Below are 288,358 nucleotides of genomic sequence, written 5' to 3' on the forward strand. Positions count from 1 at the left end.
AACATTTGAAAAAAAAATTGCCAGGGACACATAGCAGAACAGCTTTCAATTTCTTAAGATCCACACAATCTGCCTAAACTACATAATTAGCATAATTTAACCCCACCCAGTCATGATGGTACAAATGATATCACCAAAATCACAAACTGAGTTCCCATTCCATTGTACAATTTAGTGTTAGGGGAGTAGGTAGCAAGGGTAAGGTTCTAGGTTTCTGTGGGAGTATTTGTGAGGTCAAGCACTGATGTTGGAAAGAGAAGATCGGGCTCAAAAATTTTTTTCCAGTTCCTCCCAAAGGTGTTTGATTGGGTTGAGGTCAGGGCTCTGGGCGGGCCAGTCAAGTGGTGAACATAAGGAAATAAAGAGTAATCTCTTTCCTCCAGGTGCTGTATTCCCCAGAAGTACAGAAGTGTTGGGTTTTACTTCTTTTTTTTTAAACTTATCTATCTTAAGTTAAAATTAGACTTGTGCATTCGTATTCCGGCGAACATGAAAACTAACACGAAGGTGCGTTCATCTTCGTCTACTAATCTCCCTCGTCCCTTCCCCATCTAGCCTACCTTATCTACGCAGCATCGGAGTTGTGTACGGGAGCGAATATTCTTGGAATACAATTTCCCCCCCCCCACGAAGACGAACATGGCGCCCATGTCTAGTTAAAATTGCCTCTCATAACTAAAACAATGCTTAGGACTTTCTCCAACTTCAACATTATATCACTTAAAAATCTTGTAGAGGTTTTATTTGAAGCATAGATGTTTAAAAATGTATTGCGGACATTGTTAATCCTGGCAACTAAAATCAAAGAGCGACCATTCTCATCTTCTTCACGGTATATATAATCCAATTTCACTCCGTATGATATAATAATTGCGAGGTCCTTTTGCTTTGTATTCCCTATTACATTTGCAGCATATATTAAGGAATATTTCCACAAATTGCATGATGGAACATTCCAGTGCACTTCTTGGATAATCTATTTTATCATCCATCAAAAACTTATGAAGATATCCACTTATTTAAGGGGAATGTAAGCCTTGAACATTTAACTTAACAATGCAATTCTAAATGACATCTATTTTTCCCATACTTCCGAGAACCCCAAAGTTTTGTACTTTCACACCCTATTCAGACTACATATCACAAACTAATTACATAATTTTTAAGGCAATGGGCATTTAGTAATACTCTCAACTTAACTCCTACTGCCGCCATAGGAAAAGATACCCAGCATGTAGACTTCCCCCGTTTTCTCTGGTTTTTACAATCCTATAAAGAAGTGGGAAAAAACCCGTAACAATAATGTGTACAAACAAATGTTACCCCTAGTTAAATATAAAACACCTCTCTTATTTATAAGTTCCCCAAAATATTGATATAAAACATTTAAATGTCCTAGTCATATATAATTTTAACCTTATACATTCTTATAATGATATAATTATTGTGAGGAAAAAAATATCTGTAAGAAACAGTACTTCTCTACTTGTGTCTTTCCAATAATATCAATGCTCACACTTGAATTCACTCAAATTCCATAAAAAAAGAGAGAGCCCCCCAAAAAACATAGCAATAATGTGTACCCCTAGTTGAATGTAATAAACCTCTTATTTGCATTCCCAAAAATATTAAATACAATTCAAATCAAATTTCCTAGTCATAAGTAATAATACAAATAGGATGGGGAAAAAAGAAACACTTAAGCCACATTTAACATGCTTATAGGAGCAAATATTCAACCCTGAAAAAAAGGAAAAGGGGTCAAGACAAGTTCCCCGTTTCAATTTTTCACCTAACGTTCAGGATCTTTCAAAATTTGTGTGTAATATACTGTGATTGCTGTGGGGAATACCCATTTATATCTAGTGTCATTATTTCACAAAATCAAATTCTGATCATTACATTTCTTTCTCTGCTGATAAGTATAAGCTGATATAATTAATTTGGGGTTTTTCAATTGACCTAACTCTGTTTTCTTAACCCTTGCTGCTTTCATCACCAAGTTTTTAGAAAACTATGATGAGAAGCTCACTGTAACATCTCTTAAGTGAGAGTGATCAATACCTCTAGGTTTAGAAAGTCTGTGTTGCCTGTCAAAAGGATACTGATCTAGTTTGTCAGGGGCAATTCAAAGACTGAAGTATTCCTTTAAGTTAGTTTCCAATTGTTCTTGTTCAACTGATTCAGGAATCCCTCTTACTCTTATGTTCTTCCTCCTTGAACGGTCCTCGTAATCAGTCGACGTGTTCTCTAAGTACTTAATCTGGCTCTCCATATTCCTATTAGCCGATTGCAAGAATAAGTTTTCCTCTTGAAATTTTTTGTACCATAATTGTCTGGGTTGACATACCTTTGGATAATTTGGTCACATTACTTTCAAAATTTTAATTTTATGATATAGTTGAACCAGCATTTCTGCTATATAGCGTTGCCTAATGAAGTGAAAAGCATTTTCTTCCTCTGATGTGCGTGAGGAGTTAATTTGATTTTAAGAGTGCTATACTCTATTCCCCTTCTATTCAGAGGATAAAAAATTACTGTTTATTGTTTTCCATTTTTTGTGATTCAGAGGAATAAAAACTACTGATGGATTTCTTCTTGTCCCCTGAGATTTCTCCTTTAAGGGGGAATTGTGTCTGTTCCTCACGTTCCATCTGCTATTCATAGTCTCCCTTTGCATGACCAAATGAAAAACACTTTCTGGGCAAGTGGATATGGTAGCTGTCAATAGTATAAGATCATCTTGGCATTTTGCATAGTTACTATTATAGGTGAATAGTCAAGTTCCAGTGTTTTCAACCAGCATGCCTATTTGAGGTATCTATTATAAAGAGCTGCAGGGCTCATAAGCAAACATAGGGTGCTCATCACGTCAATTTTAAATGCACTGAAATGCAGTAGAGCTGTACACTCTTTACATTGTTATTTACCATTACAATGTACAAAAAACAACTTAGTATAAGCAAGTGGCTGTGACTTAAGAAGCTCTTTAAAATGGAAGCAATTATACACGATAACGACTATTGCAGGTAGTCAACTGTTTAGTAACAGAAACACACTAGAACATCAGAAAAATATTGCATCATTATTTGACATCTACTGCAGCCAGTCGCATAACAAAATTCTCAGGCCCCTTTGGAAACTTTGAGATATATCTTCCCCCATTCTGCTCACTCACCTTCTCCAGGTGCTGTCTGGTCTCCTCTGATCGCTCTGTGCAGCTGCAAGGAAGATACTGACAGGAGAGATGCAAGGTAAGAAAGGAGGGGGTCAGTGTGTGAGAGACTGTGATGCTCCAGAAAATAAATTCACAGGAGGGAGCATGTGTAGTGTATATAGTGCCTTAATAGAAGCTGCCTTAAATTCTAATATAACCCTTGCTTGTTGAGGTAAATTAATGCATAGCTTTCCTTACAGGCACTGAGATGATTAATTATCATTTGCGTATTAATAATGCTCTGTTAGGTTCTTATTACTAGATAGAAAACTAGACAATATATAATTTGACAGCAAATAAGAATAATTTGACCCATCTAGTCTGCCAATTTTAAGCTCTATCAGTCTTGGTCCAGTCCCATAGTGAGGATAGCTTTATGTTTAAATTATTTGCTTTATTAGCCTCCATTGCTTTTGTTGGGGGACTGTTTCATTTGTCTACTACTCTCTTAGTAAAGTCAAATTTCCTTAAAGTATATCTATGCCTCTTACCCTCTAGTTTTACAATATAACATTTTGTTCCTCCTTTGAATTAAACATGCCTCATGTACTTTGTTAAATCACTTTAAGTTTTTAAATGTTTCTGTTGCATCTCCCCTCTCTCTTCTTAAATAAAATATTCTAGAGGGGAGAGGATTTAGGGCAAGAAGAAATGAAGTGGTTGTATAACTTAAAGACATTATATCTACATGGGTTAAACAGTGATTTTGAGCTCTGAAATTTCTTATAACATAGAATTTGGAGAAAATTATAAATTAAATAATAATAACAGTTTTAAATTAAGAAACAGTGAGCTATTATCATTATCATTTAAACTAGCTCTAGTAGTAGAATTATAGGGACAACATGGGGTTAATACTGAACAGAACAAAGTACCAATAACGATGCGATTGAAAATCAAGTGTGTCTCTCCACCAATTGAGTGAAAGGAAAGGATTTAAATAATGTAAGGCGGATACAAGAGTCACGTACCAGAAGAAGGTATTGTGCGTATTGACGAAAACAGGAGGGGAAGAGCCGCACACTCAGAAGTCCATACGAACTATACGCAATACGAGTGTAGCTAAACTACCATAACACCAAGCGGAAGTTACGGGACGTTTTATACTACTTCTTAATGTAAACTACCAGATTTAATTCAAGATTTTATATAATCCCATCTAAATCCTGACATCCTTTGTGTCACATCTTTATTAAATATCTCATTTAATCGTCCAATATCTCATTGGCAGGTCTGTAGAGAGTAAAGCGACTAAGGTCATCCTGATCTTGTTAGTATAGTTCTCACCTCCAGTATAACGTGTTTTTTCAAATATTTTATTTATTGGTAAAATTAAATAATATCCAGTAAACATAATTCAATATAAATAATGTAATATTTTTAGATTTTAAGTATAATTACATAGTGTAAGTATCACAGGTATATGTTGCATCACTTTTCTCCCAATGTAACAGACTGACACAAAGTAATTTATATTCCATTAACAGACCTAGGTATTGATTATACAGAGAAACATAATTGTTTCCTTTTCAATTCAGTTTGTGTCTTGATTCCAAGTGCTCATGGCTTTTAACCTTTCTTCCTTTACTAAACCAGAAGAATTGATGTGAATTTTAAGACTATCTTGCTCACTCTAATAAAGTCATGGAATTGGTGCAAGTATAATAGAAGAAAGGGAAAAAGCAATTATAATTCTGAAGGCTAACTTTGAAATGTTGCACAAGCTCATTTGTAGGCTTGCCAATAAGAGGTTAGGACCTTTCTCAAACATGAAGGAGCTGAAGCAATTGATGCTATTGTATTGTTCTCATTTGTGGCTCCTGCAGGGACATTGATACATTTTGAGCAAAATGTAATTTAGATGCGCTGGGAAAGACCAAGAGAGGGGAAAAAAAAGTTGAAAAAATAGAAACAATAAATGTGGGAGAGCTACAGAAAAAAAACCAAAAGTCAAATGTATTACATTGGCAAAAATCATATCAGAAATAAAGAATAAGGGAGATAATTGTCAAACAGATGAAAGGTGCACAACACTCAAATACTAGAGACAGAGGTAATTTGATAGATTATCCAAAAATGGTGGCCAGTTTGCAACCTTTGATGACTGAAGCTGTGAACTACTGGTGTAGACAAGGAGAATGTGTTTGAATAAACGAACATTAGCAAAACTAAGGAGGTAAGCTTTATTATACACTAATGAGTGCAATAATGAGTGTTAATGGCCACACTGAAAAATTTCAGATTTCTAATAAATAAATATTACTTAGATATGTTCAGATCAATTACAAAAGGTAATTGTTCTCTTTTATATTGCAAGATTGTGAAATTGTTTTTTTTTTCTCAGTGGCAAAGAGAAAATAAAGAAATAGTCAAAATTATTAAATTGTGCTCCATCCCAGACCTTTATACAAGACTGTGATTCAGAACATTACAGAATAATATCAGATTTAATAGGGAAAAAATAATACCCAGAAATAAAATTGTCTTTTAATCAAGATCACCTTGTGATGTAATGTGCCCCATGGTCTGATTTTTCCAATAAAGACAAAACCTTAATGATTAACAAAATTTAATAGGCAACATTAAATGCCCTAAGACGTTAGTAGTAGAATTTTGGCAATGCACATTTTGTTCAACAGTTACTAATTGTGTTTTTACGTTTAATATTAATATGCTCATGCCTAATGTTAGTATGCTTAATGAAAACTGTAATGTGTATTGTGCAAAAAACAGTATTGAATAAGATAAAGGCCTTGATAAAAAGCAAGTTGCCTTGAGAATACTGAACACGTGTTCATTAGACCGGATAGTCATAGCTATTTAAGATGGTAAAAGTTTTTGCCTTAGACATAATTTGTATTATAATCTGCTACTTCCCAGTTTACTTGTGAACACTGGAACAAGACATAATTAAATACGAATACAAAAATTGCCTAATGCATTTCAAATGCAAGAAGACAGCTAAAGTAAATGAACATTACATCTTACACCTCATATAATGGTGAATCTCTGGGTTCTAACCATATGCATTAAACCAGACCTAAGAGTCAATGTCTTATATTTCCAAGGGGGTGGCTATAAGACGAGTCAGCATCTGAACTTCTGAGCTATGGCTACCTGGAGCCTACCCTTGCGGGATGCAGCCAGGACTACCCTCGACGTCGGTTGGCTTTCCTGCTGATGTTGCGGGACACCCTCCATTCAAGGGGGAAATGGGCAGGAAGTCGGGTGTTTCAGGACCCTGTGACTCGGAGGATTCAAGTGTTGACCCAGAGAAGCGGTGCTTCTTCCAGAGTCTTCGGGCAAAACCCAGAGCATTCCTAGCTATGCAGATTTGTCTGTTCAGCACAGATGGATCCTGGCAAGATTTAGTTCCCTAATGATTTTAGGAAAGCACCAATAACTCTGCCAGGAGACAGACAGAAGCCTCAGCACTTTCCTTCACCAGTCTCTTAAAAGAACAGGTGAAAGATGGACAAAAAAACAGACCTTTTGCATATTTGATAATGATTACTACAAATTCTAGCTGTTTTTACCCAACAGGCCATCAGTACAATCACATTAACACAGTCAACTGAGGTATCAAGATGTATCCACACAATGACAATTGCACACTTATTGTTGAGTGCCGAAATGTGTTATGATAACATCTAGTAAAATGAGCTCATAGACAAGAAGGTGTAGTGAAAGCTTCCTTTCAAAATTAATCCTGTTGAGTTATGTCATATAAATATTATACATTAAGGAAAGTACTAGAAACCATTAAATATGTCATATCAAAATATTCCTAAGAGCCTTGTGAGCTTGTTAAAGTGCCATTTTAATAGAAGAATAAAAACAATTCAACTGAGGGCTGACTCGCTGTCTCTAAGAATTTTTGATTGAAGCACTAAAACATATTATAGCTCGCATAAGTGTTTTGATGACATAGTATTTGAAATGTTTCTATGAACAGCTATAGAGGAGTCAGCTGGATCATTTACTCCAGCCTTGAATTATACAACCTGCAGGGAAATATGAAAGCCAACGCACGTGGATACTTGTAAGTGGTGGGATGTAAGAAATTGAGTGCTTTAAAATTAAAAGTTATACCATGAGCAAAATTAGCATTAGTTCAACCTACATTAAATTTACACTTGCTGCCTAATATATCCCACCCAATGACAGGTGCCATGATAACAAGATTATCTCACACACACACAAAAAAAATAATAGAAACATCTAAAAGTAAAGTTTGTTTATCACCTGCAGTCATCTCATGTGTTATCTCTTATGATGCTACGTTTTCATCATATTTATAGCAGGTTTACAGCACCACAGTCTGCTGTTCACTAGGCAGATCCTAAATGTTGTCACCGTGTCTAAATAATTCATATTCATACCTCATCTGGAGTCCTGTTATCTAGAAGATTTAAATTGAATTAAACAATGAGAGTATGCTAGATCGCAAAACCAAGCCATGGCCTATATAAAAACACAGAAATATAGAATATGATGGCAGATAAGAATAATTCAGTCCATCTAGTCCTTGATCTTGTCTTAGATTCAGGATATGTCTGTCCCATAAATCTCACCGTTTAAACCACTATCATTTCTGCTGGGAGTCTGTTCCACTTATCAGTGAAGTAAAATGTCCTTACATCCTTACATGACATCTAAACCTCTGACCCTTTGGTTTTACTACTTCCAACTTACATTTGCACTCACAAAAAAAAATGTATTTTGCTTTTGTATATGTATTCTTTAAACCATATGGAGTAATAATAATCTGGGCTGTTATGTGAACAATCATCTGCGAAACCAAGGGATTTCGGTTTAAATCTGATTAATTGCAAATTCTGCATATATTGTATCTAGTAAAGTAATGATTAGATAAATGGGTAAAGCAATCTTCAATCAACTGAACAAAAAAGACAATGTAAAATGAGGACAAAACGCTCTTCCTTTTGTAAGTACTTTACTACTGCAGACCAGAGTGAGTTTTTTTTCTTTTGCAAACATGTACAAACTTTTATAGATTTACCTTCATGACACACGATTCAGGTACATTTGGCCGACACCAAAAACGTTTTTTCAGTAACATCATTAATACTCAATGTGCAATAATGAGACAGTGACCCAGAGAGAACATCTGTAAAATAATAAATAAAAAAATGAGAATCTAATATCAGTCCTATTAAATAAGCCCCAAAGCCTCTTTTTATATTTATTATTTTCACAAAAACAATTTTATCTTGCAACCTTTTTTTTGTTTTTATATTAATGGAACAGACAACAGTTTATATCATGTTATTTCTTTTATTCCGGAGAGGCTGATCCTGTAAAGCTAAGTATTATTCAATGTAGTATTTCAGACTCTGTGTTTTTGTGTTCATACGAAAATATATTCATGAACTCCCTGAATAGTCTGCTTAGTATGGGAAATATTGCGGTTGATGCAAATCTGTAAGCATAGATGTTTCCAATGTGTTTTGGGTATTGAGTTCATGTACATAATTGGGAAATTGGAAGCGGTCACATATAAGATGCACTATAATCTATGGTCATTTGAAGTTGCTTGCCGAGATGAGAGTAATTAGGATACCATTATATCTGCTTATTAACTTACACCGGAATTCATCTGTAGCCTTAAAAGTGCCATAAAACTTTTAAACTAATTTGGTTTCTTTTGAAGAAGCCAGATATTTTAAATAAGACAGCTAAAAAGGTATAAGGAATAAGGAGCTTTAGGGATAGAAGAACATGACTATTCAGTAGTCTGTAATATCTCCTCTTCCTTAACAAGCAACTGCTAAACGATGTCCTGCAACTACCAGTAATCTGACATAGTTTGGCATCTGAAGATTATGGTCCTTCCACTGAGAACTTTTCTAGCCTAAAATAAGGGTAATCCCGCGAGCTTCTTCCTCCTGCATCCATCTGCTGCCTCACGGGGGACCTTGCAGTGATGGGGTTCTACCTATGCTCCTTTTCAATGAGTGGCTATTTTTTGTGATATATAATTATTATTATTATTTATATATATATTTTTGTAATATTATATATGTTGTGAAGGCACTTGTACATTAATATTACATTTTCAGAGTTTTCATTTTATACAAGATATGAGTTGGATAGTCTTATGTTGGTATGCCCCTCCCCCACAGCAAAAACAGCTAATCTTACACTTGAATTGTTCAGTTTATCAGGTCAGTGATGTTATGGTTAGATGAAGTAACCTAGACATATTTGCTTGAAGCACAATCATGAATGTCTTCTGAACATGATTAATGTTCTAGGACTTAATGGAAAAGAAATATGATACAAAACACAGTGGGAGGACTTTAGGAAAAAGGCTTAATCCTGCATAAACAAGGTTCATTATAGATTGTGTATTATATAGAAAAGACTTCTGTGAATCACAATCTTGTCTTACACGTGTTTTTTTTTCTTTCAGAAATGAATCCAAATAAATCGAAAAGAGAAGTTACAGCGCGTGACAACAAACATCACAGTTTTCTCGGCAAAAATATTCGAAATAAGACAAAATATATCTATTTACTTCAGTAACAAAAATCATCAGTGGAGCCAGATTTCATGTTTTATAACTGTATATGTACATTGATTATATTTTTCCGCCTGAAGGCGATTTTTTACTAGCTACCTTTGAGGAGGTATCAAAGAGGTCTATTCAATAAACTTGGGGTGCTTGTAAGTTGGCTAAAAGTGCAAGTTTGGAGCACATATTCCTTAAAGCTCAATCGCACAAGCACTCGCAAATAATCAGTACCAACTTGAATACACTTAAGCTTCAGTCAAGCGTGGTTGGTTGAGTTACTCTTGAATATACTCAAGTGTCCATGTTTATTAGTTGAGGTGGAACCCAGAAATCACACAGAAAAACAATATTGGCATGACTGTTCAAACAAATGTTGCAAGCGTGTGTGAAGCCAAAACATGTCCTCATTGTCACATTTCAAGAGAAGGGGCTCAAATTTTTACTGAATCGTGCATATTCACTCAATTGAAAGCTTCTTTCATCTATAATATCCATTCAAAGCAATTGATTTGTACTTGTCTTCCTTTTCATATGTCCTTCAGTGTAAAAGAACTCCCACACATCCCTTAATTTATTATTCATCAGCAGGTGCTTTAATTGTCACTTTCACACACAGTGTTTCATGTACAATATGGAGCTGTTTCCTGTATATATGTACAGTAGGTTGCTAGAAAAGATCAAGCAGACGGATAATTCTATTATATTAGCTAAAGAACAAGATGTTTTTGATGACTATCACCAAGAATATGCACAGAAGTTTGACTTTCAGTTGCATCAGAACTTTGAAAGTGATTTGGCATCTCCATTGGAATCCATGTGTTGCCTCATTAATTTATTACATCAACATGTATGTAATCCCATCATACTTCTGAATGTATTTTGATAATTACTCCTGACATCTACAAAAAAGTTAAAAGCCATGGTTAGTCCAAAATCTACTTACTATAATAATGACTGAGCTGATTAGCAGACCTAGACCACATTAGGTATATTATAAGAAATGAATCTACTCAATGTGGGTTTTGTAGATGTACTTGACATTATATATTTGGTTGAAGATTTCTAAAATTTCTATAGAAATTTATTTACATTAGGGTTGCAATTTGAGTATCTGTATCATAACAATTTCCCCTCCTAAGAAGAGATTTTACATAACAAGACAATGTCATTTACTGGCAACTGTTAGGGATATTTATGAGATAAAATAGGCGAAACCAATATTCTATCACATACACACATTCTGGTGCTGCTAATTATCGTAGGAACAAACCCACAATATCAATTTAAAGAGATATCCTATATTTTATCTCTGATCCTAAATTCAGACCACACCAAAATGTAAAATTCAAAATGGGATATTCAGGTATGAATCACTGGCTTATGGATACAACACATATAAGAATGCAACAGATGAAACATCACATTGCATAAACGTCTCAGATTTATCAGGGATTATATATCCTTATATAAACAGCATGTGCTAATATTAAACCAGTTCATTTCCAATTTATTCAATGACAACAGGGAGAGCGAACAGAGGGGACAAGGAGCAGTGTGTATATGTATATTGTTAGTGAGTGTGTGTGCAATATATATATATAGATATATATATATATTTATATATATATATTTATTTATTTATTTATTTCTGGTTAAAAATCTATTTATTAATATATTTATCGACTTGGGTATTAATATGTGTTAAAATAGCTGTATTTATGTCATTAATATTTATTGGTGTGGTGATCCACACTGATTCTGCACCTATTTAAATTTGGGTAATAAATAAATGTATTAATTAATCTATCTATATTTAAGTTTCTGTGAGTGCTGATTTGGGATCTACTTTTATAAAGTATAGGGCTGAGTATTGCAATGGTAATTATATGGGTTGGATGCTTTGATTATAGAATAATTTTTCCATGCCTACTTCAATGCTCTCTTAATAATTTATTTTAACCCTGTTGGAACCCCAGTTAGAACATCTCTCCTCCTTTAGCAATGTTGTATTACAATATCTATGCCATTTTTTTTTCTTAAGACCATGACACTGACCACAAATGATTCACTTAATACATTACTACATAAATATATGCCAACTAATATTTCAATTTTTGGATGAATGTCCGTAAGGAATTTTTTGGACTCTTGCACTTACAGTGTATTACAAATTCTGATAAAGAAATGCTTTTATATTTGTCATACTAAATAATTTATTGTACCATATGCGTAGATGGGAAAACATTTGCAATCACAAGCTGTATTGGTTTTGATAAATGCATAGCAAGCTGTGGACAACCACAGCTTTTCCCAAACATCCACACTATGCCATCCTATTTTATTTTGAACTTTTTGGGTACCAGCTGTCTTTTTTTCTTTAAAAAAAACAAAACATTTCAGCAACATTGTAGAAAATTTAAGGAAATGGTAACAGTATATTATACAGCATTATCCTTATAGTGTGTAATGTGTTCAGAAACAGGCTTGAATTTTGGGGCTTTCTAATTATTTATTTTATTCAACTAATAATTGATTATCTAAATTTCTGGTAGATTGATAAAAAAATTCCTCTTTTTAATCTGCCAGTATTGTCTATAATAAAAAAACACCAAAAAACTATGCAATTTATTTAAATTAAGATTTAAAGTCACTTGTAACAGAAAATCTAATCCACACTTTTTATGCATAAAGGAGTTCATTTTGCATTTTACTTTTGGTTGGTGCATGCATTCTTGGATTTAATGAATTTAGAAAAACTAGAAGTAAAAGCGAGAAACATACTCCGATACCTCTGGGTCAAGGCATAACATCTGGTCAGTGAGAGTTGCATTTGTTCCCACCTACATCTGCCAAGGATCTACCATTACTTCTTAAGTCTATTATGAGTTGTGGCTAGTCCCACCTCTTCCCACTACCTATAAAAACAGGAGTGCTCTGGGGTAGGATAGTTCTTGGAGGTTTGCAGGTATGGTTATTTCTAATAATCAGGGCCAGGTTTACACTTGAAGATCCCTAGGCATAAAGTGATCCCATACATAAAATAAAATAGTTTTGTAGGATGGACACTTTTAGAAAATCAGTTGAAAGTGGGCAGAGTTTGGTCAAAATGTGCAAGGCATGATTGGAAGTGGACAGGGCTACCAGGGCTGGATTGGGAATTAAAACAAGCTCTGGAAAAAAGGTCAATACAATCCCCTGAGTTTGTTGTGCCAAAATAGGGTCATAATTGTTGGTTTGAGAACAGGCTGGTGATGGCAGGCAGGTGGTGGTCATCTTGGTATGAGGCTTGAATAACATTTTGTATAGCACTAATTTAATTTTTGCATGTGCTTGGAATAAGCAAATAGAAACTAAACTGACACATATTAGAGAACCTATCTTTTGAGAGCATTAATATATTGAAAGCTAATTTTTTTCCTTCACCTTTTTCATCTCTTATTTCAATTCCTATATGAAGATAAGGCATTAGGTATGTGCACACAAAGCAAAGAAGGAATACTTTGCATAATGGTGTATTGTTAATACAGTAAGGGTACCCATAATTTCAAACTATCTTGTATATTTTATAAAGGAGAATTCACTTCCATTTCAGCAACATTAAAGAAACAAAAAAGCAGAGAGCGTAGAATTAAAATGAATGAAACCCACAGGAATGTTTTTGAATAATAAGTGAAAGGTATGCTGCGTGGATACAAGGTATGAAATAATTCTTCCTTAAATCTGACCATTGAGTAATGTCCATGGATTTAACAGTCAACCTTTGAAAGCCATTAAACAAACTAACTATAAAAATAAAAAATAGTGTAGAATGAAACCCTTCACGGATAAATGGATGCACCAAAGTGCAGACTATGAGACTATCAAGCTGGGAAACTACGTGACGACGACGTGGATGAAAGGAGACATTGCGCACGTTGTGACGTATGCTTTGATGCACGCTGTGACAAATGCGGAAGGTACTGTGCCATTATGTCCTGTCTTTCTGTATCTAGAGATCGTGAAAGTAGAGATTTGATTCATGAGAAGAGCTTGCTTCTTATCCTCTTGTGAGTGCCTATATTACAAAGATTTGCATTTTTATTTTACATGTGCATTCTGCAATATTGTGGAGGGTTTTTTCATATATTTTTTCCCTATTGTGCAAGTGCCCCTAGGCGGATCTATATTGTGTTTGACAGCTGGAGGGTATCTTTTCTTGGGTTGCAGCTGCATATAGTTGGAAAGTATTTTTATGTATTGTTGTCACTAGGTGACCACATTTGTGTGTATCAACAAGGGTCATACCTTTGCTTCTAATCTTTTTTTACCTGCATGCTACTTACCTGGTGAACAAGCACCAATGCATCACATGTTTCATCACATGCAAGTTGAGCTAGATTCTCCTTTTCAGTGGGATATGTCAGTACGAATGTATGCAAATACCCCTCCATTATAGAGCAAGAAGAGCTTGATTCCTGATTGCCCTTGCCTAAAGGGAGTTCTGATGCTCTAGTTTTAACTCCTTCGCTTCACTGTACATTATGAATGTTCAGCCCTCCTGGAGCTTTTCATGAATGGAGATCTTGGTTGAAGATGTATAAGGCATATTTAAATTAGTGTGTTTTTTTAATCTTCTCACCCATTTCATTATGCAGGGTCAACTTCTTGTTGGAGACTCTTAAAAGTATTAGCCCAGTATAATGAATAGTGATGAAGTGACGAAGGTGTTGAAGCTACAACACTCCTGCAAAGCCTTCTTTAGTGAATAGACCTTAACACGTATGAAATATTTTTTACAGTAATATAACTTTACAAGAAATGTATGTGGTAACTTGTCTTGTCCCCATAAACAAAGGGAATAGGTTAAGGTGGGCGTTCTTAGAATCCTTCCCTCCCACAGTTCACTAAAGGAAGTGATGAAACAGGATGTGATGTCAAATGAAGGGTATATAATGCCACACATGGACTCCTTCGGTTCTTTTTCCTTTTCCTCCATGGTGGATGTGGTAAGAGTCAGCTCCCAGCAGTGAGCTATTATCAGATCTAGAGGCTTAACATTGGGTGAGATCAAATTGTGTTGAAGGGAATTGTTATATGTATAGAGAGAGATAAAAGGGGGTTGTTGCCCTGTGTGGTTTGGCTATGCGTGTGTTTATGAGATAAATGTGTTTGCTGTGTTGTTACCTTATAATAAATACCTTTGAATGTAGACGAACCTTTGTTATATTTTTATATTTGGTTAAACACCACAATGTATGCCACACTTGTGTAGCTGTTTTCCGTTAATTCTCTAAGAGACTCCTTAGACTTATAGTAGGCCCAAACCAGCTGCTTAACCTTCCTATACTAATGGTGGATATGGTACATGACTTTATTTTTTAAGCTTAGTAGTAGCCTAAATTGCTAGTTATAATTTGAAGTCACAGCCATTTTATGACACATACAAGTGGAGAATTGAGTCCACAGAGTATAAACTCTGAAAGGGAACTGGGCATGCATATAAACTATAAAACAGTATGCAAATTAACTATAAAGTACACTTGCCCCTTTTCTCCAAATCCATGATTCCAACCATATGCTATTACCAGGGCCGGTCCTATAATGGGGCAGACTGGGGCAATTGCCCCAGGCGGCACTTTAGAAGGGGCGGCACTTTGCCGCCCCAAGCGCTTTTTGTTTGTTTTTTTGAAGCGGAGGAGAGAGAGAGGGGCACCGAGTGGTTTTCGCTTACCCGCTCGCCGCCCCTCTCTCTCTCTCCTCTGCGGCGAGTCTCCCTGTTCGGTCCCGGTGCCAGCTTGTAATGCAGAGCGCCGGAAGTGACGTCAATTTCCGGCGCTCAGCATTACAAGCCGGCACCGTGGCAGAGCAGGGAGACTCGCCGCAGGACTGTTTAAAGGTAAGTACCGGGGGGGGGGTCGTAGATTATGGCGTCGGCGAAGTTTAAAATGGCCCCCCCCAGCGGGGGGGGCGTCGTTTTAAACTCCCCCCCGGCGGCCTCGTTTTAAACTTCGCCCCAGGCGGCGTTAAGCCTTCGGCCGGCCCTGGCTATTACAATTCTTTCTAGCATTAGTATTTTCTAATATTTAAAAAATCTTCCAAATATTACCGGTATGGAAGAAAATGCCAGTGTTTCGTGACAGCATATTGTTTTATGTAGTATCTTGAAGCTTATGACAGGTTTACTGCTCAATGCTGTAAGCTTTACATTGCCTATGATATTTTCCATCATTGCCGGAGAACTATAAACTATAAATATAAAATCTCAGAATGATTTATTTGCTGTATATTGTAGATAGTTTCAATGGGTAATAAGAGTGGTTTGCAGCGTCTAGCCTCTTAAGCACTAAAGATTAATACAGTATATTCAACTATTAATGGTTCCACTGGGTGAAAGTACAAGAATACAATGTTCGCCCTGAATGCCCTTTACAGAATATAATGGATATTGTAAGAAATAAGGATCTTATACTAATAAAAATGTGACAATATCACCTTTTATTTTCTGAAATGATGTCTACTTTTGTGAAACAAATTGTGATCCTGAAAACATTGAGGTGAATAGCTTTTAATAAAAATGTAAGTGTATCAGAGGACAGGTATACACATTCTTGCATAGTTTCACCCTGTGAAAATGCATAATAAGAAGCTTCATTCTGTGTTAGACAACCCGGACGAGGCATAGAGATGGAGAGGGTCGCTCGCGCGCCATGGTCGGTAGGTCCAGTGGCTTGTGGGTTTCTTGATTTAGCCCTTTGCAGCTTTCGTCCAATGCTCATTAATCCAAGGGAGTGAATGGGTATGCTGTAAAAGTAAAAGGTCTTAAGGTCCACCTGCATGAAAACGTGGTATGGCTAAATCTGGAAAGCCTGGATGTTTCACCATATTTCTTATTTGAAGGATAACATCTCTAGGTGAGTCTAACGGCGCATTTGGGGTTTTAGCTACCCTAAAAGACTTGTTTGGCCTGGCGGGGTAGAGGTGAGTTAGGAGCCTTCTCATAAAGTGTGATAGCGTCTGGACCCCTATTTCCTTAGCCTGCTGCCTGGTAAGGACCATGCCTCGCTTTTTCAGCAACTTCATTTTGGAGAAATTGCTATCTTTGTCTTCAGGGTTGTTACCCTGGTCTCCACTGTCCAGACCTCTGTGCAGATTTCCGCCAAGCTGTGATCCAGGATCTGTTTCAGCTCAGTAACCAGTAATCTAATGTTTTGGGTTTTTTTAGTCGCTGGGGAGTTCTCGTTGGGTGCAGCCGGTGGAGTCCCTGGGGCCACCTAAGGCTCAAGTGGAGTTAGGTCTGTCAATGGTTATGTGATATCCATTAACCTGATTATGAACCAAATTATTTTACATGTATCAATTTAAAGGTATAGCCTTATACTACAATAACAATTCACTTTTATATAAAGAAAGCATAAACACAGAACAGCAATTTTTCATAAAATAATGAAATCACCAAGTGATATAGATAAAATGGACAATAATCATATGATATAACCATCAGCATAGACAGTCAACTAGAAAAGTTAATGATTAATTCAGCTAATATGGGAATGAATCTGAATATGAATGTGATTTTAACGATGCATTACTTTACTGGATAAGATAACAAAGCAATCTATACTGAATAATGACTTTGACTGCTTTAAAATCTGAGTTAGGATCTAAATAAATAATGCATAATATTGACAATATTATTATGTAATTTTTCCCTCTACTGCGGTCAGTACCCGAAGCAAGCCAGAGAATCTATAGCATGCTGCTGCCCAGTACAAGAACCCAAACTAATAGTCATCTAACCCCCAGGGCCGGATACTGAAAATTAGAGATGAAAATTCAGGCCAAGCAGGCAAACAAACGACTTCTCCTGCAATCCCGACCAACTCATCCCAAACTATGATACAGGTTGAAAGTAATCCTGAGATTCATCATATGGCAGGGGCGTCCAACGTGCAACCCGCGGGCCAACCGGACTGGCCCACCGGGAAATTTCGGCCGGCAGACAACATTCAAAGCGGCCGCCCGGCAGAGGTTTGACCCTACCAGAGTCACAAAAATATTATTATACCATTAACCTCACTTCGGCTTTGGACTTAATTATCCACTGAGCACAGGACCTATCACAAGCTACAGTTCTTCCTGACCAATGTGAGAGTCTGACATGGGTGGGGGTGTTTTTTTTATCCACCTATCCCTCACTGCCTTTTCACTCACAAACACGCCTCTCTTTTTTCTGTGGGTCTGGATGATCATGCCTTAGATTTCATTCCAACTCCTTGCCCTGTCAGAGTATCACATGAAGAAAAGCAGACTAATGTTGCTGCCTGAAATTCCTGAGTGTTTCTAGGACCGTACTTCCTTTACAACACACTTAGTTACCCCATTCCACTGATTCTCTGGCTGCTAGGTATAACTTTAGTTGTTCACTTGGCGCTTTCTAGATCTTTTTACTCAGGAAAGAGTCCTGCCTTGGAGCATCTCTCTCATATTGATGCTTGTTGGAAGAATATCTCTCTTACCCTCCCATTATTCAAACAAAGTTATGGTATTCACGTTCTTCATACTGTTCATGGTGGTATAGGTGGCTAAGCTAGACAATCCCAACAGATCTAAAATCTAAAATATATTCTTCAGTGAGTAAACAGATTTCTTGTTTACTGATGTTTTATTTAGGCTCACAAATGACTAATACATGCGTGGTAATCATAGCATTTCACAATTACTTTAATTGCTGTCTGTAACCCTCTTAACCTTTAGCCTTGAGATTATGTTGCTTAAAGAAAGCATCATGAAGAGAAGAGGTTTGGATGATTAATATTCATTGTTTATTCTAATCAAGGTAAGTTTGTTAATTTAATCATTTTACTAAGTTGACCCAAAAGTTATTAGTATGCTGATGGGGTTGTGCTTTAAGCATACAATAAAATATATAGTAGAGTGTACTGTATGGAAGTTTTTTTTCGTTTTTTTTATTTTCCTCTCCCCCTTCTTTTTCTCATGAGTACATGGAAACATGTGTCAACCTATATAAGTGTCACCCCTCCCCTTTTCTTTTCTGTACCCCAAATTTTCTTTACAAAAATGGCAATAGAAATCTGAATTATCAAAAAATAAATAAATAAAAATGTATGATTTCCATTACTGATCCATGAGGTACCCTACTAGTAACAAGACCTTCCTCTGAATATATACACAATTTACTACAACCCTCTGCCTCTTATCACTCAACTATTACATTATCCATTTAACTATTTTAGCATCCAAACCCTGCAATATATTTATGAGTGTTCTATGAGGGGCAGTATGAAATGTCTTCTACTGCTTCCCCTAGTCTAGTATTTTACACACAAAAAATGAATTTAGTTTGCCAAGATCTTCCTGCAACAAAACCATGCAGTGTCTGATCTTGCAAACCATTTCCATCCAGATATTTAACAATCCTTTCTTTTAGCATGGTTTCCTTTAATCTTCAACTCCTGAGATATAACACTTACTGGTATTTCTTTTGTTTTTGTTTTTTATGAAGTGGTACTATAGTTGTCCACTGCCAGTCTCCTGGAACTACTCCTGTCACTAGTGATTGGTTAGTATGTCCGAAGCTCCTTTAATAAGTTTGAGTGTATCCTATGGCTCCCATGTAAATGCCTGTTTTTATTTTAGAGAGTCCAAGTAGAACTTTACATGTTTTCCTATTTATTTTTTTCTAACCAAGGTCCTTTAATTTCATCTTCTTCCGTAAAAATAAATAACATGAGTATTTATTTAGTCAGCCAGTTAGATATTTGAGGAAGCCTGACAGGCAGGGGAAATGGGTCATATAACATTTGCTCCAACTTTGTCGAGTACCACAGTGGTTGTGCTTGTCTTTAGCAGAACATCACTTAAATAATTCCATTTCTGCTGGACTTCATCTAAAGTTGTCCAGACTCGCCTACATATCTTTAAAATCATCCTTTCTAAAATGTCACTTTTGATGCCGTCTCCTTATTTTACACAAGTCTACCTGATGACCACTGGATCCCAAACCCTCTCCTACAGTGACATATGAAATTAAATCTCCATTGTAAATATTAAACTTAGCACAGGGTCTGTTAATGTTGACTCGTCTCCCAATTGCCTATGCCGCAATCCCAGTTAATAATTCAGGATGTCTCTTCTCCTGGCTGACCCAGTTGCTAGGTGTTTCCAGTCCACTTGAGAGAGATTAAAGTCCCCCATAGTGATATCATCATCTTTCATTAACATCTTAGTTATTAGTAACTAGCAGATAATCAAACTCCACCACTTACCCAGGAGGTCTATACTGTATATCTCACCTATGTGAACAACCACTTTTGTCCAAATTCTAAAACTACCTATCTCTTAGTATCTCTTTACATTTTTTTCTTCTTTTAGCTTCAAGAAGGCACCTGACAGGGTTTATATTTATACAACATTTCTCCAAAATCATACCTTTCTGTATAGATGTAATAGTAATAATAATACTAATCAAGTTAAAGGGATGAGTAAAGCCTTTTTGCCTTTGGTGAAGTAAAATGCACAGTTATCTGCAAACATCATCTGCAATCTCAAGATAATTGTAATTCTAGTTTACAAGCAACTTGAAAACACAACTTTTCCTGTAACTGCCAAGAGGTAGTCATGGTTAAAATGTTTCACTGTAAGTATTAATTAAATCTTGTATTCTGTTTTAGATGTCTATAAATTGTCTCTCGTGCACTTGCAGAAGGGAAAGTCTGTGAGGCTACAGCAGGTCCTGTGCGGCTGTATCAGAAGCATTTGATGTAATGTCACATTCGGTACTTCTGATGCAGCCATATGGGATCTGCCACAGCTTCTGCACTAGACAACCAGGGAACGACGACCTTCTCATGAGTAAAGGTAGGCAAGTTGGGGGGTTAGGGAATTATAGGTGCTGTGGGGACAAACAAGGGTTAATGGGTTCTGGGGGAACATGGCAGTGGTTGGGAGTCCATGAGGCACACAAGATAAATCCCCTAATTTACCAAAAAAAATATATATATATCAGCAGCTGGGGGTATCCTTGGGTGGACATATACATGGGAACAAAAACTAGATATAGTGTAGTACTGTTAAGTAATAAAAACATGAAAACAGTGCACTGAGACCAGCCCTAAGTGCAGCCAAAGCTCAGTGGCTACCAATAGCCGTCATCTTTATTGATGTAAAGTCACACACATTCACTATGAAGACTCCTGGCACAGATACTTTATAGGTAGCAATTCAATTGATAATAGTGTCCATTTGTTTAGTGACATATAAGATGCATAAGGAGATCATTCAGTTATTGAAAGGTGTAATTTATGTATAATAATTCTTATATACAGTATCTCACAAAAGTGAGTACACCCCTCACATTTTTGTAAATATTGTATTATATCTTTTCATGTGACAACACTGGAGAAACAACACTCAGCTACAATGTAAAGTAGTGAGTGTACAGCCTGTATAACTTTGTGAATTTGCTGTCCCCTCAAAATAACTCAACACACAGCCATTAATGTCTAAACCTTGGCAACAAAAGTGAGTACACCCCTAAGTGGAAATGTCCAAATTGGGCCCAATTAGTCATTTTCCCCTACCCGGTGTCATGTGACTCATTAGTGTTACAAGCTCTCAGGTGTGAATGGGGAGCAGGTGTGTTAAATTTGGTGTTATCGCTCTCACACTCTCTCATACTGGTCACTGGAAGTTTAACATGGCACCTCATGGCAAAGAACTCTCTGATGATCTGAAAAAATAATTGTTGCTCTACATGAAGATGGCCTAGGCTTTAAGAAGATTGCCAAGCACCTGAAACTGAGCTGCAGCACGGTGGGCAAGGCCATACAGCGGTTTCACAGGGCAGGTTCCATTCAGAACAGACCTTGCCATGGTCGACCAAAGAAGTTGGGTGTACGTGCTCAGCGTCATATGAAGAGGTTGTCATTTCTTCAGTATTGTCACATGAAAAGATATAATAAAATATTTACAAAAATGTGAGCGGCGTACTCACTTTTGTGAGATACTGTATATAGTGAACTTTTTGCATTTTTCTGTTTGAGAATATAATAGTGTAAAAATGATATATTGCCATGATGTTTCTGATTTTTCCATAGGGTTAAAATGGGCAAGATCTATGAGTTGAAGTAGATAGCACTTCAAAAATAACAAAATAACCCCAAATAGCAGAGCTGTAGCTAGCTCCTTTTGCGCCTGAGGCAAGAATGGAAAATTGTGCCCCCAGCAATTTTTTTAGAGGTTATTACACACTGCCTTTACACACACATTTACACATACACGCTGCCTTTACACACACCTGACCATTAACATGCATATACACATACACTGCTATTACACACAACTGCCCATAAACACACACATGCCCCATATCTCTGGAATCTACTTCCACCGAACCTTCATCATTCACCCTCCCTCCCAACATTCAAGAAACATTTCAAAACTCACTTCTTCTGAGAAGCATACCATCTTAGCTGCTAGAACCTCCTTGTCATTGATAAAGCTACCACACTACCTCTTACCTTTTCTCTGTACCATATGTTTGTCACTCCATTCCCTCAAGATTGTACGCTTGCAAGCAGGGCTTTCTCCACCTAATGTTTCGGTTTGTCTTAGTCTGTCAATTCTCGTCTCGTCATACCCCTTGAATATATGTATTGTATTAAGCGATGCGTAAATTGTTGGCACTATATAAATAAAAGATAATAATAATAATAATAAATACACTGCCCTTACACACTGCCTTTACACACACCTTCCAATAAACACACATATACACATACAATGCCCTTACCCAACCCTGCCTTTACACACACATATACACAAACACCAGCTTACAAACATACAAATGCCTATAATGCTCTTACACACACACACTGCCAATACACATTCACTGCCTTTAAACACACCTGCCCATTAACACGCATATACACATACACTGCCCTTACACACACGTGCCCATAAACACACATATACACATACACTGCCCTTACACACACACATATACACTGCCCATACACACACACACTGCCCATACACACACTAGCTTACAAACACACACATCCCTAACACCCCTTTCTCCCCATCTCTTACTTTTCTTATCTTCCATCAACCTCCATCTTCCTATATCATCCACCATCATCCTCCATCATCTTCTAGCCTCCATCCTGTCATGGGAGTGCGAGGTCTGTTACATGGTTACAGATTAGGAGTAGAAAGGTAAATTAGTGTGTTATCACCACAGATATACTGGGATCCAAAAGAACATATAAGTTATCAAAAAAAGGTTGTGTAGAGAATTGAGCCCTGAATACCAATAGAGAGTGGTAGAAGTGACAAACATGTGCCAGAGAATGAGATACTAAACATATAATCAGAGAGGTAAGATTTGAGCCAGGAGAGACATGTGTAACTGATACCATAGGAATGAAGGGTTTGCAAGAGTAGGAAGTTGGTTAACAACCTGTAGGGTCTCCAAACTTTCTGTTAATAAGCATTAGAAATTTCAAAAACTAGTTCAGAAATGTATTGAGCAAAAATATTAATTAAAGAGGTGTCTTTGTACCCTTTTGTAATAGAATCAAATAATAATATAACAATAATAATAATAATCATAATAAGCAAATAAATAATCAAATCTAATATTAAAAATATATAACTAAAGTGAACTTCTATGGCTTGTGAAGTAGCTCTCAAGAATTGTGATTCTCATAAATAAAGTTAATTAACAGAAGGGTTGGAGACCCCAGGAATAGACAATCCATAACTGTGCCTTTTTTAACAGACAAACTAGATTTTCTGTGTTGTTTCTTTTTTTCTTTTTTTTTTTTGATCCTGTACAATATTTAATTGCATATTTTTGTGCTATTCAGCAAGTGCACCTATGTGACCCTATTCCTATTTACTGATTTTCTTTCCTTGTGTAAAAAGAAAGGAATAATCACGTTTTAAAGGAGACGGATAATAATGGTTTAGTTATCAATGGTATTTGTCCCCATCTAATTGTTGTTGTGATCCCTATACAGTATTGTTTTACAAAGATTATGGTCCAATATCTTGAAGAACTCGCATTCCAAATGCAAACTGCAAATCTAGAAATGCATTTCTACAGTGTCTTAGTAATCAAAGCTATACCAAATTCAATTATTTTGGCTTCATTATAATAGTTACTTGACTATGAGATATAATCAAACTCAAATTAGAACTGTGTAAAGGTAGAGGATAATGAGCCAGAACCGAACTGGAGCCAGTGCTTAGAAGCATACTATCCTTTGTAGTATAGGACCTCCATCTGCCTAGCAGGATTGGTAAGGTTTTGTGAATTGTGCTGTGGTTTGACTTCATCTTGGCCAATACCTAAATTTGCTGAGTTTGCCACATAGTCGAATATGCCCCAGGATAACCGTACCCACAAACCAAAATATCCCCAAAAAAGACATGCACATCTTTATAATTATATAATTTCCACGGCTTTATTAATAATTTTTAAAAGTCATTGTCAAAACAGACCATCACAATGAAACAGTGATTACATATTTTCCCTTCATAAACAATGACAATGACCCCCAAATTCTAAACATATTAGCCATATAAACATTGGCACCACCACATACCAGGTGCCTCCACATTAACCAACTGTCCACTGTAGGGGCATACCAAGACCCCTACACCACACAGATTAACCAAATAATAACCAATGTAGGGGCATACCAAGACACCCCTACACCACACAGATTAACCAAATAATAACCAATGTAGGGGCATACCAAGACACCCCTACACCACACAGATTAACCAAATAATAACCAATGTAGAGGCATACCAAGACACCCCTACACCACACAGATTAACCAAATAATAACCAATGTAGGGGCATACCAAGACACCCCTACACCACACAGATTAACCAAATAATAACCAATGTAGAGGCATACCAAGACACCCCTACACCACACAGATTAACCAAATAATAACCAATGTAGGTGCAGTATGTGGCAGTAATTACTAATTATTGCCATTTTAGAAGTCTACTAATATTTTTTCTGGTAGCCTGTTTCTGCAGAGAAGAAAACAAAAAAACAATGGGAAAATGTAACTTTAACACAAAAGGCTGCCGTTTAGTACCATGACAATTTGCAGTTCATGTTCAAGCACGTCTACAGTGAAATGGAATGTATTCCTTTCTAAGCCGTTTGTGTGACATTTTTCATGAAGTGTAACATCTGGATGCATTATAGGCTTCTAAAGCAATTCAAGATATAAATGGCTAAGCAGAGCCTTGGATATTGTACTGGATATTGTAGATTAGAAATGTCATAGAAGTGTTTTAAAATACATATCATGTTGTTACTATGCCTTTTAAATATTAATAATAGTTTACCTAGCACATGTATCGTATTTGTGAAAAACAAATAGAAATGCTTTTAGGTTTTCATTATTTAACATTTTTATTTAAAAGAACAAGTTCCCATGATTATGCGAAAGCAGATGGTATAAAGTACATCATGACCTTCTGTTTTCAGCAAGTGAAAATATATATATATATAGTTAAATTTTATACACACGTGGCAATTGCTATGTTATATGTATAATATATATATTTGTGACCTAAGATATATATATATATATATATATATACACATATATTTTTGTATACATATATTTTTGTGTATAACAGGGGCATAATTAGAAACCAGCTGGTATGTGCCATCATTGCTCTCAAACAACATGTCTGTGGCTTCAAAGTCACTTGCCCCCCTTCCAACATACAACATATGTAAACACACTTACACATATTACACACACTCATACTCACTAACACACACTCCATCTCACCCCACTTACACATGCATGCCTACAAACACTTACATATTTATGCTCACAGGCACACACAATTACACATCCATGCTCACACACATACAATTTCACATCCTTGCTCACACACACATACAATTACACATCCATGCTCACACACACATACAATTTCACATCCTTGCTCACACACACATACAATTACACATCCATGCTCACGCACACAATTACACATCCATCCTCACACTCACACAATTACACATCCATGCTCACATACATACACACATACATACATATACAAATACAAGCACATATACATAGCCCTGCCTGTCCTCTCACTCCGATACGTTCCTGTCTCCCTGGGCTGGTTCTAAATAGCTTAGCAAGGGTCCTTCTGACCTGGATCAGTGTAGTCCAGGTTGGAAGGGCCATTTCTAAACCATTTTGAATCAGTATAAGGAAACAAGGACAAGAGGTTGCCAGTGGTGTATATATATATACCGTATATATATATATATATATATATATATATATATATATATATATATACATGTTTACCATCAAAATGCAATTAAACTATGCAATTAAGCAAGTACCTCTTAGTTTAGATAGCATTTCTATAGTACAATAAACAATAAAGAATACTCCGCCAGAATTCCACCCTACCAGCTAGACCAAGTTAACAAGATGTCTCTTACAAAAAAAAAAAAAAAAAAAAAAATATGTGCTACTTATGATAATACATAAACTATATTCCTCAAGTGTCACCTAAGGAAGTATGGACATGTGAAACTAGTTGTATGGTTTTGTAAGCCTTTAGGACACTGGTTGTCCCTATTATAGGAATGGAGTGTGGTACAAGTGGTGATCCTGCTCCCAATATGAATTTTTCAAATGTAAGTACCTTTGTTTTTTATGCAATAAATGTTCATTTTTCTTAAAATTGCCCTTCTGTGCCCCATTTTGTTTTGGCCATCCATGCTTGTTGAAGGTAAAATAGGATTAGATCCTGCTTCACTTAAGTGATGGAAAAAAAAACTCCTGGTGTGCAGATATCAATCAAGTTCAAGTGAGCTATAGGTTTCAGAAGTCTAACTCTCAGCCCACAAAACTAGAACACCGTATGTCTCTGGATCACGTGAGTGTGTTACATCTCAGTTTACTTTATCCTTTGTAGCAGTATTACACCACACTTCTAGATTGTAAGCTTGTTTGAGCAGGGCCTTCTGTTCTTGTTTCTATAAGTCAAATTGTTGTCATGTCTGGTTTACCCATTGTACAACGCTGCTGAATATCATGACCTTATAGAAATAATATTAATAATTATAACAGTGTGTGAAAAGCTATATCCCATCTTTGGTATTTTTCAATATATCTTTTTACTGGTACACCTATGTCACTGAATAATTTTAAGTTGTTTGGTGTTCTGTGGTATACATGTTGATATTATTAACGGTCAACTCACTTAATTCACTGTGCATTTTAAAGGGCCACCACTTGCAAGTTTCTCCTGCATGGTGGGTTGAGGTGGCTTTCAAGAATTCTCACTTATTATAACTGTGCTTTATATGAAGCCATTCAAGCTTTTCAGGAGCTCACTAGGGTTTGTCCTTTTCAATGTAAGGTAAAGTTAACACTCATACAAACTCCCTTTAGTGTACAAATCCAAATGTCATGTCCCCTTGAAAAGTAGTTATTGACCAACACTTAACATCTGTGTAAGCTTTTCCACTATCGGAGAAGATAAAAGTTAAACATTAATGTTTTGTTTCCTTTGCTTTCACAATATTGTGTTTCTTTCTGGTTTTCCAGAAATCAATATTTCATTTTGTACAATTCTTTTTTTATGTTCAAGGCATCATTGATGATAATAAATATAGAGAAAATAAAACATTTTATAGTTCAATAAACTAGCCAGCCAATAGACTCATTTCTGTAAGAGCACTGCTGGGATGTGGAGCTTTGATGCCCTTTTCCAGATGCTCCCTCTAGCTATATCCCTTGGTATGTTTTGTATATTTACAATGTCTTTGATGTGAAATTGGCCTTGAGGGTGTATACATTTTTTGTGCCTTTATTTAAACATAGTTTAATGTAACAAACGCGGTAAAAATAGTTTACTGTAACAAAAACCTGTATATAAGGTAAGGGCCTGCAAGATATTGTAGTCCTTTAAATAAATAATTTAGAAGACCCCTTGCTCCCCTTTTGCTTGGGTTAAGCAATTTATGGCTCTCTATACATTTTTCAAATCTCACCATTCTTAGTACACTACATAAAGACTACATAAAGCTCTCAGCTAGCAAATTAGAGGGCAGATACACACCGAATGCCTGGCAGCTCATAACCTAATGGAATCCGACTCGAGTTCTTGCAATTCAGGGTGTAGTCAAATGTTCCCAAAAAATAAGGTGTTAAACGGTGCAAGGCAAACTTTGACCCGCAGCCACTAGTTAAGACCCTTGGAAGGCTCTGTAGGTAAGTGTATAATTTGCTTTATGGAAAATCCATCCTTATCACATGCTGGGATTATATCAGGTATGGCCAGGCTAGAAAAGAAACTAGACCATGGATCTTAAAGGCAAGCATGTGCTAAGTGATGTACAGTATAAAGAGGATGCTTGTTGGATATTGGATATATATATCTTATATTCTTGAGAATGTGGCCATTTGTATCAAGCTGGTCGTCCCACAATGAAGCACCAAATCTGCCAAGGGAAAGGCAAGGTATGTGTGCAGTGCTCTCAGACAGATGGTGTACCAGAGGGCCAGTACGGTCCTTACCTTGTTGGGTAATGTTGATCCAGAGACTACTGAGGCAGAAAAAATGTTAAAATAATTTGAATAATAATTACAACAATAAAAGTGTCAACCCTGTTTTGTTTATTGGGCAAAAATCATGCCATAAATCTCATAATAAATAGTAATATTTTGTATTTGCTCCTTAATATATTACAGAATCTCATATATAAATACATTTCAATAAGCAACTTTTGCAGAATCCTTTTATAAACATTTGTTTTATTATTTTTCAGAACAAACAAATTAGAAATGAGTTCAAAGCAATATAAATTAAGGTATGTTTTATTGATGAAGCATGGCATTATGCTTAATTTTAATGGACGCGAGGGAACCATGCAATATTCATGGTAATAAAACTTTTGTGCAGTACTGTGTATGTATATATATATTTTTTTTAAAAAAAACAAACATCTAACCTTGTAAGAAAATAACCATTATTGTGATGTTTAACTACAGCAGTTTTTGGACCTGAGTGCCAGTTTTTCTTCTTATAATGTTGTGCTACAGATAACCGGTCAAGATAACCTAGCAGTTTCATTTTTAGATGTACATTATGCACATCAAATTGTAAAATCTAAAACTTTGTATGATCTTTCAATTTCCCATACAAAATATTATATACTGTATATTTGTAATGTATGTTCAAAGATAATGATAGAATTCAATGTGAAAAAAGGGCATTTAAAATGATTTTTTTAATTGTGTCAATATTACCACTACCAATTATCACAACTAAAGCTACTTTTAATAACATAACCTGCATTTGAAATGTTCATTAAAAGCCTTATGTTCATTTTTGTAAGAAAGAAGTTATGTTATGTAAATGATACTATGACCACTAAATGAGTTTACCTAAATTTTATGGTGGGCAGGTTCATTTTCACTTTTTAAGAAAAAACTAAAATTTTTACTTAAATTAACCTCTGGGGAGAGTTGACAAAAATTTACGTTTGGACTTCTCCAGTAGACCAACTAACTAATTTACTACACAGATCTATTAAACTGCAAAAAATACACAATGTTTTTAATATTAACACATTATTGCTGCAAGTATTCAGTTTGTGTGCTGCATGGAAAGAAAACATCTGTAATTTTAGCATTTCATGCAACAAATGTGATTGTTCACTACACAATAAGATCAAACGTATATTCACATACTCGCATATCTAGTAAATAAAGATTCTGTTTATTTATGGAAAGAATCCCCTCTTATTTCAATGAATTTAAGATGGCATTTCAATATATGAAGAACACTTTGAATTTAAAATAGATTGTACATATCAAATATTCTTACAGGATAACAGCTTATAAATTCCATGGCAAAAATGCAGAACCGCTGCATTAATGAACAATGGAAAGATGGGTTTATTTCACAAATAAACTGATGTATTGTTATAGTTCTCTTTTTAGTGTTAGAAACACTTAAATTTATTACATGGGAACAGTGGTTGTTGGTTTCAGCATCTCTGAAGACCTTGTCTCCAGAGATAAATGAATTGGAAAAAAATATTTAGCCCTAAGAACATTTTGGAAAATTTTAATGTCTTTAAATATAGCCCAGCATCACAGTACTAAATTTTTATTTAAATTAAAATTATTTATCTTATCAATATGCATAGACAATAGCATCCCAGAGAAATGTGTCTATTTTTTAAATACTATAAATGTATACAATAAAGAGATTTCATTACTAATATTTCCATTTCAAGCCTACTCAGCAGGCCCGGATTGACGTAGGGGCTGATGGAGCTGCAGCTCCAGGCCCCTACCTGAAAATAGGCCCAGTCAGGACCGGACTGACTTAGCCTATGCGGCCTCTACGGCCGCATTAGCGCAAGGCATAAGGGGCACCTGCCCTTTATGCCCGCAGCGACCGGGTCCGCCACTCTAGGAGGCCGGGTAGCCCCAACCAGGGGTCTGCGGCGGCACAGGGCTTAAATTAAAACATCGGGGGGGGTTTTTTTTTTTTACTTTATTTAACATCCTCCATGTTAAATAAAGTTTTTTTAACTTTATTTAACATGGAGGATGTTAAATAAAGTTAAAACAAAAAAAACCCCGATGTTTTAATTTAAACCCTGTGCGGCCGCACACACCCCTAAGGCCGGCCCTGGTGGGGGCTGCCCGGCCCCCTAGAGTGGCGGACCCGGTCGCAGTTGCTGCTTACTCCGGCAACAAGGTAAGTAGGGTGAGGGAGGGGGGTGCAGTGAGAAGGGGCAGAGGGGAGAGAGGGGTTAGATAGTGAGAAAGGGGGAGAGAGGATAGATAGTGAGAGGGGGTACATAGTTATAAGGGGGAACATAGTGAGAAGGGGCAGATAAGAAGGGGAGGGGTAGATGGGGAGAGAGGGTAGTGTGAATGCGTACGAGAATGAATGAATTCATGTGTGGATGAATTGTGTGAATGCGTATGAGAATTATTGAATTCATGTGTGGATGAATTGTTTGAATGATTTTGAGACTGCATTAATGAATATGTGTTAATGATTTGTGTGAATGAGTGAGTAAGTGTTTGTGTCTATCATGAATGTTTAATTGATTTGGGGAAATGCAAAGATGGTACATGAAGGGTGGGCTTTAACAATAAATAAATAAATTAAAACGGGCTGCTCAGTCTTAACATGCCCAGGCCTATTTTTTTGTCCCAGTCCGGGCCTGCTACTCAGGAATGTCTGATTGGCAAATTAGTGCAAGAGGATTTAAAAATATTTATCCGTTCCATAAAATTTAATATAAGTTCACACAGTGACATGTATGGAAAAAACATTTGGATCCCAAATATGTTACATAAGTGGGTGCCAATATTTTATGTTATGCCACTAAGCTAATGTATCTATTGCAAGATGAATGTACTTTTATAGTGTGAGCATTTTAACAATTTCCACCATAAAGAAATGTTCAAATATTATGTGCTCTTTAGTTTGTAATTACAAGCAATGATTTTATAATTTTTCCCATATGTTTTAGAGCTCCATAAAAACAGAAAAAAGGTTCCCATTGTTAATGGCTTTTTTTTTTTTCAAGTAATCCAATATAGACACTCAGCAGTTAAAGGAACCTACTATGGCAGATATTTCATTATCTGCTGTAAGATAAGGCCTTTTTAATTATATTTAAGAAACTATTTAAAATAAATAAATGTATTCGAAACATATTTAATGAAAAATAGCACTAATGCAAAATTCTTAATACCATGCCAAAAATACAGTATGTGTACAATATATATATATATATATATATATATATATATATATACATATACATCAATGATCATAGATTGCTGTCTTTAGAAATATTTCTCCATAAATTGTTAATATAGTTTACACAGTGCTAAGCAAAATGCAGAAGAAAACACTTTCATTGTTTGCAATCATTACAGGTTCTCTCATCTGAAGTCAAGCTTATCTTGGAAAACAATTCAAATACTGAGACTGGACTTCTCAAATAAGAGCAATATGGATTTCTGTCTCTAAGGACGCTGTAGGGAAAAAGGTTTCAATTTAGTTTGGTTGTGGCCGGGCACTGTCTTGTTGGTATGCTTGAAGTTTATTGTTTCTGTCCTCTCAGATAGGCCTTAATTGTCAGTTAAGGGGTTAAATGTGTCTGAAAAACTAGGTTATCTCTATAACCTTTATCTAAATTAGTTATATTAATAGTGTTTTGTGTTTACCTATAGCCTTGGTCTGGCCAGTAAATTGTTTTTTCTTTTCCTCCTCCCAGTAAATTGGTGAGACCAACATCCTGTTTTTATGTATAATTAAAATGTTTGTAAGATATACAGACCTTTTTCCAACAAAAAAGTTTTAAAAAGCAAATTTAGTTTATTATTTACAACTGTACTTTTATTTAAAGCATAATACTTTTATATACACTGCATTTTATCTCCCCAGTGTAACAGAATTATTTAAAAATTTTCTGAAAATTTTCATTTTTTTCTTGGAAAATTGTTTTTTTTCCCATGGCTTCAAAATGTCCAGAAATACTACATCTCTAGTTGGGACTGTTATGTTGCCCATGGTTTGTAAGTAAGTGCTCTAGACTGCATAAGATCCTGAACACAGACACACCGGCCATTAATATAATATCTTGTTGGCCTTTTCCCGCCTTTTGTGCTTTTCTGTGTTATGAAATGTGGCAATTATCTTTTATGAATTATATTTTTTCACTGAGTCATGCGTCTATACAGTGGTTTTGCAGCTTGCAAAAATAATAAGACATTTCTACCCGTTTTCATGTAATGTCCTTGAGATCCCTTCCCAGAGTGGCTCATTACAGTGTTTCTTCTATTTCGTTTCTGTTGACTTCGGCCTCAGTGTTCATCTGCAGAGGCCTCAGCGTTTCCTTTAAGGATATGTCATCAACTTGTTTTTCTTCATCCTCATTTGTCTCTTCCTGGATCCACTGAGGCAGACAGTCTTGGTCAGAGTTGCTTCTAACATACCCTGGTAAATTCATATGTCCATCGACCTGCTTACTGACACTTCGACTCACTTTGCTGGAGATCAATACCATACGAGAGCTGGTTACCATCTGAGACTGGCTGCTAGTGCTGTGGGTCATATTGGTCAGGACAGAACCATACCTGAAGTTGCCACAATGGGTTGTGCTTTTCCAGTCAAATGCAAGATTCCATCTTGTCCATGTTTTCTTAATCTCAGTCTGCACCTAATTAAGAAATATATAATGGCTTAGTTCCGATTGCTAGTTGACACATTACAAATCAATGCACTCAAAATAACTAGTTAAGGCTAAAGATAAATATATTGAACATTTTATAGTATAAAGGAATTCTTGTAGGCGGTCTCAGGTATCTCCGTACATAGATTTCTGATGGTGGCCCTGCACATAAATACACTACTACTACTACACTTACCTTGCACAGATCTGTCTCCACTGAAGCTCGTACTCTCAAGAGTTGAGAGAGCAGTGAAAACCTGCTTGGCTGTGCCAAGTACACCAGGAGAGGGTGTACCCCACTTTCGTGCCCCTCACTGTGTATGTATTTAGAAAACACATTGTAATAGAGAGCAAACTCACAGATTGTAGATCAACAAAGCTAAACAGCTTTGCAAAATGGGTTGAGTTAGAATTCCAGTACTTTATTGGATATGTATATACATACCAGGTAATAAAGATTTGCATAAGAGGAACCTGATATGGATCCTGATTGCCAGCCATTTTTGGGGTAGTGCTTTACTCAATCCACTCCCTAGAATGTTCTGTCTATTTCCCACCTACAGCGTGCCTATGATTTAGCTCCATAAGGCGCAAAACTCAATAGACATCGCTTATTGGATACGGTGTTTTTAATATGTATTGTCCACTGATGCAACAATAAAGCCATCCTTTCCTTTTTCTTCTCTGTTACCCGCAGCTGCTCTGGCCTTCCAGGGGCAAGTTTTGCCTCCTGGAATCCAGATCTGGTCCTTTCTATATGGAAAGAGAGGAGTGATCTCTGGTGTAACATTCATCAGTATTCCCAGTTATTTGCAAGTACTTTCTAATCAAACTGATTTTCTTCCTGGTTTATTTTTCTGCATAGATCCAGGGATGCTAAAATATTATTGCTGCCTTTGCCGTTCTTTAAATCAGCTAATTTGCCAAGAATAAAAAAATTATCAATGCACATAATAGTATTATCTGTCAATAATAAACAATGAAAACTGAAAAAAGAAATTGTATTTTTTAAGTTTCACATACCTCTCCATTACAGTAGCAATAGATTATTGAGACAAAGAAGCCCTGCAAGATTGGGGGGAAACACGTGATTAGTTCAAATTAATACCAATTTGTTTAGTCTCACATATTTAAAACAATCACAGTTATAGTATAATATGTGTATTATATATATGTACTCATTCACTGGAAAGTGAATGAAGCTAAGATGAAGGAATATTGAAAGTATTATAAGAGAAAAGATATTGGCTTTGTTTTCCCCATTGGATTCCCCCATAGGCATTTCAAAAATTCAATGCAACTATATTTAATTTCCGTTGTCACGAATTGTCTAGAAGGCACTATTAATGCATGTTATCCTGCACTGATGAACTCTATTATTGGGTATGGTTGAAACATCTTTATTGTAAGATAATAATAATAATTTTGTGTACCTTCACATGGTGTTTGAAGGCAACTCAACTTGTCTAGGAACGTCTAAATGTATGTATCCAATTGCTATTTTAAGTATACAGCCTATTTTCTACTGTTTTCCTCAACAAAAAGGGTCTGATAACCATTGCCACATACAATGCAGTCCAAATAACTATTTTTACAGTCAAAGCTGCTATGCGTCAGTCTCGTATACACTACGACAGGTGGTGAATCATTATTCAGGTATGAGCTCAAGTCTATAAAATGGTACAAAGACGTTTGTGAATCACATCACCGCTCTAGTAATTGGCAAACAATCCAGGAAGCTCTGCTACACAAATACTGTATATCACTTACAAAGTATACCATCTACAACAGTTACAGCTGAAATGTACCCAGTTGTTAGGCCTTTAAATAACGGATTTAGTGAACACATAACCATCTGGTGAACACAGAGTTCCCATTTAGCTTAGTCAGCAACCTTGAAGAAATGGAGTTTGTCCATGATTTGACTCTCTTGTCTAATTCCATAATAACTTTATATCACTTATTCCTAAACAAACATGATCCTAGGTGAGTATCACTGCTAAAATGATCACAGTCACAGTAGAACTAGTTTAATTATTTGAGTGTCAAACCACTCTGGCCTCAAATTAAAGTATATGCAAAAAAACAAGCATGACCCATTAGTGCGTACACATGGAAGGTGTCAGATATCCAAAATAGTGTGCAGTAAGAACTTTGATGACATGACATCAAAGGGAAGCGTGCTGTGGGTATAGATCCAGATTAACATACAGGGGGAACTTTTCTGCTCCCTGACTCCTGTACTGTAACAAATCAGCATTCTAAAATTCAAATTAAAGATTGATGTTATAATGCCAATGAAATTATGTCATGTAAGTATTTTAAACTTGTCACATCTCATTTAATTTATGATCTGGGCTCATTGTAAAATCCTATTTTTAAGCTAATTAATAAAATGTTAATTGTTCAAATATATATTAATTTTGAATACACATGGTAGCGCATGTAACAATTTAAAGGGGAATACTGTGAGCTAGGAATGGGATCTATGTTGAAATAAAAAACATGTAAAGCACCTGGAATGAGTTGAAGAAAAGTTCAAAGTGCATCCGAATCTCCCAGGCTAAGCCAGTGAAGGTGTGTGGCAAGCACACAAACACTATGTAGTGTACCCCAAACACCAAGATTAGAACCAATGTCGACTTTGCCAGCTTCCTATGAAAAAAACAAAAACGGAATAAGTAAGTGAGACAATTAGATCTGTCATAATACCATACATGATGAAAGTGGAGCTGTAAAAAAGTAATGTGCTATATAAAGTGTTATTTTTTCCTTGATTCTTTTGGAGAAAAATGGCGGAAACGATTTTACCTATTAAACTATAAAAAGGTAAAGTTCCTCAATGACTTCAAAGGCAGTCAGAATGTTTTAGAGATCAACCGTTATCAACTGTCTATGTGTCACAAAAATACATAATGACTGCAGTCCCCATCTCCCTAGTTAGTGCATGCCTGAGCTTTACAGCTTTTGAACTTCTTTTTTCTGTATTGCATTTTTCTTAATGGTCTCCTTTTGTTTTTCTTTGTCTATTGGATGCAATGTTTTCTAGCAACTGTTTACTGATCTTGAATATACTAATACATGAATATTGAGATACTTGGATATAGCAGGTCAAGGCACTCTTCATACTTGAATTATTCCCATTCTTTTTATTAACGTTTGTGGCCCCTATGTTGCACTGTTTTTACTTTTTAATTTGGATTCCTAAACAGAATTTTACTTTATTAATTTGATTTAGCTGATGCTTTGTATGGGCAATTATACTATCAGTTCTGGCTTCCTTGAGGGTTCTAAAGATGTAGCGCATTACACATGCAGGGAGATATCATGTGCCTAAATGCATTGGGCTTTACATGATAAGTCATCTAAGATCCAGAACACTAATTAAAGAAATGCTAACACCATACTAACTGGAAAACAATTCCAAGGGCACGTAGTCAAGTAACAAGCACTAACTGCTTAAACCAACGTACACGTTTATTGAACAGAATGTCCTCATAGCTTGTCAAAGAAAATCAAAGCTAACCTCTGGGCAGCCAATTTAAATCAAAATAATTGAATAATTAAGTTGGATTAAATGTATCTAGATTCTTTTTATATGAACTGAAACTGGAAAACAACCTTTACATATTGATGTTTTTATTAGGCTGATGTAACAACTGTTTTGCCCACATGTTAGTAGCAGTGTAACTATGCATTCATGTACTATATATATATATATATATATATATAAATGAATGTAATAACTTGAATATTAATGGTGATATTAAACTAATAACTGCAAAAAGGACATTAGATTCCAGAATTGCAATGGCTTTTTTTTTGTTCTGCGTATTACATCTTTTTTAGTGTGATAGAATCTTACGTTTAGATTTCTGGGGCATTAGACCAGGAACCTGCTACAGTGTACAAAATGGCTTATACCAATTATGAAGATTTGCTAACAGAACTCTGAGTCTTCATTGTTTAAACCATCAGGTGGATTTTTTTTTTGGAATTTTGACATCTGTGCTATTTTTGGGACAACTATGAATCTAGCCAATTTGATTTACCACATCAAATCATACATACAATTTTGCATACATGATTTTTTGTGAAGATAGAGCGCCATTTTTAAGACTTTCTCATCCAAATAAACTTTAAATACCAATTTTTTTTAACTATTTTTTTTTCACACCGCCATCTTGTGTCACTTTCGAGGCATTTCAACTACAGCATTTAAGTTTAAGCTCCTTTAAATCAGGTGTCCAGCGCCATACAATATATGGCGGACGACATTAACATCTGTGGGAAGGGCCACTTGGGGCCCCTGCTGCCAATATCAGTGTTGCTGAATGCCTCAACATTAAGCCATTACAGCAACATCGTTTGGGTGATCGCTTTCTACACTGTTTAAGTCATGACGTGCCAGGCACGCCAATTGTCACCAACAGGATGTTTTTCCGTGACATGCCTAACACGTCAGTTGTTGTTAAGGGGTTAAATTCAAAAAATCTTGCAATGCTGACAACTTTGAAATAATGGATTATGATATTTAATTAAGCTATTTAATCATTTGCTTTAATATTACTTATTCAGAGGCCCTAACTTGCAGTTATTAATGTATTAATAATTAGCAGCATTATTACCGTTATTATAATTATTAAAATAAGTTACATGCAAATCCTCTAAACTACCCTAGTCTGTATTGAATTGCAACACAGGGACATAATCTATTTTATCTGGCAATTAAGGGGTTAATTTATCCATGTTAATGTGTAGTTAGACTTCTCTGTGCATGTACTGATTGTTTTATCTTCTACCAGTCTGTTAGACCTGACTATACATTTATAAAAAGTCTGATTTTTGTATGTCTAGAAAATATGACTAAAATGTGCTTACATGCGTTAATTTTCTACCAACTGCACTGAATTGTTTAAGTGTTGATGTTTACATTTGCTTTTATTACAGCGTTTTTTCTGCAGATTTTGATTTTAGACAGGCCATTAAATCATTGTTGCATACTAACTTGCAAACTTCCACTAGCGAACACACTCCCTCTCACTACTAACCCTAACCACACTCCTAATACCACATGCTGACACACTCACACAATACACTAACACACACACACATGTTGACACCAAATATTAACACATATACATAATTACATCAAATGCTAATACATATTTATGCTAAAACCATACACTAACATACAAACACACACACACTCTTACACCATATGTTAGCGCACACACTCCAACATCATATACTAACACACAGTACCACTGCCATACTAACACATGATCACATGACCCTGCTGGGCACCCTGGTTACCGGGTGTGATTAGCACACCCCTGTATTGAATCAAGCACATTTAAAATGTACATGTGGAAGGACTTCCATGTTACGGAACCAAGCCACAAATCGGTTTGTAATGGAGTGATGCAGTAACAAAAACATCTAAATTGTTTGTTCTTCCATTATTAAAAAGAATTCTTCTGTGCGTCAACCATAACAAACTTTTCTGTAAAATATATATTTTTGCTTGGACTTTGCTCATTGATTTAAGGATATCCCTTCAACTTTGCTCAAGAACAATGCATGCTGTGTTTTTTTACTACTAGGAGCTTATTACAGAAGTAAGCACTCTGAGAACAGTATTGAGCTGAGTCCCAAGGTGACAGTAAAGGAACAGATTTACTGATGCTTTTCAGACTGAGGAAAGCAAAATATGTTTGTATTATTGTATGTGAAGTATAACTACTAGAACAATATCCAGAGCACACATTTATTTTTGACCTTGCTAATAATTTTGCAAAATGATTATAACAAATATATGAAAAAAAACATATCACCGATATTTATACAATTATTTTTACACAAATATTTTCAATTGTCATTGTTATATATTGTATAATATTCATAAATCAACAAGGCCCGGGAAAGACAAGAGCCAGATCACCCATGGTACATTGCGTCATGAGTTATTCAACAAAAATAAAGCCAAAATGGAGAAGCCATGTGTGAAAAACTAAGTACTCCTTATAATTCCTTAACTTGTAAAACCACCTTTAGCAGCAATAACTTGAATGATAACTATCACATCATTGTGAAGGAATTTTGGCCCACCCTTCATTACAACATTGCTTGAGTTAATTAAGCTTTGCGGGCATTTGTTTATCCACAGGTCTTTTCAGGTTATGCCACAGCGTTTCAATCCAGTTGAGGTCTGGATTTTGACAGGGCCATTGCCACACCTTGATCCTTTTCTTTTTCAGGATCATGGTGCTGTTGCATGACCCAATTTTGCGAACGCTTTAGCTGTCAGACAGATGGCCTCACACTCAATGACTGCAAGGTTCCCAGGTTCTATGGCTGCAAGCCCAAATCATCACCCCTCCACCATTGTGCTTGACAGTTAGCATGAGGTGTTTTTGCTGATATGCTATATTTCACCAAACGTGGTGTAATGTCATGAACTTGTAATGTCATGAGCTTTAACATTTAACACGCTAACTGAGGCCTATAGAGCCCGAGATGTAACTCTTGGGTCTTTTGCAATTTCTCTAAAAATTGCACAGTCTGACCTTGGGGTGAATTTGCTGGGATGTCCACTACTAGGTAGTCAAACTTGCTGATATCAGTAAATCAAGGGCATGTGATTAGTAAATAAAGCATGACACAGTGTAATATGTCATGTGTTGTTGTTCATCTGTTCATCATTTACTTAATTTACTCATATGTAACACCATAGAATTCAAAGTGGGTGCACTTTCTTTTTCACACGACTGTATATATTATTTTTGTTCTTTATTTTCCTTCATAAAAATTAAATGTACATAAAAAAAATTATTCTAAAATAAATTGTTAACAACTGACATAAAAGCAAAGCAGACAAGAAGACTATTATTATATGATTTCACTGTCACCTATTGTAACACTGCAATGGAATCTACTGGATCTATTTATATATATATATATAAATGTAATGTAATACTTGATAAACGCTAGGGGATATCAAGGGTCTTCACTCAAACTAGCTGTCCAAAGGTATGTAAACTGCAGTCCTTATTTGTCTAGTAAAGATGATTGTATTTGTGTGGAATTAATCCTATAAACACTATATGACACGACAGGTTTTTCTAGAACATCATATATTAATTTCTGCATCACAAATCAGTGTGTGCTCTGGATATTGCTCTATTAGATTACTTGTAATACTGTGCTTTAGGAATATAGTTATTCCTTTCTTTTGTTTACTTTGAACATTTGCAATATTTGGTGTGAATCCTATTTCGCTTATGAAAAAATGTATAACTGCTGTATATAAAATGTTACTAGACACAGTATGCATCCAAGTGATAACGTAGTTCAAAAATAGGGACATAATCATTTAATAAGGACCACTATAAATATTCAAATATTTGTGTGACTTATTTGAGACACTTGCCAGTTGCAAGGTAATTTATGGAACTTTTAAAATTAACAGAACTAAATGTTCTGCCCAGCAGGGTTTGAGAATCTTTACAGTTCACCTTTTTGCCACCTTAGACTTCTTTAGTAAATTATAGCTCCATCTAGCGGTGTTAAGTGGTATTACACCTTGTTTTTCTAGTTAAAGAATAATGCATTGTGGGTGATTGCAAGGCATTCTGGGAGGGAGGAGCCTCCATTTTACAGTCTTCAGTCACCAGGACTCATCATCAGAGCTGTTTCTGTATGTCTCCTTCCAAAACTCCACCATCTGTGTAATAGCATATCTGTTTTACCACATCACATCACATTACCACATCACATTACATGTGTGTAATCCTGTTTTGCCATATATACTCAACAACCTGTTCACCAATAAACAAGTTAAACTACAAAGAACAGTCCTCTTATTTGGAAGACAGGAATGGTTTATACTGAATGTCAGACTGCACACTGAGTGAACGTGTAAGAAGACAGAACAGTAAAACAGATCGCTAGTCATCAGCGATAGTGGATCTGACTGTACGGAGCCGCCATCAGCAACGCAGTCCTATGTACAAGATTGCAGCGGCGGCCATACAGTCACAAGAAGCGAGAGTGCAGCCCCAGCAAGCGCGACACGATCCAAACCACGTTGAAGTCCGTTCCTAGTCCTACCTAGACTGAGTCTGCACAGAGACATTAAGCAGCCAGCAAACAGGCACACCATGTCCACTAGCAAGGCATCAACATACGGGACAAGGTCACGAGCAAGCCGCTCTAGCAAGTCATCAATAAAAGAAATGGCTGCTCTCGCCCGTGCAGAAGCTGAGGCTGCAAAAGTAAGGTCTTCCTTTGCTGCACAAGAGATGCAACTAAAGAAACAGACAGCGTGTCTGCAGGCGTCACTGGAAAAACTCGCAGCGGAGAAAGAAGCGGCAGCCGCAATAGCCAAAGCAGAGTTCCTAGAAGCCACGGAGTTCGCTGAATCTGAGAAACACAGCCAAGTACTCGGGCCAGACCTAGATCAACAAGATCCAGCACAGCGCGTCTCAGAATATGTCCATCAGCATCCCAAGACAGATGACAACTATGATCCAGTACATCAACCAGCTTTTACAGAGTGTCAAAGATCCTACCTTGAACCACAGTACCTCGAGCAGGACGATATGCGACAAAGCGATGCTGACCACAACTACCACCCTAAAGAACAAAAGCTACATCCTTCGCTTCGACTTCAAGGGACACCCTTCGCGTCAGAACGGTATTATACAGACTTCCCTAAGCCAGAAATCTCTAAAAGGTATGGTGATACACCACACACTCAGCATAACAACAGCACACCGGGTAGTATTGACGCTAACCGGGCTGCCATGGACTTCGCTAAGTTCTTTGCTAAACGGGAGCTGGTTACCAAGGGACTTGTAAAGTTCACAGATCGCCCCGAGAACTACAGGGCATGGCGAGCCTCCTTCCAGAACGCCATAAGGGACTTAGATCTTTCCTGTAGTGAGGAGTTAGATCTCTTGGTAAAATGGCTTGGAAATGAGTCTGCTGAACACGCCAGAAGAATCAGAGACATTAACATAAACTATCCAAGCAAAGGCCTAAAGATGGTGTGGGAAAGACTTAATGAGTGTTATGGGTCAATAGAAGCTATAGAAAATGCTTTATATAAGAGAGTTGATAATTTTCCCAGAATAGTGGGTAAGGGTTACCAAAAGCTCAGGGAACTCAGTGACTTACTAATAGAGGTACAGGTTGCTCAAGCAGAAGGAGATCTGCCAGGGCTAGCATTCCTGGACACCGCCCGAGGTGTTAATCCGATTGTTCTAAAACTCCCTTATAACCTACAGGAGAAATGGATCACGCATGGTTCTCATTATAAACAGGTTCATAATGTACCATTTCCCCCCTTCAGGGTGTTTGTAGACTTTGTTGCTCAACAAGCAAGGATCAGAAATGATCCCAGTTTTGACTTTACATTGTCATGTCCCACTACCCCTGGTGTCAAACCTCATAAAACACCAGTGGCAGTCCACAAAACTAATGTTGCCTCCACAGGTTCTCCTTACAGGTCATTTAAATCTTCTCAAGGGAACAAACTCGAAGATCTTACCAGACAATGCCCCCTGCACAAGAAACCACATTCTCTACTAAAATGCAGAGCCTTCAGAGAGAAGTCCTTAGAGGACCGCAAAGAATTCCTCAAAGAAAACAACATCTGCTTCAGATGCTGCAGTACAACATCGCACTACGCCAGGAACTGTAAGGTCAGTGTGACATGCACAGAATGCGGTAGCACAGAACACAACACGGCTTTACACCCTGGACCACCCTCTCAAACATCATCCCAAGGAGAGGGGCATGACAGAAAGCAGATAGACACTGACAAAGACACCCCAGCAGTCACTTCTCAGTGTACAGAGATCTGTAAAGGACTTGCAGGAGGGAAGTCCTGCTCAAAAATCTGCCTTGTCAGAGTTTATCCGGTCGGTCACCGAGATACGGCGATCAAGGTATATGCAATCTTAGATGATCAAAGCAATAGGTCTTTAGCTAAATCCACCTTCTTCGACACCTTCAACATCGTTGGGCCCGGTTCTCCCTACTCCTTAAAGACATGTGCAGGTACCGTTGAGACGGCGGGGAGGAAAGCAACTGGGTACAGGGTAGAGTCCATAGATGGTCATACCTGCTTGTCCCTGCCAACCATACTGGAGTGCAATCACATTCCTGACAACCGGTCCGAGATACCTACACCAGAGGTGGCAGCATACCACCCCCATCTGAGGCGTATAGCTCATTTGATACCGGAGCTGGACCCAGAAGCCCCAATAGTCTTACTCCTTGGAAGAGACATATTACGAGTTCACAAGGCTAGAGGACAGATTAACGGCCCCCAAAACGCTCCATATGCCCAGAGACTTGACCTAGGATGGGTCATCATAGGAGACGTCTGTCTAGGAGGAGCGCACAAGCCGACCTCAGTCAACAGTATGCTCACCAACACACTTGAAAATGGACGTCCTTCTCTATTCCAGCCATGTCAGAGTAGGTTCCTGATAAAAGAATTGCCACACAGCGCTCCCGTGCCTTGTCCTTTCGTGGATCCCTCCTGTGAAGACCACGCCTGCGATGGTGAGCAAGATCACTTAGGGTGCACAGTCTTCCACAGGACAAGAGAAGACAACAGGGTCGCAATGTCCATAGAAGACAGGCTGTTCTTGGATATCATGGATCGAGGAATAGTAAAAGACAAGTCGAAAAGCTGGGTCGCACCTTTACCGTTTAAACCTGAGAGACGACGCTTACCTAACAACAAAGAACTTGTCTACAGTCGATTTATCTCCCTCAAACGCAAACTTCAGAGGACACCAGAGATGAAAGAACATTTCTTTACATTCATGGAAAGAATATTCCAGAACAACCACGCAGAGATTGCACCCACGCTCCAAGACTCAGAAGAGTGTTGGTACTTACCCATATTCGGCGTGTATCATCCTAAGAAACCAGGACAGATAAGAGTAGTATTCGACTCAAGTGCCAAATGCGACGGCGTCTCACTAAACGACGTCTTACTGTCTGGTCCAGACCTCAACAACAGACTTCAGGAGGTACTTTTACGCTTCCGCAGAGATTCCATAGCATTTATGGCCGACATACAACAGATGTTCCACTGCTTCCTTGTCAAGGAAGAACACAGAAACTACTTGAGGTTCTTCTGGCACCGCAACAACGACCCCAATGAGGACATTGTAGAATATCGAATGAGAGTGCACATTTTCGGAAACAGTCCTTCCCCTGCAGTTGCTATCTACGGTCTCAGACATTCAGCTCGAGAGGGTGAAGCAAAGTATGGGACGGATGTCAGGTCCTTTGTGGAAAAAGATTTCTATGTCGACGACTGCTTGAAATCTACACCCACGAACGAGACCGCAATCAGTCTCCTGAAAAGAGCTCAAGAAATGCTCGCTCTATCTAATTTGAGGTTGCACAAAATCGCCTCCAACAGTCTAGAGTTAATGGAGGCCTTCTCACCCCAAGACCACTCAAGTGATCTAAAAGACTTGGATCTTAGCACAGACTCCCTTCCGATGCAGCGAAGCCTCGGTTTGCTCTGGGATTTAAAGGCAGACACATTCACCTTCCAAATCAGCAAGGAAGAAAAAGCCTTCACACGCAGAGGAGTCCTGTCTACCATAAACATCTTATATGATCCTCTGGGATTCGTAACGCCTGTTACCATTCAAGGTAAAATGTTGTTAAGAGACTTCACCACAGAGACGGCTGATTGGGATGATCCGCTTCCCATGGAGAAAAAAGACCTGTGGACAGGATGGAGGACATCTCTCAAAGCTTTGTCCAGCCTTCGTGTGGCACGACCGTATGCTTCCGTGCCATCAACTGAAGTCAAGATGCAAAGACTTTATATCTTCTGCGACGCTTCAGTCAAGGCGATTGCAGCCGTAGCATACTTGAAGACCATAGATGTCAAAGAACAATGCCATGTGGGTTTTGTTATGAGCCGGACTAAACTGGCGCCACTCCGCGAGCACACGATACCCAGACTGGAACTCTGCGCTGCCGTGCTTGCAGTGGAGTTGGCCGAACTTATAACAACAGGAATGAACCTGGAAATTGGGGAAGTCGAGTTTTACACGGACAGTAAGGTAGTCCTAGGATATATTTGCAACGAAACAAGACGCTTTTATGTCAGCAATCGGGTGCTAAGGATCAGGAGATCCACTTGTCCTAAACAGTGGCACTATGTGTCCACACACCATAATCCTGTGGACCATGCGACTAGATCTGTAGCAACAAGTCACCTTAAAGACACAACATGGTTTATGGGTCCTGCATTCCTGTACTGTTCAACGTCTTGCAACATTGAACCTGACTCGTTTGGATTGGTAGACTCAGATGCCGACGAAGAAATCCGACCTGAAGTATCTGTTCTATGTACGGTGACTTCGGATCACCAACTCAAATCTCATCGTTTCGTCAGGTTCTCCACCTGGATGTCGCTTGTTCGTGCTATAACCTGTCTAGTTCATATGGCTCAATCTTATAAATCAACATTACCTGAGAGCCAGAAGCCCTGCAAAGGTTGGCACCACTGCAAACATGCCTTTACCACTCCTAATTTGGAAAAGTCCAAGAACATAATAATTTGCACTATACAACGTGAATGTTATGCTGAAGAAATAGACTGCCTCACGCAGAAGACCAGCAGTCCGAGTGCTCCTCTTGGAGAATTCAAAGATAAAGACCTCTACAGACGACAATTGAGGCAGGTGCAAAGTCTTTCTAATGCCTTCTGGGACAGGTGGAGGAAGCAGTATATCTCTACCCTACAGTCGAGAAGGAAGTGGCAAACTAACAAGCCGAACATCAGACATGGGGATGTCATGCTCATGAAAGACAGCCAGTCACACCGGAATGAGTGGCCACTGGGTCTCATCACCAACACATTCCCAAGCAAGGATGGGAACGTACGCAAGGCTGAGGTCAAAGTATGCAGGCTTGGCGAGTGCAAGCTATTCCTCAGGCCAGTAGCGGAACTTGTTTTATTGTTTTCACCTGAGATACCTAGTAGTGGCGTCGGTTGACGCCAGACGGGGAGTGTTCTGCCCAGCAGGGTTTGAGAATCTTTACAGTTCACCTTTTTGCCACCTTAGACTTCTTTAGTAAATTATAGCTACATCTAGCGGTGTTAAGTGGTATTACACCTTGTTTTTCTAGTTAAAGAATAATGCATTGTGGGTGATTGCAAGGCATTCTGGGAGGGAGGAGTCTCCATTTTACAGTCTTCAGTCACCAGGACTCATCATCAGAGCTGTTTCTGTATGTCTCCTTCCAAAACTCCACCATCTGTGTAATAGCATATCTGTTTTACCACATCACATCACATTACCACATCACATTACATGTGTGTAATCCTGTTTTGCCATATATACTCAACAACCTGTTCACCAATAAACAAGTTAAACTACAAAGAACAGTCCTCTTATTTGGAAGACAGGAATGGTTTATACTGAATGTCAGACTGCACACTGAGTGAACGTGTAAGAAGACAGAACACTAAAATTAACAGAATTAACAGAACCCATAAAATCTTAACTTGCTTGGAGCAAATCAATCCCAACTTCCATTCAAATAAATATACAATTACCTACCAAAATGTATTCATTAAATTACCTTTTTTTAATAGAATTAATGGAGTGGAGCAGCACTGTACATAAAATCTTTTTTACTAAATTAGTCACTACAATATATTTCTTCTGTTCAAGTGTATTAGAGCCTCTAAAAACAGCACAAAACTGGAGTACAGGACAAAAGCTTTTGGTACACCCCAATAAAACAAATATTTTAAATAGGAAAAAAGGAGCCCCAAAAAACTCCTTGTTTTGGAAACTGAACTAAGATAATAGAAGCTTATACATTCATTATACATTTTAGTTATGCTTCATTATTTCTTGTCTGAGTCATCTCCCTATTAACATATAAACAAAAGCAATCCAAGCACAAACGGAAGCAAACACAAACACAAGAAAAGTTAAACTAAATTACAATAGTCCTACAGTCTTTAGCTATACAAAAAAGCTATGATTGTGAAAAATCTGCTCTTACAGATCATTAGGCTCATTCACTTTATATTAATTTCAAGTCAGCTGATGCGTCATTTCCCAAATAGCAAGTTATATTTACACTAATGTGGATTTTTAAAAGCGCTATACATTTGTCAGATGTAAAAATAATGTTATAAGCTTAATAATAGTGACATTTTGCACCCTTGTTTATTTTCATTCTGCATTATTTCGTAATGTCAGATTGAAGATTTATTGCTTTTCTTTCAGGGCAATGGAAATCCAGAATGGTCAGATTCCATTAGCGGTGCATTAACGTTATCAAATTAAACTATTCCAAGGAGTTTGACTTTAAAACACAAGCCATGGAACTTAATAATAAATAAAGGAAATTGTAGTTTAAAGCAAGTAAGTGGGATGGAAAGGGAAGACCTTTAAAGGGAAAAGAACAGAAACTTTAATGATAAAAAGAAAGATTTTAATTTTACTTTTCGCCAAGTATAACACCAAAGCATTTAAAAAAAAAAACCCGGGTGAGTGCAGTCGCCCTGCACCAGGCCATGTCCAACTCCGCTACTGCGCAATAACTCCTGAACATATCTGTATGGACCAAGTCCCTGACAATCACCCTATGAGTTGTCCTTCATCCACCTGAGCTGCTGTGTACCCCTATTGAGGATCCATCCTTTCACCTTCAGTTTGGTAAATGGTTTGGAAGCAGGAGAGCACAGCACATGGGGTTGATTGGCTCTTAACAGGGTCTTTCAGGGCCAGTCAGCCCTCTGAATTGTTCTTACCTTTGAATGGTCCATCCCTTTTCTCTAAACTGTCAAGGATGAAGAAACAACTCCTTAAGGATGGGATAGCAGCTTATGTGAGGGAGTGTGATGGTCCATCAACATGGTGTCATTCCAGGCACAGTCCCTGAGCTTTCATCCATAGCATGCCCTTTATGCCCTAGAAGGCTTGGTGTCAGGACCCGGGCGAGCAGGTCCGGTAGGAGCCCAGTAGCAAGGGATACTTGGGGTTCTGTCTGTACCCCACAATGCCTCATAGCTGAGAGAAGATACAGACTGGTGCAAAGGAAGACACCACAGACAGAATACTGAGATATAGTCTATATTGAGGTAACTGGCAGGACAAGTAAGTACAAGGTAATACGTTTGGCCCAAAAGCAGGGCGCACAGCAGGAAGCCCAATGGCAGGGCGCACGGCAGGAGGCCCACTGGTAGGGCGCACGGCAGGAGGCCCACTGGCAGGGCGCACGGCAGGAGGCCCACTGGCAGGGCGCACGGCAGGAGGCCCACTGGCAGGGCGCACGGCAGGAGGCCCACTGGCAGGGCGCACGGCTGGAAGCCCACTGGCAGGACAGACAGCTGGAAGCCCACTGGCAGGGCAAAGCGGTCCTCATACGTTAATGCCAAAGCCTTTACTGAAGGGCAGGTTAAAATAGGCAGGACTCCACACAGGTAATCAGGCTCAGCTGTCCCAAACAATCAATAACGGGTGCTTCCAGAGAGGGAAGAGCAGCCACTAGTGGTTGCCTGAAGAACATGAGCAATACAAAGTTTTGAATATTCCAGGCTGCGAAGGGTGGAACCCTTGGGCAAAGAGTTGGGTAACAGTAGCTCAGGTGGGTGATAGTCTTGCAATGTGGTGTTATCCCAGATACTCATTTGAGGGCCCATTGCCACCTAAACTCTGGATCATCACCCCACTGCCCACTCATTAGACTCTTAAGAACCAATCCCTTAATGCCTGATAGTCTGGGTTGTGAAAATGGGTCCTCAGGTGGGACAAGGCAGCTCAAGGTGGGACAAGGCAGATATTGGGGATAGAAGCTCAGGGGCAATGCACAGTCCATTATTCATCATGAGTTGTTCTTAACAACGTAACAAGATCCATCCTTAACCAGAGACCCAAAGCATTTTGCTAGTTCATGCACACGATACTTGGAATAAAGTTCATCTTTTTGTTTTTGTGTGATAGCTCTACGTCCGCAGTTCATCCTTTTATTACACAAATACTTGTTGCAGATTAGCAGGGAGGATTGTATGTTAATTAGCGTTCAGATAATTTAGTCATGTGCAAATGGCCTAAAAAAACAGATTTTGTTTTACAAACCTTTCAGTGATAACAGGTTAAGATTTTCTTGTTTCTTTAGCAACAAAAAATAGAATATTTGTTGTTACAAATTAAGAGGTTAAGAGATTACACAGCAATAACACTTTGTAGAATCCAATATTAATCTCTTAAAGGAAGAACTGATTTAGTCCTACACAATGTAACACTATAAAACATTAGATTTTTAGTTTAGCTGGTTTTCAGTGTGGCACGTACAATAGAAATCTGCGTGTGTTTTAATTACAGAAGGCTTTATAGAATTTGGAAAAGAAACTATGAGCTTCAAAAGTTTAAGCATTTTACATTTCTTCAAAAAGAAATCTGAGCATAGTAGAGCAGATACTATAGAAGCTGTAGAGATGTTGCCTTCTGAGCACTTTGGTGTTTTTCTGTTAGATGATATAGAGCCAGAAAAGAGGGCACTCGCAAGTCATGAGTGTCTGTAGGCCTAGCAGAACAAAGCTACATTGAGACAGTCACAGCAGATATCATACAGACATATATGTTAAAGGGGAACAGGACAGGGACAATCAGGTTCTGCTCTTAGAGTAGCAGGAAAGAGGGGAGAAATTATTCACCCAACCTGTCTGAAGTTATGCTCCGCAAGTTGTGAGACTGGCAACCAAGGGAAGTCAGCAAATTGCTACACTTGATGTTGAAAGAGAGAAATCAACTGCTTCTCTGTCAGAAGTGAGGTTGACCGAAGAGATTGAAGAACCAGAACCCATTATCACAGAAACCGATCTTTGCCAACCAGATGATAGTGAAAGGTCTGTATGTACCAAAGGGAAATCCAAATGACTTTCAAAAGAAAAGTCAGATGGCTGCTGAATATGCCCTCTGTTCTAAGGACATACGCATTACGCACAGAATAAACAATATCAAAGACCATATAAAAACACTTAGTTGTAGACTGAGCTGCTTTACGTGAAAGTGGCATGACAAGTAACAAATTATCAAGCTGGGTTTCTACATTCAGTATAGATCCATTAGATGAGCAAGCCAACCGAGCTGCACTGCTGTGGACAGCGTTCTTGATTGGACATTATATCTCATTCTTATCTAGGGAGCATGCTGCAAAGCTTTTTAACGAAATGTTCCCAAGAGATACTGCTACTAGATTTGCTTGTGGGGGAACAAAAGACACACATTTATGCAATGGCATCATAACACCAGAAGCACAAAAGAAGGTGCTAAATTCACTGATGTGCACCAACGAAGGATGTCATGCAATAGCAACAGATGGCAATTGTTCCTGGTTCTTTTAAGACACCTCAATAATGACTGTATAAATGTTGTGACATCATTGCTTGATAGGTTTCTATGCAACAAAGCCACAGGATATAACATTTTTAATGGTCTGAACAAAGTCATAACACAGAAGGGATTAGATCAGAAGAACTGTGTTGCCTACAGCAGTGACAATGCAAGTGTCATGGTTGGCAGACACAACAGTCTGCTAGGTAGAATAAAAGAAAAGTGTTTGATGTTGGTTGTCCATGTCATTTGTCTCATCTATTAAGTCAATGAGCATCAAAAGGGTTCAGTAAATATAGAACAGCTTTTTATTGATACCTACGATCATCTTCAAAAGGCATGCTCCAGGAAAGAAGACTTAAGAGAATTTATGATTTTCTGTAATACTGTAAGTCAGAAAAGTCCTGAAACACCGTTCAGCACGATTACTTAGCCAAAAAAACGCTTGGAAATAATGAGATGCATTAAATGGATATTTTGATGAACAAGAAGATGGCAGTGGAAGAGGAAGAAGGAAGGTAACTGAGCGAGACAAACACCTGGTATGGGAAAAGTTACAATGGTTTAAATTGGATTGGCATTGGTTTGGCAGTATTATCATCTGGATAATTTTAACATCATGCTGCAGTTGAGTGAGCCAAAAGTATTTTGAACAAATATGAAGTTAATTAAGCCAGAGGTTTTTGCCAAAAAAGAAACGAAGAAAAGTTGTTGGAACTTAACTTTGCTTGCAAAGAAAACCAAAAAAAATGACAGGCGTATGTTCATTAGATTTGCAACCAAGCGGTATATCCAAATCCATGAAGATGATCTGGATAAAGACACCATCAAATAGTTTTATTCAGAAGTGAGATAACCTGCAAAAATGATTTTATGTAGAGTATGAAGCTATAACAGGTCTTTTGAATGGTTTCCCTGGAATTATTTCAGGTGAAGAAGTAGACAGTTTGGAGTCAGAGTAAAAACTTTATCAAATATCAAGAGAGACGGAACTTGGACTGAATGAAGTTCACGCTACTGTGATCATTGATAGCATTTTGCAACATATTTAGACTCTAAAGTATCCTTCATCTGGTCTGAAAAATACCCTCTACTCTGTAAACGTGCAAACCTGGAAAAGACCCAAAACACAGATCCAAAACAAGCACAAGTGTGTACTGTCATCTGTTTCATGTTACGAATGAAAACCCTGAGCAGAACTTGCGAAAAAAGCTCAGAAATCACATATATAACAGCAAAAAGAACAAAGCGCACAAGCAAATCCTGCAGATGCAGCATTTAATAAAGAAACGTAAACATATTAATTAAAGCATTACTATTTCTATTATTGACATTTTAATGTAAAAATGTTTGTTGCACTATTTAGTAATCACTATAGGCGATATCACGTTGAAGTCTGAAACCTAATGGTTTTGTAGCATGATCTTAAACAAGATCTCTCATATTCTCAAAATTCTCACTAATTTGCACTTAAAAATTATGTTTTAATGTTGGTACTATCTTAATTAATCTGATTATACTGCTCAGGTTGGAAGTTTTATTTTCTGATGTTTGCTATCATATTTTATTTATTTTTGTAGTCCTGTTTTTAACCCCTTAATGACAAAGCCCGTACATGTACGGGCTCAAAATGCATTGTTTTCAATGGGTTTAGGGACCGCCCATTGTCCTTAAGGGGTTAAATGTTCTTTTTTAATGTTATTATCATGTTATTTATTAAATTTAGTTTAAAACTTGTGTTCTGCTAAGTTATAGCCTGGAATCTAGCACAAATTCACCCAATTAGGTATTCTATTTATTTTTAAGTGGGAAATTAAAGGCTTGTTTTTCACACATGTGGCCTAGGGGTAACAAGAAGAGGAGGGGTTTGTACCCAGAAGCCCTGAAGTGATACAAGAGGGGAGTTATTGTACTATGGGTACAAGACAGGTAGGCTTAAGCCAGCTATCCAGCTTAGTTTCTGCCAGGCAGCATGTATAAGGTTAAAATGCAAAGATACAACAGGGGTCCTAGATGACATGGTAACTATATACATGGCAATAATTGCTGTGTGCTTGAATGAGTGTATGATAAGTGTCAGTGTGGATAATCATTCATGCTCTTGGCTTGGATCTGTTTGGCTTGGATTTTAGAGCATAAAGTTCCTGGCTCAGCCTAGCTTTAAATTGTGACCAAAACACTAACAAGGATGGTGATGTAGTTTGGACGTCATTAGCCTTTAACTATAATTACCTTACATCAAAATGGCCTAGAATGACCAATGTTGGATGACTTGCACACAAACAGAGATCATTAGAAATATCGGATAGGTTGTTAAACAAAGAACATGAAAATTGAGTCAGGGGAGTGGTTTCAACACGTCTTCAACTTGAGACGCTTGGTAGCCGACTGGTTTTAACAGAATCTGGAACAAGTCTAATCAGATGGGGTAGAGTGGTTTACATTGAAAGCATGGATCCAGAATTACCAAAAGCAGTGGAGTGGTGAATGAACATAAATTGAGGTGGGTTGGACTTTTCAATCAGGTGTGTGGTTTTAGCTACGGGTGCGGTCGACTAAATATAAACTTGATTGCTCTGCGCTTGCAAAGTGTCCCTGGAATTATTTTTCAAATGTTCGCAACTATGGTATTTTTATGCCGGGAGAGACCCACATTTTGATGGATCTCACAAAAATGTCAGGTATGCACTAAGTCCAGGGCTTTTAGTTAGACCTCTCTGGTTTCTGTGTCAAATGTGAGATGTCACAGTCTACCAGTCTTCATTCTAGAATTGGCAAACTGAGAAGCATTCAAATAAGAGCACACAGTACTACAACTTGGCATAGGACGTCCTTCATGATCTTCCATAACACGTTTCACCACTTGCAGCATTTATCTCGGCAACCCATTGTTTTTACATTTTAAGATTTATGCCTTTTTTGTAATAAATCTTTAAATGCTTCCCAATTGCTCCATGAAGACTGGATATTCTCATATTTAACACTGAAATTTGAGAAGCCTGCTTAAGAGAGCTGCAAATAGTGAGCATTGACAGTATACGTCTCATAAAAATATATGTGCATATTACTGACAATACTGCAGTATGCACTTTATTCTGTTTTTCTCCTTGTGAGGTTCGGATCCCTTATTTTATTTATGCGGTGTTTCACAAATGCCTAATCATATTTTTAGGAATTGAAATAGGATGTTGGTTTCAGCATTTATAGAGTTTGACATCTAATTTTTTTCAATTTTGTTTAAGAATAAGAGAAAATAAAGTTTGTAATCCAAAAATGGTTATTCATTTATGCAAATTAGCTTGCTATATGCATATGGGGTATGCTAGATGTACAAACCTATCTTGGATCAGATTGTAAATTAGATCTGCATAATGAAGAACAATAATTTGCATGTCACTTGTTCCAAATGACATACTGATAGAATATTTTACCTGACTCTTGACAAGCCATCTAGGAGGCTATCTGCACACTGTATATTCTGTCTCCTGAAATGAGATTGCAGTCAAAGTACATTTTATTTCCAAAGCTCTAATATGTACAGGTTTATATATTATTTGACTCCAAAGTGAATTTAATGCATTCTAACTTGCAGCCTGCCTTGTATAATGTAACGCTTATCTTGGGCAATATAGCAAGATGGCAGCTTGGAATACCTCATACACAGGTAAAATGTTCGATATATTTTATTGTTATTGTTATTATTATTAGTGCTCATTGAAGGAATTGTAGTCTTTAAAAAGCTGAGTTTTTAGCTATAATGGATGGAAGCAGTTTGAGTTGATATGGAAGTATGTTTAGAAGTAGGTGAGGCGGCCATGGCAGTGCATGAGCCTAACCAGGCTAATCTATGACTTGCTAAGCTGAATTTGCCCTACAGATATGCTATTCTGTGTTTCCGATACACAGGGAACAAAGACAAAAGAGGAAAAGGTGTTTAGGAAGCTTGGCTCCCTCTGATGAGCCAAGCGTGGTGGCCTTGAGCCTTCACCAGATCAGCCGTAAGCATGTTCCATAGATATGGGTCAGTTTGGGCAAAGTTATGTGACAGAAGAGCCGTTACTGAAAATGTTTCAGTGAATCTAGTGGGTGACAAATTTGTAGTGCATAGCAGTGTATGTTCGAAGTTAACAACAGAACCTGTTATCTGTTATACTCAACTGCTTTTTTAGGTAATGAGAAGATGACATATGCCCCATGCCGCATAAATCTTGAAATGTGGATAATGCATCATATTATCTTATAATATATCTTATAATAGTATATAATATACTATTATATACGTAAATGTATAATCTAAACATAAAAATACATAAAATAATCTCACTGAGGCGAGAATGTTTTCACCACACGTAAGTGATGTCTTATAATCACATATTTATGGTTATATGTATGTACAAAAGCTCCTGTGCTGCCTTAGCATAAATTTATCACAAAATAAATATTCTCAGCGGGAAACGTGGCATTCATAATATCATATTGAATTTTGCAGATAATATGGAACTATCTACTATAACAGTTTTTGATCTAGAAAACCATCCTGTGCCATATAACATAATATTAAAGACCATCATGATCAACCTTTTAAAATATACATATGTGCTGATATATGTGCTGATTGTGAAAAGGTTAAGCCTTTACAAACACTGAAAATTGAAGTTACCAAAGGAATTGAGGAGTTATTTGAAATCTACAAAAAAAATATACAAATTAAGAAATAGTTTTTCTTCTACTTTTTCTGCTGTTAATACTGTATACTTACTAAATAGCTTTCAGTGTATTTGGATGACATGTTGCAAATTAAGGTCAGTAAAGTTTGATTACATTACACAATTTTGGGGCTTATATTAACCCTTAATGACAAAGCCCGTACATGCATTGTTTTCAATGGGTTTAGGGAACGCCCATTGTCCTTAAGGGGTTAAGCTCCATATTACCCTATGTTTTGGTCCTTCGATACAATATACAGTACAACACAAATGTAACCATGCACAGCCATAGCACAGCATGTCTCCCATAATGTCTTCATCACATCAGTTTGCTTTTTCCTTTGCAGAATATACTCATGGCAGTACACTAGTCAATAAATAACACAATACTGATATAATAAAGCAATACTGATAATATTTATACCTTCAAAATAAGACACTAACAACCTTTAAAAATGACCCACTACATCTCTAATGGTCAAACAAGGACACTATTGTTTTAGGGGATGTGCAGTAGTGAGCCAGCTCAGCAGAGCCTGGGTACACCCCTTAACAAAAACACACACATTCACACACAAACTTGCTTTAACACACACACATTCCCTCTTACACTTACTCGTACATTTACACAAATACATATCCTATGTCCCTCCTGCCACTAATCCTAGGCTCACCTCAGACACTCTAACGCCATATGCTGACACACACACACTCATGCTAACATCATACATTAACACCACCTCACACATTGATACCAAATACAAACACACACACTCATGCTAGCACATGTACACTCTAGAGCCATATAGTAACGCACACACTCTAACATCATGCACTTAAACACACTCACCAACACCATACACTAGCATACACAACACTCTAACACCATACACTGACACATACATACACAGAAACTCACTCTCCCCCTTCATCAATACAGCTTGCATAGCTTTACCACCTTGCGCTGAGCCCTGTCTTCACTGCAGCTCTAGAGCTGACACTTTGCTGCCACCCTACTGCCGAAATGTCACATATTACAAGTTACTTTTCCATGCTGGGCATCTTGGTTACTTATTGCCTGGGTGCTGTGCACCTGCGGCACCCACCTTAGCACGCCCCCGAGGCTGTTCTTGAAAATATACCTTTTACTCTTTATTAAGAAAGTGACTTGAGTAATTGAGTAGAGGAAACACATTTAAATTCCACTAAGAACTTCAAGCTCCTAGAAAGCAAGTACCTTAAGGAAGAAAGAAAATTCATCTTTTTAATTGCTACATAATATAAAAAAGCCTAAGTCCTACCTGTATTGTTTCCTGGTGTCATAACCAACTGCATTTGATTCCCAGATTTTTGTTGCAAGTACCCGCACTGTGTTCAGGAACAGGATGAAATTTAACTGAAAAATAGATAAAGTATTGGTAAAAATATTGAATAAATTCACTAAAATATGTTGTATTTTGTAAATGCATGGCATGATTGTGTTCATTGTATCGGCCCCTGACAGCAAGTTTACAGCTTTCATCTCCTTCATTGTTGAGTCTGTAGTTGTTAGTATAGACCTGCCACCTTCCTAAATAAAAATCCACTCGTATGCATCCACTTTTGTTGGGCATACTAAAGCAACTAATAGTGATGATGTAAGTGGAGAAGCCTGACAGCACGTATACAGAAACTCATATATATATATATATCTATAGGGTTAATGTATGTGTAAGGTGTCAGATGGACTGTCCCACCCTACAGTGCCCCTAAGAACACAATATTTGGAAGCACATGCATTGCTCAGGTTTCATGTTAATATTTAATTTTAACATTAATTTATTTAATTTAATTTGAATTATCATGATGCTGAAGCCAAGCCCTCAATAAAGTCACACCTCTAAGGAAAGCAGACCCCTGTTCCCGAATCACAAAATGTGGTCACCCTATAGGACAGCATGACCTAAGGCTTCATCCTCTTTGTTTTTTGCCTAGAAGGCAGAAAGGATGAGAATAATTTGGTTTGTGTTATTGAACGGCTGTTCTGCTTATTCCGTTCACTCTGAATGTACTCGAAGATCTTTCATGTGCCACATTTAGAATAGTTCATTCATTGATTATTTGTTATTTTACATTTGCTCTGGTTTCCTATAAGATACGACGTACTTTATTATGACGCTTGCCAATTTAAACAGTAGTGAAAACAAGAAATCACGTTTATAAATCTAGCTTGTAAATATTTTATATGAAATATTACTATAGCGCAACTTGCCATGTTGCCTTGCATCACATATCACCACCAAATATTTTTCTAATCCTAGCTTTACCTCCAATGCTCTTTATTATTCTGTTGTATATCAAGTCTATGACGTGCATTTAACACAGAAAATAAATAGCTGGATATCACCTTTAATATGTTTGCTGGCCTGCTGCTTTTCAGAAATCACATTCCACTAATAAGGATACTTTTTGTTTTGTCATGCTTCATGGTCCGCTCATTCCAAGTACTGGGTTTTTTTAATTGTATATACAACATCCTCAGATAAATAACCATCTAGGTGCCAGAAGGATGTACAACATAAGATACCCATCTTGTCTGAAAAGAGCCGAGCCTGGCATAAAACAATTTAATTCCAAATGTAAAAGCTACACATTACAGCAAGGTTGCAAGTTGGCATTATCCATGTAAAGAAGACAGCATGTCTGGGAAATTAAGACATCTTAACATCGGCCATGTGTCCTAGATTGCCCAGTAACAGTCCTGTAATTAAGGGACCTGTGCCACATCTTAAGCAATCTGTTTCCAGGGCAATTCACTGTACTGGAACCTGGGGTGCTAAGGGGGCTGAGACCCTTAGTGTATTGTAACAGCCAATTCCTGGGAAAATGTATAGATCCCAATAACAAGATGCAACCTCTGACAAGTAAGAAGTGACCAGGCAGTTGAATAAAGCTTTTTAAGTTCATCTTTACCAGAGTCTACTGCCATGACGGCGCTAGCCAGACCAGTGCACACTTAGACAATCATAAGTATAAAACTAGCTTTGTCCAAACTAAAACAGTTGTGAAAAATGCATGGCCGCAATGCAACTACTTGTGTAAAATCAAAAATGCATTTTGTTTTAAGATTTAGATTTGGAGTGCTAAAAAAGAGACTAAAAAAAGACTATATAGGATGAGTTATACTACATTTATTTATATAGTGCCACTAAATTCCGTAGCGCTTTACAATTAGTGTCAGTGGGATAAATGTAAAATCACAAACAATAAGAAACTGGTACAATCGAGTTGGTAACAACCTTACCTCTCATAATATATGTCTCTTTCTTCAGTTCCTCAGCATTATAAGCTGATACATTTGATAAATGCCTTTTTCACTATTTTAATGTATTTATCTTATTGGGTCAGTGTAAACTCTTATTTTTTTTTATTACATTATAATAAGGAAGAATACTTGCATATAGTTCCTGCTTTGCTCCCAGTCATATTAAATTATCAATTCATTGATTCAAAGAGACCTCAGCTCCCCGGAGCCTACCATTGAGTGACGCAGCCAGGACTGCCCACTGATGTCAGTGGACATCGCAGGAAACACCCCGTTTAAAGAAGAAATGGGCGGGGAGTGGGGTGTTGATCTGGAGAAGCGGTGCTTCTCATGGAGTACTCCAGGCCACACCTGGAGAGTTCCCAGGTTTGACTCTACTACAGTAAGCTAAAGAATGCTACCGCTTATTTGCATGCAGTAAAATACATTATAGTTCATGTAAAAGTGGTTTTCAAAATGCATTTTACATGAAAATTGGGAGTTGTCTTTTAAAGTTCTGACTTATAATTTGTGGATTTACAATATGATGTTTTACAGCAACACAGAAGGCACATTCCAACATCACGGTTGTGCTAGTGACTTAAGGGGTAGCCAACTATGGTATTCTTCAGGTATATAGATGATCAACATGTCAAGTGCTGTTGCTGTGTTCTGGGTATTATCCTATTTAATAAGATGAATTACATATGTCTCAATCTTTCACAAGATCAAATAAGTTATTACAGTTACAATAACAAAGTCAAGCTGCAAATATCCATTATCTGTCTCTTGAATGTTATACTTAACCTTGATTTTAAAGCAAAATGCCAAGAATGAGCAAGTCAAAGTTATTATGTACAGTAGATTAAACCTTTCATGGAACTATTCCTGAAATGTTTTCCTGTATAATGAAACATGCATTAAATTAGTCACTGAACAACAGGTGCTAACTAATTAACCCTCTTACGTTTTAAGTCATTATAATTTCAAGTAAATAATTGATGCAGGGTCTTTTCATCTAATGATGTGAGACTTTGTTTATTATAGTATGCATATGATTAAGCATTAGGGCAGTACTGCAGTTATGTTTTTTACATTACAATTATAGGAAATTCAATTGAAGGCTGTATACAAAAATGCATGTTAATGCATTTTATTAGCATTTTCATATCAGTCCTGTTTATTGTAACATTTAGCTAAAAATAGAGTGTTTATAATTTAAAAACATGTTAAGTCTAGTTACTCACCCCAATAGCTGCTAAAATTGGTGCTTGATAAATCCATTTAATGTCTCCGGCACTTAGTTCCCAACATCTGAAATATAAATATAAGTTGGATAAGTTGATTATAAAGTATGACATCAAACATTAAAGGAAACATTTCCTTTAGGCTAAAAGGTCTCTGTGAACAACCAACATAATCAAATTAATTCTTCTTAAAGGGGAACTCCAATCACATTGTTTTTACTAGTATCATATTAAAATACAATTATAGAAAATATGTTATTTTATGTTTTAAAACAATTGTTTTCACATAATACATTTTTGACAGATACGCATTTGTGTTTGTTTTAACTCATTTACCTAAGCCCCATCTACTAAACACAATTAACTCTTTATCATACTGCCTTGTGGTAAAGAATTTCTCAATCTTTAAGGTACACTCTAGAACATAAAATTGATTTTTAATGTCAAATGCACATTGCAGTCTGTTTTGCATGGATTGCAATGCTTTGTACTAAATGCAATTTGGTGCATCTACGTTTTAGTTCCTGGAAGTTAGCAAGCCACACCTCCTAGAATTCTAGTTATAACATATTAATCGTTTGATTAATCATTTTATTCATTATCATTCCCTTTATCATTAAATATAGCTATCCAGTTAAGTTTGAAATGTCACAGTCGGCTAATCAAAAAGAAAAATAATTCACAAGAGCTAAGTTAAAAACATTAAACGCCAAGATACACTTACCATTTTTTTTAACAATACAAACTTCAAAGCACAGACTTGTTACAAAGTGCCCATTAAGGATAATGAAACTACACCAAAAAAGATAAGTCTCATTTACAGATAATTCATGCTTTAACATAGTTTTATTTAAGTACAAGCTATTCGTTTGGCAGAGCATTCCGTTCATTTATATTTCATATGGCTTTAAAATTAATATGTTCAGTTACGCCAAAAAAGTATTTGTTCAAGCAGATGTAGATTGTCTTGATTGTGATTCCAAGAAATCACACTTGAAATATTTTGATCCATAAAATGTTGCCAATAAATTGATTAGTAGCACAAACTAAGGGAAATAATCCATTACTGAAATAGGGATATAAGCTATTTGCACATTTGCTGCTGTGGCCCAATATTCCTATTAGGCTTTGCTTTCTGAATGATTTGTAGTCCATAACTACTTGGACAATAGAGTTTGCATATTTCTGCACACTAATTATACGTTATGGACAAAAACTCATTATCCATTTTTTTAAAAAAACATTAAACATTACTATATGTATATAGATGTGTGAGTCCCTCTATGGACCTGCTTTTTGTCCAAGAAATTGAAATTTTTAGCTTTTTATGTGCAATAAAAAGCTGCTTATAAATCATAGATTGATCAGCATACTTGTATTCACCACAGATGAAGTCTTGCGTTTAGGAGTACACATTAGGTATGGAAGTGTTATGTGCTATTAAACACTTAAGGCTTCCCCTAGGACAGGTAGGAGAAGGGTGATCAAAGTGCAGTTCCACTAAACTACATTATTATTTATTGATTTATATAGCACAATGATAGTCTGCAGCGCTGCAAAAAATGTTTTTCAGAGATTCGCGTAGACAACTTCCGCTGTAGCCTGAAGGAGGTGCGGTTAGCAGCGGGGGTTGTCTGTGTCCATTGCGCAGACCTTCCCCGGCTGTCAGTGAGGAGAGTTCAGAGCGGGGAATTCATCGCGCAGACCTTCCCCGGCTGTCAGTGAGAATTCCCCGCACCGGAATCGCGTAGAGGTCTACCTGCTGCCCGGACAACACACCAGGGAATCAGAATCATAAGTTTGGGGGGAGGGTGTTAAATGGGGGGCATAAGGCATTTCTGTAGGCAGAGTGCTCTGTGAAATGCCTTTTAGCCACCTTAATGCCACTCTGCCCCATAATATGCCTTTTACCCCCTAAATGCCAGAGTGGCATATAGGGGTATAAGGCATTTCTGGAGGCACAGTGGCACATAGGGGGTCAAAAGGCATATCATGGGGCACAGTGGCATATAGAGGGTTAAAAGGTATATCATGGGGGACAGTGGTATTTAGAGGGTTAAAAGGCATATCATGGGGCACAGTGGCATATAGGGGGTATAAGGCATTTCTGGGGCATAACAGGTCGGAAAATAAAAGGAAATAAAAACAAAATATTTTTCTCAATCATAGCTTTTATTTTAAAAAAAAATAGTTTACATGAATTAACATTTACTGGTAAAACTTCCAATAGGGTCGTCTTATATTCAGGCTTTTCTTTTTTTCCTAAATTAATATTCAGATTTTGGGGGGGTCATCTTATAATCAGGGTCATCTTATAATCGAGCAAATACGGTACTTTCAGTGATTACATACTGTATGTGGCTAGCTGTCTGTGCACACCATTGCCTACATAGCTGACACTTAAGGGGTTAAAACCATTTAACAAAATATATATATAGAAATCAATTATACTTCTGTGTAACTCTTGCATTCAGGCACAGACAACAAAGTACATGCAGTAAATTGTTGAGTTGATTTGACCCAAGTTAAGTGGTCCTAGATTATTATGACATTTGCTTGTACCAGCACATGTCAAATAACTATAACAATGAGGGGAGAACATAAAACTCATGACATTAAAATTAACAATATAAATATTAACAATCATGTGAATAAACATTAGATCTACTGGTACAGAATGAGAGGGCCCCGGTCTTGAACATCAATAATGATAGTTTTCTATTTCAGATATTTTATGATGAACTAAGGAATACCCAAGCCCAACTTGTTTTGCTTGGCAAGACACAATATGGACAAAACATTTGTGGAGTAATGTAATGTTCTTCTGTTAAATAAAATATGTAAATAAATACCAAAAAATCCACTTGCTATTTGCATTCAAATGTCCAGATCATTTTGCGAGAGTATGGAATTCATACAAATAAACTGAGCGTTTCAATACAACATCACAAAGGAACAGATAAAATGAAAAATGCAATAGTCAACAAGTGTTTTAATACTATTATTTCTCACGATTGTTTAGCACTATGTCAAACAGTCAAGCACCACATACTCGTTTGGATAAATATTGTATTTTGTATATATTTTGAAATTATTTTTATATTATAATTGGGGAAAAATAACACATTTGAGGAATGCAAAACATAGGCACTAAACAAAACAAGAACCAAATGACAGATTTTTTTAATTAATAGTAAAAAAATAACTACTATATCAATAAAATAGTCATATAACAACCAAAAAAAATCTTATTAATTGCTTTATAATACCATTGTATTCCATAGTGCTGTATAATGGGTAGACAGGGCATAACAAGTAGTATAAGAAAATAATTTCACCTATAGAAACAACAGGCGAGGAGGGACCTGCTGAAAAGATATACTGTATATTTCATTATAAGCAACCAATATAGCGATATAAATAGACTGTTATTGTAATTGTTTAATATAGATATCTTGCTAACAATATTTCATTTGAACCACAAGACCTAAAAAAGATCCATTATCACTAAATCTTAAAAAAGACCTCAGCAACCTAAATATTGCTGAGCGATATTGATGTATTTAACAACATAAATTAGGCTTAACATTATTCAACCACTTGATGGGAGAAGATAAACATGGCATTTTGTTCTGAAGCTTTGTGTGATATGTGAAAATACTTTACAACCCATGGCAACCTCCATCCAGTAATCTCCCTACTCAATACACTCAAAAAAGGTTTGTAAATAGAAGAGACTGATTAACAAGCCCGGTCTTTATTGATCAGTACTATCTGACAAACCATTAGGCCTGAAGGAGACACTGATTGCTTCATATCTTAGAAAGCTAGACATGTTTTAACCATGCAACCTGATTCTATTACCTGTGATAAATCTACCACTAATTGCAGTGTTCATGTGTAGATAATTGAACATTTTAAGATGAATGCATGTAGCAGAGGGGCAGTCTCAATAGTTTTTAATATAAGAAGTGTCAAGTTTGCTTCATGCGGAATTGCATATAGTTTTATATGCCTAATGATCTGGAAAATTTGAATCAATACAAACTAGACATTTGTAATCGGCTCATTCATAACGCAGGCTGTTAGTCCCAGTCCCCAGGGTCATTTCAAAAACTAAGAGCCAAAGAATTATTCATAGTTGAGTAACCAAGCTAAGTGTCATTTTTTTAAAAACATTTTGGGGGGAAAAAAACAGATTTTTAGTTTTCTCCTCAAATTCGAATTAAATATGTGTGCCAATCATATGTTAACATTTCCCTAAGTTTTTTTGTGTTCTAAAATGTTGTGCAGCTTGTGTGTCACCCAGATTCAGTTTGTTTATTGATTTACAAATTAACCTCACTGTCTTTTAGTACCAAAAATTTGAATCTGTTAAAAAATATTTTGGTGCCCTTATAAACATGATATGTAATTGATACTTATGTTAAAGATTGTTTCTTGTACCGTAAGTGATCCCTTAAGAGGCCTTGAGGGCCCAATTACTGACGGTACAATCTCTGTAATAGTTTTAACAAATTATATGTATTGGTATGCAATGTGTTAGATACTGGGGATTTAATGGAGTTTTCCCTTCTGCATTCACCTTGTCTAATAAACATTGAATTATTGTTAATTCCATTCATCATTTCATTATTTTGACTTTCTAATAACGGTATGTTAAGCTTTTGCATGTGACCTTATTCTTCCAAAGCCATGGCAAAGTTTGTGAGTATCCATTATCACTTGGATTAAACATTGTATTAATGTAAAGGGGCAAAACCAGTTTATTTGAATGCATACTGGATTGCATGTCACTGCAACTATTTCATTTCCCTACCCCCTTGCCGCTTCTGCTAAAAGCTGTAAGTCTATACAAGTGTGCTACCTACACATGTTTTTTTGTGGTCCCATGGAAATCGACTAAGCTAGCAGCATCTAATCGCATGTATGCTACCTGAGTGTTGGAATTGGTGACCACCACTCACATTGATTTCAATAGGAGCTCAGATTCAGATTTGCCGATACAGTACAACAAGTGTGAAAGTTTAATTTTCTTCAACTTCAGTGCTTTTATGCCAATTTGCATCCAGTATAATGTATTGTAGTCCATCCAAAATGCAATATGCATTATTATATGCATCTAGGCCTAGAGTGTACCAAATACAGGCCTTATCTCCCTTTTTTGCTTAATAACACATGAAATAATGGAGTAAAAAACTAAATCGTTAAATGTCTAATGATAACATTTCAGCCCTGAATCACTGCCGCTGTTTGCTTTACACTTGACATTAAATCAATTTACCTACAGTTCTCCTAGTGCTCTCTGACACTGTTTGAAATTGTTCTTTTTCATTTCTATGTCTGTAACATCTCTGACAGCAATTAACTATAGGTGTTAGCATGATTCGTATAATTAACTCTCTAAGGTCAACAGTTTAAGAATTCTCTTGAGACATATAGCAAACATGCGGTTTTAAATATGATTAATTTGTAATTATTCCCCCCCTGGATATTATTATTCATACATTAACAGAAGTTTATTAACAATAAGGATTAATTGGATATTTTTTGAAATTTCATGGCTCCCAGGGACTGTCCATACACTTCTTTCAAGCACAACTGCAAATGACCTCATCTTACCAAAAAACATATGAAGTTATACATATGATGCAATACTGTGGGAGGGGAAATCAAACATTAAACTTTTAAGTACCTAGCCAGTGATTCAACTCCCAGGCACCAGCAACATGCACTAATCACCTAACAATGTGCACATGTTCAGCACAGTTTTCTCACTACATTTATTAATAATCGTTGTTTGTACAAACCGATCAATGTAACCCTTCAGGCAGAAACTTCTTATCAAAGAAATTGAACAAAATACATTAATGCTAATCTAGCTCTAAAATGAGTCCAGATCCCCTTGATAGGAGATAGATACAACTACATATACTGTACATTAAATCTAACACATTATCATCAAATGTATATATCATCTGATTTGCATTCACATGCAAATAGTAATTAAATCATTTATAAATGATACCCACAGTTTATACTTTCATGTAAAAATAAAAAAAATATAATTATTAATACTACTACTAATAACAATAAATAGCATAATTTCACTACTGCTGAAATTGCAGTTTGGAAAGTCAATCTTCAGAAATAGTTGGCTTCATATTTTATAGTTTATATAAGGCAAGTTAGCTGGGTTATGTTGATATCCCATTTTTACTGAATATTTTTAAAACCTTCCACCTTAGCAGGATTTGCACAGTCAATATTGAAGAGCCTTTTGTAACTTATATAGACATATTTACATTAAAATGTGGAATAAAAAGTTTGTGATGTGGTTATTTATAAGTATGCATACCGGAAACAAGAGAATTAGAGGTGGAAATTTCATAAAAATATTCCAACACAATAATATAATAATTTTAATAATCCTTGTAATGCTGGCACCTTTATCCTTTTGAAAAACATAAAATGTTGGCAGGTATTACTGTATTATTAATTGTTAGTGTTATCAATAACCAGTATCAAATTAAATTATGCACTACATACACTACACTATTCTGTATTGCATACCAATGCTGGCACCTATTGTTGTAGCATATATTAGTGATCATTGTCTAGATTCTAGCCTCACAATGTGATTAGATGGTCCATTAAATCTAAAAACATTCATCGTTTACCTCCATTAGAACTAATTCAGAATATGTAGGGCATAGAAACAAGACTCTGCTATTTAAGGATATTATATGCCCATGTTTATAACCAGGGAAATATTAATACCAGGTGGTGTCTGTATTTACTGTAGGTACAAACCGATAAATGTACTCTACAGGTCTGTCCCAACTTTGGGGACATTACCCAGTGTTACATTGCACATCACACTGCATACATGCAGAACAAAAACCAAGTGCCAGGCAAGTTAGGGTAAAATGCAGTGGATGTAGTACTTCCTCTCTGGGCGGAAAGGTACCACCAGCCTTCCCTGGCCATCATTACTGCACCTTTTAAGATTTTTAATATTGTGTAAAATATTTTTTCATCAGGCTGTGCAATACAATATCCTTTTCATGTCATTTCAGTTCCCTCCGCAGATAATGCCTAGGAAGTTCTCAAATAAAGAGGAAATTGCATTCCCCATTCTAATCAAATATATGAAAAAGAACAAATGCAATTTAAAATCTTATGCCTTTTCAAAGAATTGAACCATTTTAAGGTACATGTAGAGTGGAGTTTCATACGACGAGGAATCTGTAGTAGTTAAAGGAAAGCCAGACGGGTGAAGGTTATATATCCCGGGATTTAAAGGTGCTTTCTACATGTACACATGTCAAAAAACACCCTTCCCTGTAAGTAATATTTTTAGCTATTTTATATTTCCTTTCAATGAAACAAAAACATTTCCCTTAGAACTGCTGAAATATATAGAAATGTAAATCTATAGGAAATGTCTGAATATCATTCTCAATTATGCAGCATTAACTATCACTTGTATATTAAACGATATCTCTTCAGTCCATTTCAAATGTTCCACCACTAAAGATACCTTTCTGAAATAGGGTGCAAGTGCTTAGACATTGAGCATTTCAGATTGTGAAAGGACAAGCGGTGAGGGACCACCTATGTGCAGGCAACACCTTTATCTTCATTTCCTCTCCTGACCTTTCACCTTCTCTTTTAACTCACCTCACTTACTGTCTTTCTTAAATTGCATCATGGATGGCATCATTGCAGTACCTGAAGCTTAACATATCAAAGACTATGTTTATGGTAATCTCAACATCCGCTCTGTCCACAGTTCCTGACATCTCCGATACCGTTGACAACTTCACCATCCAACCAACAGACCAGGTTTGCTGCCTTGGTTGACTCTGCTCTCTCCTTAATCCCTCATATCCACTCCCTCACCAAATTCTGCCTCTTTCACCTGAAAAAATCTCCCAAATTCACCCATTGCTCACACAAGAAACAAAGTATTAATCCACTCCATTGTGATACCCTGTCTGGATTATTGCAACTCCCTACTTCTCTTCTACCCCTCTCGAACCTTTCACCACTACAATCCATGCTCAGCACTGCAGCTCAACTAAGCTCTGTCACCGTTCCTTATCTTCTGCTCCATTGTGCCAATCACTCGATTGGCTCCCCATACCCTCCAGAATCAAATTCAAATGACCTACAGAGCCCTTAACAACTCTGCACCCCCAATTAACTCATCCCCACCCAAGCAGCTCTATAGTCAGTAACTAGTGATTAGATTGCAAGCTGGACACACGGCAGGATATCCCACAGGCAGGGCATAGAACACCCAACAGGATAGTCCACAGTCTTGATTCACGGCAGGAAAACACTCAGGCAGGGCACTTTGACAAATGACACTGGAATCTGGCTGTCAAAGGTCAGAAACCAAAATATCATGATCAGAGGGGTACCAAAGGACAAGCACTAGAACTAGACCAGAGTCCAAAGTTTTTGTGTTTTTTCTTTCTTTTTGTGTTTTGGGGTTGAGGGCGTGATTGCATGCGAACGTGTGGGGGGTGTCAAGCAAATGCCTGGTTGGCCCAACTGCTGCCAATAGTACTTGCTTACCCATGGAGGACAGATGACAACTATATTGTTCCTTTAGCACTCTAAAAATCCTCGGGCTGGCCATAAACCCACATGTTTGGATATATAATAAACTCTAAAAGTAAACTATTCCCTTAATTACTTAATTTTACAACATTTTAATGCACTATTATTAATTCTGAAACTATAACACATAATGTAGGCTTTTTTTTATTGAAGTAGGTATATCTCCATATTTATAAAGATGATATTAAACTTATCTCGTCATTTTCTTTGTTGCTTTTATTATTAATACTCAAAATAATAATACTGTATGAATAGTTTTTGGTATATCCATACATACATATTAAAAGTAGAAACATCTAAGCTTAGCACTCTAGTAATAAATGTTATTCAACAATTTGGGTAAGGCACGATATAATGTAGTAAAATGACAGCCTTTAAACTATATGGCCACTTACCATGTTTACGATTAACAGCTTCCAGGGATGATGGCAGATGTATGTGTCATTAGATTAACAGAGATACATTTTATTCATAAATCACTCCATGCTATCTGCCGGCAAGCAATCTGACCTGAATTAGTATACTGGAACCCTGCAACAGCTGAACGACTAATCGGTATAATATCAGGAAAAGTAGAGATAATAAAGCAACAAGATGCAATTTCTTTTTCCAATTTTTCCAATGGGTGAAGCAAAATAATTTATTTCATATTTTTTATAACAGAAAATACAAGCATTTAACTAGTTCTGTTTGTTTGCATGTTTTTTTCATATTTTAGTGAATGTGTATTGGCAAAACAAAGTTCTCTTGTAGTATAAAGTAATATAGGGATAGTTAATTCAACTTATTTTTTCCATATATTGGAAACCATTCAGCTAAACAAAGTATGAAATATGCATCCTACTGACATTTACATGAATCCTTTTCTCTTTATCAACATTTCCATATTCTCATCTTTCTTAATTCCACATATTTTACATATTTGACAAATACACATGTAATGGATATTGATTAAAATACAGAAAAAAATTCAAGCCTATTGAGCTAGTGAAGCATATTGAGTGGTGTTTACTTATTAAGAATGACAATGTAATGAAACATGACCTTGGTCTTTAGTGATATATATATTTTACTATTGAAAGCTCCATGGAAGTATATTATTTTATATTGGCTTTTGCATATGTTGTACATATTATGTATACATATGCCTGGTATTGACCATTATGACAACAGGTTGGCCCAGTGCAACAAGCCTTTTTTTAATCTTTCACAAGGGAAGTTGCATTTTTTATACTCACTCCTCGCCCAGCTTTTGCCCACTTCGTGCCTTTTCCTACCCACTTAATTCTAATTGAGGCTAGCCTCACCTCTAAGTATGGCTAGCACTGTACACTGAATGAAGCCCTAAATATATTAGAGCACTAGTAACAGGCCCGGACTAGCCATCTGACATACTGGGCAAATGCCTGGTGATCTACTGGTTAATAGCACCCCTTTACTTTACAGAAGCAGATTTGGTTGAGCCATAGCTGATGATTCTGCCATCAAACCAGCCTTAACAACATATGTGATACTAGATTATAAAGCATTGTGAGTATCACTGCCTGGGAAGTGCTGGCATTTTACTTAAACCCCTTATGGTGGCATTGATGTCCAATGCTTATCTCTAACTTTATACATTTACAGTAATGGTACTTTTACAATGGTGATGGTAAATATAATCAATAAGACACATACTTTGCATTCTCTTTCCTAGTAACGATTTTTAAAATAATGCCTGTAATTCTCCACTTGGTGGCATTGATTCTGTCGTTCTTGTCCATAATGTATGCCTTTCAGCATGGATAATCACTAAAAAAACACTTTAGCTGTGATGCACAGTGTTAGTGTGTTCTGAAATATAACATAAATGTAACAAAGAATAATGTAAAAGGGAGCTGTAATATCGACAACAATTTTATTGATCTTTGTGCTGTGCAAACACAAATTAAGACCTGAATAGGTTTTAAGCAGCAATGTGACATGTTTAATGGGACACACTAAATCATAGAAAGATTAAAAAATAGGGGTATATTTATAGCAACACAGGCAGTAAAAGCAGCCACAAAAACATATGCATTCTCATCATGGTAAAATCTCCAACTTAAAACTCAAAAAGCCTACAGGGTCACCTATTTGTCTGCACCAATCTTACAAGTGTCAATTGTAATGATGAACTTAAAAATAACTTGAAACAAAAACAATATTAAATTAACGTAAATGGATAATTTGTCAAGTACGAGTCTTTATTCTTCACTTTTAAACTCCAATAGTAAAACAACGCATACTCCAATTTCTATATATTATGAATGCATGAAAAGTCATTTGATGATCAAGCTTCATGTCTAGTGGCTCCACTACACAACCAGTTCTATGAGCAACACTAGAAAAGTGAATTGTCTTTTTGGCATATTCAACAGAATTTGATGATTGATAGTTACCTTACGTCAGTGAGATATCTGTTATTTTGAGGAATTGTGGGATATCATTATTTTTCCTAGGACTGCAAGTGTTAAAAATAGATCTAATTTTATTACACCAAGGTTTGCAGGAGTATTACAATGGGAGGGCTTCCTATGTAATTTATAAGGAGGATTCTACATCCATTATATATACATTATAAGACATTTGTCATTTCATTCTGATAAAATATTTAATGATTTATGACATTTTGTAAGTGTTTCACCTTTATGAATAATCAATCACTCTGACAAATGAATTGTGGAACAAGAGAATAGTTTAGATTTTGTTTTCCATTTGGATTTGAAGAAACATCTGAGAAAGTGACAACAGACCTTATATCATGAGATGTGTGAAAATAGAAATAAATGACTGCATCATACAAAATGCTAACTGAAACCTATATTGTTTGGACTGGGTATTGTAATAAATACAGTTTATTTGAATAGAATACATAAATTATATAATGCCTTGGTCAAAATATGCAAACGGGAAGCAATGCAGAGTGCAACATATAGAAACATGTTCTTACATAATTATATTCCAAAATATTTATACTTAATCCTAGCATGATTTGATGCTTGGATTGTTCAAGAGGAATCCATGACTATAAGAATTTAATAAATCCAAAAAATGTAGATATCTGGGCAAACACCTCCTAAACAAGTTAATCGAAACAATTAGAGACTCACCACAATTAGTCCAGAGCAGACTCAACTCTGATTGTATGGCTTGGCATGCTAACACTCACAAGACAACTTGCGGATTCACTAATTAACTCAATGTTAGGCAAATTTGCAAGGAGCTTACTTATTATTACTTACTTGCTTTATTAGACATGTTCACGTTGTTGATCACTTGGTTGCTGCTCACCAAAGGCAAACTGATTTTTTCCTGCCTTTTCCTTTTTGCTTGATGGAATGTATACATTTACACAGTGAGTAATATATATCACTCAACATTTCAAATGACCAGATGAATACTTTTGTTCTAGAAGGCATGGCCTTAGCAACACTTTTTAGATGCCATTGTTACTTATTGATGGCACTCTACAAAGCGTTTCTATGGAGAATAATAACGTAGTTTACTAAATATAAGTTTTAGGGTTGTCAAATCAAACATTGTGATATCCTAGACTAGAGGACATCGGGGGAGGAATGATGGACTGTCCCTCATAAAAAGGGACATTTAATACCTGTGGTAATATATTTTCCGATGTCAAGGACATAGATTTAATTTTAATTAATGCCTATGAATATTATCAGAGACACTCACACTCTCATTCACACTTTTTCTCTCATACTTTCTAAATTTTGCTCTCTACTGGTACCACTTCTGTGTCAAGCAGCTCTTCTCTAGCATCTTCTTGTTCTTTTCTCTTGTCTTTTGCCTTCTTTCTTTGTCCACATCTCAGCAGACACCCCCGGTAAACTTCCACAAAAATTGGGGAGCTTCCAGTGACATCCTCTCCCCCAATTGGGGGTGACTGGACACTCTGCCATTTTGCTCAGAGATAACCTCCCGTGAACCTCTGGGAAAATGGTGACATCCTCTCCATGACTGAGGATTGCCTCAATTTTTGCTGAAAATCTCATGATAGATCATGTCCTTGGAGACGTGGACAAAGAAAGAAGACTGAAAACAGAAGAGGATGCTATGAAGAAGCGAAGCTGCAAGACACAGACACTGAAGGGTTGGCAGAGATGTTACAAAGAGACTTAAAGAGTGTGAGAGAGAGTTAATGAGAATGAGAGTGAGTGATTGAGTAAAAGTGAATGGAGGTGTCGTACAACAAATTTAATTCCCAAATTTAAAAATCCCCTGATTTTCATCCAAAACGAATGAGCAGGAAAACAAATAGGCCAAAAAGTAACCAAAAAATTTGTCCAAAACACTTTTGGCCCATCTGCGCAAGTCTATTAGACAAGTCTATTAGATCGCAAGCTTAACAATTACTGGCAACTGAAGACATATTGATAAACAAAAAAGAAAGGAAATGCCTACATCTTGTGAGTTTCTTATTAATTTATTATTACAGAAATCATTACAAAATAATATGCAGGCCACATGCATAGTGTGACACAAAGTACTTACAGTACAATGGAAAGTTGCTTACATATTATATACACAGTATAAGTCTGGTAGACTTGTGCATCCTGATATGGATTGCATATTTGGATTGCAAATTTACAGAATTTGGGTAAATTTGGGGATTCGTACAGAGCCACGAAAATGAGGCCAGAGCCCCCTCACGAATCAGATGATAACAGAGCAAAAAGCCAAAATAGGTAGGCCCACATTCACTCACTCTCTCTCATTCTCCTTGACTCCTTGTTTCCCTACCTTCTCTGACAACTACTTCAGCTTCTGCTAACCACTTCCGCATCTTCTTCATCTTTTATCTTCTCCCTTCTCTTCTATCTTCAATCTTCTATCTTCGTCCACACCTTTGTGGACATAACCCAGAGGGAACTTCCACAAAATTGGCTGACATCATTTTGTAATATTGTGGCACTTCCGGTGACGTCCTCTCCCTGATCCTCCATCTTACAGCTAGTAGGGTAAGGAATCTTAGGGACATGTCAGTATACTATATGTTCCATCACACATCACCCCATACATGGTTAAAACTAGACTTGTGCATTCGTATTCGGGCGAACATGAAAATGAACGCGAAGGGTGTGTTTTCGTTGTTCAGCCTGAATACCGAACATACGAACACAGCAGTGGTAAAACGTATACAAAGACGAAGACACGCAACGCGAAGACTCTTCGGTCACTTTCCCATCTACCCTACCTTATCTACGCAGCATAGCAGGGGTTAACGGGAGCGGAAATTCGTAGGTTCGCCGTCAGGAGTATCTGTATGTGATTGGCTCTGGATGCCCTGCCCCTTTGCTGAATGTGCCTAACATGGACCTGGTATCATTCTGTGTATATGTTGTTCATGCATTCATAATAGCAGTTTATACATAAATATTTCACTACTGTAAACTTTTCATATTTTCGAAAGCATTTCTAACGATAGCACTCTATTGGCTCTTTATTTTGTCATCATTCGGTAAGCATATCCCAATGAGTAGACCTTATGTAGTTTTAGTCGGAAACATTACATGTAGGCGGTCTACTCTTTCTTATTTGCCATGATTATCACAAACTGGATTGCTTATAAACCCTTGCAGATTCAGGCATTGTTTAGACCCTGAGAAAGTTGTTAAGGTGAAATGTTCCTCGGATATTTGGAGCGCCATTAGTGCAGAGCCTGCTTTTTTTTTTACTGGCAGCCCACAAGTGATGACAGGAGAGGCAGAACTGGGGCAGAAGGACAGCAGGGTTATAGGTATTTTCTACTCCATGCTTAGGTTATGGATGAGCAGCACACATCAGCTTACATTTGGCAACTCTGGTGGTGCAGTCAACTGGACCACATGCAGGCACAACAGTAGAAATAGGATTGGTGGTGACTGACTGGTGAAAGCTCTTAGAGATGGGCAGCTATTCCAACTGAAGAGCAATATAGACTGTCAAAATTGAAGTGCCATAAGATAACCAGATGCAGACAGCAGCTGAGGGAGGAGCCAATAAGTTGGCCAATAAAAATTATTTTAAAACTTGGAGTGACATATTTGTCGGTATGGTCTGTGAAATGCAGCACAAACGGGGCATGCTAAGAGAAAGGAGTGAAGCAGTATTTGGAAATGAAAATTGCCAGCAGCAGTGGCAGCAGCATCACCTATGTCCCATTCCAAATCCCTTGCACCTATGCAGAGCAGCAGTACTCCCAGAGCACCTTGATACTTTGGTCAGATTAGCACCTCTGAAATGGCCAAAGCCTACCTTAAAGAACCGCCATTATCTCCTACTACTGACTCTCTAACTTATTAGGACCAGAAAGCTGTTACCTTTCTAGGCCTTTCCTTAGTGAACCAGCAGCTGCTTTCATACCCACCCACCAGTGTCTAAAGCGAGAGTGTTTTCCTTGTAAGAGGCAACATATCAATCCCCAAAAAGCACAGCTCTCCTCACACCTAGTGGAGCAAATGGCTTCTTAAAAATCAATCTGGCCAAATTAGGTTACCCAGCATTCCATATTCAAACTGAGTGAGGTTCTAGTGCTGGTGCCACTACTCTGTCTCCTTCCTTACTCTAAGGGATCATTTTTTAAGAATTTTTTTTTAATTTTCTGGCATCTGAAATTTGTCTCAGCCAAACAATCGAAAAAACAATTTGTTGTACGAAAAAGAACACAACATAAACAAAATGAAAATGTCACCCAAAATTATTTTGCTTGTTATGCACTAGTGCAATAAATATAGTTATCTACACATACTGTTTTCATGGAAAACAATGACACTTCTGCTGTGTAACATAATTGCAAAATGGTTTTCTAATGATCAATTAGCCTTTTAAACTGAAATTTGGATTAGCTAGCATAATGTGCCATTGGAACACGGGAGTTGCTGATAAAGGTTCCTGCTACAATAGTCATATACAACATTAACAATGTCTATGCTGTATTTCTGATATTGTAATGGAAAACTTGCTTTTCTTTAAAAAACAAGGACATTTCTAAGCGACTCCAGTGTATTATGTGTGTATTACATATTGCTCATTTTCCTCCATCTGGTACATTTCCAAAATCCTTTTATTTTAGTCTCTAGAAGTGCCACATAATGTCATTTGCAAGGCATTTCCATGATTCTAAGATTGAAGTAGTTTGCATTAGACTCACTGGGGTCAATCAGCCAACATAATGCATAAGCTGAGAAACCAGCAAAAGACTTGACACACACAGATAAAAATCCTGTGAAAGTTTCACTTCAAATTTGAGCTTGAGCCTTTTAAGTCAGCACGTTCAACTAAATAGGTAGGACATGAAAGAGATTTATTGTTAATGTTTTCACTCTCATACACTATAGTGTATCGTTCTTACCTTGCATCTGCCAGGGTTGCACGTACCACTGCCCACACAACTACGAATACAGCAGGAAATCCTACAATTATAAAAGGAGAATGGTAGTTAGTAAAGCAACAGCAACATTATATCTATTGGATCCAATTACACTGTGCGAGGGTCACAACTAGTATATTTATAATTACAGACATTGGTTAAAAAGCATCCCAGCTATCTGAGGGATACTAAACATGTTTAGTTGAATGCTGAATTTATTAAATGGGAACCAGGTGACACATGTATGTCTCTCCATGGATGCGACTTCACTTTACACATGTATTCCTCATGATAAGGGTCTTTGGGCATTGGAACAGACATTCAAATCTAAAATTGATTGCACCCTAGACACTATTCAGTTTTTGATAATGACAGCTGATTTTTTGTTAAAACATAATAATTTTATCTTTCAAGATACTTTTCACCTTCAAATTTGTGGTATTGCAAAGGGGTCATGCTTTGCACCTTCTTATGCTAACATCTATATGGGCTCATGGGAATACCATTATATCTATATTGAAGATTATTTTATTCAGAATATTGTATGGTAGATATATTGATGACCTTCTTTTTATTTGGAAGGGTAGTGATCCAGACATTATTTGTTTGGTTTATTTTGATGATAATATAAATGTAGCCTTCACTCATGCCACACATGACATGACACAGTGGAGACTGCAGGCAATACTTTATTTACACACCTCCTCTTGTCATCCATTCCACACTATTAGAAGTATTGCAATGAGCGAATTTGTAAGATTGAGATGTAACTGTTTTACCCTACAATTATTTGAGAGACAAGCCATGTTTTTAAAAGAACGATTTGAGAAAAGAGGCTATTCCAAAGATATAATTGTTAGAGCCTTTGTTAAAGCCAAATCAATGAACAGGTTAACTACAATACAGGACAAGACAAAAGACAAAGTCAAATTCCATAAAGAGTCTCACAGAGAACAACCAGTTCCATTCTTCCCTTCCTTCAGTGCTGAATTCAATCAAATAGTTAAAATTGTCAAGAAACACATTGAAGTCTTAAGAACGGATAGTACGCTCAAGAAAAAAATCACAACAAGGCACAAGATTTGTCTCTAGAGGTGCTGGTATTATAGGTCAAAAACAAAGACTAATAAAATGTGGTTAAATAGTACTGGTATGTTTTCTTGTGGTCACCAAATCTGTTAATGCTGCAATTATGTAGTCAAATCCAAAATATATTGTTTCTACTCTTATAAGTAAGGCATATGATACAAGACATTGTATTAACTGTTCTACTTCAAGTGTGATTGATTTGATTTGCTGTAAAAAAAAATTCAATATACAGTATATGGGTTATGCTGCAAGACCGGTCACACCTATTGGATATTCAGAATCGCATTAATATAGGATCTAGTGACCAAACAGTTTTGCAATTCAAAACAAAACTTTCTCCTTTAGCTAAGCATTTTCTGTCTGTTCCAATGGCAACCTTAATATTTTCTCACTCATACATATTGATAAAATTAATTTACCCCAATGTGGAGGTGATACATTTAGCATTCTATGTAAAAAGGGAAACTTACTGGATTTTCACTTTAAAAACGAAACCTCCTGATGGCTTCAATTATAAATATGATATTCCACAACTTTTTAATTGAAGTTATTGGATATTTATGTATAATTTGTCCTACTCATTAATACTGTTATAAAATGTGTGAAATCATTATTATTGTGTACAATCATAAATTAACCACTTGATCATGGGTCCACTCTCTATATATTATCCTCTGATAATCCTCTATTTATAATCCTAACTTGTAGTTTTTTGTTTGCATGATTTATATCACATGTGTCATACACATTGTTTATTATTTCACATTTATTAATTTCATTATGACAAATAATTACTTACATCCACATATTATTTGTAGACATATCTATTCATCACATCTAGCATTCACACATATCATATATATATATATATATATTGTAGCAGGATGGCCTGATCAAAACAAGAAACTCCGAACACCAGCAGAATAAAAGCAAGATGTGGTTTATTGCAGATTTGTACAGTCCACGGCGATGCACTTCATAGTGTAAATAAACCAAAACAAAAACAAAATCCTTTTGATACAGTCTGAGGGCTTCTGGCTTGCCTGCCTCTCACCCTACTCCCAGACAACTAATGCCTCTAACGGCCGCCCCTTTAAGCACCTGAGTTCAGGTTAATTGGCTCCACCTTGCTGACCTCCAGCAATTAACCCTCCCCATGCTGGGAATAATGAGCGTTCCAATCTGCCACTTATGTAGACAGAGTCCATTACTTTGCCACAATATATATATATATATATATATATATATATATATATATACATATTATTAACCATAATATGTATATAGATATATATATATATATATATATATATATATATATATATATATATATGTGTGAATGCTAGATGTGATGAATAGATATGTCTACAAATAATATGTGGATGTAAGTTATCACAGTATGGAATTTTTTATATTTTAATATCATCACACACAGCATTTACACCCACCACACATATACTACTATGAATATATATCTATTACTGAATTAAGTCGCATTGCACATTTTTTATTCACTTATATTTATTTCATTATTTTTTGGGGACCTAATATTTATACTCACATTTCACACTACACTTTCTTTAATTTTGTTCACCTTTGTTTGAGGACAGGGTATTTTCTAACGTAGGCCGACCGGGTAATTTGGGCAATTAGACTCTCTAGTACACAGCCTACCAAGTGGGCTGGTTGGCGTACCTGGAACATCCAGGCTCTGCCTACCCAGAGTCCTACCTCTTCGGGTAGTTGGTGGGTCTATTGACATCAGTGGGAGGTCGGTCTGCTGAAATTGGATTTGGGGCTAGCTCATGTTTAATGTGGTAGGAGGAGAAGTGGCCGAGGAGTGGGGCGTGCCTCCATGCCATAGCCCCGACCCGGATGTTATCCACAGCAACCCAGAAAAGCAGAACTTTACCCGATGTCTCCGGGCTTAAACGGGAAAGTTGCTGGTTGGGCCTTGTATCCAGCTTAGTTATATGATGGAGGTTTGTGTCTAGCCAAGTGTACATAATATGCAGAGTCCTCTGATTTGATGTCATATGAGGTAGATGCTAAAGCAAATTTAAGGTTTGACTGTAGCAATACTCTGGCTTAGGCCCAACCAAAGTACAGCACTGCAGTATAAATCTTAAACAGGATTCATTTATGACCAGTGATCTACATTCCATTTCATTAAAAATAATATTTGGATAACCTTTACTGCATACTCTAGGTGAATAATCAGCAGAAGAATCACGATAGTAGAATAATCTAAAAACTGACAAAACCTAACCACATTGTATAATATAAAGTGGTTTTATATTCTTCAGCAGAAGAGAAAATTACATAAATGAATGGGAATCATTTTCTAGGCTAATTTGTAAAGTATGAAAAGAGGATAAAGGTCTAGCTGACTGCCTCAACAAATATTTGTGTTCCGTTTTTAAAACAAATGTAAAGGAAAGGGACATCAGTTAGGAAAAAAGTAATGTGATACATGTGAGTTTATTGAGTCAGAGATTCTACTTTAGTTGTCTAAAGTAAAGACAAATATGTCGATGGGGCCAGATGGGATTCACCCCAAGTTATTAAAAGAGCTTGGTGGTGAACTAGCAAAACCGTTAACAGATTTATTTTAATGAATCATTGGTAACGGGAGTCGTCCCAGGGGATTTGAAATTAGCCTGTTTAGAATGTTGTGCCTAGTCACAAAAAGGCAGTAGGCAGGAGTTTGGCAACTACAGGCCAGTAAGTCTTACATCAGTAGTAGGGAAATTAATGGAAACTATGTAAAGGATAGGATTGTTGAACATCTGAAGTCACATGGGTTTCAAGATCAAAAACAACAAGGGTTTACCTCAGAAAGATCCTGCCAAACTAATCTTATTGATTTTGATTGGGTGACTAAAGTAATTGATCAAGGTGGTGCAGTAGACATTGTGTATCTAGATTTCAGTTTAGATCCCAAAGATTGTTGAATGGATTAGGCAGTGGCTGAGTGACAGACACCAGAGGGTTGTAGTCAATGGCGTATATTCGGAGCAAGGTCTTGTTACCAGTGGGGTACCTCAGGGATCTGTACTTGGACCCATTCTCTTTTATATTTTGTGATATTGCAGAAGGTCTTGATGGAAAGGTATGTCCTTTTGCTGATGACACAAAAAATTGCAACAGAGTGTATGTTCCTGGAGGGATAAGCCAAATGGCAAATGATTTAGGTAAACTAGGGCTCTATCTTTTAATGTGGATAAATGCAAAGTAATGCAACTAGGGCATAAAAACCCAAGGGCAGAGTATAGAATATTAGATCCTGTCCAAACCTCAACGTGTGAGGAAAGGAATCTAGGGGTAATTATTTCAGAGGATTTAAAGGCAGACAATAAAATAGAGCAGCAGGAAATGCTAGCAGAATACTTGGTTGTATAGCGAGAGGTATTAGCAGTAGGAAGAGGGAAGTGCTCATGCCGTTGTACAGAGTGCTGGGGAGACCTCACTTGGAGTATTGTGTACAGTACTGGAGACCGTATCTCCAGAAGGATAGTGATGTGTTGCAGAAAGTTCAGAGAAGGGCTACTAAAATGGTTAATGGGTTACAGGATAAAACTTACCTGGAAAAGTTAAAGGATCTTAACAAATATAGCCTAGAAGAAAGACATGACAGGGGGGATATGATAGAAACATCTAAATACTTAGGTAGTCAAAGGGATAAAGGAAGAAATTGTATTTAACAGAAATACTACCACAAAAAGATGAGCCTTAAGCTAGAGGGGCAAATATTTAGAAGTAACACAATTGTTAATATTGCAAAAAATATGAAGAAGTGTGAGTAAAGGTGAAATACTGCACTCACAAAGCCTCCATGGTGAATGAGCCCATCAAAATCACGTAAAAAAAATCTTCTTTTTTAATAATTACTACAAAAACAAAGCGTAAATGCACATTGTGTAGTATCCAAAAGTTATATAGAATATATCTGGTTAAACCCACTTACAGGAAATAAAGGCACTTTAACTGGTAGTGCGCAAAACAGCAATATATATATGGCTCCAAATGGCTGGAAACTCATTTATACCACACTTGGAGGAACAATCTTCTTTTAGGACATCACAAGGCTTTTCCCTAAAGATAAGGACATCTGGTGTGCCTTATATACCAAAGATCTCTAATGTCAAACAATATTGACATCTGTTGGGCTTGCTGCAGGGGCCCACAGAGCAAAAAACAGGCCTTACAATATTTTCTTGGCAGTTTTTTTCCCTATATATTTTACTTAAAAATATTCATTTTATGCTAGCAGTGATCATATGTAAAACAGCATGAAAGAAGCTTTGTAGCAGAAATGCCTAAGGCTAAGATTTACAGATTTCACTAGAATAATCTCTCACTTTTCTGTGTTCATTTCAATGATGAAGTAATATCTGTAACAAGCTTATTTAATGTAAAAATGTTTCAATTTAATATGAATTTATGAAATAATTCACTTTTTAAAAATAGCTTTCATGTTTAATATGAGTGGATATGCTTATAATAACGATAAAATATTTGTAGCAATAAAACTATGTGCACATTGAATACCAAATAAAACCAAAACCAAGGGTTTAACTGATTTGCTCCATACTTTTATTCTAAGATACTGGGTATTTTAAGAGGGAGAGTTACAAACATATGTTTCTCTGGTGGCTAAAAGAAACCTCAGTTAGTAATGTGTGGTCCCACCAACCCAAACAGCAAAATAATTTTACAGGCATGAGTTGGGGGAATAAGGAACGGCATGCAGGGGTGGGTTGTGCCCTGAGCCAGTCCAAAATTCTAAAATCAGGGTCAGCTATGGACCAGACTTCTCGTGGAGGCAGGAGTGCTGCAATGTCATGTAACATGCAGCTAGAAGGAAGAGCTCCAGTCCAGCTAAGGTAAAGTTGTAAGGGGTGCTAAGGTGTGATAGAGTGGGTATATTTTATAAGTATGTTCTGTGTTCGCATGTAGAGTACATGTGTATGCTAGTGAGTATGCTACTGGGGGAAAGAGATCATTCAGCTGTACCTGCCCATCTGTGCCAGTACTCCCCTGGAAGCATGATGGTAGGAACCATTGCACTTTAAACCAGCAACCCAGCCTCTGGTAGTTGGTACACCTAACTATTACACCATTGCTTTTGGGTTGCTGGTCTCTCTACCTCCCCATGGACATAAGATGGGCAGTCAAGGCTCACTGATGCACATGGGGGGCAAAGACGGGCCCGTGTGGTCATATCCAACAGACTAACTACTGTGGCTCAAATTGCTCAAAAAAGTTAAAGGACGTAAAGGATCTGCTGGTAGCATCTTGGTGCCAGATACTAGAGCACACCTTCAGACGTCTAGCAGAGTTCATGCTTAGACGGTTAAGGGCAAAAGGGGGACACAATATTAGGCAGGTGGTCATTATGTTATAGCTGATAGGTATGTATGTATGTGTACATACATACATATATGACACTGTGTTTATGTCATGTGTTGTTTATCTGAGGTTGTGTTTAGCTAAATTTTAGACCTGCTAAGGAACAGATGATTGCTATTATATCCTGATATGTCAAAACCATAGAGGGTGTATTCTCTTTTTCACACAAATGCATATACACTATATAAACAAAAGTATTGGGACTTACTGACAATAGTCAGTTGTCCCAATACTTTTGTTCATATAGTGTATATGCATTTGTGTGCATTCTAAATACATTGATATGTAGTTGGTTCATCCTTTTTGCATCTTTAACAGCTTCCACTCTTCTGGGAAGGCTTTCCACAAGATTTGCCCATTCATCCAGTAGAGCATTTGTGAGGTCAGGCACTGATGTTGGATGAAAAAAGCCTGGCTCACAATCTCTATTCCACGAAATGTCTTGGTATGTCCTGTTTAGCATATCCATATAGAGTGTGTGTGTGTGTGTGTATATATATATATATATGTGGCAAGGTAATGGAGTCTGTCTACATCAGTCGCAGGTTGGAACGCTCAATATTCCCAGCATGAGGGGGTTAATTGCTGAAGGTAAGCAGGTGGAACCAATTAACCTGAATTGTTTAGAGGCATTAGTTGTCTGGAAACAGGGAGAGAGGCAGTCAAGCTGGAGGCCCTCAGACTTTATAAAAAAAAGGTACGGTCCAAACAAACTGTGTTGTACTGCTAGTACTTTGATGACTGGGACTGGGACTGGGACTGGGACTGGATTAGCTGGCTGGTTAGTTAGTGAGATAAGAATTTTGTATAGTTAGAGTAGGAGTATAGATTGAGTAGGATTTTGTTTTGTATATTTATACTGCAAAGTGCAACACTGTGGACCTTACAGAAAGCTAAAATAAACCACATTTTGTTTTTATTCTGCAAATGATTGGAGTTTCTTGTCTGTAATCAGGCCATCCTGCCACAATATATATATATATTGAAAAGCATCACTATGGAAACAAATGTAAATTTATTATTAGATACCTTTTACTCATGTATCATTTCAATATCCTTAATTATACAATTTGTTATATATTACATCACTTAATTTAACATACTGGTATATCTTACATTAGGTCTACAGAATTTAAAACTTTTCCATATTCACATCAACTTCTTTGTGTATATCTTTGTACACAATCTTCTTTGTATAAGCCATTTTTTTCTTTTTTTTTTTATCTACTCTTTTACTAATTTGAAAAAATGCGAAAGCTTGAATTTGTCATCTAAATCAAAAGGATATATATATATATATATATATACGTTTTTCAATAATTAAATATAGAAAGCTAAAAGCCCTTTCATCATTACAACTAAATATCTAATTGATCTTATGAGTCTAAAGATTTTTCATTAATTAAAACAGACTTCTGTCTTGTTTAACATTTTCTTTATGGGTTATGATAAGCATATTGCTGTGATACAGTTAATCACCACATAATGCAAATATTATGAGAGTTATTAGGTATGCGTTAAAGTTGATGAATATCTTTCTCCTATATAGGTTTCTGCCATGATTCCTTGATAAAATCAGTGGTAGGGTTATTCTTATGTAGCTGCCAGTCATCTTTTCTTTTACTAGTGACTGTGTACTCTGCATGCTGATCCTTATTTTTTTTACCATCTGCACAGCAGTCAGCCAGTTAGCTTTTGTCCTATACACTATGCAAATTCATTAATCAAAAGTAAATGCAACCAAAAAAATAAGACCAGGTTATATGTCAGACTTCTCTTCTTTTCTGTTCCCATAACCATTCTACATGTCTCTATGGGATATTTATCACTATATACTCAAACGTATTCACAATAACAAGTGCCCAATAACTAATTAGACATAAGATTTTAGGGGAGATTTGCAGGTAGATTAATAGGTCTGGATTAACACAAGACGTGCTCACAATTAAAATTGGTTACTCAAGGGAGACTCCTACAGTTTCACATCGAGAAGGGCTTAATTATATGATTAGAATAATCTACTCGCCAACAATACTCTTGAATACCCAAAGGGGTAATGAATTAAAGCTTGCTAAAACAGCAAGGCAACATATAAAATTGTTTTAAGACAAAACCATGTAGCTTACAGTCAGAGAACTGGGGTCGGGACAGCAAGGATCAAAAAAAGCTTTAACCAATTTCATAAATGCCAAAACCTGAATTTATCAAAAGGTTATATGAATATGTTTCCATAATTAAATATAGAAAGTTAAAAGCCCTTTCATCATTTCAACTAAATATCTAATTGAGCTTATGATTCCAAACACCGCTTTCATTAATTAAAACAGACTTCTATCCTGTTTAACTTTATCTTCATGGGTTATGATAAGCACATTGCTGTGATACAGTTAATCACCACATAATGCAAATATTATGAGAGTAATTATGTACGTGATAAAATGTATGACTATTTTGCTCCTGTACAGGTTTCTCTGGGCTCTGCCATGATTCCTTGATAAAATCTTAATCAACCAAACTCTACTCAGAAACAGTATATTTATTTAATAATCAACTAAAATCTACTGTGTGCAAGCAAAGTCAAATGCCTAATTTTGTCAGAAATATATATTTTTTGTGTTGGCTAAAAACTAGAGGTTTTGCCACAAACTGTAAAGCTTCTCCAATCCACCCCATAACAGTACACTTTCTGCACTAAAATAAACTATTAATTAATCAGTATGGTAGATGAGCGATGAGCATCAACCTCAGCCTGTGCCAAGCTGTTATTGACTGCCCCACACTCCAACTCTAATCAGTCTGTAACTAACTGATAAGTTAAAATGGCACCAGCACACTTACATATCTACCGAGATGGAACACCCACTGACATCAGCGGGAATGCCCCTGACGTCAGCGGGAACGCCCAGTGATGTCAATAGGACAGCTGATTGATGTCACTGGGCAGTCTTGGCCGCAGCCCACAAGGGTAGGCTCCGGGGGGCCTGAGTACAGTTGTTTCTAGGTATGTGGAATTGAAGAACCCTGGCATAAAGAATAAACAATTTTATTGTAGTAGTCAGAGAGTGCCCTTATCCAAAATATACTCCTAGAATAAGCACTTGTACTTCAAATTCAGTTTCTTTTCCTAAGTTGTATGGCACCTGCAATGCATACTTAGCTCACAGTGAAAATCAAATATTCTACCAACTTCATGTATAGACACAACTTTGACTGAAACATAGCATTATATACTGTATGTTGACAAATTTATATGATTTTGATACTTAAATATCACTTAATATATAATTGAATCAATATTATATTTATTTACAAAATTACCACTTGTACAGAACATGTTCTTATAAGCATAAAATCCCAGTAAAATATACATTCATAGACATACATGAGACAAATAATAAAGAAAACCATAATATAACAATTTCACACTTTAGAAATCCTCAGGATCGGGTTTTTTTTTTTTTACCATGTTTGCACTAAATGACCAGAACAGTTTTTGTGCTTCTGCTATGACTTTATTAAACTCTGATTGCCAATTAACTCATTTAGTGCACTCCCACACATTATATGTTGTTTTTTTCAGCACAAGTACATTATTTTTTCCTGGCTACGTGAAATTACTAAAACAACGTGTGGCTTGTATTCAGGAATACCCCATATGCATGGGTAGGGCACGTCTCTTCGGCACTGCAGGTAAAAAAATTGTAACATGCACATTACAGTTTTCAAACTGAATTCTGCAAAATCAGTTTGTTGGGTCCAGGTCTCATTTGAGACACGGTAGAGGTCCCATATTTCATTTTAACTCCCTAAAACTATATATTTCCAAAAACTAGACAGTTCAGGGAATCTAGTTCTGGGCATATTGGCCTGCCCCATGCAGCTGATTCCACACCGGCGCCTTCCAAACAACGGAAAAAAAAAACATTTTTCACATCCACTTTGACCACAAATTCTCAAAGGGATTAAGGTCTGGGGAGTTTCCTGGCCATGCACCCAATATTTCGATGTTTTGTTCCCAGAGCCATTTCATTATCACTTTTGCACATCATGCTGAAAAAGGCATTGTTTGTCAGCAAACTGTTCTTGGATGGTTGGGAGAAGTTGCTCTTGAAGGATGTGTTGGCACCATTCTTTATTCATGGCTGTGCAAAACTGTTAGTGAGAAATGGGATTCATCAGAGAAAATGACCTTAACCCAGTCCTCAGGAGTCCAATCATTGTACCTTTTGCAGAATATCAGTCTGTCCCTGGAGAGAAGTGGCTTCATTGCTGCCTTTCTTGACAGCGGGCCATCCTCCAAAAGTCTTCGCCTCACTGTGCGTGCAGATGCGCCCACACCTGCCTGCTGCCATTTCTGAGCAAGATTAAGTTAATTTTCATGGCAAAGAGGGACTTTGCAATTGATTGCAATTCATCTGATCACTCTTCCGAACATTCTGGAGTATATGCAAATTGCTATCATCTAAACTGAGGCATCAGACTTTATGAAAATTAATATTTGTGTCATTCTTAAAACTTCTGGCCACAACTGTACTCGTACATATGTCATTTTATCAACTCCTGGCCTTAAAGGACCAGTGTTCATTTATATTCTTGCTCTGAGCCTCACACGTTTGTATTATTTGATTCTTGGGAGGCAGATATAAAGTCATTTAGCATGAAGTTACATACTGAAAATAAAAACATACAAGTTGACCGGAGATAGGAACCATTAGGCCCATCTCGTCTGCCTATTTTCCTGACTAAGACTCAGACCTGAAGCTGCCCTTCATCTTGTCTTTGATTAAATATAGCTTTATGCCTATCCCAAGCATGTTTAAGTTCCCTCAATCTATTAGTCTCAACAACATATTAATAGAGCAGCCTCTTACCATCTACCACCCTCTTGGTACAAAGTAAAAAATATACAGTAAAGAATTAGCAAAGTAAATTAAAACAAATATGCAGGTGCACGCTGCAAAAAGTGTTGTCAGAACTTGTGGATCCAGGAGGCCACTAGCCCTAAAGTGCCTGGGCTGTTTTTAAATCCGTAGTCCAGTCTTCCATTTGATTATATATTGATTCATTAAATTAAAGAGAATTTGATGGTAAGTGCATCAAGATGGCCTAACTCCCACCCACACAGTCTTGATGCTTCCTGGTAATTATTCAGCTGTTACATCATGAATATTGATGTGTGAACGGCTGGATCTTTCTGGGAAGTGTACGTGGCCAATTCATTTATTGAAGCCAGTTTGTGAACCTTAGGGGGTTTGCAAACAGTTTGTATTGCCACTGTGTCCAATCAAATAACAGCAGGGAATAATTATATGATGAATATATATTATAAATAATGAAAAGGGAAAAAAAAGACTTACAATCTCGAAACAGTAGGCAGAATAGGAAAGCAAACACATTTGAAAAGATAACAGTATATTACATTATTTATAAAGGCAGATAAAGTATTAAATAAATATATTATACATTCTATATTTAAAATATACCAAGGGACAAATTGAAATTGCTTCCAAATAAGTTATACAAAAACTGACATTCATGAAATACAACATCTTAAAGATATTTCTAATTGCACTGACTAAACTAAAGACAAAGAAAAAAACACTTTTGTGTGCATGTCAATTTTGTAAAGAAGGAAAGGAGAAAAATCCTCCTCAAACCCCCCCCCCCATACAAGTCACTGCCTCTAGCCTATCTTTCTTCCATAGTATTAATGTACGGGAATCCACAAGGGAGAAAAATAAATCCCTTACACTCCAACCCGATGCTCGTTTCGCCAAGACGCACCTAGGTTTCATCATGGTGGGGGATTAGGGGTATAAGGCATTTCTGGAGGCGGAGTGGCACATAAGGGGTCAAAAGGCATATCATGGGGCACAGTGTAATATAGAGGGTTAAAAGGCATATCATGGGGCACAGTGGCATATAGGGGGTATAAGGCATTTCTGGGGCAGAGTGGCAAGCCTGGGGGTAGATGTGCATAACTGGGGGGCAGGTTGAAAAATAAAAAGAAATAAAAACCAAAAATATATATTTTTCTCAATCATAGCTTTTATTAAAAAAAAATAGTTTACATGAATTAACATTTACTAGTAAAACTTTTTCCCTATAGGGTCGTCTTATATTCAGGCTTTTTCTTTTACCTAAATTAATATTCAGATTTTGGGGGGTCGTCTTATAATCAAGCAAATACGGTATATGGAATAGGTTTAGGAATATCCTAAATATAACACAAGACCATAGACCAAGCAATGTTTGAGGTTTCTAGAACAGGAAGAAATGGTTGGACTAGATGGGTTGAATTGTTCTTACCTGCCCTTAAATTCTATGTTTCTGACAACTATATATCGTTCAGCAGAAAAAAGCCTTACAGTTTTATATTGACTAACCAAACCAAACTGTGACATAAACTTGAGCACTTTGTCTAGATTTCTTTCATTTTATTTTAAAAAAGAAATCTGAAACGAAAGGCAATGTTTTGGTTATGATTAAGTATCACATGTAAAAATGTGTTTAAAATGCTGTTGTAATTTACACTGTTACTATCTCTCAAATATAATTTTTTTATATAACAAAGAAAAAGCAGATACATAAAATAAGGCCATATATCACAATCAAGATAATAAAAAAACACACAACTCTAAAATTTGTCAGGATATTTTTATGCTTCTTTTCTGTGCCTCTAATAAGAAGACCTGTCAAACAAATCATATATACTCTTCTACTGGATTGTTGCATTATTACGCAAACAGCATTTATTTATTTATAATTTGAAAGACATCACTTTTTGAGAGGCTCAGAAGGTTTTTTGCATTATTTGTTTACTGCAAATGTGCCTACAAAAATCCATTGGGAGATATATACAAATTATTCTAACAAACATTCCTTGTATATTTATAAGCCTTTTGACAGCCATGTTTTAAAAATGTGCCTAAAATAAAGTGAAAACACTATATAAAATACAATGCTATCCACATAGCGCTATCCCCAAATATATTGAATATAACATTCATGCTGATGTTCTTGGTAAATAAAATAATTGCTATGTTGTTCATGTAATGTTATTTTCTACAAAATATAAATAAAAATAGCTACCGGACAATTGTTTTGTCTTTTAAAACAGCCTGGAGAATATCACTAGAAATTCTTTATGCCCTGAGTTATATGAAATACAACACCTTTGTGATCCTAAAAACTAGTACATGCAACATCAGAAGCTTGAACAAGTCAAGAACGAATTTGTGCAAGTGTTACACAGGGGAAGTTATGGTAACATTAATTTATACATGGGTGCACCAGTAATGACTTTCAAAGGTGACTTTCAGAGAGTGTCTCTGTAGGGTGGTCTTGGTAAAACCCAAAGCTACACCTCTAACCACACCTCTAAAACAAAGATATTTCGAAATGTTTAGAGGTATATATTTTGAGCAATATAAGTGTGGTTTCATTTAACATGGCATCCCTCTAACACCTACGGAAGCACATAATCACATTTCTTCCTGAAAACTGTCATATACGCCGATCAGCCATAACATTATAGCCAATGCCATCAGTGAATACCGTGTCCATGAAAGGGTGTACATGGTCTGCAAAAATACCTAGGAAGGTGGTTCGTGTCAAAGTGACATCCACATGAATAGCAGGACCCAAGGTTTCCCGGCAGAACATTGCCCAAAGCATCACAGCTGGTTCACTGTTTTTCGTTTCTTGGACCACTTTTCGTAGGAACTGACCACTGCAGACCAGGAATACCCCACCACCACAATTGGGCCCTTGTCACTCAGATCCTTATGCTTGTCCATTTTTCCTGTTTCTAACATCAACTTTGAGGATGAAATAGGGATTTTAGTCCTCCTGGCAAAGCGCAGGGCAACCTTGGAGCAAGTTGGCTTGGGGAGACTAATAGCTTTGGTGTCATGAGTTAAAGGTCCGTGAGAGTGACTCTATTGGTTGCCGGAGGGGGCTTGTCTGGAATTAACCAAGGACGAGCAGCTGCCCTTCATTGATTTATGGCAGAGAGGCCCCCCTACCGGCGACCTTTAAAATCAGGGTGCCAAAGATGCTGTGTATTGTCATCCTGTTAACCCTGTATTAACCCCTGCAAAAAAACAAAAAAAACAACACAAAGAACGTACACAAATATTTGCCCGAAAAGAACGGGAACGGGGGAATATTCGTGGAATACGAAAGTTATTTTTCACGAAGACGAACTCGAAAACTTGGCCATCGTCCAAGTCTAATATATATATATATATATATATATATATATATATATATATATATATATATATATATACTGTACATACAAGGCCTAAAAATGTGCCATAATAGTGTGAACTCAAGAAATGCAAACACTTTTAGTTTTTATATCCTGTGGATTTAATCTTCGTTGTAGAATACCATCTGTCAAGAATAACATGCAGAGCACGATTTTCTATTTACCTGTTATCTGTTTGTATAACTCTATCATAGTGTGGGTACATAGTGAAATAATGACCCTAGTTATGCTCTACTGTCTGAACAGAGATTGAATACGAAATATTCGACATCATATCAAGGTTTAAAAAATAATAATAAAGTGTGTTTTTTTTATCTGGTGTAATAATATTCATAGTGAAGATAAAAGTTACTTTTTTAGACAAAACCAGGTATTGCCTTCTTTGTATTTAGATTTTCAAAGAAACCTTCCTTTTAATAAATATATTGTATTGTAATAATTAGAGAATCATGGCATTTTATTTTGACTATTGTCACAAATCCATATTCTGAAATTTAAAAAGCTTACCCCAGCCTATGAGTGTGAAGCCCCACAAATATTTGGTATCTGAAAAGAAGGCCACAAAAATCAAGCTGTGTAAGTAAAGTCCTTCAACTAGGATCCAATAGTAATTTGTTGCCAAGAAGTAAATGAACATGACAACTGCAATCTTACACCCAACCTGCAGAAAAACAGAAACAAATGAAAGACGTATGTTCAAAACCACAGGAAAAGAAATGTCAAAACAGTAAAGGGGCTTCCACGTTTGTAATAACTGCTTAATTTTCTGGTGCACTTGGGGTAATTTGGAGCTCCTTGGCAAAAAAACCCCCAAATGTTGATGCTTCAAATAAACCTGTATAAAATTAATGACATGTACAACTATCCATAACTTGCAAGTAAAATTGTTAATTGAAATTACCTGAAACACGAGCATTACTTTTGATACCTGACTATATCTGTATATAGAAAAAATATAAAGCATACGTAGAATTAAATTATACAAATGCACAGCCTATTATAATTTCCAGGATGTTCTGAAGAAAAATCACTCAGAACATAACAAATTGATGTTACTGAGATATTCATCAAATCAAGCTAGGTGCCTGTTCAGTTTATCTTCAAGCAATGGTTACTCTAAAAATAGATTCAGAGATAAGTCATGAAAAAATGTGGTTTGCCTTGAAAGCGAACACTCCTTTTGGACATGTAAAATACATTATTTGGACAAAAGTATTGGGACACCTGACTATTACACCAACAGGAACTTTTTGACATCACACTCTAATTGCATCGATATTAATATACCCATAATAGCATTTTCCAAAATGTATTGGTATGGTGAAGGGGGCATATCAAGAAATTTTGGCCAATGCTATACTTCCAATGTTGTGGGAACACTTTGGGGAAGGCCCTTTTCTATTCCAGCATGACTGTACCTCAGTGTACAAAGCAAGTGCTAATATGTGATAGGAAATCTATTTTTATTTCTTCTGAGAGATGTTTGTTAATTTCTTTATTCCATAATTTCTAAGATATAATTGCTGTTTAGTACAGAAAATGTAAATGCCTGATGTTTAACCCTAGAGGTAGACATAGAATTGTGGCATCTTTTTGATCACAACTCACAATACTCAGCCCAAACAGTAAAAGATGCAGTTATGTTCATTTGTTTCAGGGATCTACAAACCAAATAACTCCTTTGTTGTCTGTATCTCACTGCAACCCAACCAGCATTTCTCAGTGATTATGCACCTCATAAACTCCCTGGTTTTTTTCTACATGCAACGCTAATCCTACCTCGCAACACCTCATCCATGCCATGAACAGTGTCACCTGTGAAATAGTTTAGGTTATCATTCTGTACTGTACAAGGACAGGAGTTTAGCATGGGCCAGAGTGTTTCTCACAAGACATATTTTGATAATAACTAAAGAAAATCTAGACAACAAAATATTTCCATTTTCTCTCAATAATTGAAGATTCACAAGATGCAAGTAACCCAATGCTTAAACTAAAATCTGCCACATAATCCAAGTTATATTACAATATGTATTTGTATGCTGTGTATGCATTATAGATTTGTGCTGTTATCAATAGTTTTAAAACATTTACTAAATGAGTTATTTACACTATTGTTATGTATTTGTTATAATCATAACAGGGTAGGCTGTCTCAAGCGTTCTCTCCTTTGGTAAAACAGCTTTGTAAGGGTTGGGGGCTAGCAATGCGTAGAGGCTGTCTAGTCCCTGACAACCTGAAGTGAGTGGGGAATAGGAGGGAAAGTGGACAGGGAGTGGTTGTAGCCAAACACCAATCCCTGCCCACAGAACAAAGGAACTATCTTGTGTACTAGTGGAAGCAGTGATTCTCTTGGAGACTCTCGGTCAAACCCAGGAAGTTCACAGATATGGTTTAGAGCCCTGCGCGGGACTACTTTTTTAATCCCGCTCCCGCCTGCCCCTGCGGATTTTAATCCCGCTCCCGCCCGCTCCCGCAATGTGGGTGTTCCGCTCCTGCCCGCTCCCGCCACATTTGTGGCCAATCCCGCCCGCTCCCGCCACATTTGTGGCCAATCATGCCCGCCTCCTTACCTGATTTCCTGCGCAGTCCCGCGTGACTGCCCTCGAGTTGTTCCCTCACGGTGTCTCTTGCTCCGCCCAGGAACAAGGCGGAGTCACAGGAAGTGACGTCACATCACGTGACTCCGTTTTGTTCCTGGGCGGAGCAAGCTAGGAAACACTGTGAGGGAGCAGCAAGAAGGCAGCCTTGCGGGACTGCGCGGGATTACCGGGACCCGCAGGTACAGTGCCTGACCGCCCGCTCCCGCCCGCAGCCCCAGCAAGACCGCCCGCGCCCGCAAGTTTTTTGGCGGGACCCGCGGGATCCGCCTCCCAGTGCAGTCCTCTAATATGGTTCTCAACTTTTACTTCATTGTAAACTTTATGAAATCTTTAAATTGCATATAAATGTGTGAGTGGATGCACATCTTGCTCATACCAAGGATTAAAAATGAAATAAAGAAGAAAAAAAGCAAAACTCTCTTACATATTGAGATTTGTCCAGCACTGGAGCCACCATAATACTTCGTAGATCCCCCATTAGCATTGCATCAAGTTCTTTTGCTCCAATGTGTGTGTGAACCACTTTATCCTTAATAAAGATACTTGCAGCTCGTAGCATGAATGATACAAACAAATGCATGTGGATATAGTTTCTGGTACAATGTAAACGCCTGAAGGGAAAAAAAAAGACCCTGAATAATATCAATCAAACCGGTTAACAATTGTTCTTCTCTGTTCAGAAAACACACAAATACCAAGAAATAGATTAGGTTTCATTTAAGGCACACTGATGTTTCCACAGATTTAAGTACAAGAACAAAAAAATCTGAATTATTATTGAAGAAGTCACTACTGCAAATGTAAGATCTAATCATGTTTTTGTGCTCTTTCATTGTAAGACTAGTACTAAGCTTCATACCTGGTCATTGACCTTCTAATCATATTAACTAGTCAGAGAAGGATCATTTTGTCTTGAGAATTTGGTTGGCAGTCACTCTAGTTCGCATGGCTTTAGTGATACTATCTGAGTGTTATTTATATGGTTGTCACCCAGACACAAAATAACTTTAATGAGCAAATTAAAATCAATATACCAGCAATGTAAACACACAATAATGTTTTACTTCTATGAAGGGATTTTCCAAAAATTGCTATGCAAATGACTGCCATAAAAATAGACACTTCAGAGATGTAGAACAGTAGTCTAAGACTGTCATCTTGTGAGGAGGAGGCAGCTCAAATATTAAGTCATATGTGGGAGCCACTGGTTCTTCAATAGCAGTACATCCTGGTTATAAAATCATAGTGATTCAAAAGAAGAGATTACGTGGTAAGCAGTATTTCTTATTACAATATTTCATTTTATAAGAAAAGAGTTGTTAGCTCTTACCTGAAATAACCAATGACGAAGATAGCTACTGCCAAGGAACAGAAGGATATTGAATATCCCACTGTGTACATGACATAAAGTCGTTCGAAAAACTCTCTCTGTGGATGAAGATAATTAATTATGGTTAATGCATAGTTACATTTCCTCCTTGAAATATAAGCACCAAGAATTGAGGATCTAGTTTGCAAACAAATTTATTGTCATAAAAGCGACAAATATATGAAATACTAGTCAACTGAGAGGTCCCAAAGTTGGTATTCCAAAATCTAAAATATGGTGAAAAGCTTTTTTTTTTTTTTTTTAAATTATTTTACTCATTCTCAAAAGCTAATGAAAAAACTGCCAAATAGATTCTAACATTTGTCCTGCGTTTAGAAAACATAATGTTTTTATGTGTTTTTTGCAAATTATAGGGCAATAAGTACAAGTACCGTATTGCTATTGCAAAACCATTTTTTAAAATTTGGTCATACTGCCCCCATGTGCTATTCTGGACAAGTTTAGTGCCAGTCAGTTCATTTTATCCCATCAAACCAAATATGTTTGAAAACTCTATGGTATTTCAAATGCTTGTATTTTAACTATTTCAATGCATTAATTTTACTACCATCCTTTGTCAAACTATGTGGTGGTAATTTTTTTGTGTTTATTTTTCACACACATTGTATTTCAGTTATTAATTGACAGCTCCAGTTATTGTGCAGTTGCGGAGTTGCACAGGGCATGGTGCAGGGCGACTGCACTCTTCAGGGTGTTAAACACCTAGGGTTTGCGGCCACATACCAGGGCCCTAACATAGCAGTGGATGTTGTCCAGAACAAAACAAAGTGATATCCTGCAGGTATTCTGAAGGCATGAGACATAGCTCAACAGAGAAATGTGCATGATGCTGCAGGCTGGGAGTAGGGAAGCTAAGCAAAGCAATAGCAGAGGGTAAAGAGAAACATAACAAGCAAGGGAACTCCGCAAGCAAGAGGGACAGAGCAAGGAACAGGGAGATCGAGCAAGAAACATAGCCAGACAAGACATACATGGTACAGGACACAACAAAGGACAGGGAACAAGGCAAGGAACACAGGGTGTGGAGTGAGAAGTCGAGATCCTCAGACACTTCTCTTTTAAGCAAGGATAGGATATCTTAACTGTGACATGGGGAGAGGAGAGAGGAACCGAGATCCCCAGATGATTCAGGGAAAAGAGGGAAAAGGAACATACAACACTGACACACATAAACACAGGAATAGCCTAGGACTATATTATAACAAAGTACTCCAATATCCGGTGGGTCCCGGCGCTAAACCCTGCCTACTGTATTGCTAATAAGCTAAAACTAACCATTACATCTATACACAGAACAGAGAAGGACATACCTTTAGACTGCAGACTGAGACAACATAACAAACGGGTGGGGCACACCTTCCATCCAGGAATGGATTACAGCAAAGGGGGAACTGTAGCGAGACATGGGAACTGTAGCGAGACAGGGGAACTAGAGAGAAGCAGCTCAGCAGCTTGAATGGGGCCTGACATTACCTTTCCATGGCTCATTTCAGGTTCCAAGTAGCGAATACATTCTGAGTAGTTGGAGTATGTCTTGTTTAAACTGTGTAAGATATCCCATGTTCCATTAAGACTGCATCGTCTGAATACCAGCCCTAGAAAATAATTTAACACAAAATTAAGCTTAGAATTATTTTACATTTTCAGCCATCATTAATTATTAAAATACACATATGCAATAAATCATATCCAATTTGCATGTAATATTATACATATCCTATATCTAAAGAATAAGTGAAGTCTTCATGTCTCATCTCTCCATATAAAGAAGAGCTACCATCTACACAACTTTTATCATACAAAATTAAACAAAACTACCTATAACTTGATTTTTGTTTTTAAGTCAGAGTAACCGTCCTGGGAATTTTTTTCTTCCAACAGTAATAAGGAAAATGGGCATTGATGTATTGCTGGATTAATAGATGTTACTTGTAGAGGAAGATAAAATCTAAAATCTGAAGATGACACCTATGAGGTCCTGGAAGCTTAATGGATGCTACATGTTTTTTTCCATGTTCCTCTAGTAAAAGGCTGGTACTGAGGGATTAGTTAATCTCAGGGAAGCAGATATATGCAACAAAAGTTACAAGGGAATTTGACAACAAACATTCCTTATTCCCTATTTTCTAAATATATATGTAGAATTATATTACTGCATCTATTAGTTTATAAAAAGTCCATCTTGGAGTGTAACATGTAGAACTTTTTATATTACAAATACAAATGTTGATCATACATTTAAACAAAAATATAAACAACATAATAAATATTAAACTAATTATCTGTGAAAGAAATGTTCAGCTTGTAAATTGTGCATATCAATATCAACCAAAAAAACACATGGAATTTTAGTTATATGTAATACCTCTGTGATTAAAATCGTACACATAATGAGGACAAGCAACTGCAAGGATTTTTCCTGGTGTTCCTTTAGGCCAGCAAACTAATCCATCCCATTCTGGTACACAACCGCCTTCTCCTATTAAGATACAAAATAGGAAAATGAGAAAAGGTAAAAGAATTTGTAAGCTAAAACCTTGCTTCTGGTTTATGCTCCATAAACCTCCTAAACCACTACAAGATTCTAGGTCTATCCATGGCAGTAGTAACGCCAGCTTGAGGATGGGGTGATTGTTGTAATAGTTATCATTATGGTTTGTATACTCCCCCCCCCCATGGTGATTTAAATGCAGATTTAGACATGCTGTATATATATATATACGTATATATATATATTGCCCTACACAATGTTTTTGTTCCTTTTTAGTGAGTATACCTTTTAGAATCCAAACTGTCTTTATTCTAGAGATTTATTTTATTTTGTACATTATTGCTTTTTGAAATGATTTCCATCAGAATACAAATATGGTTAAAGCTACCAGATACCTAGATTTGACAACCGCTATATAAAATATATCTTTCACTCAATTAAAGCATAGAAAATATGGCATTTTACCTCAATTTCCATAATATATAAAATCAAAAGGATCTTCTGTTTAATAGCATGGTAACTGACTTGCCAACTGACATTTCCCCATTGTTTGTTGCCTCAAGGTTATAGAAGGACGTGTAGTTGTATGTTGGTAACATTTTAATCAATTGAAGCATTTTGCTAAGCAACCTACATAAATCAATGCACAAATTATCCACATGAGGTGTAAACCATTTAACTGCTAAAATAATTCCTCCAATGCTGTACAATAACCCATACAATTCTTATTTATTTGTTATTACTACCTTATTATAAGCCCTGGTGGAAATCCTTTTTTGTTAATGAGTCGAAAAGAATACATATTAAACTATTTTAGAATGCTGTGGGGATTGTGTATTTATTGCAGCATTGAGTGTTATTATTAGTAACAGAATTGGATGCATAGAAGCTTAACATGTTTTTTATATACTTACATAAATTGGCTGTAGCTTGTATGGCTAGGGAATATTTATCCAATTTACAGATGGGTTGTGTGCGTCAGTTTTTACAGTAGTAACTTGCTTTTCTAAACAAATATACATTAATACTAAGTCTACATTTCATTGTACCCTACCTAGTTTCAGCAATGGCAATTGGGTGAGATTCTATACCAGTGGTTGCTAAATTATGTATATATATCATTAGATTCCTGGGAACATTGCATCCTTATCAGATATACCATATTGTAAAAGAAAACAAGCTTGCAGTGGTCTATGAGTTCATAGGATTTGACAAAAATGGTGGGTTTTCAGCAGGAAATTTGGATCAATTCAAACATTGTTGGACCAATTTACTAGCTTTTTTTTATTCCCATAAATAAGAACTCAACTTGAAGTTGTATAGAAGGTAAGATGATTTCCTCTCCATGTTTACTTTCTTTTAAGTAAAAATAAGTATTATAAAAATAAATCTTATTAAGCAAAGCAGAGGTCAACACAATAATCAAGGACCCCCAACCTATATGCTTAGGGGCATAGAGATACTACTTATACCCTCCTTAACCACATCCATTATCCAGTGGAATGGAGAGAGGCGGACATTAAAATATTTTACATAATTGAAACTGAATCTACCATGAACCTCAGCACATGCCTCCCCCATTCAATTCCAAGTGGGTTGGGGGTTAACATCAAATAAACTCATCCCATGCCTTTCCCCTTCCAACCATACCCTCAATAAGATGCGTCAAATGCATCCTGTGGTGTATAAAGGATGCAAACTGCAAAAAAAGGTTTTAAACTTACCTTGAGGGGCCACCCAAGAAGTAACATGTCAACATAAAATACCCCATTGAAGAAAATAGAGATCATTATCTACCCAGACTTAATTTATCGATGATCTTAAAGTGCTAGGGCCAATATTAATCCCAAATCGATTCCTACAAATAATTAACTATGAACAAGGAAAATACATTTTGGGCCAGGTCCTTCATAAAGCAGAAATTAACAATTTCCTCTTACTCTTTAGTAAATCACCTCCCCCCTTCTATCTTATTTTCTTTTACACTAATCATGTATATCTCAGGCTCTCCACAGGCTGCTTCACATTACTAAGCTCCCTGGACAGACAATAAGAGGCAGAACGTGTTCAGTGTTTTTCTAGCTGCTTGTCAAAAAGTACAGAGATTGCGTTAGCTGTGATGTCATCATACGGTAGGTAATTCCCATTAAATTAGTTATAAAAAAAATATTCAGACAGCAGATACCTATTCTCACCCTTAGATTGGTCCTTATATCCCAATGTTTAAAGTTGCTGAAAAGGGACACTGGTTTTAGGAGGTGTGCACAGCAGGAATTAAGGCATTTCTTAGTCGATGGTCACTCTGACCTATTAGCTATTTATGTGATCGCTAAAGACATTTAGAAAAATAATGCATTTTAGTAACACAATTTGATTAATAAACATATTTTTTGCTATTCAGGATTGAGACTTTATGCCTCTAAGAACACTGTGATACACTCATACTCAGCAAACATCTTGAGCTCCTAGAACAGAGGGGCATCAGGGCAGAAAGGAGGACTTTGGGCCTAAAGGGGTGGCTGCTTTTTAGGATAGACCTTTGCCTTTTTTTGTTTTATGACCTGCTCTCTAAAGTTGCTGTTTATGAAATACTTAAATACAATATTTTGACACCTTTATCACCTCTTTACCTCAACGTTATATACATATATTTTTTGACTAGATTTCAACTATACAGCTAAAGCATTTACATGGCTGGTAATAAGAGAGGCTTTGTGGTAACAGAATAGTATGTGAGGGAAATCTAATGAAAATGTTGTTATAGCTTAAAAGGGAAGACAGTAACCCAGGAGGTAAAAGTACAAGAGGTCCAGCCACATGCACAAACCGGTGCTCACAATTTTAAACCGTGTGCACTATTTATACATCAATTACATGACTAAACAAATATGGATGTATACATCGGGGAGTTAGCAAGATGACTGATGAGCATTTTATGATACAATCTGACATTTAAACATTTAATTATGATAAATGAAACAGATATTAAACATATACAACCTAAATGTCTTAAACATATTTTGGGCATAGAGTGTTATTAAAAAAAAAAAAATAGATTTGGCATTCAGCAACGGCAATTAAAATATATGTTCCGAGCAGTAATGATAAAAACACCTACAAATGTGTTCTTTTGACTTTTGATATTTATTTGTGATGAATGTGTTTAACAGAACAGATATATCAAAAAAAATTGTTTTGTTAAATATGTTATCTTTACTAATTACAAATGATGCACATAGTCAACGGAAATTTTAACTAAAGCAGTAAATGACATGAATAAATTAAACAAATGACAGATGACAGTTAATGGGTGTCTATGGTAATAATTTAACATGTACTTTATTATAAGGGGAACTAAAAGGCCAAAGCAATCGTCTTGTTTTTTTTGTTTTTTTTTTGTAGAATTCTTTTGCGTCTTTATATAAAGTTGTTCAATTCAAAAGCAAGCTGTGAATGCATTTATTGTACAATACTCAAATAAGCCATAGTCTATAATGTTCCAGTATATTCATATTGCTAAAATATTAATTTTATTCACTCTTTGCTAGGTTACTTGGAGCTTTTTTCATTTGTACTTACTATCTGTCGGTGGGACAGTGGGTCAGAGTGGCAAAATCGAGACGATCTTGCACGAAATGGGACACTTGGGAGACATGATGAGTAATGCACCATTTATTAACATAAAATTCTAAAACACAAACTTAGTAATAGTAATACTTCACCATCTTCCTGCAGCTGGCCTGAGATGTTAAGTTCACACTGTATTTTAGCTTCCAAAAGAAGATATATCTGTTCTTCAGCTGTAACAGTACCATCAGAATCAACCTGGTTAATAAAAATACGTATTAAAACAGTAAACAATTCCTAAGAAAATACAATTATGCTTATTGAAGCATAAATACTTTTTTAGTTTAATGCCACCCACAGACTTGTTGGATATGTGAAAAAAGTGAAATATCTGGCTTTTAGCCCAATGCTAGCGGAACAGACATGGAACAGATGTGACTCATTTTTAGCTCAATATGATGTTACCCCTTCTACTCTGCAGCAATCATACAGAGATATGTATAAACGATTGTGAAATTACTGTTTGTTGATGAACGGTGGCCTCATTTTTTACTTTATATATTGCAAAATATTAAATGACACGTACCTGCTCTTTTGGTGTGCTCTGCAGGTGGAAATATGAATTTATCAATGAAATATTTGAATTTATCATATTAAAAAGTTATTTTATTTGCAAAGAATCTATGAAAAGATCTATGAGTGCACTTATTTGTGGATTTATATATATACAGTATATTTGCCTTATTTGTGACATCCACCTACACACGGAATAGCTTCATTATGCATTAAACAGATAAAAATGCAGTAAAAGACGATAATGAGTAACATACTGAAGTAGCAGAGCAGCAGAGCTCATGCCCTACTGCCAAATGGTATATGGCTTTTAACAGTTGCTTTATAACAGCTTTCCTTCTGTTGATCATTTTCTATAATTCACACATTTGCAAGTTTGCATTTGATGTTCTTATGTAACAGGACTTCATCTCTTTGGCATATTGTATGATGGGCATTTGTCACGGCCCACAGCGCAGCCATTCACCTGAGTACCCACGTCCGGCAGGTGCTCGTGGCATACCCCCTTCGCTACTGTCCCTCCTTCTTCTCCCATACCCCTGTGGAGGCGACGGAACGCGCCCTGTACATCATCATAGTTGGGGGTGTGGCTTAGAGGCATGGCAAGTTTAAAAGCCGAGCACTGGCTTTCATTCAGTGCACAGTTGTTTTAATGACTGAGCTTTCTATGTTACTGTGTTTCTAGTGGAAGATCGTTGCTAATATTTGCCTGATCCTGACTACGCTGATTTCTCCTCTCCTGACCCGGCTTGCCTGATCACTGTTTGGACTTTGTTACTGGTTTTTTGAGACTGTTATCACTATCCCTGCACACTGGGTTCCAAGCGTAATATAACATCCAAGCCCTTATGGAACCTGCAGGATTGGCTGAAGCAGTTGCCACACTCACACAACAGATTTTAGCCAGTCATTGCAAGATGTCCAAGCAGGGCAGAATCAGCTAGGGCAACAAATGCACCACCTGCAAGGCAATCCTAACGTTCATGGTGATCAGCTCCCAGCACCGCCTATGCTACCAGAGCCTGTGGTACTTCAGGGAGCAGTCGCCTCTGAACCACTGATACCCATGCCAGAAAGGTACTCGGGTGACTGCAAGAAGTATAACACATTTGTGACCTCTTGCCAGATCAGGTTCAACCTCAAACCAAAAACTTACACCTCGAACTATATCAAGATCCATACAGTCATATCCCTATTGTCTGAAGAACCCCAGCTCTGGGCTCACCACTGCTTCATAGCAACAGCCCAGTACTAGAAACGTGGGTTTTCTTCCGTCAAGCCATGGACTATATAGTGGAAATCAGGCGAGTGGCCATGGAGACTTCTTGGAAAGAATCGGCACTACATGACCAGTTCCGTTTTTGTGTGTCGGAATCCATTAGAGATGAATTAGCCCGTACCAATATACTGAATTCCCTAGATGAATTTGCCAGGCTGTCTATTCAAATAGACAGGAGACTTTGTGAAAGAAAGGCCGAACGTCAAACGACTCCTTCGTTTACCTGGTCTGCTATGCGACCACTGGTCAAACCAACCCCTAAGGACACACTCACCAGAGGCCGTTTATCTGTAGCTAAAAAAGAATGCAGCAGGACTCTTGATGTATGTTTGTATTGCGGTAATAAGAGAGAGTTGCTTACCCTTGGAAAACCATGCTTAGGTTCTGCATTCATTGGTTTTCCAAGGGTAAGCAACTCTCTCTGTTGGGTCCCTCATTTTGAGACACTCATGGGAATTAAATAAATTGGCAAGTTAAATTTGTATGAATGCATAAGTCTAATTCTTTATATCTTTGGCTTTATGATTGGGGTTGTTGTCATGCTGCACTATACATTTGGGGCCAATCAAATGCCTCCCTGATGGTATTGCATGATGGATAAGTACCTGCCTGTACCTCTTAGCATTAAAGAGACCATAAATTTTGACCAAATCCATTTGCGGGAATTCAGACCTAAACATTCAAGGTGCCTGTACCATGCGTCACTGTTGCCTGCAAACACTAATCCTTGTACCACTCTCCAGCCCTTCGGCAAAAAAAGTTCCTTCTTCTACATCCTTGTTACCACATCCGAGGTATGGCTTTTTGGCCGCGGGTCTTCCATAAAAACCACTTCTGACCATTTGTTGAATAATTTAAAAAAAAAAACTTTCAGCGTGTCTTTTTTTAAAAGCATTCTTAGTTTACAGCATTTTGCACACCTACAGTAAATGTTTGCCCAGTACTGTATAGTTATATGTATCAAAATATAAGATAAAAAAGCTCCTTGAAGGTTATGTATAAAAAAAATGAAATGTACCGTGGGATCTCAGATGTTACTTCCTAAAATGTCGTCTGAGGACCTGAAAACTCATAAGATTGTATATTGTTTTCTTGGACCAATAGAAGGTATTACGTTTGACTAAAGACTAAAGGTCTTAGACTTCTTTTGGACCAATATGACTATATCAGTTTTGATTATTTTGACCCCATGTAGAAGCCATATCCTTACACAAAACTATAACCCACAAAAAAATGCAATAATATAAAAGCACAATTTCCTGAATATAATCTGCATGATATCTGTAAAAAATGTCCCTACATATCATATCAACACCACTAAAGTTTTCCTACTTTTTATCATACGCTTCCTTATAGGATATTGATGGTCTTGTAAAAATTGTGCATATATATCAAAGTTTTTTAAAACCATAACAATCAAAAGAAAGTTCCTGCAGCCTATTACGTTGGTTACCGTGGTGATGAGACAACTTTTCGAACTGTTCTAAAAATACTTAATTTCTTTTCTCGTTTCAAATTTTTGACCTCTCCTTTTAAATGTTCTTTTCACCTAGAATGTGCTAGTCACACAGAAGAGTGAATTAGAGGTTAAACATACTAAAAAGAATCATTTTTATTTCCACAATTTATTTTCTCTTATTCAGGACCATCTCAGCCTGCTGTAAAAGCTCTTTGTCTTCAGCCACACACTACTCATAATGAAGTTAGTGAGATGAAATCTTTGTGTCCTAAAGATTTTCTGTATATATCCAGATTACTGAATATACCCCACAGTGAAATTATGTATAAAATTAATTTCAGATTTAAATGCAAACATTGGGGGGATGATTTATGAACTAACAACAAGTGCATGTGGTTAGTGCACTGGACAATATCGTTGGCCACGTCTAAAGTTCAATCCCGAAGTTCCATGCAAATGGTTAAGAAGAATTTAACCACCATACTTTGGGTCTAACAGTTCTGAAGTACTTTATAAAATGTCTGCATTCATCTGATTTTTAGCAAGTCAGAGTATTCAATAGTTTGTGTGGTGCAGCTTCGCATATAACCCCATACCCCCCAGTGTTAAAACGCCTCACTACGTTCTAAAAAGATGCGCAAAGCTATACATATATTCCTGATATGGAATATGCGGCATCAATCCTTAAAGGTTTTACAAAAAGAGAGAGTAGCTGAATATAGAAAGAAAATAAATTAAAAAGATGGGAGTTCGAAATAGGAAATATGACATGTAAAGTGACAAACAATCTGGTTGCAAAGGAGAGAGATAAAGATATAGGAGGGGGTAAGAAATGCAGCTCTCTTATCCACTCAGTGACAGTCTCTTGACAGTCTGTCTGTCAGAAGCACTGTGTTGCTGTGCATGCACCTGCATTTATACTTATATACATAAGGAACACGGAGAGCTCAAGGGGGCCAGCCCAATTAGACACAAGGGTAAAAAATGTACCTAACTCAATACCATGCAAGGACATCATGAGGCATATCCCTACTGTGCATGCAAATCCTAATTCAAATTAAATTGGATAAGCTATGACATCACAGGTATTTTGCCCACATAACATCATACCTGTACGACACTGTCTTTCTGTAAGCCCATCTGTAACCTGCCAGATGGGCTACCTTATTACTCAACTGACTCACTGGGCTGCCAGCCTTCGCCTGGTCTGAACACATGTTAACCTTTTTGGAAAGAAGAATTCAAACGTTTTTAATTAAGACATTTTTTTTCATATTATTTCTCGTTTAAGAAAAACAACGGCCAACACAATAACGTGGTTCCACTGGCTGTGGACTTTAATATCTATTCCTTCAAGACATTAACACAAATATAAATACAATACTAAGCTGCTAATAACAAATGAGGGAAATTAGCATCTTAAGGACTGTTTGTTCAGGACTTTGTGTTTGTTGATAAATTTAATTAGGAACAAGTTTGTGTTAGAGTCGGAGTGAGGGTAATTGGAACATAAATATGAATATAAGCAATTAATAATCAGAAGGTAAACACAAGATGCTTGTTAAAAGCTAATACTGAAAAATCATATAATTTTTTTCTGAACCTTTTGTTCGTACTTAGCATAATTATTTCATGCAATAAATAATCCCTATTAATGCTTAAAGATTATAGCACGGGAAGACAAAACTGTGAGAGTGCTTTCCAGTCTCTTGATGATTCAGGATACCTGATTGCCAAGGTTTTTTTTCATGAGGTTTGTTAGAGAACATTGGGACACTTATTTACACTCAGCCAATTATTTCCAAACGTCTAAAATACGATACACAAAGCAACAGACTTGAAATTGTAAAGGTTTTCCTTGATTGCATTGATCAGAATAAGTTGTACTGAAATGTACTGTACCGGCATTGTGTTCTATCTGAGAACATATTCTTTGCACAGTCTTAAAGGAGTAAGTCAAGGACAACACAGAAAATCTGATAACCTGTGATATGTCTGTAAACAATATGCGGCAAACAAGTGCAGGCTGAGTCTGTAAGGAATTACAATAATTTTCATATTAATGCACAAACTAGCTGTAAAATTTACAGTCTTTAAATAGCCTGCCCATTAAGGGAATCTCCACTTGGGATAGTCTCTAATTATGGCTCCCTTGTGCCATTACACAAGTGAGCTGTCATTTGTTTGCCTTTGGGAACAGTACTGGGCTGAAACGTAAGACTTTCTCAAGTGGGGGATTCACAGAGGGCGCAAGTAAAGCCAAGTGCCCCCCTCCCCAATGAATTCCCTCTATAACATACACTTATTCAGACAAAATAGAAGATATGTGTTTATAAAATATTATAGAATATATATTCACACACCTATTACAGCAGGAATTTAAAACTTGACCCGCTGTAGCAATTATTAACAAGGATGGTTTACATAGGACATTGGGTATACTGTACAGTAAATGGTGATCTGGCTAAAATAAAAACACATTATATAAGGTCCTTGTTATTAATGATTAATTTAGAGTTTCATCACTGGAAACACGTAACAATTTTTTTTAGGTACAATTAGTAGAAAACACCATACAAATTGAGGACTAAATGAAGAATTAAAGAAGTATAATAAAATATCAATGTGAGTGTGACTTATTTTGTAGATATACATTATGTTTAAGTGATAAAGAAATAATTGCAGGAATTTCTAATGTTTATGGCTAAAAATAGAACTTCACATTTTATACCCATGCTTTTATCTTATCAGAAATTCTTGAATAGCGATAATGGAAAAAGTTTATTTAAAAAGGCTTTCCCATCCGCTATGTTGAATTCAGACCTATTATAACTAAATAAACCATTAGAAACATCATTCCTAGTACCGTTGAATACCCCAAATCTGAGAAATAGTTATTTAAAAAAAAAAAAATTTAGAATCTGCATAACAGCACAAAGGAACAGTACAGTAAAGCGATATAATTCTTTCATCAAGTAAAACGTTTGCTCAATCATAATTTTTACCAGGAACACTTGTCATTTTTGTGACACTTTTGTTGCCAAAGAAACAGAAAATACAGTATGTTGTTATATGTGATGAATCTTTCAGAGCCGATCCGCTAAGGTTAGTATTCTTACTATATTAGGGGGCGCATTTAATATTTTGTCTCAGTGGAACCACACCTTTAATAAACAGCAGCAATATCAATAAAAATATATGTGTAATGGGAACAGCTAGCAACCCCTGCAGATTGCGGATCACAAGAAAAGGTCAACTGCTGTAATTATTTATTTAAAATGAACAAGACACATTAACAACAAGATTATAAAAAAGTTAAAACCCTCAAGGTTTGCTCATTCATATTTAAACCGACAGCTAAAGTTTAATACCACTCAGACATTAGAGCGAATAACATTTTAGTAACAATACAGATTATCAGAAATGTTTTAAATTCACCAAGTTTATTATGCATTATGAATGGGCAATCACCAGTGAACTTTCATTGCAAGGGCTAAACAGGTCATGTTAACTATCCCTAATTAACCTTCTTCAGACACACAAAATAACTTTCCAGAAACTCTGAGATTAATAAATGAAACACTGATTGCGATGGCAGGAGCTGTCCCCACAAAACAAATGGGGACTACCCCATGACCTACCATTCTAAGAGCCAACCATTGTGCACTGGGGGATTAGATAAACTATGCAATTACTTGCCTAATGTCACCTTGGTTCTTCCCCTAGTATGCCAGGTGGAGTCCAAAAACAGAAGTATGGCTCAAAGACTGTATGATACTCTTAGAAGCTTGATAACCCGTTTTAAATGTGACCACTTGTGCTCAAGCCCATGGCCCAAACCTTAAGTTGTACTATCCCCTAAAGCAAACATCCCAAAGCTCCCACCTCACCATTAAACCCTTCCTCACTAAGGAGGGTAATGAATTTGTAATTATGTTAGTTATGTATATTTTATTTGCATAGAAACAATTTAATATGGGACAAACAAAAAACCTATAATATTCACTGTTTTACTTTGGGCATCCATGAATCTTCATGAACGATATTTTAAACTCCTCCACCGATGGTACTACGTACCAACCACCTTACACAAAATGTTTAGAGCCACCTCTAATAAATGCTGGAAATGTCAGCTAGAACTGGGAACCATGTCTCACATATGGTGGAGCTGCGACAAATTTACTAGCTTAAAGCTTGAAATTGCGAAACTATTTAAAACTTTATTTGGTTTTGATTGGATTTAATCTCCACAATCTTTTTTATTTCATATAGATATGCCGGTAAAAAATAGACCAAATTCAAGCTTAGCTATTAATGTGTTAGCAGCAACCAAATTTTTTATTGCACGGAACTGGAAATTAGAAGAACCTCCAACTTGGCCACAGATTCTAAATCAAATCAACTATCAATATCAAATGGAGAAACATTCTTTCAGAATTCATAACAACATAACATACAATGTAATTTGGTCGCCCTGGTGAAAGCTAATGTCTGAAAATGACCAAATATAAAAGTCAATGAGATTCTTCTTTTTTCCTACATCTTTTTCCTTGGCATTTTCTCTTCCTCCCCTCTCCTCCTTGACAGCCCATATATTCTATTAAATCTTGAATGATTAGTTTATTAATGTTAAATAGATCACTCTATGAAATTAAATAATGTATATGAAACAGTAAATAATGTATTTATTATGATACAATCTGCATACGATCATTGAGATCTATGATTGTATCAATTTCCTTCTTGATATTGGAAAACAGTTTTTTCTTCCCTTTATTTAATATTATTAATTTTATACCTAAAAGAATAATAAAAATGCCTTTAAAAAATTGTGGGGCAGGTACAGTATATTGACAGTTTTACTTACCTTTGGCTAAATATATATATATATATATATATATATATATATATATATATATATATAGTAGAACAGATGAAGAAATGTATAAAAAAAACAAGTATATTGGCTCACTGGAAAATTCCATATATTCCCAGGAGTTTCCACTGGCTGAAATCTTACAAGGAACTTTAAATTCAACATTGAGGCTGTTTAACCGTGGGCCAATAAACTAATTATACCCAGTATGCTATATTCTAGCATAAACTATTTTTCAATTTTTAAATGTTCCCTCTTCCCTTGAAATGCGCCACCAGGCTAAAATGTGCAATTACATTATTAAAGTACAGTCTAAAAACTCACAACCAACAATATAATTGGTAAGGATCAATATTGGTAGAATATACTCCCCTGAAATGATAAAATATGCCAAGATATATATATATATATATATATGTACACACACTCACGGGCCACTTTATTAGGTACACCTGTTCAATTGCTTGTTAAAACAAATAGCTAATCAGCCAATCACATGGCAGCAGCTCAATTTATTTAGGCATGTAGATGTGGTCAAGACAACTTGCTGAAGTTCAAACCGAGCATCAGAATGGGGAAGAAAGGGGATTGAAGTCACTTTGATTGTGGCATGGTTGTTGGTGCCAGATGGGCTGGTCTGAGTATTTCAGAAACTGTTGATCTACTGGGATTTCCACGCGCAACCATCTCTAGGGTTCGAAAAAAAAAGAAAATATCCAGTGATCGGCAGTTGTGTGGACGAAAAATGCCTTGTTGATGTCAGAGTTCAGAAGAGAATGGGCAGACTGGTTTGAGGTGACAGAAAGGTAACAGTAACTCAAATTATGCAGGTATGCAGAATACCAGAATACTATATCTGAACAAAAAACACGTTGAACCTTGAAGCAGATGGGCTACAGCAGCAGAAGGTCACACCGGGTGCCACTCCTGTCAGCTAAGAACAGGAAACTGAGGCTACAATTCACACAGGCTCACCAAAATTGTACAATGGAGGACTGGAGGAATCTTGCCTGGTCTGAAACAACATGAAAGCATGGATCCATCCTGCCTTGAATCAACAATTCAGGGCGGTGGTGTAATGGTGTGGGGGACATTTTCTTGGCACACTTTGTGCCCCTTAGTACCAATTAAGCATTGTTTAAACACAACAGTATTGTTGCTGACCATGTCTATTCCTTTATGACCACAGTGTACCCATCTTCAGGATAATGCAGCATGTCACAAAGCCCACATCATCTCAAACTGGTTTCTTAAACATGACAATGAGTTCACTCTACTACAATGGCCTCCACAGTCACCAGATTTCTGATACAGTGTCTAATTCTATTTTCATCTTCTTTCCTCTTGGATTTCTATTCAATGTATTTCTTTAGAAAAATAATAAGAGATAAATGGTTGTTTGGAGACAATATCCAGGTCACTATGGAAAATACAAAAATGTAGAAAAAAAAAATCAATCAACTCAGGAAACTGGTGGAGCAAACGATGACATTTATTGCCATAACGCTGCTGTTTCTCACATGACACACAATTTATCTCCAAAGTGCACAGAAGGATCTTGTTATATTTTGCTGGGAAAGCACCCTTTTCGATAAGCTCAGCAGAAAAATAATTAACAAGAAATTAAGAAAAATGAAAAAGTTTAAAAATAGGAAAGAATGTGTCACCATAGTTATCCTAGCCAGTTTTTAACCAAATGTGAGTACAAAGATTCAGTGTTAAAAATTCTAGCTAAATATTTCTAGCTAAATATTTATCATCTAACAAGATATCTCTGCTTGTTGCTCCATATTAAGACCTTCTCCAAGTATTGTTCTTAATAAATGTTTCCCTATAAATTCCAGTTTATTTATTCAGTAACAGCAATGTAAGTAACACTGCGGACAAGTTTACATGGTTAAAGTTTATTTATATAGCACCAACAATTTACGCAGCTCCTCTTATTATACATACATTCAAGATGAATGACAAGACTAGAGTTGACAGACAAACCAATACATTAGGTAACAACAGGCCGGCTCACAAGGTTGCAATCTAGAGAGAATGGGGTGAGGAGAAACATACGGTATGGAGACAGGGGAGAGGTAGTGTGGGGGTTGTATTAGTGTCAGGTAATTTCTAACTAATGAGATGGTATGCTTCTCTGAAGAAGTGGGTTTTGAGATTTTCCTTGAAAAGTGAAAGCTGGAGGTTAGGTGGAAGTGAATTCCAGACATATGGGGCAGCACAAGTGAAGTCTTGTAAGCAGTATAAGGAAGAGATGATAAGTGAAGAGTACGGGGGTATTTTGTTATGAGGGCGGAAATGAATGTAGGAGCAGTATCATCAAGGGCTTTCTATGTTAGTACAATGATTTTAACTTAAATTATTGAGGTAATAGGGAGCCAGTGTAAGGTTTCACAGAGTGGGGAAGTAGAAGAAGAATGTCGTGTAAGCAACATAAGTGCTTTGGATAGACTGCAGAGGAGAGAGTCAAGTCAGAGGAATGCCAACCAGAAGAGTTTTGCAATTATCAAGGCGGGAATGAACCAGGAGTTTTGTGGCTTTGTGGGTGAGGAATGGATGGATGTGAAAGATGTATTTTAGAAGCAGGATATGGCAAGGGACTGAATGTGAAGGATGAAGGAAAGGTTTGAGTTAAAGATGACCCCAAGGCATCGGGCCTGGATAATAGGAGAGATAGTCATGTTGTTAACAGAGACAGAGAATTCAGGTACTGGGGTGGAAGATAATGAACTCAGCTTTAGATAAATTACGTTTCAAGTAGCACTGTGACATCCATGAAGAAATAGAAGACAAGCAGTAGGTAATGTTAGGGTATTAAGGTTTAAATTGTTTTTTTTCTTATGGAATTCAGTAAAAAAGCAAAATCACTTCCCACAGTGTGGATACGGCAGGCCATTACAAATGCTGTTGACACGTTTATTGAAGGTTATTTTATATTAATTATTTGGTTAGGCATATAGGTTTTTGTGCTTTTACCATTATATCGTAGAATATAATGAACAGTACCCAAAACTTAAAGCAAAAAATAAATAAATCAATAATAAATTATCTTGTTAACAAATAATTACAATCATGACTAACATTAATTGTGAAAAAGTTCAACTGAACGTAAATGCATTTCTCTGCATTTGCCTGTTAGAAATGCCACCAGTATAAGACATAAACATCGTACTGAGTATCTACAATTACCAAAGAAATGATCTATTTATAAATAATTATTATAAACTATTATTATTAATTATTATTAAAATTATTTATTTATAAACTGTTTTACTTTCTCTATTTTTAAAGTTATGTAAAATAAAATAATTGTTTGAAAAATAACAAAATTGTACCACAGAGTTTGAAAAAAAACAAAATTGTACCACCGATTTATACAGTGTTGTTATAAATATATGATAAATTAAATGACTTGCAATTGTTACTATACATTTAACTATGTGGGTCGTTATTTTTAGTGAAATATTGAAATAAGAAATACCACGGAGTATTTGCTAACAGTTTGAGCTAACATGGAACCTCAGGGTCGTTCCAATTATTCAAGCTAAAGATGGCTGACTGTCAGCAACTTGGGTCCAATATTAACTTGGCTGCCAACATTGGGAATAGGTGGTATAATCAATCAACTCAGCCACTTTGATTTTGTTTTTTCTTACCTCAGCACATCTAAACTTGAGTATTAAGTAAGATGCATGATCCAAGTCTAAAATTTTGGAAAATATATTCTTCCTCAATGTATTTAATTTATTAATTAGGAAGTTGGTAAATGTTGGTGGAAGGGAACAGAGGTCAAGTTGAAAATGCTGTGTGCTGTTGCTCAAGTTCAACTTTTGCTTCAACCCAGCTGAAAATGTCTTGAGTTCAACATCACAGTTCATGAACTTCAGATATTAATGGTGGCAAGCTGACTAATGAAAGTTTATTGAATACATTCATAGTTACATAGTTATATAGGCTAAAAAAAGACATGCGTCCATCAAGTTCAGCCTTTCCTATATCTGTTAATTTGTTTCTGTTGACCCAAAAGACGGTAATAAAACCCCAGTTTGGCTCTTTCCAGTTTTGCACTAACCAAGGAAAAAAATCCTTCTTGACCCCAAAATGGCAGTCAGATTTCTCCTTGGATCAATAAGCTGTTTCCCCATAATTAAAGATTGTATCCCCAAAGTATCCATCCAGTTGCTGGTTGAACGTCTGTACAGACTCCGATAAAACTACCTCTGCAGGCAGAGAATTCCACATCCTTATTGTCCTTACTGTAAAAAAAACCCTTTCCTCTGCTTTAGACTAAGTCTACTTTCTACCAGTCTGAACGCGTGACCACGTGTCCTATGCATAGTCCTGTTTATGAACAGATTTCCACACAATGGTTTGTATTGGCCCCGAATATATTTATATAATGTTATCATATCCCCTCTGAGGCGCCGTTTTTCTAAACTAAACAGATTTAAATTTGTTAACCTTTCTTCATAACTATAGTGCTCCATTCCTTTTATTAATTTTGTAGCGCGCCTCTGCACCCTTTCTAGTGCTATGATATCCTTTTTTAGAATAGGTGCCCAAAATTGCACAGTATGTTCAAGGTGTGGCCTTACCATTGATTTATACAGAGGCAAAATTATATTTTTATCCCGTGAATTGATGCCCCTTTTTATACACGACAATACATTACTGGCCTTGGCAACTGCTGACTGACATTGCCCATTGTTGCCTAGTTTGTTGTCTATAACATTTCCCAAATCCTTCTCATTTGTCGTTACCCCTTATTCACTACCGTTTAGGGTGTAGGTTTCTTGTGCTTTCCTTACCCCGAAGTGCAGGGCCGGACTGGCCCACCGGGATACCGGGAAATTTCCCGGTGGGCCGGAAGGTCCGTGGGCTGGGCGGCCATGAAGACAGCCGCTGAGCTGCCCCCCAGGCTGCCCGAAATCTAATCAAAGTGGGCCGGAAGGTCCGTGGGCTGGGCGGCCATGAAGGCAGCCTCTGAGCTGCCCCCCAGGCTGCCCGAAATCTAATCAAAGGGTGCTGATGCGGCCGGCCGGCATCAGCACCCAGCAGCCGTGTGCGATGGCCGTCTAGTGATGGGAGCAGTGTGAGGGGTGAAAGCTCCGCCCCCTCGCACTGACCTTTCACCCCTCACGCTGCTCCCATCACTATGCGGCCATCAGATTGCTGGGAATGTAATCTGAACGGCCGATGTGTGCTGATGCCGCCGGCCGCCTCTGCTTTAATACTTTTTTTTTACTTTATATGGCAAGCCGATCCAGCTTACCATATAAATAATAAAAAAAAAGTGTTAAAGTAGCTCCGCCCGGGGGCATCAGCACGCACCGGCCGTTTAGATTACATTCCCAGCAGTCTGATGGCTGCATAGTGATGGGAGCAGCGTGAGGTGGAAGCTCCGCCCCCTCGCGCTCAGACTGCTGCAGCACCGGATGTCAGGTCAGTGGCATCCTGGCTGTCAGCATAGAGGAGAACAGTGTGCAGCTACCAGGAAGTCAAGAGAAGTAGAAGGTGAGTAAAATAATGTATTTTTTGTACTGTATGTTTTTTGTATTTGTTAAAAACAAAAAAAATCGGCATGTGTGTGTATGTAAGTGTGTCCCCCTATATGCCACTCTGCCTCCAGAAATGCCTTATACCCCCCTATATGCCACTCTGTCCCATGATATGCCTTTTAACCCCCTATATGCCAGAGTTGCATATAGGGGTATAAGGCATTTCTGGATGCAGAGTGACATATAGGGGGTCAAAAGGCATATCTGGAGGCAGAGTGGCATAAAGGGGGTTAAAAGGTATATCATGGGGCAGAGAAGCATATAGGAGGGTATAAAACATATCGGGGAGGCAGAGTGGCATATAGGGGGCATAGGGCTTTTCTGGAGGCAGAGTGCCCCATGATATGCCTTTTAACCCCCTTCATGCCACTCTGCCTCCAGAAATGCCTTATACCCCCTATATGCCACTCTGTCCCATGATATGCCTTTTAACCCCCTATATGGCAGAGTGGCATATAGGGGGTTAGAAGGCATATCATGGGACAGAGTGGCATATATTATTTTTTATTTAATATGGCAAGCTGGATCGGCTTGCCATATAAAGTAAACAAAAATGTCCCATGATATGCCTTTTAACCTCCTATATGGCAGCGTGGCATATAGGGGGTTAGAAGGCATATCATGGGACAGAGTGGCATATAGGAGGGTTGAGGCATATCAGGGAGGCAGAGTGGCATATAGGGGGGTATAAGGCTTTTCTGGAGGCAGAGTGCCCCATGATATGCCTTTTCACCCCCTTTATGCCACTCTGCCTCCAGAAATGCCTTATACCCCCCTATATGCCACTCTGTCCCATGATATGCCTTTTAACCCCCTATATGGCAGAGTGGCATATTGGAGGTTAGAAGGCATATCATGGGACAGAGTGGCATATAGGGTATAAGGCATTTCTGGATGCAGAGTGACATATAGGGGGTCAAAAGGCATATCTGGAGGTGGAGTGGCAAAAAGGGGGTTAAAAGGCATATCACGGGGCAGAGGGGCATATAGGAGGGTTGAGGCATATCAGGGAGGCAGAGTGGCATATGGGGGGTATAAGGCATTTCTGGAGGCAGAGTGACATAGGGCGTAAAAGGCATTTCTGGAGGCAGAGTGGCATATAGGGGATTAAAAGGCATATTATGGGGCAGAGTGGCATATGGGAGGGTATAAAGCATATCAGGGAGGCAGAGTGGCATATAGGGGGCATAAGGCTTTTCTGGAGGCAGAGTGCCCCATGATATGCCTTTTAACCCCCTTCATGCCACTCTGCCTCCATGAACCCTTACAAAAAAATTACTGCAGTTTTTCTGAAGTAATACTGCTATTTTTTGGACATGAAAAAACTGCAATACTGCACTTTTACTGCAGTATTACTGCACATTTACTGCAGTTTTACTGCATTTGTACTTCACTGTACTGCAGTTGTACTGCAGTTATTTTTGTACGGAAGTACAAAGCAATAAAGCTACAGTGCATTGAAGTACAACTGTAGGTTTGCAATATAAAAAAAAAAGTGCGGTAAATGTGCAGTAAAACTGCAGTACAGTGAAGTACAAATGCAGTAAAATTGCAGTAAATGTGCAGTAAATGTGCAGTAAAACTGCAGTAAATGTGCAGTAATACTGCAGTAAAAGTGCAGTATTGCAGTTTTTTCATGTCCAAAAAATAGCAGTATTACTTCAGAAAAACTGCAGTAATTTTTCGTAAGGGAATGCCTTATACCCACTATATGCCACTCTGTCCCATGATATGCCTTTTAACCCCCTATATGGCAGAGTGGCATATAGGGGGTTAGAAGGCATATCATGGGACAGAGTGGCATATAGAGGGTATAAGGCATTTCTGGAGGCAGAGTGGCATATAGGGGGTTAGAAGGCATATCAGGGGGCAGAGTGGCAAGCCTGGGGGCAGAGGTGCATAACTCGGGGGTAGGTTGTCAAATGAAAGGAAATAAAAACCAAACATGTCTCAATCATAGCTTTTATTAAATTAAATATGAAATAGTTTACATGAATTAATAAAGAAATAAAAGTTTCTTACCAGAATATCGTGAAGAATAATGTGATCAGTGTTTTGTTCCACTGAATAAAATGGAACTCTTTCATCTAAAAATGTTCGCAGTAGTAAATGTTTTGATCCCATTATGTGTAATGTATTTCATTTATTAGGGCCTTTTAACACTTTTGCTTTCTGGCATTTTAATACAAATAATGAGATAAAAAGAATGGCACATAGTGTGACTCGGGTGTGTATAAGGGGTGCGTGTGGGTATAAGAGCTTCACCGTGAGATAAACTATATGGGGCTGGTCTCCAAATTTTTCCAGGGCTGCTTTTCAGTCCCAGACCGGCCCTGCCGAAGTGCATAACTTTGAATTTATCTACATTGAATTTCATCTGCCATTTGTGTGCCCAGTCCCCCAGTCTATCTAGATCCCTCTGCAGCACAGTAATATCCTGCTCGCACTGTATTACTTTACCTAGTTTAGTGTCATCTGCAAACACAGAAACATGACTTTCAACTCCATTCAATGTATGCTACCCTGAAAAAAATATTTTTTATTTTATATGGTAACACTATTCTGGACTGTGTTCTGAATTTAATTCCTTTCCTTTCAGATAAAAGCTGAGGTCTGTGTCTGCAGAGGGGAGGATTAGCTAGTGTCTGACTCAGCTCTGCTCGCCCACCTCAAGTATTAATCTATACTGCCCACACATTTATCTATATGCTGCCTTAACATTTGTTTAAAAGGGTTCATGCGTTTTTCAAATGTTTACAATATATACTTCCATACAATGGTTCTTATTCATGAAAATATTTAAAATCCAGTGTTTCTGGAAGAAGATATATATATATATATATATATATATATATATATATATATACACAAAGCTAATTAGATCTACTTTTTCATCTGTTGTGGAAAAAGCTCAATCAGATTATTTTTCTATAGAGGCCACACAGATAAGAAGATCTAAGTGCTTGTTAATGCATTGTCACAAATAGTAGCACAACTAAATTAGCTGTTTACCACTTACATGGCAGACCACTTCTGAGATGCATCATTATTATTAGAAATACCACACTTTAGAAATGAAATGCATCTGTTCCTGCTTGCTTTCAGAAAGCACTAAACAGATTCACACAACTGAACTAATCTGAATCGATCTGAAACATCTGCTTGAAAATTCTTATTTTAATTTACCAAATTTTCCATAATGGACTAGATCAGGGTTTTCTGTATTACAGGCCTTGAAGGATGGAAAAGACCAGAAATTGTATACAGCATTTCTTTAATCCCTAGAGTGCCAGCTACACAATTGATATGACGCTTACTCAATAGGGGTGCGGTGTGAGCTACGTACCATGTACCACGTGGGACCCTCCTCTTTTCTGTAGTACAGACTACGCTTGAGCCCTCCGTTTAAGAAGAAAGCTGTATGTTCAAAAAACTCTGATCAGCAGTTTCTTTGATTATAAAAAATAATCTGATGGCTACCTTTGTTGTCTCCAACATCCATTGCTCTCATCCACAATAATAATAGTGATGGGAGATATAGTAGGCATGTCAGAGACGAAAAGGTTCCCATACTTAAGGGCGTATGTATTTTTTTCTTGTTTACGGATTTTTTTTGGCATGAATACAAAGTTAAACCTCTTCCTTAATGTACCTACTTTGTGCTATATTTTTTAAGAAAAAATGGCGTTTAACTCACTTTTAGTATTTGGTTTGAGTAAAATTGGGTGAACAATTTAGTCTATTTTGTATTTTTGCTCATACATACCAACAATCAGATGCACTGTTTACCCTAAACCAAGTACCTATGAACATCTTGTCCAACAACTTGTCCTGAAAAAATAACATATAGTTTCCCTAGTGAAAGTGTAAGCTGTGTCAACTCTCCTCCTACTAGCCCAATACCTTACACAGGTAATCCTACCCATCTATGTGGCCCCTATGTTGCCCTTGTCCACTTGCTAAGCCATTCCTCCAGAAGAAGGACCTCCATTTGCACTCAAACAGTTCACCCTGGCATTTGATCAGGTTTAACCTTTTTGATTAAGCTGTTTGGGATATCCAAAAATCCTGGTCTATAGAAGGGTTGTTAAGCCCTGGAGTACCCCTGCAGTAGACTGAGACTGGAAAACAAGGCAATTAAATACTGGCGTCTTTTCCACTAATTTGTTTTTGTTTCATTAGTTTATTTTACAATATAAAATAACCTTTGGAATTTTGAGATTCTTGTGTAAAACAATAATCACAAATACTGTCGTAACAGATGCGTAATACTTGCGTATATTCCTAATTTTAGGATGCTTGCAAAGAATTGAAAACATACAGGGGCATATAAATGCTTGGGTTGCAGCTGTTATCCTCCCCGTACAATTACAAAAGAGATAATCTGCCTAAATTGCTGCAGTAGAGTGGAACAATCATTCAGTGCTTCTGCAAAAACACAAGTGACCTTCATGGCGAAAAAAAGGTGTAACAAAATTACAATTAAAAAAGAGAATAAAAAGGAATCTGGTATAGCGCATTAACTGAAGGATACTGTTGGATACTGACGTTTTATTGTTATATCAATGTACACTTAAATAATGATTTCTTAATTAAAATTCCACTATGAAATAAATGCTACACCTCTGTGTTTACTAACTGGGAACTCTGTTTGAGAGGGCGGGTTCAATTCTTTTGCAGACGGACTAAAATAGAATTGAGCCCATCCGTTCATTTTCTGTCCAATTCCCTTTAACACTTCATTTTAACCCTCTCTCTCTAGTTGCTCTTTTTCTTTATCTCCCCTTCTCAATATCTCCCCTCCTCTTTATCTCTCCTTTCTTTCTCTTCCCTGCTTATCTCTTCTCTTTCCTTTTTTCCTTGTTCTCTTTTTCAACTAACCTCAACTTTTTTCCTATCTCTCCCCTTTCTGTATATCTCCCCTCCTTTTTCTGGCTCCCTTCATCTCCCTTTTCTCTTTTATCTCGCTCCCTTTCTCATTTATCTCATCTCTTCCATTTCTCTTTATCCCTCATCTGTTTTTCCTTTTCGCCCTTTCTTCCCCACTTCACCTTATCTCTCCCCTTCTCATTATCCTTTGTACTTCTTATCTCTCCCCTTCTTCCCATCTCTCTACTTTCTCCTCATCTCTCATTATCTCTCTACTTTTTATCTCAATCTCTCACAATATGTTTCATATTTATCTCTCCCCTTTGACCCCATATCTCTTCCATTTCAGTATTTCTTTCCTTTCTTCCTAGTTATACTCTTGTTCATGATTATAGTTGGCATCTTTTCCCCATCTTTCCCCTGCCTCTCTCCCAGTAACTTACATACATAGTGGCACACACTTTTACACACACTATCTCACACATTTGCACACTTACACACTCAACCCAACACAAAGATACTCACCAACAGGCACTAACATATACACAGCCATGGTCCCACACACACATACATGCTTACCACACCTTTACACATACACATCCATGATCACACATAAACATTTAAACATCCATGCTTACACACCCATATACACACCCATGCTCCCACGTAGACATCTTGCTCACACACATACACGTCCATGCTCACTTACACATCCATGCTCATACATACTTACACATCTATGTTCATACAGAAACACACATACACATACATGCTCAGACATAAACATACATACATGCATGCATGCTCACAACTACTTATACACGTTCCCTCCTTCCCCCCTTACTCTCTCCCTCTTTCCCTCACTCACGTCCCCCCCAGCTCATTTTTGTCTCACTTTACAGGGTCACGTGACCTCATGTTACGTGACCACGCTCTGTTCCTGCCTCCCTAGGCACCCGGGGTGAAATGCTACTGGTGCTGAGCCCTGGGATATGGCAACTTATCACAGTTTTGTTTAATATATATATTTTTAATGAGTGTTAAAACAATTTATTTTCTTTTATATAATAGAAGTGAGGTTCCTATTTTATCTACAATCAGTTTAATAATTAATCAGCCAAGAAGCTGCTATGAACATTCAAAAGTACTACATCACTAATGCCTCTTGGCTGGATATCGTAAAACCAAATATTGTCCAAAGTAGCCACGGACTTGAGTAGACATACACATAATTGATTGACACCTTTTTCCATATGGATGTAACCCAATAATTTATTTTATAGGCTACTGAGGATGCAATGTTATATGAGTTCCCTAACCAAACAGAAACCCAAGACCTGTACTAACTAAAGGGCAGCATGTGCTAAGCTAATGAACAATAGAGAATTGTACTGGTAGGGGATCTTGAGGCTCTACAGTTATGGGTTGAGAAAAATGAGATCATTAGGTATTTTAAGCCATATATTTGTCATATAATGACATCTGTGCTTACTAAGGAGTTACAGTATGTTTGTATTTTTTCAAAAGGGAAAAAGGGAAAACATAAAAACAAAAAAAAATCTTGAACTGGGAAGCCTTTTTGTAATACTCCAACTGCACTTCTACTGATGTACTCCACACCCTGCACTTCTCAAATGACAAGTAATTATATTAAACTTCCACTTCAGTTAGCAATATTAAGGTGTTTCTAGCCTAGGAAATCTGAAGGTGCGTGACATCACATGCTTAAATTTTTGGGCACTATCCCTTTGTCCCAGGTAGCTGCCCCACCGCCCTGCTTCTACAAGCAGCGAGGAGCTTGGGTCAGCCCAGGGAGCTGTACAATCAGGCAAGGACTGTGTTGTTGCACTAAGGAGGTGGGCATTCGTGTAAGGAGGGCGGGTGACCATGTCTTCTGTCCTGGCCACTCTTATGGTAAATGCCCATGTATCAGTTTGGACACATTCAAGGGTGTGCATGCCCAGATAGCAAACAACTAGGGCACAGACAGGACTGTCTGACAAGTCTGTGACTCCTGGCAGTTATGCTATTTTGTGGTGCATATTTATTATTTATGTCAGATTTTTTATCAGTTATGATGCTTTCAAAGACAGCAACAGCAAAGACTGTGCAAAACACCAAGCATGTCTAAAATTCATTTTGGATAGCTTGGTTATTCAATGGTGTCATTCATTGTTACAATTCACACAAACAGCATATGAAAAGGGAAATATTCTGGAACAGCATTATAAAATATGAGGACAAATTATTATTACTCCTAACCTTCATTTAGTAAAACACTTTCCTTGTATCACCTCTGATCTTCTCTCTGTAGTGGTACGCTACGCCAAGGTTTACACTGCTCCTTTGGTTGCTTAGCAACATGAAGTGCCATTGCAACCTAATTTCTTCATACTAGCGTATATGCCCATCATTAAAATTATTTGCAAAAAAACGTCAGCATTTTTTCATCATTTATTTCACGTATGCAGATTTGGGCTATTTTTCTTTTTTTAATAAAGAACAAATCTCCTTTTAAAACCTCTAAAACCATATCATTAAGCAAATAAACCTCCTCCTAGCATATAATGTTCTGAATCTAGAAAGATTTACGGAGCACGAAGACTTGAGTGTGGTTTATTAATCAATATCTGCAACCTCAATAAGTCTGCGTCAAATGGCATCCAAGGGACTTGCAGAGCTCCAGTGTGGTTTAAAAATCAAACTACCATAAAAATAGCGGCCAACACTTTAACTCTCAAATATTACTTATTAACAAGAAATTGATGATTTTATGATGTCATGCAGATTTGGCAATAATCACTGCTGAATACACAGGGTAAGCAAATGGTATTGGAGCCCGGCACGAAATTCTTATTCTTTATACCATTCCATTTCTTTGACAATTCTTAAATATATCCTTATTCAGTGAATAGAGTTCTTTCACTAGAGAAAGTAAATTAATTGGATACTTACAGCACTGCTTGAAGCATACAATTATAATGAAGCAGGTTTCTATTAAAGTGATGCATGAGCATCTGTAATAGGTTGGCTATTAGAACATGTATAGAATCTCATCCTGGCTATTATTACAACTACTTGATGTATATGGAATTTGTACTAATTAACAGGGCATACCGAGTAGATCATATTACAGAGTAAACAAAAATATATACAGAACATTTTCAGGATTTTAGGTTACAAGAATTACATACATAGCATTTGCTCACCTTCCTGTATGAATATAATTCCTGCGGACATGCCCCGCTCCCTGCTCATTTACCCTTTAAATGGGGGTGTTTCCCGCTGCCGTCAAAGGGAAAGCCCCCAACATCAGCAGGAACTCCCCCAACGTCAGTGGGACTGCCCACTGACATCAGCGGGACCGCCCACTAACGTCAGTGTGCAGTCCTTGCAGGGTCCCGCAAGAAGTTCCCAGGTATGCAGATCAGGTGCTGCAGCGTGCTATGTGAGCATAAAAATGTAGTATGCATCTGATGGCTGGATATGCACACTTGCATCATCAAGCGGCCACGTCAGTGTCCAGACAGCCCCATCATCGCCAGTCCCGCCCTGATGCTGCACCACAAATACAAAACATTAACTGTACTTCCTTTTTTTATTATTTAAATATGACGAATACAAAACAGAAAAATACATTCACTCATAGATCATCATAATCAGATCCAGCATCATATCAAAACCGAGATGAATTAAAGGACATTAGATCAATTTCAGTAATTTCAAAATCAGTATTAGTTCCTAAAATGATCTATAAACCAATCTTACTAACCATACTAATGGCGGTAAATTAAACGAACCCAAGGTTTAATAGGGTACATGCGCCCACTAGGGGAAGAGAAGTGAAAAAAAATTAGGACCTTAAATTAGATCAATTTTCGAGAATCATATTTCACCATGGTGACCAGATTGTGTCATATTTGCTGTTATGGACTCTGAAAAAATATTTCTCCATTTTATATTGATAATCAATTCGGTTCAGGATCTGTGACCAAGTTAGCGATTGTTCCAATTTCCAACTCTGTGCAATACAGATTTTAGTTGTGGCTAATACGTTAATAGCTAGATATAAGTTTGATTTATCTTTTAAAGGCGTATCTATGTGGAATAAGAAAGACTGTGGGGACAAAGTGTAGTCAAGTCCAAAAAAATTCGTGATTTCGAGTTTTAGATTAGAAAGTTTGTCACAGTTTCATCAAATGTGGGACATAGATCCCAATTCTAATTGACATCTCCAGCATTTATTGGAGGTAGATTTGTACATTTTATGTAAAGTAGTTAGAACCTAGTACCATCTGTGAAGAAGTTTAAAATACTGTTCGTGAATATTTATGCTATGTATCTCTTTCCTTAAATTGCTCCATGCATCGCACCATGTCTCAGTCGAGTACGAAATTCCCAATTCTAACTCCCATTTCAAAATGGTGTTAGATTTGTCTCATTCAAGTTCCTGTTCTAACATTTGTCCAAATCTAGTGATTCGGTTTTCCTTATAGTGTCTATCTAAGAATCTATCTAAGGTGGTCAGTGGTTTTATCGAGTTCGATTTGATAAAGTTTTTATTTGCCTGGGAGAGCATATTTAACTTGTAATTCTTTAAAAGAATATATTTCTAGAGAGGACCAAATATCTGCTATTTTAGTAATTCTGTAAGAATACCAAGTCGATATCTTTTATCAATGATTGCAAGACTTCTAAAGGAGTATATAATGAGCATGGTTCAACTGAGACAATTTTTTTCTTATAAACTGCACTTTCTAAAATGTTAGGCAGATAAATATTAGCAGATCTGTCATTTTATTCTTACTTCTAAAATGTTTCATCCCACACAGAAACATTTAGGAAGTTTTTTTTCTTCCTTTAGCAACAACCCATCAGTGCCTGCTTTTGTGTCACATGATAAGTGCTGCCTGAAAAAAAATTAAAAGTTCATGGTAGTTTTAGATGCATCCTAAATAGGAAATAAGTAAATACTATTTTTAACTTATGTTTAATGGCTGTTGTGGATTTTCAAATATTTTACTGGAGACATTTAAGTTCAACATGTTCCCTGATATATTATTTTAGTGAGTGTGGTTCTTAAGAGTGTGGCACAGCCAGTGGTGTAATAACTTAGGGCTGACCTCTCCCCCCTCATGGTCGGCGTCTCGGGTGAAATAAACAGAGCACAGGGATATGACGTCATATCCTGGTGCACCCCATCTTAAAGGCACGAAGCACCTTTTAATGAAGTCTATGGAGGCTGTGCTGACTGCTGCCCCCTGGACCAGCCGTTCTAGGCATGGGCCTAGTTGACTTAGGCCAGGATACATCATGGAGCATAGCTGCCGTCAGTTCTTACAACCATACATGGGTATTTGGTGGGAGAAAATGTGATTTGACATAAAATGTGAATTGTTGGTGGACATCATATTCTCTTTTGATATTCATGCTTTGGAAACCAGGGTATCCTGCTTAAGGATCGTCAGTTTAGCAAAACACAATAGTACAGCATAGACAAGTCCACTGCAATATGAAAACATATTAAGGAAAAAGAAAAAGTGCTGAGAAAAAAGTGTTTGCTGCTTCCCAATTTCTTCTGTTTTTTGCTTATCACATTTAAATGGTTTAGATCATCCAACTAATTTTAATATAAACACAAAATGCAGCTTTTAAATGACTATTTCATTGATCGCAAGTAAAGAGTGTCTTAAAACCCATATCACCCATACGAAAAAAGTAATTGCTCCCCTAAACCTAATTACTAATTGTGACTGTCTGTGTAGGTACAATAGAAGTAATGAGGTGTTTACACAAATCCAGGTTTCTGCAGACAAAGCTGATTACTTTCAGCCTCATTGATGGGCACCAGCAGTATATTTTGTTTGCGTAATAGCCCCCAAAGGGTCCGGATTCCTAGAAGCCAATACTGTGACGTAAGTAGCAACACACCAATACATTTGCATTCTTTGCAACTTTCTGGGTTTCAGCTGATTACCAGGTCTCCAGGGCAATCTTTGATGTCCAGATGGTGTTAGTGGTGTTTGGATCTGCTCGTGCCTGTCAAGTATTCTGGCTGCCTCTAGCCTCTTACTCTACCTATTACATTTACCCCATGTGCAGCTAGACCTTCTTTCCTTCCTCCTGTAGACATTCCCTCCAAAATTTTAGATGTCTAAATCAGGGCATCTGTACTGAGGGTGCGGCAAGAGGTGGGAACTGTTGCGTGAAAACCAGGACTGTTCGAAGGTGTGGAAGGAAAGGGAATAGTTATGAAAGACCACATCTAAGAATGTGTTTTTTGTGTTTATTTGTGACTTGTAGGAAAATTGTTGTTTTTGACCTGAAAGTTGAGAGGAGATTTCAAAAAGGACATATTATTTGTGTAGCTGCACATTAAGAAATTGCCATATGAGCACCATACTATGATGAATATTTTTCCCGGATTCATTTAAAATAAAATTTCTTTGTAAAATAAAAAAATAATCTATAGATTTAACTATTCTTAAAATAATAATCCACAAACCAACCAATACACTAATCTTATATAACAGCAATTACAAGCCCACATTGAAAATGATGGCAATGCGATAACAATAAGTAATATTTACTTTGTTAAATTAACATATCTATAATAAGTGTGATATCAATGTGGGACTTTTCATGCACTGCACCATGATTAGCAGCTTATTCCATTTAAAACTAGACTTAGACAGTAAGCCTTCCTTTCCTTTTTGTTAGCCATTTGATTTTCTTCGGTTATTTTAAACCCTAGATAACAAACCACATTGACTCGTTTGTTTTGCTGCTATTTGGGATGGTGTCCACAAAACCTTGGAGTATTAGTTAATAATAAAATCATTATAACTAGAAGCGTATTTACAAATAAATGAGTATGATATTCCTACTGGAAATGATTTACCTAATACCTTTATAATAATATCATTACAATAATATCTCGACTACGTGCTGCTAGATATGCGAAGAATCTTCGCATTACACTACAACACATAAAAAATGACAAGGTGTTGCATTCTAGAATATGAAATGTAATTTATGCAGGGCATAATTGGATCAAGCTACTGATGTCACAGAGGGAAAGAACGCTCATGTGATTACAAATACCTATGCTTTGTCACATAATGTTATATTGTTTATAGATGATTGGCCATGGTGATTGGATTTTCTATATATCTTGTAGAGCCCAAATCAATAATATATACAATGGATACTGTGCTAATAACTAGATTTGACCGGGATGTCCCTGGTTGTCGCTGCAGTTTTCCATACTCCTAATAAACACACAGAATATATATTTAATCACCCACTGTGACATGTAAAATTTAAAAACCCCCCGTTGACTACCTCCCAAACCCTTTAAGCCAGAAGTATTAAAAATACTACCCTGTAGGGTACTATGTAAGGGATAGACGTGGCCCTCTAGAACAAGACCGGTTATGTCTGTTCTCGGGATGTTGCCAAACATAAAATTGGTCGCCGTTCATCAGTGGCACCTATTATGAAGATTTTTTTTTTTACATTTTAGTATAATTATTTTAGATACTCACACTCACAATTATGTTTTGCATGTTTATTTGGGTTCAAAATGAATAATTTGTGTGGGTATGTCAAACACTGTAATGGGGAATATTGATTAAACCAACATAGGGTAGAAATGGGTATGGGTAGGAGGCTAGAGTGAGAGTGTAAAGTGAATAATGTTGATGGACTTTACACTGTGTTAATAAAGGTCATTCTGGTTTAACATTTTCCTTCAAAGTGAGGGAACGAGCGAGCTAACCCAATTCAAATTTCCGTAATAAAGGCTTCCTCTCATAACCCCCACCCAAAACACTCCCATGGGAACCCCCATTTCACTAGGCATGTCCTTCCTTCCTTTTGAAAAAGGTAGATTTTTGGCCCCTATTGCTGTGCCACAATAAGACAATTCGCAAAAATAGCATATGCATTTTGATATAGTGTAAGTAAAGTTCTAATTTTTATTCGTAATTTCCTACACTACAAGGTTGTGTGTTTGTATCTTATGTAAATAACTTTGTGTTGGCTGAGGAAGAAAAGGTGAAGTCTTGTAAAGAGCATGTAATATGTTTTGCCTTACTTCATAGAGGTAAAAAAACCATTTCTTTTAGTGTAAATACCAAAAGCATATTACACCACTTTAGACACAATAGACACTAGGCATTTGTAGCTTTAATATATTATTTTAGGAAGAGCTATGGATGTGACAGACCTAATTCAAGTGACATTACAATACTGTTTTGTATAGTTTTGCATGTAATAACATTGAAAAGAATGGTTCCATTTGTAAATTTTAGCAGAACAATACCATAACTACATAATTACCACTGCATATATCCTTTTAACGATCATGAAATTCACAATAGCATATGCATTATTCATTATGTAGTAAATATTAGACATGTGCGTTCGGGCGAACATGAAAACGAACACGAAGGGTGCGTTTTCGTTGTTCATCCCGCATACCAAACATACGAACATGTGGGGGCAAAACGTATATGAAGACGAAGCCACACAACACGAAGAATCTTCATGTTCGTCTTTGTTTACTAATCTCCCTGGTCCCGTCCCCATCTAGCCTACTTTATCTAAGCAGCATTGCAGGGGTTAACGGGAGCGGAAATACGTAGGTTCGCCGTGAGGCGTTAAAGGACCGTGCGAACGACTCTATTGGTCGCCCGCAGGGGCCTCCTCTGGCATCAACCAATTGGCCAATAAAGTCGTTCTTATGGCCCTATAACTCCTGACCGCGAACCTACGGATTTTCGCTCCCGTTAACCCTTGCAATGCTGCGTAGATAAGGTAGGCTAGATGGGGAAGGGACCAGGGAGATTATACCAGGAAACTAGATTTGCCCAATAGTTCTTATCTGCTGTCAAATTCTTCGTTTCTTTCATTAGACACCCACATCAAGTGTAAACAATGGGACCATTCATCTTAATTTCCTCAATTTGGGGCTTTTGTTATCTATGGAATTGAGGGAATGTTGCATGACAGCTAATTATGTTCTTTCCACTTGCCTGAGGTGAAACAGTCACTTAAAACATTTGTTGTCACTTTTCTTTAGGTGGACCTGTTCAGTTTCATCTCTATCAGACCTTAACCTAAAGTTTATAGATCATATTGAAGAAGGTATTCGAGAATTCATAGATCATATAACTGCCCAGCACTAGTCTCATACCACACAGCTCCAGACAGATAGCCGTGCAGTCACATTACATCTAAGCCTCTGATGCTCTAGTTTTAGATTATGACCTCTTATTTTAACTTTTCTTCTCCTTTGAAATAAAAATTAAATATTCATGAAACTAATGAACAGATAAAGAGCTACTGCAAGAAATATCAGTGTTTTTTTTTTATTAAACGCATCTTAATAATTGATATGTTACAGATAGTTGTTATTTACCCAGAATCTGTCAATAATAGGTCCTAGGAGCCTTTCATTACATATTATTTTTCATTATAGCGTAAATGTTTAGATATACTTAAGAGCATGAATGCAATTCAACCATAACTGGTTTGGTTTCCAATTTTTTTTATGATTATTTGAAAATGGTTCTATTATTGTTGCTTTTATTAGGTTGGAAAGACTAGAAATATATTGCACAGCAGGCAGCACAACATATAACATGATTATAAAAGTTAAACCATAAATGGATAGTACTAGTGATTTTACAGAACAAAATATTAATATTTATGGCAATTTAATAAATCATTCACTCTCTCCATGGGATTTTGCCAGATGTTCCTTCCAGCAACCATTTATACATAGGAGAAGATTAGGAGAGTAAATAAAAGTAAATTGGTACATGAAATTGATCTTTGAGCACTAGAAAGTAACCACATTTATATTCTTCCAGTTGGTTAAACTAATATTGTTCAAGACATGAGTATATATGTAGTGAGTGTATGACATGAATGCATTAATTATGTGAAGCATTGAAGTGAGGCTTTGTCAAAAAATACAAATTAGATGTAAAACATTTTGTAACGTGCTCCCAGCATTTTTTCTATATTACAGCTAACCTTGGTGTATTTTTGTTTTGACTGGGCCATTGTATTAGGGCAGACCATTATTCCTTGCTTCTCTCTCTCTCTCTCTCTGTATTGGGGCAAGTCTTCTGCCTCGCCGTGTATGAGGTTTGACACCTGGCCAAATCAATTTCTGTGTCGCGGTAAGCCTCTGCCCTAACTCCCAGGCCAGAATGGATGACTTCATGTTCTAAGCATTTTAAGGCCAACTGCACCAAATGATGTACATTGGTTTTTATAGTTTTGGAGCATGTGGCCACACCTGTCAAGTCCGCAGCCACACATTGCAGGAGGCAATCTTCCACTCTGCATTAAGGCTGCTCCTTGCCCTCTGTCTCCTTCTGTAAGTGCTGGCCACTGTCCCCAGTCTCTCTCTGTAGTAGGACTGGTGCCTGCTCCCTGTCTCTCTGTGAGGGCTGGTCCCCTGCCCTAAGTCAATTGTGGCTGGCTCTTGCCCACTCTCTGTCCCTAAATTAGGGCTGGTGTTTGCCCACTGCTTCTCTTTCTGTATCAGTCACATAGCCATATAGTTTTTTTGCAATGGTAATGAAACAATTTAAGCAGTATTTCATAGTGATGTATTTGCAGGGATTCAGGGACCTCTAGGAAAATAAATGTTGCCATGACTGTAATTTGTCTACAGATATTTTTATATAGGTCAAGATATGCTTTTTATCTTGCTTATAAGCATAATATATATATATATAGATATATTAGTACTTTTGCCAAACCTTCTGCTTACACTAAACATCGATCTTGACGTAAATATTCCTCTCTAGTTGACTGATTTGTTTTAATATTCATTAATCTGAGTTATGCATTCATAATGCAATTTATGCATCCAACATATTTGACTTTATTCCCACCCCCTTATGGTGTACCAATACAACCATTTCCCCTAAATCAGTACCCCAAACATATACATTGGCTAATATGTGTTCATAATGTTATCCACGGCTGTATTAACACAGAAATCAATATTTTAATATTTTGTCTTATAATACTTCAAAACTTAATAGGTCAAAATTATTACCAATAGAATATAACTAGAGTCACAAATCCAAATATTGGGTGTGGAAATCATTAGTTGATCATTTAATAAACACTGACAATTTAATGTGCACAAGGACTACAGAATTAACCTTAGTATGGAGCTGTTAATGATCCCATTGCCAGGTGGTGTGGGTTAGCCCTGTGGGTGTAAAGTAGCACCATAAGGGATCACATGTGTGGGGAAAAACCTTCTTCGCGCATCTGTGGCTCTGCCTTTGGAAATGATGTTTCAGGAACCGTCACAGCACTTGTCATTGCTTCCGCAAGAGTCACCAATGAAGCAAGAGAAAAAGCCAGCTTTTGCTGTAACTCCTGCGGAAGCAATTTCTAATAGCTTGCTCAACTCTATGCATGACAATTTGTTCAGAAGAGTTTTAAACTTACTCCCCCCTAACTTCAGAACCCAATTAAAAATGCCTGTCCTTATGATTGCCATGGGAGTATGATCAACCGATTAGGGTACCAACATCATCTTATAAGAAGTATTGGGAGAATTCAGTGTTTGCTTTTAAATAAAAAAGTGATCATTACAATAAACAAGTCAATCTACAAATCAGTGTCCTTACACAAACAATATTGTATGGTCTAGATTCACATGATAATGTACATATACTCACATGCATACAAATACATACATACACACAGCTTATATGTTTCACAAACTTTCCAAAGTATATAATCATCACATGCCACTTTCTTTTATTTTAAATGTCCTGTTTCATTGACCTTGTAAACACAAGTAATAGTATATGGGTAATAACATTAATTGTTATCAATCCACACCATTATGTTCTCCAAAAATTAAATTAATGCATTTGAAATATTATACCAAAGGCCTTTGTAAACATAAATCACATAGTGTCATTCAAATTATCATCCACCAATCCCATAAGGAGAAGAAAATGTCACAGTGATGAACCACAATCAATAAGGTCATCTACTAGCATTAAATATGATTAATATGATTATTACACTAAATACCAAATGTTAAACCCAGATGGACAGGTCCTATATATTAAAAAGTCACAAGGAAATCCCCATGATCTTGTTTAATGTAATTATTTCTTTATTCTATATGGAATGATGTTTGCATTTGTTTAGATATCTTTATGTATGAACTTGCCACTGTTCTTCTGCCAGTTATTTTAGTTATTAAATATATTTACCACTATAAGTAATAGTGCCATATATGCAGTTTTTTCTTGTAGTGAATTGACATTAATAACTTTAACACATCTTTAACACTTGTTTAATTTTAATAGACCTTCCAAAAGTTTCAAACAAAACCCTAACCATAACAGTAGTAATTTAGGCAACCTAGTACCATTGTTTTGTCAGTAGCTTGACTTGACTAATTAGCTATTATTCATATAATTTTTTGTATTATCTGGGTGACCGGTTTAGGCTTTCTGTACACTTTACAGCTGCTATAAATCGTAAGCAATATATATGAGAGACATCTTCGTTAAACCTGAATTTACTTAAATCTTGCAAAAGAAAAATCATACTCCAGTATAAAATATTAACTATTTAATTGTACAGCAATTAAAACTATTAACTAATACTTCATAGAAAGGGTTCCAGCATAAGTGACACTCTAATGGTCAAATCTATCTATGGATAATGGAAGCAAATTAACTATGACCATGTTTAAAAATATATGTAATTAACCTACCTACATCATTAATTTGTTAACGATTAAGCTTATTATGCAAAGCAAATACAAGAAGGAGTATCAAACAAGTAGAATACAAATATATGTTTTTATATAAAAAATACTTAAATAAATACTGAAATATTTGATACTGGTTGCTTCCCATAAAGTAATCAGTATCTTTTGTAGAAAAGAATTAACTGCTACCAGGAACCAGGAACTAAAGTTGGTATGTTGTCTCCCCCTTGAGTATTCTAATATAACTACAATTTATGGCTTCCAATCAAGCTGACTTTTCACTACTGCTATCATTGGTTTATACTATTACATGTTTCATTGAACAGTGGATCTGATCATTGGGGACATGTGAAGCACATTCCTGGGGAAATACCTAGAGACACAGATTCAGAGTAAACATTACAAATAAATACATACAACCATAACAATGAAATGTTCCTAAACAATATAAAGCGATTAAAAGGAAATGATTGCAGACCACTTGAAATATTTCATGGATCCCACAGCACAGTGTTTATACTCAAAGTAGAATAATAACATAATATTGTAGCCTCTTGTATAATTCCAATGAATAATGCAATTATTTTGAATGTATGTATTTTTATAAACTATAATAATTGAATCACTGTTGCAATAGTTTTCCATCCACGTGGAGTAAAGCGAAAATATTGTATAAATATATTTCTTGGTGTTATGTATTACCACTGTCTCAGCTATAGTAAATGGAGTTGCTGTATTCAGCAATGGCAGCTGGATTACCAGAAATCTATAACAAGTACCCTACTATATGCATTTAAAGGATTAGCATTTCCCAAGTTATTGCAGAACATATCAAGGTATTGTTTCTCTTCCAAAAATATTTAAAAGGGCAATCAGACATTTCCAGTTTAGGAGTATTTAGTATAAGTTAATAAATGCTTACCTGAGATTTGACCAGGTGTCCACTCTGTGCCACCAACATTACCAGTGCAGAATAAAACCAAAACATCTCCACCTGAATTTGCTGTACAGAATTTGTTTAAAGGTCTCTCCTTGGTTTCTCCTCCAGAAATTTTTTTTTAAAAAGTGACTATAAGAGCAGAAGATGTTCAGGTTCCCATGTCCAAGCAATTTGTACAACTCTCTTTTGTAAGTCCTAAATCATCCATTCAGTCACATTCTTAGAAGAGGCAGTCCTCTCAACTTTATCAGGGCTGGATATGACCACGAAATAGTCCTCTTCCCCTCCTCTTTGCTCATGGCAATTCGTTCTCTTTCATCTCCTACCATGATTTATCTCAGTTGTGTTAGGTAATGCATTTGAAAGCATTCATAACAAGAATCAGAACAGAGCAATAAGAATAGCATAGCTTTGAAAGACTGTCACAAAGCAATGTATCTACCTGCTGTTTAGCTGATGCAGTGCACTCTGGAACTCAAGCTGCTGCCATAGACTCATACTGCAGAGCAGTAACTGTGGGAAGGATTTCCTTTACTATAATAGAGAATTAACTGCATAATGTTCCTGGCTATGAAGTGAACACGAATGCCTTAACCAATGGCAAGATAAGGGATATCCACAATGCTTCTGATCTTGGGAAATCAATATTGTGTTCAGCAATAATTTTCTCAAAAACCTTAAGGTGGCAGGCATTTCTCATCATTGGATGTCACTCATTGTTAATAATCTCTTCATGATGATGCTGTATGAATAATGATGAATATGATGTTGTATTGTTGAGTATGCAAAATGAGGCATAATCAATTAGAGTCATCCGTGATGTGATATATTTTAACAATGTTAGAAAGTTTAGTTAAGATAATTGAAGGGCACATCAAACACTACAAGGGTTAAATCTGTCATATCACTGCTTGAGTCCAGACAATGATAATAATGTCTGCTGTCTCTGAACTGAAAATAAGTTCAATTTAAAGAGGCTTTCTGCCTTGTTTCTAAATTTAATTAATATAAAACCTTGTAATCCTTGCTCTGTGCAATTAAATGACATGCATCTGAGAAGTGTAATTTGTGGACGTTGGCTAAAATGGCCACATGGATGATTTTTTACAGGATTTGTAGACATTTCACATGTTGTTGACCTCACATACCAAGGTCAGTAGTACAAAGGGATAGGGTAAGACCCCCTGCAAGGCATTGTTTTTTGTACACTTTGTTATAGTTATTGTACATTTTGTTACTAAAGCAGAATTATTGAAGTGCCCTTAACAGCCTTCTAAGGACCTGAACCTAAGCTTTTGAATGATACTACATTTTAGTCCTGACTTGATGCCAAATATGCAGATGGCACATAAGGATTGTTGTTGGGATCAATCCTGAATCCGTACACTACGGAAGAATTAACTGGGAATGTAGAAGTGTGTCAGCTGGCAGCTGCTTGGTAAGAAAAGGAACAGTTGTGGCACAACATGCTTGGGCTCTCCTGCAAGCTTTGTGGAGACCCCCAACGTATATGTATATTCTGTTTTGGATCTTAATGATTGTGTCTTGGAACTTTGCTATTGAATATGTGACATTTCTGCTTGCTTTTGTGCACTTATCCTATGGCACAAAGAAACACAATTATGTTCAAAATATGAGTTAATGGTATTTGTGTATATGGTCAGTAATTTAATATTATGGACCTAATTAACAGCTTCTGTCCCATGATCCTTTTGAGGACTGCATCACAGTGGATGTAGGGTCTGTGTGCAGTGTCTCACTGTAATGCCACTCAGATTTCACATTTTTGTCCTTTTGAAATGGTATTTATGTCACTAACATTTACAGGCAGACAATGTTTCTCTCAATAATCTCCATAGTTCAGAAAAACAACAATCTGTCACTCAGGAACATTAACCACTGCGTATTTACTGTACCAGAGGCTGATGCCCACTTTCTTGAAGACAGCATTGCAAGATACACTGCACATGAACATATAATGGAGGAGCCCACCCCCAAGGTCCTAATGTCCTAATGCTGGGGTTCATTATTGAACCCTAACATCTGTCTGTGCCAAAGGCACACTAGCCTACTAATAAAATAAAATAAACTATCAAGCATAACATACCCAAAACACTCTTCAGCGCATAGGAAGATGCTAATAACGATAAAATTCATGTTTGTTAACAATGGTAACAGTCATGAAAAAGATTTAAAACATAAATTTAAAACATAAAATATATGTACCGGTAAATATATTAGCCAATAGAAGCAGTAGTTAAATGCAACTGCTGATAATGGAATTATTGACTTGCAGGACAACACACATCTTATAAACAAGTCATCATGATGACAGGCTACAAGGTCACTTTAGCTATCTTCATTTCATTTTAAATGACAATACATTGGTTGACGTGGTTGATGTATATTAAGTTTACCCAGAGACACAGTCTAACATTTTATATTGTGAGAGATGTGACTATTCTCTTTTAAAATTTTAACATTTGTAAATTTTACTCACAACCAATATAGCGACAAGTCTAATAAACTCGATTACAAACATCTTCAGCTTAACATTTACTGTAATATTTTTTTCAATATAACCTGTTATGTTTGCCAGATAGGCCACCTCTGAACATTAAATATCCAGTGATGACAGCTGGAATGAGAAGATAAATACAACATTTTCACTGGCTTCATAACAATATGTATAAACGGAATTAGCTGCCTTTGTACATGTTGGTTGAAAATGTGATACCATCACAATTTTTGGTGCCCTCTCCAACCTTCTGTTTGTGTCAATGCCTTTCTTTATCTGATCTTACCCATTAATGTTTAGTCAAAAAGTTCCTGGTATAATAAACAGTGGAATCTTTCATCCTCTCATAGAGAACAGCAGCACATGTATTATGCTACCGTGATTGATTCCAGGACAGTGTAGCCCAAGGTTGAGACTTAACGATTAGAAATGTAAACTAAGATATTTAAATTCACAAAGATAAAGGAAATTGAACTAATGACCAAATAATTCATCAAAGCGTAACTTTTAATAAAAAATTTTAATAAACAGCTTCTAAGTAATTCTGAGCTCATAGGTATGCAATGAAAGAAAAATCAGGCGGGGACTTGGTTAATTAACATGGGTCAGCCTTCTTTCAGATGACTGGACAGTAAACCAAATTGAAGTAGACTTTGCTGGCCAACTTTTTGTGTTCATCTTCGTGTTCGTCTTCGCGGGGAGAAAAATCTTCATAATTCACAAATATTCGCCCGTTCCTGTGTGCGGTTCGGGCGAATATTCGTGTACAATCTTCGTGTTCATTTTGTTCTTCGTTTTTTGTAGAAGGGGTTAATAGGGGTTAACGCAGTACTCACTACGTTTAAGGGTCCCAGGGTTCGGCACCTACTGGGATGCCCACCCGGCAGGTCCCGTGTCGTCCGCGGCGCCTCTTCCTCCATTTGCGGCACGCCGTCTACTAGACGCACTCGCGCGCGTCACAACAAAACTTTATTTGTTCCCGACGCGGACGGCGGGGAGCGGGCAATTCAAAAACTGAGCACTGAGACTCATTCAGTGCTCAGTTATTGTGGTGTGCGGTCCCTGTGATTTTCTCTCCTTACGTTCTTGATTTAACCCTTCGTGTACCAGACCTGGCTTGTATGAGATTGACCCTTCGTGTACCAGACCCGGCTTGTATGAGATTAACCCTTCGTGTACCAGCCCCGGTTTGTATGAGATTAGCCCTTCGTGTACCAGACCCGGCTTGTTCGAGATTAACCCTTCGTGTACCAGACCCGGCTCCTGTTCTTCTGCCTGCTTCCTGCTTTCCGGTCTCCTCTAGGGTTCCCTACACTACTCAGGAGTAAAAGTCTGTAAGAGCGACTCTTACATACAAATGCAATACAAATGTATTAATTTGTTAACATCAGTGAGGTCAACAACAGTAAAACCGTTCAATAAAGCCCTAAGGAGACTTTTATTAAATATACATGTAAAAGATATTAATGCAATACTTTTAACCGTGAATGTCATTTATCAGGTGCAGACTCTAAACAGTAGTTTGACTAAAATGCTACTGTGCTGTTTACTTTAAATTTAAAGTAAGAAACAACACCCTTAAATCTGTATCTCAGCAAAACCAAGCAACTCTGCTTTAAAGGTGTCAGGGCATGTATTCTTAAATGGGCTGGTTTGATCTCTCTTAAAGAATTCCGAAGAATGGCAGATGAAGAAATGGCCAGAGGTGAGATACACATTGAGATCAGCAATCATCTAAACCCCGGCAGCAGGAAAAACCATGAGAGATATTGGCCAGAGAGTAAATATTCTCATTGAAAATTAATGAAGCCATGGCATTCAAATGAAGCCTTGAATACTGTGTGAACATATCAATAAATGTTTACGACCTAGATGTACTAGAAACAATAACATAAAATGTCACATGTCAAACTATAATACTCACTGTACAAGAATACATTTAAAACAAACAGTGAGTTGAGTCACATCTATATGAGAGTAAAGAATCAAATTTGTACTGTAACCATCATTGGTGCTATGGTACAATAGTACAAAAAACCTTGTGTATAAATATTAGACTTGTGCATTTATCTTCTGGGTGAACATGAAAACGAAGAGTGTGTTTTCGTTGTTTGTCCCGAAGAAGTGAAGATAGCGGCGGTAAAACTTACACGAAGATACACAACACGAAGAATCTTCGTGTTCGTCTTTGTCTATTAATCTCCCTCGTCCCTTCCCCATCTAGCCTACGTTATCTATGCAGCATCGCAGGGGTTGACGGAAGCGGAAATCTGTAGGTTCGCCGTCAGGGCTTAAGGGGCCGTGCAAAGACTCTATAGGTTGCCTACAGGGTCCTCCTCTGGCATCAATCAATTGGTTGATACCAGAGGAGGACCCTGCAGGCGACCAATAGGCTCACTCGCACATACAGATTTCTGCTCCCGCTAACCCCTGCGATGCTGCATGGATAACAGGAGCGGAAATCCGTAGGTTCGCCGTCAGGGGTTAACTTGGCCGGCAGAGGCCACTGGTCTCCCTGCTCCAACTGTTAAAAGTCCGAACGAACGACCAATAAAGTCGCTTGTACATACCTTTAACTGTTGTAGCAGGGAGACCAGTGGTCTCTGCCGGCCAAGTTGCTGGACCAGGATTTTAAAAGTCTGTACGAGGGACTCTATTGGTCGCCAGCAGGGGGCTCGTCTGCCATCAACCAATGAAGTACAGGCCCTTTACCAGCAACTATCAATCCTGTGTTCCAATGGCACGTTGCGTTAGCTAATCTAAGTTTACATTTAAAAGACTAATTGATTATTAGAAAAACCTTTTGCAATTATGAAACATAAAAACAGCTAAGAGACCTCAAAATTTTGATGGCAGTACATCTATCTATATATATATATATATATAAATATAAATATATATATATATATACATATATATATATATATATATATATATGTATATATATATATATATATATATATAATTTGCCCCACAAGATGTAAACTGGTGGCAAACATTAACTTTTAGACTTTTTTAAGTTTTAAAACTCAAGCTCAAACATTTCAGATGTGGATCTCATTATATAAAAGTGTGTTACATTACGGATTTAAAACTAACTAAAAAAATAAACACAATCCAGACATTGCGGTGAAAATTTGTGTACACATTAATTATATAAATATGACAACAGCGAATGGCAAAGCTTTCATTAGCAGTCTCAACTGGTTAATTATGCTGTAATTGCTACCTTCCGATCTATTTTAACCACATTAAAAACACTGCACATTTCAAGCTTAGCCCCAGGTCTGCATTTTATTGTTCTTAGAAGTATTAGAATATAATGCTAGAACAATCAAGATGAACATTGTAATTTACCAACATTTTCATATTGTGATTATCTGTCACCATAGTAGTATGTTCATATTTATAATATTTCTACTCACTAAATGAACATTGTCGTATATTTAATAGAAAATACACTAGTGACTAGAACCTGCCGTTATATATATAAGGTATAATCATGCATCCGCTGCAAATCTACTACATGGTCTTGAGCAGCTTACCATGACAACCATATGCTATTATATTTGGTCTTTGTTCACCTTACACATTAGTAGGCAGACTTCTTCTAATTACCTTTGCAGAAGCTGATGGGTGAATTCACTAAAAAGAGATGTGTCAGGAGAGTTTACAGGAGAGCTTTGGTTTCAACTCTGTTTTTCGTGAATAAACCCCAAATTAATAAACCCCAAATTAAAGCCTTTTGCATGTATATATTCTAAAGGGCTAAAAAAAATAATTTGTTATTTTATTTGTTATGTTAAATTTTGGGCCCCATACATGAAAACACTAGATTATATTACTTGCCAGTAATATATATATATATATATATATGTGTGTGTGTGTTCCAATACGAATCTTGGTACAGTGACCATTCTATATTCACGTACAATATGCGTTTATGTGTGTATATGTTAGGGAGAACAGGAGAGGACTGGCTGCTTTGAGTCCAGCGGGCAAGCACAGGCAAATGGCCCAGAAGCAGGGCATTCTCTACCATGGGTCCATTGTACCCAGGTGGTAATATGTGGGGCGGCTTTGGCCGAGGAGTTACAAGGCAGGTGCACTGCACCCCAGCTCACATACAGCTCATCTTACCCCCGTGGTTTTCAACCATGACCTCTTGTCCTAACATTTTTCTTCTTTGAAATGTACTTTATTAGGTTAGTGGAGTGGTCATCCAAGTAATACTAATAAACAAGTTGCTTGCAAGTCCATGCAAACCTATTTTTTTAAGATACAGGTAGCAACTTGCATGTCCTCACCTGCAACTTGTAAAATAAAAAAAAATTACATTTTTCCCCTCGCAAAACTTAATCAAAGAATTGTTAACTAGACACCCTGGTAACCAAGGAGGTTATCTTATCTCAAGTAATTGTTCAATGTACCCTTGCTCTTGCTGCATTTTTTTGTGGATATAACTTCTGCTAAAGGGGTAAGAAATTGAAGTCTCCTTCCCAACCTTCCAATTCCCCGAACAATGTATCTAAGAACACTCACGAGGGCAACGTAGCCTGTCAGTGATGTGTTTCAGACATTATTTAGAAGGCTACCTTGCCAATCAAACTGATATTTATTGAAACTGTGTTCAGTCATGAATCCAGGCTGCGAATGTGTCAGCTGGCAGCCCCTGAGTAACAATGAGCATGCTGCTAAGAATATGCTTCTCCGATTTCACGTAATTACCATTTTTTACAGTAATGTCAAGTCTTTTTTCCTTTCAAAGGCATCAGGTGTTTGCTTCACTACTGCCCATAATTCAGTGAAACAAGCATTGTTTTTTTTTGTCAATACACTAACTATTACTCATGGCTGCTGCTCACCTCTTAGTGTTCTATCAACTGCTTCCTTAGTATTAGGGTTAATGATGGAACCTTGCTGCTATGTGTCGGTATACTAGCCTGCTAAGCACAGTTTTATGCTAACAAGCCTCAAGGGCAGAGCCATGTGACTAAGCTGACTCAGAAACACACTCAAGTAAAGAGATGGCAATGAAAAATCTCCATTAAAGCAGTCATAAAAAAACAAAATAATGTTACGTTAGACGGAAGATAAATATTCTTAGAGTATAGTAGAAGAGAAATGTTATTGCTGATGGTGCAAATGTTGACTTGCGTGGCAGCATGAAGTGTGTATAAAAGTCATTATAATAACAGGCTGCAGTGTCATTTTAGCTATCTATTTGATTTCTAAAGTAAATGATGGCCATAAGTTGGTTGACGTGACTAATATTAAATTTTCCTAGCGACACATTTTATTGTGTTATATTTTAGTGATGTGACTACAGAGTTTTAAAGGGACCTCTTTACATTTATAACATTGACAAATTGAATTGAAACCTTGAAAAGTAATATTAAAACTTGGCATGTACAGAAATCCTTTGAAGAATGCAAATTTTAGTTTAAAAATACATTATTGTGATGTTTATCATTGCAGAACACAGTAAACATTCTGAGCTTGTGGGGAAAGAGTTACAGAGGGATTTGGGACCCAAAGACTATCTCTCCCCGAGTTAAAGAGGGGTACTTGGTTGGGAGGTTTAATAATGTATTGTTACACACCATTGTTGAAGATATCATATTAGTTTAACAAGTCAGAGTGTAGTTGGCCTCAGGCAGTGATCTTCACTGTCACATATTCATTGTATTTTTAATGAGCCCTTAATCAGAAATCAGTTGTGCACTGAAGTAGCTGCCGCTGTGTCACTTTATGCTGACTTGCATAATTCAGAAATGAAGAATTTATCAATGATCTTGCAAGCAAATGTAAGCAGATTTCCCGGAAGGTCAGAGAGGTCATCTGTAGCCTTTTTCCCGGCAACACCTTGGTTAGAAATTGAATCCCAGAGAAATGCAAGCAATAATATATACATACCCAGGAGCTTCGCCTTCCTGACCTCTGAGTTGCATTTATTTTTTCACCCAGCGGCCTAGCTGACAATGGATGTAACTAGCTAAGATTTGTAATTGTGTGTCTACTGTGGGAAACCCCCAAATCTCTATGCAAAACCTGGAGCGTTCCCAACTATGGGTATAATAGAACTACCGTAAAGCATTATACAACAGAAATATATGAGATTATCTGTGAAATTTCAGGAGAATTAATTCTTTTGCTGCCAGTCGTTTATTGGTGTGTTCCATAGTATGTGTATGTATATATATATATATATATATATATATATATATATATATATATATATTTATATCAACCCACAATCCAAAATAGTCCAGCACTCACAGGACTTTGGAAATACATAAAAAGAACCATCTATGTATTTATTTATAGATAGTTATTGACCTCGCCGCACCCAAGCTGTTGAACAAATGCTGATGATATTTAAAGACTGTGTGCAGAGCTTTTGGATGTTTATATATATATATATATATATATATATATAAAAATGCGTATATATTTGTGTGTGCGTGTGTGTATAAGCAGTCATGTTATCAGAAAAAGATATACCGTATTGGCCCGAATATAGGCCGCACTTTTTCCCCCACTTTAAGTCTTTAAAGTGGGGGTGCGGCCTATATTCGGGGTCTAGCGCCTGACGCCCGGGACATGCAGTCCAGGGCACCGGGCAGGCAGCGGGGTTAGGATACAGCTCCCCCGCAGCGGTGCAGGGGACTTGTATCCTACTGTCTGATACGCTCAGACAGCCTCCCGTGCCAGCACTTCCCACGGGGGGGAGTACCGGCACGGGAGGTTGTCTAAGCGCATCGCACGGACGTTTACCGGCAGCGGCGATGCGCCGTTGCCGGTGAACGTGCGCACGATGCATTCTAACCCCCCCGACTTACCAGGGCAGACTCCCGGGTGTCTTGCAGGGCCGGCGGAAGACATCTACGCAATACGCGTATACAACTTCCGGTGCCGGCACTTCCGCTGAGTGCCGGTACCGGGAGTTGTATACACGATGTGCATAGATGTCCCCCTCCGGCCCCGTAAGACATCCGGGAGTCTACTCTGGTAAGTCGGGGGGGGGGACAGAGTGGCAGCATATCGCGGGGAGGACAGAGTGGCAGCGTATCTCGAGGGGGGGGCAGAGTGGCAGCGTATCTCGAGGGGGGGAGGACAGAGTGGCAGCATATCTCGGGGAGGGGGGGAGGACAGAGTGGCAGCGTATCTCGAGGGGGGGAGGACAGAGTGGCAGGACAGAGTGGCAGCATATCTCGGGGAGGGGGGGAGGACAGAGTGGCAGCGTATCTCGGGGGGGGGGAGGACAGAGTGGCAGGATGTTTTTTGGTGCTTTTTTTAAAGAAAAAAACTTTTTCTTTAAAAAAGCACCAAACTTTTAGGGTGCGGCCTATATACGGGGGCGGCCTGTATCCGAGCCAATACGGTATGTCCCACTAGAACAGAAAGGGTGCATGCAAGAGTTCTTAAAATAAACTCCAATGCATGAATTTATATAAGGAAGCTTTATATGCCTGTATATATATATTCACCTTTTCTTCAAAAACTTTGAAGCATTAACTTGGGAAATGATTAGTTTCTGCCAGGTTGCAGTATAAACTGTATGACTACTAAGTTCTTTGCAGTTATAAATAAACTCTCCCGCTTTCTAATGCAAATAACACAAAATGGGCTAGATGTATAAAGCATATGGCATTTATTTGTGAATCTCACTAATCATTCTTGAGCCTAAGTTGGCACCGGAAAGTGTTACATACCTCAATATACCAACCCTCAGGAGGGCTAATTAGTAAGGTGTGCAAATGCACTACACGTCCAGATATTATTATTTACCAATAAAATGAAGAAAAACTACATGGAGACATTGTTAACCCTTTGTTAATAATAACAATAAAAAAATAGATTTATCATTAGAATTTTTTTACCGTTTCCCCTGGTTTATTTAATTAATTTTAAACATGTTTATTCTACCTGGGGAAATAGTGATTGAGTACAAACTGCTTACATAGAAGTTAAAATTAATGACTTGGTATAGTACAATGAAACAGAATGCCTGACAGTATTTCCAAATGTGCTGATTCTAATTGTCTATTATTTATTCACATATCACAATGGTATTTTGTTTGCAAATGTTTTTAGGATGTAAAATGTATCCAATACCTGAGCTTTAAATAACTATAATATGCATCTATGTGTATATGTACAGTAATCGTTTGTGGTAGACATCTTTTTGAAACTCAGGATGTGTTACGATTACTATAACAGGGTAAGCTGAACTCTTCTTTTTCACAATTTTCATTTTTTTGTGAATATATGTATAGACTTTCCATCATGCACCACTAAAGACCACTCATTGGCCTTCTCATCCGCTTCTATTCAGTACAGCATAAATGGCTCTGTGGGAAACACCTCCAGTTAACAGCACTTGTTGCAAACACTGATACACCCTTACCATTTGAATGGTAAATCACATAATACATGGTGTTTATCCAGATCAACTAAACTTGTACCAGATAAGGTACCATTGTAATACATATATCTGTTAGTTGATGTGAAAATCTATTTATCATCTATTTATAAACACCTCTCACATCCACCCATTCCTCACCCTAGAAGCCACAAAAACTCTGATTAATTCCCTTATCATTTTCCATCTTGACAACTGCAACATCTTTTAGTTGGTATTTCCCTGTCTCGGCTTTCTCCTCTGCTTTCTATCCGAAATGCTGCTGGGCTTATCTTCCTTGCACGCCTCTCTCCTTCTCCTTCTGCTTCTTCACTCTGTGAAGCCCTCCACTGGCTCCCTATTACCTTTAGAATTACATTTAAAATCTTTGTACTAACATATAAGGCCCTCCAAAATACTCCTCCTCCATTAATTTTTGCCCTGACTTTCCCAACTTCATTTTCACACCTAATGGGTTTTATCTACCGTTCATCTATGTCTAGAAATTCTTGTCTTGTTATATACACCTTAAATATATGTATTATAAGAAGCATTGCGTAAATTGTTGGTGCTAGACCTGTCTGTTTTAAGAGAAGAGGTGGCACAGGCAGGCTTCCTGTTTCAGGAGTAGAGGAGGCACATGCAGGCTGCTTCACGGGCAGAGGCCTACCACGTCAATGTTTGGCTTAGTATATAGTGATGGGGGTTACCCTGTACCACCATCAATGTCTGCCTCATTTTATAGTAATAAGAATTATGCTGTACCATATCTGTTCAGTAAGTTTTCTTTATTTAACCTTATTGAATGTATTTATAAGTTAATATATTATTTTTTCAGATTTCCATTTTTTTTCAGCAGACATACAGTTTACAAGTTAGTGAAATGAATGAAAAATAAAATTGCCAACATTAGTTTTTTGTGGGTGTCTTTACAGTCTTTAAAGTGGGGGAGGGGGTTTCACATACAGGATCCACCCCGGGTGCCAAATAGTCTAGGAATGCCCCCTGGTTAAGATTTTATTTTAGTGACAATGTAATAGCATATACCTTATTCATAATGACAAATATACCGAATTGGCTTGGATGTAGGCCGCCCCCGTATATAGGTCGCACCCTAAAAGTTTGGTGCTTTTTTAAAGAAAAACGAAAAACTAAAAACACCCAAAAAACACGTGTAAGGTGATGGTAAAAGAATAGGAAAAAAATACTTCTCTAATGTATCACTGCCGCAGCCCAACCAAAACGCTCCTCTCGGCGTTCAAACACGTAACCAGCAAAATTCGGGGCGCATGTGTACATAGAAAAAAGAAATAATCTGATAGTGTAATATTGTCAAAAACAATAAGATATGTAGAAGGTGTAAAATGCACTCACAAACAGTGCCAGCACAACAGGCTCGTCTGAGGTATGAAGACTGTTCTTTATTCTTTAAAATCTCTAAGAGCATAAAATAAAGAAAACAACCATATGGTGCAGTATCTTCCTTAATAGTATGTGCGCAAGTTAAAAAAGCACTTACAGGATGGTTGAATTCAAGTCGCTATTCAAAATAAATGTCCATTGAAGTGGATCAGGAACATGCAGATTAAAAAACTTCTCAACGCGTTTCGCCGCTCACTGGGCTTCCTCAGGAGAAATAAATATCAATTGATGTCATCTGCTATGATAATCCGCAATCGTGGTGAGTAAAAATATAACAGTCTTCATTCCTCAGACGAGCCTGTTGTGCTGGCACTGTTTGTGAGTGCATTTTACATTTTTTACATTTTTCAACTTTGAAAGGAATGGACCCACTTAAGGTTCTTGGGAATTTTTCCAGATCTGTAAATGTTCTCTTTTCCACGGAAAATATATTTACATTTGATTATTGTGAATGGGTATATTTGGTAGCCAAAAAACACACAGGAAATCCAAAAATATTTTTTTTTTACATTTATTTAAATGACATTTATAAATCTACAGACTGTCAAGATTTAGATGTTCACCAGTGAGGCATATGAAGTACCACGTCATACTTTGCATGTTCTGTCTTAAGAAGAAAGTATCACCTATCGTCACCCACTCCTCTGATTTCCATAAGCCTAGTATTTCACACTTAAAGTAAAGCATGTTTCAATCACTATGTTTTCTATTGTCAGTAGTTAGTAGATCTTTCATGTGCCCATTGTAATTATTTATAGGCTCTTTGTACAACATTTGAATAAAACCCTGGTTTAAATAACAATGTGTTTTCTTATATTATTAACATATTAAAACGCATCTCAGTTCTCTACATTACAGTCTCATTAATGCCTCCCCTGAATTGGAAATACTTCTAATATACGTAGCAAGTGCATTCCACACTACATAAAACACTGAGACTTCGTACATGATACTAAAAATAAGAACAACTGTATCATTTTAAAATAAATCAAATTGTGGAATTTCATGATAAATGCAATTTCATGAAAAGGTTATTAAGGTGTAAGGGTGATTGTTTTGAGCATCTATAGATTATATCCCCCCCCTTCAATACAAACAACTAATTTATATATAGAAATAAGAGAAACAATGTTATGGCTACCCTCTAACAATATGTGATATCTAGGACTCGTTTAGATACAATATTTCACCACATTGATAAAGTCCTTATGCTATGAGGTGAACTATGTATAGTACTCACATACTGAAAGGTTCTATAAATTAAATGACAAACAACTGTATTTATAGCTGAACAATACAGTTTCTGGAGATTAAAGTAAACCACCTAGATTGTTAATTCCTGCGGGAACAGGGCCCTTCATGAAGTTGTAGGGGACCTAATATAAAAAATAAAGAAACATATATACGCAAAACGAACCTCAAAATAAAGACACTACACAATGCATTTGGATGAACCAGGCCGTGGACTTTTATTTAGTTTCAACATTACATACAAAATTACTTTCATATAACTTATAACCGATACATATAAACCAAACCACTTTAGCCCTTGGCACAAGCCCCAGAGCACTTACCGCTGTAACCGCTTTGCCACTGCTCACCAGCTCACCAGTCTCAAGGACAGTGCAGTATCGGCTCAGCGGTTAGCAAGGTAAGTAAAAAACATCTCCCTCAAGCGCCTCTATTTATAGTTAAATTTCCCGCCGAAGCGCAGCGCGAGCTAGGGCTCGACAAACCTAAACGCAGCGCGAGGCAGGCGCGAGGCACCCGCGAGACACTAAAAAGACCGGGAAAGCGCTAGCGCAGGCGCAACACACAATTTAGTTATATAACACATTTTTTTTTTTTTAACTCCTGACCTTTATTTGAACCCTGTAATCAATTGGTAATAACTAACCCTGTCCCCACAACCTCATGTCAGCCTGCCCTATGGTTGTAGGCTTTATCATTCCTCTTGTATCTGTATTGCTGTTTGGTACTTATCGTTACCTGTATCATTTTCTTCTTTGTACAGAGCTGCGGAATCTGTCGGCGCTTTATTTATAAAGTATAATAATAATAATCTACTATTTGAAGGTCTGTTCACTTAACCGGGACTTTCTGGGAGTTTAATCAACAACATATTTATCTTAACCTTACTGTTAGTGTCAGGATATGACATCATATCCCAGTTTGCCATCTATTAAGGACATGCGGCACCTGAGAACTGCTTAGTGGAAGCTGTCCTGGCTAGGCTTAACTCTTCCTAGTGTATAGGAGCTGGTTGAGGAGATCAAAGGCCTCCCTTGTAATGGCCTATTATGGCTCCTCTGGGTTTTTTTGACAAGACATCATATCCTTATCCCCTTAGGACGCTGTCAGGATTCCACCCTGGACTCTGTATATATTTATAGGTGTCATATCCATTTCAGCCTCTAGAGGTCACCTTTCAGCCCATATGCTAATGACCTGACCAGCTGTATATGCTTACCTGTGTGCAGCCCCCCACCCCCGCATAAATACCTGCTTATTTCACCATTCTGGGCCTTTGCATTGCGGTTTATCTGGCCATGTTCTCCTGATAGCAGCATTCTGTTTTGGATTAACCTGTTGTGACCTGGCTTGCTTCTGACTTTGTTCCTTTGTTCCTGATTTGTCTTTTCCACTGCCTCTCCTCCTGGCTTCCAATTTGGCTTTAATATCGTACTTTTGGTTCTGACACGGCCTGCCTAACTTTGTGTGCCCTGCCTGAGGGATCCCTGCTGTTTGTTCTGCCTGAGGGCTCCCTGCCATGTGCCCTGCCTGAGGGCTCCCTGCCGTGTGCCCTGCCTGTGGACTTTCTGCCATGCCCCCAGAGTGTGCCCCGCCAGTCCAGCTAACGCGTACTATCTGGTGCCCAGATAGGGGCTATCGTGCTATACATCTGCCTTTGTACCTATGTCCTCTTTGGTCGTGTTTACAGTCTGTAGTTGCCTATCTTGCCAGCTTCTTCAATACATACCATATCATATTACAATTCAGCCTGTGGTGTGTTTCGATTTGTCTGTCTGTACCCTCCTCCTGGTAACGATGCATCGTGGGGTACAAACTGAGCCTCTGACATTCCCTGCAACTGGGCTCCTACCTGACCTGCTTAACCGAGCCCTGACAGACGCACTATAAAAATACTGTGGAGGTCTGCTACCGCCTTGGTTTTTCTACCCTAGGCCTAGACTTAAGTCAGCCTAGGTGATAATACACCTCTGCAATGAGGCACATATGCAATGCATGAAATGGGGAATACGGTCAACTCTGTAGGCACAATTTATAGGCAGTTTGGAAGATTTGTTATTAGATATAAATAACTGATGTTACAGAGACATAGTTGACCTAAGGGACAAGAAACCACAAGGGCTGGCTTCCTAGGCAAACTGTGGAACCCTAGAGTTGGATGCACCCTATTGTGTCATCCTCATGATATCCTGAGCAAGCAATAGCAATGGGATCTGGTATGTGATTTTATAGGTTATTGTACTATAATAATACCCTTGTTTTTGTCCTCTTCTGGTGCTTCCTGAAATAGTTTTCCTTAACTAACATTTAAAATGAACATACAATAGCTCAAAGATAAGGTTAAATCAGTAATGTACTGATTTTTTGTAGAATTTTCATTTTGACAGAAACCTTTGTTAAAGGCTACTGTATTTGACAAAACAGTACCTGAAGTGGCCTCAAGAGTCTTTTGAGTTGTACAAAATATAAAGCAACATAGTGCTAGATTAATCTTGTTGGTGTGTATTCATTCATATGTTTTTTTGATGTTGCAAAATAAAATTACACTTACTTCCATGAAAATGTGTCTGCAAAAGGTAATTCAGTCACCGCACAAAACATACTATTTGTTCAATCAAAAATGTACCTTCCAAATCTTCCAGAAAACACACTTCAACTTACATTTAATAATTGTACCATCTATAATCTTTTCTCCTTTGACAAAAGTGTTTGAATAAGGCATAGGAGACATCTCAACGAATCAATCAAAGCTTTGTTTTTTTGCCACACATTGCAAGAAACTGGACAGGAGCTCACTTGGTCTCAGTAAAATCACTTTATTTATTCACTTGGCTTGAAAGTTACAAACCAGTACATATCAACAATGTAGCTTTGATGTCTCGGACATGCTGACTGCCTCACGCATTTTTTGTTTACTGAGGCGCTTAATCATAGGTATCCTTGCAAAGGGGGTATTAGTAATGAGTCTTGGCTGCCCATGACCCTGTTGCTGATTCACCACTTTTCCCTCCTTGGACCACTGTTGATAGATACTGACTACTGCAAACCGGGAACACCCCAGAAGAGCTGCAGTTTTGGAGATGCTCTGACTCCGTCGTCAAGCTATCACAATTTGGCACTTTGTCGCTCAGATACTTACAATTACCCATGTATCCTGCTTCTAACACATCAACTTTGAGGACGAAATGTTTAGTCACTGCCTCATATATCCTACCCACAAACAGGTGCAATACTTACCAGAAGAAAATCCCCATGACAGTGGTTGTGTCTTACAGTATGTGTGGGTCATTGTCTCCTGCACCTTTTGTGTTCTCCTATTTTATGTATTGTTACCAGTACAAAACCAATATTAGGTTTGAACATTTCTATGTGACAACCTACTCAAAGCAGATTGATTGCAGGAGGAAGAAACTGAAAAAGAGACACCTTCTACCCTTGAGGAAAGAAAAGTGTGGGCACTTTGTTTTGCCCTGGATTAGGATTAAGAATATGAGAGGAAGACAAGAGTGATGCAGTGTTGCAGTGCGTTCCCATACTCATTTTCCTTGTCTTATCTTTTATTAGTGATTTGATTCTATGCCACCTGTCCCAGATTATCCACAGATATTTACAAATCTCATATATGTTTTCAGTTTACCACAAATTGGAGTCTCTGTTCTGAGGCACTACTTTTATATCCAAAATGTTACAACATGCTATATGGACCCTCAATATATCTTTTTCTCCTAGAAACCTATGTAAAATATCATACGTCTCCTGAATCTCATCTCCATGTATGTCTCTGGTTACATGAGGTCCTGTCTTCCCATGGTTTGGCTACAGTAGCTGTGCTTAATGCATGTGTATATGAGGCGCCTCCACAGAGTGATAGCTGCCTTCTACTTCCAGAGAAGAGAAAATAAATTAGTGTAATTAGGTTGTCATGTGTTTTTGGTAGTTGCATTAGTTCAAAACATTTTGGTTGGAATTTCTTACAAAAACAGAAGTAGGATCGCACATATAACCAGATAAAACATCTGAATCATTATTGTAATGTAAAAACAAGAACCATAAATTGTTCTTGCTTTTTATTTGTTGTTAAACAAGGCAAATATATGTATATTATGATACTCAAAAACCTAAAAAGCAAAAGCATATCAATAACAAGACTATGGTGACGTCCAGGGATTGTGACCCTAAAACAAAAGACATTGAAGAAACTTTTAGAAAACAAACTTTTCAGAGAAGAAGAACATAAGCCATCCAATGTTCTAAAGAACATTTTGATATGAAAGTATTTTTAGTTACAAACAATCTCTTCAGTCTAATCTGAAAATATAAAGTAAAGTTTTGAAGAGTATTAAAGATGTTAACCAGTGTCTAGCCAATAATGTAATATTGTTTTCTGTGCCACTACCCCCACTTGCTCTTTGAACGCCAGCAGTCTCTACATGTCGGATTTAGTATTTTTAGAGCCCAGTATGCAAGGCTGGAGACGTGGGTGAATCAAAAGCGAGGTGCCGATAGGGATGAGACATAGACGAAGTCAGGGTTAGCAGAGGTCGGTTCAGGCAGCGAAGGTTCAGACACAATAAGGCAAGCGAAGGGTCAATATCCAATGAAATAATGATAGGGCAGCACTGACGTGTATACATAGAGAGCACAGTATCTCTGAGCACTGAGTAAACTGAAGGACACAGATTTATAGGAAGGAGGGAGGGGTACTCCTTCTGATGTCAAGATGAACATAATTTCATACACCTGAGAATGTTGCCGACTGTGCAAAGTAGAAAACCAATTTGTGCCAGCTGTGTGGTTGTCTAATATGCCCCATATGTCTTAATAGGAGGCAGTCGGTGTCCGTTTGATTAGGTTAAGAATGGCTTTGACTCTCCAGTCTCCAGATGTGGATGATTTGAAACCCACTAATGTTACCCCTGGAGCTCAGTTGTGATGTATTTTCTTCTAATCAGGGCATACAAGACACTAGGAGAGCTGAACACATCTTTACCTCGCAGTATAAAATTGTTTAAGTAGTTAACACAATCCTGGAGAATTTATTTGTATTTATATCATTATATAATGTGATGCACAATTTGCTCAGAATGAAATTTATAAATAGCTTAACATGTCATTAAAAAATAAACTTTCCTTAGGTAAAGGTTAAAAATATCGGTGCGCTGAGCTAGTCTCAAGCTCAAGTAATACAAATGTGTAATACGAGGCCTACCAAACAGGTGTAAGCATGCTGCAAATACAGTGTATTGGCTGTACAATGTATACAAAAAACAAAAACTGTCTGCGCTTCTCACCCTAATAAAGTTGGCAACAAATATATAAACATAATATAAATGTCCCTGTTTGCAGATATTTGAGGTTGTTGGCTCCTCATCAGTCTGGTTGCAGCTTGCTTGTCCAGGGGTTAATGGGGAGGAGGTTTAATTGCACCTCCCCCAACACATTAATAAGGTTTTGGTAGCAGTATAAACTGCTTTGTGTGCCCACTGTATAGGAGGTGAGAGTAGGTTTTCACCCTATTGCCTTGATGTGGCGGGTGAGCTTAATTATGTGTTGGCCAATTCATTTAACCAAAACCTCTCATTAACATTATGTTTATATATTTGTTGCCAACTTTATTAGGGTGAGAAGCGCAGACAGTTTTTATTTTTGTATACAAAGGTTAAACCGTGTATAAGGTTGTCCTTGTAACCAGCCAAAAAACAAATATTTGGTCAGTCTCCAGCATCCACAAAACTGCAAACCCAGATGGTTAAAGAGGAACTGTTAGATTAAGGGAAATGCATAACTAAACGTCAGCACTTTATACTGCCAAACACTTGTGTTGATTAAAAAGTGTCACATGTTTTACTGGGGGTCAAGGTTAATTCAATGAGGGAATTTATGGGGCAGACACAAGGATGCCCTGAAGACAAGACCATGGACTAAATAAGGCTTCATGTTTTTGTAGCAAAAATGCAAACTAGGTGGGCCAAATGCTTCTACTGAAAGTGTATATTTCTATAATACTTTTTTGATGGTGGATACATGTAATGGCCTCCCATCAGAAGCTAATACAGGAAGGGAATTTAAACATGCATAGGATAGGCACAAAACTATCCTAAATCTAAGACAAAGATCAGGAAAAATGGGCAGGCTAGATGGGCAGAAAATCTCTTATTTACCTTCGAATTCTATAAATATAATGCTGAATGTCATATATACTTCTTATATTCAGTAACAGTACTCCCAGTGCATCAAATTTCCATTTGCAGAAGAGAAGCAATCTCCATATGATTGATTATATTTTTATTAATAGTTAAGAGATCAGCAGATAAGTTTAATAGATACAAAAAAATACAAAAAGGGAAGCACACCCTCAAAGGCATTCCCATTCAGATTCCGGGGGTGCTGTTGAAATTACCAACTTGTTAACACAACAAAGCAAGTGCAACAATGCACATCCGGTAAATACTATTTAAAAGCAGCATAAATATTCGGGATTTCATCACACTATATGGCCATATATTGCTTAGTCCGCTACTACATCTAAGTACCCCAATTTACTTAATATAGCCAAAATAAATTAGATTTGTTTTAAGAAGAAATAAATGATTTGCTGGCTTTAGTTCTATAATATGCTCTAAAATTCATGGAAAAGGTAAGCTACTTGAACATGTCAATCAGCAAAATATGATTAGATTTAATAATTTATTTGTGCACTATTCTAGGATGCCTCATTTTATGGAGATTGCAATTTGTCCCTTATCTTACTAAATTAATATTTTTTTCATTGCATCACATAACAGAGCTCATCCCATCTTCCCCCCTTCCTTAGAATGTGGAATAGATGATGTAGTTTGATAAAATGTTTAAAGAAAAACCCTACCTAATCCCTACCTATAAGGCACATAAAAGCACCATTTTTGGTTCCAGAATGGTAGACAGTAGACATGTGCAAAACAATTTGGACAAATTTGTCAGTTCATTTTTGGCCCATTAGTTTTCAGGCAATTACTTTTCCTGCCCATTCGGTTCGTCTAAAAATTCGGAGCATTTTTAATCTGGGAAATACATTTCTCACTCTCTTATGCTCATTCACTCTGTCGCATGCTCTCTAAATGTTTCCCTACCTTCTCTGACAACCACTTCCGCATCTTCTTCTTCATCTTTTATCTTCTCCCTTCAGTTCTCTCTCCACTTTTCTCTATGTTCAATCTACTATCTTCAGTCTTCTATCTTCATCTGCATCTCCGCAGACAGAACCCGGTAGGAACTTCCACCAAAATGGCACCACTATCAATGACATGCTCTCCCCTAATTGGAGAATCAAGTTGAGGACATCCTTGGAAGCGCCACCATATTGTCCTCAGATCAACTGGACCAGCCTGACTTAGCCTCTCATCTTGCCTTTGGATACAATACCATTGAGATGTTGGATCTTGGCTTGCCTGACTTTTCCTCTATCACTACAACGTTGACTTAAGTCACAAATCAACACATGTTCACAAATCTGCAAGCTGTTTACAAGGATATGCGAGTGCGTGCAACTTTACATTTTGCAAGCTATAATATTAACTCGCTCCTAAGTATTTAAATAAATAAAATGGAACTGTTGTCTCAAGGACCAACTGTTAATCGAGGATTGTGATGATTGTATCAATCTTCTAACACTCGTTGTGCAGTGGGACAGAGGGCAATTAAATAACCCCTAGGGAGGATTATGCAACGGGTGGGAGTTTAAATAAAAAAAGCACCAACCACCTGTGCATTGGGGAAGAGGAATTTAAAATAAATAAAATCCCTAAATCACCACGCTGCAGATGGTAAGTTTTTCTGCCACTGATTAGTTGCTTTAAGCAGCCAATCAGTGACAAGAATCATCAGATCATAAAGGAGGGCAGCTGCAGGGCTGCGGCTCCTAGCTCAGGCATGAGTTTTATTTCATTTATTATTATTATTTTTTTTTAATAATGCATGTTAAAGTACCCATGAATTACTTTAATTACTTTAGTGGCATTAAACTGTCCCTAAATACCACAGCCATAACTCAAACATCAAAAAACACAAATTGAATGAACGTGTCTTCATCATAGAAATACTAAAGGTCTAAGCATATTATGGCCCTTGGGGACCAAATTTGACACCCCTGTGCTTTTTATTAAGTGGAAGAGGTGCATTAGCATGTACTGTTGATTATGTACATTGTACTAAATGGGTTACATTTATTCTTTGGGGTTTCTTTTATTAAATCCAAGACACCAATATAATAAAAACTCAGTATCAGAGTGGCTGTTTGGTGTTACACATTAAAGAGTTTAGTACACCATTCGCTGTACAATTAAGCCAAATTTTATCTCTCATATTCATGCAGCTACATTTATTAGAGAGTTATCAGATCATAAAGAGGAAATTTTCCCTGGCTTCCGATGAATTACTCTACATTTATTTTTACCTTTCTATCTGTGGTTTCTGAGAATCCATTTTTTCTTTCTAAAAAAACATGAATCCTGTTTCAGAAAACATATTTTATACTGCTTATTTAATTTAATTTAGTTCTAGTTCAAATATATTCCCTGAATTATTTAAACTATAGGTTAAGTTTACATTTTTACATTTAGATGTATTGCAGAACTGATGTGTTCTGACTTTACCTTTCTAAACCATCTTTAGTGTAGCTGATTAGGCTTTTAAAATGAAATAATACAGAGTTTTAAGGCAGATAGCCAAATAACTATGTATTATTTCTTATATTTTAAGTAATTTGATATCGAACGCTCCAGCTATTGCATGGCCATTAATGCATATGATGACTGAGTCTCCCTTTAAATTAACATTTTTGCCCCCAGTATGTATGGAGGGGTTTGTCAGAATGTTGAGTGCCCCCTAAATTAATAACATTTAGCCACTATTTTTAATCTGTGAATACATATCTGCTCCTTGTTCCTCTTCATAGTTAATATTATGAGCAATGGCTGGAGTGATGGGCTGATTTAATGGCTTTAACCATTGAAGGACTGTTATATCTGCAAATTGAAATGATAAAATAACTAAATATGAACAAGATAGCAAACCATGCATATTACTAAAAACTGAAAATGATGTAGTAAGAAAATTAGAATAACGGTGAGATGCAATAACTCACAAGGTCCAAAGGAAGGAAATACAACCTAAGAACAACCTGACCAAGAAGTGAAGGAAAGGTGGGCATGAAATCAAAATCTATTCTTTCACTCCTACCTGCCAGAGACTTTTTGGCTGTACTGATTTGAGACCCAAGTGTCGACTTGCTGAGGCTTCTCACATACACAAAGCACCCAGTGAGGCAAGTTTGAAGGTAAATGAAGGATCCAGTTAGTTCACAAAAATCAAACTTTCCAACGACACAAAGCTCCTACCATGGCCCACAACATTGTTTCAGAAGCTATGTATGTAAATTACACTTGCCAGGCAAATAATAATTTGAAATATGAATTAATAATAAAAAAAATACCCAATGTATTTAACTAACAACTTCATGTTCCTAACAATTATGCATACTTCAATTTATTTTTTATCTTAATAGAAAAGAAAAAAACTGAAAAGAACTACCCTTGCCCAAATTCATTGTTTGTTTAGATGAATGTGCCAATGGACACCATTCAAAAATCTGTAACTTGGTAAATGGATATTTTTATTATTATTATTAAATTGATGTACTGCACCTCTTTTTTTATCATTGTTGCTTTTGTTTTACAGCTATACCAAAGGATATTTGTGTTATATAAAGCTTTTCTGGATTTTTCTAGTTTTAAGAGCACATTTTAAGAACAATAAAGCTACTTCGATAAACACTAACAATATTTTGAAACCCAGCCTATTGACATCTCCTGAGAGCAAGTGCAGCATTTATTTTCTATGTCTTCTATTGCCATAACAGCTCTCATTTAACAAGCACAATAGCTATTTTTTATGCAGTTTTCCCTGATCCATTTTCACCAAGTTCCATTGAATTACTAGTTCTGGCATTATTGTACTCTTGCTTGAATTTATTTTTTTTAGTTTTCGCTAATCTCTAATAGTGTCACAACCAGAACTGCAATAAGTTCTACCACACAATGTTATTATGTATTATTAGAAATTCTTTTCTATCTATAAAGTTATTGTGAGGGAGAAAATGCTTGATTTTGCAATCTTAGAGGTGCGTTTGAGCAGAAATGATAGATGTTTATTTGTTTAACTATACATAAATTAGTATATTGAAATATTTAAATTCATATCAACTTGTATTTGTTAAAATATCTTGTTTCCAACATTATATTATGATAACCTGTATTTTGGAACATCTCTGTGGCTTTGAAGAAAATGCAGCAACAATATTTCCCATTATATATATATATATATATATATATATATATATATATATATATATATATATATATATATATATAAATCTATCTAGCATTGGAAAGTGGAGTCTACCATTTCAGAAAGTGCAAAATCTACTGATTTATATAGCGCCATCATACTTCATAGCATTTCCCTGAATGTGAATTTAATTGTGCCTTAATTTCTGATCCTTGGAATGAACATGGATAATTAGTCAAAAACTGCTCTAAACATAAATAAAAAAATAAATAAAATAAAGGATGACAAAAAAGATTTATATTATCGGGAAGTATCTACTTATAAGCAACAATTAATTTATCAGAAGTTTACCCTGGAATAAGTCAGAAGTATACAAGTACTTTCCAATTATTTTAAATGTCACATTTGCACTCCAGTAACTACATTCACTTTAAAAAGAAATTCTGTTAAAACCTATTAGAACAGAAAACAGTACCAGACTACAATGTAACAGGTGACGGTAAAGACTATCACATTATACTTTATAGCTGATACATCTCAAAACACAATGATCCTCATGGTATTTTAAAAAAAGCATCCGAATGCTATTCTTCAGTCGAAATTAAGTAAACAATATGTATTAATGCCAGATCATTTCTTGACACAACAAACCTACCTTACTACTGTAGCAGTAGAGACTGGAGCAAAAAATAATAATAGTACTTAGTGAGAGAAACAGGTACAATTAGAACTCTAGATTCATATCCTTGTAAACATTTTGTTTCACAATATTGAGAATTAAGAGGAAATTCAAGGTAGACAACAATTTACCAAACGTTTATGGCATTAGGTAAAAGACTCTTTTACTGTTCTCTAGAGCACTGTTTCTCAACCAATTTTTGCGGGTGGCCACTTTCAGACCTTGTTTTTTCTCCTATGAGCACCTTGTCCAGGTTCCATTACCAGTGAAAAATCTTGCCACTTACGTAATTGATTGTAAATAAAATATATAGTTTTGTTTATAATAAGCCTAGTAATGCAGTTTATAATACACTCATTTACATACAAAATTGACTCTTAATGTAATATATTAGTGGGTTTTTTTTTATGTCAGGTGCCATGATGCGATAAGCTAAGATCACCTCAGTTTGCTATGTCCAAGAGGTCCGCAAATGGAACCACTATCCAGGACGGAATACGCATATGCAACATGTAGTGAACTTCCATATCATTATGCAGCTATATCAGGATGCTAATGAAAAACATGCTAAATGGATTCTACTATTTGTCCTGAGTTTAGAAATACCCAATGTTTTTATGTTTTTTGGTTTTTTTGCAAGTTATAGGGCAATAAGTACAAGTAGCGTTTTGCAATTTCAAAACCATTTTTTCAAATCTGGTCATTCTGCCCCCATGTGCTATTTGGGACATCTTTGAAGCCGGCTAATGCAATTTACCACCCCCCCAATCAAACCATTTATTTTTTTAAATTAGCCAAGGTATTTGAAATGCTGGTATTTTAACCCTTTCCATGCACTAATTCTACTACCACCCTTTGTGAAAATTTGTGGTAGTAATTTATTTTGTGTTTTGTATTACACAAATTGTAATTCAGGTATACATTTACAGCTCCTGGTATATGTCCCTGTCAAACAACACCCCAATATGTGTTTAGCAACGTCTCTTGAGTACAGTGATATTACCCATGCATTAATTTGTCAGGTTATTTAGGGGCTAAAAGGCAACATTTGAGATATGTGCAATTCAGGTTTTCAACTTGGAATTTTGAAATCTGGTCCTTTATCCCCATTTCCTAATTGGGCCATCTTTGAAGCTGGCCAATTCATTTTTAGCCATCAATTATATATTTAAAAAAATTAGACACCCCAAGATATTTCAAATGCTCGTATCCTTTTCCCTTCGTGAATTCTACCACTATCATTTGCCAAAGTTTGTGGTAGTAATTTTTGTTGTATTTTTTTCACACCAATTGTACTTCAGGTATGAATTTATAGCTTCTGGTATATGTCACAGTCAAACAACACTCCAATGTTCAGCAACATCTCTCAATCGGTTACAGTGCACCTTGGGATGGGCTTTCAGTGTCACTAAATGCCTCACTATTGAGGCATTTCAGCAACAGCATTGAAGTATAGCACCTTTAAATCAGGTGTCCGCTGCCATACAGTGTATGGCAGACATTGATGTCCCAGGGAGGGGCCACAGAGGGCCCTGCTGCCAATCTCAGTGTTGCTGGATGCCTTTACTTCGAGGCATTACAGCAACACTTGTTAAGTGAAGAGTTGCAGCCCTGTTATGCAGCTGGCTTCTTCCACACAGGTCCCACATTCCCTGCCACTGATTGGCTGCTTAAAGCAAGCTATCAGTGGTAAGAAAGCACTCACATTGAAATCTGAATATACTCCTGCCTGCAGCATTCATGGTGCTAGCACTTGAGCTGACTGGTAGTAAGTATATCACCTGCAGGAAGAAGTGTTCACTCAAACAGATCTCCTGCACCAAAAATTGCTGGGGTGAGGGAGTGGGGAAATCTAGCTGGGGGATTCTGCACGAGCAACAAAATATGCATTTAAGTGCATATGATGGCTGGAGTGTCCCGTTAACCTGCTTGCAAACTGCAAACTTGAGTTAACCCCCCACACACACACACCTTGGTTAAAAGGGAGTATTGGTATATGTTTTGTAGGTGCAGGGCTTAGAAAATTTTGCATAGGGCAAGTCAAAGCAAGGGGCAGGAACTTGCATGCCCCTGTAAGCCTCTAACTCGGTTGACCAATCTAATTCTTAGGGAATAAACCAAAATGTATATTTTGTTCATTTATTATTTTTGGACAAAAATCAAACCCATTTTCAGCTGATATCCATTATTTTAAGAAAGGTTTGAGTTGATTTTTGTAGTGATGATTAATCGAAACTAAGTGATGCAAAGCAAATTTAAAACTGAGAAAAAATAGGGAATGGTTGGCATGCTGACAGGTAATTTGTTAAACACACAAAGAGAAAAATGCTTTAAGATCTGTACATACCGCAGTGTAACCTATTCCTTGTCATTTTAGCATAATGATCCTTTTACAGTAATAGGCATTTTATGTTGCTTTCAACCTATTGCAGTTTGACTCATTTTTTTTTTTTTTACAGAAAATAAAAGCTGTACTGAACAGACGCCAGAAGACAGTAACAGTTGGGTATTGAGTGCTATGTGCACAGCCAGCCAGTCCAGTAGATGGCAGCACTGATAATCTGTCTATACTTACATGTGAGTGCTTGCGAGTTGCGATAGCAATTGCAGTAGTAATGTTGCAAGCTCTGGAAAAAAGTCAAAATTCACACATTAGCACTCACAAACATTAACTGTGAAATCATGTACACTGAAATGTATGCGAGTGGATACAGTTGAGTGAAGCAGGCAACTTGCAGATTCGTTAACTTGTGACCTGCAAATGTGAGGCGAAATTCCAAGGTGACTTGTGAATCGCCTCTTCTGCCCAAATATCCATTCTTTACACCCATCTCCTGCTCAGAGTTAAAAATTATAAAATGTACTTATTGGATCTGTGTGTCTATGGAGTTGAAATAATATAAATCCCCTTCCCCAACCCTGCACCCCCTGTCACTGGAATTAGATGGGTTAAAAAGCAAAAAGCCAATTTAAAGGAGCACAGGTAAAGCTTAGTTTTAATGGAAAAAAAACACTTAAAATATGACAGCGTGGACAAAGTATCTTTTGTCAGAAAGCGCTATTTCAATTACTTCAAGAACACAAGTTGTATTGAATTAACCTATTATATATAAAATAGGAGTACATCCATTTTTTTTTTTTACTAAAGAAAGAGGTTCTTTGTGAGTCTTGCATTATAGTGTGCAGTATAAAAGCTCTGAAAAGATGAGGAGGTATTTAAAATAAAGTTTTTTTTTTATAATCTAGGTCTTGTTTTGGCTTGTTCTATAACTGTATAATAAAAAAAAATAAAACAGTCCTGCTCAAACCTTTAGCTAATCACACACACTTACATAATTTTCACACATCGTGACACAGATGTTGCCTTTCATATTATCCTAATTAAGCTAAAGTTGAAACTTTAATTATCCTGACTGAATCCAGCAGCGATCCACATTTGTTCTCTTTTTTTACAGAATGTACTGTAATGTTACAGAGCCTAGAAATACATGTTGTGACAAACATGTCCACTTCAAGAAAAAAACTTTACTGTTACAGAAAGGATTATGAGCTCCATATCTAATTTACAAAGTATATTTCAACAGCTTGTGTATGTTTCTTGAGTGTGCGGTAAAAATGTGTCCTACACAAAAATGCAGTGGTTAATTTTCGTGTGTAGGAAACTTCTTAGGAAGATGTGTGAAGAACACAAACTAAGGGTTGGTTTTCAGTATCTCTTCATGTCAGCACAGGACAATTACTGACAACAACTTTCTACAGGCCCATCTGTGGTTATGACGAAGCATGGATATTCGTGAGAGAATCTGGCAAACAGGCAGATTTTGGCAGACATCTTGTAATGAGGTGCTATCAAATTAACCACAGGGTAAACATGGGTGAGCTACAACACCTGGTGTGGTTGTCAGAAGAACATGCTGGATCTAAAACACCTACCCTTCTTTTTTTTGGATCTTCTCATATGTCCCATCTGACTTGAGTGAGGAAATTCTTTAAACAGTGGGGTTGTAAATATACAACCTATATATACTTACATGGTAAACCTCCTTCAACATCTGGTGCATGCTAACGTTAACAATACCGTACCTATGTAGTAAAAAAAGTGCATCGGCATTTTTGTTAAATAATACATCATTTGAGAAGACTGATATGAAATAAATGTCCTTTAAAAGTTAAGATAATTGGAAGATCAGAAGTTAGCAATATATCCCAAAACCAGTACTTCAGCAAAGCAGCTGTGGTTGCAGGGTTCAGCTTTATCTGGGGCAGTAGGTTAACTAACCCGTTTTCCTCATTTAATGCTCAAATTGGTTTTGGAGTTAATAATGCCAGACAAACTTCTTATTTTGACTAGTTCATAAATGTATTAATAGACCAATTTAGTTGCAAATCGGGTCTTTATTTGCAGTTTACTTCTTCTCAATGAATAAAAATGAATAAGAACCAATGGTGCTAATGTGTCCTGCCTATTCCAATGGGGTGTGGCATCATCAGAATGATACAGAGCATTGGCACTGCCAACGACACAGCTCATCATGTTGGATGCTGTAGTACCTTCACCTGTACAGTACATTATTTATTATTCCTGCCCATGCTAGCCTTTTGCGAGAATCCACCACTGCTCCATGGTGATTTCCTAGAAAGGCATGTATGCAGCAATGTAGTGCACCCGCGCAGCGACGTGATGTTTAGGTGAACGCTGCAGGTCCTCTCTAAAATTCAGCTCAATCACAAGATCCTGCTTGTGCAGCCATGAGCCAGCAGACCTGGTTTTAAAATGAAATTGGAGGCAGGAGAGCTTGAAAAAGATGGATCCCTGTTGTTGTACATGTTGTCCCAAACCATCCCTTAAATTAAAAAAAAATAAGCAAAATAATGAAGACAGATTCTCCGAGAAAGAGAGGTGTTTCTGCGCCTCTGTTTCTCTGTGACTCTATATTCATTATACTGTCCTCCCTGTGCACCTCCATCAGTTGGGGGAGAGTGAATGCCCAGAGTCTCCACCCTTTTGTGGAAGTTCACGAGAGGCCATGTCCACGGAGAAGCTGAAAGCTGAAAAAAAGACACAAGAAGCAGGGGACGAAGAAAGAAGACAGAAGAATAAGAAGATGCAAGTGAAGAAGCAGAGCTGCACGGCAAGAAGACATGGAAGCACGGAATGTAGGGAGACATTCAGATTAAAGTAAATGAGAGTCTGAGAGAGTGGGTAAGAGTGAAAGAACCAACAAAATTCAAACAGAATTTGGAGCTCTTTCCTTTGTTGTTTTTGTTTCATTACAGGTCCTTCCTCCTTTTGGGAAATTAGTACAAATTGACAAAATTGGTAAATTTCTTTAACACTGAAATTCGTACGAATCTGAATGAGCAAGACATGGTTCTAATTATCCATGTTTAAGGAGAATTTTGTGGATCAGAAAACTTGCAGATCCTAATAAGCTAGTGTAGAAATGATGTAGGTTGCACAATCATCATATTTACACACTTACAAACTGCTACATGAGGGAACATGGCAAGATATTTATCTAAATTACCCAACATCTTCAGTATACCTTCAGAAATTACTCTGTTGCTAGATAATTGTAATCCTACAAGAAGCACCAAAGCAAGTATATTGAACAAGGGTTACTATACTTATTATACCTCAAAGCAAGTGTAATAAACCTATAATTTGAGTAGAAAGTGACAATAGTATACCACATTACCTGTATGTGCACACTTTTTGATCTAGCATTTGATCAAGGCTAGCTAGGGCTAAATTTAATGTGATCATAAAAGGGACACTCTAGTCCCCCATTTTTTTAATGCATCTTAAAATCTATTTTATATGGGCTTCAATATATTGTACTTCCTGCAAATATATGCATGCATTCTTTAGTTACAGGAGAAGGATAGTTATGTTACCATGTTCCATGGAGGAAAAGGGAAACCTCCATCCAACTCTAACAGCCACCACCACAGAGACAAAGGAGACCCTCCTCCAACTCCTACCAACCTCAGCTACAGCAGCCGCTGAGGAGGAGAGGGAGACCTCCATCCAAACCCCAGCAGCCGCCAAGGAGGAGGGGGAGCCCAGCATGCAGCAGGCATTACAGCCGTCACATGGTAGAAAGAGATACCTTCTTTGGCGTGCCCTCTAGTGGTGCTTTCAGCAGTAGGTTTTGGTGCCAAAACCTGTAACTGGGGCTAATTTACTCCCACACTCTATAATTACCCTCAGAGCTCACTCGGACATTGCTCTCTGATGGTTGGGCCTTTACTGATAGTGCCTCTGCCTCAGGTGCGTGTTCCGTTATTGAATTTCCATGTTTGACCCGAGCTTGTTATTTAGTTATTCTGATCTCTGGCTCCCTGACCTTAGCTTGGACTTGATCATCCTGATATCTGGTGCCCTGACCTCGGCTAAACTTTCGACTTTGCTATATTCTCGTTGCCCTACCTTGTATCTGGTCTCCACCTTACACTGTGTGTGATAATTTATTAGGGAAATAAGCATATTATTGATTTTAGAACATTTGTATGGTAGCCTTGTCATTCAGCTATAACTTTTGGTATTAAGGTACCGGGGAGATAAACTTATTGTTTTCGTTTACAGATAAAGACTCACTTTCTTAATTTATGAACTTTAAAAATATATGCTGTGTTGATGTAGAAAACAGTTTTGGTGCTGAAAACCATATATAGCTAAGGGTTTTTATATCATCTTCAACATTAAATTCAGGGCAAAACATTATATACAATATTAGGGAACTTGTCAGCAAGAATTATGTATGGATAAAATCAAATGCCTATAAAATGTACTAAAGTGTAGATCATATGACCAAAAGACCAATATAAGTATGCAAAAAAAAAGTATGTGGACACCTGACCATCACGCCGATACCGTTCCCCTACTTTTCAAAACTGATATATGTCTATTCCTTAAGAAGCTGAGTGGTCAGCTGTGTTAAATATGCATATGAATCAGCCAATCAGTGACAGGAAAGCATTCGCATTTGCAAGAGGGACACCATGTAAAATTATCAGGATGGCTGGAGTGTCCCTTTAACAAAGTATAGGATGGAAATTTATTTCAAAGGAGGAAAAATTTTAGAAAAAGGCTTTTAAAATGGTGTAATATGTAAAAAGTTTACTTCAGAGGGTCATAGTTAAGGAGAATAGTCTCTAAGAAGAAGTGGTAGAGATTACTATAGTGAGAAAATGCAAACATGCATGGAATAGGCATATGGCTATTATGAGCGCAAGATGAAGGAATAATTACAATTTGGATTGTTGGCCCTTCATAATGAACAGTAAGGTGAGGGAGTTAAAATCACAAAACTTTTCTGCTGACTGTCCTTTCAATACATAGACCCCAGAGGCAAATCACAGTAATAAGTAAAGATCACCCTGTTGACACGTTTTCAATCTAGAGAAAGTGGGGGACAAATGACACACCAGGTAGACATATATGACAAAAATAAGGCAATATGTTTTCTGCACTCCCATTATATCTGCCCTCAAAAAGAATTATCCATCGACAAGTTACCGCAAGGGTTTACCACAAAGTATATTTGGCATCACAGTGTAATATAACCAAAGATGTGTGTGAATCACTATGCAGTATTCAAGGAAAAACACATTAATATCCTGCAACTAAAAAAATGAAAATCAAAGAAATCCTGGAGTTATCTCTTCATGCCCCTAGTTTCAAGCAAGAGACAGGGTTGAGTGGGCTTACGTGAAATCCCATTGCATGACCCTGTGGGAGTAGCATGGAAGCAAGCTGCATGGAAGGCAAGCTTAAGACAGGTTTAGTGAATTCTGTGTTTCTGCCCGGATTTCTATGTGTGTGGGTATGTTTCTGTGTGTGTCTTGTTACCTTTGTATGTGTGCATCTGGCCGTCTTACTGTCTGTGTCTGGGTTAGTGTGATTTTATTTCCGAGTATGTCAGTGTGTAAGTTAGTGTGAGTATGCGTTAGTCTGAGTTGTTGTGTTAGTTTGAGCATCTGTGTGTGTGTGTTAGTGTTTCTAGTGTGAGTGTCTTGATGTGTTTGCATTTGGATGTGTGCTAGTGCCTAGGCACATTAGTATGAGTGTCTGGGTGTGTGTGTTAATGTGTGTTAGTGTTGAATGTCTAGTTGTGTTAGTGTGAGTGGGCATGTTAGTGAGTGTATGGGTGTGCGTATGTTGGTGTGAGTGCCTGGATGTCTGTATTAGTGTCAGAGTATGTAAGTGTGTGAGTGTACATGTATGTTAGTGTTGAGTGTCTGGTTGTGTGTGTGTGTTAGTGTGAGTGTCTGTGTGAATATGTCTGTGTTTCTGGTTGTGGTAGTGTTTGGATGTATGTGTTAGTATGAGTTTTTTGCAGGTTAGTGTGAGTGTCATAGTGTGTGAGTTAGCATGAGTGACTCTGTACGTAGATGTGTCAGTGGGTACGTAAGTGTGTGCATAAGTGTAAGCGTCTGGGTGTGTGCTCTGGATCCATCCATAAAGGTACCCTTTTATGTGATATATTGGTTTGTAACAATATTAAGGTTTTTGTTTTACTTTTTGAATGTAAATATAGTACATACATAACATCATTTTCTTTCCATGGATTGTGAGCTTGTAATTTGGCATTTTCTTTTCTTAAAGAAAAAAATGTAAAACTACTAATTTTCTTGGCAGGTTAGCAAGGTTCTATGAACATGTAAGAAAGAAGTAAGCATGCTATGCTTTCACACACCCAGTGAGATAATTATTAACATAAAACTATATAAAATTATAAACTCAACAGGCATATGGTTCACATAAATGGGAGCAGAAATAAAAAATTCCATCTGAATGCTATTTTATAAGCAAGCATATTGTGTTGGAAACAAACTTTTTAACTCTGCCTGCAAAATCTCTCTTGCAAGTGATTATAACACTATAATGATTGACAAGACCACCATATGTTTTGAGTTCCCAGTTACAGAAAATTCTATGTCATATGTCCATGACATGAATTCATAAAGTAATCTTATGGACATTTGCCATCTTTTAAATTATTATTTACAAACTTTTAGCGACTGTTTTCCCTTTTAAGTTAATTGTGGCGATGGTATATGGAGTGTTTCCTCATGTGCTTTTAAAAATAGCATATTAAATGCTTAATGATTGTTGCTATTATTAATACTATCAATTATTATAACACATAGCATATTTAAATATTTTTTTATATTTTAGGCTCTATTATGATTCAAGTGTCCAGGTGGTGATTTTTAGTAATTGTGAATTAGAATTAATAATTGTGTCAACAGATTCCCCAACCAACTAATTTACTTTCAATAAGTGTCCTCCAGGATTTTCCCCATAATAATGATAACAACAATATATATATATATATATATATATATATATATATATATATACTATATATATATATATACTATATATATATAGTATATATATATATATATATATATATACTATATATATATATATATATATATATATATATATATATATATATATATATATATATACTATATATGCAAATACATATATCCCGCCCTTGCTTACCTCTCACCACTCATGCACCAAATAGATTGGAAAACTATTGATCTTTGATAAGAGGTACATTAATCAAGTACAATCAAGTATTCAGAAACAAAAAAGTGAAGCATAAAGCTGTGCAGATGGATAAAATGGGGCGTGGTAAACGATGATATAGAAAACTCCTAAACCTATTATTTGATATTAAAGATTAAATCTTCTAAGGAAGAAAAAAAGGGCAATTTCAACTAAAGTCTAGAGCTGAACATTTTTAAAAGGCGTCCCTAAAATATTATGATTGTCACCACGCCTGTCTTTAAATTTTAAAGAGAATTTTAAGAAATCCAGAAATGTAGTAACTATAATGCTAAATGCATGCTGCTAAGAACATGCAGAACTACATTACACTACAGTATTTGGATTAGTTTCTGGTGATCTGAAAATTATTTTACGCAGGTAGTTACCGATCAATAACCTCCTCCATATGTCCCTCAGGAGCTTTCTTGACAGACATGCTTAGCTGAGCTGCAAAGCTGGCTATAATGTAACACGCACAAATTATTCTCAATGGAGTTATAACTGTAATGGGCAACCTGGATCCTCAAAACATTGTGATCGACCTTTTAACACACCAAATAACTTTTTTTAAAAAAATTTTTATAATTTTATTCTGCGGCAACTCCTGGATTTCAGATGGGGTTAGAAAAACAACAGGAGACAATAACCACAAAAAATCTATATGTGGCTCTGCTACCAAAATGGCTACTACAAATTCCAACAATCCTTGGAATAGCTTAACCTTTAGTTTAACCTTTAATTATTACTAACATGTTTATTGCTGAAATGTATCTAGTCTAATTAACAAATATTTATGTTTAAATATACATATATAACAAGACTACAAAGACACACAAATATGCATTCATTATATATGTATACATGAATGATAAAACTATGTAACCAATACTATCAATATACTAAATTTAAAGCCAAGATCATTTTGAAAGGAGGTCACAAGAAAGAACCATGGTTTTGCAGTTGAGTAAAAGAAAGACAATTATGTTGGAATATCCACTGTATCTCTATTTTTGACAGTTTTTCACAATTAACTCCCATGCCAGTAGTATTTGTGATATTTTTTGTAGACCTGTGACTTTTGAAGCTGATTGTTCCTTATTATGTGGAGGGATGAGCAATGGAAGGCTATAAACGGTATCATACAAAAAGCACCAGCAATAGGTTGCTGTGACAGTGACAATACCCTTTTAACATACAGATAGTAGATTATTGCAGGCAGCGCGTGTAAGGATGGGGTAACAGTCCCACCCTTATGGCAACTGCACGGTTACTGCAGGGTGGAACAATTTGCTTTGCTGTATTTATCTGTAGGCACCGCTATTCTGTTGGACTATTCAGTGTTTAGAACAAAAACTGGTTTATGTTATATAAATATATTAAAACAAGCAATATATGTGTGTTATAAACCCACCTGATATCGATATATACCATGGGAATATACAGTTGTGTGAAAAAAGAAAGTCTTTGAACATGATTTTACATATCAGGACATACTAACAATCATCTGCTCCTTAGCACGTCTAAGTGTCATCATTTATTCAACAAAATATGCAGTTTATAATTCAATAGCTTGTAGAACCATCTTTAGCAGCAATGACTTGAAGTAATCATTTTCTGAATGACTTTATCAGTCTTGCACACAGTGGAGAAATCTTGAACCACTCTTGGCCCACGTTGGTTCAGTTCATTGACGTTTGCAGGCATTTGTTTATGCACAGCTGGAGCCATGGAAGGCTTTTGCTACAATAAGTATTGGAGGGGTTATGTATGACTGCCATCTTGTGGGCAAATATCAATATAACAAATAAATACATCAATAAATCCATGAAACCATAACATAAGGAAGAGGACTGACCTGCAGCTACGGTGAGCAGCAAAGAAAGAGAAGAGGAGGATGGTTTAGGGGTTTATATACCACCTATGTATTGTTTCTATTGGTTGTTTTCACTTGTGTTATTAACTCTTTCTTTGCTGCTGCTGGTGAGAGTAAAGGAAGATATGCAAAACAGGAATCCTCCTGTCTTTGCCTTAAAATTGAGAGAACTTGATTGTCCCACACAGATCCCTAACCTCAACCACATTGAACACCTTTGGGATAAACTGGAACAGAGATTGCGAGCCAGGCCTTCTCATCCAACATTCGTACCTGACCTCACAAATGCCCTACTGGATGAATGGAAAGCCTTCCCAGAAGATAGGAAGCTGGTATCACTGCAAAGAGGGGACAAACTACTTATTAATCTCTATGTACCGTATTGGCTCGGATATAGGCCGCCCCCGTATATAGGCCGCACCCTAAAAGTTTGGTGCTTTTCTACAGAAAAAGTTTTTCTGCCACTCTGCCCCCCCCGAGATATGCTGCCACTCTGTCCCCCCCCGAGATATGCTGCCACTGTCCTCCCTCCCCGAGATATGCTACCACTGTCCTCCCTCCCCGAGATATGCTACCACTGTCCTCCTCTGCCCTCCCTCCCCGAGATATGCTACCACTGTCCTCCTCTGCCCCCCCCTCCTCGACTTACCGGAGCAGACTCCCTGGTGTCTTGCGGGGCCGGCGGGGACATCTACGCAATACAACTTCCGGTGCGCGTATTGCGTAGATGTCCCCCGCCGGCCCCGCAAGACACCCGGGAGTCTGCTCCGGTAAGTCCGGGGGGGGGGCGCTTAAACAACCTCCCGTGCCGGCACCCCCCCCGTGGGAAGTGCTGGCAGGGGAGGCTGTCTGAGCGTATCAGGGAGTAGGATGCAGGTCCTCTGCACCGCTGCGGGGGATCTGTATCCTAACCCCGCTGCAGTCCCGGGCGTCGGGCGCTAGACCCCGAATATAGGCCGCACCCCCACTTTAAAGACTTAAAGTGGGGGAAAAAAGTGCGGCCTATATTCGAGCCAATACGGTATTTAGATTGCTATATCATAAAAGTCCCTGTTGGTGCAATAGCCAGGTGTCCCAATACTTTTGTCCATATAGTGTATATACATTAAATGGCCAAAAGTATGTGGGCATCTGACCATCACACCTATATGAGCTTTCTTATCATCCTGTTCCAAAACCATAGGCATTAATATGAAGTACCCCCAGTCCCTTTTTGCAGCCCCAGTAGCCTCCAATCATCTAGGAATGCTGTCCACAAGATGGAATGTGTCTGTGTGAATGTGTGCCTATTCAGCCAAGGGAGGATTTGTGGGGTCAAAATGTAAAATCAGTTTGTTTACCAAAAGGCTGGAGACCAGTACAAGAATGAGGCAGGCAACAGTTAAGCATAGTGAAAATTCACAATTAATGGTTTTCTCAATGCTGAGAAGTACAGGAAGATACTTATCCATCATGCAATACCATCAGGGAGGCAACATTCCCAAACATACAGCCAAAGTCATTAAGAACTATCTTCAGTGTAAAGAAAAACAAGAAGCACCCCATAGCTCTTGGGGTGCTACATAATTAGCATAGTTAAGCACCACCTAGCATGCATCTACTGTATCTTAGGCAGGTGAATTTTGTGATCTTTACAGAGGTTATAGTCAAGAAATTAGAAAGTAATAGTAAAACAAATTCCCCAAACCCAGTGATTTATATACCTTTTGTGGTGGTCAGGGCCTGAGCAAATGTTATGCATGAGCTTAATGGGATATAAGGAACAATAGAACAGTAACGTAACCTTTGGCACTCTATAGGTTATGTACTATAATCCCCATTATGCATGTACAGGGGCTCATAAGCATACAGTAAGCTAGATATAGATATCATAGAGTGTAGCTCATATTGAGCATGACAAATTTTATACAGCATAAATCCCATTATTACATAGTGATCCATACACAGACGGTGGTACAGCATGACTCTTTTTACTATACAGTGATCCAAACACAATCCGTGGTACAGCATGAATCCTATTATTAGGTAGTTATCCAGATGCAGATGGTGGTATAACATGACTCCTTTTATTATACAGTGACCCAGACAGAGATGGTGGTACAGCGTGACTCATATCATTATATAATGATCCAGACACTGAGGGTGGTACAACATGACTCTTTTTATCATACAATGACCTAGACACAGACAGTGGTACAGCATGACTCTTTATAGAGTGAGCCAGACATAGACAGTGTTATAGTACAACTCCTATCATTATATAGCTAGCCAGACACAGATAGTGGTACAGCATAACTCCCATCACTATATACTGAGACAGACACAGAAGGTGATACAATATACCTTATATCATTATATAGCAAGCCAGGCACAGATTGATTTGCATTTCATTGCTTTTCCACTCACGCTCTCACACACTCTTTTACATCCTCATTCACTCTTATTCACATTCTCTCACACTCTCACTCATATACATGCTCTCACTCACTCTCTCATGCCCCCTTACACTCTTTCACTCATGCTCCATAACACTTTCAGATTCTCTCACTTTCATGCTCTCTCACTCATGCGGTCTCACTCACTGTCTCACATACTCGCCCCCCCTCACGCTCTCAATCATTCTAATTCACAATCGCTCACACTTTCCCATTCTATCACATTCTCGCAAACTCTCACACTCTCAGTCATACTATTGCACTCTCACACCATCACGCTCTCACTTTCTCACACTCACTCTCTCATGCTCTCACTCACTCTTAATCATACTATCACACTCCCGCTCACTCTTTTTTATGCTCTTTCTGGCTCTCACCTAAACTCACTCTTATTCATACTCTATCCGACTTTTAAGTTTTCTCACTCATTCTCACACTGTCTCACTAATACACCTTTATGCTTTCTCACTCACTCTCACACTCACTCGTATTCACATTTTCTCAGATGCTCACTTTCTAACACATTCCCACATGTTCTCATACCCATGCTCTTCTCTCATACTTTCACTCATGCTCTCTTACACTCTCCCTGTCCCTGTCTCCTTTGCTGGAGCTCCACTTCTTCTCTTCCTTCTTCTTCTGTCATCTTTCTTTTTTCCTCTTCTTCTTTTGTAGCAGCTCTGCTGACAAAGGCCTCACAGAGCACTCCCTCAAAAGGGCTGAAGAAGGTGTGCATGAAAAAGCCGGCCACATCCAACTGGAGACTGCACACTGCATTAGCGACAGATCAGGGGAGTATGTTGGGGTGTCAGTGGCACACTGGACATTTGCCCATTGTGCCGGATGGCCAGTTCGAGCCTGATCACCATAATTTTACTTTATATCTTGCTCGATAAAAACAAATGTATGAATGTAAATGAAATGTATCTGGCAGCCGGTTGATGGCCCAGCACTTCTGCTGGGGCTTCTACGACAGAGCACCAGCGTGACATAACCTTCCAGTGCTCAAAGAAGCACTCGCGGAAGTTCCGGGCAGCAGCAGAAGTTGTCTACGTGCATCGCACAGATGTCCTCCGGCTGCCCTCACTAGACATCAGGGAGGTTGGAGTACGGGGGCAAGTCTGGGGATGCATTGGTAAGTCTAGGCGGCCAGAGTGGCATATCTGGGGGGAGTGGCATATCTGGGGGACAGAGTGGCATATCAGGGGGGCAGAGTGATTTACCATTTCACAAATGTGTATTTTTTATTTAAAACAATTTTTTCTTTAAAATAGCACCAAACTATAAGGGTACAGCCTATAATCGGGCCAATACATTATTTTTGCCGTATAACTTTTCTTTGCATTGTTTAGTATATAACTCTTTTTGACATTGCTACATGCTGATCTCTGGCTTGTATGACTACTCGTTTTCTGTATTGAACCCCGCTGCATTAACCTCTGGTACCCATTATTACATTCCTAGGACTTCTGCCTCCAGTTTGCATAAAATTTTTTTACCTGTACATTGCTGCTGAAAGTTTAACATTCAGTGCTAAACTTAACCTGACTACGCATGAGTCTCCTCACTGTTGGGATCCTTTTAGATTGGGGCTCAACCCGTTGTTAGGTATTTTAGGGATGAAGAACTTCCGCGGTGAGTGCTTTTTTGGTGATGGCCCATGTGACACCTTCATCTTTGGTCTGCTGCTAGATTTAGGATAGCCTTTTGCCTATCCTGTGAATTATTAAATTTCCTTACTGTATTAGCATATAGCACTTCAAATGGGAGGCTGTTCTGCTTATCTACTGCCCGCTGAGTAAGAAGGGTGAGCCAAAATTCCTCCACAGCCATGTGAAAGACCTTTTGCCAATTATTGCAAATGTTTGATTGGAGTTGTTGCTGCTAAGGGTGGAATTGCTTTTTTTACATGCATGATATAGGTTTTTATTAACTCTGTACCTTCAATAAATGAAATGATTGTTTAAAAGCTGCTTTTTGTGTTTAGTCATGTGGCCATTATCTCATATTAAAATTAGTGGGATGATCAGAGACATTTAAATGTAACAAAAAATAAAAAAATGAATAATTACTTTTTCTCAGCATTGTATATGCTTAGGAGACATGCAAGGTTATTTTTTTGTCTTTTTGTGGTTGAGACAAAAAGAAAAATCCTCTCATAGAACGGCAATTGAGGATTGAAATCTTCAAGGGAGCGTGCTTTCAAGCAAGGGTATTTTGATATATAGTACCTCCCTATTTTTGGACCAACCATGAACATTTCTTGTCTTGAAATCTCTTCATGCACCTATGGACTGGGGGCATGCTATGACTCTGTGGTTATATGATATTATACATGCAGTATGTGGAGGGATGCATAAGCATTCACTACCATTCATGTCCCTGTTTTTGAAATAAAAGCAAATTGTGTCCATTAAAATACCGTAAAATGGATCAGAAATACAGTGTATACATTTGCAGTGTTGTAAATAAATATTGTAGCTGTAAACTGATTTTTAATGCAATATCTACATAGACCCTTTATCACTCTCATCACTCTTGCGTTCCAATGGCACGTTGTGTTCACTAATCCAGGTTTAAGTTTAAAAGTCTTATTGATCGTTAGAAAGCGCTTTTGCAATTTTGTTACATAGCTAGAAATGTCCTTGTTTTTCATGAAAATAGCTAAGTGACATCAAACTTTTGAACGGTAGTGTACACCATAATGTTGTACCTGTTGTGTAAGAAAACAATAAAAAAAAAAGTTTCAAAGTTGTCTGTGACTCATTACATTAACATGTGCTCATGTTATTGCCCTTGATGTAAGCTTTCGGGGAATCAATACTTTTGTTCATCCTTAAATTTCCAACTTGTACCATTTCTATAAAAACAATTAAAACATTGTATTATTACCAACAATAAAACATAATTTACTGTTACTCACCTGTCCTCGGCTCCCACGTTGCCGCAACATCGGCCGCGTAGGAGAGGAAGACCACCCTCCAATGCACGGCCACCTCCGCAGCAGCCGCCACGAAGGAGAGGGAGACCCCCCTCCAATGCACGGCCACCTCCGCAGCAGCTGCCACGAAGGAGAGGAAGACCACCCCCTCCACCGCACAGCCACTTCCGCCGCCCTCCTCAGAAGTGCCACGCAGGAGAGGCAGACCTCTTGGTAGACTACGTCCTGCTGCAGCGCTCCCGAACTGCAGGACTGTATGAAGGGAGATTACGCCACACTCATGATGGCTACGATTCCTGGACCCCGGAAGTGACGTCATGACAGTTTGGCGGGAGATTCGAACTTCCCCTGCGGTTCCCTATTTAAACCTCCTTGCGTTCTGATGGTTGTCTATGCCTTGTGCTAGTGCCCAGATAGCGTTTCCATTACTGTTTCCCGTGTTTTGACCTTGGCTCGCCTGACTACGTTGATCTCCTGAATCCGAACCTCGGCTACGTTTATCGTTTATCCTGATCTCCTGAATCCTGACCTCGGCTACGTTTATCGATTATCCTGCTCTCCGGAATCCTGACCTCGGCTTGTTTGAACTTGTTCTGTCCTCGGTGTCTCCAACTACTTGTACGTGACATTTACTGCCCGAATGTGGTACTTTTAAAAAACATATTCATCTGATCCAACCCCATGTATTTTGGTAGTTTCATAAGATAAATGTCATATTTTTTTCCACAATGCAAAAATCACCTCCAGTTAACATTTAAAAGCTGAACTGCCAAAAAAATAATATTTTTTACTTACGGCTAAACCAAAAAACTTTTTTTCAACAACTGAAGTTAAACAAAAAAGATGCAAAGATTGTTGAAAATGTCCTGGCCTGCGATGAGGAAAAATGGGTAAAAATATTTAGGAAGTTAAATAGTTTTAAGTCATTAAATAGGCATATAGATAACTTTACTTCTTTTGTTTTTCTGTCATCTAGGTCTTTGTCTGTTAACGATTCTCCAATTATAACTACAATTATACAACTTTAGCAAATCTATCACTGCAGTATTTTATGAAGTATATATGAAGTTACTATAAAAACCACATTTATAAGTAAGACTCAACTAATTTCGAAGAGGTGCTTCACAAAGAGTTGTGGTTTTGCATCATCAAAAACATACCCTCGTTTAGTGGTTAATCAGAACTTGTTTCTTTGAAAATGCTTTAGTATACTATGTTAATTAGTAAGAACTACTGCTAGATGATTAGCTTAATTCTAACAGATATGTCAAAGAAAATGATACTTTAAACTACAATGATTTGTCTAGAGACTTTAAAAATTGCCTTATGTTTTTTTTTTGTCACCTGTGACTTTCTAATCGTTATAATAACCATAAAGCAATTACACTTCCATGCAAACAAGCCCTTGGTGATTTTGTTAGCAATCAAGGTGGTTATGTGCAGGGACTGCACACGGAGGAATAACTAAAATTACATCACTCCTGGCTCTTCTTAAAGATTGTTTTCTTTTATTAAGTTTTCTTATAATGATCCAGGAATAATTGCCTCTGTAGCTAGATTGCACACACAATAATAAATACATATCTTGTTTGTTACTTATTAAGAAATACTTTATTTAAAGCTATTGTATGTCTTAACAAATGCACGTTACATGATACAATTTCCATTTTTTGGAGGTTTATGTAGTGAACATGTATTGCTACACCATAAAGTGAAATAGAACAGTGTCATGTTATTAATATAATTTATGATCATATTTTGTAAGCTGAGCAGGGCTTTGTTGACATTTTTAAAGATATTATTAAAAGTTTAATTTTAGCGTGATCTGAGGATTTTTCAGTATAGATATCTCTGAAATTGAAATGGTTATCTATAGCCTTTTTTTATTTTACTGTAGTTAACATTTTGTCCTTGATTGTTTTCTGTAGAGCTTGCATTTGCAAATACTCAATAAGCAACATCTTTTAGATTCATTGGGCTCTGAATGCTTAACACATCTACCCACTTTGAACCTTAACCATATTTTGTCAGGAATCTATATGCCACTCTGTCTCCCTGATAATCTTTTTAACCCCCTATATGCCACCCAGAGCCGGCCTTAGGCGTTGTGGCGCCCTGTGCGGACTACTCCTCTGGCGCCCCCCCTCACTACCCCCCTCTCTGCCCCTTCAAACTACCCGCCCTCTCTGCCCCTTTAAACTACCCCCCCTCAAACTACCCCTCCCCTCTACCCCTTCAAACTACCCCCCCCTGCCCCTTCAAACTACCCCCCCCTCTGCCCCTTCAAACTACCCCCCCTCTGCCCCTTCAAACTACCCCCCCCCCACTTACCTTGTTGCCGGAGTCCTGCGGTAAGAGCGGGAGGCATCCGTCTTCTCGCTCTGCCGGCATTTCATGTTGAGCGCCGGTATAGTCCGGCGCTCAACATGAGATGCTGGCACCGCGACGGAGTCACGGAGAGTAAGGGGCGCCGAGCGGTTGCCGAGAACTTCACGAGCAACCGCTCGGCGCCCCTAACCGGGACATAGATTAAAGCATCGTTTTTTTTTTTTAAACTTTATTTAACATCAATGATGTTAAATAAAGTTTAAAAAAAAAAAAAAAAAAAAAAAAACGATGCTTTAATCTAAGTCCCGGTCAGGCGCCCCTGCAACCATGGCGCCCTGTGCGGTCGCACAGGTCGCACACCCCTAAGGCCGGCCCTGATGCCACCATGCCTCCAAAAAGCCCTTAACCCCCCCCATATGCCACTCTTCACCCCCCCCCCGACTTACCAGTGCTTCCCTTGACTTCTCCCCATGCTTCAGATTCCTTGGTGTCTAGTGGGGCAGCCGGTGGAGGTCTGCGTGATGCACGTAGACAACCTCCGCTGCGGCTGCCGGCGCTTGCATCGGGACTTCTATGAATGAGTACCGGAAGGTCATGTGATGCCCTGCTCCGTCATAGAAGCCTGATATGCCTTTTACCCCTTATATGCCACTCTGTCCCCCAGAAATGCCGTATACCCCCTATATGCCACTCTGCTGCCAGATATGCCTCTTGATCCCATATTTTCCACTCTGCCCTTCCAGATATGACTTATACCCCCTATATGCCACTCTACCTCCCTGATATTCCTTTTAACCCCCCTATATGATACTCTGCCTCCCTGATATTCCTTTTAACCCCCTATATGCCACTCTGCCTCCCTGATATTCCTTTTAACCCCCTATATGCCACTCTGTCTCCCTGATATTCCTTTTAACCCCCTATGTGCCACTCTGCCTCCAGAAAGCCCTTAACTCCCCCATATGCCACTCTTACCCTACCCCGACTTACCAGTGATTCCCTTGACTTCTCCCGTGCTTGAGATTCCTTGGTGTCAAGTGGGGCAACCGGTGGACTGCCCCGCTGTGTGTGATGCGCGTAGACAACCTCTGCTGCTACTGCTGCTGCAGGCACTTCCCTCGGGACTTCTATGAATGAGCACCGGAAGGTCATGTGACGCCGGCGCTCCGTCATAGAAGCCCCATCAGAAGTGCCAGCAGCAGCGGAGGTTGTCTGAGCGCATTACACAGACCTCCACCAGCTGCCAGAGAGGAGGATCCAGGTCCCCTGCAGCGTTGCGGGAGATCTGGATCTTAGTCTTGTAGTCAGACCTCTATAACCTCATCTTATAATCGAGAAAATACGATTATATATATATATATATATATATATATATATATATATATATATACGCTGCTATTCAAAGGTTTGGGGTCATTTTGAAATGTCTTTGTTTACAATTAATCCAGGTGTTGTGCTAACATAATTGTATAAATGATAAATTAGCCTTCTAAAATTATAAACTTGGATTAGCTAACACATTGTGCCATTGGCCAATAGCCATTTACAAAATTAGCAATGTCTGCACTGCATTTCTGATACATTCAAAAACAAGGACATTTCTAAGTGAACCCAAACTTTTGAACGGTATGTCCCTTACGAAAAGTTACTGCAGTTTTTTCTGAAGTAATACTGCAGTTTTTTGGACATGAAAAAACTGCAATACTGCACTTTTACTGCAGTATAACTGCACATTTACTGCAATATTACTGCACATTTACTGCACTTTTTTATATTGCAAACCTACAGTTGTACTTCAATGTACTGCAGCTTTATTGCATTTGTACTTCCTTACAAAAAAAACTGCAGTAAAACAGCAGTACAGTGAAGTACAAATGCAGTAAAACTGCAGTACATGTGCAGTAATACTGCAGTAAAAGTGCAGTATTGCAGTTTTTTCATGTCCAAAAAACTGCAGTATTAGGGTTTTGAATGTTAATTATTGTGCTGAGCTGAGCCTTATGAATATGCATAAGGGTCAGATAACAGGAAGTGACATCATGCCTTAGCAACAGCCAGAACTGCAGACACCTAGAGTAGAGTGCAAAGCAAGCACCTAAGGTGTCATGATACAGAGCTGGAATAAATAAATGTTGACTTAACAGAAACTTTGTGGATCATTCTTCATACCAAAAAGGGTGAACAACACAATTATATATACGGTATACGAGTGAATATATCTGTGTCTTAATTAGTGATGGTGCTGTAAGTTGTGTTGCAAGATTTTCTGTTAAAAAAGGATATTGCTGTTAAAAAGTATGTATCACAACATGTTTGTGTTCAAATGAGGCTCTGGATAATATTTTCATAATCCTCTGTTTTAAAATTTCGATGACCTTGCCTTTAATTCTTTCTCAAAGTATACAACGAGAATGCAAAATTTTTAAAAATGTTTATTTACATCCACAATGCTGTATGCAATAATAAAATAAAATAATAATGATAATAATAATATCAGAGAGCACCAAGTATTTGAGGTCCCTGTAGTAAGACCAAAATTACATAACATGTTTACAATGTTTTTATAAAGACCCTGGAGGAAAGCAAGCTATCCATAAAGTCCCTAATGTTTGCTGATGTCAATGCCGCTAGTTTGTTAAAGTTTATGAAGCTTTCCCAACTTTGAAAATCCTATTTTAGATACATGATATATAATAGTGATATCATTTTAAATATTCTTACCAGACTTCAGAAAAGATAAATATGCAAACAAAATATATTCTACTACTACCACCAAGTTAAACATAAAGAAGATAAAATATGTCACCACCAAATTCTATTAAGCATAGAGCTACGGAATAGAAAATAGTCTGGTGCTTGCTAAAAATGGGAAAAGGGATCTGCTGTACCTTCTATTATAATTTTTAAATATGTGTCAATATACAGCATCCCCAGAAATCAAAGCTCTTGTTACACGACAGGTAAAAGTAAAGCCCACGGGGCATTTGTCCAGCATGCCAGATAGCCGGTGTTGCCCTGATCCCAATATCCTCTAGTTTACAGAAAGAAAAAACTCAAAACAAATTGCATTATCCTTAAATGCCACTAGTGTGTGCAATATTACCATGTTATCATCTTAAGGCGCTAGCTATAGAATTCCACTGAACACATTTTGCACTGTGCACTTTTAAAAAGTATACTAGTTTGAATTATATGAAAACAAATTATGAGAAATAATTGAAATTGAAATGTTTTATTACAAGAGCATCCAAGTGCACAGTGCAGTGTACAGTATACAGTACATAAGTAAGAATAAGAATCTTAATTAAAGGACAACTGGAAATTATGCTATGCCGTAAATATTGGACTGCCAAACGTATTATGTATGCTGATTAGTTTAAAGCCCAACGTTGTAAATACAATGATATCAATTTATATGTGTGTTCGTCCCGGTTGCGAAACAAATAGGTAGACCATGCCATCGCAGTCTAATTGTCAGTTAATGAAAACCTAATTTAAATGCTTTTAGGTATATTTCCCTTCTTTTATTTTTGTGTGTATATGTTTCAGGTTCTGGCCAGACCTTAAGGTCACTTATCACATAGGTGCCTCATTATTGGGCTCAGTGCTGTCATGGAGCTGCAAGGGCAAACAGGAATCCAGGGCATACCTGGGAACGTCTGAGCTCCGGCTACTTCCCTTGTGGGACGTGGCCAGGACTGCTCACTAACATATAGGATGGTGTACTCGTGTGCTTATAATGTTCCATAGGGTCAAAAAGACCCCAAAGTGCACCACTCTCTGGAAGAAAGTAAAATAAATGTAAAAAAAGAAAAAATATATAAAGATATTTAAATATGTAAATATATATATAGTATAGCCATTATTAAAACCCTCTGCCATATCTATCCCTACAAGACATTTAAAAAATTCTTATTAAAAAACATGTTTTATGAGGTGATTTGAATTGAGGGGTAGCTAGACTAACTAATACTGCTGAATATCTAATTGTTTTGTGCACATATTTTGTTCAAAAAACTAAAGCCATACGGTAATATATACATATATGTATAAACTGCAAATAAAAAATAATTATCACAAACTTTTGAAGAGATAGGTGATAAAACGTCTGTCTGAAAAGTGGCAAAATTGGGTTGTGGCAAAATTGGGTTGTCTTCTTTTCAGTAACGTATAGATGCATGGGGTGCTTTTGAGTTCTGTGACCACTATTGAGTACCATCATACCAAATGTAAAAAACACTAGAGCTTGAAAAATAGTGATGTACATTTTGTAATATTTGTCTTATAATTGCCAAATAAATGAAAACTTTAGGCATATAGGGTGGTTTCCCAATCAAGACAAGTTAAAAAATATATTTGAGGTATTTTTTCCTATAGACTTTAGTTGTGTTCAATTTATATACATGGAAAACTGTGAAATTGTATGTTTTTATTTTATTCACACGACATAATGTCTTACATACAGTATATGAATATGGCTTGAAAAGAAAGTCCTCTCTCTGAAAAAAAGAAAGAGGGAAATTACAGTTAAAGGGCATAGTAAAGCATAGACAATTGCTTTGTCCTAAAGTGTAGAATAGCCCTGGTCCTGAGAGGGTTAACAAAATCCGAATCTCCTAAAGGGTCAAATAGCCAGCAGAAAAATAGCTAGAACCCATAGAAGTGGAAGTTGTTAACGTTAAACATATTAATAAAATAATAAATGAATACAGAACCTTATATTTTTCTTATCTGGTAGACAGGTCAACTTTAATATTTTGAGAATATTAAGTGCTTCATATGTTAGATGTCAGCTTTTCTTGCTGTGGTAATTTATTAGACTTTTGGGACACATCCCCTGATGAAACACAATAATGTTACAGGTTAACAGCACCCAGATCAATATATAAAAAGACCATTGCCAAATATTAAACATCAGACCTAAAAATTAGAAGTCTGGAAAGCTGTAGCCTACGTCTGACGTGTTTTGGTGTAAGCTTCGAAATAATCTGATATTACAGTAATAGAAGTCTTCTTTTAATTAATCTGAGATGTTGTAGTAATGCTGATAAACATTAATACATATGTTTAATGAGCTATTAAAAATTACCCAATACATGAAAGTATTTTATTTTGGGAATGTAGCTTTCGGTCTAGGTAACGTTTTATATACCTAAAATTGTTGTTGATGGTTTTAACCCCTTCAGGACCGGGATTTTGATACTAACGTGTCGCTAAAGGACCAGAGCCGTTTTTGTGTTTTTGCCATGTCTTTCTTCAACTGTAATTTCTCTCTTATCAATTGGTGCACCCACACAAATCATATATTGTTTTTTTCAGCACAAGTAGGGCTTTCATTTGAAACCATATTAAGCTGGGTAGTACATTGTTTTGTTTGAAATAAACTGGAAAAAGTGGGGAAAAAATGAAAAAAAAGCATTTTTTTACAGTTTTGTATACATACAAATTGTACACACATTGAACCAATGGGAAAAAATTATCCCAAATATATTCATTAAGTTGTCCTGATTTGGAAACCACCCAACATGGCCAGGATTTTTATCTATTTTGACCAGTATAGGGCAAATATTGCAAGGCATGCATCACGTTTTTGAAATGTAATTTTTTTCAAATTTGGCATGGTAGTCTAATAACTGCAATAGTTGTCACAGATACTGATTATCCCCCCAAAATTATATGTTTATGAACAGTAGATAAGTCAAGGTGTACAACTAGGGTCATTTTGACACTTTTCAAACAGGGATTTTATCGCCAATTGCTGCCAAATTTTGAGGTATTTTTATATTTTTTTGTTTTTTTTGCATTTGTTGCAATGTTGCTTTAGATTTTATATTATATTTTGTATAGAATATGTGCAACTGCAGAACAAAACACCAAATTGTGTTCACCAACACCCCCCGGTTCCAACAAGGCCTCACATGCATGGTTCATGCATTTTTTGAGGAAGCTATGAGGGCAAAACTGGAACATGCGCATTTTCGTTTTCACATTTGGAATTTTCAGAAATTGGTTTGCTGAGCCCATATCCCATTTGGGACATTTTGGAAGCCCCCCACTGTAAATTTCCCCATAAAAGTATATATTTATGAACAGTAGACAAGTCAAGGTGTTCAACTAGGGTAGTTTTGACAGTTTTCAGCCAGCCATTTCTTCACTGATGTCTGCCAAACTTCACAGGGAAATTATTTGATTGCATTTTTAACGCATACATTTCAATGTTGCACTGAATTTCTTGCACAGCATAAGTGCAACAGTGGAAGAAAACACCACATTTTGTTCACCAAGATCCCCTGATTCCAACAAGGCCTCACATGCATGGTTCATGCATTTTTTGAGGAAGCTATGAGGGCAAAACTGGAACATGTGCATTTACATTTTTTAAAATATTTTTTTTATCAGATTACTTGTAAGTGACAGGTTTAGGCCGCTGACATCAATCAGGGAGACCGATCAATAATCAGCGACTTAAAATGTCACCGACAAGTGATCAGGTAATAATTATGATTTTTTTATTTATTAATAATTTGTGTTTTTTCATAATTAACCTAGATGACCCCTCTCTCTTTGTAGAGCAGGGTCATCCATGGGCTGCCATAATGATCCGATCACTCCTATTGGCTAGGAGCGATCTGATCAGCCCAGCCCAGCATTTGACCTGGAAGCACCCTGGACTTTCAGGTCAGTGCTGTTATTTTTTTTTATTATTATTATTTTATTATTTATTTATTTATTTATTTATTTTTGATTTTTTTTTATTTTTCTTTATTATTATTATTTTTTAATTTTTTTTAACTCTTTCAATGCTGATGCTCCATTGAAGCACAGCATTGACTGATATTTAGTCCCCACAAGCTTGTGGGGACTAATATTAACCCCTGCAATGCTGCGATGGGGGGTCATACACAATCGCAGCATTGAAGGGGTTAATTGAGGAAGAGGGGGGGTAGGGGTTAACTGAGCAAGGGAGGGGGTGGGGGGGCTGGTCTCCACACTCATGTGGAGACCAAAGAACCCTGTCTCCCTGTCCCTGAAGCTGCCTCTGGCAGCTGGGACACAATCTCCAATAGACTGGAGATTGTAGGGGAGGAGTCTCTCTGATCAGTCCTACAGGACTGATCAGAGGACTTCTGGGGGGTCGTTTTTGCTGTTGCTGGTCTGCCTGGGCTTCCAGGCAGACCACCAGCAGCAGAGCCCCCTACAAAACGGCAATTAACCCCTTCAATGCCGCGATCGCGGCATTGAATGCCGCGATCGCGGCATTGAAGGGGTTAACGCTGCACTGACGCTCTCATGGAGCGATCAGGCAGCAGGGGGGTGTTGGATCAGGTCCCCACACTTGTGTGGGGACCCATTCAACACCCCCCCCCCCTTCCCTGAAGCTGCCTGTGGCAGCTGAAACCGCGATTGCAGATTTTTCTGCAATCGCTGTTTCTGCCTACAAAATCACTCCGTGGGAGTGATCGTAGGCTTGGGGGCGGGCTTAGACAGGCTGTGCTGTCTGCCCAGGAGTCCTGGGCAGACGGCAGCAGCAGCGCCTCCACGATCACCGCGATTGTGGTGATGTGGGGGCGTTTTTTGGAGGAGACGTACCTGGTACGTCCCGGTCTACCGGTGACTGTTAACCAGGAAGTACCAGGTACGTCCCGGTACGGAAGGGGTTAAGATATCAAAGAGGAAATAATTTTTCTCACTTTTTACCTATTTCCTTCTTTCTTTTTCCATTCTTTCAACAGTGTGCTGGGAGATATTGATAATAGATGGGAATCTTTTTTTAGCATTCCCTACTTTGACTACCCCTAATTCCTTATTTATGGACAGAAGAATAACCGTAAGTATAACATTAAGTCACAGAGAAAAACTGAGATCTCTGACACCATTGCAGGCGAAACATTGATGTCCATGAAACATTACAATGATTTGGCAAAACGTCACGTCCACAAAGGAATTTGTCCTTTTAGGGTTGTCTAGTGACCCCCAGACCCAAGTTGCAATTTTTGTCATCTTTCTGCTATTCTATTTCATAACACTGACTGGAAATTGCCTCATCATCTTTGTTACAATTACTAGACGAAACCTTCAAACTCCAATGTATTTTTTTCTCACTAATCTCTCTTTTCTGGACATCTTTTATTCATCTACTAACATCCCTAGGGCACTGAAAGATCTGATGTCGATGACAAAGATAATAACATTTGGGGAATGCGCTTTACAAATGTACACTGCTCTTTCTCTGGCCATAACAGAATGTTTTCTGCTAGCGGTAATGGCTTATGATCGCTACATAGCTGTATGTTATCCGTTGCATTACACTACAATTGTGAATGGCTCTGTTTGTATAAAGGCAGCAGTATTTACCTGGGTATGTGGATTCCTTTTGTCGACGATACAAACAGCAACGACTTTGAATGTGCCTCTATGCGGACATTATTTAATTAACCATTTCTTCTGTGAAGGGCCGGGTTTTTTGTCACTTGGGTGTGCTGATACATTTGTCAATGAGGTTGTGACATTCATACTTTGTGTGTTGATTCTAATGATACCATTCTCTTTTATTTTTCTGTCTTATACCAGAATCATCCTTATAATCGTTAAAATGACTTCCTCTGTTGGTAGGAAAAAAACATTCTCCACCTGTGCATCTCATATAACTGGTGTGACATTATATTTTGGAACATGCATTGCAATGTATATGAAGCCTAGATCACTATTTTCACCAGACAGAGATAAAATTATTGCTATTTTTTATGTTGTAATTACACCCATGCTGAATCCATTAATCTATACGCTCCGGAATAAAGAGATTAAATCCGCTTTAAAGAATGTAAACTTTTTTTGTAAAAAAAATGTAGCAAATAAAACCTTTAATTTTATTTCTGAAAATGTTTTATTCTGAAATGTTCTAATATGTACACTTATGTTTAAAAGCACATTTTGCCCATCAAAATAACATAAAATGGATCAGGAGACATTGTTAATGTTGTAAATAACTATTATAGCTGGAAACAGCTGATTTTTAAATGATCTCCATCACTGCTCTGTTCCAATGGCACGTTGTGTTAGTTAATTGGGGTTTGATTTTATGTTGTGTTGTTATTGCTACCTGTTATTGCATTTGTTATGATATACTTTCACAAGTCGATAAAACCTTCTGCATTTCTACCCATGTGTTGTGATCATTCAGATCATAGCTGGGAACTTTTGAAATTAGCTGACCCTATCTTTAAACATTAACTCTTTAATGGCCAATCATGCATATGATTCTATGTAGCAATTCCTCAAATGTGTTACTCAAATAGCTCTAATTCCAAATGGAGACCTCGACTTGTCATTTAGATACACTTAATTGCGTCACCTCTATTCAAGCAGGGCCAGTGGCATCTCCAGCTTTCATATTTTGGGGGGCCAAGGACCAAAGCAATTATAAAACGCTACATTTACACTAATATATATATATATATATATATATATATATATATATATATATATATATATATATATACGTGTTACACATGCATTTTTAATTACATCATTTGTACTTATCCCTTTTAAGTCCACGATTGAAAGATGATTTCAAAATTATAACAGCTAAACTGGCATTGTACCAATATCTCATGATGCAGGAATGATGACAACACTGTTTTTTAAACAATAAATATTTTTATTTTCACAATAACTTGTAACATGTAACTTGAATGAACTTTATACTTACTTTTATAAATAAATATTTGACAAAAATAGAAAATGGACATTTAACATTGCTCCTTGGTATGGTAGCCTTAACATGAAAGTATAAAAGTCGAGATGAAGGCTGTTCAACTCCTTTGAATTGTATTTACTCAGTAAACTGACCACATAATGGTAAACATTGCAAAGTGAAGTGCAACAACTATTTTGTACCTAAAGGTAATAATAATAATAATAACAATAAATAATATAAATAACATATCTTACTGCAACTACTAAAGTGCCACAAGAAAACAAAACCAGATATACGTTTTAGCTGTTTTTTTAACTATAAATATTTAACTTTCAAGTATTCCTGGGTAAACAGAGATTATAGCATAACACAATTATTAAATAAGGAACCAGGTACACATTATAAAATAAAGTGCAACATCATAACAAACAACAAGAATACAGTGTTTTCCTTTTAATGTGAACGGCAATCAAATTTGTACTTACATTTAGTCATTCACACTAATATAGTTTTAAGCGGGAGTTTACATGGATTGATGCAAACCTGCTAACTACAAGCTCCATATCTATTTGTGATGCAAGTCTGCACTCAATTGCCAATGTGGCAAGATCTGAAAGCCTTTCCTCGTACGTAGGAATGGTTTTATTAATTTTAGCGCAGAAAAGCTTGTTTCACATGATGCACTGCTGACTGACAAAACACAAGCTATTTTACATAGCCGGTAAAGCTCCAGAAATGGAACAGAGTAAGGCTCCAGAAAGTTGGTGAACTCTAGAATTGTGTCCGCTTTAATGGCATCCAATGACTTTTTTCTTTGTAGGGTTAGCAATGCCATATTGCATGTGTAGAATCTGGCCATTGGTAGCAATTTCTCAAAATTAAGAAATGTATCAGATCGGGGGTTCAGGGACTGTACTCCTTCCAGAGAATCTTTGGAGAAGCGAGATTTGAGCTCTGAAATGATTCTGTGAAGAACAACAAACATAAACATTTTAATGAAATCATCTTCTTTCAGCAGTTGTTGTCTATGGCCTAGAGTTTCCAAAATTATGCTATTTCTTAAGCGTAAAGGAGGCCGGTGAGCTCGCTTCTTGGAAGGCAGTTCGGTAGAATCATCATCTGGTGCTGGTATCCCACACTTCATGCTCAGATGAATTGCCCTGGCAAGGTGTTTGAGGGGAGAAATGGCACTGGACTCTCAAGTCTTTCAGTTCTATTTGCATTTTCCCACATCAATCAGCAGGGACTGGATAGGGAGTTAATGCAAATCTGACTAAATTACTTGGAGTGGTTAAAAATAAATTATGTGCATTTTCAAAAAATACATTTTGTTTTGTTTTTTATTAATATTGCCTATATTGCCACAAACCTAGACACCCATCTATTCAACTTAATTCGGGACCGTTCTAACGCCCACTGATTATTAGCTTGACTCCTAAAATTCTGAGCAACCACCTCGGACCAAACAACCCAAACCTCTGGAAAGAGAACTAAAACCTGTGATAAATTGCAAATAATCATGTCCCCCAGCAACAGGCACCACCCCTAAATAATTCCTCCCAAAGTGAACCACAAGACCGACGGGGAGCCCAACAATCTAGACAACTGCACCAGCTCTGGGAGAAGATGCAACCACCGCATCCCACGCCTCCCGAACCACTGCACCTCAGCCACCAGAAAACCCCAACCGCTCCCCCTTCGGGTGAACCGCGGCCCGCTTCCTGGCCCAGAACATGAAGGAATGCAAAGCTGGATCTTCCACATCCCTCTCACCCTAGCAACCAAACCCTTCAGCTTGTCAGTAGGCAAGCGACACTCCATAGCCACAGAATCAATCTCGATTCCTAGAAAGCTAAGGCAGGTAGTCGGCCCCTCCGTCTTATTATTGGGAGCAAGGGGAACCCCAAAACGCAGCATCACACACTGCAGAAGAAGACAATCCCCAGATCCCCAGCCCCAAGACACAGAAAATCAAATTATCAACCATACCTGCCTCCTCCCGCACCACCCACTCCAAAAAAGTGCTAAAGCACTCAAAATAAAAACAAGACATCGAGCAACCCATAGGAAGGCTCATATCCACATAAAATTGACCCTCAAATTGGCACCCTAGTAAGTGATGACAGCCCGGATGAACCAGAAGCAGACAAAAAGCCGTCTCGATATCCCTTTTCTCCATCAGTGCGCCACGACCAGCTGCCCGAACCATCCTAAACTGCTTATCAAAGGATGCATGCGCAACGTTACACAACTCCGCCGAAATACGATCATTAACTGAACAACCCCGGGAATATGACAAATGAATTAAACGAAACTTCCCCGGCTCCTTTTTAGGAACTACCCCAAGAGGGGGCACCCTCAAATTTCCCAATGGCGGAACCCGAAAAGGGGCCTGCCATACACCCTAAATCAACCTCTTTACGCAATTTATCCCTAACAACATCCAGAAACTCTGCAACCGAACACAAATTCCTAACCACAACAGAAGGGATCCAAAAGCCCTCTGAGAAGCCCTTCAGCAAAAGGCCCGCTGCCTTCCAGTCCCAAATGATTTCATCCCAAATCAGCTTGGTCCCCCCCTTTAGCCCGCTTGAAACAGCGGGCAAGAAGGCGGGCACCACCACAACCGGAGCATTTGCACTTAAAACGGCATGAGGACCCCCACTTACACTGCCCATCATATAATATATAATTTGTGTGGATACACTCAATGAGAGAGAAGAAAAATTTTGCTAAAAATAGCACCGCATAAATGGTAAAACAGCCATTGTCACAAAGGGTAAAAAAAAATAAAAAAACAGCTCTGTCCTTAAAGTGTAAAGGGACACCAAATCATAATCCCCTTAGAATAAACAAAAAAAAGCTGAACCACGTAAAGGTCTATATATACTTTGCTAACAGCCTAAAATGTTCATTCTAAATAATCAGGCCTTTAACACCAGGGTAATGTATCACATTTTCTGTCACGTTTAATACATTTTTGTATGTTATATGACCTCACATTTTAGTAATTTGGTCTTTTACTTTAGCTTTCACTCCTTGCATTGGATTGAATTGGTGAGATAAGGGCATACGTGTAATAACACTTTTGCTTGACTCAATATTCTCTTTTAAGGATGTACAAAGATGTATCACCAACCATTTCATTGTTAATATTTTATTAACCTTATTTTTTGCTTATGAGCACATTATTTTTCTCAACCTTTCTTTTTGAATACAGTTTGTTGTGTTTTAGAGGTAAAAAATTAAGCTTTTACACAATTCAAATACGAACAATACCTTTATTAACTCGGTTTACCATATAGGGTAACATAGAATGTAACTAGCACTGAATGCTTTCTAGCTGAATACAAATGACAAGAGCGGTCTTGCATTGTTTACCTATTGTTTCTATTGGCCATATTTTGTGGAGTTCACTGCTCTTTCTGTTTCTTGGGTCTTTATTTTTTTCTTCAGTTTATCACTTGCCAGAATGTATCGTTTCCTAACAAATGTATATATCCATTATGTGCAAGCACATAGTTGGATGCCTGAAGAAGGCACTGTTGTCCAGGAAATCAGGGCCCACTTACCCTTTAACATTCATATATTTTATTTACATTGATGCTAAAAAATAGTTGAGCATCAGAAAAGAGAGAATCAGTTTGTATGAGTGATCCAGGGCCCAAAACTCCTTAATCTGACCTTGATTATAGGGAAATACAGTGCTCCCCTTCAACCGAAAGCCTTGCCAAGCTTCTCATAAAAGATTTGGAATGCTGGGTAACATTCAAAGAGCAATCTTAAACATTTATGAGAACATGTATTGTCTTACATAATACCTGATTTACTGCCTGTGAAAGTATATATATATTACTCAAATGTCCCTATGATGTAATAAGTTAAAAAAAATTCTAAAAGCCTTTGTAAATCCCAGCCCTTACCATACTCTCTAAAACAAGAGTGTCCTTCTTTGTTGAAATGCTGTAGGAATCTTTCATGCACTATACAGAACTGTATGATGGTTGAACTTATGTTTGCTAATGATGTTTTTAATATTGTAGAATGGCTTGGGGAAATGGCACTGTGGCCACAGAATTCATCCTGCTTGGTCTCAGCAGTGATCCAACTATGCAAATAATCCTTTTTGTTGTCTTTTTGGTTGTCTACATGATGATCTTACTTGGAAACTCACTAATTATTATGGTGACAGCAACAGATAGCAGTCTTCATACACCAATGTATTTTTTCATCACCAACCTCTCCATTTTAGATATCTGTTATTCGACAACTGGTGCCCCTAGGATGCTAAAAGACAGTCTTTCAGTAAAGAAAACCATTTCATATGCAGAATGTGTAGCACAAATGTACATTGGGCTTTCACTAGGAGAAAATGAATGTATGCTGCTTGCCGTAATGGCCTATGATCGTTATATAGCTATATGTCATCCTTTACATTACACAGTAATCATTAGCAAGTCTGTTTTTATTAAGGCAGCTGCTGGTACGTGGATCTGTGGGTTTCTGTTATCCATTCCCGATATTGTACTTATTTGTAGTGTAGGTTTTTGCGGCCCTAACAAGATTAATCATGCTGTATGTGAAGTACCAGAAGTCCTAGCACTGGGTTGTGGAAATACAGCCATTGTTGAATTTGTGATATTTGCAATTGGTGTAATTGTATTAATGATACCAATCACTTTTATTATTTTATCTTACGTTAGAATTATCCTTGCAATTTTAAAAATAACTTCTTCTGCTGGACGATTAAAAGTATTTTCCACTTGTGGATCTCACATCTTGGTTGTAACACTTTTTTATGGGTCGGCTATGGCTGCATATTTGAAACCTAAATCAAAGTCTTCAGCTAATGTTGATAAAATCCTTTCTGTTTTTTATGGGACTGTAACTTCTATGTTGAATCCTTTGATCTATACACTTAGGAATGAGCAAGTCAAAACCGCTTTAAAAAAAATGAAAATTAGAAAACTATTATCCATACATTTGTGATATAGAAAGATTCTAATAACATGTCTGTTGAAAGTATTACCAAATGTATATTTAAATAACTAGAATTAATGTTGATATTAAAATCATAGTTTAACTTTTACCATTTTAATATCTAAAAATGCCAGGTAATTTTTTTCATTTTGTTTGCTTTTTTTACATTTATCCTTAAAAACAACTTATACTTATACTCACAAATTCTTATATTTTTACACGCAGGTTAAGCTATTCATAAATACAATGTTTTCCTTAAATGGGTATCACTATGTTGTAATGGTCCAAATGCCAAAAAATAAATAAATTTAAATAAAAAATAAAATAAATTTAAATAAGCAAAAAGAAACACATATATAAACTAGAGCTATGTTTACATACATTTCTATCTGTATTTATGTATGGGGAGAGAGGCTTTCTACATGTATTTTTTTTTCTGCATGCTGAGAAGGCGACCTATTAGCCTCGTGCATTCGAACTCATACAAATTTAATGTTTAATGAATTTTGCCTTTTCGTTCAAATTCACAACAAAACAAACAAAAGCAAATGGCAAAACTTTCAAAAGTCTATTAAGATACATTAACTTGTTTGCCTGTTGAGTCATCTCTTCCCCTCCCTCTAACACATTTTCCAGGACATTGTCAGCTCATTAGAAGGTGTTACTTTTGTTGGGATCAGATATGCTTAAACACTGTGGTTTGAATTTTGCAATGATCCCAGAAAATGTTGTTCATGTTCAAAGTGGTTACACATATTAAGCATTCACCACGAGTCCAATAAATCTAACAGGTGCTGCTTATTAAAGTAATCAAAGCCAGAATGCAAGTGGTTACACACGGCAAAAAGAAAAAAAACTATAGTTAACCTTTGCAATGCCAGATATACTGAAACATTCCTCCCACAAATCACTCTAAAACTAAACTTTTAATAAAAATCTCAATGAAAACACCAATGTATAAATGAGAGATGCAAAAATGAGTAAAATAAAAAAAAAAAACGTTGTGGACCTCGAGGTTTTTTGATAATCTTGTACTGCCCCCACAGCAGTAGCTCAGACTAAATTTTGAAAACAAGTAATTTGAGGTCCACAGAACCCCTGGGATCTTTACGTTTGTTTAATGTTAGTTTTACTTAATGTCGGGAAGAGTTACTTTACTGTTATGTGAAACAGCCTTCCAAGGGAAGTGGACACAACTATAATACAGAGAGGTAATATAAACAAGTGATAGGAACATGATTTCTGAATCTAAGACAAGACCAAGGACTATGCCTTTACAACAGCGTAGATGGTCCAAATGGGTCTCATCTACTGTGAAATTGTTTTTGTATGTATTTTCTACAAGAAAAGAAAGAAAATGGAAAGAGAATATAATCACTATGAAAATGACAGTTAACCATTCCAGTGCTGTAAGGAAAGTTGCTCATTAATCTACCTCTACAGACAAGGATTATATTACAATTTAGGGCAGTGTCTATTGCAGGCACTGTATACACTACTCGCTCCCACCACTCTCTACACACACACACTCTCACACACTGACTCCCTCCCCATCTCACTCGCGCTCCTCCTCCCATCTCTCCTGAGAAATCAGAAGAGATCTGACAGCAACTGGTAAAGGTGAATGAGCAGGTGGTAGGGCAGATATACGGCAGGGGGAGAGGGCAAGGGCACAGACTAGTAGAGAGGACTAGGTGGAAAAGGACAGTAGGAACAAAGGGCAGTGGGAACAGAGAGACCTAGGAGGATGGTGCAGGTGGCACAGACACACCTGGACGAGAGGGCAAGGGCACAGTAAGACTTATTTTTGGCTAACAAATTTCATTTCTAAATTAAAAAAACCCTGAATAATGTTTGAATAACTGATCAATTCCTCACAAAAGAGGAGTTGCTGCTATTAAGAAAGTTTTGGACTCGGAGGCCAATATGAGTCCTTTACAAAGTAAATTTATTACAGATTGTATTCGGTTTCTACTCACCCATAATTATTTTTCATTTAATGACAATTTTTATTTACAAATCTGTGGCACCGCCATGGGAACCAAATTTGCACCAAGCTACGCCAACCTGCATGTAGCAGATTGGGAGGCTAATTACATCTGGTCTAATAATCTAAACAATTTGGAGAAAGGAATCACCCAAAATAATTGCTAGAAGAGGGCTTTAGAGAGATTAGCATGAAGAAGAGAGAAGATTATCTTGACACTCAGAGTCAAAATAAAAACGTTAATTTTAATTCAAATTTTTCTTATTTTCACACGTTATAACGACAAAGCATTTCAAATTAGAAAGGCAATCAGGAAATGTTGGTCAATATTGAAACAGGATGACATGTTAAAGTACCATCTCCCTGAAACACCTAGGGTCATTTATAAAAAAACCAAAAAATTTTAAATCTGGTATAGCTCCCAGTGCGTTATCTAAGGTAGAAAATATAGAGAAAGATTTTTTATCGAACAAAACTCCCGGTCTCCACAGATGTGGGAAATGTAAGTAATGTAAACTATGCCATTTACAAAATAAGAAAATAACCTCTTTTAAATGTTCAATAACTGGAGAAGAATTTAATATAAAATATTTTATTCACTGTACATCAAAAAATGTAATATACCTCCTAGAATGTAGCTGCGGTATACAGTACATAGGCCGCACATCCAGAGAGATGAAGGTGAGAGGACTGGAACATTTAGGTAATATACGTAAAAATAATCCTAAACATAGTGTCTCTAGACATTGCAATAATTGCAGGAAGTTCTCCCTGGCTGACTTTAAAATCACAGGTATAGACTTAGTAGAGATAATAAACCTGGACGTTTGGGAAGAAAACATAATATTGACTCTTCCGATGCCACTCACCCTAACAGAGCAGAGGCTAGCGATGGCCGAGGTCGTGGCACAAAATAACGTTTCCTCATGGAGAAAAATATGAGAGAGACTGGTTGATTAGCGTGTTGCAAAATGCCTGCAGTCTACCATTTATTCCAATTCAGTATCATTGCGATCATTCACACGCTGACTTTTATGTGGATGATGCTGCCATTGCCAAAGCTTTGAAAGAAATCTCCAGGACATGCACAGACAGAGAGAATTTTAAGATTACAGTCTTGACGCGCCCGTGTCTACGTCCTGTTGCCAAGGAGTTTCGTGTTTTTATGAAAGATGAAGAAATAGGACATTTTAAGAACTGCATGCAGAAGAGATATGATGGTGCCACCGTGGCACTGGATATGACATCTTTGAGAAGTGACCCAGACTTGGTTGCAAACAAAGTAGATCTGATTCTGAACAGAAGGAGCTGTATGCAAGCAATGCTGCAGATTATAGAGGAAAATGTACGAGAGTTGTTGTCATTGGATATCAGCAACAATAAAATCTAAAAACTGGATTACGTGGCTGAAATTCATAACAAAGCACCTAACTTAAAGATCCTGCGCTTGTCCAACAACATGTTGAAGACTAAGCAGCAGCTGGATGTAATCAAGGGATTGAAGCTTGAGGAACTTTGGCTTGATGGAAACCCACTTTGTGACAACTTCCATGATGAGGCAGTCTACATCAGAGCTGTGCGTCAACGCTTTCCCAAACTAATGCAAATGGGCCTGGATGGTCATGAACTTTCACCACCAATCATATTTGAGGATGAAACTCCCCTCACACTCCCTACAAGCAAGGGGAGTTTCTTGAACAGTGATGAATTGAAAGTATTTATTCTACAATTTCTACAGCAATATTATGCCTGTTATGATGGAGAAGAAAGACAGAGCCTGCTGATTTTTGCCCATGATGAAGTGTGCTGCTCCATCAGCTTCAACGGCAAAACCCCACCACGAGCAGCCTTGAGCCATATTTGCAGGAAAGTCGAAATATTAAGAAACTCAAAGATCCATCTGTCTGTAGTAAACTAATTAAACACAAGCGCCCGAATGTTGTTGGCTTCTTGAACGAGCTCCCAAGGACCCAACATGACCTCAACTGATTTGTAGTAGATATTGTTTCCCAGTCGAACACACTGCTTTGCTTCACTGTCAATAGAATTTTTAAACTTGATGGCCAGTCAAGTGACACCGTGCATGCGTTCTCTCGTGTCTTTGTAGCTGTGCCCGGCAATGATGAAGGGCTCCTGCTGGTCATTGATGAACAATTCATAAGGAATGCCACCAGCATTTGCTCCTCCAGTAGTGCTGTACCTGCCCAACTACCTGTACCTCAGGACATGCTTCAAGCTTTTATCCAGTTCTCGGGCATGAATGCAGAGTGGTCTTTAAAGTGTCTTCAGGAAAATGCTTGGGATTTTGAGAGGCCAGCCCAGATTTTTATGAAGTTTAAGGTAGAGGGCGTGATTCCAGATGTTGCATTCAACAAGTAGCATCACTTTTATGTGGATGATGCTGCCATTGCCAAAGCTTTGATATTTACAATCCCTCCTTTTATCACAACGTGATAACGTTAGTCTCTAACTTTTGGTCAATCCACACTTGACTCGAAATGCGTTATTATTGCTGTTCATATCACTCTGGGTGGTAAGGCCAAATACCTGGGTGGCCATAACAATAGCCACAATTAGGATAGCCGTCCCACTGATTGTCCAGATGACGTAATTCGAGAGTCTGTTATCCCTTTCTGTCATGGTAGAAGTCCTTTGACTCGAGATGCATGGATCCATGATGGTGACTCTTCTGTAAGGACAGCAGTTCTTGTTACAGCCAATATGGTGGTTGGTTATCCGTAGGGTGGCTCCAGAGACTTGTTGATTTTCGTCAACTGCTTTACGACCACTCTGTCTCCAGGCTTGAAACTGTGTGTCGGTTGACCTGAAGGTAAAGGAAGAGACAGAGAAACATCACCATAGGTACCATTCAATTTCTCTATCAAATGTTGTACATAACCTTCCTGCATCTGTCCTACGTCCCCAGACTCCACTGGGCAATACTTACCATTAGCCCAGAGTGTTGGGAACGGCCTCCCCATTAACACTTCATAAGGTGCTAGTTTGGTGGTGCTATTAGGGGTCATTCTTATTTCAGCCAATACGGCTGGTAGATGGTCAGGCCATCTATGAAAGGTTCCATTTGTACCTTTGCGCAGTTTGTCTTTGATGCTTCTATTAGTGCGTTCTACCTGACCAGAGGATTGTGGGTGATACGGGATATGAAATTTCCAGTCTATGGCCAGAAGCTAAGATATCTCTTGAATCAGCTTAGCTAAACTTGGATATGAATTAGTAGACTGTTTGTATGGGGGTGGGAATACCTCATTATTGGGAGTATTAAATACAGTACACTCATTATTTTTAGGTTGATCAGATTCCTTATGCTTAAATTCTATTGGACAAATTTTGAGCCATACAGAAGCACACTTGGACATATAATCCATGTCCCAAATAGGATCTGGTCCATAACCAGTCCATTCAGGGTCTCCTAAACACAATCCTCTCATTAACATCATATGCTGTAGTTTAAAAGAACCCTCATTAGGAAAAGGGCTATCAGAATTCATTGCCCTAGTCCACTGTGCGAGCAAATCAGTGAATGGAACAACATAATAATCCTCTGTACATTTTAAAACATAACTTCGGGGTGTGTCTACTAGAGGATCAAATTTACATTTCACCACCAACAAATTAGATTTAGTTACTATGGCAGTCTTACTTTTGCCCTTTTTCCCATCTCTTTTCATATCTTTACTCAATAACATACCCATAACAAAATACAACAAATAATACACACAAACAAAAAGCGAGAAAAAATGCTGCAGCAAGCAAAAAGGTTAAGGAAGCAAAGAAGCAAACGTTATAAGCTTTTCATCCTGCAAATCAATACCATTAGTTATTGACCTTGTTCAGTTCTGCAGATTTATGTTTATACTTATAATATACTTTAACCCTATAGGGACTCTAACCCTACATATGCCAGGGACTCTAACCCCGTATAACGTCAGGGACTCTAACCCTGCAACGCCAGGGACTCTAACCCTGTATAATGTCAGGGACTCTAACCCTGTATATACCAGTGAGACTCTAACTCACTGTCACAATACTTTCGGCTCAGAGGAAGAAAACTATAATTTGAGAATAGATACAGAGACACCGGGAGTCATACAGACAAAATATCACGTACTGTATCCCACTTCTGACTCCAGCTGAAAATGTTTCGCCCCTCCTCTTATGGGGGACACCTCTCTTGAGCCGAAAGCCTCCCGGGAGCTCTTGAGTAAATCTGCAGAACCTTCAGAGTGGCAAGCGCAGATATCTGGGAGAAGTAAATAATTCAGACAAACACAAGGTGTTCGTTCTCAGTCACTTCTCAATTTATTCATTGTTGCGAGCGGGTTTAAATACTATTACAGGGAGACTGCTACAAAACCATTCACAAAGGAAAATGTAACACTCGGCATATAGTGGGTACAACTAATCCACATCAAACATAGACTAAGGTAAAAAGTTCTTATCTTCCTAGCATCCAGACAGGTAAACATATGTTATCTCGTTACTTTAAGGATGAGAAAGAAATCATTAACAAGACTTGTCTACGTTGGCAAAAGTGTCTACAACAACATGTATATTTAATACAAAATGGTGTTCATTTAAATTTCATATTTACAGCCTCCATGTCCTGTAAGTGTTTTTAATATAGTCTGCTTTTCCCAAACATACTACACCATTGTGGGATTTGTTTTTTGTTTTTTTATCCCTATGTATATGCGCCCCTTCTTCTGACTACATTTAATGTTTGAATAGAAAGGAAATAAAATGAATTGTCCAAAAAAACAATTAGGTAAAAACAAAAAATTGTGCAAAATTTATAGCCAGCATAGAGAGGCACTGCATTCCTGTTTACAGGCAAGCAAATGAAACACCAATTATTGGCATCAACCAATTCCCCATCTAGCCTACCTTATCTATGCAGCATCACAGGGGTTAACGGGAGCAGAGGTATCATGGTGTCGATAACAGATAGCAGTCTTCAGACACCAATGTATTTTTTCATCACCAACCTCTCATTTTTAGACATCTGTTATTCAACAACCGCTGTCCCTAGGATGCTAAAAGACAATTTATCAGTAAAGAAAACCATTTCATATGCAGAATGTGTAGCACAAATTTATGTCGGGCTTTTTCTAGGACAAAGTGAATGCATTCTGCTTGCTGTAATGGCCTATGATCGTTATATAGCTATATGTTATCCTTTACATTACACAGTGATCATTAGCAGGTCTGTTTGTATTAAAGCAGCTGCTTGTACGTGGATATGTGGGATTCTGTTATCCACTTCCCTTGTAGTGCCTACTTGTAATGTAGGTTTTTGTAGCCCTAATGAGATTAATCATTTTGTATGTGAGGTACCAGAAGTCCTAGCACTGGGTTGTGGAAATACAGCCATTGTTGAATTTGTGATATTTGCAGTTGGTGTTATTGTATTAATGATACCAATCACTTTTATTATTTTATCTTACATTAGAATTATCCTTGCAATCTTAAAAATAACGTCCTTTGTTGGACGATTAAAGGTATTTTCCACTTGTGGATCTCACATCTTGGTTGTAACACTTTTTTATGGTTCTGCCATAGCTACGTATATGAAACCAAGGTCCAAGTCTTCAACTAATGTTGATAAAATACTTGCTGTGTTTTATGGGATTGTAACACCATTGTTTAATCCTTTGATCTATACACTCAGGAATGAAGAAGTCAAAACTGCCTTGAAAAAAATTAGAATTGGAAAAATATTGTCCATACATTTGCGATATAGAAAAATAGGTTTTCGATGATCAGGCTGAATTATGGTATCACATCTGTCAAAAGTTTTGCCAAACGTATATCTAAATAACTAGAATTAAAGTTAAAATAAATTGAAATTTTACTCTTTCAATACCCTACTTTTCCATCTATAGTGTATGTGATTAGGGGTGCTTAATTATTTTGTACAGAAAGAAATAATTCAAATAGCGTTCATTCAGGAGACCCTTTGGAGAAAAGAAATTAAACTAAAAGTTTGGGGTAAACCCAACCATCATTTAGACCTCAATTAATCTGAAAAAGCAAAAAAGAGTAATGATCTCTAGAACTATTAAAGTAGAGTGTAAATATACTATGAAGACTATATAATTGGTATCTGTAAAATCGTAAGATAACAAGCAAGATTTCTCTTATGAAAAAAAGAAAGATTGTGACAACACAAGGGAATTAATTAACTTAAAAATAATCAAGAGGATAAATAAAAATATGGAGACCTTAAAAACTAAATATTATTTTGTAACACAAGAGCAGATAAAATATTAACAAATAAATTGAGGGAAAAATGTAGATAATAGAATTGACAGATTACTTACTGAATATAAAGTTTATCTGTCCACTAAGGAGACTGTAGGGCCTTTAATAGTTTCCATCAGAAATTATACAATGTCCCTCCATTAAAGAATGATGCTCAAATTAAACATTATTTAACAGACACTGAGATTGCCACAATTTCTGATGCACAAAAACGTAATCATAAACAAGTAGCCTTGATTACACATACCTTTTTGGTCACAAATTTACATGGCTGCAACTTATACATTTTCAAAAAAATGGACAACAATATCCATAAGATTAATTACCGTATCTGCTCGATTATAAGACGAGGGTTTTTTTTAGAGCAAATGCTCTGAAAAATACCCCTCGTCTTCTAATCGAGGTCGTCTTCTAATCAGACCTCAAAAAAATGTCCGCTGGGGCCAGGCTGCTTACCGGTGCTTTGGTCGCGAGCAGCGTCTCTTCTACTAGCAACAGGAGAACAGGAAGCTAGCAGAGTGTCACATAATTCTGCCTCCCCCTCCTTCCTCTTGGGGCGGGGCCAGAGAAGTTGCTCGCACAGCCGGGCCCCTGCAGAAGTCTTCGAGTGAGAGATCTGCAGTTCAGGTAAGGGGGTGGTGGAAGGTTTTTGAGCAAGTATGTGTGATTAATGGAATGAATGAGTATTTAAATGTTTGTGAATGAGTGTGTGTGTGATAGCATGGATGTGTAAGGGGGGTAGTGGTGGTAGCATGGCATAGGCAGGCTGTACTCACAATCCTATCATCCCCAGGTTCCAACATGAACTGGCTGCCTTGGCTTGATAGGAGTGTGATTGCTGTTAGCAGTTATATATATATATATATATATATATATATATATATATATATACCTCCAGAAATGCCTTTTAACCCCCTATATGCCACTCTGCCCCATGATATGCCAGAGTGGCATATAGGGGGGTTAAAGGCATATCATGGGGCAGAGTGGCATATAGGAGGGTATAAGACATTTCTGGAGGCAGAGTGGCATATAGAGGGTTAAAAGGCACATCATGGGGCAGAGTGGCAAATAGGGGGTATAAGGCATTTCTGGGGGCAGAGTGGCAACCCTGGGGGCAGATGTGCATAACTGGGGGGGCAGGTTGGCAAATAAAAGGAAATAATATTTTTCTCAATCATAGCTTTTATTAAATATGAAAAAAATGTTTACATGAATTAATATTTACTAGTAAAACTTTTTTTCCTATAGGGTAGTCTTATATTCAGGCTTTTTGTTTTTTTCCTAAATTAATATTTAGATTTTGGGGGGTCGTCTTATAATCAAGCAAATACGGTATTTAAAATCAATAAAGGTGGCTTCTTGGGATGAATTGACCTTAAATTACCTTAACCACTTGATGACAATTGACGGTCCGGGCACGTCACCGGAAAACAAACGGGTAACGACAATTGACGTGCCAGGACCGTCATGACTTTAAACGGGTGCAGAAAGCTATCTACGTTCACTTTCTGCACTTACCTCAGGACGGGCTGTGACCGCTCCGGAGAGCGGTCACAGCTGCAGCTGCACGCAATCTTCACCATCCGCAAGATGGCGGCGGCCCGGAAAAAAAAAAAATAAAGATGAAAAAGTTCGCTAGACGGTCTCCAGACCCTCTAGAGAACTCTGGCTCCACTTGCAGGTTGAATACAGGTACTGCATTCAACCATGCAAGTCAATGGAGCCCAGCTTTCTAATTACAGTGTGATTAGTAAAAAAAAAAAAAAAAAAAAAAAAAAATTAATAATAATTAGAAAATATAGTTTAAAAAACAATAAAATGTAAAAATAATTTCCCACTGATGTCACTATCAGGGGAACCTTCAAGTTGAATAACATGTAAAAAAAAATGTAAAAAAGGCAAAAAAAAAATATATTTTTCTGGGCAAGGCCTAAAATTAGCACATTAGCTCGCATGGACAGAGTTAAAACCAATTCTCGCATGGAAAGAGTTAAAATACTGGCATATTAAATGCCCATTGGGTGTCTACTTTTAAAAAATGTATGATCTGATTGGGTAACTTGAATTGGCCGGGTTCAACAATGTCCCAATTAACATGGGGGGAAGGATGGCCACACATCTAATTTCCAATTAGAAAAATGCACACGTCCCAAATGTGGCCTTTTAGTTCCCCCAAAAAATGACAAACCCATGCATGTGGGGTATCACTGCATTCAGGAGATGTTGCTGAACACATATCGGGGTGTTGTGTGAGAGCGGCATATACCAGGAGCTGTAAATTCATACATAAATTAGGTGTGTGGGGGAAAAATACACACAAAAAAATACTACTGCAACTTTGAAAAAATGCTGGTGGTAAAATGTGTGCATGCAAAGAGTTACAATACCAGCATTAAAAATACCCTGGGGTGTCTAGTTTTCAAAAATATATGGTTTTATTGGGCACACTGAAATGGCCTGGCTCAAAGGTGTACCAAATAGGGCATGGGCAGTTGATCGCCAAACGCCAAAGTTAAACATTGAAAATGCGCATGCCCCAAATGTGGCCCTTTTGCCCCCAAACAGCCAGCCAAAATCATTCATGTGAGGTATCGCTGTACTCAGGAGATGTTGTTGAACAAATATTGGGGTGTTTTATGACAGTGACATATACCAGAACCTGTTTATTCATACCTGAAGTAAAATGCGTGTGAAAAAACAAATGCAAAAAAATGATTACTACAAAGTTTGACAAAGACTGGTGGTAGATATGGTGCATGGAAAGAGTTAAAATACTAGCATTTGAAATACCCTGGGGTGTCTAGTTTTCAAAAATATATGACTTGATGGGGTAAATTGCATTGGCCGGCTTCAAAGATACCCACAATGGCACATGGGGGGAAGAATTACCAGATTTGGAAAAAATGGCTTTGAAATAGCAAAACGCTACCTGTACTTATTGCCCCATAACGCGTAGAAAAAAGCAAAAAAACATAAAAACATTGGGTATTTCTAAACTCAGGACAAATAGTAGAATCTATTTAGCAGGTTTTTTCATTACCTTTTATAGATGAGTAAAATATTTTTTAACTAAAAGTTAGATAAAGTAATTTTTTTCTAAAGTTTTCACCATATTTTATACTTTTTTAATAGTAAATAATATGATACAATCAAAACATCTAAAGAAAGCTCTTCTTGTCCTGAGAAAAACAATATATAACTTGTGTGGGTTCAGTAAACGGGAAAGAAGAAAATTACAGCTAAACACGAGCAGCGCAGAAATGTTCAAACGGCCATTGTCACAAAGGGTACAAAAAGTAAAATCAGCCTTTGTCACGAAGGGGTTAAGAATGGGAGTTGTTTTTGTATTTTTTACCCTAGGTTTGTTCAAGAATGATTCCCCTTTTTTATATTTGATGTACCCACACAAATAATACATTGTTTTGTTCAGGAAAAGCAGGGCTTTTTAAAATATCTAAAATAATAGATATTCATAAAACAGCTATTATTATTGTTAAAGCATCATTAAAGCATACAGTACAATAGAAAAAAAACTAATTGTTTGCAATTTTGCTTAGGAATATATATATATATATATATATATATATATATATATATATTTAAATGGCTAATTCCAATGACAATTACGTTTGTTTCTTGCCATTATTTTCTACATACAGGAATCAAGCCTTCTCTCTGGAGAATCCAGTCAAATCAGTCAGCATGTATAAATATTGCTAGCGTATTTATGTATAATCCATTTCAACATTAGAGTATCATCCTTTTGGTTGCTGAATGTATATAACACTTCATCAGAAATTGGTATATGGTATGTAACTTTATGCAAAAAATTGTTGAATGGTATGTTAGTGATTAATCTTGACTAGCAATTTTTGGGAATAGTAAACCTAAATATGTATTAAACACTCTAAAAAAAAGTATGGCTAGAATATTTTTACATTTTTTTTAAAACAATGCTTTAAAACAATGACTATTGTGACTTGATATGTAACCTTTAATCAGGGAAATCTATGAATGCAGTTAAAGAATACATTAAATTCAGTCCTACTGAGTCTATCCACGATAACAGCAAAAATACGATATTCAACTAAAAGGCAAAAGTTTGAAAAGTGAAAATACAAATAAAAATCTAGTTTTATGCTATTGTTCCTTAATTACATTTTGTTGAGTGTTCCCCTAGTAAATATCCCACGATTAGCAGATAGGCTCTTTAATTCACAATAAAAAAGCTGATTATAAACAAGCCATTCTACAAGCATTCCTTCTAAAGAATAAATGCAGTAACATCTCTCTCATCATCTTCCTACCATTTCACCCCAACTGCCTCCGTACACACAAAATCCAGGAGTATTTATAACAATAAAAAGAAGTACTTTGTAATTTTGGTTTTAAAATACTATCTCTTCTGACATTTCAATGCTATGACGTTGTTTCATATGTATTCCTTTTGGTGCCAGGGGGATAGACAGCCATTTGTGCCTTTTATTGGGTTTACGGTATGATTTTCAGTGCAATGGATTTGATTAAAAGTCAAAGATATCAGGAATTTAATAGCAAACCTCCCATAGACTGCAATGGAAAGAAATATACTGTTTATTATCCCTGACACCACCAGTAAAGAAGAAAGCATGTTGAAGAAATTGATGCGCATACATGAGAACAAGTTCCCATAAAACCAATGGGAGCGCTTTCTAGGCATGAACAGACCTCGGTACACCTGAGTAAGCATGTCACATGCAAGGAAATGTGTTTGACCAAAAACACGTATATCTTGCACACAAAATAGCTGAGAGGGACGCCACAAATGTATATGGAGGGGGGAAAACATGAAAATTTAAGAGACATCGAAACCTTAACGTGGATATGATCCCTTTAACACAAAATAATAATATCCCTAAGATGCGCACTAAAAAAGACAACTAAAATATGTTTTTCAAAAATCATTAAAGTTTTTTTTTTTTATACCATCTGAACTTAAATGATGCGTTGTATGTCTGAAATTTAAAGGTAATGTGCTTTTTGAACAAAAACTAACTAGTGCAGAAATAGTCTTATAACCTTTTCAACTTCTAATTCTCTTCTTTAAGGGGTTTGAACTGCTTTACAGCCCAAGAAGACAGGATATAATGATATGTGCAGATGTGCGCTATACTGGAAAATGGCCAAAAAGTATTTTATAGCGAGTATTTTACCAAAGATGTTCATAGATGTCTGTCCTGAAGTGTAAAAGATCTCTGCTCCCTCCACCAAACTGCCAGTGAGAGCTTCTTCCGTAAATTTGTTCCATATACCATGTGCATATTATCCATATATTTTTGTTTGCTTGTTTTTAACATGTAATATGATTTGTTTAATTATATATATATTTTTTTCTTTTACTTATAGAATGGCTTGGGAAAATGCTACTGTTTTCACTGAATTTATCCTGCTTGGACTCTCCAGTAACCAAAAAACACAAATGATCCTCTTTTGCATCTTCTTGATTTGCTATCTAATTATTTTGATTGGAAATTCTGTCATTATTATAGTAACGCTAGCAGAAAATAGTCTTCAGACTCCAATGTATTTTTTCCTCACCAATCTTTCTTTCCTTGATATCTGCTATTCTTCATCAGTTGTGCCTAGGATGCTGAAGGATATGTTGTCAGCACAAAAAAAGATCTCATATGCAGAATGTGTGGCACAAATGTATCTATCACTTTCTTTGGGGGAAACAGAATGTATCCTGCTTGCTATAATGGCTTATGATAGATATGTAGCTATATGTTATCCATTGCATTACACTTCAATAATGAACAAATCAGTTTGTATAAAGATGTCCGTTGCTACCTGGATGTGTGGGTTTCAACTGTCTATTTTACATGTTGTACTTACATGGGACACCAGCCTTTGCGGACCAAACGTTATCAACCATTTTATGTGTGAGGTCCCGGAAATCCTAGCATTGAGTTGTCGAAGTGTTGCACTAAATGAATTTGTGATATTTGTTATTGGCGTAATTGTATTAATGATACCAATCACTATTATTATCATGTCTTACGTGAACATAATCTTCGCCATTTTAAAAATCACCTTATCTACCAAACAGATAAAAGCCTTCTCTACTTGTGGGTCTCATGTGGTGGTCGTCACATTATTCTATGGCTCAGCTATGGCTACATATATGAAACCCAGGTCCCAATCCACACCATGTACTGACAAAATGTTTGCTATTTTTTATACAATTGCTACTCCAATGCTTAATCCTTTAATCTATACACTAAGGAACAAGGAAGTTAAAAAAGCTGTGAAGGTCAGAATTCAGAATATTTTTCTAACTACATAAGTAGAATCATTATGTTACAAATTATTTAAGTACAGTTAGTTTCTTGCATATGAGGTAAAAATTAGACTTGTGCACTTGTATTCGGGCGAACATGAAAACGAACACGAAGGGTGCGTTTTTTTTGTTCAGCCCGAATACCGAACATACGAACATGGCGGCAGCAAAATGTAGACTAATACACACAACACAAAGAATCTTCGTGTTCGTCTTCGTCTACTAATCTCCCTGGTCCCTTCCCCATCTAGCCTACCTTATGTACGCAGCATCGCAAGGATTAACGAAAGCGGAAATCCGTAGGTTCGCCGTCAGGGGTTAAAGGGTCGAACGACTCTATTGGTCGCCTGCAGGGGTCTCCTCTGGCATATCCTATTATGCTCTTTGATACTCTCACACTATAATTCACATAATCTTACACGCTCTCTAACGCTGTCTCTGAATGTCTCCCTATCTTCTCTGTCGACGGCTCCTGTGTCCCTTTGTCCTTGTAGCACATCACAGCTTTTTCTTCTTCTTGATCGTCTTCTTTCCATTGCTCCTTGGGTCTCCTTTCTTCATGGAAAGTAGCAAATGGTTGCAAACATTCAAACCCACTGGGTTCCTGCAAGAAGGAAATCATCCAGGTAGTGCAGAAAAGAGTGGCAACGAGACTCTTTCCACACTGCCCATTACAAAAAAGTGCTGAAGCATTCGAAATAAAATTCAAAAATTGAGCAGCCATGTCTGCCTAGTTTTGCCTGTCTACCGGGGATCTGCTTTGATTGCTTTCCAATTTGCAGTATTATATATGTAAAATCATTCTATCATAGATTATGCTACTTAAAATGGAATGGGTGTAAATTCTACTTCAGAGACACCAACGTGTAAAGCTTGTTGACCTTATAATAGGAATCTTTACAGGTTTGGAAGTGACACCACCTGACAGTGTAACTAGTACAAAATATAATCTGCAAACATAGACAGTTTAATCTACCAGATGGAAGGAGGTATCCTAAATAAACCAGACAAGTGCCTCCAAGAAAGATTTCATATCTGCATTTATCAGGGAAATTAGCCTATAATTTGCACATCAGTCAGCATTTTTCCCTTATTTTAGGAATAATCGTAATGCCTGTTTGACACTTTTTGTAATAAATATCATAATTTCAGCTTTGTTAATAGTGTAAAAAAAGTTTTATAGTACCCATTGGGGAAGCCATCTGTCCCTGGCAATTAATGGGACTCCAGTTGTTTGAATGCAGCAACTTCAGCCTGCTCTCTAGAACGTCTGCCTGCTTATAGACTAGAACTCCTAGCCTCTTCTGAATGTCAGCTGTCAACCTGGCAATGTTTAAATGTCTAAGAAAACCCATTATATTCCTCTTAATTGGCTGATGTGTGTCAGAGTTTTCTTTCAAGTTATATAGCCTCTTATAATAATCTGCAAACTCCTCCACTATATGTTTCTGTTTGTAAATTATTTGGTGTTTCTTATCTTTAATAAAATAAATATTTGCTTGAAGTGCCCTATCTGTTAATGTTCAAGCTGTAGAGAGGTAGACTTATTTCCTTTTTGTATAGTATAAATACTTCTCTCTAAAGGGCAAACTATTATTTATATCATCTAAAGTGTGACTTCAATTTGCAGGTTTCTTTTTTGTGGTCCTTTTCGGGTACAATTTATTTTGGGATTCAAGCAAGGCCATTTTTAATCTATGTATGTTTAGGAGTTTCCTTTGCCTGAGGGCTTTTAATATCAGATTATGTTGAATTAATTGTAGTTTAACATCTGGGGGAATGTGTTCCCTAAAATATGTTTGAATATTAGTTGCAGATGTTTGGTTAGGCTATCTTAGTTTTGTTAAAATGCTATTTGATGGATTATTTTGAAAATAAACACAAATTGAGGATGATCTGAACCAAGACTGCAAAGTTATTAAATACCGTATTTCCCCATGTATACGACGCTCCCATGTATAAGATGCACCTTAATTTTGGGGCCCGAGAAATACACTTCTATCATGCCCAGGTTCCAGGATGAGTGTGATGTTAGCTGTGCTGGAATCTGGGTATGCCCGGGCATGATGGCAGTGTTATTGCTGTTAGCAATCATGTACATTTAATATAGCAATCACACTCCTATCATGCACAAGCAGCCAATACATGCACATCACTTTCTGCCTCCCTGTGCCCTGCCCCCTACGTACACATCCATGCTATCACACACACATATTCATTCATTTACTCATTCATTCCCTCATTCACGCATACTGTAATCAGGGCTGGATTAACAGTGAAGCACAAGCAGCAATTGCTCCAGGTCCCCAGTGTTCTGAGGAACCCTGCACCAATTGCTCCAGGGCCCCGGCATTCTGATGGGTCTATGAGTTAATGGAAATACGCATTAAAGAAACACCCGGCTTTCAGAAGGCATTAAAGCTGGGAAATACAATTCTAAATACCTTTTTGAGACACGGTTGAGGCCATACTAGACAGATACATTACAGGTATCCTGTCCTGCTTCCCAAAAACATTCATGCTAATGGAATTAGGACACTGGGATTTTGCCCTGTCAACCTCTAAGTCTATATCAAAACCATATCCACCAAAACTACACCCACATCCAGTATGTTTAGTAGTTAATAATTTACACTCTGTGATGCTCTCGCTCAATGTCTTCCTACCTTTTCCGCTGACTGTTTACGCTTTCTTCTTACAGAAACCCAAACTACATCCGTGATTAGGATTCCTAAACATTATGTTGCTTCCAATTGTGGATTTAGTGTTGGATGGAGAGGGAAAGGGAGGCACAGAATGCGGCCTATATCTCTCCAAAGGGTTTTTAAGTTACTCCTCCTCATTCCAGCATGCAGGGGTGAAAGGCACCAAGACACTGTTCAAGAACTTAATTTATTAATTTCCCCATCCCCTAAGGATAGGGGTTAGGAGCGGCTGGGCCTGGGGTCTGTACCTCTCATTTAATAATCTTGGGGGAAGGGTATATACTTGGGCAGGAAAAACCCTCCCCAGGTTAATTTAATTATACCCGCTCACGGAGTGGAGGAAGAGGGGGTAGACATCATCAGCAACAGAATATATCCTTGAGGCCTCCTTTTTGTTTTTATTTAATTATTTTTTTCTTTTTTATAGGTTTGTGCAAGTCTCCCCACAATCTTCTGGAGATGCCAGCTGATATTTTTGCAAGTGTTAATACAATTTGGGACAAACTCCCATTTTTTGTCAAACCAAAAAACACATGCAGTTTAGTAAATAGACCCGATGTATTCACAAGATTTCATGATTTGTCACTATATATCCATTTTTTAAATTTCCTCCAGTATCATTGATGTAATACATAATTAACTTTCCTGTAACAAGAATGGATAATTTTGTAGTTAAGGAACAGAAACTTTTTCTATACCAGTCATATCTGTCATAGTAACTTTGTACAAAAGTATGATGTAATGAGCACTGGAGACATAACCCTCTAGTGAACATTAGCTTTTGGCACTTAAACTATAAAACGATGTAAAAAGGCAAGTCATTTGCTGCTTAAAGAGTGACCATTGATTACAGGTATGTTATTTATCTATGTGCCATTGGTTTGAACTGTTTTGCTTATAGATGTACTGTATATGAATTCTACTTAAGAATCTTTAGGTTTTATATATTGTATTTTTAACCCACTATTCTTAGAGGCATGTATATAATATAGTGATTAATTACATATATATATAGATAGATAGATACCTTTCAAAAGTGCTGACAAAGGGCCTCTGTACCAACAACAAAAAAATAAGTGTCCTGTCCTAATGTTAAGAGTGATTAATAAGAGATATTAAGAATAATCAGAATCAGAAATAATAAATAATCAACCTATCATGATAATAAATATAATAGTAATAGTAACGGAAGATATTCCATTAAAACCAGCCATTTCTAGCTACAATTACAATTATATCTAAATCCAATGTATTTCTGATCCATATGATGCTATTTTAATGGACAAACTGTGCTTTTATTTCAAAACCAATGAAATGAAATTAATTTTACCTCAAACGTTTAACCGGTAGAATATATATATATATTGATATACGCACACACAGTGTTAATATGTTACTTGTATTTCATGGAAGATGTACAATTTTTAGTCAGGTCCTCCTCTTAAAGGTTTGGGACAGAGGAAATTCATGTGTTTACTGCATACTGCATATTGCATATCAAGTGTAGAGACTGCGTTCAGAAGCTGGACGAGGATTCAGCCTCCTGTGGTCCCTCATACCATGAATGGTCAGCATGCCCGTGCCCCACCAGACTCTGGGGTGGGCACTTTTTTTAAAATTTTGAAATATACTAATATATCGTTCCCTAGTAACAGAGTAGAACACCTGAAAAAAAATTGCAATTCTTAATGAACCAGAAAACCCCACAATAACATTTTAAAAAAATTGTTTAGAATGAATTGGGTGGATTCTGTGACATAACATAAATGTAAAAAATACACTAGAGAATAGCATTCAATTCAAAAATCAAATAATGCATACGTTCCAACACACAGACTGGTACAGCTTGCAAGCACCGCAAGGGAAAGTTTCATAAAGGTCTAAGGAAAAGATAGGGGGTCAAAAATCCAATACCAAGCTAGACAGATTCAAACGCTGACCCAGGTTATGTTTTTGTTTTATTCTTTTCTTTTTCTTGTTTAATACTTTCAAGACCGCATGCAGAAGCACAAGGGAACAAAGACCATAAAAGACAGTTGCTATAACATAATTATCAGGTTATTTTTGTAACGAATACCGGGGCTAAACCCCATTCATAATGAGTCATATCTGATTTCATGATATATTGAAAAAAATACCATAAAATTATGTTGTTGGCACTCTAGCTGTTTTTTGCCAACCATACTGTATATTGCATATGTGATAAGCACTGAAAAAAACAGTGTTCTGGCTATTTAAACAGCTGACAAATGTTACCTCTGGTTGTGTTAATGCTTGCATTTTGACTAACCCCTAGTGATTGCACTCCACTACTGTCCCAGTTCCTGCCCTGTTGGATTGCTGTTTCCATTGAAGACCCGTGGTCGGCCTCTCAAGTACATTTGTGTCTCTGTCTTCTGCTGTTTTTATCCAGGTTCTGGACCAACCTTCTTTACTAGTTTTGACTACATCTAATTTTGTGCTTTATTTAGTCTACTGCCTTGGAACCCACAGTGTCTGTGTCTGCCTGGAGTTCATAGGTCTTGCATACTGACCTGTGCCTACGTCTGGATGAGCACAAACCTGGTATTCATATTTACATCTGCTGGGTCTTGTTTGAGTTTTAAAAGGCTCACCATTGTTTCTGTCCAATGTCTACTGGATGTCTCTCGCTCTTCTGCTGGTGCAAGTTATTCTAGCCTTCTTATTGCTCACTGCTTACAGCTGATCTTCCAGGACCATTTTTCAGGTGTTCTGTGTGTTCCTGATGTTCTTTTGATCACCAACCTGGTGTCTTCATCCTTACTGGTTCATGGTGTAGGGTAGTGACCACCCCCTACTTTTTCCAGTAGCCCAGGTATGCTTAGTTAGGTGTGTCTCGGATTTGTAGTAAAAAGACAACTTTATGGTGTATGTTAACAAAAACCATTGTATTTCTATTAACTAATGCATATGAAAATGTAGGAAAGCATACATATAAATATATTGATGTTCAGATTCATATTGTCAAAGGGTGAAATGGGCCTTTTATGTAAGTTGGAGAGTGGAAATGGGGGAGTTTTATCTGTGATAAATGGGATAACACCTGTTCAATGCATACTTAAATTTTACATCAGTTGAACATGGAGGAATACAATAAGGAACTGATGTGTTTTATTACTAGTAGTAGATTAAAGAAAGTTTTCAAAAATATTGTGTTGTTTCCTTTTTTAACCCCTTCCGTACCATTTGGATGTCTCTCCTCAGGGGACTGCCTCTCATTCGACGTAGTCCGGCCAATTAGCGGCCGGTAGTCATGTGATTGCTGTAATGACCAATCAAAGCAATAACTGTTAGTACAGATGTTCTGCGTCTTTTCTCCATCTTTGTGATCTGCAGGAAAGAGAAAGAGCATTGTGTCTTTTCATGATAAAAATAATAATTCAGAGCTATATACTCCAATTTTAGCATCTCCCTTTTCTCCTGTATTATGACCAGGGCTGATGCTTGGGATCATTGTCCTGGCGCATGACCCAATTTCAGCCAAGCTTTAGCTTTGAGACAGTTGGCCTCACATTTGACTTTAGAATACATTGGTATAAAGTACAGAGGAGTTCATGGTCAACTCAATCACTGCAAGGTTCCCAGATCCTGTGGCTGCAAAACATGCCCAAATCATCACCTCTCCACCAGATTAAGTTTGAGTTAATACTTTGAAGGTTGCCATATACGATATAGTTAAATTGTGAATAACAGATATTCTAAAACTGTGGTGCGATTATAGCCCTCATCTACTGTATTACACTTGTGGGATAGCCTGTTGATGCTTACATTTTTTTAAATAAAATAGCAAGTTTTTGCTAATGTAAACTATTTTTATATTGTTTCAATTATTCTAATTGGACCTATGACATCATTATTGTTCTCTTTTATTCAATTACAGAATGTTCTGGAGAAATAACAGTGTTGTGACAGAATTTATACTTCTTGGAATAACCACTCAGCCCAAAACACAAGTTATAATTTTCGGAGTTGTGCTTATTGTTTATTTTATCATATTGTTTGCAAACTCTCTCATCATTTTTTTAACCATAACAAATGCCAGTCTACATAAACCCATGTATTTTTTTCTCACCAACCTCTCTTTTCTGGACATATGTTATTCATCATCAACTGTCCCTAGAATGCTGAAAGATTTGATGTCAGCCAAGAAAACTATTTCGTTTACAGAATGTACAATTCAAATGTACATTTCATTTTCTTTAGGTGAAATTGAATGTATATTGCTTGCTATAATGGCTTATGATCGCTATATAGCTATATGCTATCCATTACACTATTCTACTATTATTAACTGGTCTACTTGTATCAAGATGGCCGCTGGAGTATGGATATGTGGATTTCTTCTCTCAATTTTCCATGTGGCACTTACGCTAAATGGAGTTCTCTGTGAAAACAATGAAATAAATCATTTTGTGTGTGAGATTCCGGAAATACTTTCCCTTCAATGTGAAAATTTATTTTTGATTGAATTAACTATATTTCTTGTTGGAGCAATAATTCTAATGACTCCAGTAACTTTAATTGGTGTATCTTATGCCAAAATTATTCTAACAATCTTGAAAATGACATCGTCTGCAGGACAACGTAAAGCCTTTTCCACTTGTGGATCTCACATGATAGTTGTGATAATATATTATGGATCATGTATGGCTTCTTACATGAAACCAAGATCTCACTCTTCACCGGGAACGGACAAAATGATAGCTATCTTTTATTTAATTGTAACACCAATGTTGAATCCATTGATTTATTCACTTAGAAATAAGGATATTAAGGTAGCCATGAAGAATTTAAGAGTTTCAAAAAAACCATAAATAACCTAAAGTGAAACACTGGAAAAGCTTGATTGTGAGGTTCTCTTAGGAATGTGCTGTGCCAAAATAAATAAAGATCAATGCATGAAATCTAAAGGACTGGTTTAGCAACAGGTAATTTCATATCAGACATTGTATAAAATACATTTTGCACAGACAGTCTATAATGTGTGTGATTAAGAGTGATGTGTGTGTGGTTGAGAGTGGTACGTGTGGCTAAAAGTACCATCTGTAGCTGGCAGTAATGTGTGACCAAGACACACAAACATACATTTTCCATCTAAAGCTACTAGGAAGTCAGACTGGATGGACATTGAACACTGTAATTGGTCACTCATGACTAGCTGGATTACATGACAATGCGGAGTTTGATCTAACTTAATTGAAAACACACATACAAATAAATGACACCAGTCCAGCTTGGATTTTGAAATGGCCGAGACAATGCTCTACATCAGCTGAGCTCTAGTCTGCAGACACAATGGGCTTGCAGTATGGTATTGGCACATCCCCTGGCTATATGTAGTGTAACGATTTTGCTTTAGTGAGTTGGTAGTGGATAAAAAGAAAGCCTTTTTTAGCAGAAAAAGGTTAATAGACTGCTTATGGGTAATCCTAAACATAGGAAAAAGGGTTGAGGTTTTTACAGAATAAAAAAAATATGTCAGACTCACTGGGCCAAATGCTTCTTATTAAAACCCAACATCTACTATTTATATAGCATCTTAAGTTGGACCTAAAGCACTTTTTTTAGTGCACACTCATGGAATCAATTGGCAGGTGTATAATAGTTGCCATCATTTACAATACTCAGTTACCCACCTCGGAAGAATGAAGGGCTGAGTTGACTCTGGCAGTATTTGAACCTGCGACCCTGATGTTGGAAGGGAGCAGGTAGGGGCATTTTACCAACCAAGCTACCTCACCAGTTTTGGGGTTGCAGTGGTTGGTGTGGTTGGTGTACTTACTTGATATTTACTCACCCCTCACCTGTCTGGTTCTTACCGATGCTTTGGTTTTCTTCTGGTATATTTTAAAAATAGCCATCTTAGGATAATGACCCAGTAGTATATCTACCTTTTTAAAGTGGAGAACTATATGAACTGCCCTAAATGGGGAGCCAGACATTAAATTTGTTATATAATTTAACATATTGTTTTCCCCCAACTAGGTGTAGTCCAAAGAATGCCAGGGATTGACATACATCCTGCACCTAATCATCACACACAAAATATCTTTCCGTAAACTACACTAACATTACAGTTTATATCTGTTTTATAAGATGGTATATTTTTCATTTATAGTCCCATTACCCATCAACCTCCCAGCTTGTACACACCATGATTTGAACCCCAATAATTTGCACCATCTAGTACCTATTATCTTTGGAATAAAAAAAGTTTCAGACAAAATTAAACAGTGTAATTTCATTCATCATTTTGGTATTTTTAAAGTTTAGAAACACTATTCTCTTAGATCAGCGCACCTTTTAATTAAACTTTGGGGAAATAGGTCGAACACACCTAGTTTAAGAGCAACGTATAAAAATTCTGTGCCCTTTTCAGCAGTTGATCAGAGCTTTGGCATTTAAGACATGGTAAAGATCTTTTTGAATTTGTTGTAATCATTTAGTGAGCTATTGCAAATGTATTATGTATTAGCTGTACATAAAGTAAACAAGTTATCAATGTCATAGTGTAACAACTCGGAATGATAAGTGTTTCTCTTAAGTTTAGGCCTCATACATTTTCTGGATATTAGGATATCCTCATAAAGTCAGACCAAACAATATTTATTATAATTAATAGTGGTAGCATTAGTATTAGTATTATTTCAGTGCACCTTGTATAACATATATTATCCATCTTTCTATAATTATCTGTTTTTCTTTGTCTCTTATCTTGTCTCCTTTTCTGTGTAGATTGAGAAGCGTAACACTAGCAATAAGTTAAAAAATATAATCTATATAGCATCTGTTGATTTATGTTAACATAGCATAGAAAAATACATACATACACAATAGTAGTAATACACCACAATATTCATATTTCAACAGACATCCTAAACTACTTGGCATTGGATCATTTTTGTTTCCTTTAATTATTGCAAGCAAATAATTCTAATGTCAGCTTTACAAGAAAGAGTGAAGAGAATAGAGGACAGGTGCCTTTTTTGATGTCTTTACACCTGGAAGTTGCTTATAAAATAGATTGCTGCTTGGTATGATACAAGTATATTTGTTTATTTGTGTCTGTTTACTTGATCACTTTTGTAGATTATGTTTCTTTTTAACATTCTTATGTCATGATTAACAACATATTTTCCATATATCATCATATGAAATTGTCATTGTAAAAACTCTTACATAGAAATTACATTATTCTGATATTACTTGACATCTCAAATCCTTTTTATTTAAACATTTATTTGTTTTTTTTCCCATCTCTTCATAATTAAATATTAAACATCTCAAATGACCAACACCATTATGAGGTTTGTGAAACCTATATTCAACAGGTTTGTAATCTTGTTAAAATCCTGGCAGCAATGTTATTTAAATTGTCACGTTACTAGCTAAGTGCTTTGTTTCATAAAAATGCCACCTGGTTTTCCCTTTGCCCGTTTGTTGCGCTACAGACTCTGTTGTCTCTGGATTCAGACTGGAAACGTCCATGCTCTAAATTTTATTTATGAAAAAAGATCAGAGGTTCTTCTTTATTGCACTTTTCTCTTTTTTAACAAAAGTTGCACTCTTCCCTGAAAACTATTATTGATCTGTTAAAACATTTAGAATTGAACTATTTTTTATTTAATTATTATTATTATTTTAATTATTTTCCAAAATAGTTTTATGCCGAGCACACCAATATACGAAGTGGCAACGTATAGAGGACATCACACTTTTTATTAATGATGGTAAGATGAATTAAGCCACATATTATCTTAAGGATCATCATCGTTTTCTTTTGCTTCCAATAAATTTTAGGTTTATATTGCATAATATTCTATTTGCATAATTATACTGTTGGGCAGATAAAATAATAGTTTGACTTGATCTCAGATTTAATGTGTCTAAATGTATTTATTATTTTTTTTTATTTTTTTTTTACAGTTTAGAAAATAACTGCTGTAGCTTGTTACATCTCCAAGGTCTTCAGGAAAACATAATTTTTTTTTAAAGTTTTTAAAAAAAATATGATGATTAATTGTATCATTAAGTCATGGTCTGCTTTTGCTTTATACATATTGTGAAGTCTATTAAATCATACAACTGATTATGCTATTTGCAGTATAATATAAAATTATATAGTATATTTACATAATAGTATAACATTTGCAAGTATAACAAAGATAAGGTTTTTGTAAAGACCGGTCATATTTTATACTTTTTGCAAGAATGTTATATACCTTTAAATAAGATGTTCTATATTTGAAGGTAAACAGCTAAATTTTTTTTATTTATTATTTATTTTTTTACAGTTTTGAAAATAACTGCTGTAGCTTGTAACATTGACATCTCCAAGGTCTTCAAGAAAACATAATTTTTTTAAAAGTTTTTTAAAAAAATATGATGATTAATTGTATCATTAAGTCATGGTCTGCTTTTGCTTTATACATATTGTGAGGACTATTAAATCATACAACTGATTATGCTATTTGCAGTATAATATAAAATGATATTTACATAATAGTATAACATTTGCAAATATAACAAAGATTAGGTTTTTGTAAAGACCGGTCATATTTTATACTTTTTGCACAAATGTTATATACCTTTAAATAAGATGTTCTATATTTGAAGGTAAACAGCTAAACATTCATTAACAGACAGAATGGCTATTCAAAATTACTCAGTCGTTACTGAATTTATCCTTCTTGGACTTTCTGATGATCCGAGGACACAATTCATCCTTTTTCTAGTCTTCTTCATCATCTACCTCATAAGCCTTCTTGGAAACGTTCTCATTATTATAATAACCGTGACAGCCAGTAATCTTCAGACTCCAATGTATTTCTTCCTCGCTAACCTCTCTTTCTTGGATATCTGCTATTCCTCAACAGTTGTCCCTAGAATGCTTAAAGACATGTTGTCCACAACAAAAACTATTTCTTATGCAGAATGTGTCATGCAAATGTATATTGTGCTTTCCTTGGGTGAATGTGAATGCATTCTTCTTGCTATAATTGCTTATGATCGTTACATAGCTATATGTTACCCATTGCATTATACTACAATCATCAGTAGGTCTGTTTGTATCAGGACTGCCACTGGTACCTATATATGTGGGTTTATTTTGTCGTATGCTTCCGTTGAATTTACGTGGAATGTAGGTGTTTGTGGAAGCAATAAAATTAACCATTTTCAGTGTGAAGTGCCGGAAATACTAGCACTAGGTTGTGGAAACATAATAATGATTGAATTGTTAATTTTTGTTGTAGGAGTAATCGTTTTAATGATACCGATAGCATTTATTATTGTATCATACTTTAAAATAATTCTAGCTGTTTTGAAAATAACATCTTCTGCGGGCCAGAGGAAAGCCCTCTCAACCTGTGGATCTCACATTTTGGTTGTAACATTATTCTACGGCTCAGCCATGGCTACATATATGAAACCCAGATCCCAGTCCTCACCAAACACAGACAAAATGTTTGCTATTCTTTATACCGTTGTCACTCCAATGCTGAATCCTTTGATTTATACACTTCGAAACAAGGAGGTTAAAGCAGCCTTAAAAATGATCATATATAAAAACATAGTATTTAATAAATTGTGAAAGGATTTTTATGTTCTATGTTGTATAGTGTTGGCAGTGGATTTGCAGTCTTATTATCATTTTCTAGTCTTATTAACATTTCCATATCCCTCTAGTGAGGAACTATGTCCTGAAACAGTGGTCAAAGACAGCGTAATGTCAAAAAGAATGTTTGACTATATATATATATATATATACACATCTAGGCCTCAGATTGACCTGGAAATTAAAATATTGTAGTCTAGTTGTTTGTTAATGATAATTTGTTCTGCTCACTAACCCCAACCCCGGGGGGAGTATGCATAGTCATATAACCGTTACTGGCATAACTACCTGCGACCCCTCCTTCCTGCCTCCCCCTGCCTTTTCAAAATAGTTTAGAAAGGGCTCTTCCAACCTAGACTGGACCGATCCAGTTCGGAAGGGCCCTTTCTAAACTATTTTGAACCGGCACGGGAAGACAGGAGCATACCGGGGGTCACATGACATCATGTGACCCCATGGTGAAACAGAGGCTGCTCGCTCGCACAGTATGCACGAGCAGCCAGATAACAAGCTGCAAGAGCGGTGGGAGGTAAGTGGGAGTGGGAGGTATGTAAATGTGTTTGCACATATGTATGTGTATATATATATATATATATTTACATATATATGTATGTGTGCGTTTGTGAGCATGCATGTGTACTTGTGTGTTTGTGAGCATGGATGTTTACGTGTGTGTGTGAGCATGCATCTGTACTTATGTATGTGTGAGCATGCATGTGTACTGGTGTGTGTGTGAGCGTGAGAATTGATGTGTAGTTGTGTGTGTGAGTATGGATGTGTAATTGTGTGTGTGCGCATGCATGTGTGTAGTGTGTGTGTGAGCATACATGTGTACTTGTGTGCATGAGTATAGGTGGAGTGTGTGTTAGTGAGTATGAGTAAGTGTGTCTAATTTGTGTAAGTGTGTTTACATTCGTTGAATGTTGGAAGGGGGAGCAAAGGTCAAAGAAGGCACAAGTTGTTTGGGGGCAATGAGGGCACATTGCTGAAGCTGGGGGACAATTTTCTCATCAGGGCCCTGTGGTTTCTAGTAATGCCCCTGCTTACATTGATACCTATTTCCATGGCAGTTCCAACTTTATTATTTTTATTTAAAAAAAATACATTAGGCATGCCTTGAACAGTTTCCAAACTTCTAACTGTATAAAAATATAAGTATCTTGTTAAATGTAAAATATGATTTCTACTAAAGTACTGATCCTTTAGGGGAAGCATCTCTGGAGTAATAGATTTCAAAGCTATAAAGCCATGTCACCTATTACAAAGCTAAACAACCATGCTGTGTTTGAAAGGTAAGTTTATTTTTAATGAAAAATGTTACTGTTGCGTAAGACAATAGAGCATGTAGGTGCCCGATCACAGATATAAAACTTAAAATAAATATTGCTGTAATTAGATAATATCAGCTGATACGAAAATTTTATTTTGCTTTTTATTGCTTTTTATTTATTTCACAGGACAGTATATGTGTCATTGATAAAAAAAAAAACAAGCCTAGTTCAGCAACATCACCAAACAGAGTAATAATTAATATTAATTTGAAATATTTTGGATGAAGGAAAGCTAAACTACTTTAACTTATTTTCCAGCCGTTAGACATGATTTTTTGTTTTGATAGATACCATACATAATTGAATTCAACTTGTGTGTTTTGTCAGGAAAAAATACCGTATATGAGTTTTCTCAATTTCAAGTTTGTCCTCAAAACTTTTAAGATTTAAAAACTGTTTGCTTAACAAATTGTAAAATAAATGTACAGATTCTGTATTTTTTTCATATTTGTAGCAAACATTCAAAACTGATACATTCATTCTTTGTAGTGTTTTTTGTTTTTCACATAACAAGTCTTAATTAAATATTTAATTTATAATAAATATGATCAAAGCATTAACGTGCCAGATTATTAAAATAATATTTTATGTTGTGAACTAATTCTATTGAACTGTCCTAAACAAGAGTATATAGTATTGCTATAATAATAGGAATATTTTTTACCTACATTATTTTAACATTAGGTAATTGTTGCAAACTAATTCTTCATAGCCGTTCTAAAAGGTTATATCGTTTTACTTGTGGTATTAGCTATTGTCCACTATTATTATTTTCTAAAACATGTGTAGCTGAAAATGTCATTCCTTTTGTATGACATTAAGCACGATGGATTTTGAGGCTTAATAAAAATCGTAATAATTTCTTCTAAAAATATATAGCTGTATTTATGAACAAAAAAGCAAAATAAACTAAATTAAAAAGCTGTATCTTTGGTTAACTAAATCTTTTTTTATTTTTATTGTTTAAGTATTATTATTATAGCTCATAGCTAGGGTAGGATGCTGTGTCCCAAAAAAGAGAGAGCCAGTTGATCTCAGAGCAGTTCTTTAAGAATAACACCATCAATTATTAAAGTATACATTTTTATTTTAATCAGTATGTACAATATACGTTGTATTTTATCCTAAGACCGCATGTCCTCTGTTTGCTTTCATTAATTATTGCTTGTGGTCTTAAAAGTTCTTTTGTTGGTATAGGTGCTCTTTTAGAAAATATTATATTAAGTATATACATTTCAGAATAAAACCATAAACAACATTATCAAAGTATACATTTTTTTCTTCAATCAGTAGAATGGCCTGGAATAATGACACAGCAATGTCTGAATTTATTCTTCTCGGGCTTTCTGGAAAACCAAAGACACGAGTCATACTTTTTATGGTCTTCCTAATTTTCTATCTGATAATTCTGATAGGAAATACACTCATCATTCTTCTTACCACAAGAGAAAAAAGTCTGCAGACACCTATGTATTTTTTTCTTACAAATCTCTCAGTCATGGATGTCTGGGTTTCTTCCACGATTATTCCAAGAATGCTAAACGATCTAACATCAGTCAAAAAAACTATTTCCTATACGGAATGTATAACACAAATGTATGTTTCACTTTCATTAGGGAAATGTGAGTGTATTCTGCTAGCCATCATGGCTTATGATCGTTATATTGCTATATGTTATCCATTACATTATAATGAAGTTATCAATAGGCCTGTCTGCATCAGGTTAGCAGCTGGCACATGGATATGTGGATTTCTTCTATCAATTCCCCATATTGCACTTACGTTAAGCGTAAACCTGTGTGGACACAATGAAATAAACCATTTTTTATGTGAAGTACCAGAGTTCCTTTCAATGGGATGTGAGAATATCACAATCGCCGAATTTGTCATATTTATTGTAGGTGTGATTATCTTAATCATACCCGTCATTGTTATAAGTTTGTCTTATGTCCAAATTATATTAAGTATTTTAAAAATTGCATCATTTACTGGACAGCAAAAAGCCTTTTCCACCTGTGGATCTCACATGATAGTTGTAACATTATTTTATGGTTCAGCCATGGCTGCATATATGAAACCCAGATCATACTCTTCTCCAGATACGGACAAAATGATAACAATATTTTACTTCATTATCACGCCAATGTTAAATCCAATGATTTACACTCTTCGGAATAAGGAAGTCAAATCTGCTTTGAAGAAATTCCGACATAAACACACATTCTGCGTTCCATTGTGATATTTTTACAAAATACCCCTATAAATCAAAAATCTTTCTTCTATTTCTTGTCTGCAAATGATCACAATTACAAAACAGGATAAGATAAGGAAAGTACAAGATTCATGTCTATGCTTTTATATGTCTTCCCTTTGGTTTAACTTAACGTGTCTTGGGGATTTTCTCTTTACTCCCTCTTAAACTATTTTCTTTTTGTTTTCCTTTACCAATTCATTTAGCATGTATCATTATCATTCTGTCCAATTTTGCCCTCTCCTGCAGCGCCATCAACAGAAATCTTCAGGCCCTGTATAGACATAAAGCCTTAGCCCCCTTCCCCCTCCCATGAGTCCACCTCATGTCTATCCTATTTTCCTGCTCATTGCTCTACCTGCGTTCCACCCATCACCCCGTATTATGATCCAGGCATAAGTGCACCCTATGAGGGTGTGTGTGTGTATTTACATGTATAGTGTTAGAGTGAATTTGGGGTTAGTATGTATGTTAGTTACATCGGGGCACAAAAGAAATACTGCACATTATGACCACTGATAGGTGAAGTGAGTAACACTGATGTCAGTGGGTGGCATATATTATATTATATATATGACTCAAAAGTCCAAGGAAGGAAAAATAGGGAGCCGGCGACAGGGTTATGGGCGGCCAATGCTAATTGAAGCACGTGGGGGATGAAGGATGGTTCGTGTGGTGAAACAAACAGACGAGCTACTGTAGATCAAATTGCTGAAAATGTTAATGCTCGTTCTGATTGGTTCAGAACACACAGGTGCATCGCAGTTTGTTGTGTATGGGGGTGCATAGCCGCAAACCAGTCTGAGTGCCCATGCTGCCCCCCCTTTCCACTGCCGACAACACCTACAATGGGCAAGTGAGCATAAGAACTGGACCACGGGGCAATTGAAGAAGGTAGTATGGTTTGATGAAACACCTTTTCCTTTAAATCAAGTGGATGGCTGGGTGCGTGTGCATTGCTTATCAGGAGAACACATGACACCAGGATGTATCCATGGAGGTCTCACCTCACAACTTACAGGACTTCAAGGATTTGCTGCTAATGTCTTGGTAGCAGATACCACAGCACGCTTTCAGAGGTCTAGGGGAGTCCATGCCTTGAAGGGTCAAGTCTGCTTTGGCGGCAAATGGGGGACCTGCGCAATATTAGGCAGGTGGTCAGAATGTTATGGCTTATTAGTGTATATATATATATATATATATATATTTAAAAAAATATTTTCAAAAAGCTATGCATGTGGGGCATTTCTGTTATCTGTAGCTGCAGCTGAATACATTTTGGTGTTCATGTAATCTGTTTAAATGAATGTTATGTCTCCTTTTGCCAGGAATTGCTGACTGGTTGCACGATAAGTGTCCAAATGCTCCTAGTCAAATACCCTGGCTTGTCTTCTTTCCAAAAAACTTTTGTCTGGGTGTTTTGAGCTGGTTGGCTACTAAACAGTTCCAAATGTGACAGCCTTTTTAAAATAAAATTTGAAAATGTCAAGTTTCAAAAACTGTGTGGGGATGTTCCATTTTGTGCCTCATAAGTTCCAAAACTCATAAAAAACCTATGCATGTTGGGTTTTTATTATTATAATTATATAATTTTATATTTTATATATTTTATTTTATTATTATAATGTATTATTTTTACTAAATGTTGGACTATAAATCTAATGGTATCAAATGAAAGCTCTATATGTCCATAACAAAACAATATATAATGTTGGTGGGTGCACAAAACATTAAAAAAGGAGAATCATGGTTAAACATAAACATAATGTAAGAATGCTAAAACAGTCCCAGTCTCCTCTTTCTTGTATCAGAGAACTGGGCATAAATAATATAATAATAATTTCCAACTCCTTGGACAACATATACAGACTTAATTTCACATTACTCATTAATATCTGTAGACATGATTGAAATATATTGTATACAAGCACAAGAAAAGAAAAGATAATGCGTATGAAACATACCTTTAGACATTTTAATACATTACAGGATCTTCTCTAAGTTATTTAATTAAAAAAAAACTTCATGAAACATGCCTTGGACAAAGTTTCCAAATCTCCATAAAAGTATCCAAACTCAATAAAAGAAACATTCTCAACTTAGTACAGTAATGACTCTTTAGGGATATACCCTCTAGAGTAAGAGATGTGTAAACTATAAAACGGACTGTTAAAGATTACAAAAGCTGGTTACAAATTACTTTTGGTTTGTGTACAAGGTAAGATTCTTTTTTTTAATTATTATATTTTTTTGTATGAGATCGCATGAACATCTGACATATAAACCGGGGAAAAAAACATATTTCCAATATTTGGCTGATTGCAGACATGAACTGATAAAATAATATTAATATGATATCCTACTTAACACATATTTATAGCACAGGAGAATTTCAATTTAAATCAGAATGTTTTATTTCTTTGACTAGTCATGTTTGCTTTGTTTCTTTTATTGTCAGAGTGAAATGCATTAGAAATTCTGAAATCTTAATGTATGCCCCGAAAACACTCAATATAATATAAAACTATATAAAACTATATATTCATTATTTTAACACTATATGCCAGACAGTCTCTAATAAAAACTTGAAGATTCTATAATTTTTCATGTTTGCAATAAGCACAGAGTTTTAAAAATCAAAAATACATAGTTTGTAGTAAATCTAGTAAAAACAATTATATATACATATATATTTTTAAACTAAATTGCAATTAAGACTAAAAGTACTATTTATGGCAGCTACTGTATATATATATATATATATATATATATATATATATATATATATATATATATACTATATGTAATAAAAAGTTATTATTTTGTAAAACAATTACAGCTTTATTTAAAAAAACTAAAACAATGAGATCATGCAAAAATATGATATTATCTCCAAATATATTTAAAGATTTAGTCACGCTCTCATGATGTTTTTTTGTTTTCTCAGGAAGAAATACATTAAGATTTCTTTCATTTTCACGTATGCCATGGAAACGTAAGCAAGTAAATTATAAATCAATAACAATACATATTACAGATGCTGTACATCTTCATATTTGTAGTAAATATTCAGCATTTTTAAATACATATATTTGTAATTACTAAAGTCATTATTGTTTATGCACAAAGTAGTTTGATAGATAGTATTTTGCGTTGTATATTATTATTTTCTTGAATAGTCCTAATGCTTAATTAGTATTACTAGCCTATTAGTAACTATTACACCTGTAAAAGCACATTTTTATCTAGATGAAAATGACACTTTTCTTAAAGGTCCATAATTATTTTTGACTTTCACAACAATTTTTTTCTTACTGTTAGATAGCATTGTTTACTAAGGAGACATTTATATCTAATTCAGTAATACCATTTCTCTCTCTTAACAGTATGACAGTTCCTAGGTAGCATTGCCCCCCCCCCCGAAAATATAAAACAACAATTTTACAACCTATACTGTGTGAAACTGTAATATAAAATCAACAAAATGGCCAATAATTTTAATATGTCCTATGTAGTTATATTCAATTTATATTTTAATATCTTATGTCAGAGGCAATTTCAAAATATATTTAGCAGTGGAGATGTAGTCTGAATTGCAAAATCAACCATTAGAAATGATTTTTTTTTTAAATATAATCTACAAAAAAGTAGCAGTCATTCAGTTCAGTTTTACATATTTACTGATTACAGCAAGAACATCATGCTAACAGTTAAAGTGGGTGTAGTGTGATAGTCTGGCGCTGCTTTGCTGCTGGTTTTGTTGGTATATGCTGTATCATGGTGGCTAAATATATACATCTCTTTTTTAATGCAATAGAATGGCCTGGAATAATGACACCATGGTATCTGAATTTATTCTTCTCGGACTCTCCAGTAAACCAAAGGCACAAGTCATACTGTTTGTGTTTTTTTTCATTTTCTATCTGATTATTCTGATAGGAAATACACTCATCATTCTTCTAACCACCACAGTAAATAGTCTGCAGACCCCTATGTATTTTTTCTTACCAACCTCTCTATCATGGACGTCTGTGTTTCATCAACAAGCGTCCCAAGAATGCTAAAGGACCTGATGTCCGTCAAGAAAACTATTTCCTATGCAGAATGTGTATCACAAATGTATATTTCACTTTCCTTAGGTGAGTGTGAGTGTATTCTGCTAGCCATAATGGCTTACGATCGTTATATTGCTATATGTTATCCATTACATTATATAAAAATAATCAATAGGCCTGTCTGCATTAGGTTAGCGGCTGGTACATGGTTATGTGGATTTCTTCTGTCGATTCCTCATATTACACTCACATTAAATGTAAACCTGTGCGGACACAATAAAATAAATCATTTTATTTGTGAAGTACCAGAGTTTCTTTCAATGGGGTGTGGAAATATCATGGTCATTGAATCTGTTATCTTTATTGTAGGTGTTATTATACTGATCATACCCGTCATTGTTATATTTACGTCTTATGTTAAAATAATTTTAAGCATTTTTAAGATTTCATCTTCTGCTGGACAGCAAAAAGCCTTTTCCACCTGTGGCTCTCACATGATAGTTGTAACATTATTTTATGGTTCAGCCATGGCTGCATATATGAAACCCAGATCATACTCTTCTCCAGATACGGACAAAATGATAACAATATTTTATTTCATTGTCACGCCAATGTTAAATCCAATGATTTATACTCTCAGAAATAAGGACGTTAAATCCGCCTTGAAGAAATTTAGATTTCAAAACACATTAAAAGCGCATGTATGCAAATGTAATGTTTTATCAAATATCCCGTAGATGAATGTTTTATTACTGTTTTGTTGAGATATTAAAGATTCAAAATAAAAAAACTATGCCAAAATAATGTGTTTTGGGGGGAAATGTTATCAGATGAGGGAAAAGCCTTCTGTTCACAAGCATCCACAGAACTAAGTGGGGATATTACCAAGTTCAAAATTCTGTGTCTTCATTCTCTAGCTTTTATGTCTGTTATGTAATTTTACCTTTGTTCACGGAGGTTATTGATTGCTTTCCAATGCCTTCCAACTGATCTGTAATTTTTAGTAGATAAAAGAGATAGGGGAGCCCCCTTCATAAAGTATGTTGGGAAGTTAGATAGGATACATTTAATATGGTATTGTGACAAACCCTATAGCATGAGGGCCATACATGTCACTTTTAGGGGTCCTAAGCACAGTCCTCTAGGACAATCAGAGTCAGGAACAGCAGCTTTGAACAAAACAGCGCTTTATTTTAACCGCTTAAACCCCAAAAACTAAATCATAAAAAGAAAATATAGCTCCCAATTGGAGCCCTCTCTAACTGAACTATGCTGGTCCAGACTGACCAGCCTAATCACCCACTACCTCAACCTCCCAGCCAGACCCAGCTATGCCAGGCTCTGGAAAACCTCCCCCAGACAGCACACAAAATGTCCAGGCAGGTATTGCCTCACTTGGCTCAGGGATGGTCTTCTTGTTCAGGGCCTCTCCTTGCCCTGGGAGTGCAGGGAACTTCCTCTCCCCCCAACAGTCTCCCTGAGTATCAGGCTCCAGGGGTTTTTAATGCCCAGCACCTGTGCCTGATGCCAGCCTCATAGAAATCTTGTAATGGATCCTGCAGACTTCTAGCCTCCTGGAAAAGCCGGCATGGATTTTACACAGAATGGGGGAACGGAGCATTGGCCCACCCTGCTCTCCAATTGCTCCACCCCAGGGACCCATATTTACATTCTGGATAGCACCTGTACCCAAATGCCAAAATGAGCATCTCCCTGGGGTTTACACTGTCACAGTATATAAATACTTTTTTTTTCAAAACCTCTTCATTATTGTTTGATCACTGATTCTTCAGCCATTTCCTTTTAACCTCTCTTTACCATTTCATTTATTCAAGCATGCACCGTGCTGTTTCTCCAATATTTGCCATCTTTCACTGTGCCTTCGAGAGAAAAAAACACACAGATTTATGATCATCCACAGACACAGGCACATAACCCTTCACCCTTACATTGACCTTATCTTTGGGCATAATTGGAAGCTTTGTTACAAGAATATTTACCCTTACTACTAAGTAATTTCCCCATTTTACACTCACTTGCAACTCTCTTCTTTTGTTTACTTGTTTTCACTTTATATTAATACGTTAAAATAAGTTATCATGAGACACTATATTTGTATCTAGTTTTAGGCTTATTATTATGAAGTCACATAAGTAGAAACCAAATGCAGTCTCTTTATAGGTGTATAATATTGCAAAATGTGAGTAAACACAAAATGCAGCGTTTACATGATCATTTCATTTATTGACGGTAAACCTGTATACGCCATATAAAAAAGTAATTTTCCTCTAAACCTAATATTTGGTTGTGCCACTCTTCGCTGTGGAGGAATTTTGGCCCATGCTTTTTGGCAGGATTGTTTTAATTAAGCCACACTGGCGTATTTTCAAGCATTTAAAGTTATGGTACAGCAATCTCAATCAGATTGAAGCCTAAGCCTCTTTAAATTTCAGAGGTGGATCATTGCCCTGCTGCATAACCCAATTGCTTCAGGATTTTCTGGTAGAGAGCAAAATTAATGGTTCCATCAATTATGCAATCCACCCAGGTCCAGAAGCAGCCCCAGACTATCACACTACCGCCACTTTAACTGTTAGTATGATGTTCTTATTGTGAAATGCTGCGTTAGCTTTATGCTAGATGTAATGGGACCCATGTCTTCCAAAAAGTTCAACTTTCGACTCATCAGTCCACATATTATCTGAAGTCTTGGGGGTCATCAGCATGTTTTCTGGCAAATGTGAGATGAGCCTTTGTGTTCTTTTTGAATAGCAGTAGCCTTGCAACTCTCATGGATGCTCCTTTCTTATTGTGGAATCGTGACCACTGACCTTAACTGGGGCAAGTAAGGCCTACAGTTCCTTACACGTTATTCTGGGTTCCTTTGTGACCCCTTGGATGAGTCATCAATGCACTTGGATTACAGTAGACCACCCACTTCAGAGAAGGTTCCAAGTTTTCACCATTTGTAGAGAAATGGTTTGCCGTGGTTTGCTGGAGTCCCAGAGCCTTAGAGATGGCTTTATAACTCTTTCCAGACATATATCAATTACTTTGTTTCTAGTCTGTTCTTGAATTTCATGTGCTGCTTATTGAGATCTTTTTAGCCTACTTCACTTTGTAAGACTGATGTCTGGCAGTAATCATGTCTGGGTGTCTCTAGTGAAATTGAACCCAATTATCAATTAACTTAATTAAATTAAGTCAGTCCAGCTACCCTTTTGCAGTCACAGCTGAGAACGATATATCAAGTGGCTGGAAGCTGCCAGTTTTTTTTTGTTTATATATATATAACACCCAGGCATGGTTACTGCTAGCCTTAATACGGTGGTTGATGCTTTTGAGAATCTGTGGTGACTACAAAATGTACAATCAACAATGCATTGTAAGAGCATCCCTTTCAAATACTACCTAAACAATCTCCACAACCAAAAACAAACTCGATGACATCATCTTTATTCCCATTATCATGAAATCTGTTTATTACCAAAGCTGCCAAAATAGATTCCTGCCATTACATGTACATTTTAATGCATGTGGTAGCTGAGTGCTTTAAAAAATACCTTCTGCCATTGCAAACGCATGAATTGTTTTTAAGTAAATACATTTGTTATTATGTGTTCATAGATAATTATACAGATTTTTGCAATACAGATTGCCACAAAGTTTTTTTTATGTTGACTAAACATACGAGAACATGAAAGCCATGAAGTAGAATCAGTATCTAGATACTGAATGTGCCCATAAAACCCACATTGTGCTAATATGATAACATGATATCTTTTGATCATTTTTCCACAGTCAAAAGATTAATACTAGATATTAATACTGATACCACCATTATACTAATAATATGCGTGATAATTATCTACTGCTTTTTGGAGGATTTCCTTATGGTTTGCATATAGAGGTATCTTCTGGTCTACAACTTGCCATCGAATAGATATTTCCGGATCATTTCCCTGTATATTCTGAGAAAAAAGCAAAAAAAAGGAACATTTAAAATGGACTAAAGCAATACAAGCTCACATATAAAATATTGTAGAAACATAGAATTTGACAGCATCAATTAGTAAGGCTCAGGTCTTAATCAGTCCTCAATACTGCCTTAGATCCAAGCTTTATGCCTATCCCATGCATGTTTTAATGTCCTTACTGTATTAGCCTATACCAGTAATTATCTACCACCCTCTAAGTAACGTAAGTCTGTAAAGTGGAGGATGTGTTCAGCTTAAGTGTGTAGGCCTATTCTAAAATGATGGGTTTTAACTTACTGTCTGAACGGAAACATTGAAGTCACTCTTGACCATATTTATGCCCTTGAGCACAAAGAGTATTTAACTTAAAAAAGTTAAATGACTGATTTACTAAAGTGACCAAAGATTCACTCACTGCTAAATCCAAGTGACAGTACTATCTTCTAATCCTTATGGACCTTTCTGCTGCCTTTCTTTAAATCTTCCATCCCTCCAGTGCTCCAGTAACATTACTTTAAGAGTTTACCTTAATGCCAATGATGCAACCATCATCTCAACACATGCTCACTTTCAGTCTCTTCCAAAGTCTGTTGCCTACTTCTTAAAAATATTGCTTGTGTTCTTCCCTTGATTTCACAAGATGTAACCAAAGCTCTTGTTCGTGCACCAATTATCTTGGTTACCTCAATTCAGTCTTAGCTTATCTACTAACACCACTCCCCTCTGTCAACCTCTTCACTCACTGCCTGTACACATCAAGACTTAATTTGAAATTATGAGTGTAACATATAAAGCTTTTCATAGTGGTTTCCATACCCACAATTAAACTATAAGCCCAGGGCCTGTGGTCCTAATTGTCTTCTGGCCAGCCCGACCTGGGTAACATTGTCTGCTAAAGTTACTAATTAAAAATATTAAGATGAATAGTTACAAAAAAATAAAAATAAGTAAAAAATTGTATACTACAATTTGGATTGCTTAATAAACAATATATATGGATAAATTTTAATAATGTAGAATAAATGTTACCATAATGTTACCATAATGTTATTATTAAGATCTATTTACTTATTGAATACTTAGCTCACTCTTATCCATATTTTTCCTTATTTTGTTTGTGACAGTGACTTCAAGTAGTATGGAGACGATGGAGTTTACCGTGCATGATAATCCATTGGTCTTCTGAATAAATGGTGAAATCTTTAAGATTTGCTGTATCGAACAGTGAAATACAAATGCTGGACTTACAAGATTTAATTGTTGCAGCTCTGGGTCATCCTGACTATCAAAGTGCAAGCTCACTGCAGTAGTTTCTATCCAAGCATTGTCTGTATTTCTAGGATCATCCACATATCCTTTGTACACCTAAAATATTGAAATTATAAATCAGTTCAGATAATGACAATAGACAAGATACCAACTTTCTTTCTGCTGTGTCATAACTATAGGGCTTACTAGGGCACTTGGTTGGTTTGAAATGCCAATGTGATCTCCATTTTCTATATATTTCCTGTTTACTTGCTGCATACAAGCAGTAATGAATTAGGCTGGAGAAAATCCATATTTGCCAAAAGTCATGATTCCATCAAGATATTTCTGCTCCAACCAGTGTCCTGATTTTCAGAACCTGCATCAACTGCATGTAAAGGCACTGTCCATGTGCGAAAGGGGTAGAATCAAGAGTGCTTCTTGTTCTGTACTACCTATTAGCCTGTGTATTATTTTAATGTTGCTTAAAAAAACAGGAATTGAGGAACGTTTTGAAGGTTTAAAATTATTTTTAATTGGAAAACTTTTAAAAATACAAAGATTAAGATTTTACTAACTAGATTTTTCCTTGGGATATTCTTCGACTTTACATAGGGTTTTAGACAAATGATATTACCTAGATTCCATCAAAAAAATTTGCATACTGTTCTATTTTCAGACTTATAGTACATTTTCAAATGCTCTAATGACATTAATCTTACTTCAGTACTTCTTTTCAATAAACCTTGAAACTTTTCTAAAAAATCATTCTTTAAGATTCTCTTCAATTTGCGGGGAAGCGATTCTCCAGGTTCCAGTGAGCCCTGTGTACAGAAAATGCAATTTAAACACATTTCTCCTACAAGCTCAATGGAATTGTGAAAACATGAATCCATTCATCAGTATAAAAGATGTAAAATATGTAAGCATTCTTCTGATGGTTGGTGTCAAAAGTCAAGTTTCCTTTATAAAACATGTGGGGATTTAACAACCTTGGAGAAAAAAATCTGCCATCTGAAGAGGTGATAAACCATTTTTTGCAATTTTTTTATGATGAATATAATCTAATTCATTTTTGTATGTGTATAGGTAATATTTTATGGAGTCAGGAAACATTCCAAGTTATGCAAGTGTTCCAGGTGGTCTTTAGTATTTTGAGAGTGGAATGGAAGTAGAAGGGTAGTGGACATGTCCAAAGACCACTACTAGTGAAAGAAGACTCCAACAAGGAGACCAAGGGAAGCAGGGCTTTCTATTGTATAGTTTGATGGACTATGGGCAGAATGCTGTGGTGCTAATATAATTTTCCCACATATTTAACTTACACCAGGAAGAGCCCAGTGCTCCGAGGAGCTGTGTTTGATAGCAAGGATTTCTAGCATTTTCTTTGATCTTTTTCTTCCAATTGAGCCATCTTTGTTCCTCCTCCACCTAAAACAAATGTAATGTTATGTTGTAATGTAAGGCCTTAAAATGAAATTCAACAGAAGATAAAAAATAAAGTACATTTTAATGTTTTTTATTGTAATGTTATTTTTTATTTGTATTATTCTTTTGTTTGCAGTAAACACCATAACATGTCTGTCTCCTAGATGTGAGACATTAACTAGTTTTCCAAATAGTAAAGGTGAAGTAAATCCACCAGATTCAATATGTGTTGTGGTATCAGTTTTAATATATAAAAATAAAATATAATAACCTTTATCTAACATGAATTCAGAGCAAGCGGTGGTAGCCCTTCTCTGCTACTATCCAAGGAAAATACAGATTATTTACTAAACATTATGCAATCGTTAATTACTGCATTTCAAGAAAGCCTGGCCTTAGACATTTAATGAACCTATATTGTTATGTATTTATATTGTAAATATCAGTGTATTATAAAAAAAGACTGATTCATATTTACTGTGTTATTATAGGATGCATTGCATGGTTTGGTCCAAACCAACACAAGCTCCCTCTTCCTCTCAATCCAGTCCTTCCAATTGGATTTCTGCCAAAAATGAATAGGAAAAAAAAAATTATAATCAATGACTTTGTAAAAATGTGTTGGACCGTGAAGTTTAAACAGGTCTGTCAATTACCAAATCTTATATTTTTTATAGTAATCACAACCCTATATCCTGATATTCAGCAATCATTTCCCTATGAGATTCACAGCAGTAGAGTGATTTTGTAAAAATCTACACTCTAACCTTTTATAGAAGTGGGCTAATTATGCTTAAGAACAAACACAAGCTCAGCATTTTCACTATGCTTTTGTTTAACCCTATTTTCCCTTTTTTTAATTAAGTCTATCCACACAAATTAAGTATTGTGTTCTATAGGCATTTGTTTTTTTTTTAAAGTTTCTATAGGTGCTACTGCTAAAAAAATATAAAAAATATATTTAGCAACCCTTCACCAATAACACTACTACTCACATGCACAAACATTTCCTTATACACTACACTATCAATTTTTTTTAATAACTTTGGGTTTCTGGGAAGCACCATGTAGAGCTGCTTAGTGTGATCATCTGGCTGAACCTCTAAAAAAAAATCAGGCTGTAAACACCAAGTTTTTTCTTATATCGACCCTGATAATGTTTTTTTTTTTTATTGCTTTTTTTGCCGATAGCATTGTGGGTGGAATAGTATACTGTTGACCAGTGATGATCTGTACATGCCATAAGGTTTAAGAGTATTGAACACTACTTTTTTGTTCTGTTAAGAGGTGACTGGTCACATAAGTATTATCATGAGTCACAGTAACATAAAAGTGGTCCTAATGGAAGACTTGCGGCCAAAAAGCCATACTTCCGAAGTAGAAACAAGGCCAAGTGACTCAACTAATCAATGAAAACCACAGGAAGTGGGATGCTGAAAAATGGCAGAAGGTGCTCTGAACTGATGTGTCAAATATTTATCTGTAGCCAAAGGCAGTTTGTTTGCTAAAGGGCTGGAAAGCAGTACAAGAATGAGTGTTTGCAGGGAACAGTGAAGCATGGTAGAGGTTCCATGCAGGTTTGGGCTGCATTTCTGCAATTGGAGTTGGAGATTTAGTCAGAATTACTGATACATCATGCAATACCACCAGGGAGGTATCTGATTGGCCCAAAATCTACTCTGCAGGATGACAACGACCCCAAACATACAACCAAGCTCATTAAGGACTATCTTCAGCATCAAGAAGAACAATGAGTCCTGGGGTGATTGTATTGCCCCCACAGAGTCCTGATCTCAACATAATCAAGTCTGTCTGGGATTACATGAAGAGAGTGAAGCAACTAAGGTTGCCGAAATCCACAGGTGAATGGTGGTTAGGTCTACCTGCCAAATGTGTACCTAGAAGAATTGATTCTGTTTTGAAGGCAAAGGGTGGCCACACCAAATATTGATCTGATTTACATTTTTCCTCTGTTCACTCACTTTACAGTTTATTAAATGATAAAAAAATATTAAGAAAGCATGCATCATTTGTATTGTGGGCAGAAGATGTTGATTACAATCCATACATAATTTCAATTACCAGGGTAGATAACAATGCTTCTTTCTTTCTCACAAACCATTATAGAGATGGTATGGGTATCTTACCGGCAATAAACATAATATGTCAAATACCTGCCACGTGTCAAACCAAATACCTTCTTAACTTCATGTTACTTGGATCTGCTTGATTATACTTCCTCATTAAAATATCAGTCTCCTTTTCTTAAGTAACTCATTCTTTCTGATGAAAACAAATTGTTTTGGGGGGTATTGTAATGATATAGTAAGGAGTAGGAGAGATCAGAAAACTAATTAGTTTGCTAGTTTTGACAGTGTATGTCATATATTTAACCTCCCCTAGGTAGAATTGTGCAAAAGCTCAATTTAATGATGCTAAAAGTTGCATACATGACAGTAACATTTGTATGCATAGAATAAGGGAAACAGAGTGTGAAAGATAGTAGGGGTAGAAGTGAGTCACTGTGTGTTCTAATTTGATCTTTCAGGATTCTGCCTGGGAATTTTTCATATGCTAAATGTGATGTCATCAGATGTTATTAAACAGAACACTACCCTTACAGACACACGAATACTTGTTCTTACAGACACGTTATCCCCTCATAATCTCTCCCTTTTTTCCCTATTTCTTCTCTCTATTCCTTCTCATGGTGGAGGTATGAGGTCTGTTTCTACTGACCTCTGTTTCAGTGCTCCCTTGCAGCGCATGTAGCTTCAGTTTTGAGTGCCAGCATATGACATTATATCCCAGCGCACAGGATCAGTAGCTGGCATACAGTGCAAAGGAGTACTGAAACAGAGGTCAGTAGGAGCCTTACCTGCAACTTAACGTAAAAACAACACAAGCTGTAAATGTTAAGTTGGCATGCATAAAATATACTAATATTGTTATTTCTGCTTATCCACTACTCTTTTAGTAGTCCAGATACTCACAAAGGCAGTCCATTTTCTACCGCATATGTAGCACAAAAGCTTTGGCGATTAATGCTCCCATCCATGGTGTTATATTGGATCTTTAAAAGTGACTCAAGGGAGCTAAAAAACAAAATCCGAGTATTATGTCCAGGTATATAAAATGGATACTTTTATTTTTATAAATACTTTTTTTTTTATGAATAAGTCTTACTCTGTGTATGGGTCGTGGGATTGTTTATCTTTTCTAACAGAAGTGTAAAACGGAGGGTTATAAATTTTAAATTCCACCTGGAAAAAATGAAATTTTGTTTAGTATTATTATAATGTTTTTCTTTTGTATACATCAGTTTTCCACATGAACCTAGATATTTCTGAGAAAATCAGTTATGCACTAAACATTGTATATATTTATTGAATGTAATTTACTGTATATACCCCTGGAGTGACTGGTATATATTATTTTTGTTTATTTTCTGTCTGCACAAGCCAATATAAAAAGAGTTTGATACATATCTATGTATAAATACAAATCGTTACATGTTCTATTACCTCCCAAGGCACTTTCTCATCAGGGACAGGAAAGCGAATGACATTAGAGTCTGGATAACGAATGTTTCTGGCATTGACATGGTAATGGGTGGTAGAAGGCTCTGCCTGATCTCTTAAATCAATGTCTCCAATTAACCTTTTAGATACTAACATACAAAATAGAAAAAGAAAATATTATGTTCAATTATCCATAACTTCAAAACCAAACTTTTCAATTTTCATTCTAACACCACAGCAACGTAAAAACCTTTATATAATATACCATTATTATTATTATTATTATTATCTTTTATTTATTTAGCGCCAACAGTTTATGCAGTGCCTAATACAATACATAGATTCAAAGGGTAAGACAAGACAAGAATTGACAGACTAAGACAAACTGATACATCAGTAGTCCTGTAAATTGGACTTAATCTGATTGTCCACTCACTCCCTACTACTTACACTATAGATTCTTGGAGGCAGGGACCTTCTTTGCTATTTTTTCATACCTGTTGGCCCCAATCTAAATATTTGTATGACTACTGTAATTTCTGTATGACTGTACTTATTGTGCCATTATGCCTTTAAAATTTAAAGTGCTCAGTTAATATTAAAGAAATAAAAACCTCCATACACGCATTAGGTTTCAGGTTAAATTGTGAAATCTTCTTTCGCATACCAATGACAGGAGCAGAATCTTTGGACCCAAATCCATTATCCAAGAGTGTATTGATGATCCAGTTCAAGGCCTTAGCAGACCTTAATGCCTAATAAAAAATACATGTGTTAAATATATAAATAATTATAGCTAATAATTCTAATATGAACTCTGTAAAAGAATTATCACTTATTTTTAATATTTGCAGCAGGATTGACTTTTAGTTAACAAATGCAGTGCTCCATTTTTTTCAATGCCCATACTACTGTATAACACCTATATAACCCTTAGCTGAATAATATATGGCATTCAACACTTAAAAAAATACAAAATACTTAATAACATTAATGTTCAAAATTAATACTACCCAATTCACCTGATTTAGAGCTCTGGGTAGCCTGACCTGGCAAGGTCCTAGGAATGCTCATAAGTTTAAGATAATTACTCTAAAGCATCTAGTTTTATGATGATGACCTTAATGAAGAACTGCGTAAATCAGCTTGATCTATTAAAACCGTGGTAGATTACTATATGTCTCACCTGTTCTTCCAAGAAAACAAAACGGTGTTCCATAGACCCTGTACGTTTAACTTGATCCAACTCCAACAAATCCATCACTGAATTTATTCTACAATAACAAAAAAAAACATCATCACAGTTGTATTTCTTTTTAAAAAGGAAAATAGACGATCTGTCTGCATAATAAAATACGCATTTATGTTAATTCTGCAGCAGTGTGAACTTAGCTCTGGGGATACTGAATATAAATAAAATGAAAACTACAGCATTTGGTCATCACCAATCGATTTTCTGTAAGAAGCATTTTAGAAAAATAAACACAACAAGCAAACCAGGGTACTTTCCAGGGTAGGCTACACAAGGTTTTGTTCATGCGTGCAGAGCTAACTGCATGTATGGGAAAGGGTAGGCCCAGCTGGCCTTCAGTGGGTGGAATGTAGCCTTTAGATTGTTGACAAGAAAGTAGAACATTCAAAATAAATGCCACTACCTGTCCAAAGACTGAAGACACCGACCCAGTCTCCTAAGAAGCAGCACTTCCCAAGAGACTTTGGGTTAGATTACCAATGTATTCTGGCCTAGGCTGACTAGGCCTAAAACAGCAGTCCTTCTACTGCAAAACTGGGAGTCACAAGTCACCCTTTTGATTGATAAAGCCCCCGGTGAGCTGCTGCCCAATGGGCCGGTTACAGCCCATTTACAATATGGAGGCTGTGTCAAGGAGGCTCAGCCTCCAAACTCTGTATTAAATGGTTCTGCGCGCTATTCAAGCATGGAGCACCGGGATATGAAGTAATAACCAGGCAGCCTGTAGGGAGAATGGTGCCATCAAAGGTAAGTACACCACAGGGTTGGGAGCATTTTTGTAGTGGGAAAGTAAGGGTATGTGCTGTCAAATGTGTACATATTTCACAGGGATACATGCATATACATAAATAAATTCTTAGATATGACTTGTGTTTTCTACTTTTCAGCTGTATCTCTAATCTTCTGTTCTGTGCATTGCTTGAGTTGGGACTGGAGTTGTTGCACATAGTTTTCTTTTAAATATGTTTCCCAGGACAGAAGAGCAGCCTCTTCATTTTTTTCCAGCTTTTCTTCTACAAAAAAGAAAAGCAAACAATCCTACATTTTACGAATTTAAAATGAGTTAACTGCATAAAGGAAGAAACAACAACTACATAGTACAAATGTAAACCTTAATATAAAATAAACCTGAACGTGGAAAAACCAGTCATTCTTCAAGTACTGGTAGAATGGTCTAAATTCCAAAGGTCAACTATCCAGCAACTCTGGATTAGAAGAAATTATAAAAACAAGTGCTGACCATGTTATATTGTAATTTCAAGATTCTTCACCTTACACTCTATTAACACTAATACCAATAGTGACTAGATCAGATGGATCCATATAGACCAAATAAGAGTGTGAATGTAAATTTATATAAGAATGTGCCAGTGTTCCAGTGTAGAATATATTTTGTAATGTGTATGATTTTTGTCAATAAGTCCATCACACGTAAGAAAACAGCATTTGTATGAAGACAAAATCTTACTGAGTTGCTTTTGTCTCCCGGCTGGTTGATGCAGAATGACTTGTTTGATGAACTGATGGAGATGGTTAAAAATAATTAAGGGTGGGGGTGCTGGAGGTCGTCCATGATATTCTTCAATTAAATCGTGTCTCTGAAATTTCCATATCTGGTCAGTGTGTTCCTGAACCTGTTGAAAGGTGTAACTAGTAAGAAAAAATGGAAGGTTTGTTACTATTTCAAATGAAACTTAATCAAAAGAAAATGTCTGAACAAATGGTTAAATTCTTGCAGTCAGTAGAAAATAGATTACTTGGTTTTCGTAGGAGTTGCACTAAGGGGTTTACATTTTCATTTGCTTACTGAAAAATTACTTTTTCAGTGGTCTTCTGAACAAGGCGTTTATGACCACAGATAACAGTTAGTAGGTTATGCAGGGACCAACCTTACATTTTTGCCAACTTTAAGTGAGTTAGTGACTATGGGTTTCCTCATGTTCTCTAAAAGGTCCCCACGCCAGCCATACAGTAAATTCACTTAACAGAGGGTAAAATATAAAACACACTTTATCCCTAATACAATGCTCTTCTAGTCCTTTTAGTTTGTTATGCCTCTTAGTTGACCAGTGTTCATACAGTAAGGTGTGGACTGGCATAGGAAGTTTAAGTTAATCTACGTCTTAATTTGTAAATGTTGGTCCATTAAAACAAACAAAACAAACTGCTTTAGACACCATTCTCTGGCACCAATATAGCTACATTCATTGCACGTTCATCATTGCATCATACGTCACTAAATGGAGAAGTTGAAGATAAATTATGAGTTTTAATTGGCTGTAGAGCTTGAAACATCCATTGTTCTGTCCTTTTTATTCTTATTCACTCATTAGTTAGACTGCATATCAGTTATCATCTAAATAAATAATCACTGTAATTTGTTTGAAATTGTGAATGCATTTTTGTAAAAAAATTTAAAAACATAAGACAATACCAAACGGACTGCACATTGGGAAAAAAATACCAAGTGTCTGTTAGAGTGCAGGACTGGACTGGGGAACATTTCTCAGGTTTGATCATTACTCATTACTCTCATGCTAGGACTACGCAGAGTTTGTGAGTATTAATGTACACATGGTCAATGTATTTGTGGATGTATCGTTGAGAAATAATGCCTGTTGGTATATATAAGTTCTGTATGTATAAGTTATTTTTAACATGTTCAGTCTTTTTTTATTTTTTTATTTTATTTAAATATTTTATACTTTATGTTCTCAGATTTAGAATACATCGGTAGGGTATTACAATGTCAAAAAAAAGGAAGAAAATAAATTCTTGAATGGAATTATACATGTTCAGTCTTTACCAAGTAAACATATCCTTAAGAACAAGTAATTCATTATTGGTTCATTTTCTTGCAAGTGCTAGACCACATAGTATATTGGCTTCAAGGGTGCATTGCGTTTGTGCTGTTGGCTTTAGAGCCTTTGTCAATATTCCTCTTTCATTATGGATATCATATACTTTTAAAATGTTAGAGGACAATAATTGTCATCATTGTTTTTCTATCCTAGATGCACAGTTCATCAACAAACCCCAAAATGTATATATCCCTAAACTGTAACTCAAATACAAATATTTAAAAAACAAAAAAAAAATAATATTTTAAAGCAAATTAAAATTTGCACAGTACTTACTTAAACATGGCAATCAAAAGATTTAGCAGTAGAATGTTAGTGAACAGCAGATACAGACATAGTAGAAGCACAGTCAACCATTGAGGAAAGACCGGCAGATGGTTTTCTTTGTTTGATTCGGGACACTTCTGCTTATTGGGGTCAGTTCCATTTACCGTACACTGATCAAGGCTGAAATTCACACCTTTAATCAAAATATGGGAAAAAAAGTATCTTTATTGGTTTACAGTTTTCATAATACCAATATCAAATTTGGTAATGCTCAGTGCAGGAGCATATCAATACACTCATGACTTTAATGTTAAAGTTACAAAAGGTGACAGGTTTACCAGACTGTAATGCATAAATACCCAGTGTTATATAAAAGTTCACATCCCCAAATTAAAAAAAAATAAAAATAATAATAATTTAAAAAATGTGGCATTGTAAGGGATTTGCAGCCATTGGAGGCTTTGCTGACCATTTTATTTTTGTTTTGCATATTGCATTTCAGTCTGATGCTCTGTTTTGCACATTCTCTCAATTCCAATGAAACCCACTATTTAGTAAATAAACCCCAGATTATGCACAGATGCATTCTATTTCACAAATACTTTGGAATGTTGTAGATAGGATATTATTTTACAGTGCATTGCTCATATACATTATATATATATGTATATATATATATATATATATATGTAAGATTGAATTGTGTCAAACAATAACTATGACTGTCTTTCATACCATCAATGTAGGATGGAATCTGTCCGAATAGCGTCATATAGGAATGGTAAACAACTCCACGGAATATCCAATCCACTCTGATCTCATTGTGAATCAAAATAGCTTGCTTAGCAACTCCAAATGATACAACCCACACAGCCAAGAGGAAGAGAAAAAAGAAAACATCCTTCATCTGTAAATGAATAGAAAAAAGTTAATTGCAAATATCTCCAATGTAATGTAATAAATAAAGGCACTTTAACTAGGCAGCCAAATGAAGAATAATGTTTTTTTTAATAATACCAAAATGTCAGTTGTCCATAAAAAGACAGGAAAGCCTTGTGTAGAGAGCGTTACCTATTGGATTGTCCCTTGTCCAATGTCTGTCACACCTGCATCTGTTTATGATCAGCTCATATTTAATTTTACAGCCATTTCCAAATTTGAAGCAACTATTCTTGCTTTTTTTAACAGATGCTAGTAGAATGTGTGCTTTGGAAACCTGGAACTAAATCCAGCTTGGGATGGCCACACAAGGCAGAGGGGAGATAAGGAGGGGTTCTTCAATTGCCACAGAGATCTTCCGAGTCTTCAGGAAGATGATGTTCACCGTGCATAAAAACAGGCGCTACACACTACTCTATTGCATGAAAGTATGAGCCCATTTTTGTTTCTGTAAAAATATACTGTCAATAAACTAGATGCTTGTCTTGGTACACATTCCAAGGTTATTTAGAACGTTAATATCAAATGTTTTTTTAACATGCTTTAAATTGCAATGAATAGATCCACGTAAATATAGAGCTGCACATCATAAAGAAAACAAGTCATATAAATGTTTTTTTTTCCCCCCAAGTCTTTCAAAGTATGCATACAATACATACACACACACACACATATTCTGTATAATAAATACACCCTGTTGTAACGCCAACAGGGACATTTATGACATTGCATTCTAATGACATAGACATTAATATCTAGTTGGTCCCTACTTGGGCAGCTATAACAGCTTCCACTCTTCCTATTTCTGGGTTAAAGGGGTAGTCAGTTAATTTAGGTATCCGTTTAGGATCTTACCCCTATTTCAGTGAATGTTTGTAAACTATTTACTATGCAGGTTCCCACTGACTGCCTCAAGAGACCTAGCTTAAGCATTCATGCCCATGTCAGGAGAGGGGATCCTATTGTCCCCAATGCATTTAATCCTTTTGGTTGGTTTCAGTAATTAGTCCAGGGGTGTCCCACTGTACAACCAACATGATGCCAACTAGACATGTTGGGCCTCTAGGGTTAGCAAAGGGGATGGCAGGGACATGCTATTAATCCTCTGTTTTTAGAAGGTAATTATTGTATTAAAATACTTACCATTCTCTTAACAATAATGATTTTTGGTCCAAGGGTTTTGCTGATTGTAAAAATATGCATGAGCCGTAAGCAAAAAATAACAAAGTCAAGTGATAGAATGATCCTCCCTGGGTAAAATGTTGCTGAAAATAACCTAAAAATAATGATTAGATTAATCCGTACATAAGACAGAAAAGGTAAGTTAAATGATGCATGAAAAACATTTCACTAGAATATATATTTTTAAAAAAATATTCTCATCATATATTGATTACTAAACAACCAAAACTCATCTGACATTAGAAAATGAGATGTTACAAAATCTCACTTATACATTGTCGTAGCAACATTGCTACACACCTATATACACTACAAATTCTTTTTGATAACAAGATAGATGAAAGCTGAAATGATACCTAGAGAATATCTAATGTTTTTTTCTTTCTATCTTTTTTTTAGTATTGGGAAACCATAGCTGCCTTTATATGTTCTCTTAATGTCACCCCATCAAAATACAGATACACTTCAATTGTGTCATCCCATCTTCTTCCTTAGCTCTATCTTCACCCCCATCATTTAAAAGGCCAAGGTTTCTAGGGGAACAAAAAGCTCTAGCAGCTCTCAGGAACATAGGTGATCCACTGTAAATTCTTGAGACATGCATGGGCCTAAGAAGCTGCCCTAGTATTCCATGCACAGCCATAAACATAACCTTCAATTCATCATTTTAAAAGGGTGTATGTAACTTAATTTAAATACTATAAAGAAACATGTAATATCATATGTTTTCTCACCTGCACGTTAAACCAGCAACAAAGATTAGAATGGCACAGACATCTAATTTATTCCAAAAGTCAGTGATGTACAGTGAAGCCTGTCTCAAAAGTCCAAATCCATCAGGGTCATAAATCAGCTTTCAAGTGAATAAAAACAGTAATACATCAAGACATAAATACAAATCATACAGGTATATGAAATGTGTGATTCTTCTTTTGATGGATCCAAGGAAAATGCCATGTTGACTGAAAAAAAATATGGAATTTTAAGGGGTTCCCAAAAGTATGCAAGAATAATGGTCCAGGCAATAATTAAAAACCAAATCAGACCTGTCACCACAAAACAATTTAGGCTCTTTTTAAAAAGCTATAAATACATATTGAGCAGGATTGGACCGGGGTGTCTGTTTGCCTAAAAAGGACAATCTGCCCCCAGTTTGTTGGCAATTGCACCTCGAAGATGTTGCCCTAGACATTGTCAGCCTAGGGTTAAGTAAAAAATGTGGTTTAGGGTAAATAAAACGAGTACATTCCACTGAATCTATACAAACATAATTTAACTACTCTGTTTTAGTGTGTTGCACCACTTATTGCATGGATCTCCTCTCTGACAATGACTTTGAAACACAGAAGGGAGTCACATATAAAAAATAACAGAAAAAAATAAAACCTAAAAGTAATGCAGAGGAGGAGAGAAGGATATAGAGTGACGCATACAGCAGGCAGACAAAAGCAGACACTCTAAGAACGTGACTTCTTAAAGCACTGACAACACATAGTCAAAGGCAATACATTAACAGATTCAATTCTAAAAACCTACTCTGATATATTTTGTGGTGACAGACCCAGTTCGGTATGATTCACCCTAACTACCTAGATTGTAAGCTCTTTGACCAGGGCCCTCCTCACCTGTTTCTGTAAGTCAAAGTGTTATGTTATATACTACATGTGATGTCCTTTCTACCCATTGCACAGCGCTAAGGAATATGATGGCACTAAATAAAAAATAAATAATAATAATGGTTAGGGAATCTTTGGAGATGTATAAAATGTGTTGAAATGCACATATCTCTACAACATAAATGAAAACATACAGGTCATCCTCATACTTATATCAGGCTAGGCTAAAAAACAAGGATTACAAGAACAGGGCCTCTTCATCTTCTTGATGTATATCTTAACGTGTTATCTTATTGTCAAATTGCATATTGCAAATTTTAAACTTATCATTGATGTTCACTGTCACTGTATTGTAATACACTACAGAACAATAAGTGTAATGTAATGAAGTTGGAACAATATATTGTTGTAACATGAATAAGCCAATATAAAAAAGAATGGGCACTGTAAAGTATCTTAAGATGCAACTTGAGTTGATGTAGGATGAGGACAACCTGTATTTCACAAAACACTGTTGCACAGCAAACACACAGGACAAAAAGTACTGTAAACCCAATAGAGAACAGAAATTAAAATGGACAATAACAAGAATCACCAACACTGACTAATAGGTATACAGTTTATATGTTTGTTTGTTTTAACCAAAGTTTTTATTGTGTTACTACTTGTGAATATGTTATCTACTGTGATCCTACAATTATCATACCTGTCTTATTTCCTCACAGACAAGGGAAAACAACCAGAAGTAAATTACATGTTCCCTCCAAGATGGAGTTGGTTGGAAATCAATCATAAGAACATATGCAAAAAGCAAGAGGAAGCCAAAGTACGACAAGATGTTCAAGTGGAATATAACGATTGGGGCCATGAAGAAAGCTTGGAAACGCTCGGTGAAAGTCATAGATTTTTTCTTCTTCGTCACACAAGGAGTGGTTTTCTGGGTCCTGTAAAAATATCAATACTAACAATAATACTAATAAATACTAGCAGTAGTAATAATAATGGAAATATTGTTGTAAAATATTGGTTTGTACTCAAATTGTCTTATCACACCTACTGAAATTATTCCTCAAGTATCCAGGTATAACGAATTACATCAAAATATAAATCACCAAAAACATTTTGTGTGTATTTTTGAGTTTTGTTGTAGAGAAACTCTTGCTTCTCTCCACAGTAAATTAACTTATATAAAGTGAACTTGTAAGGAACCACAAGACTAGGCAAAAACTTTGGCCATATCCAAAAATGGCAGAAAATAGCATTTTCCACACCTTTACAAAAATGGAAGGCAGAGAAAATATGAGGTTTCTGCAGTAACTTCCACACAAACTAACACTTTTCACTCAGCTCTGGTATTTTACAGCAGGGCCGGACAAGGCAGTCCTGGCGTTTTAAGGCCCATGTACTGCGACATGCACCTGCTCTGCTACCCCAGGTTACTGTGTGGCACTGTTGGCCACTAGCAAACCAGACCGGGAAATTTGCCTGGCATGCCACGTTGCCACTCTAGGCCTGTTTGGCGAGATATGAAGACATGACTACCAGGAAGATAGTACATGGCAATTTTCCAGAGGCAGCGGCCTAAAGCTCTCTACTTACCATCTATATTAGGTAAACAGAGGTGAAGCTGCTTTAATATCTGTTTCAAAATATTGTCCGTATTTGATATTGTTACATACAATAAAAGCAAGCCCTATATGTTCTAAAGATACTAATAGAAAGCATGATAAGGTAATTTGTTACTGCTCTAAGGGACTATTTTAAACTGGACTTACTGGGGCAGAAGTATAGAGGACATAAAGATAATCTCTGACACATAATTATATAATTAAGAGACAAACAAAAATACTTAATTTGATGTAGATCTACTTTTTCCAGTCTCATTTTGTACAGATTCCACAGAAAACAGGTCTGTTAGGTTTTCCCTTTGAAGAGGTTGGATCTGAAGTACCTCCTCATCTTTTCTGTGAAGAAAAAATAATCACAATTTGTAGATAATCCACCAAAGCAAAAACAGCACCTAATTAAAGAAGATTGATGTGAAGCATTATTTCTAGGAGATAAAGTGTAAGCACTAGAAGCACTAGAATCCGACACACCTAGCCATCTCTTTTTCTGGCTGCATTGGGAACATTGAGTATAGGAACTGCCGGATGTATACCTTTTCTACAAAGGACTCATACCAAAGACTACCCTTTATTTTATTGTATAAAAGTCGCACCCCTGTGCACCATTCATTGCTTTTGATAATTAAAAATGTGTTTAAAGCAGTAATCTAAGAGTTACAATACTTGTAGTATATATAATTAATGGGTGTTTGAGGACTGGGTATTTTTCTTTTAGAAAACACAGCAGCTGGCATTTGTAGAAAAATAAAATAGAGACCACAGAGATCTACAAACTTACCTGAAAGTTATTAGACGGGTATAGAGAAGAGGGAAGAATAGCATACAAAGTACCACTCTCCACAGCCCATTATCGACACACAGCTCTCCAAACCAAACTCTGGTGAGAAATGCCTTTAGAAACAGACAAATACTCTGTTAGACCCATCTGACCAATACAGTGCAGCGCTGGCACAGCCTCCATAGTATGCAGTACCCGATGATGCATGCATTTAAAATATGGAGTTCCAGAATATGATGATGATATCATAGCCTGGCACTTAGTAGTGAAGATGCTCAGACTTGTATCTGTAAATTAGTAGGGAAGCACCAAAAAGAAAATTCTGGACTGAAACCAAAAATTCAGGATGCACTTGGCCGAAATCGGAAATGACCCCCCAACCACACAATTTAAAAAAAAGATTTTTCACACTGCTTTGTTGTTGACCCCTCCATTTTGTGTTTTTGCCCCCAGCCAGGACTATGTATATTTATGCTCGAGCCTACCCCTCACTTTGGTATTCATTTATGTAATGGCCCCAGCTAGCTGCCTCCCTTGTGTATTGATGCTGTCAGCACAGATAAAATGCTGCCCTGCTGGATGGGGTCTGCACATCACTTACAGCCTCCCTGTGTCATGCCCCCCCCTTACACATCCATGCTATCACACAAATATTCATTAATTCACTCGTTCACAAACATTAATTCACTCATTCATATACTCATTCACAGATACTCATTCATTCCGCCATTCACAGATACTAATTCATTTACTCATTCACAGATACTAGTCATTCACAGATACTCATTCATTACCTCAATCACACATACTCATTCATACACCCACCCCCTTACCTGAACTGCAGATTTCCCGTCGCCGCTTGCAGACTCCCGCAGGGGCCGCTGCCTCCCTCTGCGTTGCTCGTACTCTGTGCGAACAACTTCTGTTGTCCCAGGGGCTGCAGGAATGGAGCAGAGTCGTGTGACATCATGTGACATGATGTAAATTCACGTGACTCCGCTGGGTTCCTGCTTCCCCTGGACGGAACAAGAGACGTTACACGCAAAGTGTGTGCAGCAGGTAAGCAGCAGGGCCCCTGCAGACACTGTTCCTGCAGGCTTTTGCCCACATTAAAAACAGCCCTGGGGGCTAATTAGTCAGTGGATATGTTTTGGCCACCGATATTTCGGTGCATCCCAATAAATGAGTCTACCTTAGGGATCACCAACAGGTAGCTTACCCCATGTGCGAGAGGCAGGAGATGTATTGTATGTATCTCTTTTAAAGGAGCTAGCCTTGAGATATAGAATTTTTTTAAAAAATATATATATATATATATTAAAAACATTTTCATAGTAGCCCTCAAAACAATGTATTAATTATAAATAATTAGTCACAATTTATGATTATAATGCTGCACATGCACACTAAAATAACATGCAATAAGTGCACTTGAAGTGGAAAATACCTGTACTCCTCCATGAGATACAAATTTCATATCTTTTGCTTCCAAGGCTAATTTTAAACAAGTAGTTTTCCCCCAAGCTTCAGAAACACGAATTAGAAGTTTAAGTGCACGCTCTTCATCTTTTCTGTAACACTCGGTGAACACCCCTTAATCAGAGGAGAAAGGCTGATTTATAAACTGTGAAAGCCACATTACAGCTGCATGGAATATTAGAACCCTCAATAATATGAAATGATATCTATGATTTGTTTATTATTATTTATCATATGCCTATCATTCTTTTGACATCTCAATGAAGTTGGTAGGCAAAAGAAAATTAAAGACTGTACCATAAAATAATAAAATGTTTGTCTCATTCAGCTTACCTGGTGATTCCATGAAGAACAGAACAGAGGGTTAAAATTTACATTTAGTATACTAGAAAATGTAAGTAAAAAAATACCAGCTGAACCGCTAATAGTTAATACAGAGGAGTAACTTAAACATGCATGAGCTAGAAATACGTTATCTTGAATATAAGACGATAACGGAAAAAGGTTTAAAGTTTTCAAAGCAAGCAAATAAATGGGCAGAATAGTTCTTATCTTCAATCAATGCCTATACTTCTATATTCCTATTAACTTTCATATTGATATTGTTTAGTACCTATGGCTTTTTGTTCATATTCGTCGGCAAGGGACAACATTTCTTCAGATGTGTCAGTATCTTCCTCTTCTTTTGAAAGTTCTTTTAGAATCTTACTGGATCCCAGTGCTGCTGCTATGCAGTCATAACCCTGTAAGAAAACAGACTGCATTACGATCCACTGTATTTATATGACATTTTGAACAAGTATTTAATAATGGAAAGGGTTAGCCACCATCACAGGCAAGCTAAAAACAAGTTAAGAACTTACAAAATGGATTATATACAATATCATATTTTAAAGGGTTGCATGTAAGGTTCGCTATTCTATCTATAAAGGCTTTGTAAATCAGGCATCGTCAAGCTTGGAAGTTTCCATTTTATCATTAAAGGTTTGCTACTATTTAAACAGATTAGACAACTGCTAAGAGCATCTTTTGGTCTTGGAAGATGAAAGAGGAAGCCCTTTAGGATTGTGACTCAGTATAAAGCCTATAGGTATTCCCCAGCTTATGTAATATCACATGGGTTAGCTATTGGCCCCTTAAGCCATTTTGCTCATAGCCTGTAAAAGCCACCTTTTAGCCACTCCTAGTGGCCGAAAAATACCTACCTGGATTAGAAAACCCTCTGAAAATAATAATGCATATTGGATAGCGATCTTCTACAATAGAACCAATGCAGTTACACTAGTCATAAAGAGTAAACCCTATTATTAAAGCTGTGCACTGAATCACTGTGCTGCACTGGATCCAGACATGTGAAATTTCTATAAAGAATAAATTGTGTTCAGCTGCCCACTCTGAGGATATAGATCTTATGTTTGTATAGATGATGACACCACCGTTTGATCCACATCAGAATTACAGTCTCACCTGAAACCATATAATTTCAGCTAGTTCCTTCCGGTTCTGCACGATAGCCCAAATAAAAAGATCTCTGACCGGATCCATTGTACAAGATCCTCTACCTTGAGAACGCTTGTGGAAAGATCGGAGTGTAACTCCTTGCACCTAGAAAAAGCATAACAGACTTTATCGTAGCATTCAACGACTATGCCTAATGACTATGGATGTTAATGGCTCACCTTTCTTTGAAGTAAAAGAATAATAAAAATAAGGCTGAACCAGCATAGCAGTTATATTGTTTTTTTTATACCTGCACATGCATCAGGGTGCAACAGGTAAACATCTTTCATATTGATAAGCCATAGCTAAATATTAATTTTCAACATTTTAAACTATAAATATTATATATCTATCTATCTATATATATATATAGATAGATAGATATATAGATAGATAGATATAGATAAATAGATATAATATAATTTCAAGATCCTAGTTCTGCTAACACATTTATTGTTTATAATTTGTTAAAACCCACCTAAATACAGTATTTTTGAGAATACAATTTATCTGATTATGAAACTTTTAGAGAAACAAGCTATGCTGGAGAAGTAATTTCCAGGAGGCATTTACAAAAATCTCCCTTATGCATAGCACTATTCTTCCTACCCAGGTACTTGGTTTGCAGAAGATGTGTTCAGTTTACTAGTGCGCATGCGGGCTGGCTTATAGAAGAGTTCCAGGGGTCTTTTGGAGACCTCCTGCCCACACAAGCAGAAAGTGCTCCCACTGACTTAAATAAGAGCACTTGGCTGTTCCAAGTAATAGTTGGATAATGGAGGGGTGGTGGATTAAAAAGTACAAAGTTAAATTGTGTCTGTGCTACTAGTTACCCCACATGGAAAGCTGGGCATCTTTGTAAATACATTTTATATCTTTTATTCAATGTAAATAACTTAGAAATAGACTAGTCGCCCACATTTATTTTTATATGTGGTACCGCAATCGATAAACGAGGCCTTTCGGCATTCTTTGGCTTGGGATACAGATGCTTGGTGAAGTCACCCAGCAGTTCTCTCAAGACCTGTGACACGTGGTGCAAGCCGAGCTTTGAATTCTTTGAAGTCTGTAATCGAAACCTTTCATCTTCAATAACTTTGGCAAGCTTGCTATGAAATAAGCAAGATGGGTCTGTATTGTTGTACAGGTTAATCAGCGTATCTTGAGTGGCGTATTCATCTAGACGCACTCCATGCTCCAGAAAAAGCTTTACAAAGTCAGGTTTATTGCCAATCAATGCCGCCGTCATAACTGGGTGAAGATCCGAGGGCTAAAGAACAATACAAACATAGGTATTGTACCAACATGGAAAAAGTGCCTGTAAACACATATGCAGCGAAGGGCTAACAAGTATAACCAATTGGTCTAGTAATAAAACAGCCCAAAAGACATTTGGCAGACAATAATAATTTAATAAATGAACAACGATAACATGTTGTATAAATAAATATACAAAAAAAAGCTTCAGAAAAGGTGTTCTTATCTGCATAGCGATACACTATAAAATACTGTAAATTCAACAATTCCACAAATAAATCACAATAAATTTACTATTATTACAGCTTTGCACAAAAATTACTGCAAATAACCCCAAAATATTACAGTTGTTCAGTATATAGAACCCTTTCTGATTGGAATGCAGTAGATCAATTTAAGACAAAATAAAGACAGAATAAAACCTAGACATATTCTGTATTTCTGAACTGTTAAGTGGAACACTTAATAAACTTGGCTGTGATCTTTCACACATCTTTGCCAACCAATTAAAAACCACCAGTTTGATGAAAAAGTGATGAAAAAATATTGGTAAACCACAGATTATGTTTATTGTATAATCAAACCATTTTAGACTCTGTTCATTAAAAATCTTGCATAAAGCAATTATGTTGTATAGCCATGTTTGATATGCCTTTATATGAAAAGTGTCATATAAAGGGTCAGACCACTAAAAAATATTCGGTCACCATACAATCATGGTCCAATTGTTACTCTTCATACCTTTTAACTAAATTTATTACTTGCGCTTCTTGTTTTTTCTAAAATGCCTTGATATCTAACATAATGAGCATTATCTTATAAATTGTTCTGCGCTGAAGCTATTGTTCTTCTCTTCAACCACCGTTGCAATGGCTGCCTAGATCAAATAGAATCATCAACCTAACAGGGAGAGATACCCTAATGCGGACAAACAATCCCAAGAACTGGTCATATATATAACATTCTAAAATATTAACCCTATTACATGGTTATATTTAGTGTACTGAACTGTAAAGTGTAGGATTTAGAAAAAGTGAAAGGCAGGTCAACTTTAAGGTAGTGTACAGCGCTTTCAACATAATTACACAGATAATGAGCACAGTAACTATGTCGCTTTCATTAGAAATGAAACTATGTCTCACCTTCCATTGATGTTCATCTGTAAAAATCTCACTTCTAGCAATGTCAACCCTGTTCCATGCCACTGCCAGCTTGAGTTGGTGATCCCAGTTCTCATGGCCTTGCTGGTCATGGCTTAGAGAAGCTGCCACAAAACAAGTAATGCTTTTAAATTTGAATTGCTAGGTTACAACTGTTACTTACATTTCTATATAGAACATACAATAAGCCTCCAGTTCTCTGCACTTGAGTTTCCCAACACAAGAAGGTGAATTTGCTTTGTTTTCCTATATACCGTTTATATCACCTTAATTTCTCAACAAACGGTTTCTGTCAGCATACAAAGGAAGTTCTGTATAAAGTAGGATTCTGATGCAAAATTGCAAAAATTAATCCAGAGCAGCCAGGGGCACGGCAGCATGGCATGCGGGCATCCCAGTAACTAAGGCACCCAGCAGGGTGGAGATGGGTTGAGTGTGTGTATGTAAATGTATGTGTAGATCTAAAATTAGTGCATTGTATTGTGTTAGAGTTAGTGTGTATGAGCAGGGGTATATTCTGGCCTAGGCTGACAAGTCCAGTGCAATGGCAGCCTTTTCACCCCAAAACCAGTGTACCTCTGCTGAATGGGCTCGATGACTGTGTCTAGTTATTCTAAACAAGAAATAATAATAGTAATATCCCAACACTCAACATTAATATGTTGCTAAAGAGTAGAACATGGAAAGTTTATTTTAACTGCTTTATTTTACCTCTTTCTACCAGAATTACTCATTATACATAACCCCTGTAATGCTTTAAAGGTCCAGTACCCTTTAGCAGGGCTTGAAGGATAGCCACATCAATGTCATGCTGATCATCTTTGTCTTCCTGAAAAATGGTTAGTAACTGACTGTGTCTCATGATGTCCTGGATCTAAGGGTTGAAAAAGAATATTTTGGTGAAAAAAGTACATAGAAATGTATGGACTTCCAATGTCTACAGTAGGTAGACAGGTTAAATAGCAATCTAGGCAGGTAGGGGCTACAATGTACATAAAAATGGTGAATAGGAGTGGTAGAGAGTAGTGATTATGGTGACTCCATTGGAAACCCTACCACTTGATTAGTTTCCTTCCCATTTTCTTTACTCTACCATACTTTACTTCCATTATTTTTTTTTATTTTTAGGAAAGACTGAATTGTATTGGATATATTGTTTAAAAACCCTAACCCCTGAAGGGTTAAATATAGATTTTGACATGCACCTCTTTCTGTAATGTTCCAATTATGCTTGTTTTATTTAAAAAAAAAAAAAAAAAAAAAAAAATTGTGATAAGCCACACCCCTTGTTGATGACGTCATTTGGCGCCATTTTAGACATTTCAAACTGCATAAAAACATTCAATGTATCAGGAGCTTTTCTATACACTCTGAGGAAGCCTGTGCTAGGCGAAACGCGTTTGTGTATTATTTTATATTAACCCTTTGTTGGTTTTTATTGCTTTTTATTACCAAAAGTTTAAAATAAATAAGTTTTTTTAAAAACTTTTTTATCTTGCTCCTGGACCTTTTTTAATTTATAAGACAAAATATCTTGTCAGCCACAACTATATCCTTGGTGGGGATTTTACCACCTATGCGCTGAGGAGTGAGCAACTCTATCATTGCTCACCAAAAAGGAACTGTGGACACTCCAGACTGCTTCAAAGGCTGAGGCTAAAGAAATTCCAAGGCAAGGATTATACCACCTAAATGCACATCTTGGGGCTAACTGAAGAAGCCCATATTACATAGTGCTGCCAAAGAAATCTTTAAGGCGAGGATTATATCGCCCAAGCGTATACTTTGGGGCTAACTGAAGAAGCCCCTACCAAATGTGAGTAGCCCTTTGTGGCCTTCATTTCAAACAAAAATAAGCTTTGAGACATATTGCACTATTGTGTTTTTCTTTCTTTTATATATTTCATACACATCCGTGAGAGCGCAGCCACTAACCCCCTTGTGAACTACTCTACCTGTCTAAGCCAAGAAGAGGAAACCTTGGCAAGTGGTTCTGCTGCTACATCATCATCTATAATAACTTTGTTTTAAAAAGGACTTTTTTTTTTTTTTTTTTTTTTTCTTTTCTCTCGTTTTTTGTTGTTGTTGCTTTTAGCGCTTTTATCCTACCCCTTTTAAGTTTACTCTTATCTCCGGTTTCCTCTGGTTAAAAGCTGCTCAAATTTTTTATATATAATGTCTATATTTGAATATAGAACAAAACATAAGATAGATATGGAAATTTTTAATGAACCAAATGAAAACACCAGGTTCCCAACTCCCATACAAACGAGGGAATCCCAGAGAGAACTATTTTTCCAATTAGAAAAATGCATCAGTAAGGAAATTAAAATCAAATGGGAAATAGCCACTTTGAAAAAATACACTGATGAAAAAATAACCCCACGTGGTCTAAGATTGTTTAAATTACCTACTACCTACAGAGAAGATGGGGACTTCATGAATGATTGGCACAACCAATTAGAAAGTTGTACCTTTGGCCTCATGAACCTGTTAATTCAAAAAAAGAAACACCATCTAGTACTACTTGATAAAAAAATCAATGAGTTAAAAGATAAATTAATTGAATTTGAGGACACTCAGGAATTCAAGCAGAACTCTGTATTAATTCAAAGTAAGGTAGAGAAGGTAGAGATGGAAACAAAACACATTAAAATTAAAAAATACATAAGAGACAAACAGGATTATGCTAAAAATGAAGTTAGGACTTTTAATCAAAAATCCAAATCCTATCAACCTAGGGGAAGAACACCAATAAGATATCAAACAAATTATGTAAAAAAACCCTACTTCAGAGACACATCCTCACCACAAAGATATAGAAAAAATGCACCACCCCTCACACGGAGGACACCAAGGAAAAACCAAGATCAACAAGATTTCACAAAACACTATAGCAACAGACAACAATATAACACAAGAAACCAGACACAATACAGAATGAAAATCCCACGTTCACCTGAATCACCAAAAACACAAATACACAGAAATAAATCACCTTTATGGAAAACTCATCACAACAAAGAATACAGAACTCATCAGCTCCTAAACAAATATCCCACTAGAGCACCTTCAATTTATGACACACCTCAACAATCACCAAAAGCTCGGAATACAATCACCCACAAACTAAGGAGTAGGTCACCACTAAGGAAGAAACTGACAATCCCCTATAGTGAAGTTTTAAAAAATAACAGATTTTATCCATTGTCCTCTGACTGTGAATCAGACTATGAGGAACATTTTTTAGAGATACGCACAGACACAAAAAGGAAAAAGTGCAATACTACGCTAGAGGAAATAGAGGTGGAAGAAGAGTACAAAAAAGGAAGAATAGGCCCATCACCACAGAAATAATTACAAAAAACAAAACAGAAAAAGAACAAGGTATTTTTAATTTGACAGATAAATCTTTTAACCCCACACAAATATCCGTTTTAAGTAAAGGTCTCAAATATGCGCCCACTCGTAATTTTAATCATTTTAAAGCTTTTATTGACCTTAATAAATTTACGAGAAATGTCACATTAAAAAGATTTTATAAAATTAAAGAGGATGAAGCTTTAGGCACGACAAAAAATAGAAGTACCGGTGAAAATATCTCAAAAACAAACTTAAAAGTTAAATCAAAATTTTATCCATACCAATATAAATCTAGTGCAATACAAACCTTTGAGAGGCTGGTCCTTAAAGATTTAGAAAAAATTAAAAAGAATAAATATGATTTTAATAATTTTACTAATAAAGAAAGAAAAATACTTAAAGAATTATATGAGGACAAAGAAATCGTTATAAAGCCTGCCGATAAAGGCGGAGGTCTGGTTATTTTAAGTAAAAAACAATATGAGGACGAAGCATATAAGCAGTTAAACGATAACAATGTATATAGAAAACTGAGCCATAACCCTATTGAACAAATAAAAGACAAACTTAAGGTTTTGCTGGAAAAGGGACTATTAAATCAACTTATCTCAAAAGAAGAATTGAATTACATAAACAACACCAATCCAATAACACCAGTGATCTATTTTTTACCAAAAATCCATAAGAATGAAAAGAATCCTCCAGGACGCCCTATTGTGTCAGGCGTTAACTCTATCCTGTCCAACTTATCTGAGTATATTGATATTATCCTCCAACCAGTAGTAAAAAAAACAAAAGCTTATCTAAAAGATACAATTAATTTATTGCAAATTTTAGAGGATTTTAAGTGGAATCCCAATTATATGATGGTGACATGTGACGTTCAGTCTTTGTACACGATAATTAATCATAATTTGGGATGTCAAGCAGTAAAAAATCTTTTAGAATCAGATGGAAATTTTCCTCCTATTTTTATAGATTTTCTAATAGAAGCCATTAGGTTAATTTTGGAAAATAATTATTTCTGGTTCGATGACTCTTTTTATCTTCAATTAACAGGTACTGCTATGGGAACCAAGTTTGCGCCCAGTTACGCCAATTTGTTCATGGCGGACTGGGAAAATGACGTAATCTGGACCAATAACAAGTGGAGTGCAAACTTGGTCACCTATAGCAGATACATCGACGATGTGTTTTTTATTTGGGGAGGCTCTGTACCAGATCTTAATGATTTCTTAAAATTTTTAAATAACAATAATAGGGGAATAATCTTAACCTCTAATTTTAGTCAAGACAGTGTTAATTTTTTAGATTTAGATATTTATATAGAGGATAATAAAATTAAAACAAAAACTCATTTTAAAAAAGTATGCACAAATACTTATATTGAACAATCTAGCTGCCACTATGGTCCTTGGTTGGAAGGAATACCCAAGAGCCAAATGCTACGAATTAGAAGGAATTGCACAGAGACCCCTGTTTTTAAAGCACAAGCGGATTTTTTAAAAAACAAATTTTTAGAAAAAAACTACAATGCACAGAAAATTCAACACACAATAGCTAGCATAGAAAACCTGGAAAGAAAAGATTTAATAAAGTATAAAGAAAAGCCAGATAAAACAAATACAAACTTTATCCTACCTATAGTAACCGATTTTAATAATAAGAATAACATTTTTAAAAGAATTATTAAAAAAAATTGGAATATTCTAAAAGAGGATGACATCTTAAGAAAAATACTCCCAGATAACCCAAAAATTGTTTTTAGAGGTGCACCTAATTTAAAAATGTTATTAACAAAGAATTTTACACGCAAACATACGGATACGAAAGGAATGTTTTTTAATAATGACAAAGGTTTTTATAAATGCAATTCATGTTTAGCATGTAGATTAACTACTGACACGCAAAGAAAACAAATAATGTTTAAATCAAATATCACAAATAAAGAATATAAAATACAAGAATGCATTACCTGTAATTCTAAAAATGTAATCTATCTACTAGAATGCCCTTGTGGCTTACAGTATGTAGGTATGACGACAAGATGTCTAAAAGTTAGAATATCAGAACATTGTCGCAATATTAGAAATGGAATTGTCACCCATAGCGTCTCTAAACATTTTTTAAATCATAATAAAGATCCAAAGTTACTAAAATTTACTGCTATAAAAAAAATATCCATACCCTGGAGAGGAGGGGATATTGTGAAGATTTTAGGAAAGACTGAATTGTATTGGATATATTGTTTAAAAACCCTAACCCCTGAAGGGTTAAATATAGATTTTGACATGCACCTCTTTCTGTAATGTTCCAATTATGCTTGTTTTATTTAAAAAAAAAAAAAAAAAAAAAAAAAAAAAAAAATTGTGATAAGCCACACCCCTTGTTGATGACGTCATTTGGCGCCATTTTAGACATTTCAAACTGCATAAAAACATTCAATGTATCAGGAGCTTTTCTATACACTCTGAGGAAGCCTGTGCTAGGCGAAACGCGTTTGTGTATTATTTTATATTAACCCTTTGTTGGTTTTTATTGCTTTTTATTACCAAAAGTTTAAAATAAATAAGTTTTTTTAAAAACTTTTTTATCTTGCTCCTGGACCTTTTTTAATTTATAAGACAAAATATCTTGTCAGCCACAACTATATCCTTGGTGGGGATTTTACCACCTATGCGCTGAGGAGTGAGCAACTCTATCATTGCTCACCAAAAAGGAACTGTGGACACTCCAGACTGCTTCAAAGGCTGAGGCTAAAGAAATTCCAAGGCAAGGATTATACCACCTAAATGCACATCTTGGGGCTAACTGAAGAAGCCCATATTACATAGTGCTGCCAAAGAAATCTTTAAGGCGAGGATTATATCGCCCAAGCGTATACTTTGGGGCTAACTGAAGAAGCCCCTACCAAATGTGAGTAGCCCTTTGTGGCCTTCATTTCAAACAAAAATAAGCTTTGAGACATATTGCACTATTGTGTTTTTCTTTCTTTTATATATTTCATACACATCCGTGAGAGCGCAGCCACTAACCCCCTTGTGAACTACTCTACCTGTCTAAGCCAAGAAGAGGAAACCTTGGCAAGTGGTTCTGCTGCTACATCATCATCTATAATAACTTTGTTTTAAAAAGGACTTTTTTTTTTTTTTTTTTTTTTTTTTTTTTTTCTTTTCTCTCGTTTTTTGTTGTTGTTGCTTTTAGCGCTTTTATCCTACCCCTTTTAAGTTTCCATTATTTTTTGTTTGAATTTAGTTCTGTTTTCCCCCATATTCATGAACTTCATTGTTCTAAACTCTTGTTCTACTTCTAACCACTGTCCATTGACATGTTCTCTTTTTTCTGCCTTTTTGGAGTCTTATTTCTCTTACATATATACACCCTCTCAATTAACATACCTGTATACCTCCTTGCATAATGTAAAACATCCTATAAGCATCTTTTTTTTACTTCTCTACTAAAACAAACACAAAATGCATATTTAAAGAAATAAAACTATCAAGGGAAAAAAGTACCTTTTTAGTCCACTCAACAATTTTGTGTTCTGTAAAAGTGTCAAATGTATCATGGAATAGAGTGCGGAGCTTCTCTTGAACAAGCGAGATTGTGATTTTTGAGACAGGTAGTTGAGCAACTTGGGCAATTACATCAGCCACTCGCCCTGATCCTTCCACTATTACACAGGGAGTGTTATTACAAATTGCATTGTAGATTGTCTGCATGGAGGTTCAGAAGGAGACAAAGATGGCTTAGGAAACCGAACAAATATTTCATCATTTAGTTTTCCTGTGACTTTTATAAAACAGTTTCACTAATCATGATAAACAACTTTGGTACATACAATCTAGACTGACATTTTGAAACTTTGTTATTATATATCACAAATGTATTCTGTATTAGGCTTGTCTACAAGGCTTGAGCAAGCTATGTGACAACCATAATATCAGACAGGCTTAAATTATTTCCATGATGTCATGAGTGTTAAATATTGGATATCATTTTAATATAGGGTAACTTACATCAAGCGTGCCAGGACCTCCTTCCAGTACAACACAAACAATCGGAATCTTGATCGCTACTCCTTCAAGATGTCAAAATAACGTGTTATTAATGATGATAATGATTACGCAGGTAGAGAAGATACAAGAAATAGAAAAAAAACAATGTGCTTTCTTTTGTAGGTAGATATGTTTTTAATTTTAATACACATTCCAATATATATGAATAAAAGTTGTGACCAGTATGAATCTTATTTTACCTCCTTTCTCTTTGGTTTGCTCCGATATGAACTTTTCCAGTTTTGCCCTCAGTAGGATTTCCACTCCATATCTTCCATTCGTTCCATCATCCACAAGAATAAAGTGTGAATGATTATTATCCAGACAAGACAGGTTTCCTTGGTTCTCTTCATCCAATTGATACTCAGCTGGAAACGAGCCCTATTTGGGAATGGAATATATTTTGTTGTGATGTGGCCAAGGTTCTATAAACTATGCATATGCAATTTACAGCAATAATAAGAAATATCCAAGTAATTTCTTTCTTTTTTTTTAGTACTACTGGTGCCAAGTATCTATAATATGCATACAGCTTCAAATACGTTAAAACAGAATTTTTCAAAGCTAAAAAACAAACATATTATAAGATTCAGCCATGGCCTCCTCCTCCATGGTATGACTATGGGGAAAGGTGCTTCCATAGAAATCAATAGCAGCACTTGGCATACATGCCCATGAGGGTCTGAACAGAATCCTGGACATAGCGTTCACTGAGCTAGTGCTGGAGCTGACTGGACATAGGTATATCATCTGTACTGTAGACACATGTGTTTGGTCGAACACATCTCCACTGTGGCATAGAGCTGGGGGATGGCGAAATGGCCAAATGCATATGGGAGATTCTGTAGAATGTCTCCATGCGTTTGCAAAGGGGTCAATGAAAAAATGCAAAGGGACCAAGAGGCCATCATATTTATTAAAGTGCATATGATGACTGAAGTGCCTGCTAATTGTTTTGTGTATCTTGTCTATCATGACGGATCCTGAAAAATGTCAAAAGTTACAAAGGTTTTGGAAAACAATAATGTATTTATGAATTAGTTATCATGTATTTATATTTGGAACACAGTATATTAAAGATCAATCCCCTAAAAAATAAATTAATGACAAAGGCTCAAAAAACAGACCACATGGAAAAATCAAAGCCAGAAATAAGAGCTTGCCAATTAATTTGAACAACACACCTGGGACTTTTTTGAGCCTAATAATTTACCATTATCCCTTTTTAGGGTTGACTTTAACTGCATTTAAAAAAGTTTTTTCTTTCTCTGGTTAATTTTAGATATTAAACTTGAAAAAAAAGCTAAAACAGCTATACAAAGTCACTAGTCCTAGACCTGAGAAGAATGTTTTGTCTGCAAGTCTAGTGTCTATCCCTATCACTGCACCTGGACAGCAGCCTGATCTATGAGTCCAAATATGTGACACCCCTGACATCTTTGTGACAAAGCTTTTGTATGCATCCACCAGGCCCGGACTGGCCATCGGGCACACCGGGCATTTGCCCGGTGGGCCGGTCCACGGCAGGGCCGCATTGACATAGGGGCTGATGGAGCTGCAGCTCCAGGCCCCTACCCTACCAACTGCGACCGGGTCCGCCACTCTAAGGGGCCGGGAAGTCCCCACCAAGGCCGGCCTTACGGGTCTGCGGCCGCACAGGGCTTAAATTAAAACATCGGGGTTTTTTTTTCTACTTTATTTAACATGGAGGCTTTTAAATAAAGTTGGGAAAAAAAAACCCCGATGTTTTAATTTAAACCCTGTGCGGCCGCAGACCCGTAAGGACGGCCCTGGTGGGGGCTTCCCGGCCCCTTAGGGCAGGGCCGACCTTTGGGGTGTGCGAGCGCACAGGGCGCCACACTCCAGGGGGCGGCCGCTCATCAGGGGGTGCCAACTTGCGGCACCCGGCACCCCTCCAGAGACGGACAGTAATGTCCGCCGCTGGAGGAGCAGGCTCGCAAGGGAACGGTATCGGAGGTCTTTAACAGACCTCCGGTTCCCTTGAGTGATTTTAAGCCGGGTTCAACCCGGCTTAAAATCACTCAAGGGAGCCGGAGGTCTGTTAAAGACCTCCGATACCGCTCCCTTGTGATCCGCGCGGCAACAGCTGTTGTACGCCGGGGTTTGTTTTCAGGTCCCGGCGCACAACACTGAAGCCGCGCCCACCGCTGTCCGTGCCCTCTGACCCGGAAGAAGACAGAGAAGACAGAAGAACTGAAGAAGAGGAAAAGAAGCTGAAAGAAGAAAGGAAAGGTAGGAAAGCATTAAGTGAGAGTGGATTGGTATGTGTGTGGATCAGTATATATGTGTGGATTGTTGTATGTGTGTGGATTGGTGTATACGTGTGGATTGGTGTATACGTGTGGATTGGTGTATACGTGTGGATTGGTGTATACGTGTGGATTGGTGTATGTGTGTGGATTGGTGTATGTGTGTGGATTGGTATATGTGTGTGGATTGGTATATATGTGTGGATTGGTATATACGTGTGGATTGGTATATACGTGTGGATTGGTATATACGTGTGGATTGGTATATACGTGTGGATTGGTGTGTATGTGTGTGGATTGGTGTATGTGTGTGGATTGGTGTATGTGTGTGGATTGGTATGTGTGTGTGGATTGGTATGTGTGTGTGGATTGGTGTATACGTGTGGATTGGTATGTGTGTGTGGATTGGTGTATACGTGTGGATTGGTGTGTGTGTGGATTGGTGTATACGTGTGGATTGGTGTATACGTGTGGATTGGTATATGTGTGTGGATTGGTATATGTGTGTGGATTGGTATATATGTGTGGATTGGTATATGTGTGTTGATTGGTAAGTGTGTGAGAGTGATGGGTGTTATGCTGTACCATTTCCAATGTATTTTTCATTATATAATTATGCTCTAAAAGTACATCATAACTCCCATCACTCTATACTGTTCCATACAGTGGCAGAGCTGGGAAGCAGAGGCCTTGCACCCCCACCGCAGGACTCCTGAAAGGTAAGTGAACTTCAAAGAGGGAGAGGGTAGATAGTTAGGAGGGGGTAGTTGCGGCGGGCTTAAGGGGCTCTGCGTTAATGCGGCCATGTAGGACCAGTCAGTCCAGTCCTGACTGGGCCTATTTTAAGGTGGGGGCCTGGAGCTGCAGCTCCATCAGCCCCTAAGTCAATCCTGCCCTGGCACAGGCGCGGTCGCAGTTGCTGCTTGCTCCGGCAACAAGGTAAGTAGGGTGAGGGAGGGGGGTGCAGTGAAAAGGGGCAGAGGGGGGTTAGATAGTGAGAAAGGGGGAGGGGATAGATAGAGGCGGTACATATTGAGAAGTGGGGAAGGGGGTTACATAGTGAGAAGGGGCAGATAAGATGAAGAGAGGGGGTAGTGTGAATGCGAATGAGAATGAATGAATAAATGTGTGGAGGAGTTGTGTGAATGCGTATGACAATGAATTTATGTGAGGATGAATTGCTTGATTTGTGAGACTGCATTAATGAATGTGTTAATGATTTGTCTGAATGATTAAATGCAAAGGTGGTACATGAAGGGTGGGCTGTAACAATAAATAAATAAATAAATAAATATGGGCTGCTCAGGCTTAAATGCCCGGGCCTATTTTTTGTCCCAGTCCGGGCCTGGCATCCACAAATCTTTCTGTAAAAAAACAAAACAAGAAAACCCAGAAAAAATATCTGTTGTCGCCACTAGATATTCCCTGTTAAATCCTCTTTAATGTCACCTTCAAGACCAGTATCTACAAACTGTTTATTTTAGTACCAATAGTTACAAAACAGACAGTGTACAAAATGAATATTAGACCTACTGTGGTAGAGATCAAGCTGTTACGATTGTGAACGATTCCCCAAGTAGCAATTCCAATCGTGACAATGTCATTTTCCTTGCCATTGCTTCCTATGCAGAAGTCTCTTACGGCTTCACCAACTTGTTTCATAACACCAGCGTGAGAGCCCCCAGTTATAATCCAGGCTCCTGTTAAGACATGCAGTGGGAATGAACAAACTGCAAATAAGCATATTCCTCATTACTATATAAAATTAATACTTTTTGTCGTGGTACAAATATACAAATTAGGACTTTCACTTTATAAGGCTCAAATTTGGTGATAAAAATCAAATAGTTATTTAGCCTTGCTTATCAAACAACTATTGTTTAATTGTATGGAATCTGTAAAAATATTGTCTTACTTATTACCAGGAAAAGGTAAAACTTGAAATGTATGTTACATGAACATATTTAAATTGCATTCTTATAAGTGAAACATTTAAGGTATATTCCAGTGTATTTTAAGAACACATTGTTTCTTTATTATATACAGTATCGGTATGAAACCATGATCACCTGTTGTTTGAGCAACTTTCACTAGGCCTCTGCGGAAAATGTTTCTCAATCTCATCTTCATGCGAAAGTTCTTGGCACCTCCTGTTACCGAAATCAAAAGGTTGGGGACTTCCAGACCCCAGTGCTCAGTCATCAGTTGGTAGAGGACATGGGATGGAGTATCTGATGATACTCGGACATACTGCTAGGAAAAAGAGGGTGTGCACACTTATGCAACCAGGTTATTGTGAGGTGTTTTTTTTTCTCCCCCTCAAAGATTTCAGTTTGTTTTGCGATTTAATTGTTAAAGGTCACATTAAAGGTGGCAAAAGTTCTGACATGATTTATCGTTGTCTCATTCTTTAACATCACAAGAACCTGGCATTTAAACAGGGGTGTGTAGACTTTTTATTTCCACTGTATATCTATTTATAAAATATTGTCTCTAAACAAAGTGTTTTTATGTCTCTGTATGACAAAACATGTCAATGTGAAAATTGCATAAGAGTGCAAATATTTTACAACTATTGCTTAAAGGGGAAAAAACAATGTAGTTGTTATAGGCAATGGTGATAATGGTGAAAATGGCAAACAAAGGCTAAAACAGTCTTTAAGGTCCACAAGGGATTCCCATTTGCCTTATCATGAACACTGGTGTCCACATACGGCACTTCAACTACCCCTGGGGGAAATCCTAGACAACACATGAAACATAAGATGTCTAACTTCCTTAAACCAACATTAAAATGTGCAATACATTTCCATTTAGTAAAGGAAATTTACCATTTACATAAATCTCTTTGTCACTGAAATATTTTAATTGGCCATTTTTTCAAATAAATAAACGCAATTAAACACTGAGTATTACACTAATGTATAATAAACAAAAAAGGTGACAGACCTTTCCTACTCTTGGGCCCAGCCCAATGAAGCTGATATCTCCAAATGCGTCAGTAGGCATCTCTTTGGTATGTTCTTTTATGTCCCACTTTGCCTTGCATTGAAATGGCAGCCGTCTCATAGCTACATCCATGTGTTGGTCCTTAGGGTATCCACACATACAAAGACTCTTCCTGACGAGAGGAAAAAATACACTAAATTTACTAACATAACAATTATGGTAATCTATGGGTACATTAGAGACACTTCTAGAGAAAATTAGAAACTTTGCAGCCAGGTTCTAAATAATTCCCAAGTGAAAATCTGGCAACATTTTAATTAATTTGCATTCAATGGATACATGTTAAACCATAATTTAAAAAAAACAAAAACAAACACTAAATCTCATCCAGACGGAATATCATTGATGATGATGACATTTATACACTTACGTACATAATACATACAATATTTAATAAAATAATAGTTCAATATTTAATTATATAAATATACACATTTATGGAATTAACCATTTATTTATTTTCCCGGGAATTTTAATAAGAACATATTGGACACTAACAATATATCAGAGATTTTTCATATTGAAATATTTTCTGTCCCATCATTTAAAATTTAGATTTAAAAACTACACAACTCTTCAGAAAATAATGCACTTAAATATTAATAACAACTATTTTAATATTTCATAATATGTAAACATGAATTTCCAGGGCAATACCATTAGACTCGGTAACCAATTTCTCTTACCTTGTATCTGATATATTTGAACTTTCCACAAAATACATACATTCTTTTTTTTTTATGTTTTCTGAAATCCAAGAGGAAATGTTTTCCTGCAAATAAGCGTGAATGTAAGAATATTTAGTAAAATAATTATACCTGTATTGTATATTAAAGAATATATATTCAAAAAGTTTGGGGTCACTTAGCTGTTTTCATGGGAAACAAGGACATTTCCAGCTTTGCTAACATGATTGAAAAAGGGCTTTCTAAACTATTAAGTTTAAACTTGGATTAGCTAACACAATGTCCCATTGTAACACAGGAATGATGGTGGCTAACAAAAGGCCTCTGTACGTCTAACAAGATATTCCGTTAAAAATCAGCCATTTCGAGCTACAATATTCCCCTACAATATTAACAACATCTATAATGTATTCTCTGATCCATTTGATCTTGTTTTGGATAGAATTAGCTTTTCTTTCAAAAACAAGGAAATGTATATATGTGCATGAGTGTGTATATTTGTGATTATGTATATGGGGGCAGAAGAAAAATTAGAAAGTGGATGAAAAAAGGATGAAGGCAGGCAAGCAAGAAAAAAGGGGGAAAGAAGATCGAATAGATGCAAAAAAGTGATTAAACAAAAGAAATTATCAAAGAGACAAGAAAAAAAGAACACAAGAAAAAAAGACTGCAAGAGGTAGGCTGACAGCAGATGAAAAATATCTTGCTAACAGCAGGAAAACCTTAGAAGAGTTTCTTCCTGTATAATAGCCCGAGGGCCCAAAGCCCCCTAATCTTGGCTCCCAGGTATGAATATAGGTTATATCAAAGTACAAAAAAGCAGTATGCCCCCTATATCAGATTCTATGACGCATCTGACCACATACCATGTTCGCCTTAACATCCTGCAATTTTCCGCATGCAAATGGATATAGTAGTGAAGGTAGAAGTATGAAGACACATTCTGTTTAAGTTTGTCTGTCTGTACTTGAAAGTTTACTATTCCATGTTTTACTGTATACATTTTAAAAATAAGAAACAAAAATAACAGAAAGAATATTCATTTCAAGTGGATATATTAAATTAGACATTGTTCGTCTGTTGGTCCTGCCTAATTAATTCTACTGATTGCAGTTAGTATAAAATAAAAACACAAATTACATTTACATTTGGACTATATATAGTATATACCTGTACAGTTTGCGATCCCAAACACCAAAAAAAAAGAATTTCAGAAAGTACCTTTTCATCAATGGAGGGAGAAAAATTGAGTCTCTTTTTGCGCCTGATCTTGTTTGTGTGTTTTAGGTTGGAAACCACGTCTGATATTCTCTTAGGCTGAATTCGAATGCTAGATCCAGTTAGGCTGTCATCTTCATCTTGACTGATGTTACTCTCCACCGATGACATTTTCATCCCTAGTTTTCAAGCTGATTATATTATAGCCGGCTACAAATCTGAGCAGAAAGGGTAAATGAGCCTTTAAAACAAGCACGAACTTTGTGATAATCACTCAATGACCTTGAACACTATTTTAGGTAAAAACATAACTATTGAAGAACCATAACAAACATTAAATCTGAAACGCTAGGTAAATCAGTATGCAATCAAAGTCAACCATTTAGGTCCTTGACCAATTTGAACTTGAGTAGATACTCAAATGTCCTTTGATGCAGCAATCTAATGTGGCAGATAAAAATATACCCTTGATAATGTACTGATCTCAATGAAGATAATTAATATAGTGGTACTAACTAGAATATTTATTATAAAGCTTGAAATATCAATTTCCCAATATCATAAGAACAGGCAGGCATTTGATGTTGTATATGTCTGATAACAGGCTAATTGGTTTAATTTTGAAAGGCAAACTTTTCCTACAGTGGAGCGCAGTTGCATTGCTTTTCCTTGTGTAATCAAATGGTTAATAAATATTGAGCATTGGGTGTGTTGTTACGATATCAGTTTTAAAAAGATCAGATTAGTTTTAAGAACATTACAGGTTTTATGTAATTTTATGAGACACTTATTACCTATATTGTACCCTGCATTAGCCATGACATGGCACTCAATTAGAGGACTGTGCCTATAATGCAGCAAACATATCTATTATCATATAACATATAATAAGGATTGATAACGGGGCCTTAATATGACATTAAAATGCTCTATAGCTATAATATAGCATTTATTAAGCATATATTTCTATATGTATTATTCCTTAGGTACAGTATATTACAATTGTTACATGACCACGATGGCAAATATTATAAATATATACTAAACAAAACACTAAAGACATTATTTTGTGCAGACTGTACAGGTCATGCTTTTTGCCGTGGAAATTTTTTTTTATGATCTTCATATTTTTTAAGTAAGGAATGAATAAAACTCAAGCAGTACCTTTATCGGAAGTCTTCTCGTTTATCTCTGTCTGTTTCTCTGTCACAAATAAGCTACATGTTCTTCAAGCTCCAATTTAAAGCACGCTTCAATTTTTTTTTTCTCGTGTTCATGGAGGAAATGGAAAAATATTGTTAATTGGGGAGAAAATGTTTTTTTTTTTTTAGAAGCATTAGCTGAAATGCTTTCAAAGTACTGCATTTAGGGCCAGTTTTGGCAGGAGTCCAAAAGTACTAGCTTGCTAGCTACTGCAGCAGAGGTGACACATGCTTTAGCCCAGGAGGAAGGAGTTGACCTATCAAAAAAAGAAAGATAAAGGTTAAGAAGAGACCAAACATATGTTTTCGCTCACCTTGATTACCAGCACAGAGGCCTCGCCTTTACTTACAGCAGATCAATGATTTGTAAGCCATCGGTGCATTTCTTGCTGAGCCTACTGCATTGTAATCACTGGCTATGTAATGCGATCATTGCTGCTGTGTTTTATCCTGCAGCAGCTCAAGAGAGTACATTTTAAAGGTGCAGCAATAGCATGAAAAATGGACCAGGTCTTGAAAGATTCAGGACTGGTGCTTTGAGGCGAGTGACTCAAAATGACCCGAGGTATACAAATGGCTACACGCTACACTTTTACATGCAGCCATGTTTACTGACTGTAGTAGGTAGCATTTGGCGACATGCATTCACCAGGCGGCCTTAAGCTTCCATACTACATCTGTCACTTAAGCAGCAAAAGTATTCAAGGTGGCTGGGAGGGTTATAATAAATAAACAGTAGCAAACATCCAACATTTCCGATATCCCAACCAGGACACCTGTGTTGGGGAGTGAGACAGGAGGTGGAGAGGGGTGCATGTCAGACGTTGGCATGGCCAGAGGCATGGCCACCCTCTCACCTTGCCACAGGAGCTTCTTTGCGGTGATCAGCTTCACAACATTGTGAGACAACAAGTAACGGGGCATTTTTTGCAATTTCCTTTAGGATTCCTACTACCGAACAATAACCTAATTTATATTTAGCAACATCCCCTAATTGCACTTATACTGCATATACAAACATTTGTGTTATATTTAGAGGGCCACATCGATCTCTTACATAGTACCTTATTTTTTTCTAATAATTCTGCATTTGGGAGTAGTTTTTTTCCCACTGCTCCCAGTGCAGCATGGATGGAAATCTACCATCTGATATCTTGCCAGAACAGCTAGAGTCTTCACAATAGCTGGGGGACACTCCGGACACTCATAATCTGCCTGCTGGAACAGCTGGAGGACACTCCGGCATCATATTCTGTGTGCCGGAACAGCTGGAGGATGCTCCATCATAGTGTTCAGGCTTGCAGAATGGCTGGAGGACACAGGAACAGCCAGAGCAGGTTATAGCATACAGCTTCATCATAGTGTTTCAGTTACCAGAATGGCAAGAGGATACACTCCAGTAGCAGTCATAGTTAAAAAAACCATTTTAGATAAGTATGGAACATGTTATGATTGAGTTAACTACGAAGGTTATGGTGGTTAGTAGACTTGTGCATTTGTCTTTGAGCGAACATGAAAACGAACACGAAGAGTGCGTTTTCGTGTTCATTCCGAAGACATGAAGAAGAGAAGATAGTGGTGGTAAAACGTAGACGAAGACGAAGACACACAACAGGAAGAATCTTCGTGATCGTCTTCGTCTATTAATCTTCCTGGTCCCTTCCCCATCTAGCCTAACTTATCTTCGCGGCATTGCAGGAGTTGATGGAAGCGGAAATCCGTAGGTTCGCCGTCCGGGGTTACCATTGGTTGATAGCAGACGACCCCCCTGCTGGCGACCAATAGAGTTGCTCATATGGACATTTAAACTCCTGGCGCCAGAGCTGATGCGGTATGCGTTAATCCCGTATTAACCCCTTATACAAAACCGGAAAAAACGAAGCAAAAACGAACACGAAGAATGTCCATGAATATTGGCCAGAAGAGAAGACAGGGCGAATATTCGCGGAATACGAAGATTTTCTTTGTTGCCGAAGACGAGCACAAAGACGAACATGAAGACCTCCCTGGTGCCCAAGTCTAGTGGTTAGTGTCATCCTTTTCAAATGGACACTTGAGTCATCATATGCACGTTAATGCATATCATAGCTGAGTTGAATTTTTAAATGTTTGTGTTAGGTTTCATTGTTAATGGGGCTCCTTGGGACACTGGAGTGTCCCTTTAATGCAGCTATGAAAAAAATTTCTCATTTATACTGGTGTCTTCCATTTCACTTTTACTTACTTTGTTTAATCATTTAAATATTAGAAAATATCAGCCTACAAAAGTTCCTGCTGGTGTCTAATAGAGCCCCTATGTAGTCCTGTCCCCAAAGCAGACTGACTTTGCAGGACAATTCCTCTCTTGATCTGCAGAGATTCCACATGGAACCTTTTTGTAATTGTTCCAGTTTTTTACCCAATGAAGCTCCGGCTGCACACTTCTTGTGTTGGCGACTTTTACGCACCAAGCGTCTCAGCACTTGGTGACCCCGCTCTGTCACTTTACATAGTCTTCTGCTTCGTGGCTGAGTTTTTGCTGTTCCTAAGCGCTTCCACGTTCTAGTAATACTACTTACAGTTGGCTGTTGAATATCTAGCAGGAGTCAAATTTCACAAACTGAGTTATTGCAAAGGTGACCTCCTATCATAGTACCACCTAGAAGTGTGAATTCACTGAGCTCTTTTTTCACAAATGTTTGTAAAGGCAGACTTCATGGCTAGGTGTTTGATTTTATACACCTGAATCCAATAATTAAGAGGCGAGTCCCTCAAATACTTTTATCCATGTAGTGGAGTTACTATAGAGCTTTAGGCTCAGAACTTTTGGAACCTATCAACACCCATGTTTTAATATATTTTGGTGCTATTTATTATGACATTTCAGTTAATTCAGTCCAAAATGTAGACAAACCTTTAATAGTTTAGATAATTATATTGATCTCTGTTAATGTCCTCTATGCAAAATACTGCAGCAAATCTCTCTCTTATATCAATAAACTGTGACGCTTCTAGCTATGTCAGAACTACACTATCTGGGCTATGTACCACAGTTTGAGAAAATGGATGACTTGAACCACTTATCAAAACAGGTAGATAGCCATGACCAGTTACTGCTTCCAACAATAAAGACTTTTAATCCTTTCATTGGCAACCACATATTTAATGCATGGTTGCCAATATATGGCGGCATTGTAGGATCGCCTCTCGATTTTAAGTATCCAATCTTCCTTTTAGGAGAGAGGGACACCCACCAAAACTCATGAACCAGGCAAGGAGGGCATTAATCAGAGCGGCAACAAAGAGAGCAAAAATAACTCTGAAGGAGCTGCAACGCTCCACAGTGGAGATTGGAGTATCTGTTCATAGGAACACTTTAAGCCATACACTCCACAGAGCTGAGCTTTATGGAAGAGGTGCCAGAAAAAATAAACAAACATGTTTGCTGTTCGCCAACGGGCATGTGGGAGACTCCCCAAACATATGGAAGAAGGTACTCTGGTCAAATGAGACCAAAATTTTGCATTTTTGGCCATCAAGGAAAATGCTATGTCTGGCACCAACCCAACACCTCTCATCACCCCAAGAACACCATCCAAAGTGAAGCATGGTGGTGGCAGCATCCTGCTGTGGGGATGTTTTTCATCGGCGGGGACTGAGAAACTGGTCACGACTGAAGGAAAGATGGATGAATGATGAGAACTCATATCAAACTCTGAGACATAGACAAGGAAAAAAGTTTATATCTTCCCAAATAATTTCTTATTCATAAACTTTTGAAGTACTTTGTAGTTGCAAAAATATATTTAAAAAGCAAACAATATTGATTTCATTATCCTAAAAACCCAAATTAGAAAATGAGTTCTATTTAAAATAAAGCTACCAGACACTGTCCATTTTGTATCCAATTTAGTGTATTATTTTCTCACAGTGGCTAATGATATCTATAAAAGATATTTTGATAGACTGGATAATTTGGGCGTACTGTATAACATAGCACTGTACATTTGTGCTTAATTATCAGAATATTATTTTAAGATCAATCTGTTCATTGTGGTTGCTGACAAAGAGGCTGGTGCAGATATAATACCTCCTTAATAATTTAGCTGATAGACAACAATAAAGCCACAGTGCAATTAAGAACCACAAGCATGTTGTAGTTATGGGTGCCACCTGTCCAGATTTTGTCTGAAATTTAAAATGTATTGTATAATTTCAACAGCAATTTAAATCGGGCAAAATTAATTAATATTAATATCTGTTCTACAAAAATGATCATCTAAGATATTGTGTAGATGGAATATTCTTTATAGCAACCAACCAGGGAGTTTTGCACACTGTTGATCCAACTGGGGCTCCTCTTGCTACTTAACAAAACAAAAGTTGGTAGTGGTCAACAATCCAGAGTTTGTTGGGCAAAGCCCTGGATGTAAGCTAGTGTGAAGACTATCAGTACTGCCAGACGTTCCCAAAGTGAAATACCTAGAACATCACATAATATTATCTGCCCAATCTGGTAACTAGGATTTAGTAATTTTCTAAAAATTGCTGCATATCATGCACTGGGGGGCTCCCATTGTTGTCCGTCATGTGATATTTTGAATGACCTTCCTGCTTAAACATCACGCTGAGCAGATTTTTATGGCAATGGTAATTGAGTCCGGCTTGCGCAATTAAATACTTTTCTCCACGGACTTTCGTTAGTCAGAGTGTCATGATGAACAACAGAACTTTAATGGCACACAACCCGCCAAACACTCATAACATACATAATGCAGAACAAACATCCCATGCACACATATTACACATCCAATTAAGCATTATGGATTGGATTCAATGCTGGAGATGAATCTACCACAAACAATTGTATTGCGATACTTAGCTCGAACCAAGTGAAAGAAATGGTGTAGATTCATTAAAAACAAATCATAGTTTTATATCATTTTTCAGTTGCAATCTATGCCAGAATTCATATTCAGATACTTTTGAAAGAGTTAAGTCTTATGTATGATTTATAGTAAGGTCCCCTCAATTTGTCTCCTTCCTCTATATTGACCATGTAATACCTCTACCGATCTTTAATAATAAGGGCTTTCCATAAAAAGACTATGGACTTTGTTCTCACCTGCAATTGCTCTCTGGGTTTGTATAATCGTAAACCAGATGGGTGTTTTTATAATGAAAACATTGACTTCAGAGATGAAAGGAACCAAAAAAATGTTTTATTAGGAGTCCTCTTTAGTACAAATGGCAGAATCATTTTTGTAGCTCACTTTGAAACAAAAGTAACTTGATCACAGCTTCTGTTCTCAGTAATCATCAGGTTATTCCTTGGCTCATTACAGCTTTTTGGCTCAGACCAGTGCTCTGTAGTCGTGTTTAACCCTGAGACTGCCAACAGAAGGAGAGAATACTTTGGATCGGTTGGTGGCTGGTAAGAATAAAATAATTCGATCCCTGCCTAATAGAAAAAAAGGAGAGCATGCCGGCAGCGGGTATTTTCTTTTATATTCTAACAATAAATCAGCTGCCAGTATAAAGGGGTTTTTTTTCTTAAAGGCAAGGCTCAAATAATTTTATTGTATTGTTGTATTATGATTTTTTATTATATCACTCTGATTTATTGCTAGAGCAGCATGTCAGCATACAGCATAGAAACTAGACGTGCAAATGGCCCAAAAACTCAGAGACATTTTTCAGTTCATTTTTGGCACATTTGAATTACATTCCCTGCCCACTCGGTTTAGACGTAAATTCTGGGGCATTTTTAATTCGGGAACAAAATTTGATGACCAGTGTCCACATTTACTCTCACTCGCTCTCGTTTACTCTCTCTCTTACACTCTCTAAGTGTTTCCCTACCTGCTCTGATGACAACTTGCCTTTGTTTCGACTACATTCACATCTTCCTCTTCTATCATTGTCTGCATCTCCGTGGAAATAATCTGGTGGTAATTTCCAAAAAAATGGTAGCATTTACAGTGACATCCTGACCCTGATCCTCCAATCAGGGGAGAGGATATGGCCGAAAGTACCGTCATTTTGCCCTCACTTGAACGCAGGGCAATATGGCAGCATGTCTGGTGTTGTCCTTTCCCTGATCCTCCAATCGGGGGAGAGGACTTCACCGCAATTCCCTCATTGTATTAGCCTCTACCAATTCTGATGGGATTCTTACCTACAAGCCCCTCTGTAAAGTAAAACTTCCCTACATTACATCTAAACCTCTGAGACTCTAGTTTTAGATTATGTTCTAACATTTCGTGGCTCAGCTCTTTTTTGGAAGTACTCCAGGAGACTACAATAATGCAGACGGATCAGCGGAGTAGGAAAAAATGTAGAAACACTTTTCTTTCTCTGCAGATCCATCCTAATTATTCCCACAAAGTTTGAAGCATAGCATTGGCGAAAATCTCCTGGTATACTGAAGCATTAAGATTCCCCTTCACTGGAAGTAAAGGGCCCAATCCCATAGCCCCATACCATTACCCCATTACAGTTGGCACACTGCAGTGAGGCAGGTAACATTCTCTTGGCATCCCCCAAACCCAGACTTCATCACTTCACAGAAAACGCTTCCACTGCTCCAGAGTCCAGTGGCGGCATGCTTTCCACCATCTGATTCAATGCTTAGCATTGTACTTGGTAATGTGAGGCTTGCATGCAGTTGCTCAGCCATGAAGCTCCTGCCGCACAGTTTTTGTGCTGATATTAATGCCAGTGGAATTTTGGAACTCTTCAGCTATGGAATCAGCAAAGAGACTTATATGCACTATGTACCTCTGCATTCAGTGACCCCACTTTGTGACTTTAGTGCTCTTCCGGTTTGTGCCGGAAACACAGTAAGTCACATAGATGGAACATGATATAATTTTGCGACTATGTATTATTGGAAGAGCTTTACCTCATAGCAAGGAATGTTTCTCACACACTGCAATGTTTATAAAGTATTTAATCAAAGTGGCACATAAAGGTATTTTTGCATATCTACTTTTTACCAGCAGGTGGAGCTACTCAACTAGATATCAAGAAATTGTACATAATGATAAAAAGAAAATTAGATGACTTTCATATTAAGAAAGGTTGCTCATGCTATATACTGCAGAGATGTCAAATTGGTAAACTTGTGTACACAATGATGTGACAGGAAATGATTACTTCAAATTATTACTGCTGAAGGGGGTTCTACAAGCCAATGAAACATAAGGCTTCTCCATTTTGGATTTATTTTTGTTGAATAAATCATGACATGGTGTACTACCGGTATGGCATGTGTTGTTCATCTGAAGTTGTGTTTACCTAATATTTAGACCTGCTCAGGAACAGATGATTGTTATTATGCACTGATATGTAAAACCATACCATTAAAAGAGGGTGTACTTTCTTTTACACACAGATATATATATATATACATATATATATATATATATATATATATATATATATATACACACACACACACACACACACACACACACTGGCCACTTTATTAGGTACACCTTGCTAGTACCGGGTTGGACCCCCTTCGTGGCAAACTTTCTACAAGGTGCTGGAAATATTCCTCAGAGATTTTGGTCCATATGGACATGATGGCATCATGCAGTTGCTGCAGGTTTGGCGGCTGCACATGATGCAAATCTCCCGTTCCACCACATCCCAAAGGTGCTCTATTGGATTGAGATCTGGTGACTGTGGAGGCCATTGTAGTTCAGTGAACTCATTGTCATGTTCAAAAAACAAGTTTGAGATGATGTGAGCTTTGTGACATGGTGCATTATCTTGCTGGAAGTAGCCATCAGATGGGTACACTTTAGTCATTAAGGGATGGACATGTTCAGCAACAATACTCAGGTCGCATTTAAACGATTCTCAAAGTGTGCCAAGAAAATGTCCCCCACACCATTACACCACCACCACAAGCCTGAACCATTGTTACAGGGATGGTGTGGTCTTCTGCTGCTATAGCCCATCAGCCTCAAGGTTCGACGTGTTGTGCGTTCAGAGATGGTATTCTGCATACCTTGGTTGTAACGAGTGGTGAGTTACTGTTGCCTTTATGTTATCTCACACCAGTCTGCCCATTCTCCTCTGACCTCTGACATCAACAATGCATTTTCTCCACACAACTGCTGCTCACTGGACATTTTCTCTTTTTCGGACCATTCTCTGTAAACCCTAGAGATGGTTGTGCGTGAAAATCCCGGTAGATCAGCAGCTTCTGAAATACTCAGACCAGCCCCTTGGCAACAACAACCATGCCATGTTCAAAGTCACTTAAATCCCCTTTCTTCCTCATTCTGATGTTCGGTTTGATCTTCAGCAAGTTGTCTTGGCCCTGTCTACATGCCTAAATGCACTGAGCTGCTGCCAAGTGATTGGCTGGTTAGCTTTTTGTGTTAAAAGCAATTGAACAGGTGCACCCAATAAAGTGGCCAGTAAGTGTATATTCAGGCTAGTTTTGCTTAATTTAATCAAACTGTCCAATATTACTTTGATTTTAATTGGCTGCCTAGAGGTTTACTTTGCAAGCAGGAGAGCCGCAATTGTGGCTATGGATGGTAATGAACACACATTCTGTGTAGAAACCTAATGTGGTAGCTACATCAATAAAATGTAAGTTTTTTGTGATGATCTTATATTAATCTTGAAAGATGCTTGAAAGATTTGTGTTAAATTAATGAGATTCTGGAATGTCCACTTTATACTTTTGCATTGTATGTATGCATGAGTACAAATAAACAGATAATAAATATTTATACTGAATTGTACCTTTTAAGAAAAAATTAAGTGTTCAAGTGATCAAAGTGGTGAAATGTATAGCGTAGGTAGCTGGTGTAACTGCAATAAAGCGGAAGACAGATTCACTACAAAACACAATATCGAATTCTTGTCTCAATATGTGAGAATTTGTAGTACTATTGTTTTGGTTTATTTTTTGCTAAGTAGCATCACAAATTTTCCTCTTTACATAAGTGATGAAGGAACGCTGACCACTATACTAGCAGTGTTTGCCCCTAAGATAGTATGTAAGAGGACTATTAAACCATCAAACCAGGTTTGAATAATTCTAACTACCTTCTTATACTTATGTTTTTATTATTTGTTGCATGTGTTTTTTTGACGTAAGCTACAAGTTCTGTTGAACTTATTGGGCATTTTATTTCTCCAGTTTTTATACAGTAATAAATCAATTTATTCTTTAAAAAAATACGGATTCTTTATTGCATTCTCATGTCTATGTGCAACTTAAGTTTCTGCTACATCCTCTGCCCTAATGATTTTCCAGAGTTTACTCCTCTGACTTCTTAGCTTCTTTAGATACAAGATTTAAAATGACAGGCTTTGTAGTCTTTAAGAATCCTCGAGTGTCAATTTCTAGCGGGATCTGCAAAAGAAAAGAATACAAAAAGTTCCTTATTGACATTTTTACAAAAAGTTCAATAAAGATTTCCCCTATTTGTGTCTAAGCATTCCCACACAATTATAGATTGTTTTTACACACAATAGGGATTTTTATTTGACGCTCTATGCATTCTGTCAATTTCAAAGTGGTCTTATCACTATAGCAACTAATGAAATGGTCTAGTCAGCAGGAACGATTCATTGGTCACCACGGTTGTAAGGCTTCCATTTTGAACTTGGCACAATAGTTACTCTCTACACATAACCCAGATAGAGACTGTATTGTCAAAGTTTCAAGTAAAAATGATAGCTTACAGGAGTCTCGCTGCAAGTCCGGAACGTGAAGTTTTGAAGCAAAGAAACAATGGCAAGTTTCATGTTTAGTAGAGCAAATCTCATTCCAATGCAGTTTCGGGGCCCACCTCCAAAGGGCAGGAATGCGTATGGGTCCTGGTTTTCTCTGTTTTCTTTACTGAACCTAACAATACAAGGAACGTTGTCTTATTGTTCATTTTTCACAAGACTAGTATCATCTATAAACAAGTGTAAGTAACCCAACACGTTAGACATGCCAACAGAGTACTAAGTTTCTCATATTAACTGCACAATGGGAACACCTGGAAGCAGGGGAGGTCACACCTGAGGTTTCCAAAGCTGGAGGCTATTACATAATTTTGTCATATATGTTATTCTGATCAACATTTCAGTATTAGAGCTGGCAGAATGTTAGACATCAATGCTCATGCTGTAGTTACCACGGAAACATTGCTTTTTGCTTGCTTCTGTGGTAACCTGCTTCAGTGGCTCGCTTCTGCAGGAGCACTACTGGATACAAATTTTTTTTTAAATGATAAATGGACTTTAACGACACTTACGACTCAAACAACAAAATACATTTTTCCTGGCTATTTTGTGACATTCGGGGGAGGGATTTGGCCAATGTTGCATCATATTGATGGTAAAAGTGCAGCAAAGCTATTCTATTTCCTACTAGTATGAATTAGGTTAATGTGCAAGAAATGGGTGCTCTTTGCTACAAGGGTAACTTTTATAACCACAAGAAACACACTTTTACAATTTATTATAAGGTTATAACATGGTTAAGTTAAGTTACCTCTCTGGTCGGAATTCTTCTGGTTCTGGCCAGATCTCCGGGTTTCGATGCAAAACAAAAGCTGGGATTACAGTGACAACTCCTCCTGGGATTGTTACTCCATTTATAACTGTAGTTTTTTTACAAACTCTTTCAATTCTACCTGCTGCAGGGTAGAGTCGTAAGGTCTCATTAATCACCATATCCAGGTATTCCATCTGCATCACAACATCATATGTTGGTGGAGTCTATGAACATAAATGTATGAGAAAGATATCGTGGATCATTATTTAGTTAAACTGGGCAAAAAGACAACATAAAGAATGTTAAGGGACATGTAAAAAGCTATAAGCATAATAATTTAGGATTAAAGGCTGATATGGTTTGCCTACATGGGCCAAACTGTTCTTACATGTGTGCACCACAATTCTTCTCGTCTTTTCAAGTTGAACAGTATCATTTAACTATAGTTTTGCTCTCATGTTATACTCATAATGGTTTACAACTGGGTAACAGTAATAGGACGCTAATGCTCTCAAACCTTATTAGGCAGAAACGTTTCAATTTCCTGTTGAAGTTTTGTCTGTACATCTGGGTTCGTCGCAATGTTATATGCCAGGAACGTGAGTGTGGTGCTTGTCGTTTCGTATCCAGCAATGATGAAGATTAGTCCCTGGGCCATAATCTCGGCGTCGGACAATTCTGAAAATAAGGTCCCCAATATGTTAATTATTTTGGCTACCCTCTATCATGCAATATAAAGTAACGTCGACCATCTTACTAGTTAGCTTACAATTTATTTGAACTTTATCTTTACACATTTTTGAAGGATTTTAGGAAGATTTTTTTTATACCAATTTTGAGTAGTGGTGTCAGAATGAACAAAATTCAAATCGGTTGAGGGGAAAAGAAACTTCTACTAATCTAAAGAAGCAAATTCTGTATCTGAATTCATGATATGCACTTTAATACACCTGATAGCTGGTGTCCCGCTGCAAATCTAAAATCTGCAGAATCCCCCATATGCATTTAGGGGATTCTTAGCCTCCTAAGCTATTCTCCATTCATGAGATGTGTTCAGCCAAACACATCTCCTTGCATGTGATATAATTCCAACATTTAGATGCAATGCTGGTTCTGCTAACGATGCAGGCTTGGGTCTATTGAAACCCCCTGGTACGGAAAGCTCCCGCTAATTTCGATTGGAGCGCAAACTGATTCCTTATCCAAACAAACTTATCTTCAATATATACTGGAAATCTTTCTATAACTGGTTCCTATAAAATACTATTACCTGGATATACCAAATGTTCTGTCTAGTGTACATAAGGAAGAATAATAGCGGGTGCAAACCAATAACAAAACCCGTTTCTTTACAATTAAATGATCATACCAAATAATTCACAAATGAACAAGGGGTACCATAATGGGCACTGCTTTATATTGTATAAAGTAATTTTAAGTACACATTTCCAACTACTGTATGGTATCACCTTTATACCCATGATTTTCCTCGTCTGAAGGATTTTCTTTACTTTGGGAATCAATCATTAGCTGCAAGAAATCCACTTGATCCTAAAATGTGGAACGATTGTGTAGAAGGACACGTTTAAGATGACAAATCAGATTATACTCTGAAAAGATTAATGGGAGGTTTTCATTTAGAACTTTTAATGGGGACAATAGCTATCAATATACTGCACTGTATTTTGAGCCTTCAACCCTTCCCTCTTTACTGGGAATAAAAGGATCAGACAATATAGTGAGAAAAGGAAAACTGTCATAGACTTCAGCATTACTAAATTATCTGTTTATTTATATTTACAAATACTACCATATTAAAGACACAGACATGCAGCGCTGGGGGCAATAATTTTAACTAGCACATGCTGAATGTGGGGACCTCAGAAAGACAAAGCAAAGTAGATGGTGTATGAAGTATTTTATTTATCGTCTTTATGACTCATACCTTCTGAGTGCTTTCCTCTCTTTCTTTCTTGATTTTCTTTATGGCATCCATGAAAAAATTAAGGACGCTCATAGAAAAAAAACTTAAGTTCATCTTGTCCAAAAGAGGAACCAAGAATGGGCACAAAACTGAAAAAAAATGTTTTAGCAGTTAGAAAAGAAGTTAAATATCACAGTACTGCAATATTTATTAGTGGATAGTTAAATTGTGAATAACTTACTGGTAAGTAAGAACAGAGGACTAAGAAAGGAAAAGGTGAAAAGCTGTTTCGCATTGGTGACAAATGGATCATTGGGGTTGTTCATGGAATCCACCTTTACACTGAAAGATGTACTTAGAACAATATCCATGCTGTATCCTCCAAATATACTGAGTGAAGAAAGATTGTGTTACCACAGATGTATAGCAATCAGTCACATTTATAGGCATCAGTGAGACGTTAGAAGGGAGATGTTCTACCTACAATTAAAGTATACATGTGTAGAGCCAGAAAGAGATCTTGGTCTTTAAAGGACACTTGGACCAACAGCTGCATTGTCGACTTATATGATAGCACCATAACATGTCTGTGTTCTTCCAGGGAAGGATTTTGACAATGTTTTTGAACATTTTTCTTTTAGAAAGTAAAAGTGCCACAAACTGAAATTTTGAGTCAACAAATGTAAATTACCTGTCAAGATGTTTGTCTTTGTCTATCCTTCTGTCTCTATCTCTGTCTGATATGTATGATTCTATGTACCACTCTATGTGTACAAAGGAGGAATGAATAAATGCAGACACAAGTTCAATTTTATACACTTACAGCCTGCACGCTACAGCACCCAATCTGCCACTGGATGGCCACCCTGTTGGCCACCAGGCATTCGCTAGGGACTGAATACTATGATAGGTATAACCATCAAAATATCATTGTCCACAAAAAGGTACATCTTAAAGTGGATATATACGGTAATTACCTTTTCATAAGGTATACTTTCATTTTATAATATCGATACTAAATCTAGGCCCTAGGCCTCAAACTGTGATCAAACTCTGAGTGATCAAACTCTGCCAGGATCCACCTCCACCGATGGCATGGTAGCCTGATAACCAGGCTACCCTGTCATCAACTAAAATGGGGCAAGGTTTGGAAAGGCTGGGGAGGGGTGATTCAATATACAATATAAAGGAAGAGTTATGTAAAAAAAAATGGCCATTACTTATGATTTTCTGCACAAGGTACTAACTGGCTAACTGTGGCAGACAATGCGTGTAAACAGGATCACCTGAATGCTAAATATATTTACTCACTCCTTCATGTTAAGAGGCTCTTTGTTATCATTTTTTTTCTGGATGTTCTGCACTAAAAGGTCTCCATAGTGCTTTATTAGAGGAAACATCTGAAACAGTCGTGAAAATTAATATATGGATTATTTTGCACATAGTTAAATTGCATCAAGTGAAATGTTTCTGAAAACAAGTTCCTTCAGATCTCATGCTCCTTTTTTTAGATTTGGAAACAATTGGAGACATCAGAGAGCAGTACAACATGACTAGAAAACCCCCTTGGGTCTTTGTAGGCCCAATGGATCTCTATTCTAACTAGCAGGTAACCATAAAGACATCATTGTGACACAACAGGGTGAGGGCAAGACCATGCTGCTACCTTCAGCAGATCAGACACACTGCAGTGAGCGTTAGAATGGAGGATGTTCCATGCCGTCCTCATGGTTGGGAAGGACGGCATAGAACATCCATTATTATGAACGGGTTAAGCTGTACTAACATGTCACACAAACTGTTCCACAAGTATAGTTATATCAGATCTGCACATGAACACAATAGCATATGTACAAATGTATTCAATAATTAGTGTATACAAGATTAAATGGCATGACTTAGGGGTTAGTAGTTACCAATAGAAATTGTGTCTTATTACATAATTCTCCCAATTATGAGTTACTACATTAAAACTATCATGCTGTCTACAACGCCTACAATGTGACCATCCTTAAACTGGAGCCAAGGACAGATTAGCAACATTAAACACATGAGAATATCACCCTAAAAAAAATTAATTCCACAGACTGAAGGAATAATTCTTTCCATACAGATTGAGTGAGCACAATTCAGACTTAAGACAGATCTAAAATGTTGTCAGATCATATTACACTGTACCCCATTTCTATGCAGAAATGTAATTTTAGCTTTATCATTAAATTTAACATTTACCTTCTTTAGTTTCCCACTAGTGAATGTAGGTGACAGGACTGTACGTATTCTCTTCCACTGCTCATCTTCAGCAATAGAAACAGCAGAATTCAGCGGACCATTCAACCCAAAGTTCTAATGCAAATAGAACGTATATTTTTTTACTAACACCAAGCTAATATAATACTAGATGCATTTATTTTTTACTTGAATTATTTGTATATTTTAATTTCAAGAACAGTTGAGGAACAGCCATTGACATCAATCAGCCTGGAAAGAGTTACAAAGCCACTTCTAAGGATCTGGGACTCTGGGAACCACGGTGAGAGTTATTATTTACAAATTTAGTAAATGTGGAACAGCAGCCAACCTTCTCAGGGAGTGGTCAACCTACCAAAATTCCTTCAAGAGTGCATCAACAACTTATCTAGGAGGTCACACAAGACCCCAGGCTAGCATGTAAAGGCTTGCAGGACTCACTTAGGTAAGGCCAGTGTTCACAATTCCAAAATTGCTAAAAACATCCATGGGAGAATTGCAAGGCAAAAACCACTGCTTACCAAAAAAGACCACAAACGCTCATCCCTTTTGCCAAAAAGCACCTAGACTTTTAGAATAGTATTCTGTAGACTAATGAGTCAAAAGTGGAACTTTTTGGAATACATGGGTCCTGCTAGATCTGCTATAAAACTAACACAGCATTCTGCAATACGAACATCATACCAACAGTCAAACATGGTGGTGTGATGGTCTGGGGCTTCTATGGGTGACTTGCCATAATTGATGGAATTATAAATTATGTTCTTTACCAGAAGATCCTGAAGGAGAATGTTCAGTTATCAATTAGTGACCTATACCTCAAGTGCACTTGGGCTATTCAGCAGGAGAGTTGCGTAACTACAGGGGTTTAAGGGGGCCGGTGGCCATTCCTTCCTGCCTACTCCTGCCAGTTCAAAATTGTTCAAAGGGCTCTCTAAACAATTTTGAACCGGCATGAGGAAACAAGAGTGCAAGGAGGACGAGAGGAGTTCCTCCTTACGTACTGCTGGAAGGATGGGCGGGCGAGGGTATGTATGTTTTTATGTATGTGAGCATGAATGGCTATGTATAAGTGTATCTAAGCATGGGTGTCTAAGTGTGAATGGATGTGTAAGTAGGTGTTAGCATAGATGTGTATGTGTGTGTGAGAATGTATGTGTAAGTAGTGTAAGATAGAGTAGATGTTACCTTGACTGTGTGTTTGTGATAGCAAATGGATGGATGTGTATATGTTATGTTTGCGTGTGAGCATAAATGTGTATATATAAGTGGTGTGAGAGGATGGTACTGTGTGTGTTAGAATGAGTGTGTACATGTGTGAAGTTGGGGGCCTGGGGCAATTTTCACACCAGAGCCCTGTGGTTTCTAGTTACACCCCTGCAGGAGGACAATGATCCGAAGCACACTAGCGAGTCCCCCTCTGAATGGCTCAAAAGAAACAAAATTTAGTTATGAAGTGGCCTAGTAAAAGTCCTAACCTAATTCTGATTGAGGTGCTGTGGCATGACCTTAAAAAGGCAGTTAACGTTCTTGAACCCTCCAAATGTGGCAACCAAACGTTATGATAGAGAGAAGTTGGCATAGTGTTGCTCTAGGCATGCATCTGGTTTCTGTAATTGAAACCCAGCCCTTACAACCTGGCAAAGATAACACATTACCAACACTTGAGGTTCTGCTGATGTTATTTTATTCGGTAACATACCCTTCGATTGGTGAAGACGGTGTAACACTCTTTGACTAAGATTGCTTTTATGATTACAGGATCCATCACAGCAAGTATTGGCTTCCGTCCATCATAAAATCTGTCAAAACAAGAACAAACAAATCTCATCATTCAGAACCACAGATATACAATGCAGGAAGTTACCAATCGTGAAGGTCTGAGTCGCTATATAACAATTTGAATTGTTATATATTTGTAACTCGGTAAAGCCTTTCCTATGATTCAGACATTCACAAATTGTTTCTGACATCACTGCTACTGCAGCTAAATGTTAAATTAGGTTGACATTAAAAAGTCTTATATCTTCTGATTTTTTTCTTGGTTGTGCGTGTTTTGTTGGGAATGGATTACATTTCATAGAGGTATTGAAGGGCCAGCATTATTCCATTATTCCCCTACGATTCTTCTGTTTTCTTGTCACTGTGTGGAAGACGTGTGGGGTTGGAGGGGAAGATGTGATTGTAGAAGGGACAAAATTATTTATCATTACTAGAAAACATCTCACTCTGTTGCCTTTCTGATCTCCACTTGCACCTCTCTAACCGAATCTTGTTATATTACTGGGAACTAGTACGACATTTTGATGGAGAGGGTAATGGAGAAAAGGTGTTGAACCTCTAGATAAACCTAGCAATAACCCTGCTGTAATCTTGAATTCCTTGGAATGATTATGTTTCTAAAAAAGGAAACTTTTCATAATGTTTGCTCTGTAAAAATTAGATACCTTGCGCCTGACATAATTACTTTTTGGCCAGACCCATTATTATGTTGCAGAAGCCACATGCATATGCATTCAATTCATTAAAAGAAAATGAAAAATCATCTGGTGACTTACTCACTGAATGTAGTCCTCCTCTTTGTTTATATACAGCATAGAGGAAGAAATCCAAAGATTCCATTGTACTCAATTATTAGTGTAATGTAAATAAATGCCAGTATTCATTAGTTATTGGAATTTAACTTATGTCTCATTTAACTTCTGCCCATCTGCTTTTAGTGAAAGTAAGGGGAATACCAAAAAATGGTTAGTGCATATGATCAGCAGAACTTCCATTCTGGTTACTGTGACAAGGTACATGTAGGCATGTGTATGCTATCTGACCACAGCTGCTTTAGTGACTTTAGTAGAAGTCCTTCCTGGTTTCTGTACAGACAACCAGACAGAGCCGTAGCTAGCAACTTTCGCACCCGAGGCAAGAAAGGAAAATTGTGCCCAACACCTCTTTTTTTTTTAAAGAGGTTATTTTATTTACACTGCCTTTACACATACCTGCCCATAAACACACATATACACATACACTGCCGTTACACACGACTGCCCATACATACTGCCTTTATACAAACCTGCCAATAAACACACATATACACATACACTGCCCTTACACACCGCTACCTTTACACACACATATGCACACAGCTTACAAACACACATATACCTACACTGCTCTTACACACACCTGACCATACACACTGCCCTTACATACACCCACCCATACATGCTGTCTTTACACACACCTGCCCATTAATACACATATACACATACACTGCCCTTACACACACCTGTTCTTTAACACGCCTATACACATACATTGCCATTACACACACATATGCACATACATACACACACCAGCTTACAAACACACAAAAAAACTTATTCTAAAGAAGGTCTGTGATGTGGAATGGAACTGTGTGGAGTCCAGCTACATGTGTATCATTGTCCTGCAAAGCTGGAAAGAAAATTACATGGGGAACCATGCTGCAGCTCAGAAGTGTTAACATAGAAATGTGCTCAAAATTCTGCTCTAACACACACCTGCCCATACACACACAAGCTCACAAACACACATATACTGTGCATATACACTCCCCTTACACCCCTTTCTCCCCATCTCTTACCTTTCTCTTTCTCATCCTCCATCCTATATCCTCCATCCTATATCCTTTCGTGGGAGCACGAGGTCTGTCACTCCAAGCCACTGCTCTAGTGCTCCATAATCACTATGTGCCGGCTATTGATGCAGAGTGCGGAGATGACGCTCCGTAATGCTGGGCCGGTTAGAGGGGAATTGTGATCTCCCCAACCAGCCCTGCATGTTGCTAATCGGGCGGCTGTGCACCCCCTTGCAGTTGCGCCTGAGGCGAGTGCCTCTCTCGCCTCACCCTTCCCATGGCCCTGCAACCAGAAGTCTAATTTGCCAACTAAACTGACTAAACAATGGACACAGTAAAATGCAAAATGGACTGTAACAAAAATATAAAAAACAAATCACAAGTTTGGGGATGTCCCACAACATGCACCCTTGAGGCATGTGGCATATTTTCAGAGCAAATTTTAAAAGTAACATCAGTTTAATGTCATGGAAGGTTCCTGAGCAGGGGAGCATGTTAGGCGTATCACTGTGTATGTCTTACCAAAGAAGAAGCGGTATCTGGAACTATTCCAGAACTGGCCCAGTTTAACAACCCAGGTCATTGATAGGAAGACTTCAAATGCTCATCAGAGGAATAAGTGCACAACTCTAGCAATGTGTCTAACTTCAATGTAACTTCTTAGGGAGGTTGTCACAGAGGCATCCTAAAAGTTATCTATGGGTTCCATCAGGGTCGGCTCTTTCAACTATATACTAGACTTGGGCATTCGTATTTGGGCGAACATGAAAAGAACACGAAGGGTGCGTTTTCGTTGTTCAGCCCGAATACTGAACATACGAACATGGAGGTGGGAGGCGGCAAAACGTATACAAAGACGAAGACACACAACACCAAGAATCTTCGTGTTCCTCTTCGTTTACTAATCTCCCTGGTCCCTTCCCTATCTAGCCTACCTTATCTACGCAGCACTGCAGGGGTTAACGGGAGCGTAAATCCATAGGTTCGCCATCAGGAGTTAAAGGGCCGTGCAAGCGACTCTATTGGTCGCCTGCAGGGGCCTCCTCTGGCACCAATTGGTTGATGCTAGATGAGGCCCCTGCTGGCGACCAAAAAAGTCAGTCCTATGATATTGAAAAAAATATATTTCTTTTAAAAAAGGCAATAGAAATGTTGAATATTGCAGCAGTAATAAACTGAATAGGAACTTACCCCCATATGTTTCCATATTTCTTGAAACATTCCATGTCAAATTCAAAGACACCCTGAACAAAAAAACATGCCAGAGTGTTAACTGCAGACTAGATTTTTCTTGCACACATTTTTACAGATTTTTGTACAGATTTTTCTTGTACACATCTCATCTATTCTACAATTCATCTTCAGTCCCATGCTTTTATAGATACCTACTCATATACTAAAAAACACAAGAAGATACATTTATGCAACCTGCAATCAGGAAACACCATTTGGCAAAGTATTCTGTTTGCATAACAAATATAACAATAAAAATACTAGGCATGTACGATCAGTGGTAAGTTCTCAAAAAATAAAGGATTCCTATGGAATGTAAAAATTAAAATGTCTTAAAGATGATAAAGAAGAGCTGAACACAAAAAGGTAAAATAAATAAATAAATGTATAGATGATCTGTTTACTCCATACAACACAAGTTGATTTTCAGAAGATAATGCTCGTACATGTGAACTGACTGCAGTTTGGGCTTATTTTTTTTAGTGAAACTGGCTTCAAGAGCAGCAGAAAAAAGTACACTTGAGGACTGGGCCAGTCCAAGTCGCAGAAGTGGCAACGCAGTTGGGTCCCATAACGTGATGTTATGTGACCCCACAAAACAGCAGAGCTGCTCACACAGTGTATACGAGCAGCAATAAAGACAAACAAGGTAAGGGTGTGATCATAAAGCAAGTGTGTGTTAGAATGAGTATGTTAATTAGTGTATGTGTGTGAGTGTGTATGAATAAGTGTGTGTGAGTGTTAATATGACTGTATATGTGTTAGTAAGAGTATATGTTTATGAACATGAGTGTGTATGAATGAGCCAGCCCTACCCTGCTTAGGTTTATTATTAGAAACCTGGTCGCTAAACCCTATCCAAAGCAAACACTAACTTAGTTACCAGACTTTAGACTGTAGTAATACGAAAAATCGCTTTCACATTAAAAAGACAGTATATTATAAAAGTGTTCCTTTTTATTTAAACAAAGTGTTTTAGCAGGCTTTTTAATTAGCTTATGGGCAATATATGCATAGTATCTTTAACCATAGTAGCATTGCACAGATACACTTTTTTTTAGAAAGGCATGAAATACAGGGCTATA

General features: G+C 37.0%; 10 protein-coding genes and 2 pseudogenes across 10 annotated transcripts in view; 9 read left to right on the top strand and 3 right to left on the bottom strand.

Annotated features, from left to right (window-relative positions):
• Positions 1–32,468: 32,468 nt before the first annotated feature.
• Positions 32,469–133,360, bottom strand: PTH2R (parathyroid hormone 2 receptor). The gene is made up of 13 exons (XM_053471466.1): positions 132,847–133,360; positions 100,685–100,787; positions 96,837–96,950; positions 95,945–96,066; positions 94,412–94,509; positions 93,506–93,692; positions 90,986–91,139; positions 75,685–75,745; positions 59,682–59,748; positions 56,453–56,547; positions 35,557–35,695; positions 34,064–34,105; positions 32,469–33,028 (listed from the first exon to the last, which is right to left on the bottom strand). The coding sequence occupies exons 1-13, from the start codon at positions 132,910–132,912 to the stop codon at positions 32,633–32,635; spliced, it is 1,644 nt and encodes a 547-aa protein (XP_053327441.1). The 5' UTR covers positions 132,913–133,360; the 3' UTR covers positions 32,469–32,632.
• Positions 133,361–184,521: 51,161 nt separating this feature from the next.
• On the top strand, positions 184,522–188,520 carry LOC128502212 (olfactory receptor 1019-like). The gene is made up of 3 exons (XM_053471972.1): positions 184,522–185,430; positions 187,837–188,008; positions 188,420–188,520. The coding sequence occupies exons 1-3, from the start codon at positions 184,522–184,524 to the stop codon at positions 188,518–188,520; spliced, it is 1,182 nt and encodes a 393-aa protein (XP_053327947.1).
• A 1,830-nt stretch (positions 188,521–190,350) lies between these two features.
• Positions 190,351–191,295, top strand: LOC128502213 (putative olfactory receptor 2B8). Its single transcript, XM_053471973.1, has one exon. It carries the CDS (start codon positions 190,351–190,353, stop codon positions 191,293–191,295), a length of 945 nt encoding a protein of 314 aa, XP_053327948.1.
• A 1,738-nt stretch (positions 191,296–193,033) lies between these two features.
• LOC128502214 (nuclear RNA export factor 1-like) lies at positions 193,034–195,652 on the top strand (annotated as a pseudogene).
• A 2,570-nt stretch (positions 195,653–198,222) lies between these two features.
• LOC128502215 (olfactory receptor 5V1-like) lies at positions 198,223–199,053 on the top strand. The gene has a single exon (XM_053471975.1). The coding sequence runs from the start codon at positions 198,223–198,225 to the stop codon at positions 199,051–199,053; it is 831 nt and encodes a 276-aa protein (XP_053327950.1).
• Positions 199,054–204,944: 5,891 nt separating this feature from the next.
• On the top strand, positions 204,945–205,883 carry LOC128502216 (putative olfactory receptor 2B8). The gene has a single exon (XM_053471976.1). The coding sequence runs from the start codon at positions 204,945–204,947 to the stop codon at positions 205,881–205,883; it is 939 nt and encodes a 312-aa protein (XP_053327951.1).
• Positions 205,884–212,484: 6,601 nt separating this feature from the next.
• On the top strand, positions 212,485–213,417 carry LOC128502217 (olfactory receptor 2D2-like). The gene has a single exon (XM_053471977.1). It carries the CDS (start codon positions 212,485–212,487, stop codon positions 213,415–213,417), a length of 933 nt encoding a protein of 310 aa, XP_053327952.1.
• A 3,833-nt stretch (positions 213,418–217,250) lies between these two features.
• On the top strand, positions 217,251–218,195 carry LOC128502218 (olfactory receptor 1019-like). The gene has a single exon (XM_053471978.1). It carries the CDS (start codon positions 217,251–217,253, stop codon positions 218,193–218,195), a length of 945 nt encoding a protein of 314 aa, XP_053327953.1.
• A 2,649-nt stretch (positions 218,196–220,844) lies between these two features.
• LOC128502219 (putative olfactory receptor 2B8) lies at positions 220,845–221,789 on the top strand. Its single transcript, XM_053471979.1, has one exon. It carries the CDS (start codon positions 220,845–220,847, stop codon positions 221,787–221,789), a length of 945 nt encoding a protein of 314 aa, XP_053327954.1.
• A 3,830-nt stretch (positions 221,790–225,619) lies between these two features.
• Positions 225,620–226,593, top strand: LOC128502220 (olfactory receptor 2G3-like; annotated as a pseudogene).
• Positions 226,594–229,351: 2,758 nt separating this feature from the next.
• Positions 229,352–268,224, bottom strand: TRPM2 (transient receptor potential cation channel subfamily M member 2). Its single transcript, XM_053471331.1, is given in 34 exon segments — positions 229,352–229,827; positions 231,082–231,198; positions 231,804–231,905; positions 232,407–232,512; positions 232,988–233,074; positions 235,503–235,604; positions 235,696–235,772; positions 236,034–236,179; positions 236,698–236,785; positions 237,217–237,304; positions 238,163–238,295; positions 238,751–238,932; positions 240,420–240,603; positions 241,146–241,317; positions 242,493–242,625; positions 243,266–243,384; positions 244,854–245,084; positions 246,550–246,666; positions 248,001–248,146; positions 248,646–248,775; positions 249,500–249,637; positions 250,452–250,802; positions 251,932–252,053; positions 252,721–252,823; positions 258,828–259,028; positions 259,332–259,393; positions 259,571–259,751; positions 263,174–263,340; positions 263,710–263,893; positions 264,590–264,761; positions 265,336–265,421; positions 266,557–266,744; positions 267,718–268,012; positions 268,106–268,224. Coding segments are annotated over 32 exon segments (4,527 nt in total). The 5' UTR covers positions 266,731–266,744; positions 267,718–268,012; positions 268,106–268,224; the 3' UTR covers positions 229,352–229,701.
• Positions 268,225–276,925: 8,701 nt separating this feature from the next.
• The window catches only part of LOC128501773 (cytochrome P450 3A8-like), a 13,392-nt gene continuing 1,959 nt past the window's right edge, over positions 276,926–288,358 (bottom strand). Inside the window, exons 3-13 of the mRNA XM_053471379.1 lie at positions 287,232–287,284; positions 284,130–284,229; positions 282,410–282,523; positions 281,489–281,577; positions 280,419–280,567; positions 280,199–280,326; positions 279,723–279,804; positions 278,771–278,931; positions 278,251–278,477; positions 277,452–277,614; positions 276,926–277,119 (exon numbers count right to left, since the gene is read on the bottom strand). Coding sequence (XP_053327354.1) covers positions 277,024–277,119; positions 277,452–277,614; positions 278,251–278,477; positions 278,771–278,931; positions 279,723–279,804; positions 280,199–280,326; positions 280,419–280,567; positions 281,489–281,577; positions 282,410–282,523; positions 284,130–284,229; positions 287,232–287,284 — 1,362 coding nt within the window. The 3' untranslated portion in view covers positions 276,926–277,023. The remainder of the gene's footprint in view (positions 277,120–277,451; positions 277,615–278,250; positions 278,478–278,770; positions 278,932–279,722; positions 279,805–280,198; positions 280,327–280,418; positions 280,568–281,488; positions 281,578–282,409; positions 282,524–284,129; positions 284,230–287,231; positions 287,285–288,358) is intronic.

Source organism: Spea bombifrons, chromosome 7, assembly GCF_027358695.1.
Source record: "Spea bombifrons isolate aSpeBom1 chromosome 7, aSpeBom1.2.pri, whole genome shotgun sequence".
Lineage (NCBI taxonomy): Eukaryota > Metazoa > Chordata > Amphibia > Anura > Pelobatidae > Spea > Spea bombifrons.

What these genes read in the sequence shown, in the direction of transcription:
- LOC128502216 (XM_053471976.1), top strand. Translation starts at nt 204,945, where the DNA reads ATGGCTTGGGAAAATGCTACTGTTTTCACTGAATTTATCCTGCTTGGA.
- LOC128502215 (XM_053471975.1), top strand. Translation starts at nt 198,223, where the DNA reads ATGGTGTCGATAACAGATAGCAGTCTTCAGACACCAATGTATTTTTTC.
- LOC128502213 (XM_053471973.1), top strand. Translation starts at nt 190,351, where the DNA reads ATGGCTTGGGGAAATGGCACTGTGGCCACAGAATTCATCCTGCTTGGT.
- LOC128502217 (XM_053471977.1), top strand. Translation starts at nt 212,485, where the DNA reads ATGTTCTGGAGAAATAACAGTGTTGTGACAGAATTTATACTTCTTGGA.
- LOC128502212 (XM_053471972.1), top strand. Translation starts at nt 184,522, where the DNA reads ATGATTTGGCAAAACGTCACGTCCACAAAGGAATTTGTCCTTTTAGGG. An exon ending in TTAAATCCGCTTTAAAGAAT is followed by an intron (nt 185,431 to 187,836) that starts GTAAACTTTTTT and finishes CATGTCCCCCAG; the next exon opens with CAACAGGCACCACCCCTAAA. An exon ending in CCCAACCGCTCCCCCTTCGG is followed by an intron (nt 188,009 to 188,419) that starts GTGAACCGCGGC and finishes TTGGCACCCTAG; the next exon opens with TAAGTGATGACAGCCCGGAT.
- PTH2R (XM_053471466.1), bottom strand. Translation starts at nt 132,912, where the DNA reads ATGTTTTGGTTTTATTCTGCACTGGTAATGTTGGTGGCACAGAGTGGA. An exon ending in GACACCTGGTCAAATCTCAG is followed by an intron (nt 100,788 to 132,846) that starts GTAAGCATTTAT and finishes TTTATTAACCAG; the next exon opens with GTTGATTCTGATGGTACTGT. An exon ending in TTTTCTTCAACTCATTCCAG is followed by an intron (nt 34,106 to 35,556) that starts GTGCTTTACATG and finishes CCAATCTTGCAG; the next exon opens with GGCTTCTTTGTCTCAATAAT.
- LOC128502218 (XM_053471978.1), top strand. Translation starts at nt 217,251, where the DNA reads ATGGCTATTCAAAATTACTCAGTCGTTACTGAATTTATCCTTCTTGGA.
- LOC128502219 (XM_053471979.1), top strand. Translation starts at nt 220,845, where the DNA reads ATGGCCTGGAATAATGACACAGCAATGTCTGAATTTATTCTTCTCGGG.